This window comes from Mesocricetus auratus, unplaced genomic scaffold, assembly GCF_017639785.1.
Source record: "Mesocricetus auratus isolate SY011 unplaced genomic scaffold, BCM_Maur_2.0 Super-Scaffold_100013, whole genome shotgun sequence".
NCBI classification, from domain to species: domain Eukaryota; kingdom Metazoa; phylum Chordata; class Mammalia; order Rodentia; family Cricetidae; genus Mesocricetus; species Mesocricetus auratus.
In genome coordinates this window covers 23048281-23336638 of record NW_024429196.1, presented here as the reverse complement: position 1 = coordinate 23336638, position 288358 = coordinate 23048281, and the positions used below count along the sequence as shown (strand labels likewise).

At 42.9% G+C, this 288358-nt stretch overlaps 3 protein-coding genes and 1 non-coding gene across 7 annotated transcripts in view; 2 read left to right on the top strand and 2 right to left on the bottom strand.

Moving 5' to 3' along the window:
- Window positions 1-110184, top strand: part of Camk1d (calcium/calmodulin dependent protein kinase ID) — a 414097-nt gene extending 303913 nt beyond the window's left edge. The window contains exons 4-11 of one of the 3 annotated variants that reach the window (XM_040755520.1): window positions 43753-43891; window positions 50820-50946; window positions 73028-73103; window positions 91637-91749; window positions 93552-93630; window positions 99873-99960; window positions 101443-101517; window positions 104006-110184. In XM_040755520.1, the coding sequence (XP_040611454.1) occupies window positions 43753-43891; window positions 50820-50946; window positions 73028-73103; window positions 91637-91749; window positions 93552-93630; window positions 99873-99960; window positions 101443-101517; window positions 104006-104098 (790 nt within the window). In that variant the 3' untranslated portion in view covers window positions 104099-110184. Of the gene's footprint in view, window positions 1-43752; window positions 43892-50819; window positions 50947-73027; window positions 73104-91636; window positions 91750-93551; window positions 93631-99872; window positions 99961-101442; window positions 101565-104005 lie in introns of all 3 variants that reach the window. The other 2 variants (XM_040755519.1, XM_040755522.1) reach the window with 2 other exon arrangements.
- LOC106022038 (V-type proton ATPase subunit E 1-like) lies at window positions 68507-69426 on the bottom strand. The gene is given in 3 exon segments (XM_040756185.1): window positions 68507-68875; window positions 68877-69172; window positions 69327-69426. Coding segments are annotated over 3 exon segments (765 nt in total).
- Window positions 110185-142348: 32164 nt separating the features above from the next.
- Window positions 142349-142539, top strand: LOC121143819. Its single transcript, XR_005881137.1, has one exon. It is a non-coding gene; the product is annotated as a U2 spliceosomal RNA (small nuclear RNA).
- A 25212-nt stretch (window positions 142540-167751) lies between these two features.
- Window positions 167752-274506, bottom strand: Ccdc3 (coiled-coil domain containing 3). 2 transcript variants are annotated; one of them, XM_040755518.1, is made up of 4 exons: window positions 273936-274506; window positions 270946-271117; window positions 175321-175436; window positions 169690-169827 (listed from the first exon to the last, which is right to left on the bottom strand). In XM_040755518.1, the coding sequence occupies exons 1-4, from the start codon at window positions 274307-274309 to the stop codon at window positions 169713-169715; spliced, it is 777 nt and encodes a 258-aa protein (XP_040611452.1). In that variant the 5' UTR covers window positions 274310-274506; the 3' UTR covers window positions 169690-169712. The 2 variants fall into 2 exon arrangements, with proteins under 2 accessions (XP_005081297.1, XP_040611452.1); XM_005081240.4 differs by lacking the exon at window positions 175321-175436 and having other exon boundaries at window positions 167752-169827; window positions 273936-274499.
- Between the last annotated feature and the right edge of the window lie 13852 nt (window positions 274507-288358).

Genomic DNA, 288358 nt, shown 5'->3' with positions numbered 1-288358 from the left:
TGATTCTGCTCTGTCATTTGATTTGTTCAGTTCAAAAGGACTAGTCACCCATGATAATGACATTGTCCTCATCTCAGATTGCAAGTAGAGGTGGTGGCATCACTTACACTTTCTGCAGTGATTAAGGACAGTGGCATTAGGGTTGCATACAGTGGCTGATTCTAGGCTTTTCTGAGCCTGTGTCTGGCATTGCCTAGAAAGGGAATTTGCTGACAGGTGACATCATTTTTCACTGACCCAATATCCTTAGAAAAGGGACCCCTTTAGTGGCATGCAGTTGCTATTGTTGTTTTTGGGGGGGATCCATAGAGGTAATCATGGAAAATAGTCATCCACAGAGTAGCAGCAACAGTCATTCATCATTTTGTTCTGGTTTTGTTTATTTATTTATCTATGTATTTTGCTGCTGGGGATGGATATAGGATTTCATCCTGCTAAATTTACATCTATCATAAAACTGTTCCTTCAAACTCACCCCCTGCCCCCTTGCTATGTTCATGTATGTTGAGGAGCCGGGACTCTGAAATCGAGGGAGGAAGAAACCCAACTGGTTGGCTCCAGCCCTCCATCCCTCCTATAAGGACAGTTTTGTCTTTTTGTGTTTTCTGAAACCACCAGTAGCTTTAGCTCTGGGCTGTTTGTATCCCGTGGCTCTAGTCTCATCAGAAAATGGGGTGGAATGGTGATATTCACCTTGATGACAATTGAGGAGCAGAAGTTCCAGTTGCTGAACTGAGCATCCCATGCAAGTGCATCCATGGCAGATGAGCATGGAAAGAGACACTTATGGACTCCATGTTTGGAAGAAAACCTATCACAGATCTTTTATTTTGCATGAGCCACTACTGGGCTTATATGGATCCTGTCTGGAGAAGTTTCCTGAAAAATCAACATTAATCTCCCTGAAAGTCACAATCCCATAGTTCTATCTCTTAACAAGAGCAGAAATGAATACTTGTGTGCTAAATGAAGTAGGCATTGCTTTACTGACTTCATTTCTGGTAATTCTGAGGTTAGTGTATGGGGAAATGTTACAAGCGAATCCATTTTTTCCTTAACCTGAGCACGGAGCCCAGGTATGCTTCCTACTTAATTCTGCAGCTAGATTCTACCCTGTGGTGGGTTTGGGGCTGTGGCATGTGAATGGAAGTAATACATACCAGGCCTAGCTCATTCAAATCTCCTGTAAAAATATTCTGTGCCTTTTTCTAGATCACCCAGTATCTCCTTTCATTTTCATACTTATCACCCAGGGGTTATGAGTGGGGGGTAAGGTTTTTTTTAGATTTATTTATATATGTGAGGGTTTTGCTTATAGTATGTATGTGTACCATGTGCATACCCAGTACTCACTGAGGCCAGAAGGGGGTAAGGCTTTTATAGATGTATTTATATGTGTGAGGGTTTTGCCTGTATGTATGTATGTATGTATGTACGTATGTATGTATGTGTACCACGTGCATACGCAGTACTCACTGAGGTCAGAAGGTGACACTGGACCCCTAGAACTGGGGTTACAGATGGTTGTAAGCCACTGTGTGGGTGCTGGGGACTGAACTTAGGTCCCTCGTAGGAGAAACAAGTGCTCTTAACCACTGAGCAGTCTCTCTAGTCCCCTTCCAAGCTATATTTTTCAAAAGGGTATCATAGCTGGGTTGAGATAGAATAACAATGCTTTACACATATACACACACACACACACACACAGGTGCATCTTCTTGTTGGAGATGGTACATCCAGCCATGAGGTAGAACACTATGTGTCATTTCTGGGACTCATAACCTTCTGGGACTGTAAACTTATAGCTTTTTGTGCATGTAGAACATTTTTCTATTGATCCTTTATTTAGTATTTTAGAGTTCCCCCTCTTCCCAGAACTAGCATTATTTAGCTAAAGGAGGTTGTTATGATTAGAGAGCAGAAATTTGAAGAAGTGCCGGTGGCTGGTAAGCTGACTGTCAGTAAAGTGCTTGTTGTGGGGACCTGAGCACTGGGTTTGATTGCCAGGAAAACCAGGCGGGGTGCTGTTGCTTGTAACAGCCTGGGCAGGCAGAGAGAGGGGCTTAGATTCCTGGGCTCTCTGTCCAGTTACCCTAAATGAAGTAAATGTGAGAGGCTGCCTCAAAATGCAAGGTGGATGGTATCTTGAGGAAGGACGACAGAGGGTGAACACACACACACACACACACACACACACACACACACACACACACACACACACCAGTTTATCTCTCCTGTCCGTTCTCCCTTCCTTTCTCCCTTCCTTTCTCCCTCCTTCTGTCCCTCTTCTCTCTCTCTCTCTCTCTCTCTCTCTCTCTCTCTCTCTCTCTCTCTCTCTCTCTCTCTCTCTCACTCTCACACACACACACACACACACACACACACACACACCAAGAAGTGCTTAAGAATTCCAAGAGCAGTGGAACATGCCTTTAATTCCAGTACTTGGGAAGCAGGGCAGGTGGATCTCTGTGAGCTCCAGGCCAGTTTAATCTACATAGCTAGTTCCAGGTCAGCCAGGACTACACACAGTGAGACTCTGTTTAAAAAGAAACAGAAATTTTTAGCTTTAGCTCTCAAAACTTCCTTTTGTGATTGATGATGGATGGGCCAAACTTGTTTCTCACAGGATTGAGTAAAATTGGATTTACAGATAGTCCCACTCCCAGCTCCTACTAGAGTTCCTAATTTAAATGTTAATGTCGTTTAAAGCTTACTATTTAGAGAACCAGAGAGAGAGCCTTAAGTAACACTGCATGCCACCCAGAACAAAACTAACCTCACACTAATATCTCAGTATTCACACATAAACAAAACCCTACCAGAAACATGTACCACCACCCCCAAACGGATACTGGGATATCCATAAGGACACTTGTGCATCCTGTAGATTTCTGTTGTGTTTGACATTTGACCAGTCATAATGGAAGTTTCCGTCAGCCTTTCCTATTGTAAAATAATATTTTTGTGGATATTGCTTGTGTATTTCGTGATAAATCAAAATCAGTTTCCCACAAACCTTCAGATAAAGTTCCTATCATGAAAGATCCCTTAGCCCTGCATCTTCCTACAAATCCTGGACTAATAAAGTCCCTGGCCTTACGATTCCTCGAGCAGTTTCTGACTAGAAGCACACCAAAAGAAGCTTCCTCAAGAGAAGGCAATGTGGTGTCTAAGACCCAGCTATTTACAAAGTGAAGTCTTGGTGACTGGAATAGAGGCGCCACCTACAGGGAGGAGGTTGAAAAACACTGGGAGACACTGCTTTCCAATCAACTGTACAGGGGTTTAAAGTGAACAGAACCCAGGCCCAGTGTATAGAAAGAAAAGGGTGGGGCAGCTTCCCCTGCAGTCAACACAACAGAAAACAGCGCTGTTACAGGACCTCAGGCAGTTCCCTGCCTGCCTGCCTGCCTGCCTGCCTGGTGGAGTTTTCATAGTGATCTACATTGCAATTTCATTTACATTTTTTCCCCTGAGTGTGGAGACCCTTGTCTCCCAGTTACTGGCTGCTTTTTGCGGCTACCTAATGATGTTATCTCAGAAAGCAATGGCATTAGAAGTATTCTCTGCTGATGTAGGTCACAACATTGTTCACGTGAAGCAGGGGAAGAGGCTGTGTTGAGCTGTTGTCCCTGCGTGACTCAGGTCTGTGTTCTTTCTAGTAGATCTACTTCCCCACACTCACCTATTGCTGTTGTAATCAGTGCTAGCCCAGAATGAAGGGAACATTGGCAGTAAGGACTAGCAAAGAGCTGCTTGTTTGTTTTGATATTTGATGAAAAAATAACTTGGTCCAAAATAAAATTCTGTAGAAGTCTATTTGCATGCTTCCCATAACAGTACCTTGGTTTCCTTGGGAAGATCGAATTTCTTGTGTTTGTTTCCCTTGCCATTAAATCAAGTTCTATCCAAGAGTTTTGTTTAGAAAGAATGTTCCTCTTAGCTTGGTTTATTCCCCCGAGTCTGCTTGTTCATTTCTGCATGTCTTTGCACTGTGTGTTGACTGTTCATGACCCCATAGGTACAAGGAGGTGTAGTAATAACAGAAGATGCTTTGCTTTCCTTTGCTTTCCCGTTTTGTGATGAAGCCCAGAGCTGCCCCAAGGGTAACATCCAGATCTGCCTGAAGTTCCTAGAGCCAATAGTTTCTGAGGTTTTCTGGAAGCATTGCTTTGCAGGAGTCATTGTGAGAGGTTCACAGGGGTTGAGATGCAGAGTTGAAAGTCCCTGCAACCAAGGAGAGGGTAGGCATCAGGACAGATACACACAGCAAGATCATACAAAGCCAGCCTCTGGAAGCACCATGGTGAGACACACAGGGAAAAGGTAGGCATCTTAGCTTCACCAGCTATAGCAAAACATTTGAATATACCTGATGCCTGTAATAACAAGCATTTATTTTATACCATCCCAGAGACTAAAAGGTCAAGATCAGGATGCTTGCTGATCAATTCCCACTGAGGACTTTCTTTCTGGTTCTTCTGTGTTCTCCCATGCTGAACACAGGGAGAGCTCTGGTGTCTCTTCTTATGAAGTATGCTAATCCCATCATGCCCCTGGCTATCAAGAGATCATCTAAAAGGGTGCAGTTTCACAATAGGAATATTCAGTCTGTAAGAGGGGAAAGGCCTAAATTAGCATGTTAGAACGTCTACACACACACACACACACACACACACACACACACACATCCTTCCTTTACTGGTGAAAAATGGGAGAAGAAAGGGAAGGCCCTGTGCTTAGTGGTTGCAGGTTTCATGGTTAGGCTGATGCCTGAAGCCTTGTGGTCATTGGTGACCACACTGTTATTTCCATTCTGCACTGTCTCTTCCGTAAGCGTCTGTGTTAAGAAATCAAATGGTGCCAGGGTGTGGTAGTGCATGCCTGTAATCCCAGCCCTCAGAAGGCAGAGGCAGGTGGACCTCTGAATTCAAGGACAGCCTGGTCTATAGGGCAATTTTTAGGACAGCCAGGACTACATAGAAGTACCCTGTCTCAACTCCTGTGCCCAAAAAAGTAGTCAAATGGCAGAAGGCTCATGGAAGACACTTAAACTCAACTTAGGTCTTATTTGACATTGCGGTTTCCTTGAATTGCCTTGTGCCCAGAGGTCACTGGAAATTGTGATATTGGATTACCTTTATCCCCCCAAATTCTAAAGGTTCTGTCACTCACTGGCTTTCACAGCAGAAACAATCAGTGTAGTTCTAGGTGCTGTGTGCTGGTCACAGCAGATACCTGCTCAGCTGATGGTTGTGTTTACAATAGAAAGTCACAGAGTAAATGCAGACTCTCGCCAATGTTTGTTGGAATCTAAATAGTGAGAAAGGATGAAAGAAAGACTGGTCATACCACCCCTATGCTCGTCAAATCCTGGGCTGCAGATGTTCCTAAGGATTAATATGGGGGAAGTAGCACATGGTCACATACAAAGCCCTACCCCCACGGAGTGGCATTTGCCTGAATGGATTCCCCAACAGTCCAGCAGCTAAACCTATGCCAGTCTCCCAACATACCAAGACTGGATCTTTTTATAGTAAAAGGTCCCCATCAGCAGGCAGAATGCCAATTTTATTAATTTGTAACAAAATGCATCAGTGTCAAGTGGGTTCATGTTTGCTAAGTAGAATAGTGTTTCCCTTTAGGCAAAATCATTTGAAAAGGCAAACGATAATCCTAAGAGTGCTTGATGGATGGGTACAAAGCAAGAGCAGAAGTGAGGGGGTGTGGTGCCTGGTGTCATCATGCTCTGATAGGGTTGGAGATTCCCATCTGCACTACCTCATGACTCAACAGGGCTCTAGTTCATGGACAGAGGACAGGGACTCTTCCTTCCCTGATATTGGTGGGGGGCAGTGCTAACTTTCCAAGTGGTTGGCCCCACTTACTATGCTCCCCTTGCTGGCTGGCTCCCCTCTGTTCTCACCCCTCCCTGTTCCCATAGTCTCCCTTTAGTATATGAATCTGAGTGATTTCCTACTTTGATCCAAAGTGCAGCCACCAAGCAAGCACTGCTATTCCAAATTCAAACAGTGATCATAGGTACATATGCCTATCCCCGAAGGTTTCAAATCTATTTGTGTTTCCATTAACAGATATAAAAATAGACAAAATTTCTAATTATTCTTGGCCTTGAAGTTATGGTTTTTAATGATGCATTCCTCGTATTCCATATACTTCATTTATTTATTCATTCATTCACTCATCTATCATTTATTTATTTATTTATTTATTTATTTATTTATTTATTTATGAGGCATAGTCTCATGTAGTCTGGGCTGACTCCAAATTCCCTTGATCTCCTGCTCCACTGCCTCTGCCTCCCAATGATGCTGTGATTAAAATCTTGTACCAACATATCCTCCTTTTTATTCTTTAGCAGCTAAACCCAAACAATGGCCTAGAAAGACTCATTCTTAGCCACTGGCTTCAGGTAATGAGTTCCCTTCTTTGTCTCATCTCAGTTGCAATGTTAGTATTCTTTACAAAGGGTCACTTCTGTGCTGTTAATCACATCCCACCTAGTTTTATAAACAACAGTAGTGATATGTGTGCTGCCAAATTCCCAAATATTCAAATAATTAAACAATTGCCACTTTGCTGGCTTGATCTACTTGCCACAATACAAAACTCTTAATAGTTTTGTGACTTTTTCTTTTTTTTGCCTACAAAGAATTACCTAATCTACTGTAGGAGGCTACGTTTTAAGTCAAATGTACAAAAGTTACTAATGTCTTTTACTTCAGTTGGATTATTTTGCTTATAAAAGGCAGTAGTTATTGAATGTTGGTGAAATGTTAAGCACCGTGCCCAGTGTACATCTGTTATCTGTTTCCAAGCTCTAGCTTTCTTGTTCTTGGGCGCACAAATCATTCCTCTGCAGTCCTTGTCTCATCCCTCTAGATGAGGGACTCTTAACCTGGCTTGACTTTGCCTAGAATAAATCATCAGGGGCCTACCTACTGTTCTTCTGATATTTTACTTTGAGCCAGTTTGTTACCAAAGCCTTAGTACTATGGTATTGTGCATGGAGATACAGGTCTATGGGAGAGATTCCACAGTTCATTGTGACAGCAAGCATGTCACTTGTACAAGGGACAAAACAGGTAGAGGAAATACCTCCCTTTGAGTACAAGAACTCCAGATGTTCAGCTTAATTTCTGTGAAGCTTCCACAGTGGTTCCTGTGGAGTAATGTTTGCACAGGTCAGTCATCACTTGCTGTAACCCAGTGTTTTGCCTACCAGTACCCTACCTCCTTTGCCTGTGTATCCCCTCTCATTATAAAGGCTACACCTTAATGCTATTATATCAGTCACTATCCTCCTTGCTATGACAAAATTGCTGTAAGTAATGACTTAAGGAAGGAAGAATTTCTTTTCCTACACAGTTTGTGAGGTACATTCTAATATGATGGGGAAGATGAAGGGGAATTCAAGGCCACAGAGTATAAGGCTGGGCACTTCATATCACAGGAACCCTGAACCAGTTATAAAACCCTTACAGTCCTGTCTACCTGCTAGGTCCTATGTCCTAAAGGTTTCATAATCTCCCAAAGATGGGGGCCAAGTGTTCAAACACATGAATAGGAGAAGGATATTTTACATTCAAACCTCACAGTTGTCAACAGTTTAAAACTTACAGTGGGGGACAGGTAGACAATATTCCTGGAAATTGCCTGAATTGGAGTTGAATTGGTTATCTCTTAGGATAATGTGCACCATGTTTGAGACTGGGTTAGAGTCCAGGCCCCTGCCATCAACCACAGCCCTGCTCTTGGGACTGTCACCTGACAAAAAAGAAGATGGTGGATTGGTAAGATTCATTCCCACCTAGATGCATCGCCTGTGTATCTATCTGGTCATGTAAGTCGTTGTTCTAGTTTGCCTTCTGTTGCTGTAATAAAACACTCTGCCCAAAGGGAACTTAGGGGAGGAAAGGGTTTATTACAGTCCATCACCCAGGGAAGCCACAACAGGAACTCAGGACAAGAACTGAAGCAGGGACAATGGAGGAACTCTTCTTACTGGCTCACTTAACTGGCTTTTTTTTAAAGAAATATTATTTTTGTTTTCATTTTCCCCTTTTAAAAATAGATTCTTTTCTTGTACAGTATGACTTGATTACCTGATTCCCTCCCTCTGCTCCTCCCCATCCCTCCTCGTTTACCTTCTCATCAGGATCCACTCCCTTTCTGTCTCTCATTAGAAAAGAACAGGCTTCTAAGAGATAACAACAAAACATGGCAAAGTAAAATGAAATAATATAAACCAAAACCTATCAGATCATAGTTGGACAAGGCAAACCAACAGAAGGAAAAGATCCCCAAGAGGAGGCACGAGAATCAGAGACCCACTCATTCACACACCTAGGAGTCCCATAAAAATACTGAACTAAAAGCTACAATATATGCGAAGAGGACTTGGTACAACCCCTGTAGGCCCCATGCATGCTGTTTTAGTCTCACTGAGTTCACATGACCTTTGCTCAGTTGGTTTAGAGGTGCAGCGGCTTCGCCACAAGCAACTCCGAGGTATCAGGAAAAGAAAGACCAGATGTCCAGCTATTTGTACTAAGAAGTGTCTTTATTTTGCAAGTGCAATGAGGTCTCTCTATTTTGTAAGTGTTAAGAGGTCTCTCTCTTGTAGGAGGGGGCAGTCTTATATATAGTCTTACAACACAGTAGAAAAACCCCAGGTGGAAGAGAGCGTGTTTTCCTCGTGCTAGATGTTGATGTCAGTGGGGCAAGGTGGGGGCAGTAAGCCAGGACTAAAAAACAGGATGCACCTGTGACTATCAGCTGACAAACAACTCGGAGACCATGTGGGGGCTAGGCCCCAACATAGAGGGCCTTGTTCTCCAGGCGTCCTCCATCCCTCTGTTTCTTATGTTCTTCCTGCCTCCTATTCCACAGGGTGCCCTGAGCTCTGAGGGGAGGAATTTGATGGAAATCCCATTTAAAGCTGTGTGTTCTGAGGTCTGTATGTCTGTCTGTGGTCTGTCTGTCTCGCTGCATAATGTCTAGCTGTGGATCTCTGTATTTGTTCCTGTGTGCTGCAGGAGGAAGCTTCTCTGGTGATGGCTGAGTAAAACACTGATCTATGAGTATGTAGCTAGCATTTTTTATGTAGAGACCAGCTCCACATGCTTAAGGATGGCACTGCCCACAGGGCTGAGCTCTCCTGCATCAATTAGCAATTAAGATAACTTCTCATGGCTACAGCCAGTCTGATAGAGGCAAGTCTTCAGTTGCAATTCCGTGTTCCCAGATGACTCTTGGTTTGTGTCAAGTTGATAGCTGAAGCTAACTGTGGCAGTCACGGTATGTATTCACTGGAAACACAGTATTATGTTTCCTCGCTATAAACATGTTTATCAATATTAAAATCAGAATGCAGTCAGTTTAAGAACATTCTGGGGACCGTGTAAATTTCATCACCTTGTAATATTACTTATGATTTAAACCATAGGAGACAAAATTGTTCTTTTCCTAAGAGTAGTCTTTGTGTTGGGTTCCTGAGTAATTTGAAAAATTACAGTTTGATCTCTAACATTTATGCCAACTTTTCAGTGCATTCTTACAGCTGAGTTCCACTTTAACAGTTAACTACAAAGGAAATAATGGGGAGCCTTTAACTGCTTATTCTTTGCAGTTCCCAGTGAAATTGGTGTAATTAGGCTTTCATGAAGGAACTGGTTTTTCCTCATTAAAAAGGAAATTATGCTCAGTAGCACAGCTCTGGCTGAACAAGTCGGAGCAATGGAGACTTAGAAAAAGTTGACAAAGATTGTCAGCACAAGGAAGCACCTCAGACTCAAGGCGACTGTCTGCAAGGGTTTTGTTTTGTTTTGATTTGATTTGATTTTTTAGTTTTTGACACAGGGTCTCTCTATGTAGCCTTAGCTGCCCTAGAACTCACTATGTAGACCAGATTGTCCTCAAACTAACAGATAACCATCTGTCTCTGCCTCCCCAGTGGTAGGACTAAATGTGGGCCACCGTGCCTGGCTTTGTCTGCAGCTTTGAAGTGATCTCTCTATTCCTGGTGTTTGGAACACAAAAGATCTACCTCAGAGAAAGAAAAGTCAACGTTTGCAAAAGTAGACATTCTACTGCAATCAGTCACAATCCCCATGCTGTGTTGTAGAGCTGAATGGAAGGGGCATTAAACCAAATTGTTTTAATGGTTCTCAGTACCTGAATTTTCTGGAAAACTCTACTATCAAGATAGAAGCTTGACCATGATAGTGAAACCTGCATAACCTCTCAGGAAGACAGTTTCATATGATTTTAGTTTCTAGTTTTATATCTTATTTTTTTCCTACTGCATGTGAGTCTTGATCTAAAGATGAAGTTCAAACACAACTCATCATTTGGTTTCTTTATCAGAAGGAGAGAAAAAACTCTCCCAGTATTTCTCCTAAGGTACTCACTCTTAGTCTTGACTAGAATCAGTCTAAACATTGATTATATATATATATACATTCTTGTGTTGTATAAAAAATTCAAACACTATTTAGTGGAAATTTTAAAGAAGCTTTCCTATGACGTGTGTGTGTGTGTGTGTGTGTGTGTGTGTGCAGATATGTGATGTGTAGGATGTTCATCTATGCTAATACATGTGGTGGCCAGAGCCTGGCACTAGGATATCTTTTTCAACTTATTCTCCACCTCCCCCCATTTCTTTTTCTTTTTTTGAGATAAGGTATCTCACTGGACCTGGAGCTTACCATTTTGGCTAGACTGGCTGGCCAGCAACCCCTTGGGAATTCCCAGCACTAACTTGGGTTACAGTTATATATCACATGTCTGTTTATTTCTTTTGTATGGGTGCTGGGGACCAAACACAGGTCCTCTCACCATTGTTTTGTCTAGTGCCTTTTGCTGAAGCCACAGTGATCACAGGGTACAAATCTTATTCCTAAGAGAAGGATTTTAATTAGCAAGACACTCAAGCCACCAGATGGCTCTCTCCGGTTTTAAAATCAGCACTTAAGGGAGATAAATTGCCTTCCCTGACAAGCAGCTGGAGTGCATTTGGAGTGGCACGCTGAAGTCATCACATGAGTAGGTCTTCATGGGTCCAGTTTGAACTGAGAAGTGTAGTTATTGCTTGGGTATTGCTTCTTTCATTAATAACATAAGATCCCAAGGACACTTTCAACACTTGTGTCATGACTTTATTTCACTGACTTTCCTATTTGTTGCTTTAAAACTAGGACTTAGCTCTTGATTCTTGTCCCCTGTGCTTTTTTCTGAATACACAGTACTTTGGGATGTTCATTGTTGGATCTCACCCTCCCCAAGAACACTGAGAACAGAAGGAGGAAGTCCTGGCTGACTTCACATTGTCTCTTAGACCTGCCTCTTCCTTTCCCATGGTCCTCTTGGGCACATCCACGTTAGCAAAGTACGTCAGGTAGAGATCTTTGATTTCATCAAAACCAAAGAGAGGCAGGGTGAGATCACTGTGAAGTTTTGAGCTGAGATTCTCTGACCAGATTGTGTTAAGCTTTCTCTATTTCATGAATGTAGCCCACAAGGTCTCATAATGCCCCCATACTATTGAAAAATGGAGTCATTTACCTGATTTTGCTCTGACTAGTAATGAGCCACTAGGAAGGACATGGGTTGGAGTTGGCCTTCAATGGTAGTCCTCAATGACACTCATGCTGGCATTTCCCCACACCAAGCACTCGATAGTCTTCTCCCCCTCCAGGGCACAGGCTTTCTGTTTTTGCTGTTTGTTTAATTTTTGTCTTGCTTTCTGGCATTAGGGAACAAACGAGGACTGTTGAATTATATCCCCAACCCTTATTTTTTATTTTATTTTAGATGGTGTCTTGCTAAGTTGTACAAGCTAGACTTGAATTTGGGATTCTCTGTCTCAACTTCTTGAGTAATGGGGATTACTGACATACTAGTATACACCCAAATAAATGTTTTTTTTATTTAGCAAATCTCTTCTGCAGTTAATCTTGGGGAAAACAATGGAAACAATAATTGCTTGTTCCAACTCATGGGTTCCAGTACTCTAGGAAGCACATCTGAGAGGTTAGCATGGGATATGCTGTAAAGCAGAGCTTATCATCTACAGAGTCATCTTGATACTAGTTATCAATGTTTAGATATTCTGATCACTAAGTCTTATAGGGGAAGAGCCGTTAATTTGCAATCCTAACTAGCTCTCAGTTGATATACAGATGCAGCTGGTCCAAGGATCATCTCCTGAACAGTTGGAGAAAATATTTCTAATGTTCAGCTTTTGTCAGTTTTAAGAAGCTATGCTTTTGTAAATGACCATCAGAATGATGCTACATCAACCAGTTGCCCTCTAACCCAAATGCAAGGTTTTTTAGACATTCCCTTGTATCCCAGGCTGGGCTTGAATGCTCTATGAAGCTGAGTATAGTTTTGAACTTCTGATCCCCTGGGATTATGAATGCACTACCATACTTGACTTATGTAGTACTACTGGCATTCAAGCCAGAGGCTTTGTGAATGTTAGGCAAGGGTGCTACTGATTGAATGCCATCTCCAACCTTGAAAATGTTTTAAAGTGATTGGCCACATCCATTGAGGTGTAAAAGAACACAACTCAATGGTAGGAGCCTGTTACTGAGACACCATACACTTCTCATCCAGGACATAGAGAAATTGGGCTGTTTTCAAGCTAGAAGCTTCCTCCCTGTTAACTAATGTATTCATGGTGCCAGAAGGTGCTATGCAGGTTGCTAGGGAATCAAATTCATCAATAGTCCTGCCCAAGAGTAGTATGTTAACTGGCGGTGCAAGATGTGCCCTTTGATGCAGTAGTGGCATGCTTGTTTGTGGGGTAACCCAGTGCTTTCTGATTGAGGTCTACTCCACAGGAGGAATAGATACCTGCTTCTGTAAACTTGGTCAAAACTTATGACTGCACATGAAGACAGAGTGGAAAAGACCTGAAAACACACACGGGGTCAGGACTGAGGAAGACAGGGTTAGTATTAGAGAGATTTGGGGAAAAAAAGAGTTAGCAAATATAGAGTGTGATAGTCTAATGGGGGGATGAATGGTATCAAAATGAATTATTTATATGTATAAAACTGACAATTTTTAATTGTGAAAAGGAATGCAATCCGACCCATCTGGGGGAATTCTAGCTAGCATCAGTGAGAGAAGAGGCAAGGTGTTAGGAAATCGTGCAGAACATGCTCATCCAGGCTTTATTTCTCCATTTACATCTAGAGATAAATAACATATGTATCAAGACAAGGACCATTGACAGCCAGAACTGGAGCGTGATATTGAGTGAAGAGAGAGATGCTGAATGGTGAGGAAGCTGACACATCTGCTACTATTCTCCTCCAGCAAGTCCCTTTAAGGCATTTCTGTGTGTCTTTCAACCCAACCAATGCTCCAGGGTCAGGAGACCTGAGCTGACATCTCAGATAAGATGGCTGTTGACAACTTCTCTAATCTCAACTCCAGCAGCAGGGTTCTGTTGGCACAAGCCAGTGGCAGGAACAACGCCCTGTTTGTCTTCACAGAGATTTAAGGTGGAAAGGGGAGCCTTTCCAGTCATTTTGGTTTCTTTAGTTTAGTTTAGTTTTTGTTTTTGTTTATGAGAAGGAAACTGCTGCAATGAGGTGTGTGTGTGTGTGTGCGTGCGTGCGTGTGTGTGTTTAGTTTTTGTTTTTGTTTATGAGAAGGAAACTGCTGCAATGAGTGTGCGTGTGTGTGTGCGCGCGCGTGCGTGCACGCGCGCGGGTGTGTGCGTGTGCGTGCGTGTGTGTGCGTACGTGTGTGCGTGTGCGTGCGTGTGTGTGCGTAACGTGTGTGCGTGTGTGTGCGTGTGTTTGTGTGTGCGTGTGCATGCGTGTGTGTCCGTGTGCATGCGTGTGTGTGTGCGTGAGGGTGTGTGCGTGTGTGTGTGTGTGTGTGTGCATGCGTATTTGCATCCACAGCCTTTGAATTTTGGCAGGTCTGCTGAGACGTGCATTGTGCCCACTCTCATCACCCTTCAGGCTTTTCAGCCTGAGAATTAATTGTGAGTCAAAGATATGCAAGAACCAAGTGGGAGTTCTAAAAAGCAGATGGCAGAACACCTGGCTGCTGGTCCTGATTAATTCACTCTCTGGAGGCCATTGACCAGGCCGACGTGAGACGTGACACAGAGGACACAACTCTGTGGCCTTGCTGTCTCAGGCAAGAAGAAGATTTATTTGAAGGGCTAAGGGGACAGCTGAGTTGCTAGAGTGCTTGCCTAGGGTAAGAAGTCCTAGGTTTGGTGCCCAACACCACATAAACTGAGTGCTCCTAAGTCACTCAAATTCGAGGTCATTTTTTTAAAAAAAGCATGTCTTAGATACATTTTGTATCAGAAATGTACTCAGAGTAGTGTCTACTGTGCAGGACTTCCAGAGTCACTGGCCATGAGAAAATGAAATTTGGGGATCAGATGTTCATATATTTGAAATCAATGCTCTTCCATAACAAGTGCTTTTCATCTGTGTTTTCATTAAATCTCACTGTCTAATGGATACAGGAAGCGCTTGAAAAAATATCAAAGTAAAAATAAACACTAAGTTTTCTCCTCTGCCCACACATTGTAAACACATTGAAAAGTGATTCCTAGGACAGAGCTTTTCAATATTTCGTGTGTGGGCACACACCATATGCTTTTTTCTAGCTAATAAATGGTTCATGAAGATTTATAAATTAGCCAGTAAAATGGAATTGATGGCATTTTAATGATATGAAGGGAATAGTATAGTCAAATACAGAACTAACTGACACAATGTCAAGTTTTTTTAATGTTTTAAAAATTATTTTTATTTTATTTATGTTTATTGCTGTTTTGTCTGCATATATGTCTATGCACCATGAGCATGTCTGGTATCCTCAGAGGCCAGAAGAGGGCATCTGATCCCTTGGGACTAAAGTTACAGACAGTTGTGAGCCACCATCTGGCTGCTGGGAATGGAACTCTGAATCTCTGGAAGAACAGCCAATGTTCTTAACTGCTGAGCTATTTCTCCAACCACACAGTGTCAAGTTTAATTAAATCCAATTCAGCAACTAAATTAAGAGAGACATCTCCCTCCAAATAATCCTACAGAAGTCACAACCAGAACATGTTATTAGCATCATTTTTCATGATTTTTACACAGTTGCAAAAATGGAAATATAAAGACAAAAGCTAGTTTCCTAAGTGTCAGGGGGAGAATGCTTGGATTTTCACTCGTCTGTCCCAGATTCTCAGGTACCTGGCCTTAGCAACTATGACTGTATGGGGGAAGGGGGGGCACAGATGTGGTCATGTGGAGGTCAGAGGCCAGCTATGGTATCTTCCTCAATCCCTTTCCACCTTACTTTTTGATACAAAGTTCTATTGAGAAGATGATGGACCACTAGGTTGGGCCTAGTGGAAGGAAATTAGGCCACCAGAAGGATCCCCTTAACAGGCATACAGGGTCCCAACTTCTTAAGGGCTAGAAAAGAACACCTCAAGATGTCAATATATGTAAGGATATCCTAATAGACCTAAAGAGCAATAATGAGATATGCAAACTTAGAAATCTCCCCAAAGAGCAAACGCAGCCATGAGCAGACTAGATAGACAATCTGTGGAGTAAGAGGAAAGGTTTGGCAGCTGTGGTTAATATCTATGGTATGTAAAGAGCTGTAAAAGTCAAACATCACCTCCCCAAAGAAAACCTTCCAATAGTAAAGACCAATAAATATTTTATTTTAATTTTAAAAGGTTTATTGATTTTTCATTTATGTGTATGCTTGCCTGAACTTATGTTTGTACATGGGTATAGCACCCGCAGAGAATGGGGATGGCACCAGATAGGGAACTGCAGTTACAGCTGGTTGTGAGCCACCATGGAGGTGCTGGAAATCGAGCCTCTGCAAGAGCAGCACACGCTCTTAACCACCAAACCATCTTTCCAGCTTCCAATAAATATTCTGAAGAGTGTTCAATATCCTTAGCGATCAGGAAAACCCAAATTAGAACTGCTCTGTGGTTCTCAGCTCAGGCAGAATGGCCATCAAGAAATCAAATGCTGGCCAGACTGCGAGCATATTCTGGTACAGCCTGCCCCATTTCTTTTTGCCTCCTGTCCTTCATAAGATGAACAGATTTCCTCCACCATGGCTTCCTACCAGGAGTCACCACCATAGGCCCAAACAATGTGACCAAGTGACCATGGATTGAAACCTCCAAAACCGTGAGCCCAAACCCATCTTTACACCTTTACAATTGACTATCTCAGGCATTTTGTCACAGCAACCAAAGGTGATTTGACTGACACACAGCATTTGAACAAGTAAAGCAAAACTAAGGCTAGTTTTAATGTGGTTAGACTACAGCTTAAGACTCTGGGAAGATGTAAATAATTCCTTCAAATCTAGGAATGTCAGCAAGTTACTGTGATCTGGGAAGACAAAGCAGACACCCCCAATCTGGGTTTATATAGCAGTAGCTTTTAAAACTACACTTCAGTGTGTACATGTATAGGTGTGTACATACACACTGTGGCATGTATTTGGAAATCAGGGGACAACTTTGGGACAAAGTTGTCTGTCTTTGGGACTGGGAGGTTGAGGTTGCTAGACTCACACAGTAAGTGCTTTGACCTGTTCAGTCATCTTGTTGGTCCAATAATACCTTTTTTAATTTTAATTTTATTTTTTAGTTTTTTATGGGTATGAATATTTTGTCTGCATGTATGTATGTGTGCCACATATGTGCCTGGTGCTTGAGGAATTCAGAAGAGGGTATCAGATCCTCTGGTACTGAAGTTACTAATGGCTTTAAGCCAACATGTGAGTACTGGCGATTGAACTTGGATCCTCTTCCAAGTCAACAAGTGCTCACAACTGCCGAATTATCTCTCCAGTAGCCCCCTTCCCCAGCAATATCTCAATATCATGCTTCAGGTAACATTTTGCTGACAACACATGGGTGCCTAGGCGCTTTGTGCTGGAGTCACATCAGTGCTGGGGCAGGAACCCATAGCTTCATGCATGCCAAGCAAGCACTCTGTCAATGGAGCTACATGCCTAGCTGCTGGCCCATTGTGGTTTCTAGGGCATGTGCAATTGTTGAGACATAAGTGGCATACAACTTGGCGCAGTCTCCCGGGTCATGGCAGTTGGCTGAGATCTATCATGGATGTAAGCTTATCTTCCACACACAAGGTAGTGAAGCAAGCCTTACTTGTCTTTTGATCAGATTATGTTATGAGGTCAGACTGTGGGACGTCGGCGTAGGAGGCAGCTGTGGACCGGAGGCTTTTTCAGATGCTGAGAGTTTCAAGTGGATCACAGCCGCTTAACCTGGAAAGTGTGTCAAGTGGCTCCTTGTGAGTGAGACAGAGATGCTGTCTCCTTCCCACAGAGCTGGGACTCTGGACTTGCCCCTTGTATCAGTGTTGAGCAATCACGTACTGCTTTGCTTCCAAAATGCAGCTTTCGTTCCCTTTTGTATGGATTGCAGGAAATTCCCTCATGCTCTTCTAGCTACCATCTTGGTGTTAGCACCTTACAGAGAAAGCCCTGGCTGCTTTGGGAGGCTCAGCTGGGTACATGTGCGGAGATATCATAGCTAGAATGACTGGTGCATGTACAAGCATTTGGGTTGGCTATAGTTTCCATTAGCAGAACCCCTGTCTGAGGATAATTAGTCACTGTGAGACAGCAATTGAGAGTTGGCCTTAGAACAGTGGTTTTGTTTTTTTGTTTTTAATTGTTGTTTTGTTTTGTTTCAGCTTTTCGAGACAGGGTTTCTCGGTGTGTATTCCTGACTGTCTTGGAACTCACTCTGTAGGCTAGGCTAGCTTTAAACTCACAGAGATCCACCAGCCTCAGCCTCCTGTGTGCGACCACTGCCCAGCTTGGAGCAGTGTTTTAAGTGGCCTGGCATAATCCACGTTAGGAAGCACAGGTTGGAAACTGCAGGCTGTTAGAAGTGGTTCAAATTATCCATGTAATGAGGAGGAGTTGGATATCTCACTACTGAAGTCGTGATAAAGAGAGGATGCCCTCCTGCTGTGGGTAGCTGCATTGGACAAGGCCCTTTGCTTTCTCAGTCTGCCCTCTGCAATCATTCTCACTCTGCCCAGCCGTTTTCACAAAGCAAAAGCTGCATGCACCCTGAAAGTTGCTGCTTTTATTTGACTTGTGTTTGTGCATTTGAGGTGTGTGTGTGTGTGTGTGTGTGTGTGTGTGTGGAGGAGGGTATCAGGTCTCCTGTTCTACCACTTCCTACCTTATTGCCTTGAGACAAGGTGATCTCTCACTGAATTCAGAGCAAACCTTGGTAATCGTCCTGCCTCTGCCCCCACATTACTAGTATTACAGGCATGCATGCATCCACACTTGGCTTTTTGCACCGGCGCTGGGGACATCACCCAAGCTTCATGCTTATTTTGTGAGTCGTCTTGCCCACTAAGCCATCTCTCCACTCCATATTCAGCAAATCTTGATTGAATAGATGTCAAGTGCCAGGACTTGCTATAAAGTACAAATAACAAAATCTCTTCCTTTTTGAGATGCAAACAACATCAATAACTAAACATAATAAATAAACAAACACCACGGTATATTAACAGATGCTGCCTAGCATAGGAAAAAAATGAATTGGGATGGAAAGATGAATGGTTTCAGTGGGAGGGGTGGCCAGGCAAACCTCAATCAGTGAATGACAGACAAGCAAACTAAGGAGCAGAGCACTACGCAAGTGTTTGAAGCCGTGAGAGGAGCACGCTGTAGGCAATGACAACAGTAATGGAACTTAGAGGACACAAGATGGAGTGTAGCTGCTGTGGCCAAGGACCATCAAGGAAGCCAGTGTGGCTGGTGGAAAATGAAACTGTGTAGGTAGGGAAGGGAATGGATCTGGGAGGAACTGAGGGAGAGAGGTGAATAAAATCAAAATGAGTTACATGCAATTCTCAAAGAATTAATACAAATGTTACTACATTAAAAAAGAGAGGGAAGGGAACAGAGAAGTAGTGCCCAAGCCAGCAAGGGAAGTGAGGCCAAGACTGGCATGGTATGCCAGTGGGCGTGATCTCAGGGGAGCATGGTAAAGAGCACGAGAACACGTGTTTAGTAGTCTGAGTGTGGGGAGGGAAATAAGGTTCAGTGCACATGTCAGTCGTCTTCGGAAAGGTCAAGTGTCATTACGGACAGAAAGAGTGCTGGAGTACACGTGCTTCAGTTGATAGGAGTCAGGGGACGTTCTCCTTTGACGGTTTCACTTATTCCAGTGAAAGGGATTTCTGGTTTTCTGCTGAGAATCTTGGAAAATACCGACTGCAGAGGAGAAGTTGTGAAATGGTTGTCAGCAGGAGTTGGAAAGTAAATGGACTAACGAAATAGAATGTGGTAGCCAGGCAGCCTCGGGGGTCAGCATGCTCAGGAGTTTCAAGCCAGGCATGGTGGCCCACACCCAGCTATTAAAGAGGGTAAGGCAAGAGAATCACCAAAGCCCACAAAGACAAGATCAGTCTGAGTAACATAGTGAGACCTCACCTCAGATAAACAAACTGAAGCCAGTCAGCAAACATAGGTGTCTTTCTTTCTTGTTGTCAGAATTAACCAAGATCATAGTTTTTTCAAATCAGTAAGCAGGAAGGAGTTAGGGTAAACAGCAAGGACCAATGATAATGATTGGCTGGGGGATTTAAGCTAGGTCTGGGTGCAAGGGAGCATTATTATAAAGGGGAAGGTATAAGGTGAGCGCAAGGAAAGATAGATTGCAGATCTCAATGGGGTTGGAGGATTACTGGAGTCAAAGGATTAAAGGTGGCTGGAAATGTTAAATGAAGGGGTGACAGAAGGGTGTGTGGTGATTAGGATCGAGGATGGGTCACAGTTACCGGTGATGACGAGGTCTGGGGTATGATAAAGAACCATAATGATGTTGGGCGTTGGTGGCCCACGCCTTTAATCCCAGCACTCGGGAGGCATAGGCAGACGGATTTCTGTGAGTTTGAGGCCAGCCTGATCTACAGAGCGAGTTCCAGGACAGCCTCCAAAACAGTACAGAGAACCCTGTCTCAAAAAACAAAACAAAACAAAACAAAAAAGAACCATAATGGATGATGAGAAAGAGTGAGGCTCAAACCATTGAAGGACCTCTAGTCAAGGACATGGTGGGATGGTCACCAAGTATGTAGAATGTGCTGGAGTGAGTTTGGAATTTTAACTCTGAAACAGTAAACAGGGTGGGGTGAGGAGGGTGACAGCAACAACAGGTCCTCTTGATCTTATGATTGGCAGGTAATGGAGCCAAAGTGGACCTTATTTCAGACCTATCTGACAACTCGCTGCTGCCTGCAGGGTTTCCTCCACTGCTGGACAGTGGTGATATCAGGACAGACTCCAACACTGTGAGGGTAAAATGCCGAGCGTAGCTCCTGATACATGGTAATTACTTAAGTGCCTTTATGATGACACTCCCCTACACAGGACCCTGTGCCTCTCCAGTCTAGAGCCAAGTGGCAGCTTTTCTTTCTATTCTTGTGGTGTTTCCTCAGGAAGGTTCACCTGTGTCTTTGCTCTGTGGTGGTATGGAGGGTGGGTCTGAGGAAGCTGAGTTGAAAGGAGCACAATTTGAGAGCTATTCCAACAGCTGAGAGATTATGAAGCTATTTTTAGTAGCCATGAAGATGAAGGTGGAAAGAGAGGGAGGACGTATGTATGAACAAGAGTAGGCAGAATCTAAAATTCACATTAATGTTGGGTGGAGTCCAAGATGGTGCCTCAGTTTCACACTTAACTCGGCCAGGCGGGAGAGACAAGCAATGCAGCAGGAAGCTGCCGTGGCAAAGAGATGGTTCACTGGCTAGATTACTGCCAGACATGGCAATATTCAGATCACAGGCCTACATCATCAATCCTCCGTGGCTCCCAATTAACCACCATGTCTTCAGCTCAACAGGAATTATAAATACCAGGGAATGTTCTGGAAACGTCAGAATTCAAATTTTAACCCATAACTCTTCACTCTGAAAATTTTATTTGTCTAATGCTATTTACCCCCAGACAAATTGTTTGTCTCTAATGGCCATTCACACCAATATTTTTATGTCCCAGTTGGCTGGTTTGAAAGTTGAATCAAACTCATGTCTTTGGCTAAAGACTTGAAAAACAGATGTTCACTTTATTTTATTTTATTATTTAAGTGAGACACAAGCTTGTTTCACATGTTAATCCCAGGTCCTTCTCACTCACCTCCTCCCCTGCCCTCCCCACCAGGCCCCTCAGTCCCCCACCCAATCTCTATTCCGACCCCCAGGGAGTGTGAGGTCCTCCATGGTGGATCTTCAGTGACTGTCATTTCATCCAGGGCAGGGCCTAGACCCTTCCTAGAGTCCCAGCTGAGAGAGCATCCCGTATTGTGGCATGGGCACTCAAAGTCTATTTGTACACCAGGGATAAATACTACCCAAGGCCCCATAGATTACCTAGGCCTCCTCACTGACACCCACCTTCAGGGTGTCTGGGTCAGTCCCGTGCTTTCCACACAGCCATCAATCTGGGGTCCCCTTGTTCAGGTCAACTGTTTCTGTGGGTTAAACCAGCCCAGTCTTAACTCCTTTGCCCATCGGTTCTCTCTTTCTGTCACTGGATTCCAGGAGTTCAGGTCAGTGTTTGTGGGTATCTGCCTATGCTTTCATCAGTCGCTGAATGAAAGTTCTATTTCCCAGACTCTCTGGCAGTGGGATTGTAGGCTGGCACTCCCCTGATTCATGTCTAAAATCTATAAATGAGTGAGTACATACCACGTTTCTCTTTTTGTGACTGGGTTACCTCATTCAGTATGGTTTCTTCTAGTGCCATCCATTTGCCTGCAAATTTCAAGATTCCATTTTTTTCCCACTGAATAGTACTCCATTGTGTAAATGTACCATATTTTCTCTATCCACTCTTCAGTTGAGGGGCATCTAGGTTGCTTCCAAGTTCTGGATAATACAAATAATGCTGCTATGAACATAGTGGAACAGACATCCTTGTTGTATAAATGTGCATCTTTTATGTGTGTGCCTAAGAGTGGAATTGCTGGGTCTTGTGGTAGACTGATTCCCATTTTCCTGAGGAATCTCCATACTGATTTCCAAAGTGGCTGTACAAGTCCGCACTCCCACCAGCAGTGGAGAAGTGTTCCCCTTTCTCCATATCCTCTCCAGCATAAGCTGTCGTTGGAGTTTTTGATTTTAGCCATTCTGACAGGAGTGAGATGGTATCTCAGAGTTGTTTTGATTTGCATTTCTTGGATGGCTAAGGATGTTGAACCTTTTCACAAGTGTCTCTCAGCCATTTTAGACTCCTCTACTGAGAATTCTCTAGTTGTGTAGCCCAATTTTTGATTGGATTCTTTGGTGTTTTGGAGACTTGCTTCTTGAGTTCTTTGTAAATTTTGGCAATCAGCCCTCTGTCAAATGTGAGGTTAGTGAATATCTTTTCCCAATCTGTGGGTTGCCTTTTTGTCTTGCTGATTGTGTACTTTGCCTTACAGAAGCTTCTCAGTTTCAGGAGGTCCCATTTATTAATTGTTGATCTTAGTATCTGTGGACTGGAGTTATGTTCAGGAAACGGTCTCAAGGGTGCCTCCCACTTTCTCTTCTAACAGGTTAAGTGTGGCTGGATTTATGTTGAGGTCTTTGATCCATTTGGATTTAAGTTTTGTGTATGGATAGACATGGATCTATCTGAAATCTTCTACATGCCAATATCCAGTTACTCCAGCACCATTTGTTGAAGATGCTTTCTTTTTCCACTGTATAATTTTAGCTTCTTTGTCAAAGATCAGGTGTTCATATGTGTATGGGTTAATTTTGGGGTGTTCAGTTCTATTCCATTGGTCTATCTGTCTATTTTCGTGCCAATACCAAGCTGTTTTCAGGACTATAGCTCTGTAATAGAGCTTGAAGTCAACGATGGTGATGCCTCCAGATTGTACTTGAAGTTCTAGCTAGAGCAATATGACAACAAAGGGAGATCAAGGGGATACAAATTGGAAAGGATGAAGTCAAACTTTCACTATTTGCAGATGGTATGATACTTTACAAAGTGACCCAAAAAAACTCTACCAGGGAACTCTTGCAGCTGATAAATACTTTCAGCAAAGTGGCAGGATACAAGATAACTCAAGAAAATCAGTAGCCCTACTATATACAGATGATAAATGGACTGAGAAAGAAATCAGTGAAACATCGCCCTTTACAATAGCCACAAACAACATAGAATACCTTGGGGTAACGCTAACCAAACAAGTAAAAGACTTGTATTTCAAGAACTTTGAGTCTTTAAAGAAAGAAATTAAAGAAAACACCAGAAGATGGAAAGGTCTCCCATGCTCTTGGATAGGTAGGATCAACATAGTAAAGCAATATGCGGATTTAATGCAATCCCCATTAACCCAGTACAATTCTTCACAGACCTTGAAAGAACAATAAACAACTTTATATGGAAAAACAAAAGACATAGGATAGCCAAAACAACCCTGTTCAACAAGGCAACACCTGGAGATATTCACTTTATTATACTATCCATATTATTATGCATGCTGCTTTGCTAAATTATTTAAAGAGTTTTAAAAGACCAGGATCAAGGTGAAAAGATCTCATCTTAAGCAGTCATAAGTCTCTTGCAACTAGATAAAACTATGTCTGAGCTTCTTCTACCAGGAACGAAGAATTGCGTGGGCCTGGGTTTGGTAATTTGGTTTCCTCATTTACCATATTGACTTCTTCTCCTTTTTAAAACTATTTTTAATGAACATTAGATATACTTTGTCTTTTGGTGTCATCTGCCTCTTGGTATATACCGAGGTTAAAGAAGTAGTATAATTTTAGTGGCTCTGGGCCTTTAGATAAGGCTTTCCCCTACTTAGCAGAGCACTTACCACCAAACACACATTCAGTTAAGTGTTGAACTTAGTAAAGCTTAACTTGATTCTGTCTGTGAATAGAGATATGGTCTAAGCATTCGCCTGCCTTGTGGGGCCTCAGAATAATCTGATATTATTGGCTGTGAAGACACCTGTTATCCCAGCACTTGGGTTGCAGAGTAAGAGAACCTCAGGTTTGAGGCTAGCCTGAGCTAATATAGCGAAATCTTGTCTCAAAAAATACAGGTGTCTGGGAGGGGAACCTGGGAAGATGGCTCAATCTGTAAAGTGTTTGCCACTTAATTGTGAGGACCTGTGCTCTGATCCCTAGCAACCTATGTAAAAAGCGGGGTGTGGAGTTGTACCTCTGTAATCCTAGTACTGAAGAGATGGAGACAGGCAGATCCCTGGAACTTTCTGGTGAGGCACCCTACTTGGATCAATGATCTCCATATCCTGTGTCTCCAAAGTAAAGTGGAGAGTGATAGAGGATGCTATTGGATGTCAACATATGGCCTTCACAGGTACACATGCAACTAACCTTCATATACAAGTTCATGCAGCTACATGAACATGCATGCATACACATACCTGCAGCACCAAACATACTTGTACATAATAATAATACATTATATTAACAGTAATAAGTAATGACTAGTGCTTGCTCTGTGGTTATTTTTCATATCCTGCTATGGTCCCCTGAAGGTCCTGTGATGTACGTGTAGGTACTCACTTCTCACACCTAGGTCCTAACAGGAAAGCATTTTTCCTAGATTCATGGAACAAGAAGTCAAGGATCATATTTCCTCCTCCTGGCAGCCTACCATTTATTTCAATGGCAGTGCTGGTGGAGACCCATGTGCCTACCAGGGACTGGCCACTGTTAGCCATCTGGTGTCACCAACTTCTTCTGAACTATTTGGTCCTGGCCACTAAACTAATGCTTCTCTGTGGCCCCAGTAGGTAACAGACTAGGATGTGAGCTTGTTTGCCTGGCTAGCTTTAATCCCCACAATCACGTATCAGGACAATCGGCATCTTTTTCCTTTAAGAGATAAATGAAAAGGCTGCACCCTTCAATGTCTCTCCTCACTCTCAACCCCCCCCACTCCTGTTGCGAGATGACTGACAACATTCTCAGACTGCAATGGAAAAAGAAGGATAAGCCGATTTTGATTGAAATTCCACTGTGGGAACCTTGAGGAATTTCACAGCCCAGTAACTCTGTGTAGTCAGTGTAAGTCTCTCGTTGAAATGTGGTGCATTGGCTAGGATCCTATGTGGAAGCCAACCAGATGTGCAGCTGATTCTGAAACATGCCTATTTTACCTCTATCGATTCCATTACTGTGCCAAATGCAAGGGCTTAGAACCCTTGATGCAAGCACATGGACCCTCTGCTATGCCAAACATGTCCCCAATGAAGAGAACTATATGTCTTTCTCATCCCTGCTCCTCTCCCAACCCCTCTGTTATAGCCCAATCATGTTATTGTTAGGTCTGCTGCCATGTCCCCCCACTGTATCCCTGAGGAGGAAAACCAGAAGAACACATGCTACAAGAAGCCTTGACCCAGGAGACTCTGGGTTTCTAACCATTGAAGAAACAATGCCATAATTGCATTAAGCTAGATAATTTTATCTATTCATATAACTGCCAAGTTCTAGCAAAAGTGACTCTGACAGTTCGTTCATTTTTAAACAATGCACAATTGGAAGCATAAAGCCTCTTTTTGTCATTATCAGTTTTTCTGGTGCTTCCTAAGGAAGGATTTGAATTCTTAAAAATATTTGAGTATAAAACCTAGCAAACAACACATGCAACTTAATAAGAAAACTAACTTTATCTGCTTGTGTGTAACTGCCAATTGACTTGGCTATGTCCACATGATCAAATACTAGGTTTCCTCCCCAAATACCTTCTCATCCCCTGTATTATTTCTCTTGGGGAACAAAACCTTTATCCTTCTCTTTTCTGCCCCTGCCAGAACAGCCTGGTATTTGTGTTTAGTGCTTTGTCATGGAACTATAACCCTATCCCATCTCTCCTTTCTTCTGACTGTGCTCTTTGCTTTCTGCTTAGTGGTCTTTATATGCATAGGTTCATTTTCTGCTCCAGAGAAAAAGCCTCTTTGAAGTCTCAGGTTGCTCTTAATTCAGCTCATTTTACCTTATCACCGAAGAGAGCAACACCAACTCCAACAGGTGCAGCTACAGGCTTGTGTTTGCAGAGCCTGTGTTATAGGAGTGGGAGACTGGGCATGCTCACACATCCAGCTGTCAAATGTTCTTGCCATTCTCCTACCTGTCTTGCATTTCACCCACTATGGAATTCTAAGAGCTCCCCTTCCTCCAGCTCTCTTTCCCTCCCTGTTGTTCCTGCTTTCTGCTAGTCTTGACTCATCTTTCTGTTGATCTGGGGTAGCAAGTTCCTGATATTCTCCATGATTCTATTATCCCCCCTCTGATCTGGGCTGTGTGTGTGTGTGTGTGTGTGTGTGTGTGTGTGTGTGCGTGTTTTAAATTAGAATGCTCATCAAAAACAGAAGCAGAAACCACTGTGGTCAGTGACTTGGCACAGAGCCCTTCCTGACCACAAGGGCTGCACTCCTACTACCTCCAGACTTTTACCCTTCACCCCATTCATTTCCCCCTTGTTCTCCTGAACCTGGAACCTGCTAATCTCAGCTGCTAAGTCCTGGCTCCCGCTCCTGGAAACACTCTGACACCTTTCCTGGCCTTGCCTCTTCTGTCCTCAGAGTTGCTCCAACTCTTCATACTTAAGCTATAACATCTTATATTTTCAGTACTTATCTAGTAGGAGGTAATTATCAATGCTGGTAATGTGGTACCAGGTCCTAGACTCCTCAGCTTTTCTATGCAAAGGTGATGCAAACTACAATGTAAGCACAAATAAATAAAGAAGACTCTTGGAATAACTGTAATACATAAGATGGAAACATGAAGTATTATCACCTGAAGTATATTGAACCCCTGCTGTCAGCCTTTGGTGCACACAAATGAATGTGCATACATACCCCATATATGGATGCACTGGTTCATACATATGCACCTCACACATACACACAATCATACCACACACAAGATAGGTGCAATGAATAAATAAAAATGATTGAGAGGAAAAAGGCAAAGTGCTAATTGAAGGTCCCCTAGGGCAATGTTGGGGTCATATCTGAAAGTTGTTTTTGTGTTGATGTCTATGTTGTGTATGTCTAGCACTTGTTATTTGTGATCAGGAAATTGTAAAGGCCTCTAAAGAAACATCACTCACTATTCATTAACCACGTCTTCTTACTAGCCAATAATTCATCCTTCCTGGGACCTGGGTTACCTTATCCCTTCCACAAGACCAATAATAGTCACCCATAAAAACCAAGTGAAATCCATATTCCTATAAGTATTTTTGAAAAGTGTATTATTTGCAACAGTTTTCATTGAAAGGAGGGACTATTTATGACTAAAAAGTTTCCTAACTTATAAAAATATTATAACAACCAAGATGATAAGAACTAATTTACCCTGTCATTAGGGGTATAATTTCCCTACTTCCCTTCTTCCTGCCTAAAACCAGCATTGCTCAAGGCCTCTCCCCTCCACCCTCTGTTTGTGAAGCCTTTCCTGTAGCTCCTGGTTCAGAGTGGTGGGAGACATGCAAAGAAGCTTAGCCATGATGCAAAGTCATAGGGAGGATAGAACCCTGGGTTGAAAGGACAGTTGTCCCTGAGTATCATGGGAATTGGATTCCAGCACCCCCCACCCCCACTGATACCAAAATCTCTGGATTCTCCCCTCTTATCTACAGTGGTTATTGTGGGCTAAGGAGATAGCTTAGTTGACAAAGTTCTTGTCTTGAAAACACAAGGACTAGAGTTCATCCCCAGAACTCATGCTAAAACATGAAAGCATACATGGTGCCTCACACCAGTAACCCCAGCAATGGGAAGAGGGAGATAGGAGTATCCCTGGGATTTTCTGGCCAGCCAGCTCAGCCTAATTGATGCCGTCCAAACTAGTGAGAGATCCTGTCTCAAAAATAGAAGATGGATGGCACCTGAGGAATGATACCCAAGGTTGTCTCTTTGACCTCCTCACATATGCTCTGTCTTTCTGTCTGTCTGTCTGTCTGTCTGTCTGTCTGTCTGTCTGTCTCTCTCTCTCTCTCTCTCTCTCTCACACACACACACACACACATGCACGAATGCATGCACACATACAAAATAAAAATAAAAGTGGTTATTTGCATATTCCCCTGTGTACATCCCCTGTGTATTATAACTTCTGGATGAGTTATAATACTCAATATCATGAGTAGTAAGTAAACACTTGTGACACTGTATTCATTATTCCAAGAGTAACAAGGGAACAAGTCTGTGGCCCTCCAGTGTAGATGTGACCTGTGGTGTTCTCTGAATAGTTTTGATCCAAGTTTGGTTGAATCCAAGAATAGGAAACCCTTCATAGATGGCTGATGTCTTAGTTAGGGTTTCTATTGCTGTGAAGAGACACCTTGACATAGCAACTCTTATAAAAGAAAACATTTAATTGGAGTGGCAACTTACAGTTTCAGAGGTTCCGTCCATTATCATCATGATGGGGAGCATAATGGTGTGTGGGCACACATGATGCTGGAGCTGAGAGTGCTACACATCTTGTAGGTAACAGGAAGTTGACTGAGATACAGTGTGGTATCCTGAACATAGGAAACCTCAAAACTCACCCCCACACTGACATACTTCCTTCAACAAGGCCAAGCCCACTCCAACAAAGCCACACCTCCTATTAGTGCCACTCCCTATGAGCTTCTGTGGGATAATTGACTGCAAATATTTGCTTTGTGGAGGTCTTGTGTCACGGGTGGTAGACAAGATCAAACACTAGGAGATGGAGCCACAGGGCAGATTGGCAGGAATGCTGAAGCCAGGTCAGTTTGGAACCTGAGATGCTGGGAGACTCCACAAGGAGGCAAGCCATGGTTCCCTAACAAATGCTAGGAATGTAGAAGCTGGAAGGTAGAGCCTCTTCCAAGACACTGATTCTTTTTAATATAAGACTGTGTACTCCACAGTACTGGGCACTGACTTGTGTCTACTGTAATAAAATCAATAATTTATATCTCTCTAGTCAAGATACCAGCATTGATTTAATGGGTTTTTGGGAGTTAGTAATTGTGAGATACCAAGAATTTCTAACAACATTTGATTTTTTTAGAGCAAGGCAATTTCAGGCAATCAGTGGCTCCTGGACTTTTTAGAGGTAGCAGATCCTTCTGGATCCCCCTTTGGATGTGACAGAGTAGACAGGTAGCCTGTGTTTTCAAATGCTCTTGTATCAATGACTTTAAGTACTGGGCTCACTGAAATCTCATTATCCCCCAGCCTGCAGGCTGTCTGCTAGAGAGTGCAATTGTATTAAGTGTAGGAAATGAATGCACTCTAAATTCAAGTGTGGGTGCAGACTGCTGGCATCTCTTGGCCTTTTGGATTCTCAGAGCTCTCACATAGCCTTGTAGCCTTGTATTCCTTTCTTTGGCTTAGCAGAAAGCATGTGTTCCTAGAACTATGACAAACAGCAGGTTGAGTGTATATCTGAGTTCAAAAAAACCCATTTAAACATATGTAAGTGTGTGTGTGTGTGTGTGCGTGTGTGTGGTTGTATGCTCATATGTGTGCATGTGCCTGGGAAGCCAAGGGTAAGCTTGAGTTTTGTTCCTAGGAAGCTATCCATGTTATGTTTTGAGACAGTCTCTCCTGGGAACCCAGGGCTCACTGATTTGGTGGCAAAGTCAGCTGACCAGCAAGCCCCTGGGATTCTCCTCTCCACCTCTTCCAGTTCTGAAATTTCAAGTATACATGACCACACCTGGCTTTTTGCACGAGATTAAAGCCAGGTCCTTGTGCTTTGCCTCACCATAGGTAAATAATTCTTGCTGTTCTTATAATAGATCTTGGCAGTCACTTCAATGCTGAGATTAGAGTCTGACTTCTAGGCTCAGGAGTAGGGAAGGCCTTCCTCTTGGCCCCACATTATTTTATTCTCTTTCTACCTTTGAGCAACACATTTGGGCTTGGCTATAATCCACAAATACCAAATTCATTTTTTTTTCTCCAGAGTTTGTAGCGTTTCTACTCAGGGACCTTCCTGGCCTTCTTACTTCTTTCTTACAAGCTGAGGAAGAGTGTATAATGAGCTTCTCTCTGCCTTAGATCTGTTTCCACAGAAACAGCCTCTGAATCAGAGCATTAGGTCAGGTGAGTTTTCAGAACCTCCAGACTCAGCAAGCAGGGAAGGAATCATGGTGTGTGTGTGTGTGTGGGGTAAGGTATAAGCTATCCCAGCAGAGCCTCCACCTTCTACAGAATATCTAGAACTGAGGTGATCCTTGACAGGTTTCTCCTATATGGAGAAAGGAAGGAGGAGTAGTGTGCACATCCTCTCATTCTGTGGATGTGGGTTGTCTCAAGGAAGGAAAGTGTGGACTTGGTTAAAGGATCTTTCATGCTATAAGAAGTAAATTCAAAAGGACACAGCTAAGAGAGGTCATCCACCAACACTCTCATACTTTGGGATGAACCAGGTAACATGTACCAACATCCCTGCCCTGACCATCTTCCACCATCCTCAACTCACAGCTCAACTTGCTTCCACCACCCACTCCTCTCCTCTCCCAACCTCCTGCTTTATTTGCTTTTCTTTGCATGTGTGTGTATGTGTTCCTGTGTGCATATGTGTGTATGAATGTATGTGGTCCAGAAGACAACCTTGGGTAATCACATCCCTTCCTCCTTTTGTGTGAGACAGAGTTTCTCATTGGTCTAGAACCTTGTTGAGTAGGCTAGGATAGCTGGCTAGTAAGCCCCAGGGAGGAGGCTTCCTATCTGCACCCCCATTTCACCATGGCTACGAGGGAGCACAAACCATGCACCATGCCTGCCTTTTTATATGGGTCCTGGGATATGAACTCAGGTCCTTATACTTGTGAGGCAAGTGCTACACTGACTGAACCATCTCCCCAGCCCAACATGAACAAGGAATAAAATTTATACACCATAAAATTCATTCAATTTGAATGTGGCATTTGGTGGCCTTTAGTAAATTTACTGTTGCCCAACCATCACATCGATCCATTTTTAGAACATTTCCATCACATAAATAGCATACACTTTAAAAGAAATACAATTTGAAGCAAAACATTTTAATAAGATTTCAGTGCAGTTAAGTTCTTAACTGAAAGGATCTATTTATAGGCATAATAAGAGCGAGTGAGGTTCCCTTTGACAGTTATTTGAGGTCTCAGAAGACCCTGGGAGATGTCCTTAACTGAAAGCCCAAAGAAAAGTAGCTCTAACTACTCCCTTTGTTAGGTGGCCCATTACCAGAAGTCGTGCCTGACAAAGGGCTCTGAGCTATACAAATCTTTGGCTTTACTTCCCAATAAAAGAACCCCTGTTAGAGATATGGTGGCTGTGCTAAGTAAGTTTAAGTGGCAGGCAGCAAGAGAAAGGGTGACTACAGCAAGACACGACACACATACAAGAGAAAGGGTGACTACAGCAAGACAACACACACATACAAGAGAAAGGGTGACTACAGCAAGACACGACACACATACACGAGAAAGGGTGACTACAGCAAGACACGGCACACATTTGTGTGTTGACAGGCAGAAAGAGGAGATCTAGGGAAGATGGATTAAGAAGCAGACACAAGAAACTCTGTGCATTAAATACCAAGACATGAAACTAGATTCTTTCTAAGGTGTATATAGGAATATCCCTTGGCTGGCATACTTGTCATTCCATGAATGACAGAGTAGATCTGGAAAAGAAGAGGACACTTTTTCAGAAAGTTTTATGGTACATATCCACATACCATAAAGCTCATTCTTTCAAGATGTACAGTTTGATGGTTTGGGGATGTTCACAAAACTATTCAGCCATTAGCACTAATCCCAGACCATGTGTATCCCCCAGCTTAGGCTGTCTATCCACTTTCACTTACTCTTGGGTGCCTAGGTCACACACTAGCCTGCTTTCTCACCTGTCGCCTCACCTGCTTTGGCCATTCATATAAACAGAGTCCTACAGCATACGGGTATTTTGTGTCTAGTTTATTGTCTTAGTGTTACATTCTCAGTATGCTTGTGATTTAGCCACACATGTCAGTACTCTTATTTCTTTTTATGAGTGGATAGTCTATGTATCTACTGTGTGTATATGTCACATTTTGTTTATCCATTCATCTATTGATAGACCCTTGGGTTTATTTCCACATTTTTTTAGCTATGAAAAATAGTTTTGCTGTGAATGGGGATATAGGGGTTTTACATGAATACTTTTTCAGCTCTCCCAGGTATATTCTTAGGAATGAAGTTGCTGGGCCTTCTTCTGCAAGCTGCTTTGCAGAGTAGTTTCATATTCCAGTCAGAAGTTTGTCATGGTGATAAACTACCTGAGTGAATCAACTAAAAGGAGGGATGGTTTGTTTAGGGCCACAGCTTAGGAGACCGTTATTAGTAGATCTTGAGAACACTTAAGAAAATATTTGTTGGTTTTGATACAAACACTCTGTGCTCTCATTAGTAATTTAAAATGTTTGTGAGTGTGTAGGGCTCTCATTCAATGCCATGTGATGTCTTTTTCCTTCTGCAGTGAAGGTGACCGGTGAACACCTGGGTGATAGGAATGGAAGGATGGAAAATCCATCAGTAAGAATTACTCTTGTCCACAATGGGTTCTAGAATACATGGGCAGTGAGTTTTACCGCTGCCTACCCCACATCCACAAGCAGCACTTCTATTCTTTAAAATTGCAACTTTTTGAGCTAAGGGAGAAAGAGCCTGGTGCAGAAGCTGCTCACCTGCAACTGTTGCATTTCAATGTCTAATCCTAAATGAGCACATCCCCTTGCAAGAACACTCTGTGCACAATCCTAAAGGAGCACATCCCTTTGTAAGAACACTCTGTGCCAATCCTAAAGGAGCACATACCCTTGCAAAAACACTCTGTGAACAATGCATATCTGTACAGTTTCGAGGAAAAGATTTCAAGGAGTAAATCTGTCCAAACGTTCAACAGTAAACTGACATGCCATAACTACTTTCACTCCATGAGTTTGCCCCACCCTGTCTGGGTGGATGGATTGGATCATGGCATTGCCAGTCAGTCATTCACACCCTGGGTGGGGGTCACCATCTCCCCACACACTGCTCTGCATCACTAAGCTTCCCATTAGCACATCATCTAAACGTATTTTTCACATGGTCTTTTAAAGTAATGGCTGTGAATGTGTGCTAAAGGCTTCTGTCATTCGAATGCTTTTAACTGTGACCTCCTATTGTACAGTAAGATGCTAAGTTGTGTCCGGGCTCCCTTTACAAAGCCACATAGAACAGCCAGTTAGTGGAGGTAGACTCAGGCATCCTTTCAGAATGTGAACTACTTGTTCTAAACAAAAGAGGCAAAGTATAGAGAGGTATAATACTCAGACTAGCTCAAAATCAGGTGGCTGACAGGATCAAAAATTAATGAATGAGTGAATGAACAAATGAATGAGGTGGACATTTCAAGAGGAATGACACAACAATCTGTGTGCTAAAAGACATAGGTTATAGAGTATTTTTGTTATGAACTCCCTGGCACATGGGTTGAGGTTTACATGACTATGTAAGAATGTTGTGCTCAGCGAGACCCAGCTCATACTCAAGTATTGTACAATTTTGTATAACATAAGGTGTGTGTGTGTGTGTGTGTGTGTGTGTGTGAGAGAGAGAGAGAGAGAGAGAGAGAGAGAGACAGAGAGACAGAGAGATGTCAGATGTATGGTGTCAACATTAACGATCTTCCTTTATTGACCTCTACCTTATTTTTGAGACACAGATCTCACTGAACATAGAAATCACTAATTGATTTCCAGGGTACTGAATTTATTGGGCATTTGGGAGCAAATATTAGGGTGTGTGTGTGTGTGTGTGTGTGTGTGTGTGTGTGTGTGTGTGATTAAACCAAGCTGGGCACAGGGATAAAACAGTAACAAGTGAGACAAACATGGCCCCACCCTTGTGGACCTCCCTATATGGGATAGGGTGGGGCCAGGGCAGAAGGACAGATTTACACCCATGAACTTGCTGGTAATCGATTACAGCCAACAAGTGCTGTGCAAAAAATACTAAGAGCCAAGAAAGAATGAAGCAGAGGACCTAATGTTGTCTAGACACCAGGAGAGACTCAACTTCTCTGAAGCTGTGAATTCAAGCTGGAATCTTAAGTAGCAAATGAAGGCAGGATGCTAAAATTATGCAGAGGATTGGCCTTTGAGATACTTTCTGTCAGGAAAAGGACTTGCCGTCAAGCCTAAGTTCAGTCCCTGGAACTCACATGGTGGAAGGGGGGGATCAGCTCCCACAAATTGTCTTTTAACTCCCAAATATGTGTCATGATGTGGACATACATACACACACGCACACAATAAATAATTCTTTAAACATGCAGAGGTTCAACAAAGACAGAGAATCTCTACAGCAGCAGTTGGCTGAACAATAGACAGGCAACCCTTGGATTGTCTTTGCTCTTTTCAAAGGCATGTTGCCTCTTCCTTTGCTTCTGTAAATGCATGTCCTCCTTCATGTGCATCAGGAGATGTTCCATAGGGATCCACACTAGCTAAGAAACACCAGAATAGATATAGACACATATAGTCCAATTAAAACAAGGAATGGGATTGGAAGGCATCCTTTAGATTTAACCTAAAATTGGGGTTATCAGTTTTCTTCAGATTCTTTGTCCCTAAGCATATGTGAATTGCATAATTGTTCCCCATCAGTTTGGAACACACTTACCCAAGATAGGCCATGATGTGCTCCCAGCCAGCTGGCAGTACCCACATGGGAGCTGTCGCTTTCACAGACTGTAACCAGGTCCTGTCCCGAGACCTGTTCCAGAGTCTATTCTTATTCAGTTTTTAACTACTAAAAGCATGCAAATTTTCTATCATTCTACAGAAAGTATAATAAAAGAATAATTGTGATTCAGAGTCACCTAGGAGATGGTAAGGCATGCCTCTGGGTGTGTCTGTAAGGATGTTTCCAGGATTAACTTTGGGGAAAAGATTCTCTCTGAAAAGGTAGTAGACCCATTAGTTTGGGATGGGGTTATGTGAAATAAAAAAGAGAGTTTCTGAGATTCAACAGTCCCATTTCTGCTTCCTGGTCCACCAAGGTGTGAGCAAGCCACCACACACCCACACCTGTCACTGTGGAACCATCTGCTACCATATCATCCTCCCATGATGGACTCTATCCTCTCAAACTGAGAGCCACAGTAAATGCTTCCTCCCTTAAATAACTTTGTCCCAGGAATTTGGCCATGCTGATGAGGAAAGTAGTTAATACTTCTGCCAAAGAAAGATCTTCCTAATTGGAACTAATTTCAGAAAGGCCAATATGTAATTGTCAAAGAGCTAATTATGGTATTTTTCCAGTCTCATATTTAAGACATTCAAGACCATCTGTTGTCACTAGGCTCATGCTGAATGAGTTCATCTAGGTCACTTGTCATCTGGGCCTAATAAGGACTTCATTAACCTACAGCATCCCAGGAAACATGCCATACTGGGGTGATAGCCTTCTCAGCTTCACCTGCAAACTCTTATACATGTGGAAAGGGACCTGCCATCACAGAATCAAAGAATTCAATTGTGAGATCACATAGAAGGGCAGAAACATGCACAGATTTCCATCCTAATGCTTGGATATGTTTTAAACACCCAGCCTGTCTGTGGGATCAGGAAAAGAGGGGCCTTCCATGACATTAAAAATAGATAGATAGATAGATAGATAGATAGATAGATAGATAGATAGATGGGTGGATGGATGGATGGATGGATGGATGGATGGATGGATGGATGGATGGATGGATGGATGGGTGGGTGGGTGGGTGGGTGGGTGGGTGGATGGATAGATGGATAGATAGAAAGTTGCTCCTGTGTCCTGCCTGGGTAGCAGTTCTTTGTTCTTTTAAACTCTCTCCACACGAGTGTCTTGTCAGAAGTTTGCCAAGACATCTTTTCCCATTGTCTAACTTATTTTTAAAACATGAAGAATAATTCCTTTTATAGAAGAGAAAATGAGTCTCAGAAAATTCAGTCCTGTGTGCCCTTCTTTGCATACTCAGGACTCATTCAATGCCAAGGTGTGGAAAGCATTGTATACACCAGGGACTCTGGGGATGCTGCTCTGAGTCCTGCCTTTGTGTTGTTCTCTGCCCCGGCCCCTCCCCCATACTTGTCTTTCAGTAGCAATGGCGAGGGTTGGCCAGATACCCTTCTCAATTTCCATGAAGTCACTTTTCTCATGTTTCCTACCTTTCTGAGTAGTCCTTAGCTAGCTCTTCCTTGTCCAACCCAGAACTGGCATTTTATCCCCCTTTAGAAGATCACACCTGTCACTTGACTGTAAAGATCTTTGATACAGTGATGCTTCCCTAGCTGTCAACTATTCTATGCTTGACCTGCTGAAGTTTAGACCATAGCAAGACCAACACCCTTGATTTCTCTATCGAGAAGGCATTTTAGTTCTATATATCTGACCCAGGGCTCTAAATCTGTGCCATCCAACATGTGGTCTTAACACTAACTAAAGTTAAGTAAAATTAGAAAATCACTTCTTCAGTTAGCTAGACACATGTTGTTAGTGGCTACCATATTAGACAACAGTGAAAACAAGTATTTCCATAATTAGAGAATTCTGTTTTTCAGCACCCTAGGTAATTTTACTATTCCAAAACTATGGGTTTCTATAGAAAAAAATAGTCATTGATTATCATAGGTTCATCAGATTTAGGAAACTGTCCCACAACCTGCCATCTGCAAATTAGAGAGCTAGGGAAATCAGTGAATAATTCAGGCTACATGCAAAGGCTTGCAAGCCAGGGGAGCCAGTAATGCATAGATGCATGTCTAAAGATAAGGAAGGCTGCCTTTTCAGCTCTAACCATCAGGAAAAAGGCAAAAGGGGTAATTCTTCTTTCATCCATGTCTTGTTCTATCCAAACTCTCAGCAGATCATGTGATAACCACCTATGTTGGCGAGGGCTGCCTATTTCACCAAGTCCTCCAATTTCAACAGCAATCTCTTCCAGAATTTCCCCCACAAACATACTTAGAAATTATGCTCAACCAGAAACCCGAACACTCAGTCACTCAGTCAAGTTAACAAAGAAACTCAACCATTGTAACTCCCAGTTCAAAAAGAGGTGTCACCATTTACTCATTCCTCAAGTCAAAACTCAGAGAGGTTGTGGAGTCTTCTCCTCCCAGCATATTGACACTAACTTAATCTGTGGACCTCACTTTCTCCAAAACATGTCCCACTCCTTTCCAGTGATCTTGAACTCCTGTATCCCTCAGTCAGATGCCAGCCCCTCCACTTACTCCCTCCTGATCTGCCTGTTTCAACCCTAGCTGGTACAACCCATCTCCAGCAGTGAACAGAAGTAAATGGGGGCATCTGAGATAAAATACATTGTATGAAATTCTCAAAGAACTAATTAAAAAGTGTTTCCTCTTTTAAGAAGACTCTCTCTGTATATATATATATATATGTGTGTGTGTGTGTGTGTGTATACACATATATACATATATGTCACATTTTTAATTGGATTGTTTCTTGATGTCCAATTGTTTGAGTTCTTTATACATTTTAGATATTAAACCTCTATTGGATGTGTAGTTGTCAAAAATATTTTCCCATTCTGTACCCCACTGCTTTGTGTAAATGATGGTGTTCTATGACTTAAAGAAGCTTTTCGGTTTCATGAGGTCCCATTTATTATTCTTTCCTGTGTGCACTGTATCGTTGGTGCTCTTCTCTTGGGTACTGGAGATCAACTCTAAGGCCGTACATAGGCTAAGCACCCCTTCTACTGCTAATCCCCTTTGCTCTCTTTTTGTAAGGTTACTAGTAACTGGGATGAACTATTTGGCCTTAATTAACTTTTTCAAAGGCCCTGTGTCTAATTGTAGTTCCTGAGGTATACTGGAGAGTTAAGATTTGAACATATAGATTTTAGGGTAGGAAACACAGTTGACCCACTTTGTACCAGATGTAATGAAGATAAAATAGCCAGAATCAAAATGTAATGGTACACAGAGAGTTAAAAAATTCTGGTCTATTAGATGGAAAGGCATTTGTTTATGTTTTGGAAATCTTTGAACAGATTGAAGCCTGGCAGATACTGTGAAATGGAATTCTAAGAATAAATTGTTTTTGAAAATTATTGAAGTAGGATCTGATGACGGAGGAAAGTCCTGACAGCAGAGGTAGGATGAAGTAAAGCCTTGCTCTCACTGTAATGGTTAATGGTGTCCCCCAGGACCAAAGTGTGTGAGGACAAGAATTCAATGCAGAAATGGGAATGCTAGGCTCTAGACTAGGAGAGTGAGGAGGACTGCCTTGGCTGACAGAGGGAAATCCCAGGCACTGCCAAGTTGAGACTTGATTGATAAAAAGGTAAAGAAAGAAAATTTGCCCTCTAGCCAAAAAAAAATCCTTATTTGCCTTCTGGATCTCAGGGTTTCTGCCTTAAAAGAGTCTTCATTGGTAAAGTTTCTTAATCACCTGTATGGTCCAGGAAGACCACCCCCCCCAGGACTAAATATAAAGAGAGTACGTTTCATCAGCATGGCCAGATGAAAGGGGTACATGACGACCTCATTGCTCTTGTACTGTTCCAATATGTTTCCATTCTGTGCTGCCCCTGCCTCATTATAGGACAGCAACTTTATGCAACTTCCTACACCTGCATGGTAGCATGGCAGCACTCTTATTCTTCTCCCTGTTCATCCATCTCCTCTAAGTAGCATTCTGTGATAGGTTAGTGGACCACATCTCCCAGCCACGACTGTGAGCACTTCATTTGGTGACTGTGTGGGTGATGTTTTTAGGTCTATTATTTGCTTATTGATCTCGAAAGGCTGACAACAAACAACCTAAGTGAAGAGGTTACTTTGGCTTCTAGTTTAAGGGGATACAGCCCATCATAGGAGAGAGACATGGCAGCAGGAGCATGAAGTTGTTGTCCACATTGGACCCACAGTCAGGGAGGAAAACCTGTACAGGAAGTGGACTACCGAAGCCCTCATCCCTCACCCCCAGTGACTTGCTTCCTCCAATGAGGCTTCATAGCAGCACCATGAGCTAGGGACCAAGTGTTCAAATGTATTAGCCTGTGGCTAACATTTTACATTGACACTGTAACAGTTTTACATAGTAGTAAGCATCAACTTTTAATATAACAGAACTCTGTATTTTAAAATCAAGTGATGGGGGCTAAGGAGAGAGTTCAACAGGTAATGTACCTGTTATGCAAGCTTTAGGATCCATGCTAGACCTCCATCATCCAGAATTGGGTGAGTGAGATGGATGGATGCCAGGGTCCCACCTGCCAGCCATTTTAAGAAAATCAGTGAGCACCAGGTGGAGTGAGAGATCCTATCTCAAAAACTAAGGTGGAAAATGATTGAAGGAGATACTCAACATTGACCTCTGGCCTCCACACACATACACACATGGCCCTTCACATCCCCATACAAGTGCGCACACACACACTCACACACACACACACACACACACACACACACACACACACACACACACTGGGGGAATGTAGAAGAATCATGTAAATAATAGGGTTTTCACCATAACTCTTGGTGCCCCAAAGAAGTTACACTGTACAGTAGTCTACAACAGGGCAACCCAAGCTTAGTGTTTTCTCAGTACAGCAGCTTTGAAATGAATCATGTCTCTTGACAATTATTTTTCCACTCACAGGGATTTACACTGTTTAAAAGTTTTACAAATAAACTGAATTTTTACTAAGATTGTGACATCAAAGTATTTCACATTTGCATATTTAAAGTTGACACATGTTATGACGGCTGTGGACTGTAATAGGCAAGGAGGATAGACACTGAGCAAACACAGTGTAAACTCATGCTGCTCTAGAAGACATCAGAACTGGAGTCCAGGAGGATGAAGAAATATGGACCATCTCTTCTGTCTCGTTTCCTTGGCATTTGGTAGCCAGTTTCTCTTCCTATGTCTACATCCCCTGAAGCTGAACCTCTTCCTCCATGTTGGTCTTCTGAAGCTCATTGAAAATTAATACTCATTATGATATTAAGATTATGACCATGTGGGATCTTTAGGAAGTGAATAGTTGGAGGCTGGGGATAAAGTTTGGTAGGAAAGTGCTTGCTGTACAAACATGAAGGCCTGGGTTCGATCCCCAACATTCACATAGGAAAAGCTTACAGGTGAGACAGTGTGTGCCTGTAATGGTAGTGCTGGAAAGGTGACTACAAAAGGCTCCCTGGGGTTTTCTGGCCAGTCTAGACAATGGATACTGACATCTGGCCATGTGCACATATATACCAGCATGTACACACACATACCTACATATATACACACACAGAGGTGATCGAGGCTCTATCCTCATGCATGAATGAGTCTATTTAAATAATGAATGAGTTAATGGCTAGTGAATTGTTGCAAGTGGATTCAGCATAAAAGCTGTTTTGGCTTGGTCCGTTGTGTATTCTTTTTACTCTCCGTGCAACACTCTACATACCTTCAGACTCTGCCAGTAAGAAGCCCATCACCAGATGCAGCCTCTTGACCTTGGATCAGAACCAGAGCCAAGATATAGTCCATCTTCATAAGTCAGCTAATCTATATTATGTTGATAGCAATGGGAGAGAAAGACAACTTCCATTAATTTGTCGTATTGCATAATCCATTCTTACAGTTCCCCTCCCTTTCCCAAATCTCCTGATACCTTACCCCCATCATAATTTCATTATGCTACTCTGCCTTCTTTAATTGGAGAGTTCCATTTTTAACATGGAGCTTTAAACCTTTCACAGCAGAGGCTCCCCATAGATGACAGTTGTCAAGAAGGTGGTCTCTCCACACAGCCCACACAGGTCAGCCACACAGCCCACACAAGTCAGCCAGCCTAAGAATGTGGCCTGTGTCTCACCATGAGTAAGCTCTTCCCTCCGTCAATTCTGCAACAGTATAATGTCCTCATAACTGCTTCACGTGTACTTTCAAGAGTAAGCAGGTATCTTATTGGAGGGAAATGTATTTTCTCACAGCCCTGGGGGAGGAGGGTGGAAACACAGGCTAATTCTGGTGGGAGCTCTCTTCCTTGCTTGTGGTGTCTTCCTTGGCAGATGGTACAGAGATCTCCTTATAAGGATCTAATTCCATCATGGAGGCACCACCATGTAGGGCCTTACCTCAAGCTCAGGATGTCCCAAAGGTCTGCCCCAAACACTTTGAGACTGACTGCTTCAAAGCAGTAATTGGAAGGTTTGTTCTTTACTCAACAGTGGGCTTTGAAACTGTGTGACTCATGAGATTTTTTTTGAAAGTATAAAGTGATTTACAAATTTAAGATTTCTTTTAAAATTAATATTGTTGCTTTTTTCCATCAAGTTTCTAAACATTTTCCCCAGAGTCATGGTTTCTAAGGAAACCAAATTCTTCCTGAGCGGTATTCATAAGTCTGCAATGTGAGGTTTAAGAAGTAGAATCTTAAATGTGCAGATAGTGAGGCTAGTGACAGCACATACCATCTACCGATGCTAATGCTTCAGCTCTCACTGCTCTGATGCCCTTGGCCATGCACATATTCTCACTTTATAGACTCCATCAAGACCTTAAATATCCCACTGCAGAAAAAGCCCTTCCAAGAGTAGGAAGCTGGGCAGATGATGTCCACGAGGCAGGGGAATGGGCAAGGTTGGGTTGTGGGATGCTCACTCAGCAGGTGAGATGGTGGGAAGGGTAAGGATGGCTGCCTGTCCTCCAGCAGCTGCAGAAGAGACAAAGTGATGACAGGATGGCCAGCGACTGGAGGGTGTCATTGGAAAGCAGAGCAATATTAATGGATGAGGAATGTCTTTTACCCCTTTGTAGTTGATGCTGCTTAGCTATCACCAAGTGTGTAGACTCATGCTGTTGACTCATGGGCACCTGGGAAAAGCTGAGTGAGTGTTGACTAATTAATGAGGTGAATGCCTGCAGGGCATCCATGCTCACCTTGCCCCATTGCTGCTGTCTTCCTAGGGTAGTACATCCCCTGGTTCTGCAGAGGGTCAGATATTGAAATGCATTGCAGTTTGAGAACCCCTTTTATTTCTAGAAAAACAAAGAATGTAGAGAATTTAATATCACTTCCCAAGACAGGAATTTTTGGGAGCATGGCTCACTGAAGGATAGATTGTTTAGACAACATGGTTATCAGAAAATACTGTCATCTTTGTTGCTTCTTTTAACTCTTTAGGTTGTTTTTTATTTCTGCTGAGTGCCTCTCCCATCTAGACAGTCAGTTTGCTTTGCAAGGGAAGCATTCTCCAAGCACATTATTGCTTAGAAAAACTACAGGTAATGGAATAAAACTCGAAAGCATAGATCTTTTATAGCTACAGTTGTTTTATTTTCGTTATTAGCTTTTTACAGAGACAGTTTCAATGAATCCATTATTCTACATTAATTTCCATGACTTGCAGAAAGTTAATCATATCTTCATGTCTTTGTGTGTGCTGCTAACATCTATCTTTTATTATGTTAAAACTAAAATAACAGTTGTTTTAAAGCTGGTTTATGGTTTTAATATTTCTAATAAATATGTTTTTATATGGTTTTAAAAATTTGGAGTTTTTTTAATAGTATGTCCCTTGAGGTTCTTTCCACAGTGCCTTTATTATTTAGATAGAGCATTATTCTTTTAATGATACATACATTCTCAAACTTCGAAGGTAGTTGGTTGGTTCTGTTCTGACTGCTCTGTTTTGTTTCTTCATCAGGGTTTTAGCAGCATAGAGTGGTCTAGTAAAAGGTGTAAAATGGCAGGGTTGGAGCCAGCATATCACCAGTCCTTAACTATGGTCACCATAAGTTCATATTCTGAAGCCCATTAAAAACACCAAACCCATCAAATGAAACATAAAACTCAAAGTAAATTAGAGTGAAATGTTGTCACCAGCACACATGAGAGATGTTTGATACAGTGCCCTTCTTTCCATTATCTTATTTTGAGTCAGAGTCTCACAATGTAACCCAGGCTAGCCCCAAACTTGCCACCTTCCTGTCTCTGTGAGCTGTGTCTTGGGTTTGCAGCTACTCATCACCACACCTGGCATCATGCCTTTCCCTGCCCTCTCTCTTTTCTGTAAATCTCCAGTGTCTTTGAGAGTCTGATAACTTCATTGTTGAAAAGGGTTTACCAGACTCATCCACCCATTTAAATAGGTAGAAAGACCAAGGCCCAAAGATCTCCAAGGTAATCATATACTCATTGTCTTGGAATCTAACATTGATCAAGAACCCAGACCAATACTGCCTTGTAATGTAAGACACACCTACCCACCCATACACACAAAGACATCATCAGTCCACTATCATCTGCTTATAGTAGAAATTGCATAGCCAGGGAGGCCATTTCAACTTTATATCGTCACAGCAGAATAGAGAATAGAGGCCAGAGGCCAAGGTCAGGAAAGACTTCTTAGGAATGGATATGCCACAAGTCCTGGGGGTTTTGTTTTTCTTTTTTTTCTACTTTCCTTTTATCCTATACATTTTTTTTACTGCTGTGACATAGGGACCTTTTCTAGGGATTGCTCTTGAGAGAAACTCAGAACTGGGTTCATATTTTAAATTTGCTTTTAGAAATGAAGTTTTTTTGGTCTCCTACTGAGAACTCTTAGTGATGATTTTGACTGCATCTCCCAGCAGTCCTCTATGTTTCTAATGTCTCATTTATTTGTTCTACAGTGTGTCTGGTGGAGAACTCTTTGATCGGATAGTGGAGAAGGGATTTTACACAGAGAAAGATGCCAGCACTCTCATCCGCCAGGTCCTGGATGCTGTGTACTATCTCCACAGAATGGGCATTGTCCACAGGGACCTCAAGGTGAGGCATTGCTCAGCAATACCATCCAACTACTTCACAACCCACAATGCACCTGCATAGCCAGAGAGAACTGGCTATGGTGAAGGGATAAGGATGCTTTGGGAAGAGACAGGTGGAATGGGAGGCTGTGTACGTTTTGGGTGTCAGTGCATTGAGGCCCAGAAGTAGCTTAAAAGAGAATGAAAATCAATGCAGCTGGATGCTGTTTAAGACGTTCTGTAGCCATTAGGCAGCCCACAGGGCCTTAGAGAGGTGATTGTGTGTTAATTCAAGAATTTACAAAATAACTTTCTATACATGGCAGGAAAACCATGGAGACTCTCACCCACTGTGCTGGTTAGGTTTTGTGGAGGGGAGGGATGTGATTTTGTTTGCTTGTTTGTTTGGTCATCAGAGAAGAGAGAACCTCAATTGAGAAAATGCCTCCGTAAGATTGATAGAACATGGAGGCAGTTGTGATTAATGATTACTGTGTGAGGGCCCAATCTACTATGGACAGTGCCACCTCTGGGCAGGTGGTTCTGGACTGCATTAAAAAATTAAGCTGAGTGAGCCTTTGAGATCAAGCCAGTAAGCAGCACTTCTCTATGACTTCTGAACCAGTTCCTGCCTCCAGGTTCTTGCCTCCAGGAGTTCCTTCCCTGACTTCCCTCAATGATAGGTTGTGACTGGGGAGTTGTAAGATGAAATAAGCTCTTTCCTACTTAGGACACCCCCCAGTGAAGCACTTCAGAGTCATGTCCCTCATGCAGCCCTTTATAAACATGATAGCCATATAAGAAAGAAGGGAACAGTGCAGGGGACAGTGCAGAAAAAGGCTGGCACTACAATAGGTACTGTAAATGAGGTTACAGGTACAGCTGTCTTCTGGTGTCCTGAACGTTCCTTTGCTCCCCTTCCCTCCCCTCCCCTCCTGTCTTCCCCTTCACTCACTGTCTCTCCATCTCTTTCCCTTTGTTCCTGTTGGTTTTGTTCAGTTGTTTTTTTTTTTAGATAGAATTTCACTAGATAGCCTAAACTAGCGTCAGAATTCCTAATTCTCTGGCTTTAACTTCCTGGGTGATAAGACTGTAAGTCATTGTCTTTTCCTTATGAGGTGTGGGTATACTGATCTTTCACCTATTAGCACTGAAAAGTTTGGGGGCTTATAGTGGCCACCTTAGTATCTTTTCTCTTCCCAGATTTTAGTAGCTGTCACACACAAGGGCTGGAAAGTCAGTGAGAGCAGCGCTGTGTAAAGCCCAGGTTGTGGTGTGACTTCATGCTACAATGTTACAGGTCCAGCCTCCACACTCTACTGAGCGAGACCCGGCACATATGTGGGCCACTCAATATATAAATACAAGGACGGCCTTGCAAGCATGCTGCCCTTAGCAGGAAGCCAGCTAGAGTCAACTATAAACATTGGTTAAACAGAAGTTGAGCACCTATCCATCGTCTGCTCTTGGGCATCAAGGAGTAGAACATTGTAGCTTTCCTTTCATCAAGATCCCTCTTTGGGTTGGGGTGTGGCTTGGTGGCTGAACCTAACATGTGCAAACCCTAGGCTCCATGCCCAGCACCACAGCATTGTTTTATTAAATTTTTTCATTATTTTACATACCAACCACAGATTTTCCTCCCTCCTCTTCTCTCACCTCCACTTGCCTCCCATCTATCCCTTCCCCATTCACCCCTCCTCCCACCAGTACCAAAAAAGCACGGCCCATTCAGTTGAGGTAGGACCACCTTTTAAAAATTAATTTAAAAATGAAAAGATGTACTTTGGAGTTTTCTCTTTCTTGTTCCATGTATCATTTTCCCTCATAATTTTTTTTTGGTTCCATTTTTTTCCTCTTCCCATAGTCCATCTTAGGATCTTCTAGAGCTCTCCTTTCAGAGATGCAAAATTGTTAACCTAAATCCATGTTGGGGAGGTGCTGGAAGGTCAGTAAGATCTCTGTGTCCTGGCTCTGATCAAGCAGGTCTACAGAAGACCCATGAATTTGCCTTTCTAGTGAGTGATAATACCTGCCCGGTGACAGTGACGCCAGTCTGGGGACACCTCTTGAGGAACCACTAAAGAAAGAGACTTAGGAAGGTCAACAAGCTCTTCCAGCCTTTGCCATCTTCTTGCTGGCAAATGGGCTGTTAGTGTGATGAGCTCGTCTTTGGAGCCCTGAGGCTCTCAGAGTAAGAGAGAAGCTAGGTCAGCCATCCCAGTGTCTCCCTCCTTGCCAGGCAGCTCTTCTTCACGGCTCTTTGGTGTCCCCCCACATGCCACCTGGGCTTTGAACCCACAGCTGTTGCTATCTAGCTGTTGCTAAGCAACTTTGTGTTGCGACTTCAGAAATGTGGTGTGCAGGGCCATAGGCACTTTCTAAAAAATCAGTTATAAACAATTAAAATGTATTCAGGAAGAACAGTATTCATATCCTTCTTAAAACATGGGTCAATGGGGTTGGAGAGATGGTTCAGCTGTTAAGAGCAATAGCTGCTCTCCCAAAGGTCCTGAGTTCAATTCCCAGCAACCACATGGTGGCTCATAGCCAATTATAATGAGATCGGGTGCACTCTTCTGGAAGGCAGGCAGTACACTGTATGCATAATAAATAAAAAATCTTTATTAGGAAAAAAGTGGGTCAGCAAGACAGCAGACCATTTTCCACTTCTACCTAAAACTGGTGGCAAGTGCTTGTAGCCCTCAGCCTGGGGAACTTCAAGAACACCAGGCCTTCTGGAAGTACAGCCCATGACAATCAAAAAGAAGGGGAAAGAGAATTTTGACAATTGGGCTCCTTGTGGCAGAATACAGTGGCAGTGTTAGGATTGTAGTATGATCTCTTGTCAGAGGCTTCAAAGAGTTTCATCCATGTGATATTAAATTTTCATCAACTTCTAAGAACTTGAAAACCACCCACAATCTAAGCTACAGCAACAGACAGCCTGATGGTGCTAACAAAAGATATATGTAGGGTATGCAATGTTACCCTAACCCATGAGCACACATGCCCACTTCTCCTTCCAAACAGATGTTCTTATGTCTTGTGGGCCCTGGGAAACTATGAGAGACAACCTAGTGCTCTGTTTTGTTCAAGTACAGGGAGTGAGAAGGGAAGTGTCTGCCACTCCACCATTGAACTTGGATGGTTTCTTAGCTCTGCCCTATTGGTGTTTAGAGATGGAGGACTGTGTGTGGGCAAAAGCTCTGGACCCTGCAGGATGTTTAGCTGCTCCCTTGAATTCTAAATTTCCAGGACCCTTCCTGGAGTATTAGAAACCAAAAATGTCTCTAGGCTTTGCTAAATTTTGTCCACTGGGGGGCAAAACTGCCCCCTGTTGAGAAAACTAGATTCATTGTATTGTTATATGCAACAGTAACTTTCCCAGAAATGTGTTGAGTGAGATCTTTTTAAGGATTATTATATAAAGTATTACCAAGAAAGAAGCTTAATAATCCAATTTAAGTGTTTGCCCACAGTTGTCTTATAGAAATGTCATAATATGCAGCAAAATAATTTTCAGGTGAGATCAGGCCCTTCAAAGGGTCCCCTCCTGGCAGGAAGAACTGTGATATATTAGCCATCTCAGCTCTGCCTCTCTTCTCCCACAAGCCAGGAGAGCCTTACTGCCATTACCAAACCTTGAAACAACTCAAACTATTGATCAAAACAGTGAATATCTAATTGCTTTAACTTACTCTTCTGAGATAACAGTCAGAAAAGCATCTTACTCACTGGAAGGAACCACCTGTTGGAGGAGGTGTGTATGTTGGGTTGGGGTACTTGGCAACCTCTTGCCTGAGGTGAACTTCCTTTGGCAGCATGAGTCACATGCTTACTTCTCCAGCTGCAGAAATCCTGGGGCCAGGCTAGTGGTAGTGGAATAGAGCGCTCTCTTGGCCTCTGTGACTGAGTCTGTCTGTTCATCAATGGATAATCCCTAAACCCATGCATTTTATAAAAGAAACCCCTCCCTCATTTCCCAAGCATTTCAACTGTTTCAACTACAGACTGGCCATTTCATTTTCATTTCAAAGCACCCTTTAGCATTATTTGATTTCTTTCAACTCTCACTCTTCACAAAATTGTCTTGGTGACTTCAGACTCCAATTACTCTTTGTAGCACTACTGCAGGTGACAGAAAATAGTTAAAGAAAAAGATGTTTTGACATTTGTTACAGCAAGAAAGAAGCCTTTGCTGGAGTCTGCTGTGGTAAGGGAGAGAAACTGACCCCAGCTCTGACTCTGAACACAAGAGGAACAAGTGGCACTTGGAGTAGAACAGGGTAGGGTGGAGGACAGCACAGCACCTGATGACTTCTCAGAAGGACAGGTGGATGACTCACACCTCTAAGTGCTCACTGTACAAGCATGAGGACCTGAGATGGATTTGGTCACCAGAACCCTCATACAGAAGCCAGGGATAGCAATGCACACCTGTAATCCCAGCACTGGGAGGCAGAGACAAGAGGATCCCTGCTGGCAGTTGGCAGCCTCCAGACTCAGTGGAAAGACCCTATCTTAATAAATAAATAAATAAACAAATAAACAAAGAAAGAAAGGAAGGAAGAGATGAAAAGCATTTAAAGAAGATCTCCCAGTGTTAATCATAACAGTCATCCTGGATCCATTTAGCACAAAACATTCTTTGACTAAATCTTTTATCACTCACCCTCAATGTCATGTCACCCTGTCTTGTGCCGTAAGTCCTTTCAAATTGGCCTTGCCAATGTCCCCTTACTTACTCACAGTAATGTTCTATCTACTGTCGTGCAACCTGCCCGTGGCTAGAAATTGCCACTTAACCATTGTAGCACTGGAGCTGAATCAGATCCTGCTTCCTATAAAGTCCCATGGTGGTGGTGACAAAGACTACGCAGTGTCCTTCAAAATACGTGAACAATTGCTTCTTTAGCAGCGTCAAAAGCACCCGAGGAAGAATGTGGTCATATTTCAGGGGTAGTGATTCCCTCTAAAGTGAATTCGCTTGATTCAGGCTAGACTGTACTTGGCTGGCCTGGCTAGAGAGAAAGAGGGGCTTGAGAGGCTAAGGTCAAGGCTTTGCCCTGAAAAGGGCTCAGGGGAGCTTGGTCAAGGTTTAGTCAAGGTCAGAGTCTTGGACAGTTCTTACAGTTTCTTCATAGCAGAGACTGCATGCCAGAGTCACTGCTCTCGGGATCCCCTGCCACCCCATCTCAGATCTACCAAAGGATGTTTCTCATCTATTTAATACCCTCACAGATGAACAGTGAATGGTGGTGCACAAAAGACCTCAAAACACTTTCTACACAAGTTTTGTCACTCTACTTGTGATAATTCCTAAAATTCAAGGTGTAGCAACTAAGATTTGCCCCAGAAGCCTGATGAGAGAATATGGCTTTATCCTTGGGCTGGGAGAGTAGCCAGTCTGGAAATGGGGTGGGAAAATGAGCTTCCGTTCCAGGTCCTTCATTCTGCTCTCATTCCTTTATTGCAGACAAGAGCCACAAATACTTATTCACTCAACAAATTTTCAGAACTGTCCTGGTGGTTGGATGTTCCAAGACTGTCCTACTAGTATCCCCCTGAAGGATAGCATCAACTGAAGTCACACAAAACGTAAAAGATAAATAAAAATGCAGGTTCCTCTTCAGTATTGAGTTTCTCAGCCCTGTAGAGATGGTACTAGCCTGAAACAGGTGCATCATGGTACCCATAAACCCCACCCCAGTCCTTGCTAGCACCAATGACAATCCCCAGTTTTGCATAAAACTCTCTGCAAATAATGTTTCATCGTCTGTCCCAAGGAAATCGCTCCTATATGTCACTGATATTGAAAAACCGCAGTGAAGACCCACTGGGCACAGAGATATACTCCTGTAATCTCAGGAGGCTGAGTCAGGAGAATCATAAGTTTGAAGCCTATCTGGAACCCACAGCAAGTTCCAGGCCAGCTTAGACTACATAATAAGACCCTTTATCACAGCAAAATGACACAAACAACAAAGGACTGTAGGTCTGGAAAGTAGACTAAGACATCTGCTGTGTCAAACCACTGTCTGTGCTCTCCCTGTGCTGCGCACAGTGCTGACAAGTAGACACTGTGACCTGTGTGTGGCAGAAAGGCAGCCAGAAGAGGGGAGTCTAAGGACACATTACAAGGAAGTGCTGCTTTTGTTCCCAAGGTTCTCCCCCTTCCCTTGGCAGGGGCGTGAGCAGGTAGAGGATGATCTCAGCAAGGTGCAGTCCATCTGGCAGGACTGCAGCAGGACAGGAGGTTGCTAAGAGCCTTGCATCACAGCAGAGTAACCTGCAAGTGTCTCTAGTTTCTCTCTCTCTCTCTCTCTCTCTCTCTCTCTCTCTCTCTCTCTCTCTCTCTCTCTCTCTCTCTCTCTCTCTCTCTCTCTCTCTCTCTCCAAATCCTGAAAATGTGGTTTCATCTCCAGGGAATCCTGTTCTCCTATTGAATAACTGAAATGACAAAAGTCTGAGAGCCATCCGCTTTTTAGGTTCCCTCAAAATGTGGTTTTTCTTTTTAAGGAGACAAAAATACTGGTAAAAGAAAAGAATAACATTGAAGACTTGCTTGTGCCAAATGCTCTGCAGGGCCCTCTGTGGCCTGCTTTGGGAGCACTGCTGTTTTAATTGGCATCTATTGACTTAGGCGTTGTCTATGTCTAAAGGTCATGGTTGTGTTTCATTGTGAGAGTTGATGAGTCTCCGTAAGTAAGGCAGCTCAATAAATGTGCCTCCACTCTTCAGTTGTTCGCTTGCTTGCTTTCAGTTCTGGGGATTGAGTCCAGGGCCTCTTGCAGTGAAGCAAGCCCCCTATCACTGAGCTATACATCTCCAGTCCTCATTTTATTTCTTATTTAGAGAGACACACTCTCCTAAGTAGCGGGGGTGATAGGTATACACTCCAGGTTCGAATTACTATCTCTAAGTTGTTTTTGTTTTGTTTTCTCTAGCCTGAAAATCTCTTGTACTACAGTCAAGACGAGGAGTCCAAGATAATGATCAGTGACTTTGGCTTGTCAAAAATGGAGGGCAAAGGAGATGTGATGTCCACGGCCTGTGGGACCCCAGGCTATGTCGGTAAGGACAGTGTATGAATGTGTGCATGCATGTGTGTCCCCACGAAGTTGGGTTGTCTCCATGGCAATATCATCTTCCTCCTGAAGTCTTGGAGCCCAGCACATATCACAACTGCCTGCATTTCCCTTGAAGGAAAGATAAAAATACTGAGAGATAGCATAGCAAGTTAGCATCAAAGTGATTCCCTGAAACCTTTTAACAGTTGGGTGGAAATCCTGTTTGATTTGGTTATGGGCCCAACTAGAGTCTGAGAGCAAAATGGGATGGAATCCCAGGTTCTAATACCAGAATTATTGTACATGTCTATTTTTGGATGATTTACACTGAAGCATTGAACATGTAGTAAGGTGCGGGCAGACTCAATAAAACATGCAAATATTGACATAGATGCAGCCAGAGAGGACATATTTATATGAAAGAAGCCATAAGTAAGTCATTCTCTCAAGTCTACTCACCCTGATCGGTACAGGCAAAGCCAGGGGTTATGATAGTTTTTCCTAAAATAATAACTGCACCTTTTTTACCTGCTACTAATAAAAAATGCAGAGAAGGCTACCGACAGCTGTGAACAGTTGGTCACTGAGATTCAGCTTCTGTTTTGTGGAGAAAGCCCACGGGAACTTTGTTAGCTTGCTGTTACTATAAGAAACTCCTGACACAATCATCTTATAAACAGAAAGGTTAATTGTGCCCGGTGGCTTTGGAGGTTTCAGACTGTGAGTGATTGTTGGGCTTGCAGCAAAGCACACACCATGGCAACAGTATCTGGTAAAACCATTCACCATGTGGTTGGGACATGAAGGGGGAAAGGATGGGATATTAATAACCCCTTCAAAGGTGTAGCCCCAACGACTGGGAAACCTCAGAATAGGCCAACTTCAGTGTTCTGCCATCTCCCCAAAACATCACATGCTGGAGACCAAATCTCCACATATGAGCCATTAGGGAACGCTTATCCATAAAACTGTTCATATCAGTGTATTCGATCACTTATCAAATGTGTATTCAGAGCCTACTGTGTCCCCAGCACTGTTTTGATGGGACTCTTCTCTGCCTTCATGGAGATGGCTTGGTAGCTGAAACAAGAGACCACAAAAAAGAAACAAATGGGCAAGGGCATTTCTGATTGTTGTGCTGAGGGAAACAAAGCCAGGAGAATTCAATCGATACTGACGGGGCTTAAGGAGCATTTAGGGCTGTGTTGAGAGAACTGAGGTTTGGGCCTTCACCTGGATGATAGAAAACAATTGGCCACCTGGGAGTTAGAGAAGAGGGGTCATTCTACTAGGCAAAGAAGCTTGGTAAAAAGGCAAAAGCAGAGACAGGGCAAGAGGAGTATGTCTGTGGGGTGAGGTTGGAAAATGGAGAACAAGGCTGAAACCTCATATAAACTTTGAAGGTCTTTCTTTGTGAGAGCAACATGTGTACTAGGCATGATGGCACATTCTGGCATTCCCAGCACTGGGGACTGGGGAATAGGGAAGTAGGAAGAAATTGATTTTGAGACCAGTCTGGGATATATAGTAAGATCCTGTCAAAAACAGACAAACAAGAACAACAACAAAACAGAGGAAGAATTGGAAGAGGTGATAAAGGAAAAGGGAGAGACCAGGAGGGGAAGTAGAGAAGGAGAAAAGAAGGGAGGAGGGAGGGGAGGAAGGAGAAAAGAGTGAGAGGGAGGGCAGAAGAAACACTGTGAACCTCCCTAAAGAAGGGAGATTAGTATTACACAGCCTACACCATTCCCATGAATCTTCAGGTAACAACTCGGGAACCTTTCCAATAGGCTGAGGAGATTCATCCTAAAACCTATTGGTCTAGAGACAGCGAACACTGTGGGTCATTCCAATGATCTTGCTAGCACTCCATGGTGTTTCAAGTCCTTGCATAATTACATTCTCATATCAAAATTGATATGGCACTGCGGTTTCATTTTCCTAGTTGCATAGAGGAGTGAAGCAAAGAGCCAGCAGAGGGGAATGGTGCATAAGATGAGGGAAGGGAAAGGAGGAAGAGATTTAGGAGGATGGGCTCCTCACCAAAAGGATGTGGCACACAGAGGCTGTGGGAGATGACACCAGTGGGACTCATGTCCCCGATTGTGAATATGCACTGACTGATTTTAAGAGGTGTTAAGAGAAGCTTTTTCTTTGCTAGCCGCTTTGGTTTATCACCCGCCAGTCGCCTGGGCTCTGCCACATTGTAGTCCCCAAATAAACACACAAGACGCTGTATTAATTATGAAGCTGTTGGCCTTGCTTGTCTCTTACTGGCTAGCTCTGCCTTAAGTAATTACCCCATAATTGCTAATCTAAGTATGTCTCTTACCGGAGAGGTTTCCGGGCTTCCTACCCCAATGGCGTTACATCTCGACTCTTGTGTTTCTCCTTCCCAGAATCCTCCTGGACTCCTAGTCCCTCCTATCTAGATTCCCTATTGGCCAGACAGTGCTTTATTGGCATAAGACTTCCCCAACAAAGAGGCCATAGAGACTCAAGAGAGGGATGGATGGGCCAGCCAGCAGTCACTGGTCTTATGAAAGTGAGGACAGGAGGGACCTTGGAATGTGGGGACTGTGGAAAGCGAGTCATGTGAGATACGTACAAGCTCATTTGTAGCTGGAGAAAAATGCAAGGGTATGTGGCATGTGTATGCAGTTTCTCCTGTGTGTGGTCTACACTATCTGGCAAGCAGCAAGGAAATTAATGGAAGGCATATCCTTGGAAAGATGAGGGACTCTGACCAGGCTTTTGCCTTCTGGCTTTTGAGCGGCGACCTAACTGCTCTTACAGGGTATTCTCACACACATGTGCGCCTAGCTGTCCTCATATTAACCCACACACACTGGAGAGCTCTAATGCTTCCTAGATTGCTTCTTGGCCACTCTGTGTGGCTGGCGGTCTCCCTGTTTACGGTGGCCATGCCTGCATAGTTTGTTTCAATTTGTTGCTGTGGCTAGAGCTGATTTATTTAGGGACAGTGTATGAAGTGTACACTTGAAGGGTAGGTAAGCAAGCCCTTGTGCGATTTTGTTGTCAGCTACAGAGTGCTCTGAGAACAATAGTCATACAGCTACTGATTTTGGTCGTATTTACTGAGGACCCAGAGTGAAACAGGCTCAGGTCTCTATGGTCTTTGGACAGTCAGCTAAAGTGGATCTTCCCCTGCCCCAGTCTCCATGTCAATCTCCTATGCATCCATCAAAACCCAGCTGAAAGGCTACCCTCTTCTGGTTGCTGTCCTGCCTCATCCTCTCCTTCAGTATCCTAATTCCTTCCTTCCCCCTTCTCAAAACTCTGACTATGATCACATTGAATATGGGTCCCTGTCTGTTTGTCTCTTCACTGCACTATGGTTTTTCCTCCATCTTTGTACAGAGGCATGCCGAATTGCAGACACAGAGCAGAGGGCCCATGGATATTTTTCTCTTTTCATTAATTCATTTAATACACAGTTATTGAATTCTAAACTATGCACTGTGGACAGTATTTGGTGTTCACAAATGAATGTGAATAGGGTAGAGATTCTGACTCAAAACAGTGTTGTGAGAGACAGAAGCCAGCAGGTAAATTTAATAATAGTGATATACTTATGGTGGCACATGCCTGTCACCCCAACACTTGAGAAGTGGAGGCAGGAGAATTTCAAATTTGAGGCCAGAATTAATTATTTAATTTCTGCCTTCTGTTTGAGGTATTCTAGTAGAATGAAAAAAATTTAGGAGAAAGAAAAAACAAAGCAGGCAGAAATCCTCTCTCATGTCCTAACATTTAGACAGAAGGATTATAGGCAAATAACTAAGTAAATTCATTCCTCAGTTAGTTCAGTAACATGGATAAGGGGTGTGTGTGTAGAACTTGAGCATGCTGGTAGAAGCCAGAAGACAACCTCAGGTGTGACTCCTTAGGTCCATCCACCTTGTGTTTTGAGACAGTGTCTCTCATTGGAACCTGGGGGTGGGGGTGTCAGCTATGCTGGATTGAGTGACCAGCAAGCCCAGAGATCCTCCCACTGCCTCCCAAGTTGGGTTTACAAACTTTCACTGCCACACCTGGTTTCTTGTGAGTAAACTAGGGGTAGAGTTCTCATCCTCAGACTTGCACAGCACACATTTTATTGACTGCGCCATCTTCCCTGCCCCCTCCTTATCCTTTTATAAAAGGGAGATGTGGCCCATGGAGACAGTGTCACTAAGGGGTGATTGTCAACATCACTCCATCCCTGGCACAGAGGTCCTATTGCATGCAGCCTCCATGGTTTATTCCATCTAACCCCAGGACAGTGTGACAAGGTATATAGTACAAGATGCATGTATGATTATGTATTTCAAATGCAGCATAACTAGTGTATTTCAGGAGCAAACTGTAAAGTCCTGGCAAGAAAGAGGGGTCATCAGTAGCTAGCACAACCAAGAAGAAACTTCTGGAAGAACTGAAGGAAAGTGGAACTCAGGCAAAGACAAGGAGAGTTACAGTTGCCACAAAAGCCCTGAAATTCTCTCTGCTGCTCTCTGTTTGAGAAAGAACCACACTCCTTTAGTTTGGAGAACAGGCTGCTGCAAATGTCTTTATGATAATGATAATGAGGGGAAATTATTGGCCCACCTGGTGGCAATGAGCTGCTCAGAGGAGTGTGATATCTGTCAATGTGGCACAGACCTAGATGTGGAATCTGTTTAAGTCAAGTGTTCCATTCTCCTTGATACTACCAACAAGAGACAAAGTCAGAACTAAGAAATTTATCAGTTAGAATGCCTGATCTGTAGAATTAATTAAAATACCCCAATGGGTCCCCTGAGGTCACTGAGAATGTGATATAAGGCATCCATCTCAACCATGGAACTGATAAAGAGTGTGGTGGTGTGTGTTGAGTGTGTGTCTGTGTATATCTGTGTTTGCGTGTGTATTGCGGGGTATGTGAGGGGCATGAGTGTGGCATGGTGCATATATGTGTGTGTGCATATATGTGTGTCTGTGCATGCGTGGGCATGTGTGCTTGCTTGTTTAGCTTTGGTTTTTCATTTGTTTGCTTATCTCACTTTTTCTCCATACTAACATGATTGCTCAGACTCAAGGATCACAGTCAAGCCTCCTGGTTTCAGAAACAAAGATAAACTTTAAGAAAACTTCAAATATACAGAGCAAGTGGCTATATATGTCTTAAGAATGGGGTGCCATGTTGCTCTCTTCCCACCAGGGCTGCTGTGGAGAGAGGGAGGTGGCTGGTGGCAGGCACTCCACCTGAACTGCCATGGTTCTAAAGTGAGAAGTTCCATTATTGACTCTGGTTGAGCAATGATTTATCACTCTGTAGTATTTCATTCCCAGCACATCACTACTATTTCCTGATTGCTTTTGACTTGTAACTGGGAGAGGCCATTGACACCTGGGAACATCATTTTACTTATAATCAGAACTACATGAGCAAAATTTTAATTCATGTCTGATTGTTGAGTAGTTCCCACAAAAGTGATCATCCTTGTATCCTTCCAGAACTTAGCTTCAGCATAGCTAGCCCAGCCATGGTAGGCATCATTAGTCTATTTCTGCTTTAATCTCTCTAAAGCAGTTTAAACACATTTGGTCTTGCTCTTCCTTAAATGAAGCTGGAGAAAATTTGATCAGCATTCTTCTAATGTTTCTTTTTCCACCCATTTAGGGGAATGTCCTTATTTCAGGGATCACTGAATTTTTAGAACTTGAGTTGAGATGTAAGATTGTGGGAGAGCAGGGGTTTCTTGGGTCTGCTTGGCAAGTAGCAGACCCATCACAGAAGGCTGGACCTTCCAGAGTCTTCTTGTATCTCTCAGTCTTGGCCTGCCTACACCCACTGGAAAAAGTGAGTGTGGGCCCTGCTCAGGTCCATCTTCCCTGTCCCTTCCTTGGAGTTTTCTGTGTTTGCTCAGTATGTAGCAGACCCGCCCTGGCAGGCCGAACCATGCAGAGTCTGCTGACATCACAGTCTTAGCCCACCTACACCCACTGGGAGAGGAGGAGAGAGGAGAGGGAGAAACCCTACCTGCACCCACTGGAAGAAGGGATGGGAAAGATGACAGAATAAGAACATTCAACAACAGAAAGACCAATATGACTAAAGTCTAGGGACTCTACACCAGCAAGATCTGACTATCACAATGCAGATTAAGCAGAAGAGAATGACCTTAAAAACAACTTTATGAAGAAGATAGAGACCCTCAAAGAGGAAATGAAAAGAATCCCATAAAGAAATGGAAGGAAAAGCAAACAAAGGACACAAGAAATGGAAGAAAAGACAAACCAAAAAAAATTCAAGAAATAAACAATTCTCTTAAAGAAAGCAAGGAAAGCCAAGAAAAAATAGCCAAACAAATGAAGGAAACAATTCAAACAGTTCAAGACTTGAAAGCTGAAATAGAAACGATAAAGAAAACACAGAATAAAGAAATGCTGGAAGTAGAAAAGCTGGGTACAAAATCAGGAACTACAGATCAGATGTAAGCATAACCAATAGAATATAAGAGATGGAAGAGAGAATCTCAGGTATTGAAGATTCACTAGATTCATCGACCAAAGAAAATCTTAAGTCCAACAAATCCTTAATACAAAATATCCAGGAAATATGGGACACCTTGAAATGCCAACCATAAGAATAAAGGTATAGAAGAAGGTGAAGAAATCCAGCTCAAGGGTATAGAAAACATATTCAACAAAATCATAGAAGAAAACTTCCCAACCTAAAGAAGGACATGTCTATGAAACTACAAGAAGCTTACAGAACACCAAGTAGAGTGGACCACAAAAAGAAGTTCCCTCACCTCATAATAATCAAAACACCAAACATACAGAATAAAAAATATTAAGAGCAGCAAAGGGAAAAAGCCAAGTAATATAGAAAGGCAGACCTCTCAGACTTATACCTGACTTCTCAAAGGAAACTCTGAAAGCCAGAATGTCCTGGATAGATGTTCTACAAATGCTAAGGGACCATAGTTGCCAGCCCAGACTACTATACCCAGCAAAGCTTTCAATCACTATATGTCAAGAAAACAAGATATTCCACGACAAAGCCAGAATTAAACAATACATGTCCACAAATCCTATTGGAAGGACAACTCCAACCCAAGGAAGTTAGCTACACTCACAAAAACATAGGCAACAGATAATCCCACTTTATCAAAAACCAAAAGGAAAAAGGGGAGAAATCCACACACAATATCACCACCAACAAATCCAAAACAAACAAGAATTAACAACAAATGGTCACTAATATCCCTCAATATCAATGGTCTTAACTCACCTATAAAAAGACACAGGCTAACAGAATGGATACAAAGACAGAATCCATCCTTCTGCTGCATACAAGAAACACCTCAGCTTCAATGACAGATGTTACCTCAGAGTAAAGGCTTGGGAAAACATTTTCCAATCAAACGAACCTAAAAAAACTAGCTGGTATAGCTATACTAATAGCTAACAAATTGGACTTCAAACTAAAATTAATCAAAAGAGAAGAAGAAGGGTATTTCATATTCATTACAGAAAAAATTCATCAAGATGAAGTCTCAATTCTGAACATCTGTGAACAAAATACAAAGGCACACACATTCATAAAAGAAGCATTACTACAACTCAAATCATATATAAACCCCTACACACAGTGGGAGACTTCAACACCCCAGTATCACCACTGGATAGGACTACCAGACAGAAGTTAACAAAGAAACAAAGGAACTAACAGAAGTTATGACCCACTTAGGTTTAACAGACATCTATAGAACATTCCATCCAAACACAAAAGAATATACCTTCATCTAAGTGCCACATGAAACCTACTCTAAAATCAACCACATTCTCGGCAATAAAGCAAACCTCAACAGATAAAAAAATTGGAATAACCCCCTGTATATTTTCAGATCACCATGGATTAAAGGTAGAATTCAACAACACAAAGTGCAGAAAACCTACAAACTCATATAAATTGAGCAATGCTCAATTGCATCACTTCTGGGTCAAGCAAGAAATAGAAAGAAGTTAAAAACTTCCTATAATTCAATGAAATTGAAGACACAACATACTCAAACTTATGGAACACTTTGAAAGCATGCTAAGAGGAAAGTTCATAGCACTAAGTGCCCACATGAAGAAACTGGAGAATAGTCACACTAGATAATTAACAGCACACCTGAAAGCTCTAGAAAAAATGGAAACAAACTCAAGCAGGAGAAGTAGATGCCAGGAAATAATCAAATTGAGGATTGAAATCAGTAAAGTAGAAACAAAGAATCAATGAAACAAAGAGTAGGGTCTTCAAGAAAATCAACAAAATAGACAAACATTTATCCAAACTAACCAAAAGTCAGAGAGAGAACATGCCAGGCTACAATTACCTTGGTACCCAAACCACACAAATATACAACTAAGAAAGAGAACTATAAACCAATTTCCCTCATGAACATTGATGCAAAAATACTCAATAAAATACTGGCAAATAGAATCCAAGAACACAGCAGAAAAAAAAATCATCCACCATGATCAAAGTAGGCTTCATCCCAGGGATGCAGGAACGATTCAACATAAAAAAAGTCCATCTATGTAATCCATCATATAAACAAACTGAAAAAGAAAAACCACATGATCATCTCACTAGATGCTGAAAAAGCCTTTGACAAAATCCAATACCCCTTCATGATAAAGGTCTTAAATAGATCAGGGATAACAGGAACATACCTAAACATGATAAAGTCAATATACAGCAAACCAACAGCCAACATCAAACTAAATGGAGAGAAACTCAACACGATTACTCTAAAATCAGGAACAAGATAGGTTGTCTACTCTCTCCATATCTTTTCAATATTGTGCTTGAAGTTCTAGCTAGAACAATAAGACAACAAAAGGAGATAAAGGGGATACAAATTGGAAAGGAAAAAGTCAAACTTTCACTATTTGTAGATGATATGATAGTTTACATAAGTGACCTGAAAAATTCTACCAGGTAACTTCTACAGCTGATAAACACCTTTAGCAAAGTGGCAGGATACAAGACTAACTAAAAAAATTAGTAGTCCTACTACAAATATAGACAATAATGGGATGAGAAACAAATCAGAGAAACATCACACTTTACAATAGCCACAAGCAACATAAAATATCTTGGGGTAACTCTAACCAAACAAGTGAAAGACCTGTACGACAACAGCTTTGAGTCTTTAAAGAAAGAAATCAAAGAAGATACCAGAAAATGTAAAGATCTCCCATGTTCTTGGATTGGTAGGATCAACATAGTAAAAATGACAAATTTATCTAAAGCAATCTACAGATTCAAAGCAATCCCCATCTACAACCCAGCACAATTCTTCACAGACCTTGAAAGAACAATACTCAACTTCAAAAAGCAAAAACCCAGAATAGCCAAAACAACCTTGTACAATAAAGGAACTTCTGGAGGCATCACCATCCCTGACTTCAAACTCTACTATAGAGTAATAGTAATGAAAACAGCTTGGTTTTGGCACAAAAAAGACAGGTACACCAATGGAATAAAATTTATGACTCTGATACTAACCCACACACCTATGAATACCTGATTTTGACAAAGAAGCTAAAATTATACAATGGAAAAAAGAAAGCATCTTCAACAAATGGTGCTGGCATAACTGGATGCGGACATGTATAAGATTGCAGATAGATCCATATCTATCACTATGCATAAAACTTAAGTCCAAATGTATCAAAGACATCAACATGAATACAGCCACACTGGACCTCTTAGAAGAGAAAGTGGGAAGTACCCTTGAGTGAATTGGTACAGGAGACCACTTCCTGAACATAACACCTGTAACACACACACTGAGATCAACAATTAATAAATGGGACCTCCTGAAACCAGGAAGCTTCTGTAAGGCAAAGGACACAGTCAACAAGACAAAACAACAGCCCACAGAATGGGAAAAGATCTTAACCAGCCCCACATCTGACAGAGGGCTGATTTCCAAAATATACAAAGAATGCAAGAAGCTAGTCTCCCAAACACCAAAAAAAATCCAATTAAAAAGTAGCAAACAGAACTAAATAGAGAATTCTCTAAAATGGCTGAAAGACACTTAAGAAATTGCTCAACATCCTTAGTCATCAGGGAAATGCAAATCAAAACAACTCTGAGATACCATCTTACACCTATCAGAATGGCTAAGATCAAAAACACTGATGACAGTCTATGTTGAAGAGGATGTGGAGAAAGAGGAACATTCCTCCATTGCTGCTGGGAGTACAAATTTGTACGGCCACTTGGGAAATCAGTATGGTGGTTTAAAGGAAAATGGAAATCAATCTACCTCAAGATCAAAAAATTCCACTCATGGGCATATACCCAAAGGATGCACATTCATACAAGTAGGACATATGTTCCAGAAGCGTTGTTTGTAATAGCCAGAACTGGAAGCAACATAGATGGTCCTCAACTGAAGAATGGATGGAGAAAATGTGGTACATTTACACAATGGAGTACTACTCAGCAGGAAAAAAAACCAAGGAAATCTTGAAGTTCACAAGCAAATGGATGGAACTGGAAGAAATCATCCTGAGTAAGGTAACCCAGTCACAGAAAGTCCAGCATGGTATGTTCTCACTAGCAGATGCTAGGCCATCAATCTACTGCTAGGCTCCACGTCTGACCTAACTCACTTTTTCCTCTTACCATGATCTTCCCAGGAATCCACAGGGATGACCCCAACTAATAATCAAAACAATGGTGGAGAGGCTACCTTGAGTGCCCTTCCCCTGTAATGAGACTGATGACAACCTTAAATGCCATCCTAGAGCCTTCATTCAGTGGCTGATGGAAGCAGAAGCAGAGATTCACAGCTGAGCACTGAGCTGAAATCCAGGAATCCATTTGTAGAGAGGGAAGAGAGGTCAAGATCATGTTGGGGAAAACCATAGAAACAGCTGACCTGAGCAAATGGGAGCTCACAGGCTCCAGACCAACAGCTAGGGAACCTGCATACGACTGAACCAAGCCCCCTGAATGTGGGTGTCAGTTGGGGGTCTTGGGCAGATCTACGGGGCCCCTGGCAGTGGAACCAGTTTTTAATCCCTAGTGCATGAATGGGGTTTTAGAGCCCATTCCCTATGGAGAGATACTCTCTCAGCCTAGATAAGTGGGGGAGGGCCTAGGTTCTGCCCCAAATGATGTGATAGACTTTGATGATCCCCAATGGGAGGCCTCACACTCCCTGAGGAGTAGATGGAGGGTGGGACTGGGAGATGGTGGGAGAAATGGGAGGATGGGAGGGCGAGGGAGCTGGGATTGGTATGTAAAATAAGATTGTTTTTAATTTAAATAAAAATTAATTTTTAAAACTAAAAAAAAATCAACAATAAACATGAGGACCTCAGTTCAGTCCCCAGAGCCTACATGAAAACACCAAGGGTAGCTCTTGCCAGACTGCAGAAGAACAGATCATCTAGAGAATTAAGTACTTTGGTCAGTCATAAGCCAGACAGGATGGGACAATGTTTGGCCCAATCTATAATGGTCATATATCAGTTATCTGTTACTGAAATGCATTAATTCCTTAATCTGACACTCATCTCCTCCAGTCCACTGAATTCCAAGTTGCTCCCAAATTCAAAACCGCAGCTACTTCCCAATTTTCCACTCCCTTCCTATTCCTCAATTTCATTCCTTCATCCATCATCCACATATTGGCTTCAGTAGAGTTTGCATAGCAATCCCAGATAAGGTCCAAATGGTAATTATGAGCCAAAGTGATTCATTCATGGGGACTTTTGAGCCTGTAATCAAGTTCAAGGGCTACTGGAACATCAGAGTGGGCTGATGCTCTAGTGACAGACTTTTTGGCAAATTACAGCATTAAGTCATGGGTAAGAAACTGCAAAGGAATCAATACCAACAAAAGGAGTCCAGAGCAGTCCCATGAACTTTGCACTCTGAGATAGAAGATAATGGAAGACAAACCATGGCCAAGGATGGGCCCATGTTTCAGGTGTTTTTTTAAAATCTGGTTTGGCATCATTTGGATGGTGGTGTGTGTGTGTGTGTGTGTGTGTGTATGTGTGTGTGTGTGTGTATGTGTGTATGTTGAGACAACGTCTTGTTATAGAGACAAGATTGCCTTCAATTTCATCATCATCCCAGCTCAACTTCCCAAGTGCCAGCAATACATGGATGTCCCATGGCTCCAGGCTCAGATTCTAATACTCTAGTGAAAGCATACATGGTCAGGTCTTCACAGGACATTCCTTCATCGTGCATTGGGTTGTTCGTTTTTAAATATTGCTACAAAACTTCTTCTGAAACAGACCTAAGAACATTAGGCATCCCTTCCTGTTGTACTAAAATTCTCCTCCAAGGCCAATATGCTCTTAAAATGTATGGCTGAATTTCTAGAGACACAAAAGCTGGATTGCATTCCCCTTGATCTCTAGAACTTTTAGTTTTTCATCTCTGAACTTTCATCTTTCTACTGTGTAAAAGACCTCATCACTGGGGATGTAGCTCAGTTGGTAGAGTGCTTGGCCAGTATGGACAAAGACCCTGGTTTGATCCCAACATACAGCATATACTAGATGTGTGGTGGTGCATGTCAGTCATCCTAGCCCTTGGGAGGGAAAGGCAGGAAGATCTGAAGTTCGGGGCCATTCTTGGCTACATAATGAGTAGGAGACCAGCCTGGGATATACCAGACCCTATCTCAAACTAATTTAAATGATCAAAAACATCTTCTTGTAGTTGTTTTTTGTTTTTTACTCTTTTGGGGCCCTGTCACCCAGTTCCCAAATAAGTACACAGAGACTTATTCTTACTTATGAATGCCTGGCCTTAGTTTGGCTTGTTTCTTGCCAGGTTTTCTAACTTAAATTACCCCATTTCTCTATAACTGCATTTTGTCCCTGTGCTTTTTACTTTTCTTTATTCTATATATCTTTCTTCCCTCTTACTTTGTGGCAGGCTGGCTTGCTGGCTGGCTCCTCTCCTTCCCCTTTTCTTTTCTTTTTTTTCTTCTTTTTATTGTTTTTAACATGTCAATCCCAGGTCTCTCTCCCTCTCCCTCCCCTCCTCCCATGTCCTCCCATCAACCGCCATCCCTCCTCCCCCAACCCCCACTCCCTTCCCCAGGGAGGGCAAGGCCCTCCATGGTGGATCTCCAGAGTCTGTCATTTCATCCAGGGCAGGGCCTAGGCCCTCCTCCAAGAGTCTAGGCTGAGAGAGCATCTCTCATTGTGGGATGGGTACCCAAAGTCCATTTGTATGCCAGGGATAAATACCGATCTACTACCCAAGGCCCCATAGATTGCCTAGGCCTCCTCACTGACATGCACATTCAGGGGGTCTGGATCAATCCCATGCTGGATTCCCAGCCATCAGTCTGGGGTTCAGGCTAACAGAATGGTTTCAAAGACAAATTCCTTCCCTTTTTCTTGCTCCTCCCTCTTCTCTTAAGCCTAGATTTCTCCTATTTATTCTCCCTGCATGGCAGCCCTTTCTGTTTTACTCTCCTGACTAACTATTGACCACTCAGCTCTTTATTAGACCAATTGGGTGTTTTAGATAGGCAAAGTAACATAGCTTTACGTAGTTAAACAAATGCAGCATAAGAGAATGCAATACATCTTTGCATCATTAAACCAATATTCTGCAGCACCAATGAATATAACACATCTTTAATATTCCACAGTATCTTATTGCTACCCCTGTTACATGCAGTGTCACTCACCCACATACTTCCTGGCATTTCTTACCAAGAGAGGTCACATTCAGCTATTCCCCTGACCCATTCTTTTCACTAAAGAAAGGCCAAAGTGGCAGGCATCCTGAAAAACAGGACACCAAAGCGTGGACAGATAATATCCCCAAGACATAATGACAGAAGCCTGTCTATAAGGCTCCCCTTCACCGGGCAGTGGTGGCACATGCCTTTAATCCCAGCACTCGGGAGGCAGAGGCAGGCAGATCTCTGTGAGTTCGAGGCCTGGCTGGACCGACAGCCTCCAAAACAATACAGAGAAACCCTGTCTCATAAAACCAATATATATAAATATATATATATATATATATATATATATATATTGCTCCCCTTGGCTTTAGTGCCAGTACTGAAATTGTAGAGTTGCCTTTTGTTTGTTTGAGGCAGGGTTTCATGCAGTTCAGGTTAGTGTTGGACTTGTTATTTAGAGTTGAGGATGACCTTGAACTTCCCATCTTCCTGCCTCTACCTCCCAAATTCTGGGATTACAGGCATTCACACCGTGGGTTTTATTTCAAGTAAGTGCACTAATTTCAGGCTTTCAGTCAAATCACACTTGAGCTAAGCAAAGGCACTTCTTCCTCTGTGCATAGTGGTCACATCTGTTTTCTCCCACTGGTCCTTGAGAAGGCATCTCCATAGCTGATGTCCAGTTACTTCTGAGCCCAGTGCCCACAAGAAGAGGAACACTGTATTCCTATGGAGCAGTAGCCAGAGTCACTTCCTCACCCCCATAAAGCCAGGAGCCAGTAAATGCAGGCACTGTAGTCACCACTGATTAAATGATTGCCTAAAGTGGGTATCGTTACTCCAATCCCCTTGGTTCTAGACCATTGACTTTTATCCTGTCTGTGTCACTGTCCTTTACCCACTGAGGTGATCTTCTGTGACGTGCTGAGAGGATGGGTAGAACAGACATCTGAAAATGAGAACAAATCACCTCCAACATGAACTTGAACTTGGTGGCAGGGTGATGGCCTCTTGGTTCACCCTCCCACCAGGAACTGCTTTTGGGATGCCCTGGAGTGCTCAGGAAGTGGGAGATTCCTGTTCTTTATAAGATTGGTTCCCATGTCCCTACCTACACAAAACAGCTGATCTCTCAGTTTTCACTTAGACAAATCTATTTCCCGCCTCCCTTTAAGAAGAAAAAAATCAATAATTAAATTGTTTTTAAAATAACATGAAAGGCCCTGAAATTCTTTTTTTTTCTTCCCCACATCTTTTGGGCCCCACCCTTGCCAGGAACACTTATCCTAAATCAATATAAAATACCTTGGTTTAAAGACACCAGTGCCCACAGAGTGGAATTTTCCACATGTGGGTTGGTTGCGTCTTGCAGTAATAAATCACTTCATGTAAATTCTAGACCTACTGTTTTTTACAAAGCCTGAGGGAGACGGGGACATCCAGAGGACTCTGCCTGTGGAGAACTCTAGTAGCTTGTGGGATGCTATACCTGATGCTTTGCTGTGCCTATGTGCATAAAGATGAGCTTTGACTTACTGTTAGGAACTAGTAAGTTTTCGTGACGAAGTGTGACGAATGCTGTACTAACAGCACCCTAAGTCCCATGAGGGAGGAAGTTCTGAGCTGTTAGATGGCAAAAAAACATCTTTCTCCTTTATATGTAAACCTAGTAATTCTGAAATGTCTTTTAGAAGAAGAATGGCCTGAGTGACAGACATACCCCTATGTAGAGAAGTAGAACTAATTCTCTTTTATCCCACAAATTCCTGAGAAATCATTTGATTATGGAATGATTGATCTTGCTTTTATTCAATATATTAATTTCCTAGTGAACAGTTACTGGCATTCTAAAATTCATTAGTTTTTTTCCTTACTTTTCCTCCCTCCATTTCCTCCCTTTCTTTTCTCTCTCTCTTCCTCTTTCTCCTTCACCCTTATTCTCCTATTGTCTCCCTTTCCTATTCTATCCTTCCCCTCACCATTGTATGCACTCACTAAACATTCTTCTTTTTTAAACGAAGAGAGCTTTTTTAAAGATTTATTTATTTTATTAATTATGTATGCAAGGTTCTGCCTGCATGTAAGCCTGTGCCAGAAGAGGGCACCTGATCTCATTACAGATGGCTGTGAGCCACCATGTGGTTGCTGGGATTGAACTCAGAACCTCTGGAAGAACAGTCAGTGCTCTTAACTACTGACTCATCTCTCCAGTCCTTCACTAAGCATTCCTGAAGTGCTAGATATCTTTATAACCCACTTGTGTGGAATTTGAGAGTATCATCTTGTAAGAATGATGGCATGTGTGGTGACTAGGTTGGGTCTCAGTTGAACTAGACTGTGCTCGTCTGGGAACATACAAGGGCCCTTCTGTATCCTGTATCCAGCTGCATGAAGTCTGGATGTCAGTCACAGTGTGATTCTCAAAACAGTGAATGGTGGAGAGGGATAGTATAAGGCACAGTGAACTATGGAACTGGTTTGTTGGAGGATTTTGTGAGATGCTTGAAGGACCCAACTGCGTATTACCCAGATACAGCTCCCAGCTTGCTCTCTCTGTGTCTAAAAAGGTTGGCTTTGACCAAGTCTAATGGACAGTCAAAGGACTGGACCAAGTACAAGCTCTTCTCAATACCTTCAAGTGTATGAGTCTCTCTGCAGCCTTCTGCACTGGGCTCTCTCTCTAGTAAGGCTGGGCCAAGATAACAGGCCCTTTCCTGTTCTACCTAGTGCCACAAACCCTAGTCCCTTGTCACTAACACCAATTATATGAATTGGATTGTAAGACTTTCCCCTTTTAAAGGTGTTGGGATTATCAGGACATCATTGTCTGAATTTCCTACCACATGTAAATTCTGCTGCATGCTATTAGAAGAGAATATTTTATCTTGAGGAAAAAAATCCCCTAGTATCTCCAGACACATGGAACCCCAACAACCTGGTTCACCGGGTGTTGTTTCCTAAGTTCCCAGGCTCTGCTCTGCACCCCATTGGTTTAGAAACTCATTTGTCACCCCCAAAATTGTCAACTGGATGCTGTGAATTTATCTTATTTTTTAAAAGAATTATAACAGAGTTTTGCCAAGAGGTATGAGACTGATAGAGCAATAATAAGGCGTTTGGCTGGTTATCACCATGAAAACTGACCTCAAAAAAAGACCAGACTACACAGTCAACTCCGAAAGAAATGTAGAAAATGGAAAGAGGTGGTCCCAAACCAGCATGTGGATTCAGCAAAACAGAAGGGTAGAACTTGAGAAAATCTCTCCACTGGCTTTGGGAGATCCCAGGATTTGATCTCTATGTCAACCTACTTAAAGAGGGCTCATGCATGCATGTATGTATATTACTTACTGGGGATTAAACTGAGAGTCTCACACATTCCTTTGTTCCCCCATATACCTTTCGTTTTAATAAACAAAGAATATTTGTGTCTTAGATTTTAAATCACATTTGCATATAAGAAGAACCAGACCCAAATAGGAACAATGAAGCTAGTGTTGCTGGAGGAATGCAAGCCCCACATGCACCTTATACTCAAAGAGTAGGGGACAGACAGCATGCACATTCACTCTAGACCATAATAGGAACAGGAAAAAATAGGTCCTTAGTGAGGGCCATGCAGCACCATCTGACCCTTCACAGCCTGCTGCAGAACCAGTGCATAGATGTGGTGGCAAATGAGCTGGAGCTGGATTCCTGGCCACACCTTCTGTTGACACTGGGCCGAGGGCATTAGCTGCAGAGGGTATCCACTGATTATCAGTATTAGAACAGAAAGAGGAAGTCACACAGATATCTGCTGCCACAGGAGTACAGCCTCATATGAGCAGCACCTTCCCAGGCTCAGTCCAGGAACTTCCCATTGGCATTTGCACCAAACAAGGCTCCCCAGACTCCCGGCACCATCTGCTGGGTTATGAGATTCACCCGGCTTTCCAGAGTGTTGGAAACCTTTATCTTGTGATCCCCATTATAGATTTCAGCTCCACCAGCTATCTCCTCAGGCAGGTAAGCCTCCTGGTCAGTTTGGATGTCACCCTTTTTTGTGTGTGTGACAATTTTATACATAGGAATTGCTTTTTGTACTGTGACAGTCACCAAAAGGAAATCTTGTTTTCTGCAACATGCAATCATTTGAGGCTCCTGGTACAAGCCCTGGAGGACCAGGCCATCCAGCAGAACTTGGTACCTGGTTGTATCTTTTATCACCTACCTTGCTGAGTCTCTGTATTGCCTCATTGAGCAGATCGGCGATGAGATCGTCTCTTTCTCTGAGGACCTTGAGTTCAATCTGCTTTTCTTTCTTCTCACAATATTGCATACTCTTCAGTCTTTGGGTTTGCACAGGACAACCTTTCTCAATATTTAACTCTTCTTCTGCCTTTGCATCTATTTCTTCTGCTTTCTTGTTGGCTTCTTGTTCGATGAAAGCCATCTTGTTCTTAATTTGCTTCTGCACATCTGTATCGCGGAGCTCCGTGGTGAAGGCAAGTTTGGCCAGGGGACAACCTCAAGTCCAGACCACCTCAAGTTGCAGCCAAGCAAACTGGAGAGGAAAACCCAGTGCAGGACTCAGATTCCTTTACTTTATAACCTGCCTTCGGGTTCCTGCCTTGTCTCACACATTCTAAGCAAGTGTTCTACCTCCAAGCCGTGGCCTTGCCCCTGAGATTTTGTCCGCTGGGGTGAGCTTTTCGGAACAGTGGTTCCAGCAGTCTTGTTTCAGGTGAAATCAGGACTTGGGCTCTTGCTGTATCACCCATGATGTGGTATTTTCAAATATTCGGAATTACTGGGGCTGTTGTTTGCAAAGCACTTTGCGTCTTGTTTTTAAATTTTTTTGTTTATTTTAGGGTTTTGTGCTTTGAAAACAAAGTTTTACTCTGTAGCTCATGCTGGCCAGGAATCACTGTGGCTCAGGCTGGCCTCAGACTCACTGCAGTTCTCATCTTCCCCCAGTCATGAGTCACTTTGCCCGGCATTTTATGTCATGTTTTACCTCCTGTCTTTGCTTCCAAATGCAACTAAGAACTTCACCAGAGGCAAATGGTTTATCCCCTACAAGTTTATTAAAAATTACTTGTATCAGTAAGTAACAAAAAGAGCAACAGAAGTTTGGCATGAATGCATACATTGCCACCCACAATCTTGTTATCCTGACATTTGCTTTTTGATAATTTAGAACTTTCCCCTCACATTCATGCTCCAAATGCAAACCAGAAACATTTTCTAGCCATATGATTGATGTTACAAATTTTATTGTATAGTTAGAATCCCACAATATAAAAATGATTGTAGCAGGTGCATGACTACAAGAACCTGAGTCTCACAGGCCTGGAGAGATAGCTCAGGTGGTAAAGTACCTGCCTTGTGAGCATGAGGACCTGAGTTCAATCCCCAGAACCTATCATTTTTTGTTTAAAAAAATCTGAGTATGATAGAATTCTAATGCCAGCACTGGGGAAGTGGAGATCCCTGCTGGATCCCAGGGGCTCGCTGACCAGCTAGCCTAGCCTACTTGCTAAGTTCCAGGCCATGGGAAGCCTTGTCTAAAAAAAAATGTATGGTGCTTAAGGAAGGAGAGCCAAGGCTGTCCTCTGGCTTCTAAATGTGTGTCATGCACACACTCGAATCTCGACATTTCAAGAAATGTGAGTCAGCTGCTTGTTCTGCATTCTCTGCAGTGCCTTGGCCAGCTGCCCAGAATGTTAGTGGCTTTCCTACTCAAGGTGAAACATGTGGCTAGTACCAGCACATTCTTGCTTTTAAGAGTCGAAGACTTAGAAATGGGTTTTATTCTTTTAGCGATCCCTCCCACAGTCAATGGGGGAGGGACACAGAGACGAACTGAGTCCATCCTTGGAGAGATACGGCTTTGCAGGGCAGTGGTCTCTGTTTCTGCCTTGTACATCTTAGCCCAGGGCATGGAGCCAGCCTATGTTAGCAGCTGTCATACATTCTGACAGCTTCCTTCTCTGTGACTCCTCCATCTGTGTCTGTCACCACTGGGCACCTACTGCAATGACAGTGAGTTTGTGCTGTCAGTGTGGTGCTAATTCCCTGTGCCTCTGTGCCATTTGACACCTGGGTTGGCAGGTTGGTAGGACCAGGCTGGGTGGCTGACCACCTTGATAATGAGTCCTGGGATCCTTGAAGTGGTCCAGGGCTTCTACCCAGCAGCTTGTCTCTGCTCCTAACATCCGGGTCAGACTGTGTGTAGTGAAAATGGCTGTCAGGTGTTCTGAGTGCATCCTGTGCCCATGACAAACTTTTTTTCATCAGGCCCTACAGAACCCCTGCCGATGCAGCCACTGAGCCACATCTGTGCCAGGGTATCCACTCCTAAACCAAAAGGACATTTACCGTGGTTAAGTGGCTCCCTTTGTCACTTCCCATAACAGAGGACTCTTAGAATCATGCTCTTAGCAGTGAGTCAGGACGAACCCTTTATGCACCTGGCTTCTCCAAGGGCTATTTCTCAAGGTGGTGACCACCCTGCTTCACCAATCTGTGAAGTTTTTTACTGCCGCATTGGTGGCAAACATAGCAAAGACAAGGCCGATTCATAGGCTGTATTTCTTTCTCATGAACAGATACTCAATAGTAATTTGTACAGCTTCCTATTCTTTTTAACATACCAGTATATATTTGTATGTATGTGCACTTTTGTGTATGTGTAGATGCATGTATGTGGGTGAGTGCATGTGCACATGTGCGTGCCTTTGTGTGGAGGCCAGAAAACAACTTTGTTGTTATGCAACCACTGTCCACCCTGAGTTATTTGAGGCAGTGTCTCTCTCTGGCCTAGGACTCACCAAGTAGGCTAGGCTGGCCAGCCAGCACATCCCAAATATTCTTCCTCTCCCTCCCCAGCTCTGTAATCACAGTGTGCCTCCATACTTTTTGTGGGGTCCTAAGAGTGATACTCTGGCCCTCCTGTTTGCAAGACAACTGAGCTATCTTTCCAACCTACACCTTCCTATTCTTTCTCGGGGAGGTATTTATCTTCAAGAGAACGGAAGGACAGATTTCCATGGTGGACTTTCTGGACTTTTCTTACAGACTGAAGAAGTTCTCACTTTAGTGAAATAGCCTGCTTTTCTGTGTCTGACTGTGACCTGGGAAAAACCACTTCTCTGAAGCTCAGTTTCCTGCCCTTGTGCTCCAAGCTCAGGTGCAGCTTTCACTCAGTGTCGGCTGAAAAGATGAGAGCGGTGGACACTTAGTAACTGCTGGCACTTAGTGAGATTAGGTCCCTTCAGAGCAGAAGTGGGTGAGGAGGCCACTTTCTGGATGGATTGCTTTAACCAGTCGGCTCAACCTCTCAGTGCCCCAGTGTCTTCCCCTACAATTTGGGGATAATGAATGTTATGATAATGGAATTTTCCCAAAGGTGTTGGGGTAAGTAAGCCATATAGAACACACAATTCTAGGCCCAGCAAAGATTTTATCAGTGATTCTATTTTCACTTTTTCTACATTTGCAATTGTTCTGTGTACTAAAGTTGCCTCAAGCATGAGATCTTTAAATTGAAAAGCAGACTTCACTTGTCAGTGAGATGGATCATCTCGTATGTATTTACCCACAGTTGAGTGCCAACTGCACCAGATGCTGTGGGTCACAGACACCAGGTGAATACCTGACCCTAAGCTGCAACACCAAGGCCAGGAACATGGGTGTCAGGGCTCATACAAAATGATCCCCAACCCCTGGAAGCAATGACTCTTGATGACCTAGTGGTTCAGTGATGAAGTGGGATTAAGTAGCAGCCCCTGCCCCACACTCTGTAGAAGATCAGGTGAGAGTGCAATAGGAAAATCACCCCAACTCAGAGAAAACGAGCAGCTCCAAGTGATCCCTGCTCTCTGGGCTGTACCGTATGCTCTATAAAGGCATAGGAAGGGCTACTCATCCTTGTCCCCACGGGAGCCAGAGATGCTGTCCTTAGTCAGTTTGGGGATACAGCTCATACTTCATACACAAATTAAGTATTAACATCTCACAGCAGTGTTGACAAAGCTATGGTACTTAGAACATTTATTAATCAGTTGATGGGTGATTATTTCTACATACACCTCCTTGTATTTCTTTAGTTAGAAAAGATAACAAATGAGTCATTTGTCATTTTCTATTTAAATGTCTTTGAAACTTGGAGTTGAATTTGAACTTAGGACTTTCTGCAGGCTGAGCATGTGTTCTGCCACTGATAGTTCAGGATCCTTAGCCCCATATTCAGTTTTAGATTCACAGGTAGCTCAAATTTTGAATAACCAACAAGGATAAACAAAAGTCAGAAAATGAGAAGTCCAAGTAAATGTATTTGGTCTCAGGCGTTTGAATCATCAGGATTTTATCTGTCCACAGCTCCTGAAGTTCTCGCCCAGAAACCATACAGCAAAGCCGTTGACTGCTGGTCCATCGGGGTGATTGCCTATATCTTGTAAGTATTGTTTGTCAGCATGGCTCCCCTCTACTCTTATTTGACTGTGGCAAAATATGCATAACCCAGATTTTATCACTCTCAAGTCCTCAGCAGTACCACCGCTGTCCGTTTCCAGAATGTTTTTACTGCCCCACCCTGAGACTCTGGTCTAACAAACCGCTGCTCCCTGTGCCTCTCCTCAACCCTGGTAACCTCCATTCTACTCTCTGTCTTTGTGAACCTGACTGCTCGTGGGGCCTCGTAGGAATGGAAGAGCTTCTTTTTGATCAGTTTATTTCATTTATGATGTTCTCAGAGTTTATCCATGTTGAAGCAGGTGTCAGAATTTTCTTCCTTTCAGGGCTGATACCCACCTGTCTGTACTACCCTGAGTTCATCTTCTCACCCCTCTGTGAACCACTGAGAGTTTCTGCCTCCCTTAGGCTTTTGTGCATAATGCTGCTATGGCCATGAATGTACAACTATGTAGATTGTTCAAATCCTCACTTTCAATTCTGGGGAATGTAGGAGTCTAAAAATGGAATTGATATCTATCTCAAATGGTAATTCTTTGTCTAGCTTTGAAGAAACCACTAGCAGTGTATGTAGCCACAGACCACCTTAGGGATACATTCCCAGAAGTCATGTTCAACAGTCACACCAATGTTTACCCCTTTTAAAAAAGCGAAAGAGTGTATTCAGGCATGGAGGTGCCCACCCTGAATCCCAGCACTTGGAAGGCTGAGGCAGGTGGACCTCTGTGTGTCTGAAGCCAGTGTAATCTACATGGTGAGTTTCAAGATAGCCACAGCTATGAAGAGAGACACTGTCTCGAATACAACAACAACAAATTAATTAATTAATTAATTAACTAACTAAAAAAATCTCATCCTAATAGGTGGGATCTATTTTGATTTTCATTTCCCTATAAACTAATCGTGGCTTCGGAGGAGTTGGGTTAAAAAACACCGTGAAAATACCAACACAACTCCAAAAGAAATCACAATTAGGAAAAAAATGAATGGAAATGAAAACACATGGTTTGAATTCCTCATTTCCTGTTGCAGGTTTTATCTCCTTGATCCAGAAAATGTCTTCTAGCGGATGCCCTCCTTGAAGCCATTTCTGGATCGTCCTTCTGGTTCCTTATCATTAGGTTTTGTTTTGCTTAAATCTACTCTAAAGCCATTTTTAATTGCAGTTGTATTTGCAAATATTTATTAAGTGATAGGCTTTTATAGCAGGTTTAGCCTGGCTAGTTTCTGCAATTACTCGGAAATGAAGTTTCTCCCCTGATCATCCCCCAAAGAAGGGGGTGTTCTCTGCTAAACAGACCTCCCCTGCCAACGAGTAGAAGACCCTGCGATGGGAGAAGCTTCCTGCCATATATGGCATCCTCTTTCCTAGAATCTGCAAACACCCCTGCCCTGGTGTTTGCTTTGTCTTGCTACCTAGGAAGCAAATGATCTTTCTACAGCAACATTAACTGGGCAGCTTGTGCAATCCGATGTGGATTTGGGTGGCAGCCTATGTTTTTTAACCATTGCAACAGGGGAGGTTGACTCACTGTAGTACACCCCCATGGAGTTCTCATTTATGGAAACGCCACCAGAGTGCTAAGACTAAGATATTGCATTTATATATGTCTTCATGTTCTAAGCATGTTGAACCTTTTCTTGCTTTGACTGGAAAATGGTCCCTAAAGACTCCTAGGTTCCTGATTGGTGGTGCTATTTAAGGAATCCTGGAGGCTCTAAGAGGTGGGACTTAGCTGGGGGAATTAGTTCACTGGGGGCATGTCCTTGATAACTCTATCTCTCCTTTGCCCTGTTCTGTCTCCCTCTCTCTCTCTATCCAACTGTGATGAACTATGGGTAAAATTATCCATCCCTCCCTTTAAGTTGTGTCTGTCAGGTATATTGTCACAGATATACAAAGGTAACTAATACTGCATCTTCTGCAGTAGTTTCTTGCTTTAGGGGAGGAATGGGGAGTAGACCTTTTTGAGAATCTAATAACAGTTGTGAAACCAGTCACCTAATAAAGTCATACACATGCAATTAATTATGGTCCTGGGTAAACAAAGTTAGTTACAAGGACCCTGCCTTGTTCAATCTAGCTCCATAAATCCCCAGCTGCAATCCTCCTTAGAGGCCCTGACTCTCCCAGCGTGGCTGGAAAGCTTAAAAAAGTAAATGAAAGACTAGACATTTCCTGCTAACAGTTGAAGCTGATCTTGATGGTCTGGAAGGGTCTTCCCTGGGACTGTGCTCACCTTGGGTTTGTGGGTATCATTTTTTTCCTTGACATCTTGACATAAAGAAGCATATCAGCAGTTGCTGAGGATGAATATTGATTAGTGTTTCTTAGAATTATCAGGTAAGGAGCTAGAGATGGCTCAGCAGACAAGATCACTTTCTGCTTTTGCAGAGGACTGGAATTGGATTTTCAGCACACATGATGTAGCTCACAACAGCTTTTGACTCCAGATCCAGGAGATCTGATGCCCTTTTGGCCTCTGTGGCACCCCTGGCACACACACACACACACACACACACACACACACACACACACAGTACAATAAATCTTTAGAGTTACTAAGCAACTATAACTAAGTAAGAATGCTTGGTGCTCCAGCAGAGTAAACGATGACCAATGGCAATGCATGTAATTCTGTAGACTGAAAACATCAGGAAAATTCCTGGTGAGCCTCTGCTTCTTGATTGTAGATGGGTTCCTTTCTTGCTGTGTCTTCCCATAGCAATGAGACCACATAGAAGCAAGCTCTCTCATATACCTTCTAAACCAGCTATTGACAAAGAAGATAGATCATCTTGCTTGACAAGTTAAGCAAGTGGCATTGTAGAAGAGGGAAGATCCCAAAGTAAGATCACAGAGCTGCTAGAGAAGGCTAGGAGAAGTAGACTGGCCAAAGATACTTAGCTGCATCTTCTCTGAGCCACATTAAGGAACATATGGGAATATATTAACAGGGTTAGCAATGCTATGTGGAGCTTCAAAGAGTTCCAAGGTGCAGATATGGCATTTATATTTTGGTATGTCTGAACAGTATTATCTAGGCACTTATAGTTATGGTACAGAATGCAGTATTTCAATTTGGTCTTAAAGAAGGATTTACAATATTTCTTTAATTATACTTTAATAACGACTTGATATGCTCATGCTTGGTGGTTTTCCCATGGTACCACTAGCTCTCCCTAAAAAATATGCTCAGATTGACTTCATGACTATGTCAGCTTCCAAGATGGTAAGCAAGGATTCCCTTTTCCTTGGTGATGGCCAGAGCTCTACCAAGCCTGAGCAGAGAATGAATGAACTTTGGGCACTTTAGTTATATCCTATAAGGTGTTCAGATTCCAGCTGGATGTTGATAGCATATGCCTGTAATTTCTGAGTTTTGGGGGCAGGGGTGGAAAAATTGCCTATACTACTTAGAAAGTTCCAAGACAGTCTCTACTACATGAAAAAACACTCTCTTAAAAACTATCTTGGTATAATTTTATATGTAACACAGCTATGTATAGAAAAACACTACCTTTGAATTTAGCATTATAAATATTTTAACCCACTTATGAGTCCAACACATCTGGCTTTGTATATCACTAGCACTCTGGTAGAGTCACCTTGCCTTTGTCATACTTTTATCTCTAGTACCCAAGTCAGTTCCTAGGTAGAGAAAGAACTAAAGAAATGCTGGCCATTGGTGCTGGTAATAACAGGTCTCATATGCTCAGTCAGCTGTTGAAGTCCATGAAATGAAGCAATCATTGAGGACAGGTATATTTGGGAATGGGAAGAGATATATCATTCAAGTTCTATGTAGAAGACTGGAGGTTAACATACAGAAGGAGAGACAGAACATCTGAAGAAAAGAGGGAATCAGACCAAGGCTAATTGTGTCTTGGATGACTGATGAAGTCTCCCTGTAAAGGTCCTATGGCCTTAGTTGGTAGGGATGGCACAAAATTGGCATGAGATTGAACCAGCATTAAAAGCAGAACTCAAGACTTTGAATATGGCTCAGTCAGTAAAAGGTCTTGCTACCCAAGCTAAGGGCCTGAACTTGGGTCCCCAGCACCCATATAAAAGCTGAGCATGGTGGGGCATGTCCATAATTCCAGTCCTGGGGAAATAGAGACATGTAGATTTCTAGCCACATTGATTAACTGGTGAGCTCTGGGTTCAGTGACAAACCCTGTCTCAAAAAGGAAGGTAGAAAGCAATTGAGGATGATAACTGAGGTTCTCCCCTGGCCGTCATATGGATGAACACATACCAACATCAACATCTACACATGTATACAACACAGAAAAAAATTGTGGCTTTCAATCTCAGACTTTTGCAACTTCAACTGTGTTGATCTGCCATGTACATCCTTCCATTCATCCATTGTCTGTAGAGAGTATACAGCTATGGAGCAGGCTAAGCCCAACAAACAGCACCACAGAGAAACCAGCTTTCCCAAGGAGATCACACCAAGACCCTTATTGCTCTTCTTCATTAGAGTGGAAAAGAAGCTAGCCTCTTCCAGTGTTTGGAACTCTGCCCTATTATTTTCAATTGATCGGCCTGTCACCCTGAGATATTAGACTACAGCAAAAATGGCTAAGACAGACCACATCACCATGTTGCCTTCTCTCTGCACACCACGTAAACATCACTCATTTTGCCAGTGCAGGTGCTTGTTAAATTGCCTCTCTCTATGTCTCCTTGCTCACTTCTCTGCTATCCATCATGTGGAAGGAGAAATCGTTTTTCTGTCAAGGCTATTCATGGCTTCTAAGCACACTTGAGAGGTCCCGATCCTGCCAGGAACCTTGCTCTAGTGCTGAGAATTTACAAGAAGTGCCTTTGCCTGCAGAGCTTAAACTGATGAGAAAGACAAGATAGTGTCTGCTGGCATCCAGTGTGGTGGGCTTCACCTGGCCAAGATCTTACAAATGCCAAGGAAGTAATTTTCCCGTCTCAAGACATGAGTAAACATTTCATGGACCAATCTCTCACTTCAAGAAGATGAATGATTGTTTCTCTAAATGATGCTTAGAGATGCATCGTGCTGCAGAGAACACTCAGGCTTCCTGCTGAGATGAAAGTAGATGTCCTAGGGACAGTCATACTTCCAAACTGCAGAAATCAGGTTAGATCAGAAGCAATGAGAGCAAGCTAGATAGGCTTGCTTGGCCATGAACTCTGACCTGTCTGCTTAGAAGAAACCATAAACAACAATATAGAAATCCCCTTTCTTTTTCTCTGGCCTCCCATACTTTTCACTCATTAGAACTAGGTCACATAAATATTGATGTTCCTATGGGTGTGTAGAACTTAATTATCTCTTAAGAAAGGAGTGAAGAATGCTTCATCTACATACGGGTAGGTTCATTTCCTGTCACAAAGACTGATTCTCGTCAAGGTGGTCCCAACGGTTGACAACTGCCTCTTTATGGAATGCATATATTTCAGGGAAGCAACAAGAGACCAAGTGTCCAAGGAAGAGACTACAATGTAATCACTGGGCCCCAGCCTAGGCTGCAGGATTGCAATGGTAATTCCCACTCTTGGTACCAGGCAGATTAATAAACAAGAATAATTGCTGTTGTGGCCAGCCGACAGTGACCATCTTGTAATAGCCTGAAATTTGCATGGCAGGGTCCGTCACATTTTTCAGGTCATCCTCAACGCCCCATCTGGATGGTGCCTCTAGAAATGTATAAAGTCAATTAGGCTGTAAATGAATGCACAGGCCTGTAATACCAACTACAGAGACTGGGGAAAATGGCGAATTCAAGGCCTGCTGGAACTGCAAAGTACATTCAAGGTCAGGCTGAGTAACTTAACCTGTGTGAAAAGTAAAGTAAAAAGGGCCAAGACTCACTCACTGTTAGAGCACTTGTCTAGTTTATGTGAGGACTCCAGTTTGGTCCCCAGTGCAAAAGGAAGGAAGGTAACCAGAGACGGGGCTGGGGGAAGAGAGAAGGAAAAGGAAGAAGGAAAATTACATCTCCAAGGAAGAGCACCAGAGACTCACAATCCATGTGCATGCAATCACAGTTGACAGGCTCAGAATGGACTCTTAAAAATCACAATGAGACCCCACCTCCCTTGGTCATAGGATGTGTGTGGCAAGAAACAGGTATGTTCCCTCCCCCGGGAAATGGTACACAAGAAACAGGAGTTTTCTGTTCAGCCTTGAGTTCAGGACAGTGGAGATGGGTAGCCTCCACTGTGTTTACAAAACCCGTGAGTCTCCAGGTCCCCCTTCTCAGTCTAGAGAAACTTGTCTCTTGTTCTTACCAGGTCAGAGTGTCCTGAGCTGACCAGTTCTTTCCTGCTCTTGCTCTAAAGGCCAAACTGTACTCCCCTTCTGTCATTTTGGCATTAGCCCTTTTGGTTAATCAGCCAACACTTGTTTATGATAATTCCTGAGTTTACTTTGGCTTGGTTTGTTGGTAGCGTCTTGGTGTGCCTGCTTTCCAAGGATTTGCAGAAAGCCTACCGGGCTCCTCTCTGTCCTTTGTATGGAGTGGATCCTACAGATGCTAAATATTATTTGTGACCTGAGAGTCCCAGTAGCCTTAGTCTCTCCTGAAAATCCTGCTTGGTCAGATTAGAACTTTGTGAGCATCTGAAACCTTCTTCTCTGCTCAAGGCAGGGATCAAATTAGTCTCCTGTACCAGTTGCTTTAGCCCTATCACCTCAAAATATTCTGACTTCAATCATGGGGTGCAGGGTATGCAAAGCAGTAGGGAGAGCATGCCATAGCCACGCATTTGAGGTTCTGAAGCTGTATATTTTAGATGGCAATGGATGCAACTCTCTGTCACTGATTTCAGGCAGAGTAAGTCTCCCGTTACTGTAGCCTTTCTCTAGAGAGCATACCATGGGCACAAAAAGCGGAGGAGAGTAGCTGGCACCTGTCATTTCTGAACCTAAATACACAGCTTTGGGCCAGATGGAAGAACATTTTACTTCCTCTACTCTCTGATTATCATCTAGAAACTGTCATATATGCAGCAGCTAAATGCTTTGGTATATTTAGCCCGGAGAACGGAGGGCAAAGGATTGACGGGCATTCACTTTACTAACATTTATTGAGCCTAAAACACGTCAGGCAATATGATGGGATGCAGAGATGGCTCCGTTCCTGCCCTGGCCTAGGATTCACTTGCTGCCTGCTGGAAGCATCACACAGCAAACACAGAAATTTCTGTCTAGTCTTGCTGGCTGTCATGAGGTGGGAGGCCAGTGCTGCAATGGATCCCGGGACTAAGCCACGAAAGGCCTGAGGCTGTTTCTCAGAATAGTCGACAGCCACCTGGCATTGGAAACAAGGTAGAAACCTGCCAGGAAAGAGCCATTCTAGGCTCCGTTTTTAAGTATGACCTCCAACACCACCACATAGATTGACAGTTTATCCCTCAAGGTTCAGCTTCCTAAGGATCTGACAGAGTAGCATAGTGGCCTGTGCCAGTTATTCCAGTGCTTGGGAGGCTAAGGTAGGAGGAATGCAAGCTTGAAGCCAGCCTCAGCTACATCCTGAGGTCCTTTCTCAACTTCACCCCACTCTATCCCATCCTAAACGGGAGGGGGCTTTCTGTGTCTGAAAAACCATGCATCATTCAATTAGGAACATAATTTTAGAAACAGTTTTAAAGAGTTGAGCTAGCTTCCAACTATACAGATTCAAAACCTGAAGATGGTAGGAAGAATATACTCTGTGGGCTGGGGGAGATATAGGCCTGAGTTAGGTCCCCTGAAAGCACACACACACATGCACTCACTCACACATGCACATACATGCACACACACCTTCCCTCACATATGAGCCCACATAAAATTGTACCATACATGCACACATATACAAAACAAAGTGAAATCTGACCTCTGAATTACCAGAATTTTTAACTCCTTTAGCATAATACTAAACTCTCAGAAGACCCAAAAGAGGCCTTTGTTGAATTTTGAAACAGTTTTACTGGGGATGTACAGAAGCAGGAAAGAGGTGGTGCGTTTAGGGAGAAATGAATAAAGCAAAGCACCCAGAGAAGACAAGGTCATTCTCCTGTAGTGACACGATGGAAAGTGCTAAGCAGTGTTTGTGACTTGGAGTAGTATGGTAGAGATGGGACATCGGCTCACGCTGCCACATCAGCATAACCCTGGTGGAGGTAGTTGGGAGTATGTGATGCAACTCCAAATAACACAGTGCTCATGAGGCTTTTCCAGATTCTTGTCCCTCAGCCATGTGGTAGAAAACTAGAACTGTGCTCTAGTCAGCCACAAAGTGTATTTTGAGAGCTTGTATTCTGAGGACATAGTGGGGTGTACACCAAGAGCCCATGGAATAGGATGCAGAACCCCACACATCTTCCAGATGATTACAGATCTGCGTAGATGACTATCTGCCTGTCATGGGAACTAAAAGGAAGGGAGAGTGGGGGCAGGGGGAGACTAGGAGACAAACGGGAATGAAAGGAGAGGGAGAGGGAGAGGGAGAAAGAGAGAGGGGGGAGGGAGGGGATGAGAGGGGAGGAGAAGGAAGGAGAAGGGGAGGAGGGAATGAAGGGAGGAAGGAAGCCAGAATCACGAGAAGAATGGTGCCCACCTAGATGAACAAATCTATTTTTGAATTTCTCCCAGGCTGGTTGGCACTGGAAGTTAATCACATCCATACTGGATGTCTGTACCCCTCGGTGCTTGGATAGGAAAAATATTTCTTGTGAGAACTAATTTTCATTGTCAGAAGTTGCACCACATTTCCTAACCCAGTGTTCCTGGTCATGGGGAGCTCTCCTCACTCCTCTTTGTCTTTGTTATGCCTGTTCACAGATAGCATGAGTTATGTTTGGCCAGTCTAAGCGGTTTCCAGGCCATTTTGCTAACTCTCCCAACTCCCTCAAGATGGTTTCCATGTGACTAATGTAAGATTCAAAAAGTTGATCCCAGATGGATTAAGATTGCTCACAGTTTTTGTTCTTCCTCTCTCTTCCTCTTCCTCTTCCTCCTTCCTCTCTTGTGCAAGCCCTGACCTTCAGGTCTAACTGTGCAAAGCCTGAGGAATATACTTCCCTTCCCCTTTTCCTTTCTGCCCCAAATCTTCCCCTGATCTGCTAACCCATCCTCAACTTTCAAATATTTAGTCAAATCCCAGGGAATGACAAGAACACTTGTACCAATGTTTCTCATCAGGAACACATTGCCAGTCTCTGCACGTGACTTTCTTATGTGAGCCTTCCCCACTTGCTCCCCCCTGCTCTTTTCTCAGTATATAAGGAGGAAGATATGAGGAATGCACATGTTCAAACAAATGCTCATGGAATAGGGTTCCATATGCTAAAAGGTTTTGTTTTATTTAATTATTTTGGAAGTCAATCATATCCAGACTAAGACAAATAAAACTCATATTCCTTAAGACATGCCACCACATCCATTCAATAAAGCTCATTGAGTTTCTGCCAAGGGTCAGTCAAGACAGGAAGACAAGCAGTGGTCCCTGTGTACCAACAGAACTCAGAGTCCAAAGGATGCCCAGACATGGTTGATGCTGCCATGGCTTTTTAGAGGCATACTGAGCCTGTGTTGCCCTTACATGGCTTATGTAGTTTGCAGATACATGGTGGGTTGTGGTTTCAGTAGTTTTTTAGTTATATTTTTAATTCTTCCTTTGAGATCTGCATGCATATATACAATATATTCTGATTATATCCATAGATGGATGACCCCTCAGGCCGTCCGCCTACTCACTCACTCTTCTGTTCTCTTCTGTTTCTAAAAGAAAACAAACCAATTAGTGCTGCCCATATGTGTATCGCCAGTGGCCACACTGCTAAATAAAGATGACTCCTCCTCTCCTAACTGTCATGAACTGCTGACAGCTCTTCAACTAGCAGTGGGGCCTTGGCAGCCCCTCCCACTTCCATGCTAGAATTTTGACTTGGTCTTGTACAGGTAACCACAGATACTATGAGTTTAAAAGTGTAGCGGCATACAATGTCCAAAGACAGCATTTTACGATGCTCTTCCTGTCCTCTAGCTCTTAGGTTCTTTCTGCATTCTCTTGCATGATGTTCCCTGTTGACACAGATTCCGAGGCTCCCAGTATCAAACGGATCCACTGCTTTAGATCTTTGGTCACCTGGTGAGATAAACCACTCATCTCATGGTCAGAGAGCAAAGGGAAGAAGAGAAAACTGGGTTCCCATACACCAATCTCAAGGGCAGGATTTAGAGACCTCCCACTAGGTTCTACCACTGAAAGGCCCCACCCCTTCCCAGAAACCCCTCCCTGGAACCAAGCAGTAAGCCGGTGTACCTAAGCTATCGCATTATACCATACAATCAATCCAAAGGCAAAGTTGAACTCTGCCCTCACAGAAAAACAGGAACCTTTCCTTTCCTTCTCCTCAGAGCCTTTCCACTCTCGTTACAACTAAGCAGGAAGGTCTGAGCTGTCATTCAGTTGTTGGTGTGTATTTTATGTAAAATATTCTAAATAAGTTTCAACCCTCTAAGAAACACATTCACACTCACTTAGAAAGTTCACTGTATATATCACACTTCTCCCCAACACACTGTCCAAAAGGCGTTCCAGAACTGCTGCCTCCTCCAGTCAGAGCTCATGAGGTCTTGTCAGAGGTGACGTTTTCTTCTTTGTGTTGTTACAGCTCTTCATAAGAGCATCATACTGAACCCGGATGATCCAACATAATTATATTAGAATTTGGATTAATATAGACAGACATTCAGTTTTCTTTTTTTTTCTAATAGTTTGAGCTATTTATTTTCTTTTTTTAATTTTTTAAATCATTTTTTAATTTAGGTTAGAAACAATCTTGTTTCACATGTCAATCCCAGCTCCCTTGCCCTCCCATCCTTCCCCCGTCCACCCCACCAGGTCCCCCAGTCCCCCACCCAATCACTACTCTGATCCCCAAGGAGGGTGAGGCACTCCATGGTGGATCTCCAGTAACTGCCATTTCATCCAGGGCAGGGCTGAGAAAGCCTCCCATATTGTGGCATGGGCACTCAAAGTCTATTTGTATGCCAGGGATAAATACTACCCAAGGCCCCATAGATTACCTAGGCCTCTTCACTGACACCCACATTCAGGGGGTTTGGGTCAGTCCCATGCTTTCCACACAGCCATCTATCTGGGGTCCAAGAGCTCCCCCCTTGTTCAGGTCAACTGTTTCTGTGGGTTAAGCCAGCCCAGTCTTAACTCCTTTGCCCATCAGTTCTCTCTTTCTGAAACTGGATTCCAGGAGTTCAGTTCAGTGTTTGTCTATGGGTATCTGCCTCTGCTTTCATCAGTCGCTGGATGAAGGTTCTGTTTCCTAGACTCTCTGGCAGTGGGATTGTATGCTGGTATTCCCCTGATTTATGTCTAAAATCCATATATGAGTGAGTACATACCATGTTTCTCTTTTTGTGACTGGGTTACCTCATTCAGTATGGTTTCTTCTAGTGCCATCCATTTGCCTGCAAATTTCAAGACTCCATTGTTTTTCTCTGCTGAGCAGTACTCCATTGTGTAAATATACCACATTTTTTCTCTATCCACTCTTCAGTTGAGGGGCATCTAGGTTGCTTCCAGGTTCTGGCTATTACAAATAATGCTGCTATGACATAGTGGAACAGACATCCTTGTTGTATGAATGTGCATCTTTTGGATACAATCTTGCTCACCCACAGATAGGCTGATAATGTCCCTAGCCATCTCCCTCATTCTGCCTTGAAGAAAGGCAGATGAAGACCATGAATCATTGACTTTATAACTACAAACATTTAAGAATTCTCTATTTCTTTGCCCAGTCACATGACCTCATCTCTAGCTCTGTTTCCAAATTTATCACATGCCAAAAGCATGACACTCTGACTTCAGGGGCAGATTAAGAAAGAGATTATGTTGGTGTGCCCCCAATTTACAGTGTCATTTAGCAGGCACCTAAAGGTTAATATGATTTGACTCAGAAGAACTTACAAAAAGAGTTAAATAAAATTCCCTTTCTGCCCTTTAAGCTTTTGACTCAAGGCCTCAAGCTAGGAGTAGTACCTGCCACCCATGAGTTCTGTAATCAGTGGGATAATTTCTGATAGGACTATAGAGAGGGAAATTGATGCAAGGAGGATTCTGTCAGACAGACAAATAGGAGCTCAGGTGATATTTGTTGAAAGTTCCCCATGATCATTCCAGTTGCCTTGGAGAATGTCATTTATAGCAGATGCTATTGGCCATTAGGATTTTTTACTGCAAAAAAATAAGATCAAACCCAAGGATTCACTCATGCTATCTGCAAGTATTCTATCATTGGCCTATATCATCATGCAACTGAATTCTTTTGTCTACTGAAGTGTCTGCTGTTACAGTATGCATATGTACCTATAAACACAAGTGTTTCAAATAAAGCATTTCCTGTTTATCAGAGAACAATCAAGAAATGCACATTAAGTCATGTTGAGTATTAACAAAGGACACCAAAGAGCCAGTCACAATGGCACACAACTATAATCACATCACTGAGTAGAATGAGGCAAGAGGATCAAGAATTCAAGGCCACAGTGGGACCCTTTCTCCAAATCCTATCATTTAGGAGATAGAATCCATCCTCCAGGAACTTATCAGCAAAGTGAAGATTTAAACATTATAACCACAATCATAAAGCATAATCTTTTCATATTTATTGAGAAGACCCAAACAACAGATGAGATTGGAGGTAGCTGTTAATAGAGAACGTGTAGAAAGGACTGAGCAGGAGAAAGTTGAAGGCATCTAGGGACCCATTCATCCAACAAGTTTTTACTGAGCTTTGTACCAGGCTATACAGGGTTGCAAAAATGAATGTAATATGGTTGCTACCTTTGGGGAGCACAGAGTCTAACCAGAGATGATGAATCATAGACACAAACCAACACAGGAGCTGTAACAGAGAAGCCTGGGAAGCTGGAAGAGCACAAAAGAGAGATGAGATGCAGCACCTTGCATAGTATAGGGACAGGAAAGACATCACCAACAGTAGTCACACACTTTGTAACCTAGCAAGTCATTCCCAGCACAAAGAATGGGGTAGGGAAAAGAATGTTCTAGATTAAGGTTAAAATGTAGCTTCCCTAGACCAGCTCTAAATTAACCTTTCCTGTTTAGCTTTTATGCTTCCTCTTTATGATGAGTTTAATTTTGACCATCTGTTCCCCTGTCCCCAACTATAGTGTAATACCATAATGGTAGGCGCTCTGGCCACCTTGTTCTATGCCTGAGAATATTTGATACTCAGTGAGCGTTTGGTGATGGCCAGAGGACTGCCTGAACAATAGCCCTGTGTCTTCTAACCCCAAAGGAGCCTGTCTTGAGAAAAGGAATAAGTGGTACAGGAGAGGGATACTGGGGACAGCAGTGGCCACAGACTGTGTTCACTGTGGGACAGAAGGCAAGAAAAGGAGGTCAGGTAATGCTCACAGCAAATGCATACTGTTTCGATGAAGAGGGATCACTTTTTCTCATGTTGAGGACTTATTGGCTCACTAACTATTCTTGTCCAGGCCTCAGCCTCTCTGCTCATTGTTCAGATACCCTACTGAATTCTAGTGCCTGATCCACACATACATATGCATGCTGTGGAGGCCACTCAACCTTCTGGAAACATTCACAGGAAGTGGGGATCAGAACTGGAAATAAGGACAAGGCTGGGGACAGGATGTACCTAGAAGGTTGCCCATAGTGACCTGATTCCTATAACCACCTCCTAGTTGCCCATTCAGCTAGGGACTCCTCAATTGACAAGCCAGATGATGAAGTTAACATCCTAATGATTCACCCACCTGTCAATTGAGCCACCATCTTAGGGGCAAGCCTTCAACATATGGGTCTTTGGGGAAATATATTAATCACTGTCCTTGTTGCTATGGCCAAATAGCTGACAAGAAGCAATTAAAAGGAAAAATGGTTCATTTGGGCTTACAATTTGGAGATGGTATTAGTGGCATGGGAGTGAGTAGTCATATCATATTGCAGTCAGGAAGCAGAAAACAGAGGAAACGGGCCTACACTATAAAACATGAAGGCAAACCCCAGTGGACCACTCCCTCAGTGAAGCTCTACCCCTTAAAGGTACCAAACTTTCTAGAATGATACCACCAGCTGGGAACCAACTGTTCAAACACGTGAGACTCTGGGGCATATTTCAAATTCAAATCACAACAGGGAGACACTGTTATACCCAAAAGCAACAGTCAAAAGAAAAACTGTATTATTCCCTTAAATATTCAGAGAGATGCTTCCATATAAAGTATTCTTACCATAAGAGTGTAAAGTACATTAAAAATTTTAAGTCACTCCCTGCTGTCCGGCATATTGGTACTTGTCCCTCCACTGCTTCTGATCCCCACGTCTTCTGTACTCTTAGTAGCCATCTTTGGTATCAAAAGAGACCCTAATGTACATAATTTAATGGGTATGAAAAGTAGGCCAAAACACGGGGGGATTGTGGAAACCAAAGGACAAAGGATTAGCTAACGGTTATGACTTGGGCATCCCTGCAGCAAACATCATCTTTTCCAGGTATGTAGATCCATGACCAAGGGTAAACAGTCCAAACAACATAACTTAATGTAGGGTAAAGACCCTGCTGAACTCACGGGCATCTTGACGGGAGCTTTTACGCTATTACAGTATTCCAGGTCCCAAGAAAAACTTCACCCTGCCAGATCACCCACAGCTGGCCATTCGTTGCTGGGTTTCATATCCATTTATATTAACATCCTTCTCCATGGAAAACGAACTTAGCAATATGGATCTGTGGCCATGAGTACCATTGGGAAAACCCAAACCATACTTTATTCTCCTCGTAAAGACTGACCATTTACCCTGGTGGGGGGAGGGCCTTATGCACTAGGTTCTTCTATAATGTCTGAATCGCTTGGAGTTTTGCTGTAGTGTATACAGGAAGTGTCAGGTTGGTTGGTATTTTGAGATCTCCCTGGTTCTTCTGGGAGAGGACACTGGTGAGAGCTCCTGTATCCTGAGCCTTTGTCTCTGCTTCTGAGCTCAACAAGGGGAGTCAGCAGTCAACCAGGAAGCCCCTTTTTCCATGCATGTGTGTGTGCCCGGACATCTATCTACAATACCCTCCAGGTAGGTCCTGGCCCAGACCCTGACAATCTGGAAGCAAAGATGAGGTCCTGTCCTAGGTGCATGTGAGCAGGTCAGAGCTGTGCTCAGGGAGGATGTGCCATGGTGGAGCCATGTCTGCTACTGCATATTTCAAGGGTGTGGAAGAAACAAGCAAGGGGGAGCCAGAAAAGTACACAAGCTTATATTGGCCCAGATACAATAAGTGTTCCCTATGCAGGAAACTAGCCTGATGCATGTTGGCAAACACACTCCCAGAATGAATGAGATAGATTGAAAAGGCAGAGTCACATTCTGGGGTTCTCCTTCCACGTGAAGGCATTGGGTGGGTACAGGCTAACTGACCTACACAGTGGTCAAAGGCTGAAGTGAGAGATTTGGATCTCAAGTCTTCTCCTGATTGTGTCCAAGAGTACAGAATACAGACCTGGAGTCAGGGGGGTTAGGCTTGAGTCTTGACTTTCTGTACTGTTAATCGGTTTGCTTTAAAATGGAGACAGTATAAAGGGGTGTATTCAGGGGTGGTGTGGTAAGACCACACAAATCCTGTGATCCTTGTGACCCTGGACTTGGTTGCTACTGGGCTATAAACACCCCTAGGCATAGCCAGGAAAAAGAGGAAAGCACGGATTGCCAGGATTGGGGCAAGAACCTAATAGAATCTGTCCCCAGGAAAAGAGACATAGCCTTAGCCCAAGAGCCAAACTAGAGAGGTCCAGGGCAATACACCCCCTATCTTTGATTACACGCACACACACACACACACACACACACACACACACACACGCACGCACGTGCGCTTCAACAGCCCTACTGTGGTCCTCATCCACTGGCATCCCACTGAGGTCGACAGTGTTGTCCGTCTTCATTCACATGTCTACACACGGCAGTGTCCAGGGACAGGCAGAGCATCTCTGAAAGGGCTGATGGGGAAACATTGGGAAAGAGTGACCACAACACAACCATGCTGGGATTCAGGCAAGCAGGCAGGCAGGCAAGCTCCTCACCCTGCTTTTATAGGGGCTCTGTGAATTCAGACTCAGGCCACCACACTTTCATAGCAAGCACTACACTCACTGATCTGTGTCCTCAACCATCTCTTTCTTAATTTTAACTCAGGCCCCAAGATAGATTCATCTCCTGCTCTCTGGTCCTCAGAACACCTGCACGAACAGTCCTATGTGTAAAAAGAGGGGTGGGGGAACTAAGATGAAAAGAAATTGGAATATACATTAAGAAAATTGGCACAAGAAGAAATCCTTCTTGAAAATTTTTAACATTTTTTCCTTGAGAAGAAAGCCAAGCCATAAAGCAAAACACACTGAGCTGTTAACAAACAAAAAGCTCACATATCTAGCATGTAGGGTTTTTTCCAAGACAAGCTAACATTTTGCTCTGTCGGCTTTTCCTAATGCGCACATTTTATTTTGCCCAAATCCTCATTATGGAAAAAATTTACATGTCCCTCTCTCAGAGGCCCCAGGGTTTCCTTGGGCTGTGAAGTATGCACTTGGTGGTTTCCGAAGCACTGGCTCTTTCATTTTCCCTACCGCAGCAGATCTTTACAGATGAAATTTTCCAGGCATTCATCCTCTAAAACATGCTTGTGAGTTAAATGATGTAGAATCTTCTCAGCCCACAGAATGTCTCCAGGCCTTGACAACTGTCATCACCCATTCCTTTCTGCAGCCAGCCACAGCTGTGCCCCTGGTGGCAAGACAAATGAAAAATGGCTGAACCTTTATTGTGTTTGTTAGGAACCAACAGCAAATCCCTTCAGACCTACAGTCTGTGGATGCCTGTCCATTTGTTCTCATTGAATTGCTCTCTAGGCTGTTGCTATGTTTGGAACAATATTGAGCTGTGTGGGAAGAATGGGGCTTGACTTGGGGTCAGGCCTCAGCTTGGGGTCAGGCCTCCCACAGTGGCTGCCACCTTCTGGCCCCAGGAACCATATCAGCAACATAGAATTTGACTCTTAGGCTTCTAGAGTGGAGCACTGATGACTTCTGCTCTGGGATCACTTACTACCTTGGCCCCACCCTTTCTGGTTGCGTGGTCCCTCCAACCCAGCCTTATATGGGCCCCAGGAATGTTCTGGTCTTTTCCTAAGTATTTTAGCTAATGAAAAATACAACAAGAGAAGTGTCACAGAGCTATGTAGCTTTAAACCGTTATATACATGGAATATTCTACTCTGGTTACCTATGTATTTGGATGGAATTTTGATCCCTGAAATACTTTAGTTGGCCTACTAACACCACATTGGAACCAAGGACAGAACTGAAAAGAGAAATAAAGATTTTTTTCATTTTAATTTATGGTTATTTTATTTATTACTTTCTCAGTTGCCAACTATGTGCTCAACCTCTGAACTCCATGACCAGCCCCAGAAGCCACAGTGTCATTGACTGACTAGTGGTAGTTGAATTTAATTGACGTGTTGCTTTTGCCATGGTTTCCAGATGACCCTTGGTCTCTCCATAGCTCTAACCTGTTTCTAGCAACATCCTAGTTGGACCATTGAGAAGCTGTCTTTGAAATGGCCCAGTGGTATCTTGGCTGGGGTACTGTGATTCTACAGTATGGTGACTTGAGCTGCCTCCTATGGATATTTGCTGCTTGTAATGGAGAGAAATGGTAGCATTTCTACTTCCTATTCTGAATCCTACTTGATGGACTGATAACACACAGGTCAGGGTGAATCCTAGCAACTTGATCCCCCTTCTTCCTTAGCAAGTTCCTAGACAGAATGAACCCAAAGGCTCTGGAAATTCCATCAAGGACTCATTTTTTTTTTGCTCTTCCCACTAGTCTGTCAGTCAGGAACAGTATTATGGACATGATTAACAATAGCTGTACATGGAAGATTGCCTGGAGACTTTCTAGGGTTCATGGGATTCTAGTTAATGCCATGTAAAATGTTATGGGGGGTGACAAGGTAGTTCAGCAGATAAAAGTGTTTGCTGTCTAAGCCTGGTGACCTTACTTCAATCCCCAGAAACCAGAGAAATCTGGAGGGCAAGAAGTGACTCTAAAGTGTCCTCTAACTACTACACTCACTCACTGTGGCACATCTGTGCCCTTACAAGCACATCATACACATCATACGCACACATTAATAAATGCAAACATAGAAGAAAGACTTTGGGTAAAATCTTGAATATGTGTGTTTGCCTCTGACCATGATGGAGTCATCCTTTTTGCTGCTTAGGAGGTCATATTTTCACTTCTGTGGCATGTTCATGTGTAGAGGGCATGGTTCCTTCACTGAGGTTTAACTTTAGCACACTCAGTGTGGGGTTTCTTAATTTGATTGATGGATCATGTGTCTTCTTTCCAGGCAAAGTATAAATCCAGCACAGTGGCTGTGCATACACTCAAATCTTATTCCCTCTTGTCTTGCAGGCTCTGTGGCTACCCTCCTTTTTATGATGAAAATGACTCCAAGCTGTTTGAACAGATCCTCAAGGCAGAATATGAGTTTGATTCCCCCTACTGGGATGACATCTCTGACTCTGGTGGGTCTCTCATGGCATTTACATTTACATCCAGATGACCTAATGTAGAAGCCCAAGGACCCTTGGGCTCAGAATGGCCCCAAGGCTTCTGTCTTCTTCTACTGGGGTTACTATAACAAAATACCACAATCTGTGTATCTTAAATACCAAATATTTATTCTGCATAATTCTAAAGGGGAAAGTACACTGGGCATCTGCTGAGACAGCTGTCCTTTTGGTGTGTTTGTACATAAAGTAGCAGGGGCCAGGGCTTTCTGGGTCTCTGTCATAAGAACACTGATGTTTCTCAGCCTTCGTTTCCCGGTCACCACCTCCTAAAGGGCCACTTCAGATGCCCTCATCATAGGAATTAGGATCTAAACAAAGGAATTGTGGTGTCCACCAGCATTCAATCTATGGTGGCTCCTGAGAAAGCTCTATGAACTCTGTCTTTGGACTTGACTTGGAGAACAGGCTTGAGATATATTACCCTGTCCAAGGGATGTAGACTTGCTCATCTGATATGGGTGCTCTAGGGATTAAATACTATTATCTGGCATTTGATGAACACCAATTAGGTGCTGAGTGCTAGAAGTCCTGGACATGCACTAACTTGCCCAGTCCTCTGGATGACCCACTGGATGGGTATTTATATTACCCATATGTGACTGATAATGAAACTAAAGCCCCCAGAGGTAAAATAACCTGTCCTAGTTTATGGAGTCAGTAATAGCAGAACTGGGATTTTAAACCCCAATGTTCCTGAAGTCCAATTTTTATGACAAGTTAGTATTTGTGAAGTCATGTATCCTCAGCAAAATATTCTTGCATTGAGTAGTCATGATTTGCATGAAGGAGGTGCCTCGTCTGAGGTCATGGTTTCATTGTCTAGAGCCACAGTATGCCACACTGAAATCTCCCAGAGATTTCCAGGGCATGAGGAGCAAAACCAGGCCCAGGAGAAGGAAAGAGAACTGTAGAAGGGAGAAGTGCGGTGAATGACACCCTCTGTTGAGCTGTTTGCACAGACCATTTTTATTATTATGGTATATACTCCTAATTGGGACTCCCTTGCCTGTTTCCTCAACCAACTTTAACGACCTCAACCTTCAGCAACCTGCAGGCTGCTGAAACAGACCTCACAGGGAATACTGGACTTCAGAGCTTAGAAGCCAGAGGCTTCCTCCTAGAACCTCAGATCTATGGGTAATGGGTTCCAAGCTGGCATATAGTATCAGCTTTGGGTTCTGTGGCCCTGTCCCTCCAATTCTCAGCATCCTTCTCTGAGCTTCGCCCTACCCATGGTGACCAAAACCTCTCTGTCACAGCAGGGTATATCTTATCGCTTCTTTGTAACATCTCACACACTGGGTATTAACAGCTCAAGTATGATGCAGACACTCCTCTTGGTTGTCCCTCACACCTGGCCCTGTGACCTGGTGACTTTGCAGCTCCGCAGTGGGTGTAGTAGAACCAGTGATGTCTGTAACACATTCAGGGGATGTCCCCAGAGCATCTCTCTAAGGCAATAGGGAACTGAAGAGCATGTGATTTTGAAGATTCCTCCCTTTATTATCTAGACTGAAGGCATCATTAGCAGTTGGCAAAAAACAACTTAGTGCCAGAAGTCAGAGTCACAGCCTGGCTCTGCCACCTTTTCACTCCCTGGGTCTCTCTTTTATCAAGACACTGGTGTCTTTTGTGTTCAGGTACAACAGGGAAGGTGAAAGGCGGTCTCCCATTTTTAATGGTACACGTATTTAAAACACAAGGGTATCCTGTCATCACATTTTAACATGTTCCCATGATTTCTTTTTGAACAGCGAAAGACTTCATTCGGAATCTGATGGAGAAAGACCCAAATAAACGGTACACTTGTGAGCAGGCAGCTCGGCACCCATGGTAAGAAAGATCACCCCTGTGAGGGCCATGCCATCCCCACCCTCCCAGAGTAGACTTTTCATTGACATCTCTTAGTCATGAAAACACGTGGGTGTTCGCTCCACCTCGTCCTGACAGGGGATTCCCTCATCTCCTGAGCCAGTGTTTGTACCTTTTGGTGCCCTCAGGATACAGTTTTCGGGATGCACTCAGATGTTAAGTGCATATAAGGTAGCAGGTAGCTTTTAGTCTTATAGATGGTTATGAGGATGACTTTTGTCAAGGGAAAACACCCAATAGGCATTAAGATTGAAGTGTACACCTTAGCAGTGGATATGTGTGTGTGTGTGTGTGTGTTCTTTTGTTCTTTTTCAGGTGATTTTTTCCAATTAGTGTTTCTTTAACTCTCAAGGGACTCACTGGTGCTTTATGGCATTCCACACACTGTCAGAGTTGTGTTTATGTCATGAGCTTGGAGCCCAAATTAGCTGACAGCTAAGTGTGACTTTGGGTTTACACATGGCTTGCTAAGTCTCAGCTTTCTCACTTTTAATTGGGAGTGACAGTCCTAATTTACTAAGTTAACATAAGAAATAGTGGAGCTAGTTCATGTAAAGAGATTCACACCAGGTCTAGACAGAGCAACTGTCTGGTTTGTTACAGACCCAGGAGCATCTACTTTGAAACAAGTACCCAAGAGTAGAAAAAGATATTCAATGGGTTACTCAGATTTCTGTTACTGTAACAAAATAGCTGAGATGATAAACTTAAAAAGACAACAGTTTTCTTTTAGGCTCACACTGTCAGAGGTTTCAGCTGGTGCTGTTGTGGCAGAGCCTTTGGCAAGCAGTGGGAAGCCATGGTGGAACAAGAAGCCCAGCTCATGGTAGCCAGGAAACAAGAGAAAGAGATCAGTAGGCCATAGTTCTACTCAGGGGCTCCCCTACAACCTAAAGATCTCTTATGAGGCCACACCTCATAAAGGTTTTCACCACCTCCCAATAATGCCAAGCTAAGGACTAAGCCTTAAACAGCTACCCTTGATCATATTTAACATGTAAAGTAGAGCACACAGTATAATGAATGTAGAGGCAATGGGGTGTAACCCAGTGGTAGATCCCTTGCCTACTATGTACAAGGCTGTGGGTATACTCTCCAAGCATACATGTGAACACACACACACACACACACACACACACACACACACACACAGAACCTTGAATTGTTCAGGAGAAAATTCCCCTAAGGAGCACCACAGAAAACTGTTCTGTGTTTGGCTGGTCATCTTCTAAAGCATCCCCTCCAAGCTGTTAACCCTCTTCAGGGAACACGCTTAGAAGCAGTGTCATAACCTAGTTTCACAGTATTCTAATTCATCACTCCTGCCCTGCCATTTGTTGAGTCTCTTTTGTGTTCCAGGAACTCTGCTGATTGTTTTAAAGTGTTCACTCCTTTTTTTCTCTCCAGTAACCCTGGGAGGTAGGTTTTTTTGTTCACTTCAGAGATAAGGAAATAGTAACCCAGTAAAGATACTACAGCCACCTAATGGCAAAGCCAGGGCTCTAGCCAGAAATGTCTGGCTCTACAGTGAATGCTTTCATTGTATAAAGAAGAAGGGCAAGAGCAGAGGGTGTCAAACTGGTGGCAAAGATTTAAAGGCATTCTTGGAAGCCTGTGAGCTGTGTCACCCAGGGTTTCCTAGTCAGAAGGCTCATGACAAGTTCTTCCATTTCTACTGTATTTCCAAGTGCTCAGGAAGCCAGGCACCAGGAGTAATAACACACACATTTGATGCAAGCATCACTCGAGCCCCCACACTTCCCTGCATTGTGGTGTGCTTGTCTCCACAGGGAGAAGTGCCCAGGCAGGCAAAGGAAAATGTGGGTCCAGCTGGGAGCCAGCAGGAGCTAGAGGAATGCCTGCAGTGGAGCCTTACCAACTTTGCTGTTCTCAGAGTTGTGCTCCTGACACACTCAAACCCCCTTCATGTTCGTCCATGCCTGTTCATACACACTCAACCCCCTTCGTGTTCATCCATGCTCATTCATACACACTCAACCCCCTTCATGTTCATCCATGCCTATTCATACACACTCAAACCCCCTTCATGTTCATCCATGCTCATTCATACACACTCAACCCCCTTCATGTTCGTCCATGCCTGTTCATACACACTCAAACCCCCTTCATGTTCATCCATGCCTATTCATACACACTCAAACCCCCTTCATGTTCGTCCATGCCTGTTCATACACACTCAACCCCCTTCATGTTCATCCATGCCTATCCATATACACTCAACCCCCTTCATGTTTATCCATGCTCATTCATACACACTCAACCCCCTTCATGTTCATTCATGCTCATTCATACACACTCAAACCCCCTTCATGTTCATCCATGCTCATTCATACACACTCAAATCCACTTCATGTTCGTCCATGCCTGTTCATACACACTCAAACCCCCTTCATGTTCATCCATGCCTATTCATATACACTCAAACCCCCTTCATGTTCATCCATGCTCATTCATACACACTCAAACCCCCTTCATGTTTGTCCATGCCTGTTCATACACACTCAAACACCCGGAGCTTCATGTTAACCCATGCTCGTTTGTCCCTCTTTACTCAAGCCACTCAGGGTTAGGAGAACCTCAGAACAGACCACTCTAGACAGAATAGGGCTCTTTCTTGTGGAAACTAATCAGTACCGTTCAGCAGCTATTTTTAGGTCCACACTCATTTGGGGTTTTGCTTTTCTCCTGCTGAGACCTTATAAGGAACCTGCACGCTGTTCACTGGTGGCCAAAGTGCAGGAATTGGCAAACAGTGGGACAGGAGCCCATCCCTATTTCACAGCAGCACTTGTGGGCCTCATCTCCAGGTCAGACTGCCCTGAATATTTATCTCTGGCTTAACTGACAAGCAAATTAAGTCAATCAGCATGAGAGTAAATTATTTTAAAGAATCAAGACAATTGCTTGTATAATTGTGGGACCTAGGAGATTGAAAATGTGCCAAGAGACCCAGGGAACAGTGAAGGTAGCAGCTAGAATCCTAAGATAGAGTCTCTTCTGATGGATAAGGCTTACCCGTGTGATGTGATTAACTCAAAATCTACTAACATTTTCTAAGAAATACTTTCACCGGCACATAGAAATTAGCATGTATTCAAATTAGCATGTACCATGCCCTAGTCAAGTTGGCATATGCAATTAACCATCATACCCCTGAATGTTGACTGAGACTCCATCTCTCTGTAAGATTCCAGACACATTGATTCTGCTTGACCATGGGAATTGGGAAATAGTCAATAGACTATGGTTAAGAGGTATACCAGATATCACAAAACCCATTTGGACCAACTGGAAGAACATGTCTGAAACACAAGCACATGCATGAATGCACATACACACACACACACACACACACACACACACACACACCAGCATGAGGACCTGAGTTCTATCCCCTAGTACTACAAAACCCTGACTTATAATCCCGGTGCTGGGGAGGTAGAGACAGGAGTATCCCAGAGCTTATAGACCAGCCAATCTAGTTGAACTGGAAAGATCCAGGTCCAATGAGAGACTTTGTCTCAAAAAATAAGGTGGAAAGTGAGTAAGGAAGACACCCTCATTGACTTCTGGCCTCCATGCATACATGCACATGGGAACACACAAAATGATTATTCTATCCAGGCAGTTAGTTTGTCTAACAGTGATGAGAGTTATGAATAAACAGGGCTTAACTACTTATAAACATTAGGCCCTGATTTGAAGCCAGATTTACCAAATGCTGACCTTGAAAGATTATAAAAGTAAAAATGATCTTGGAAAAGCACTAGATTCCAAAATAGAGGAGAGTAAAAGTTGAAATATCAGCAACAGATAGGAAATGAAGGAGCGTTCCAATATAAACCGAGAAATACAGTAACATGCAGTAAATCATACATGTTCTACATTAGGACCCACTGTTACAAAGAGGCACCTCTCTCTTGTCCAATAGAAAAGAAAAGCTCCAATAAACACCTAATGGCTGACCTGAAGAATCATGCAACGCTGAGAGAACTTTCTCCTTGTGTATTCATAGCTGTCCAGATAGTCTGTTGAATAGCACACTTGGACTTCAGCCACTTCCAAGACTGCCTAACAGCACCGTTGAGCCACAAGCTGCCAGTTAGACTCTGACCCATATGCAGCACAGCTGAAGACTGTGGGAAGTGGGCAGAAAACATTCCTAAAATAACTCAGACAGCATTTTCCTTAGATCTTGGCCTGTGATAACCCACCAGGAGGTGTGGGGAGCCGTGCTCAGGCAGCAGGCTCCGGCTCGGGGTAGGGAGATCAGGCTCCTGACCAGCATGTGGGAGTGAAGTCCCCTGGTTCCCACCTCCCCATGCTGTTCAGTTTGGACCAGTTCTGGCCTGCAGCAGTAGTCAGCACACTTCCTATCTTTTTGGCCCAGTTATTTCCAAGAAAGAGCTGACCACAGACTTGTTAGAATTAACATCATTTTCTGAGGACAGAACTGTTATAGATGATACAGAAAGATCATAAAGTGCTTGTTTCCCAAGCAGGAGGACCTGCCAGACATACCACTGCTGGGGCAACAAAAACAGGAAGGAAGATTTCTGGGACTTGGTGGACAGCTAGCATAGCCTAATTGATGAGCCCCAGATCCCAGGAAGAGACCTGTCTTTAAAAAAATGGCTCCTAAGGAATAACACTTAAGGTTAACCTCTGGCCTCCAAGTGCATACACACACACACACACACACACACACACATACACACACACACACACACACACACACACACACATGTGCCCACACATACATCCTATGTGGCACAGAAGGAAACATTCCTATGAGCTCCGAAAGAGTGACAGCTTCACTAAGTTGTCTCCAGTTCCCAGAATGTGCTCACTCCTGTTTCCGTTTGCTCATTCACATATGCTGTTTCTGTTTCGCTGACTGTGCCTGGGGAAGGGGGGGCAATTGGGAGCCGCTCAAAGTGGAAACTTGGTTCACTTCAGTTCATCTCTAAGCATCCTTTGAGCCCTTCTGGGAAGAGAGGGAGATGCACTGGGGGATACAGAAGGAGGCTGCTGTGAGCTGAGTTACCAGTGGGCACAGATTCAGTCTAGTTCCTGGACCACCTGCAGTTCTGCAGGGAAAGAAAGGCTGGGTAGGACGAGCCTTGGTCTCAGCAAGCCCAGAGCTTGTTGCTTTCATGTCTGATAACCATGAAGATGGCATTCTGCAATGTGGGCCTGTTTTACGTCCATGGCAGTCCAGGTCCAGGTGGTGAAAGGTTTTCTCTTACAGCAGGTACCTTCTAGCCAGAAAGGTAGTTCAGGACTCTGAAGCCTTCTTGCAGCTTTCTCAAGATCAATAACTTCTTTCATAGACACCAAAGACCAATGTAGAACTGAATAGTTTAGGAAGAAAAATGGAAAGGTCAAATTTCAGGAAATGCTTACAGCAGAAGGAAGGTCCCCCTGACCTAGAGGAAAAATCAGTTATATATAGAAGACAGCATTGGTGTGAGACAAGGATGTGTACAGAGAAGGATGATCCATGTTATGTGTGACCTTAGGGGATTCCTGGCCACTCTGAAGGAAGTCGTGAGCAGAGTGAGATGCAAGATGAGAAAGGGTGAGGGAGTGGGGGAGAGGGCTTAGAAACAAGCAAGAGCGCCAATAAAACCACCTGTGACCATGAATATAGAGTGGGCATGGTCCTGGGAGCCAGAGGAACTTTCTAGAACATGAGCCAAGCTGATCTAAAGTTACTGGAGGTGCCAGTGTGTAGGGGCCTTGGCTTCAAGCAAACAAGAAACCAGGACTAGCTAAGGAGCGAAAGTGAGAGATTAGAGAAGCTCTGAAGGACTAACGTCAGTGAGGAGAGAGGACTTGCACTCCGGTTGCCAAGCTGTCATGGATTCTAATGTTGCTGGGACTGGGTTCAAAAGAGGAAAAGCATGAGAGACAGGTAGAGAGTGGACCAATAGGGCACGGGTAGACCCTGGGAAGGGAGTAGAATGTGGAAGGTACTTTGGGACGTGGGGCTTTTGGCATGTGTGAGCTTAAGGACAATTCATCTAGAGAACCTACCAGCCTAGAAGGACAGCAGCCAGCCACCCTCCATCAGCTTCAGCTTCCCTGGTGTGGGGTGAAGCTCCCAGGAAAAGCAGCACAGGACTCAGTGGCCAAGCAATAGAAGACTTTTTGAGGAAGTCTCTTTGCCTGTATTTCAGGATTGCTGGTGACACCGCCCTCAACAAAAACATTCATGAATCCGTCAGTGCCCAGATCCGGAAGAATTTTGCAAAGAGCAAATGGAGAGTAAGTCCTAATTGTGTCTGTTTCATGCCTGCCAAATTCCCAGGGAATTTAAACCATTCTGGAGAAAGTGGTATTGAGCATGTGATATTTCTAAGTGACCCATGAGGGCTTGGAAATCCCCCAGAGCCTTACTCAATAAATTTTGCTAGTTTAATTTATTCTTCTGAAAAGTGTATTATTTTATTTTATGTGTGTGGGTGTTTTGTCTGCATGTGTGCCTGTGCACACACAGTTGTGAGCCTCCATGTGGGTGCTGGGATTGGAAACAGGGTCCTCGGACAAGGCAGCCAGTGCTCCTAAACACTGAGCCAGCTCTCCAGCACCATAAATTTAAGTCATTATTGATTATGGAATATCCAAGTGTAGGAAGGACTAAGTGTTTCCCATCTGTGTCTTAAAGAGAGCAACCATGCCCCCAATCTCACTCCTTATTATTCCTTAAGTAGCACAACCCTCCCTATCTCCCTTTACTTTGCTAGACTTTGAATAGCTACCTTTTATTAAAGTGATAGAAAGGAGAAAGGGGAACATAAAAACCTAGTTGAGTTCATCAATGTTTCCTGGTTTAAAAAAAAACTGATGAATTCAAACCATCGCAACTTCATGACCATTTATTGATTGCCTAAATTCTGTATTCCAATAGGCATCAGTAATTAAAAGATGACTGTCTTGCTGTGAAAGCCAACAGAAACAAAATTAGTTCTATTGATCCAGGCACAGGAGTGCATGCCATTAAACCCAGTACTCAGGAGGGGAGGGAAGGCCAGTAATGATTATTTTATCCTGGCCTACAAAGTAAGTTCCAGGCTAGCCAGAACTGAACAGTAAGGCACTGGTTCAAAAAGAAAAAAAAATTAAAGACTCCATTAACCTACTGTATTATTGGAGATAGTGCCATTACTCAGAACAACAGCATTAATTATAGAGCCAGCCCTGGTGATACAGGCCTGCAATTCTGGGTACTCAGGAGGCTGAGGCAGGAGGATTACAAAGTCAAGGCCAGCTTGGACAGCTTAATAAAAGCCTCACAAACTTAAACAATAAAAAAAGAGTTGGTAGAATATTTGCTTAGCTTATGGTTCAGTCTTACTGCTGTCAAAAAAGAAAAAAAGTACCAATTATAGAAAAATAAATACTACTTTAAAATATTACATATTAAGATATATCATTATACATGCTTTCTATTCTAAAAGTTACTTTTTGCAATTACATAGAGTATTGTTTGGAAATTATTCATGCCCGAAGCAAGTGAATTTTTAACTTCCAAAATGTATTTTGATGAGGAAGAGAGTTAAATAAATTTGTGTACTCTTAAAAAGAAGAATAGAAATTTCCTTTCTAAAGTGTCCTGAGAGTATCTGAGAAAACAGCACTTGAGGTTTCTGGATAAGTGAAAGGTAGATATTTCAGAGTGTTTTCCAGCCACCTGAAATAATGCCTTCTCTTCCTCTCCACCTTTTTGTCCTTTCCCCTACATTTCAGCAAGCCTTTAATGCCACAGCCGTCGTGAGACATATGCGAAGGCTACAGCTGGGCAGCAGCCTGGACAGCTCAAATGCAAGTGTCTCAAGCAACCTCAGTTTGGCCAGCCAAAAAGATTGTGCGTATGTAGCAAAACCAGAATTCTTCAGCGGGCATTTGAGATGAGTCCGGGTTGGGCAAGAGAGCTGAGCACAGACGGTTTGCCATGCAATGCTCTGACCCATTTAATGTTCATGACTACCTTAGAACATTACTCATTTAATACCCATTCTATGTGATAATCATTTCCATTTGTAGATAAGAAACCCATGGCGCAAGTACCACACAACCAAGATAAGGCCTGGGCACTGCTTGGTTTCTATGCTTCCTCTGATTTGCCTCTTATTGTACAGACACCCTCTGGGATGATGAGGGGATGGTGGAGCCCTCATGGTCTGGTTGCACTGGTTTCTAGAGTCTGGGTTTTCCTGGGTTTTTGTTGTTGTTTTTACAAGGATGATGAGTATTTGAATTTTTTTATATGTACCAAACTGTCTTTTAGATTAAAAAAAACAGTAATGGTATTATATTAGCTTTCATCTTTGTAAAGAATGTGACGTCCTTGAAAGCACACTTACTCTTTTAATTCTCTCCCACTCCCCATCTTTATATGTATATTAATCTCCTGCTAGAGCACACTGATGGTTCTCTACTTCAAAACCATTGCCTTGAAAGTTCCCATTAGCCCTCTCCCATCAGCCCTTGTTGCCTTAACCATTGGGTACCATGCTCCTTCCTATTTGGCTTTGTAAAAGGTGTTCCCTTTTTTGGTTAAGAGCCATCCCATGACTGAGTATAGTATCATACACCTATAATGCCAGCACACTGAAAGTGAAGGATTCCAAGTTCAAGGCCATCCCAAGCTGCACAGTAAAACCATCTCAAAAAATCAAAGCTTAGGATGTAGCTCAGTGGTAGAGCATTTGCCTAGGCAGAAATAAAGTTAAGAGGACCCTGGGTTTGACACTCCCTGTTCTCCCCCTTCCCAAAGGAGTCACCCTAATCCTGTTATTCATTCTTAACTCATATATAGCTCTTAAATGTTCTTATGACATCTCCATGAGCTTCTCTGACACAGCTGCACACCTCTGGATCCCTTACACTCGCCAGCGAAGACCCTTCTTACCACTCTTAACCAAAAGAAATATCACAGCTGGCCACTTGTTTCTTTAAAGATTCATACACAGGCATCAACAGCAGTGCTTCTTTTAGTACTTTAGTTTATGGCTCCCCTATATCCAAGTGTACAAAGTGGCTCGGGGTGTACATGCCATAGCTGTACATCAGCTGCTGCATACTACAGTGCCAGCCAGTCTCTGTTACTGGGAGAACACATCGGAGAGAAGCATGTACAGGAGGAAAGTGCTATTTTGGCTCACAATTTCAGTCCTTTCTGTCCATGGTTCCTTGAGGCAGCCAGGAAAGAGGGAGACAGAGACGAAAGAGGACAGAGGGCTTGCAGAATGGTATTTCCCTCAAGGACCTGCTTCCCTTGGGTAGGTCCTACACCCCAATAGTTGATTCAACCTCAAATTCACCAATGAATTAATCCTCTGATGGATGCAGGGTGATCATGATCTATACTCACCATACAACACTACTACAAGACCAAACTATCCAACATAAGCCTTTGGGGAGATTTTGTGGGAGTCGAGCACCCTCATTTCAGAGGCCTGTGATACAATATGCCTCCTGGATTATAAATTTGGACCTGAACCAGGGTACAGCTCCCCTCCTTTTTTTTCATTCTAAAAATGCCTACTTCATGGATCTATTGTAGAAGTGATCTGTTCTTCTCAGCCTGTAAAGTGCTTTGTCATGCAGCTCAGAACCTGTAAAGCAGTCAGGTGTGGTGGCATGTGCTCCTGATCCCAGCACAGGGAGGTGGAAACAGGCAGATCTAGGGTTTGCTGGCCAGCCTGCCTAACCAACTTAGCAAACTGTCTCAAAAACAAACAAAACAGACAGAAAAACAAGATGTAGAGTGGCTAAACATAAAGATCTGAGGTTGACTCTGGCCTCCACACACATGTACATGTGTTATCTGTGCATGCACAAACATAACACACACATATATATACACACATATATATGCACACACACACACAAATTAAAGAAATTAACATTCTAGTAATGATGGGTATATAATTCAGTGCCCTGTATAAAGTAGCATACTATCCTAGTGTGTAACATACAGCATATAGATAGAGCACAATAAATGGGGCCTCGGGTATCATGTGTCATGATGGACATGCCACATCATTTTCAAATACAAAGCAGTTATAAAGAAAAAGGAACCTAAAAGTTGGACTGGAGAATAAAGCAATTTGAACACCAGGCAGAGATTTCCCTATAGGGTGATGAAAGGGCAGGATTTGACAGTATAGCCCAGGGGTAGAGGGTAGATGATGTGCCCAGCAGTTACAAACAACTTTCGTCCATCTAGCCCAGCACATTTGACCCTCTTTCTGGGAAGGGGACTGTGAATTTAATTCTTAACACCCATGTCTGTTGTCCCTGGCAGGTCTGGCACCTTCCACGCTCTGTAGTTTCCTTTCTTCTTCGTCGGGGGTCACAGGAGTCGGAGCTGAGAGGAGACCCAGGCCCACCACTGTGACAACAGGGCACACTGGAAGCAAGTGACCGGCTCTGGAGGTGGAACCCAGGGGGCGGAGCCGGGGAAAGGGAAGCCCCAGACCGGAGCAGCTCCAGCATCGGAGACCCCACCCACCCTGCATGGTGCGCCTGCATAGGACTGGAAGACAGAAGTTTTTTATGGCCATATTTTATACTGCAATTCTGATGTGTTCATTTCTCACAAACTGTACTGACTCAAGGGGAGCTGACTTCACAGGATCTGGTGCTGTACATACGAATCTTGCAAAGCTCTAACTGAATGGACCTTCTTGCTCCCCTCCCCCAACTCCACCACTTCCACTCTCTCAGCGTAGGCAGCCATCTAGGATGTATTTTTTCATGAAAAAAAATGGTTTCAACTGGATTATTTAAATATTGGTAAATGTTGTGCATTAGGGTTTGTTTTTTTCTTTTTGAGACGTGTCTTTTTGATCTCTTGTCAGTTACATGACCTCTCTCATACACTCTTTAATGGTGGTTTTGCGTTACCTTTAAGAGATTTTTTTCCCTCCAAGAGGAGTTAGAAGGTGTTTTTTAAAATTCTAGGAGGATCAAGAATCTGTCTCCAAGGCTGAGTACACTTTACTTGTGTTTCTTTGCCCTCTGTCCCTTCCTGGTGAAGTCGCCCCAGTCCCTGGGCTGGGTTGGCCTCTCTCCAGGTGACTTTTGGCAGGGAACCTGTAGAACACCTTACCAGCAGCTTCTCCCCAGAACCCCTCACCAAACACGGAAGAGATAAGCTTGTTTCCTTCACCCTAAACAACAGGCTCCATATTACAGGTGAATTGCTCTTTGGGGGTTAGGATCCCCACAGGGCTAAGGTTTAGGAGCCTCCCTTGCAGGCCGGACTAGCCGCCATCTTGTTTTTAAAATGAACCATGCACAGTCTTCATTTCTCGTGGGGGATGATGGATGAAACTCTGTTCTCAGCTATGCACTTTTAAAACAAATATATATTTGCTTTAGTTTTTTAAAAATTTATTTCTAATCCTACCCTTAAAATGGCCTCTAGCACACACTATCCCCCACACACACACATACTTTTACCCTGTTCTCTCATGAACATCATCCAAGAGAGGGGACAGAAAAGGTCTAAAAGAATAAAACTTTTGTTAGGTGGGAAGGAAAGACACCAAGTGAGCAGTCTGCCTACCTCAGAGATGGCTGACTCAACAAGGTCCAGCTAATGTACCTCCCTTTACATCAGAGGAATCTAAAATACAAAGTATCTGGGGTAGTCAGGCCATTGTGTGTCATGGTTTGCCGGGGACTGAATAATTTCCTAGGATATGGAACTTGAAGGATAAAATCCAGAATGTCCTGTGAAAACCAGTCCATGTCATTGACCTGTACAGTGGCTAGATATACAAGAAGAGCAGGCACAGAGTGTAGTCCAGGGCAAGCATTCTCTAAGGAGGTTCTCAGAGACCCGAGCAGGTAGCTCAAATGACAGTTCTGCCAATGTTCCCCTTCAGCTCTCATGTCTATCTAAAGCCTGAGCCTCATCTACAGTCAGCTGTAGCCTACCAAGTTGGGCTGTGATAGATCTATCTCCCTGACGATTCAGGGACAGTCCTGAGGCTGTTGTCCTCATGCCCCTCTCATGTACTTACCAGCTATAGAAAGTCCTGATGGACAAGTAAGTCATCCTTGTCACTACTACACTTTTGCCCCCAGCCCTCCCCCAGTGTTCATCACACACACACACACACACACACACACACACACACACACACACTCACTCACTCACTCACTAGGGAGGCAGCTCCAGTCTCCTGAAGAGTACAGTACAAGATATATAAAAGCAATTTCAAAGTCAGACATCTGGTCTACCTGTCCTACTTGTATCATAAGCTCCCAAAATGCTTAGTGAGAATCCTGCCACAGGAGCCCAAAGAGCAGCATTTGAAGCTGTCATTTCGAAATCTATAAACTTCCTGGGAAGAGTTTCTAAAGTGACAACAGACCCAGTTAGAAAGCAAATGCCTCTGATTATGGAGACTTACCCATCTACTCCACCTTTAAGAAAGGCAATGATATGAATATTACAAAAAGTATTTAAGAAAATCCAAAAGAGTGTCTCAAGAAGTTTACAGGATGTTTCCTACCAACAAGTATCATGAAAATATTTAATTTCATGTAATGTAAGAAGAAATACAGGTGTGTGGTGGGCTGTAATTATAACACTTGGGAGGCTGCTTCAGAAGGATCTCAATTACTATGCATCCTGAAATAATTAGTAAATCCTTGTCTTAAAAGCGAAGAAGGGAGGAAGGGATGAAGGAAGGAAGGAGGTGGGTTGGTTGGTTGTTGCAGTAGGTGACCTGAGTTTGACACCTTTCGTATGTTAGTCCTTTATGCTGTATGGTACACATAATTATTTGCATCTGCAAAGTAACGTTATTATTATTAGTGATGAAAGTATTTCATAAAGCTGATTATATGGGTACACAGATTACATAAAAATATATATGAACTACAAATAAATACAGAAAAGTTGAAGAATGAGCCCTGGTACAGGTGTCTACCTTGGAATCAACTATGCTTCATTCAGCCTTGACACATCAGGTCTCCGTAAACCAGTGTAAGAAGATGATTGCTAGTGCCAGCCCAGTAGTAGATAAGGTTGAACATGTCTTCAGGAAGCACATACATGATTTCACTAACTTGGGTTATTTCCTACTGTTTTGAGAAAGGTGAAAATAAGTGCCACCTGAGTCTTCCACTCTGAGAAAGTTAGCATGGTAGAAAGATGAAGTTTCTTTTCCAGTTGGTATTGTTATATAATAATGTATGAGACCATAGAGTAGAATTAGCCTTAACACCTGAAAAATGGGGTGGCAAAGTCTTGGCTCCCTCACTCTTGTTAGATTCCACTGTCATAGGCTGAGAATTTCATGCATGTACCAGTATGCTTGGCAGCATCCTGTGGACACACAGGACCTTTTCAGACTGCTTTCCTAATATCAAGCTCTTACCATCACCCCCACTATAGCCTCTTTGCATTTTCTGAGCAAGTGGTTATTTATTTCTTCACTTGGTTATAAAATTTGGAAATATTTCCAGAATAGTCTTTCCTTCTGCTTCCTGCCTGACCCCTCCCTCTTTCCCTGGCCTTCACCCATAGTTGAGGCAGAAAGGGCAGGTAACATTCATCTAAAACCATCAGTGAAAAGGAATGCAGCCATCTTTAGCTCCAACAAGGCCAATAGCTTGTCATTCCTAACCAAGGGATCTTTGGAGTTGGTGTTTTGTATGGGACTTAGGGATGGACAGAGGCAGTGGGAGGCTGGAGGACAGGGTCTACCACAAAACCCTTGAGGAACTGAGGGCTGCTTAGTGTCTGAGGCAGCAACCCCAGTATCACAAGCCTTTGTAACAAGCCCTGGCTGTTTTTTACTCCTTCCTACTGCCTCCAACCCCAAAGGGACTCTGACTCTAAAAGAGCAGCTGCCGTTCACTGGACTCTGGAGAAGGCACTGAAACAACCCAAAAGATATGGATTCCTACCTGACCTTGATTCTGGATCACTTCAAAAATGCCACCGTGAGTGGCATACCACTTCAACTGTGCCCGATGTCATCTAAGATGCCTCCTTAAGAAGACAGCCACCTCCATTTGCACACGAAGTTGTGTTTATGAGAGACTTCGAATCTTCAGAAATCTCTGAATGTGGTGTCTGGGGAACACAACAGTTGGCTCAGTGAATCCCAGACTCTGTTTACCTACTTATACTTTTTGTTTCTACACCTCAATGCGCAGCATGGGCTGGATAGCTTATAGATGGCAGAGGGAACTGGCCTTTATACCACAGGCCAAGAATGTTATGGACACTGGAGAAGGAACCATCTGGTCCCCTCTTGAGAGGGTTGACCTCCCATGGGATGCAAGACTTGGTATGATCAGCACTTGGCTTTGATGCTTTATGAGCATGTTTAAGTAGTAGGGGATGCTCACCAACTGGAAATGACTGGGATTTTAGAGCTCTGGGAATCATGACCATTTGACCTACTAAGAATTACAGCCAGAACTGACTTTTCACACTGGGGAAGCCATACTGGTGCCATTATTCCAAGCTACAGGCAGGAGACCTGGGGTCAGAGCCTCTGCCTTGCAAGATTTGTGCAAGTGTGGTGCTGGGTTTTCCTAGGCCACAAAGAAGGAAGGTGAGGGCTGGTGAAGGACAGCTCCTTCCATTTTTCATAACCAGAAATAACAGGTTTTCCAGGTTTGCAAATCACTCCCAGCAAGTGAGATATGAGCCCTGCTTGCATGTCCTACAGAACCAGTGCTAGGTCCCCATCCCTTCTCCTCACATTCCGAAAATTTGCCTTTTCCTTAAACACATTCCAGACCAAACACTGTTCAGTTTGTTTCCAAAATTAAAAACACTGTATATATCTGTGTGTAGTCCCGCTGCTCTTTAGGGGGTTACCTGGTTCTAGGTTGGGACTGCAAGAAGCAAAGGTGTTCTAATCTTTCGGTTTTCAGAATTGAAAGTTTTGAGGTGTTTCTTTCTTTCTTTGTTTGTTTTCTAAGCCAAGCTGGGGAAGCAGATTTCTGAAAGGCAAACTTACTTCCTGCTACCTCTACAAAAATTTGTGTGCAGGTGAGTTAGCTTGAAAACCTCAACCCTGGGTAACAGGCATGTCTAAGGAAGAGAGGAAGAGGAAAGGCCACACACTATCCATCAGGTCCCTTCCTGGTGGTCTCAGTGCATCAAGGTCTTCCTGCTGCTCTGGTGTGTGCACAGGAACCCAGCCCCGCTGTGAAGTTGGCCCTGCATGCTGGCCACAGCCTGGCCTGCCTTCTGCCAGCAGCCAAAGTCTTCAAAATCCGCAGGGATGACTCAGCCCTGTGTAGACTTCCCTGTAAACTCCAGTGGGAGCAACCCAGCTTGCGGCTTTAGGGTTTCCTTTTTTACATACCTAAAGGCTGAGCATTTGGAAGCCAAGTGTTCAGTTCAGCATGTGGCTGCCGAGTCTGATTTTGTGGACAAAGCAAACTGTGGAATGGCTTCTCTATGTCTGTATTTTTCTAAGCCAAAGGGACAAAACTGCATTGACCCCTTGTACTAAAGCTGCTTTTGCATTCTCTATACCAGTTTTTAACCTTCTTTGACTCTGGGAAATTTGTTATATGGTTGTTGTGTCCTCTGATGATTTACCAAACTATGTTACTCACAGGTGATTTTATTTTCCTTATGGATTGGAAAAATAGAAAATGAGAGACGTGTTTGAGGCTTTTGTCAAAGACATCACTCATAAGTCCCAAACACTAGTTAACTTGCTTCTCAATGGAAAAAAATCTTAGTGTAAAAAGATAAGGATTCTGAGGCTCTCCTGGATATCCCTGCACTTTGGTGGACAAAGTCCTGGGGACAGAGCTGGTATTCAGGCTACAAAAGAGATGATGAAGGGAGTAGCATCAGCTCAGATGTTTGGCCCACACTGTGGAAGCTGTGGTTCTTCTTGCAAGGCACTTGGCCATTTCCAGGCAACATAAGATGCTGCCCAATATCACAGCAGCATCCTCAGATGCTGCTCAGTATCACAGCAGCATCTTCAGTTTGAAAGACTGCATGTTACAGAGAACATTTGTCTTAGTCCCACATTCAAATGAGGAGAAACCAAACGTACATTCTTTCCAGAACATCTATTGGACCAATGTCTAAATTGGCTTCTATGGCTATATATGATGTAATTGGCCTTCATCCAGCTCTCTCCCAACAGTGGGCATGTTTTCCCAGCAGCTTCCACCATCAAACCCAGGATCGGCCCCACTCACTATTACCAGGCTTGCAATTGGTTTGATTTTTTTCATTCATGCTTGTCCAAAAATTTTTTTAAAAAGTAAAAGAAGAGAAACTGTGCATTTATCCCATGCATGTAATAAACTCTGCAAGAAGTTTAACCCCCATAGGTTTGCGGCACTGCAAAAATGTTCATGGGTCTATGTAGCAAATGATTCTCTGCCTTGACAATCATGTATACATATCGATTTCTATCATAATGATAATGAGATTGATGACTTCTTGTTTTCCTCCAATAAAGAGAATTAATCACCTTTGGATGTAGGTTGTCTCCTATATCATAAATAGGGTATTGCATTTCTCTGATTTTTTCTCTGATTTGGGGTTTAGCTATTTACTTGTCAGTTGATTGATTGGCAGTGGTGTTGATGGAACTGAGGGCCTTGTAAACATTAAGCAAACCCTCTGAACCGCTGAGCTATACTTCTAGTCCTTTAAGTTTAGATTTATGGGAAAGAGGCTGGGTTGAGAGCCTGAAAGCTCATGAACTCACAGAGATATTTGCCATCATTTAACCAACAAGCAATTGGAAAGTAGTCATGAGGAAGAAGGGTGGGTTGCCAGGTTCAATGCTATCTAGACAAGAAGGCCCCCCTTTTGCTGCTGCTGTAGGAGCTAGCTGGAGGGGTGCCCAGGAAGTCAGGTCATATCAATTAGGTATTCATAAAATGTGTGGCAGAAAAGTTAACGTTGATTTCCAGGACATCCTTCTGAACAGAGGTGGCTTGACAGTGCCAGTCTTGAGCAATCTGTGCACATCCTTCTACATCCTCATCCTGACTTGGCATTATCAGTACCCAAAGGAATATTCTTGTCCCAGCAGAAGGCTGTTTTGTTGGGATGGGAGTATGTTTTGTTTGTTTGTTTGATTGGTTTTTGTTTTGTTTAAAAGGAGTTTGGATAGAAAGAATATTTTGTAGTCCATTGCATATATTTTGGCAATCAGATCTGACATCGGACAAGTCTTCTAATCCAGTGGTTTTCAACCTGTAGGTCCCAACTCTTTGGGTAGAATGACCCTTTCACAGGAATTGCATATCAAATATCCTGTATATCAGTTATTTACAGTATGATTTATGACAGTAGCAAAATTGCAGTTATGAATTAGCAACTGTAGGCTTCAAAGGACGCTGTAATGATAAGCGACACTTACTGGAAGTAAGACTAAGTATTTATTGTAGAAATTACTCACAAGATACCAAACAAGTAACCCAGACGAGACAAGCAGTTTTCCGCTGCCGAACCGGAAGCTGAACTCCGGGAAAAAGAGACCGAGACTTCCTGTGTGCTGTCTTTTATACCTTCCCCCGTAACGCCCCCTAGCCATGCCCAAAAGTGGGCCTGGCTAGTGACGTAGTTCCGCCTACGTATGTATACGTCTTTACGTCCAGCCGTATACGTCTTTAGTCCTGCCTAAAGTGGGTGTGGTTAGCGGTGTGGTAAACCGCCCTTTTATTACCTCATCTGTATGCACCTCTAATAAGTCACATGTTTAATGGCGGCATACAAACTTCCTCCTACAATTCCCCTTTTAGTCTAAAAAGGACAACTAACTTGTGTCCATGAACAAAATGTATCAAACATCTATTCTATCTAAACCTAAACTTATCTGAAAGAAACACCCAAATATGAACACCTCCTTCCAATCCCAACTCTAAAATAATTGAAAACTAACACTAACAGGTGTAAACTATCTTATAATATCAATAGTAGGGAGACGGGGCGTGGAATTCTCAAAACTACTTCCTGCTGAGATGGGACGATGATAATCTCATGGGGACCTGTGAAAAGAAAAATGTTGGTATAACAAAATCTCAGTAGATCAGACAGTCTCTGTATGGCAGGAGATGCTTGATTGAAGTTCCTGACTGGAGTTCTAGTGTTGATCGAAGCTCTCATCGGAAGCTCTGGCCAGATTGTAGAAGATGTGCTATTTCAGTTTCTTGGTCCGGAGTTGTGTAGAGTGATGTAGTTTCAAGCCAGTTTCAGGATGGTGCTTGTCAGGTGGAGTCAATGATGTGGGGCAGTTCAGATGCCTCCAGTCGAATCAGGTGAAGTCAAGGAAGTGGATCCTCATTCTCTTTCTGAAGCAGTTGAAGATTGCTTTCAGGAAATCCCTTGTTCTCTGGAAAACTCAAACATTAATGTTAACAAAGAAATATTTTAACTTTCATATGTATGCATACCGGAAGAGGTGACAATAGGGAAGATGGTAAACCTGAAGGAAATTAGACTTTACAGAAAAAGAAATCCACAGATAATAGTCCCTCATTTTATTTCTTCTGTCTTATATCAATGGCTCTTTGATATAATACAGAAATTCTGAATCGTATTTAAATAATATGCTTGAGTTTAGAGTAGGAGAGCCAATCCAACTCCAAAGCCAGCTTCAGTTAAATGAATGGGGACTGAGGTATGTGAAGAAATAAAGATAAAAGGGTACTATGAAAAAACAATATAGAGAGATTTAGTCTTTGATACCACACAGTGAGTTACTGTTTGTTTGATGGTCCTCAGGGTAGCTATTCATTCTTCTACAGGAATCCATGTGTCCAGTATTCTTTGCTGAGTTTACCTGTGAATACAAAAAAACAAAACACTTCTCTTTCCTTTTAGGAGGTCACTTTACCCATGGTGGAATGTGAATTTGTAGATGGGCTGTTATCTTCCTCCTCCTGAGATGTTTTCTGTTCTGATCAAATTTTAATTAATTTTGATGGAACCCAAACCTTTTCTTCTCCTGTGGAAACAAAAGCATAACCCCTTCCCCAACGTAACACATATCCTGGTTTCCAGACTGAGGTCATAACATCCTTAAAATATACCGGTTGGTTCAGTTCAGAAGTCTTCTCTGTAGTCCAGTGTCTTTCTGCTGCAGTTTGTCCTTTTTCATCAGCATTAAGAAAATTCAACGTTAGTAAAGCATTGTGTAACCTGTGTTTCGGTGTCTTTGTTTTCCCTGGCTGTTTATGAAGCATCTCTTTTAAGGTTCAGTTAGATCTTTCAATTATTGCTTGTCCTGTGGGATTGTAAGGTATACCAGTTACATGTTTTATATTATAATATTTGAAGAATTGTTCCAATTTACTGGAGACATATGCTGGAGCATTGTCAGTTTTTATTGTTTTAGGTATACCCATAACAGCCATCACCTCTAAGAGGTGTGTAATAACAGAGTCAGCTTTTTCAGAGCTGAGGGCAGTAGCCCATTGGAAGCCTGAGAATGTGTCTATAGTATGGTGTACATATTTCAAACTGCCAAATTCTGGGAAGTGAAATACATCCATTTGCAAAAGTTCATTTCTGTGAATACCTTTAGGATTACAACCTGCTGGTAATGGAGTTTGATTGTACAATGAGCAACTGGGACAATTTCTTACTATTTCTTTGGTTTGTTGCCAGGTGATAGAAAAATCCTTCTTTAAACCTTTGCTGTTAACATGGTGTTTCTTATGAAATTCTGAAGTTTCCAACACATTACCTACTAATAAACGATCAATTTCATCATTGCCTTGTGCCAGAGGACCTGGCAGACCTGTATGGGATCTGATGTGTGTTATATATATAGGATGAGTCCTGTTTCTGATGATTTCCTGCAATTGTAAAAACAATGAGGTTAATTCTGTATTATCAGGAACAAATTCTGCAGTCTCAATGTGCAAGACAACTCTTTCTGCATACTGAGAATCCGTGACTATATTGAAAGGCTCTGTAAAGTCTTTAAGTACCATGAGAATGGCATATAACTCTGCCTTTTGTACGGAGTTGTAAGGGCTTTGAACTACTTTACTTATATTTCCTGATCTATACCCTGCCTTACCTGATTTGTTTGCATCCGTGTAGAAGGTAAGAACTCCAGAAATAGGTGTTTGCCTCACGATATGTGGAAGAATCCAAATTGTTTTCTTTATGAATTTGATTCTCTCTGTTTTGGGATAGTTATTACTAATACTTCCCAAAAAGTCACTGCAAGCTATTTGCCAATACTCATTATCCTTCCATAAGGAGGAAATTTCCTCATTCGTTAAAGGCACAATAATTTCAGCTGGGTCTTTCCCAGTCAGTTGACAAAGCCTTAATTTACCTTTTAATATCAAATCGGAGATCTTTTCTATATATGTTTTCAATTTTTTATTCTGTTTATGTGGCAGAAATACCCATTCTAGAATGATGTCTTCCCTCTGCATTAACATTCCTGAGGGGTATTCTCTAGATGGTAAAATAACCAGAATACAGTCCAGATTTGGATCCACATGATCCACATGTGCTTCTAATATTCTCTTTTCTACCCATTCTAATTCTTTTTCAGCCTCAGCTGATAGTACTCGTGGGCTGTTTAGGTCTTTATCTCCTTTTAAAGCCATTTTCAGGTGTTTTAAATCATGCCCTTCTACACCAATAATTGTCTGTAATTGAGAGATTTCTCCTAATAGTTTTTGAAGATCATTAAGAGTCCGGTAATGATCTCTTCTGATCTGTACTTTCTGTGGTCTAATTTTCTGAGCATCTATTTTATAACCTAAATAGTTAATAGAATCTCCTCTTTGTATTTTTTCTGGGGCAATTTGTAATCCCCAGCGAGGCAAAATTTCCTTTACTGCTTCAAACATCTTTTCCAAAGTATCCTTATTTGAATCAGATAGTAATATGTCATCCATATAATGATATATTAACAAATGTGGAAATTTTTTACGAATTATTTCTAGAGGTTTATTCACAAAATATTGACACAAAGTTGGACTGTTTAACATACCTTGAGGTAGTACCTTCCACTGGAATCTCTGTACCGGACGGTAATTATTATAGGTAGGTACCGTGAAGGCGAACTTTTCTCTGTCGTTTTCTTGTAATGGTATGGTGAAGAAACAATCTTTTAAGTCTATAACTATAATTGGCCAATCCTTAGGAATTAGAGAAGGTAACGGCATCCCAGGTTGTAGAGACCCCATAGGCTGAATTACCTTGTTGATGGCTCTAAGATCAGTAACCATTCTCCACTTACCAGACTTCTTCTTGACAACAAAAACAGGCGAATTCCATGCACTAGTTGATTCCTCAATATGTCCAGCATCTAGCTGTTCCTGAACTAACTTCTCCAAAGCCTCTAACTTCTCAGATGTCATAGGCCATTGACCCACCCAGACGGGTTCATCTGTCAGCCATTTTAATGGTAGAGCTTTTGGTTGCTCTGTAGGTTTGGCACTAGCATCTTGCTTCTGTACAGCCTGTACATTTGGCATCTGTTTTCTGTACTGTCTTACTATATTCTTTCTACCACTAAGAGCTTGTCTATAATTCCTAGCTGATACAGGAGGAATGTTAATCTGCGTATTCCATTGCTGGAGTAGATCACGACCCCAGAGGTTTATAGCAATATCTGCAACATATGGCTTTAACCTTCCTCTCTGTCCTTCTGGCCCAATAAAGTCAATCCATCTAATGCTCTGTTTAACTTCAGATAGGGTTCCAATCCCTAAGAATTGAACATTAACCTCTTTTAAAGCCCAGTTGGGGGGGCCAGGACTGCTGATTAATGATAGTGACGTCACTTCCGGTGTCCAATAATCCGTAAATCACCCTATTATTTACCTTAACTGGTACCTTGGGTCTATGATATTGTATAGAAGTTTGCCAAAATATATGTTTTGTATCTCCTCCTGATGTAATTGATTCATCCTCTGGAGCTAATGTATTATCCAGTGCCGTATTATTTACAATGGGCAGTGGATCTTCTAATTGTCCTGGGAGAGGCTGTCCTCCACTGTCACTGGGAATGACCGGATAATCTTCCTTTTTTGGGCTCCATTGAGCCCCTGAACCCCGTTTCCCGGCTTTAAAGATCTACCTTGTCTGTCTATTGTGGAAAAGCATTCATCAGTCCAATGGCGCCCCTTCCCACACCTCCTGCATAGACCAGGAGGCTTAGGCCTTCTGTTTGATGCATTCCTGGTAAAAGCATTATTTCTAGGAATGTGTTGTCTACAGTTCCTACTAAGATGTCCTATTCTACCACAGTTAAAGCATGTTGCATCTTTATGCCTATTAAAATTCTTGGAGATTGCCTTCCCTACCCAGGCCTCTATATCATCACAGGTAGGGTATTTGGCATCCTGGTGTCTCCTCAAGCCTGTAGAAATAGCTTCACCTACCCAAGCTCCTCTATCCTGACTTTTACATTCCAGGTTCGCTGTATGTAGGACCCATTCCTCCAATGGCGCTGATCTTATTTTTAATGGCCAAATTACCTGCCTGCATTGAGGATTCGAGTTCTCATACGCCAAAGATTCTATAAGGAGACGCCTGGATTCTGGATTTGCTACCTGTACTTCTACTGCTCTGGATAATCTCTCTAAAAATTCAGTGAACCTTTCCCTTGGGCCCTGTAATACCTTGGTGTAGGGTTGCATTATCTCTCCTGTTTCACAAACCTTATCCAAGGCATTTAAAGCAGCTGTACGGCACAAAGACAACATGTGCTTGTCATATGCAGATTGAACCTGCGTGTCAGCGTAAGGACCCTCCCCAAGAATCTTGTCTCGGGGTACTTCATGACCGTTCTGTAATTCCTGAATTAGCTTTTGCTTCTTGCCTCCAAAAAGCTCTCCATTGAATTTGACAAGAATTTTCGAGCACTGCAGAGGCTAATTGGGCCCAGTCTTTTGGGGTTACTTTATGTACAGTAGCCCATGAGGTTAGGAGCTCTCTGACAAAAGGAGAATGAAGACCATACAAGACAATGGCCTCCTTAATATTCTTTAGAGCCTTCATCTGTATAGGTTCCCAGTGATAAGCAATGGGACCATTTGATTGTTTTTTCGTTGCTGGTTTTTCTGTTACAGATACTGGAAAAAAACCATAGGGGAACGCATAGCAACCTTAGGGAGATCATTCCGGCATTTGAGAAGCTTTGGGAAACTCCTGTCCTGACCTGTTGCCTGTATGTCTGATTCTGAAGTATCAGATTGAGCATCTTCTAAATCCTGCAGTCTATTCATCATTGTTTCTCTGAGCTCTTGAAGTTCTTGGGACAAATAATTTTCTAAGGACGTCATGGAATCTTTCATTTTTTTACATTCATCATTTACATGTGATTCCAAATTTCTAATATTCTCATCCTTAGAAAGTACCTCAATAGCGTGTAAACTGCCTTCCACAAATGATATTCTATCAGTTAGTTTATCATTGCTCTCAGACATGGAACAATTCTTTTCTGTTAGCATTTCAATTTTATGTTCCAGTCTTTGTAATTTGCTAGTGAAATCATCAAACATGGAACCGTGTTTTTCGTTAAATGTTTCAACATTATGTTCCAATTTTTCAATTCTATCTGTGGAACACATTTTTCCTGAAAGTAATTCAATTTTGTGTTCCATCTCTTTAAACCTGTTCGTCAGACCTACATTATCATTTTTAATATCCTGAATATTTTCTACCAACCCTTTCTTACTCTCCTGCAATGAATTTTGCATTTCCTGAATCCTTTGTATTAAGATTTCAAAACTATCCTGAGATGACTGTATGACCTGTATAAGTTTAGTCCTATTTTTGAGCCATTTCATTAACAAAATTATATTGATTATGAAGCTAATAATCACCATCGTGGGTAGGAAGTACCTTTCAGGTAGGTCCTCAACCCTTTCTAAAATCCCATCCATACAAAAAACAAGAAAATTCTTAACATCCTGCATCATAATGTTAGCTGTTGACATTGTATAAAGCAGTTACGTTTGTTACCAGTGGAGTAATTCAGGCCAAAATCAACAGGCTGCCAGCGAAAGAGCACGTGGCCGGAGTCAGCAGGCCGCCAGTAAAACAGCACATGGCCGCGAGAGAAATCTTGGAATACCGCCTAACCTTACCGGCAGGTAGAAGGTGCTGGTTCCTGGCGGCAGGAATTGTGCCTTGCCGAGCGAAGTGGTGAGGAACTTAGTGAAAGGAGAGTCCACGTGTGCCTGGTGGGGCCGAGAGAAGCCGCTTTTCTGGGCGCCTGGATCCGGATTCCAATCCCGCTTCCGACACCAAACTGTATGCTTCAAAGGATGCTGTAATGATAAGCGACACTTACTGGAAGTAAGACTAAGTATTTATTGTAGAAATTACTCACAAGATACCAAACAAGTAACCCAGACGAGACAAGCAGTTTTCCGCTGCCGAACTGGAAGCTGAACTCCGGGAAAAAGAGACCGAGACTTCCTGTGTGCTGTCTTTTATACCTTCCCCCGTAACGCCCCCTAGCCATGCCCAAAAGTGGGCCTGGCTAGTGACGTAGTTCCGCCTACGTATGTATACGTCTTTACATCCAGCCGTATACGTCTTTAGTCCTGCCTAAAGTGGGTGTGGTTAGCGGTGTGGTAAACCGCCCTTTTATTACCTCATCTGTATGCGCCTCTAATAAGTCACATGTTTAATGGTGGCATACAAACTTCCTCCTACAAGCAACAAAATTATTTTGTGGTTTGGGTCACCACAACATGAGGAACTATATTCAAGTATACAGCATTAGGAAGATTAAGAACCACTGCTTTCCAGGTAATCTATTGAGCCTTGGGGAGCAGATCACTACCCATCCCAAGTATACACATGGACTTTGGACTCCCATAGAACAATGTGAGGTGCACTCTCACCCTGAACTCTTGGGGAAGGGTCTAGGCCCTGCCCTATATGAAATGACAGACTATGGACACCCCCATGGAGGGCCTCACCCTCCCTGGGGGAATGAGGGGATAACGGGGGAGGGGGGTTGTGGGGGGAGGGCATGGGAGGAGGGGAGGGAAAGGGAGAGGGACCTGGAAATGACTTGTGAAGCAACCTTGTTTCTTATCTAAATTTAAACTGCAAAATAAAATAAAAAAAGATTGTAATAAAAAAAGAAAACTGTAAATAAATACATGTATGTGTGGAATAAAAAAAAAAAGAACCACTGCTTTAATCCAAATAGTAAGTGGTTTGGTTTTGTAGAGCTGGAGAAAATGAATTGAGCATGTGTTATAAAAACATACAATTGAGGGACTGGAGAGATGGCTCAGAGGTTAAGGGCACTTGCTACTCTTACAGAGGACACTGTTTGGTTCTCAGCACCCACACAGCAGTTCAAGGTCTCCATTACTCTAATTACAGGGTAGCTGGAACCCTTGTCTGACGACTGCAAGCACCAGACATATGCACAGTGTAAGGACATACATGTAGGCAAAACACCACACACATAAAATAAATATTTACCAAAAAGAAATGCAGAATTAAAATTGTCCTTCACAACTAGGACCACATGAAGATACCATGGACGTTAGTGAGAATAAAACTCTGAGACAAAAAGACAGAGAGTGCACTACTGTGTGACTCTTTAAGTTTGTTCACTCTGCCTTTAGCACCAATGAAAAGATATATAAATGCAAAGGAACCTTTGTGAGTGAATAGTTGGTGATACAGTTAAAAAAAAGTGGGCTGCGGAACTAAATAGAAAATTCTCAATAGAGGAGACTAAAATGGCTGAGGCACACTTAAGAAAGTGCTCAACATCCCTAGCAATCAGGGAAGTGCAAATCAAAACAACTCAGAGATGCCATCTTATTCCTGTCAGTATGGCTAAAATCAAAAATACCAATGACTGCTGGTGGGAGTGCCAACTCGTACAGCCACTATGGAAATCAGTATGGAGATTCCTCAATAAAATGGAAATCAGTCTACCACAAGACCAAGAAATTCCACTCTTAGGCATATACCCAAAAGATGCACATCATACCACAAGGATGTCTGTTCCACTATGTTTATAGCAGCACTATTTGTAATAGCTAGAACCTGGAAGCAACCTAGATGTCCCTCAACTAAAGAGTGGATAGAGAAAATGTGGTACATTTATACAATGGAGTACTACTCAGCGGAAAAAGCAATGGAATCTTGAAATTTGCAGACAAATGGATGGCACTAGAAGAAACCATCATGAGTGAGGTAACCCAGTCACAAAAAGAGAAACATGGTATGTACTCACTCATATATGGATTTTAGACATGAATCAGGGGAGTGCCAACCTACATTCCCAATGCCAGAAAGTCTGGGAAACAGGAAGGACCCTAAGAGAGATATGCATGGTACCCCAAAGAAGGTTGAATGAGGCAAGATCTCCTGAGCAGATTGGGAGCATAGCGGGGAGGAGAGAGGGAGTCAGGAACAAGAGAGGGGGAGGAGGGGAGAGGAGGACATGGGGGAGCAGGAAGATTGAGTTGGGGGAAGAATAGAGAGCAGGATGAGAGATACTATAATAGAGGGAGTCATTCTAGGTTTGAGGGGAGATCTGGCACTAGTGAGATTTCCAGAGATCTACCAGGGTGACACCAACTGGCAAACTAAGCAATAGCAAGAGACTACCTTAAATGCCCCTCCCTGATAATGATTTTGATGGCTATCTTATATACCATCCTAGGACCTCCAACCAGTGACAGATGGAAGCAGAGGCAGACACTGAGCTGAACTCCTGGAACCCAGTGACAGACAAGGAGGAGTGATGAGAAGGGGTCAAGCCTGGGCTAGTGAAACCCAGAGAAACAGCTGACTTTAACAAGGGGGAGATCTTGGACCCCAGACTGATGACTGAGAGGCCAACATGGGACTGATCCAGATCCCCTGAATGTGGGCATCAGTGAGGAGATCTAGGCAATCTATGGGGCTTTGGGTAGTAGATCAGTATTTAACTCTGGCACACAAATGGACTTTGGTGCCCTTCCCACAATGAGGGATGCTCTCTCAATCTGGACACTTGGGGGAGGGCCTGAGCCCTCCCTGGAATGAAATGACAGACCCTAGAGATTCCCCCATGGGGGGCCTTACCCTCCCTGGGGAATGGGGTGGGGATGGGTAGGGGACTGGGAGGGGCTGATGGGGGGTAGTGAGCATGGAGGGGAGGGAGAGGGAGCTGGGACTGACATAGGAAGCAAGCTTGTTTCTAATTTAAATATATAATAAAAATTTTTTAAAGAAAACTTTTTGGGACAAAAGAAATTTGGCGTACTAGGGTTTGTTTGTGCATTCCCATAGACATAATGAAAGATGTCATGTCAAAATTAAAAGTGGGTAGTAATGTCTATTAAATATCTATTAAAAGGGTTAAAGGCTACCCACGATAATTTGGTGATGGAACTGCAACATTCCAACCCTGCACAATCACAGAATATCAGTCAATGAGACTTTAGAATTTCTAACACAGACTCATGTTTTTTGCTGGGAACCTCAGTTCACACATACTTAAAAAATTTGTAGGAACGAGTCTTCAGTGCCTTCAGGTCCTTGCCCCGAGCTTAAGGTGAGTGGGGGCTCTGCTCTGAGCCCCAACTCCCTCTATCCCCCAGCTACGTCTCCCTGGGTGTTTTCTGTGCCTAGAGAGGACCTGCCCATCCCGGAAGGATCACCTTGAGTCTGCCCACACTCAGTCTTCAGTGTCTTCCGGTCCTAGCCCTGTGCTTAAGGTGAGTGGAGGTCCTGCTCTGAGCCCGTGAAAAGACCAAATCTAAGAATAATAGGTATAGAAGAAGGTGAAGAAGCCCAGCTCAATGGTGCAGAAAACGTAATCAACAAAATCATAGAAGAAAACTTTCCCAACCTGAAGAAGGAGATGCCCATGAAACCATTAGAAGCTTACCAAACACCAAACAGAATGAGCAAAAAAAAAAAAGTTCCCTCGCCACATAATAATCATAACACCAAACATACAGAATAAAGAACGAATATTAAAAGCAGCAAAGGAAAAAGGCCAAGTAACATATAAAGGCAAACCTATCAGAATTCCATTCTCCATGGAAACTATGAAAGCCAGAAGGTCCTGGATAGATGTTATACAAACACTAAGAGACCACAGATTCCAGCCCATATTACTATTCCCAGCAAAACTCTCAATCACTGTAAATGGAGAAAACAAGATATTCCATGACAAAACCAGATTTATGCAATATATATCCACAATTCCAGCCCTACAGAAAGTTCTAGAAGGAAAACTCTGACCAAGGAAAGTTAATTACACTCAAAATAACATGGGCAATAGATAATCTAACTTTACAAGAAATCAGAAATAGGAGAAAAACTCACACATAAAGCCACCACCAAAAATGGATCGAAGGCAAACAAGAATCAACAATCAATGGTCATTAATATCCCTGAATATCAATGGTCTTAACTCGCCTATAAAAAGACACAGGGTAACAGAATGGATACAAAGACAGAATCCATCCTTCTGCTGCATATAAGAAACATACCTCAATTTCAAAGACAGATGCTACCTCAAGGTTAAGGGTTGGGAAAAGACTTTCCAATCAAATGGACATAAGAAGCAAGCAGGTGTAGCTATCCTAATATCTAACAAAATAGACTTCAAACTAAAATTAATCAAAAGAGATGAAGAAGGTCACTTCATATTCATCATAGGAAAAATCCATCAGGAAGAAGTCTCAATTCTGAACATATGTGCCCCAAATATAAAGGCACCCATGTTCATAAAAGAAACATTACTACAACTCAAATCACACAGTAAACCCCACACACTTATAGTGGGAGACTTCAACACCCCACTCTCATCACTGCACAGGTCCACCAGACAGAAACTTAACAAAGAAACAATCACCCAATTAGGTTTAACAGACAACTATAGAACATTGCACCCAAACAAAAAAAGAATATATCTTCTTCTCAGCACCACACGGAACCGTCTCTAAAATTGACCACATACTTGGCAGTAAAGCAAATCTCAACAGATATGAAAAAATTGGAATAACCCTCTGTATCCTTTCAGACCACCACGGCTTAAACTTAGAATTCAACATCAACACAAATTGCAGAAACCTCACAAACACATGGAAATTGAACAATGCTCAATTGCATTACCCCTGGGTAAAGGAAGAAATAAAGAAAGAAATAAAAAGAATTCCTAGAATTCAATGAAAATGAAGGCACAATATACCCAAACCTTTGGGATACTTTGAAAGCAGTTCTAAGGGGAAAATTCATAGCACTAAGTGCCCACATGAAGGAACTGGAGAATTGCCACACTAGAGAATTAACAGACCACCTAAAAGCTCTATAGCAAAAAAGCAAACTCACCCAGGAGGAGTAGATGCCAGGAAATAATAAAATTGAGAGCTGAAATCAATAAAGTAGAAACAATATAAAGAATCAATGAAACAAAGTGTTGGTTCTCTGAGAAAATTAAATAGACTTGAGAAAGTGGTCAACATCCTTAGCCATTAGGGAAATGCAAATCAAAACAACTCTGAGATACCATCTCACTCCCGTCAGAATGGCTAAAATAAAAAACACTAATAACAGTTTATGCTGGAGAGGATGTGGAAAAAGGGGTACACTCCTCCACTGCTGGTGGGAATGCCAACTTGTGCAGCCACTTTGGAGATTAGTATGGAGATTCCTCGGGAAAATGGAAATCAGTCTACCACAAGACCCAGCAATTCCACTGTTAGGCATATACCCAAAAGATGTACACTCATACAATAAGGACATCTGCTCAACTATGCTCATAGCAGCAATATTTGTAATAGCCAGAATCTGGAAAGAACCTAGATGCCCCTAACCTGAAGAGTGGATAGAGAAAATGTGATACATTTACACCATGGAATACTACTCAAAAGAAAAAAATGGAATTTTGAAATTTGCTGGCAAATGGATGGGCACTAGAAGAAACCATCCTGAGTGGGGTAACCCAATCACAAAAAGACAATCATGATATATACTTACTCATATATGGATTTTAGACATAGAGCAGGGCATTGCCAGCCTGCAATCCCACCGCCAGAAAGTCTGGGGTGCAGGGAGGACCCTAAAAGAGAAATGCATGGTAACCCGGAGAAGGGTCATGGGATGAGATCTCCTAATTGGATTTGGGGGGGGAGAAGGGGATGGCAGAAGGAGATAGAAGAAAGAGAAGGAGAAAAGAGGAGGGGAGAGGAGGACATGGGAGAGCAGGAAAGTTGAGCCAGGTTAAGAATAGAGGAGAAAAGGATAGGAAATACCATAAAAAATACCATTATAAGTTGAAGGAGAGATCTGGCACTAATGAGATCTTCACAGATCTACAAGAATGACACCAACTGTCATTAAGGCTATCTTAAATGTCCTCCCATGATGATGAGTATGATGACTACCTTAAATCCCCTCCCATGATAATGAGGATGATGACTACCTTTTATGCCATCCTAGAACTCTCATCCAGTGGCTGATGGAAGCAGAGGCAGACACTCACAGCTGTGAACCGAATCGAACTCCTGGAACACAGTTGCAAAGAGTAGTGATGACGAAAGGAATCAAGATCAGGCTGGCAAAACCCACAGAGGCAGCTGACCTAAACAAGGGGGAGCACATGGACCCCAGACTGATGACTGAGGGGCCAGCATGGAACTGATCCAGACATCCCTCCCACCCAACCTGGGTGACTGAGAGGAGGCCTTGGCAATCTGTGGGACCTTGGGGAGTAGATCAGTATTTATTCCTGGCATACAGAGGGACTCTGGGAACCTATACCACGTAGAGGGATGCTCTCTCAGCCTGGACACATAGGAAAGAACCTAGGCCCTTCCTGGGATGATGTGACAGACTCTGAAAGACCCTCATAGAAGCCCTTGCCCTCCCTGGGGAGTGGAGTGGGGATGGAGTGGGTGAGGGGTTGGGAGGATTGTGGGGTGGGTGGAGGAGGGGAGGGAGAGGGAACTGAGAGTGACATGTGTAAAAAGTTAAATAAAGAAATGAAGAAAAAAATTTGTAGGAGCACCGAGAATGTGCATCGCCTAGCATTAGAGAGAGAGACACACACACACACACACACACACACACACACACACACACACACGCACGCACGCACGCACGCACGCAAATAAAGAGATAGGGAGAAAGGAGTAAATATTAACAAATCAAGTAATAGCTTCCAACCAAAGGAAGTAATTAAGACTGGTTTCCAGTCTCTACAGTGCATGCATCTGGACTCCAGACAAGGTATTGGCTCGAGTGAACCCATCAGACCTTGATCCATTTGGCCATAGGTGAGTTGTGGACCAAGATTTGCAAGACTGGAGAAAGCTCAGAGTCTGTCCCAGATCCAGGGAGGGGTTAGGGTTGGAGTCACCTAGCCTCTTTTGTTCAAGATATGAGTTGAAGAGGGTATTGGCCTTCACAAGGCTATCGCCGAGGAGTTGGTATACAGAAAAACACTTTACAGCTCTCATTTGACATTGCACTGTTCAAAAATAGCTAGGTCTCCTTCTCTCACTTTACCCACACAAAATCCAAGGAAACTAGCCTTTCACTCGGGTCTCTTGGCACCGGGGAAAATGGATGTAGGAGCACTTGGAACCCTCAATCCTCCATAACCTACTTCCTCTCTAGGACCCCTCAGTGCTTTGTGGAGGAGTCCTGTCCCAAGCTTTCACTCATCTGCACATGTATGCATCCAATATTTTTGAGCACCTACTGTATTCAAAGGACTCCTTCTGTTGTCAGCGTGCTCTTCCAAGCAGAACAACCCAATATTTAAATCAGCAGTGTGCGCTTACAGAAGGTCATCACAGCTGGGCTTGTTGACTATTAGCATCCCTAATATAAAGAGGGCATAGAGATAGTCATTTGACCCTCACCTGACTATCCAGCTACTCCTGTAGCCAGCTGTTTGCACTTTTGTCCTAATTGAGTGTGACTTTGCAGTCTTGGGAAGGGATTAGCCTCTCCCGAGAGGAACTACACAGATTATGAGCTCAACCTAATGTGATTGCATGGGCAACTGGATCTCCTTCCAGGGAAACTCTATGGCCCAGAAAAGAAAGGCATCCTTAATTCACAGGTTAGTGCCTATTTGCCTCCCACCTCTTTGTTTCTTTCTCCTGCCCAATAGCCTGCTTCCTTCCTTCCTGCCTTCCTTCCTTCCTTCCTGCCTGCCTGCCTTCCTTTCTTCCTTCCTTCCTTCCTTCTTTCTTTCCTCTTTTGGTTTTTCAAGACAGGGATTTTCTGTTGCCCTGGCTGCCCTGGAACTGACTCTATAGGCTAGGCTGGCCTCTAACTCAGATATCCTCCTGCCTCTGCCTCCCAGTGCTGGGATTAAAGGTGAGTGCCCACTCCACCTGGCTTCTTTCTGGTTTTATGTTTATTTTTTAAATGATTTACTTATTACACACACACACACACACACACACACACACACACACACACACACAGTGTTCTGCCTGCATGTATGCCTGTGTGCCAGAAGAGGGCACCAGATCTCATTACAGGTGGTTGTCAGCCGTCATGTGGTTGCTGCGAATTGAACTCAGAACCTCTGGAAGAATAACCAATGCTCTTAACCTTTGAGCCTTCTCTCTAGCCCTTCCCTTCCCTTTCCTTCCCTTCCTCCTTCCCTTCCTCCCTAAGATTCATTTATTTGTATTTTGTATGTTCATAGGAGATGCAGTACCCATGGAGACCAGATGGTGGTATCAGACCCCCAAGAAGTGGAACTATAGGTGTTGGGAGCTGCCATGAGGGTGTTGAACACTAATTTGAACCCTCTGTAGGAGTGTGCTTAACCATTGAGCCATCCCTCCAGCCCCTCTTTCTTCTTTTAAGAAGTTGTGTGGGTAGGAGGATATCCTTTGAGCTGGGGTTACTGGCAGATGTGGAAAGAGGGTGTCTGATCCCTTGAGCTGGAGTTACTGGCAGATGTGGGTACTGAGAACCAAACTCCATCCCTCTACAAGAACAGTACCTGCTCTTAACCTCTGAGCCATCTTCCTCTCTTCCCCCATAATAATGCTTCAGCATTATTCACTACTTTTCTTTTTCCTGTTTTTTTCTCCTCTTTGAAATACTGGGAGTTGACTCTAGAGCCTCACATAACACACATGCTAAGCAAGTACTCTACACACAGCTATATCCCTGCACACGCACTAAGCAAGTACACAGTTATATTCCAGGTCTCTGGTTTAAGTTATCCAAACTGTCCATGAAGTCACTCTGTAGCTCTGGCTGAACTTGAACTTGCCATCCTCCTGCCTTAGCTTCCCAAGTAGCTGGGGATAACAACCATCCACCACCAAGTCCAGCACTGTATTTGTTCTCTTGCACATGGAGAATCTAACCCTCTGTCCCTTGCTGGGCAGGCTCTTTGTATCAGCACACAGAGGACCGAGTCAAGCACACTTAAGATTCTCAGCTGCTGGCCCAATCTGGCTCTAATCATGCTGAAGAGCCCAGCAGTTACCCCTCTAATGAGGACCAGCTGTTCTCCTTCATGGCCACTAAAGACAGCTGACATTTGCAGTTACCTGGCTCAAGGAGTTTATCACTTGTCACTCTAGGCAGAACAAACACATGCAAGAGCTAGCTAGACCTTGCTAAGGACTTCCCAGAAGAAAGCCTGCTGCCCCCTTGGCTATGCTTCTAAGAGCAGCTATGATCTTCTCACTCTCTGTCGTCTGGGATCCAGCTAAAAAGATTGTGGGCTGGCAGCTGGAGTGAGGCTAGAAGACTGTGTATCTAACATGCTCTCAGATAGTGATGTTGCTGCTGCCCCCTGGACCAGACTGCGTAGCAGCAGATTCCAGGGAGCTTCTTCTGAGGGTTCTCATGCCTGCCCATGGAACTAAGTCACCTAGGGAGCTGCTGGAAAAGTCTAAGGCCCAAGCCATGGAAATCTGGGTCTCTGGTGATTTTCGAATGCAGCCAGGGTGGGCCTATGGTTAACTAGACATCACACCACCTTAAGCTGCAAGACATCATGTAGACAGATTTTTATTTAGGGCCACTGGCTCCACAATAATGACACAGAGACTTATTATTATGAAAGCTCAGCTTAGACTTGTTTCTAACTAGCTCTTACAACTTAAATTAACCCATTTCCATTTTTTTATTTTTTACATTTTAAATTAGAAACAAGCCTCTTTTACATGTGAATCTCAGTTCCCTGTCCCTCCCCTCCTCCCCTGTCCCCACCAACTCCCTATCCCATTGCCTTTCTGCTCCCCAGGGAGAATGAGACCTTCCATGGGGGATCTTCAAAGTCTGTTGCATCATTTGGAGCAAGGCCTAGACCCTCCCCCGTGGGTCTAGACTGAGAGAGTATCCCAAAGTCCATTCATGTACGAGGGGTAAATACTGATCCACTACCAAAGTCCCCATTTCCGTTTCTATTTTCCTGCTGCCACGTGGCTCATGGCTTGTCACCTCATCTCCTACATGCCATGCCTCCTCTCTATCTCACTACTGACTCCTGGTGTCTCCACACTTCTTCCCAGCATCCTCTAAGCCTTGAAATCCTGCCTAGCTGTTGGTTGTTCTGCTTTTTATTAAACCAATAACAATGAGACGTATCTTTACAATGCACAAAAAGATTATTCCACGACAAAAGGGCAGCTGCCTGGAAATGTCACAGACACCAACTATGCAAATCTAGACTATCAGTGTAAATGATAACCAGTCTTCCTCTAAGAGAGTCAGGATGCATCCTAGCCAGGTAGTGCTTCAGCCAGTACAGAGTGGTGTGTGTGTACAACCCTTATGCAGAGGCTGCCTGCGGAGTAGATCCTGGCCTGATGAAGAGTAGGCTATTGCTCAAGGTTGAAATGTTAGGCAAGTCTGAGTAGAGGGAGCCTGCCCTCTAAAATGCACAGGCAGGGGGTTTACAGCATCCGAAGTACTTGACCATGAATATCATTCTGTCCTTGCCCCAGCCTTATACGGTAAGTGGGAAAGGTACAAACAGCTATTTCTGCCTCAGGCATGAGGAAGTGACATATAAGGACCAGAATTAGGCCGATCAGGTCATTCTCCAGAGAGGCCAGTGCAGTATCCCCAACTCTACCCAACAGATTTGAAGATGACAGTAGAAACCCTGGAAGCCTAAAAGGAAAACTTAGAGAAAAGCAAGTTTTCCCCCAAGACCTCCTGGGAAGATGCAATGCATCCCATGAGCAGCTTAAAGTACCAAGAAAGGCAGCTGACTGAGATGTTTATCCAATATTCCTCACCTCCTCTCTTGGCTGAGTTTCTAGATCAACTCCCTGGCTGCCCACAAGCTCAGCATGAGCAGGTTAGAAGCTTGGTGTTCTTTGTGCGGCCCTCCACTTTTCCAAGAGAGGCTGTTCTCATTCACAAATGTTTTCTGAGCATTTTCTATATACATGTGCTGCTCCAAGTACTGAATATATAGCAAAGAGCAACATGCATGTGCGCGCGCACACACACACACACACACACTGACATAGGCACCTACACACATGGAAACACACACATATACACACAGACACAGACATAATATGCACAAAGAAAGATATATCTGTGCATGCATGCACAAAGACACACATTCATTCTGTCACACATGAGTGCACACACCTGTAACACAGGAGTGCACACATACACATATGGGCACAGGCACCGATACACATGGACACACACACATGCACATATGCACACACAGGCACAGATACTCACAGACAAATATATATACAGCCACAGATACACACATACATATACATATGGGCACAGACAGCGATACATATGGACACACACAGACACACAAAGAAAGACACATGTTCCTGCTCATGCTTATATGTGCACATAGACACACTTGTGCATGCTCACATAGTGATACACACTCATGCTGTCACACTAGTACACACACCTGTCACACAGGAGTACACACACACACACACACACACACACACACACACCTTTTCCCTTGAGGTTTCAGTATGCCCTACCTACTTCAGTCCTTCAGTATTTGTCAGAATGTTTGGCACCATTAGAAAAGCTAGATTTTCAGGACCTCCATTCATTACTAAGATTTCAGATTGGGGAAGCATCAAGTAACCTCCCTGGTCTCCAGAGACAAGGCTGTATGAAGCAACTTTTCCAGCATTGGTGATTCCATAAATCTTTCACATTGCATCCCACACAGAAGCCTGAATCAGTGTACACTGGAGATTTCTGTTTAAATGCTGTCTGGGATCTCTGAGTGACCAGACATTATCTAGTCCTGTCTCATCAGTAGCCAAGAGCTCCATTTTTCTCATGGTGCCTTCCTCCACCTCAGCCACTGAGAGAGGGTCTTGGAGCCCATGGGTTTCCATAGTCCTGGTCCCTGGTGTGCCACTAGCAAGCCGCATGATCTTGGATGACTCATTCCAATTTTCATATTTTTGTTTCCCATTTATACAATGATGCATTTGACAAAGAAACCCCAGGGGCATCTTTCAGTTCTTTAAAACTCTTCATCTATCACACATAGCTCAAGTGCTCCAGTAAAATGCCATGTGGGTCCAGTACCCCTTATGGATGTTGCCCTTGCCTAGAAGGAAAAAAAGTGGGGAGGGGTGTTACCAAGTCGGGTGTAAATTGTTCAAATCCTAAACAATATGGAAAATTTTCACAGTTGAACCTGGAGATTTCAGGGTGGTTCCCACCCCCTCCAAACTTGGATCCCAGCCCAGAGCAGGGAAGCACGGGAGGCAAGATTTCTTAGGTTGTTGTGAAGTGCACATTTCCTGCTGTCTCTTTCCAAGTCTGTGTTAAATTAACTAGCTCGAATGTGAACATTATCGAAGATGACTCAGGCTCATAGAATGTTGGTAGCATGACACTGGCTTTAAATAACAGCAGAAACGGGACTTTTCTTGTCTGTTTGTTGATAAAAGACAGCAAGTGATCATTAATCTAGTTCACTGGTCTCTAAACTGTGTAATTTTTTTTAGTGTGTATGAGTGTTTTGCTCATATGTATGTATGGGCACCATATGTGTGCCTGGTACCCACAAAGGTCAAAAGACCTCACTGGAAACCCCTAGAACTGGAGTTACTGAAGGCTGTAAGTCACCATGTGGATGCTGGGAACCAAACCTGGGTCCTCAAGTGTCTAAATAGTTTTGATCATGTATCTTGATGACAAAAATATTTTGAGCATGCTCCAAATATATGGATATTCATTTATTTGAATGTTATAGATGTGTACTACTATACTGGTTAGCATATAAAACATATGCAAAGAGAATTAGAATGACAAGCTCAAGAAAAAATTAAATTTCCCAGACATAAAGCTTATAACATTTTTATCTTTGTGCAAACTGGAAGGTTCTATTTTTGTTCTTTTAATCTGTTTTAAAAGTTTGTTATAAAGCAACTTGAAATTATGATTCCATGTCTAATTTATCTAAATTATTTGTTTTAACTGAAGTGGCTATGGTGTAAAAATATAGAGCCCGAAATTATTGGGAGTGCTTATAATTAGGAATGTAACCCAATGTAATATGAACATTTAAAAGACTGAAAGTAGAAAATGCTTCCTTCACTTCTGTGGTGGTTTGAACGAGAATGGCCCACATAGGCTCAGATGTTTGAATAGTTGGTCCCCAGTCGGTAGAACTGCTTGGGAAGAATTAGATGTGTCTTTGTGTGTATGAGGGTAGGCTTGAGATTTTAAAAGATTTGTGCCATTCCCATTGTGCTCTCTGCCCCCTGCTTATGGTGTGAGGTGAGATCTCTCAGCTATTTCTGCTGCCATGCCTTCACTCCTCCATCCTGGACTCTTAATCCTCAGGAACTGTAAACCCAACTGAACACTATCTTTTATAAGTTGCCTTGGTCATGGGGTTTTATCATAGCAACAGAAAAGTAACCAGGAGAATTACATAAGCCTTTTCTGTCCTTCCTTCCAAGAGTGTCTCTAAGTTATGCTATACAAACATATTTAATATAATCAACATACAACAGTTCCCCCTAAAGATGCTATTCTCCAACTAGATGAGTGTTAAGCCTAATGTTTCTATTTTAAAGTCTAAGTAGAGACAAAACAGTTTAAATTTTAAATAAAATAGAAACCATTGCATAAATAGTAAGGGCTTTCTCTTGGTTATATCACTCCAGAGATCTTGGAATTTCTTTCTGCTGGAGAAATGGTCTGGATCTCTTGGAGATCCCTTTCATAGAAACCAGCCAGCCTTTTAATGAAGAGTTGACCAAGAAAACACAGTGCAAAATCTTCTCAGATAATTTTGCATTTTATTAATCAAAGTGGAATCTATAGAGCGTGGTGGTATGAATGGTGGCAAATGCTATGTTAACCAAATGACTTTGTGGTGACGCAGGCATTATAAAATTGTAAGTTGTGGTAGTTTGAATAAGAATGGCCCCCATAGGATTGTCTATTTGAGAGCTTAGTCACCAGGGAGTAACACTGGTTGGAAGGATTCTAAGGATTAGGAGGTGTAGCCTTGGTTAAAAAAAAGTCTCTCTCCCTCTCTCTCTCTCTCTTCATCTGTCCCTCTCTCCCTCTCTCCCTGTCCCAAAGTCAACAAGTTCAATGATACCTGAGCCTTTTTTCTAACGTCGATTGCGACCTGTCTAGGGTGCAACCTAATATTCTGCCTTTCCAGAAAGCCCCCGGAAGTCATAGATACTGCTATTCTAAGACCATAGACCCAGGGTAGCAAGTTCCAGTATGTATGCATCTCCCACAGGTGCTGGAGTCTTCTTGATTCTATGGCAGTTTGATGACATAGCCAACAGGTATAGAATCTGGCAACAGCAAGCTATAAAGCAAGCACAGGAACTACGAATTGTAAGTAATTATCACGAGCTCACCTGTCCAACTAGCAACAGTATTAGTTCCAATCAATCAGAGCATGTCAATTGCTCCTCTAAGAGGCAGTTAGAGCCCCAGTAGTCATGGGCACCACAACGCCCCCTGCAGGCAGGAAGGAACTCCAGCAGCGACCTGGCGCTTTACACAAAATCCACCTGACAATATGGCTCAAGTGAGGTATAAATGCAGGAGTTGTGGGGTGAAGTGTCCCCTCTTCTGTGGACTATTGGCACACACCATAACCCTGTAGCTCTTCCTGGAAGGGAAGTTCCCTTTGTGGCCTGGCTATTTGCAGCTAACAAACAGATCACGGTGCTCAAAAGGATTCGTTCAATCTTCATCCTGCTCAGAGAACTTAAGACCCAAAAACCACAGGGGACAGCCATGACTTTCTCTCTAGTTGATTGGGAAGAGCCCCTTCTGTGATTCCATGGTGATCTTTGGTCCCGACTACAATTATAAAGAAACTGGAAGAAGCTCACATTATGTTGTTTCAAACGTGTATGTGTGTGTGTGTGTGTGTGTGTGAGAGAGAGAGAGAGAGAGAGAGAGAGAGAGAGAGAGAGAGAGATAAGATCACCCTGTACTCTGCAGGGGTCTGTCTTTCCAGAAATCTTCTACATCAGTGGTTCTCAACCTTCCTAATGCTACGTACTTTAATATAGTTCCTCATGTTGTGGTGACCCTAACCATAAAATGCTCTTTTGTTGCTACTTTGTAACTATAATTTTGCTACTGTCATGAATCATAATGTAAATGTCTGAAATTTCCAATGGTTTTAGGTGAATCCTATGAAAAGGTCATTCAACCTCAAAGAGTTGAGAACCACTGTCCTACTTAGAAACACAGAAAAAGCTCTGGGTCAGAGGAGCTGCAGAAGTCTGGTTAAACTGAGGGGGGCGCAGTCCCAACACTTGCCATACAAATGGGTACAACCCTTTTTATTCCCAGGAGGAATGAGATGGTTTTGAAACCATTCCTAAGGTGGCTGTGGATTATCTCCTGGTATCCTTAAGAACATCCTCCCAAGATTGCCCGATGGGCCCTGGCTTACGAGGGGGTTGGTTGTTTTAGGAAGTGACTAGGGAATGGCTCCATTTAGGATAAGCAGCAACTTCCCCTTGCTTCCCAGTTACTTTGACCCTGGAGAGTAGCTCAGAAGGACATGGAAACTAGGTCAGACAGTGACTTCTTGGCACACCAGTGCTGCACCCTTGGTGTGTGTGGTTGAGAGTTAGACAACTCCTAGAAGAAATGATGAGTCATGAATTAATGAGTTAGTGAGAGGAAGGACAATAGTGAAGGCCAGCTGGTCAGCCTCCCTGCCCATCACAGACCCAGGTGAACTCATGTGATTCCCACTGGATGCTTTCATTTATGACCACTTTCCCCCAAAGCCTAAGCACCAGGGCACTGTTTGTCTCAGCTCAGGGTCATGCCCGGCTTGTTCAAATTCCGCTCTTTCTCTGCTGTCATTTCAAGCTTTAAAAACAGTTGTTTTTAAGATTACATTTAATTTATTTGTTGAGGGCAGCACATGTCAGGGCACAAGTGTGAACGGCAGATGACGACCTCTACTCTTTTCCCTGCTCCATCTGGATTCTGAGGATCAAACTCAGGTCAGCAAGCTTCCAGTGAGCGCCTTTACCTGCTGACTCTCTGGCCCTCATTCAAGGCTTTTACACTTAGAAGTATCTTCTTTCAGAGCAGAATATCCCAGTCTAACATTTAAGAGCTTCTAGGAAGTGACTGGCAGCCATTTAGGACCCCTGGAAAGGAAATGCTACCAATTTGCCTGTGCATCGGTAAGTCCCACCCACCCCCAGAACAGACACACATGTCCTCAGTCTGCAGTGTCGCACATGCCTGCCCCCCTAGCAGCCTCAGGTTAACTTCAAAAGGCACAGAGCCAGTTTTAATCAGGGATAGTTCCAGGTGTTTCCTCCCAGCCAGCCAGTTGTTTGCAATTGCTACATCTTGGGCTCCTAGGGGAAGGATAGAAATGTTATAGAAGTAATCACAAGAAGCAGGTTCCCCTCAAGGTGGAGGATAAACTACAGCAGAGGCTGTGGGGGTAGGAAGACTCAGTAAGGCTACCTTGGGTGGGGAGAAACCACTACCTTCCCAAGGCCCTGGAACCTTGGTGGGGATTTTGAAGTTCTGGGGAGAGTCTACTCTAAGAGGACCGAAGTTCAGAGTGGAATCTCAGAATTAGGACTTGGAGCCAACAGGGTTGCGTTCTAGTAGGATCCACAGAGGTGGGGAATTGGCTAACTGTGTAGGGTGAGAGCAAGAAAGACTGCTTGCAGTTATCCTGGAAATCCATCTAATGAGCACACATTCCCTACCTTCTGCTAAGTTTCTTCATGGGGATTCGTTTGTGCTCTGGGAGCATGGGCTGAGCTCAGCTGCAGGAGACTCAGTCTATGCTAGTTGATGTGTTTATTCTGGCCCCTATCACTAAGATTCTGAGTAGCCTCTGTGTCTGCTTCCCTATGACCAAGATACCTACTCATCACATGACCATGTGGAAGCGTGCCTGAAATAGAAGTCTTTAGGGAACCAGCAAGGTGGCCCAATCATCATTCTTTTTCTTGGTTAATTCCCCTTTGGGGTGATTTACTTGCTCTTGGTAGTTGAAGTCTTTGTTTTTTCTAATCTTAACTCCTTTAGCTTGACTGAAGTATCTTAAGGGACTAGCTGAACATTGAAATCTCCTGATTGAGTCTTCTATTTTCATTGGTCTTGAATGTTAATGTGTGTAAGGGAGAGGATTGTGAGCAAACATATGCCTACTATATCTTACAGAGGGGAGATATGCTTCCTACCCATCTCAAATACAGGCCCATATATCATCTAAGCAAGGAAAATCTAAGTTGAACATTGTCCCCCCATTTACTGTGTCTCTGTGTGTGTGTGAAATCAGAAGCATCTCAAGGATCTTTCAGAAGACCTGCATAATCACTCAGTAGATCTAGTGGAAGACCATGGGCTCCTTGCCTAGGCTCTGCCTTCCTGCATGTAAAGAGATGAAGATCTTTTACTGTGCGATATGGACATGTCCTTTAAGAAGACATCCTTCTTCCATCCCTGTACATCTGTCTGTGAAGGTGAGAAAACTCTGTAAACTATAGGATGGGTGTATCCATTTCTGATAATAGAGTCACTGACCTACAATACTCTTGATCCAGCCATGCCCTGGTCACTTCAACTCTGCCCTGTGAATGAGTGGCCAATTCTGTTCCCAAGGACCACATAAATCTATAGAACATGCCCCATGCACTAAAAACTTTCTGTCCCAATGTTTCTCCATTGACTTCTAGATTATTTGACTGGGACATAAATTTCTACAAAGGAGGGTGGGTCCATCTTCTACTCCACAGAGTTCAGCATAGGACTTTATTGGATAGTGTGTTACTGGAAGGATGACAAAGGAGTCTGTATTGCCCCCAGTTACTGTTTATCAACATTCTGCTCAATATAGTTCTCAAATGGGGACTGTATGTCAGACTCAAACTTTGTCTGTTTTACACTTCAAGAAATCCTGACTTGAGAGAGTTGAAGTGAAAGCCTGGGCTAGGATGTGTATTTGGGGTTTATGGAGCTTTAAAATTCTGGTAAATTGTTTTCTACTTCTCGCTGACCTCACTCCGTGGCTTTGAAATGACCCCCTGTTGTTTGGAATGTCAAATCTAGGTCTGTACAACAATACCTGTGGTTTGGTTTCAGCACATCCTTACACCAGGGTGCACCACATTTGTGTTAGAAATAACATAATAAAAATGTCAACCAGCCACAAGTTGCAACATTTAGAGGTACTCTTAGGCAAGAACAAAAAAGGAGACTTCCAGAAAGGGAGATTCTAAGTGTAAAGGATGTGGTTCCCACTCTTAAGATGGCTTAGATTTGGTCCCAGCATCTGGGGATGAAACTGAGGTAAACTTTACAGCTTTTTATCTCCTGGGATCTGGGAGCTTGGTGATGTTCATTTCCATGATGTCCTGGTTGGAGCTGTCTCTGGAAGCATAGACATAGTATCTCATGAAGGTTGTTTATCTCATAATAACCAACGTGAGTCAAATTGTACCCAACAGAATAAAAAAGAATTGGGAGCTGGAAGTATAATACCAAGAAAAATCAGTAAGGTTAACTGAAATGTGCCTTAACTCATGAAACAGGGTGAGCATGAGAACTTAGATCGTACAGGTGTCCACAATGTAAGGCTCTCAGCCCACCCCCACCCCCAAATGTGGATTTTCACTCATTGACTCTGACTCTGTTTCAGTTTTCTTATAATCATCTACCATAAAGCAACCTTCCCATACTTGAGTTTGTTTTCCACCATTTCTGTTTCACCAGCAACTCAAAATGAGCTACAACTCAAAGGGATAAGTGGGCAAAGAACAGAGCTCTTTATTTGCCTTGTTTAGACTCTCAGATGTCTCAATTCTCAGTTCTTGAAACAAGTGCGTCAAATCATTCAAGAAGAGACCTCCTCTGCGTTCATCTTGCCCACTCCCATGTGAAATCAATACTTTCCTGTCAAGTTTCCATGTAGTTGCTTTATGTGATGATTGTGATGATATCAACCTCTTATTAAACCCAGCTTTTTCAGATTTACACCTTAAATAATACTAATTCACAGTTAAACTTGCTTTAACAATCAAATTCCTTTTCTATGGAAAGCAACCCTGAAGACGGAAGAAAGCATGTCTGTCTCATGGGCTTAAGAGCACTGATACCAGATTTCTAAAGGTTAGAGGTCAGACTCGAGAGGTTTCAACATACCAGGTCTAGTCACCCTGCCCAAAGAAAGCAAACAAAACCAATGATGAAAATACAGGAAGGGCTTTAGCTTGGTCACTGTTCTATTGCTATGAAGAGACAGCATGACTATGGAAATTTTATAAGAGAAAGTATTTAATTTAGGGCTGGTTTACAGTTTCAGGGGCTTAGTACATTATCATCACCGTATACTGTATGCAGTAAGGTGGAAGGCATGGTGCTGGAGACATAGTTGAGAGCTACATCCTGATGCACAGGCAGAGAGAGAGAGAGAGAGAGAGAGAGAGAGAGAGAGAGAGAGAGAGAGAGAGAGAGAGAGAGAGAGAGAGAGATGGTATTGGCTTTTGAAACATTGAAATCCATCCCCAGTGACACACTTCGTCTAACAAGGTCTAACAAGGCCACACCTCCTAATCCTTCTAATCCTATCAAACTGTTCCAATCTCTGGTGACTAAGCATTCAAATATATGAGTCTACAGGGGTCATTCTTATTAAAACTACCACAGCTTTTAATCAAAATGGCCATTTGGAGAGGATGGAAACTAGGCATTTTAGTCCATCTTCAGGGTACTGAAGCTACCATAGAGGGTACTATAGAGGAAAGTTGGGGTGCAGGATGAGAAACATTCGCATTTAAGTAATCTTCAAAATGTGATGTGGTTGATCATTAACTCAATTCTGTTCATGCAAAATGGCCCTGAAGAGGGCCTTATCGTTTTCTTTGTGGGAGAAAGTTCCCATGAGATAATTTCCCCTAGCTGAAGGGAATCACAACCATGTGATGGCCTGTCTGTGAGTGTCTACTGTTCCTGAGACCCAAGGGGGTTTAGGACAATGACTGGAGACTCTCAGAAAGCATTCTTGTAGTCTGTTAAAATTGGCATAAAATGTCTCAGCTATTTTTATCTTCAACCATGAAAGGGAATGAGTGAAACTAGGTTATCACTAATTTCTATATTACTATTTCTATATCAACATGGGGGTTGGCATACCCACGAGCACTTAATCTAGAGTCTAAGTTATGGCAAGGAGACATGTTGCATGGAGGCATAGATGCCAGGCTTCAGTCCTACTGTTAGTCACCTTGTGTGCCTATGGGGGAAGTGAACATTTCTTTAGCAATATAACTTCTGTATACTTGTTCAGAGTTATCTGAAGAAGCCAAACCCAAGTCCAAAATTTCCCCATGGAAACTGAAATTTGTTAAATTTTATTATGGGGCCATGATTATTTTAATATAGTGTGATATTTAAAATTGCTTACAAACCATGTGGTGGTAGTAGTGGTGCACACCTTTAATTCCAGCACTTGGGAGGCAGAGGCAGGCAGATCTCTGTGAACTTGAGGCCAGTCTGGTCTACAGAGTGAGTTCCCGCACAACCAAGGCTACACAGGGAAACCCTGTCTTGAAAAGAATAAAAACAAAATTGCTTATCACCAGGAAAGCAGAAATGAACAAAGGTGACACCATATCTTACAGTCACACATTTTGAGAACATAAATCCATGTAAATATGCAGATTTAAAGTCAGTGTTCTTTTCACAGGGAACCTATGTTGTGCCAGATAATTACTATAGGTTAGTTGCTCGCCTACTGCCAAGAAGTACCATGTGGGTAGAAGGTGATGAGACAGTCAAGTTGAATGGCCAATGGCATCCTCTCCACCTTTGCCTCCTACAAAGTGTTCAGCAATGAATGACGAGATAGACTCCTTAATCTTAGCATCAGTTCGATGGTTTTCATTATATGTCAATGGAGACTATCAAGCACTTCACATTCCTCACAACCAGTTATCTTTCACATCTTATATTCCATTTTCCTTTATTATTAAAAGCATCTTTTTATGTTTAGTTGTTGGCATTTTGCTTTGTTTTATTTGGTTTTGATTTGAGACTTTTGAGGGCATTAACCTTCTTCAATATGCCAATGCTGTGAATCATATGGTTACTTCAAATGTGTTGTTAGTGGTGGGTTAATAAACACATTCTTCAGGGGAAAAAATCCTCTGCCGTGTGTGCGTGCGTGCGTGTGTGTGTGTGTGTGTGTGTGTGTGTGTGTGTGTGTGTGTGTGTGTTTGTCAATTTCTCGATGTACATGTTCCACATCCGGTTGGTGTCAAGCATTCAACAGAACATCACTGAGGCAGAACAGGGAATAGTTGAGCTTAGGGGCTTCTTATGATTGGGTACAAGTCGATTTTGACAGACTGCAGTACACCACTGATTTAATACATGCAAAACAGAATGCATACAAGAATACATTTTTAAAACACCAATTTTTTAAATTTTATTTTTAAATTTAAATTAAAAACAAGGTTGCTTCACATGTCAATCCCAGGTCCCTTTCCCTCCTCTCCTCCCATGACCTCCCACCAACCCCCCCCGTACTCCCTCATTTCCCCAAGGAGGGTGAGGCCCTCCATGGGGGTGTCCATAATCTGTCATTTCATCCAGGGCAGGGCCTAGACCCTCCCCCAAGAGTCCAGGCTGAGAGTGCATCCCTCATTGTTAAATGGGCACCCAAAGTCCATTTGTATGCCAGGGATAAATACTGATCTACTACCCAAGGCCCAAAAGATTATCTAGGCCTCCTCATTGACGCCCACATTCAAGGGGTCTTGATCAGTCCCATGCTGGATTCCCAGGCATCAGTCTTGGATTCAAGAGCTAACCCTTGTCAGGTCAGCTGTTTCTGGGGGTTAAACCAGCCCAGTCTTAGCCCCTTTGCACATCAGTCCTCCCTCTCTGTCACTGGGTTCCTTGAGTTCAGCTCAATGTTTAGATGTGGGAGTCTGCCTCTGCTTCCTTCTGTCACTGGATGGAAGTCTGTTTCCCAGACTCTCTGACCATGGGATTGTGGGCTGGCATTCTGCAGATCTATGTCTAAAATCCATATATCCAGGATGGTTTCTTCTAGTGCCATCCATTTGCCTGCAAATTTCAGTATTCCATTGTTTTTTTTTCTGCTGAATAGTGCTCTATTGTGTAAATGTACCACATTTTCTCTATCCACTCTTCAGTTGAGGGGCATCTAGGTTGCTTCCAGGTTCTGGTTATTACAAATAATGCTGCTATGAACATAGCGGAACAGATGTCTTTGTTGTATGAATGGTCATCTTTTGGGTATATGCCTAAGAGTAGAATTTCTGGTTCTTGTGGTAGGCTTAGTCCCATTTTTCTGAGGAATCTCCATACTGATTTCCAAAGTGGCTGCACAAGTTGGCACTCCCACCAGCAGTGGACAAGTGGTCCCCTTTCTCCACATCCTCTCCAGCATAAACTATCATTGATAAAAACACCAATTTTTTTTAAATATCACCCAGGTCAAGAAATAGAACATTACCTGGGGTGAAGCCTACCACACACCCTTTACCATTTTGAATCCCTCTCTTTCACATTAGATTTAGCCAGCGTCCTCATATTTAGGACACACTCACCCTTTCTACTACTTACCTTTGTACCACACAAGTATGCAAATTCTTGTTTAAATTGATCCATATTGAACTCTGTACCAGTGAAATCGTGCTCTGTGACTTCTTTTGCTATTTGAGTTTTTGTGTAAAACACAGCATTGATGAGATTTATCCATGCTTTTGCCTGTAGCTATTATTAATTCACTCTTATTACTGAATAGTATTACAACCTAGGAATATTCCCAGGAATGTAATGAAGCCAGCTTCCCCAATTGAGAACTGATGGTTAAATGTTCATGGACTCTATAAGCTAACTGATTCAATATTGAGAGCTTGAAATTGGCCCTGGAGGGAGTATTTACACCATGGAAATTGGCAGATGCTATGAATTAGAGCTTTTCTCTCTGGTATTAACATCTTGACAGTTTACAAATATGATAACATATTTGTCTATTCTATAGTACATAGGAATTTGGTTTAGTTCCAGTTTGTATCTATGAACATTCTCTTGCATGTGTGCTGGTAGAATGGGCTCCAATTTCTAAGGAATGCATATATATACATATGCATATATATATATATAAAATTTTTGCTAGACCACTGGTTGTATACTTATACATCACTATGCATCAAATATCAAAGTTTTATTTTCCCAATTCCTAAAATATTTTTACTTGGGTGGTTTGGTTCATTCAGTTTTTTTCTTATGTAAAACTATTTGTTCAAGTCTTTTTCTAATATTTTGCTTTCTTTTTCCTGATGATTTTAAAAGTCCATTATATATTCTGGATATTCTAACGCAAGCATCTAATACTCCACACTTCCCTCTTTTGTTTTTTATCTCTTCCTTGAGAAATGGTTTTTGGTGCTGTGGTGTTTTGTGTGAGAATGCCCGTCCCTATAGGCTTATGTATTTGAACACAACACCATTCTCCAGCTTGTAGCATTGTATGGGAAAGTGGTGTAATCTTGTTGGAAGAAGTTCATCATGTAACTAGGGTGGGCTTTGAAGTTCAAACCCATGCCCTCCACCCCAGCTTATTCTTTCTGTTGCCTGCTGCTTGTGGGTGAAGATGTGATCTCAGGACTTGCTGCTTCTGCTGCCATGCCTGCCACTTGGTGCCATGGTTCCCCACCATAGGTTCTAAAACCCCGAGTACCACAACCCAAATGAACTTTCTCCCATGTTCTGTTCTCAGTTACAGTGATTTATCATTGCAACAGACACTATGCTAACAACAGCAAAAATTTGTTTATATTAAATATGAATGCATTAGGACAAACTAGATTTAGTTTTAATTTGTGTGTATGAAATTTGATGCCTTTTAACTTTTAACTGTCTATAGAATTGCTTCCTTTCTCTTAGACTGAGGTCTTAGCCTAAGTAGGGCACAGTCTACCAGAAATTATAGTGTATATGACTATCAATCCTTTCTCTTTGTAGTAAAAAAATGTGAATTAATAATACACTGAAGGAAGCAGGTGACAAACACCTACAAGCCCAGCACTCAGGAGCTAGAGGTAAGAAGACACTGAGTTGAAAGTCAGCTGGGGCTGTGCAGTGAGACCTTGTTTTAAGATAATAGCAATAGTGTAATTAATACTACTAATACTAATAATAAACACACACTGAATTGGTTATCTGCCTTCCGGCTAAGAGCAAGTGTAGTATCTGTGTGTATCACTTTGATAGCTCATATTCCTCTATCTGAAAACAGTGTATTAGATGGGTTTTTCCAGCTGGGAAATAGTAAGATCTTGATCCACTCACTCCATTTATTGTTCTGTTATTTCTGGAAATGTGCAGCCCTCAGAGTACATGCAAAATAAAAAAGTACATGCAAATACCTTTTCTCACATACTACTTTGCCTACACACACAGTTTAATTAATTATTAATTAAATAAAATCCACCTTTGGCTCCACACTCTCTTGACAAGGCTGTGAGGAAAAAGACACCACCTTTATTACCAGTAGGAATGCAAAGTGACATAGCTGCAGTGGAGGAGGACGGAGAGAAATCTGACAGGATTGCAGGTATGTTAACCCTTGACCTCACCAGGCTCTGTACTAGAGCCAAAGACTGGAGACAACCCAATGCCCACCCACAGGGGATTTGCTACATGCATTGGGGTGCACCTGCAGAGTATTGCTGCTTTAAAAAGCAAAAGGGGTTATCCCCGGTATGTATGAAGTGAAAAAATTAAGCTATACAAAAATATAAACATTATGTTACCATTTTTATAGTAGGGGGAAGAAATACAAATAATTACAGACATGGGGCACCATACTTAGCCACATATTAAGTTGTAGAAAAGAAATAAACCAGAACACACACACACACACACACACACACACACACACACAATTAATAGGTACCACATTGTTCCATGTGTATGTAGAAATCAAAGATGGTAACTCTGAATTTTATAATCTTAATATTTAATATCTAAAAATTACCTTTGTAGGAAATAGTAAGAATAAGGAGGAAGTCAGTAACAAAAGCTTATTCTGTGAGTTCATCTTATTTTATAGATTTGATATCTTTATAAAATAAGATTAAGATGCCCCGTGGTTGTGGTGGCGTTGATGGCACACACCTTTAATCCCAGCACTCAGGAGGCAGAGGCAAGAGGATCTCTGTAAATTCCAGGACAGGTTCCAAAGCTACACAGAGAAACACTATCTCAGGAAAAAAAAGATTAAGACTGCTGGGCATAGTGCATGCCTATAACCTCTGCACTCAGGACAAACTGAAAGCCCAAGGCTGGGCTGAGCTACAAAGTGAAACCCTGACTCAATAAAAATGGCTTTTAAAAAATTCTAATTACAAAAAGAAAGTGTGAAGGCTGGAGAGATGGTTCTGTCATGTCTTAGTTACTTTTCTATTGCTGTAAAAAGACACCATGATCAAGGAAACATAAAATAAAACAAAGCACTTAATTGGGGACTTGTTTACAGGTTCAGAGGGTGAATCCATGACCATCGTGGAGGAGAACATGGCTGCTGGCAGGCAGACAGGCAGCAGGCAGGCAGGCAGGCATGGTGCTGGAGCAGTAGCTGAGAACTCATGTCTGATCGATAAGCAGAAGATGGTTGGGAGGTAAGGTCTGGCATGGGGTTTTGTAACCTCCAAGCCCGCCCCCCCAGTGACACACCTCCTAAATAGTCCTAAGAGCTACCGGGAACCAAACATTCAAATAAGTCTATGGAGAGCCATTCTCTTTCAAACCACCATAGTAAGTCATGCTGCTGTCTATAAATCTCTTAGTTAAGCCCTAAGAATTTTCATTTTCTTTCAGAAAGAAATGAAGACAAGATATCCTTCCCAGTGGTGAGATTCTGTCTTAATACTTCGCAGCATCATTTCCTTTAGGCAGCTATTTTTTTCTGATCTCACGTTTGCTAACTTCTTCCAGATGTGGAAAAAACCTATCCCAGAGGCTGAGGCTTCTGATCCCAGCTAAATATGAGGTAGAAGCAAGAGGCTATTTCCAAGTTCAAGGCCTACCTGGGATACAAGGTGAGTTTAGGGGCAGCTTCAGCAGTAAGGCCCTATCTCAATTGTCTCAAAATGAAATGTAAAGAGAGGACTGGGGACATAGTACAGTTTTGTAACACATGCCTAGCCTGTGATAAAGTCCTAGGTTCAATTCCCAGTGACAATAGTTAAGTGCCATAAATAAGACAGTAATTTACTCCTCTTTCCTGCCATGTGAGCATCCAGGCTTCTAAGGAGAGCAGAGGGATGAGGCATCTCCATCCATGAACACCCCTGTGGACCTAGATCTGTTCACAATCCTGCTTTACCATCCCATTACTGATGTTCTCCACCTGATGGCCAGATGTTCTCAATACCATCACCACCAGCCAGTGAGAAGGGAAAAGCAGCAGTGGGCAAGCCTCCCATTGACGTGTTTACCCAAAAACGCCTGCAGCTACTGCACCACCCACTGTACTGCAGTTAGAAGCACAGCTGCACCTAGTTTCAAGGAAGACTGGGGACAGTCACCTTAACATAAGGATCTGAAACTTGAAGGACTTTAGCAACAATTGGAAAGGGGATGATCTTTAGGTATCTCCAAGTGAGCTGAGCCATGAGGTGACAGAATTCAGAAATCTCCATGAAAGGGGACAGCAGCTTCCTCTTGCCTGTTTCTGGTCTCACTCTCTCCTCTAAGTCTCCTTGTCTCCTTATTGAATCTTCTCTTTTAAAGACATTCTACTTTATATTTACTTATTTTTGCATATGAGTGTATGGTGAGAGAGAGAGATTGTGTGCACGCCCATGCACACATGCGTGCACTATGTCGGTGTTAGAGAACAGCTTGCAGAAGCTGACTCTTTCCACCATGCGGGACCTCGAAGCATTGAATTCAAGTTTTCAGGTTCAGTGGGAAGTACCTTGACCCACTAAGCCATCGTATTAGCCCCCTGAATCTCCCCTTTTCTCGTTTTGGACTAGGTCTTCAAAGGTAGCCATAGTCTCTGTAAGCATACAGTTTTTATTTCTGCCCTCCATCTTAGATTGAAAAAGAAAGGGAGAGGAAGGGCAAATGAAGAACAACAAACAGGGTCATGGTGTCTCTTTACAGCAATAGGAAAGGAACTAAGAGAGCACACTGAACCATCTCTCCATCCTTCACACTTTCTTTTTCAATAATTAGAATTAAAAAAACATTTTTATTGAGACAGAGTCTCACTTTGTAGCTCAACTTGGCCTTGAACTTCCAGTCCTCCAGATTTGTCCAGAGAATAGGAGTTATAGGCATGCACCATGCCCATCAGTCTTATGTTTTCTAATCTTATTTTGTTTTTTAAGATTTATTTATTTATTATATATGTAGTATTCTGCCTGCATGTATGTCTACAGGCCAGAAGAGGGTACCAAATCTCATTAGGAATGATTGTGAGCTGCATAAGGAGTTTGAGGCCAGCCTAGGTTACCTGAGACCCTATATCCAAATAGAAAAAGCCAATGTAACAAAAATAAAATAGAAAGCATAACAAATCTAAAGGTTTTTGACACAGATTTTTACTCATTGTGTTTTGTGTCATCAGTCTTTGGTTTCATGGGATTAATTAGGATGCTAGTTTTTATTTTCCTGATATTTGGACTACGGAGTAAGAAAATGAAGCAGGTTGGAAGGAGACAGACGGGTCCACCTGCTAGAGAAGGTGCAGTGTGGTTCTCCACATGAGAATCAGCAGGGAGCTTCCCTTTACCACCCAGCCTGATAGTCATCATCAGAACCTCAAGAGGAAGCATACCTCACACTTGAAAACCCACCTACAAACAGATAGGATGTATAAGGGCCTATCAGTGAATATAACCTATCAGTGACTGTGCCCTACCCTGGCAGCTCAGACCTAGAACTCCAAGCGGGCAGAAGAGCCTTACATAAATGGTTACTCAAAAATTAAAGAGCATTCAGGATATGAGATTGGGAGCCAGAATTCTGTGAAATCATTCAGTCACCCAGGAATAAAATGCACCCCAACAAACAGACCTCCCCTCTACATGATTGAATCCTTTCTGTAGACTGATGGCTGTTCTAGAAGACAACAGCACATATACTACAGAAGGAGAGGCTAAGGAAGAGGAGGATGAGAACGAGAGAGTAAAAGAGACACTGAACAGCATCCTTTACCTCTGACCTTGTGTGACACAGGAGAGGATCCCAGGGTGATGGGGTGGGGATGTAGAACAGAGCTGCAGCCATCTTTGAGGAAGTCACTGAGCTGACCCAACACATCCACAGTGGAGCAGAAGGTGGGGGCCAGCAACAGAACATAGCCTTCCAGGAGTTCTTAGGGACATGGGTGTCAATTCACGTGTTTTCATAGCTTTATTCTGGAAGTTCCCTGAAAGGAAAGGACCTGCCATTTCATTTCTATGAATGAGCAGCTCTGGGAGACTTAGAAGTATCCAGATCATAGATATCTTCCTCAGACTAAGGCTGCAGCTCTATTGTGTATATATCAGGTGGCACAAATCTCTGGGGAATTTTTTTCCTCTGCTGAGAACTGAGTCCAAGGCCTCATGCAGACTAGTCAACACCCTACCACTAAGATGTATCCTCATCTCTTCTGCCACTTGGTTATAGACAGGGTCTCACTAAGTTGCCCAGGCTGGCCTTGAGCTTGCTCTGTAATCCGAACAGAACTTGAACTTGTGATACTCTTGCTTCAGCCTCCTGAGTAGCTGATATTGCAGGTCTGTGCCAACAGGTCCAATGAAGAGAATGATTTTATACCCTGAGACATCACAGGTGAGGGTGGTCAGCTTCTGGATAGTAAAGGGCATGTTGAGAAAAGGAAACCTCTGCAGACCCCATCCACTGCAAACTTCTGTCCACAGCAGATGTCTGTCCACAGCAACCCCTGTCCACTGCAGATCCCTGTCCACTGCAGATCCCTGTCCACTGCACACCCCTGTCCACTGCAGACACCTGTCCACAGCACACCCCTGTCCACTGCACACCCCTGTCCACTGCAGATCCCTGTCTACTGCACACCCCTGTCCACTGCACACCCCTGTCCACTGCACACCCCTGTCCACTGCAGATCCCTGTCCACTTCAGACACCTGTCCACTTCAGACACCTGTCCACTTCAGACGCCTGTCCACTGCAGATGCCTGTCCACTGCACACCCCTGTCCACTGCAGATCCCTGTCCACTTCAGACACCTGTCCACTGCAGACACCTGTCCACTGCAGACACCTGTCCACTGCAGATCCCTGTCCACTGCAGACACCTGTCCACTTCAGACACCTGTCCACTGCAGATGCCTGTCCACTGCACACCCCTGTCCACTGCAGATCCCTGTCCACTGCAGATCCCTGTCCACTGCACACCCCTGTCCACTGCAGATCCCTGTCCACTACAGATACCTGTCCACTGCAGTCCCATGTCCACTGCAGACCCCTATCTATGAATGGAGGTTTCTGTTCAGTCCCACCACCCTTCCATTCCAAATAAACACACAGAGGCTAATGTTAATTATAAACTATTTGACCAATGGCTCAGGTTTCTTATTGGCTAGCTCTCTCAATTATTAACCCATTCCTATTAATCTATGTATCTCTACTTGGTCTTGGCTTATCCACGATGCCCAAGCTTCTTGCTTGTTTAGCAGTTACTTGGTGTCCTGCTGCCAACTAACTCTCCCAGTTCCTCTTCCAGAATTCTCCTAGTCTGGTAGCCCTGCCTTAGCTTACCACCTGGCTACATCCTGCCTGTCCATTGGCTGAAACAGCTTTATTCATCAACTAATAATAGAAACATATATTCACAGCATACAGAAGAATATCTCCCATTCCCTGTCCACTGTAGGTCCCTGTCACTGAAGATCCCTGTCCACCAGACACTGTGCTCCCAACATATAACTTTCCTTTCCTTGACTTTGAATGCCACCATTGACTACTTTCAAGCCATCAATCTATCTAATTTCATTGATGTGACTGAAAATGAAAATTGGCTTAGTCTTTGGTGTCTTCCTTTTCTTTGTATCAGCCTGAAAGTGTCCTCTCTACAGTCACCTCAAAGTTATTGGCTTTTCCCCTGTGGCTCTTTTCCCACTTGTATTCTCTCCTAAGGACAGAGCTTGACTCTTCACACAGCAAGAGCTGTCAAGTAGACACTCTAGGGAGTTCCTGCCACAATTGAAATACAGAACTTGAATGTGAGCATCAAGGAAGAAGAGAGCAGCTGGACTTAGTAAGGGCAAGGCTATCAGACCACTGAGGGAGAAAGGAAAGAGTTGCCATCTCTGCCCCAAGGTCATGGTATAAAATATAATGCCAGGCAGGGTGTTTCTACTTTTCAGTTAAGCTCCAGAGTTAAAAGATTCAAGATGTCTGTCGCATTTTTGCTGGACCATTACCAAGGAAAGGCCTTGCCATAGTTTGTGTGTGAAATGTCCTCCATGGCTCATGTGTTGAAAGACTAGCATTTACAAACCAGGAGACTAGTTAAGAAACTTCTGAAAACTTTGAAATGCGGGGACTTCGTTGGTGGAAGTTGAAGGTTGGCTTGAAGGTTACAGTCCTTCATTTCATACAGTCCTTACAGTTCTTCATTCTCTGCTTGCTATCTAGCATGAGATGAGCAGGAGCCTCCAAAGCATTCCACCACCATTATACTCTGCTTTCCCATGGACCCAGAGCCAACAGACAAACACTTGGGGGTGACATCTCTTTAAAACCCTGAGTTAAAATGAATCTTTACTCTTTTAACTCATTCTTTCAGGTGGTTTGGTCACACCAGATTGCTGAGAGCTGTATCACTCAAGTTCACTCAAAGACTGAGGCTTGTATACAAAAACACAGTCCCCTCCCTTCACCTCAGATTTTATCCCAATTAAAGAAACATAGCTTGGGGAGGAATGATGACTGTGGTCAGTCTTGTGGAGAAAACAGTGTTTGTGGTGACAGACTGACTGTTGCATTAAGAGAGGGGGTATGCCTCCCCTTTGTGGGAGTCAAGAGATAAAGATCAGGAAACAATGGGAAGAGGAGACTCACCTTTGCCATTGGGCTGCATCAGGACCATCACTGGTCAGCTAATGGGACCAGTGGGAAGCATGAGACTGAATAGAGAAGATGCTGTTTGCCAAAAGTATCTGAGAGTGTGGTGGGCCGTGGGGAGTAGAGCTAGTTCACAGCCAGCATGGAGCTGAGAACAGACAGAAGAACCTCAAAGCTTAGCATCTGCCAAGCTTGGCAGGTTCTCAGTGCTGCTGGCAGCCCTCACTGGAAATCTGTTTACCCCGAGAATGAAGCATTCGACAAGCTTTGCTGTGGAAGACAGCCATGAGTCTCAGTTTAAACGCTGCAATTAGAGGGAGACACGAAGCTGATCCAGCGGAAATTGAGGCTGGTGGAACACTGGGGAATCCGAGGCAGACATTTGGGTCTGGGGTAAAACCTGTTCAGTGTACTCAGAAATTATTCCATGGAGAGCCATCTGCAGTTAGTTTTAGAGAGATGGTTACTGGCTTAAAATTAGGCTCTGAAACTAGATATTTGATCTTTCTTTGCTTTTTTCCCCCTAGTTTTCCCTTTATTTGAGCAACATATACTCTATGTAGAAAAACTTCTGGAGAGACCAGTTCTTTTCGATGGTTGTTTTCTCTTCTGGTAATTTAACCTAGGGCCTTGTGCGTACTGTGTAAGTACTCTACTGCTGACATTCTGGGCCAGGGTATTGTATGCGCTGGCTTTGAGCTTGTTTGAGCTTATATTCCTCCTGCCTCAGCCTCCCAAGCAGCTGAGATTACAGACGTGTGCCACAAGGTCCAGTCAAATGCATGCAATTTGTCATTGTTTTTCTTAGAAATGTCTGTTTCCATTATATGAGGGGAGAGAGTAGATATGTGCTATAGATTTTATAAGGTTTTTGGAAACAAAGTCAACAGAACACACATGGCATGTATGTGATATATATATATGTATGTATATAGTATATGCATATAGAATATGTGTTATGCATTTTATATATAGCATCTGTATTAGTTACATTTATCATCTCTGTGACCAAATGTTTGACGAGAAGTAGCCTAAAGAAGGAAGGATTTATGCTATGCATGGACTAGAGAATGCAATGTGTCACTGTGGAGATGCTGTCATGGCTGGGATGAGCTTCGTCCAAGGTGGTATTAGCTGGAATCCTGTGGTGTGCTTTCTTCAGATCTCTTGGCATCAGGAAGCAGAATTCCAAACCAGAGCCAGGGCTCAACAGTAACTCCCAGACCAGCTTCTGCACTTTCTGACAGAGAGGCCTCATCTCCCAAAAGTTCACAACCTTCCAAAACACACCACCAGTTACTCAAACACATGAGCCTATGAGGGACATTTAGCACTCAAAACCTAAGATAGTGAATCATGTAGTTATAAAGGGCCCAGCTGTAGCCTACAAGTCTAGGACAATCTGTGATATGGCTTAAAATCCCGAGCACTGACGGTGAGCATTCCAGATCTAAAAGTCAAAGAACGGGAAGCCTGGATGTCAGAAAACTGACATCCCAGCTAAAGGCAGACAGGCTTGGAACAAAGATTCCTTCTTTTTGTTCTAGTCAAGCCCTGGTGAACTTAATGACTCCTGTTCACATTGTGAAAACCATCTGTTTCAGTCTCACCAAGTCAAATGCTTCCTTCTACAAACACCCTCACAGACACCCCCAGAAACAACATCATGGGTACCCTATACCTATGGTGCAGTCAGTTGGCACATAAGATTTATAATCACAATAAATAATGGATTGCAACCACAGTGTGCTGGTAAACTAACAATCCATGGGGTTTGTGGGGGATAAGCCATGGTTTGAAGCGTTTGCTGACTTCTGTGGTGTAAATGTTCTCACCATGGCGGCTTTCAAGCTTGAAGTTCCCACAGGAAGTCACCAGATGCAATGTTAAGTGTAAACCATGATTATAGCTCACAAAGCAATACAATCACCTCCAAGGGCTTCACTTTATGTTGGTGAGACCATGTGCTGGGAAGTCTGGAGGCCACTATAAGCTACGTAGGTTGTGCTGATGTGCTGACTTCTTTTTAGAAAAAGCCCACGTTTAATGGAGACCAGAAAGCCACATGTCTATCAAACATTCACAGAAAGTATTTTCAAAAGAAAAGAGTTACATTCTCTTGTTAAAAATCATATGGTTACTTCACACAATCCCTGTGAACTTCATATCATACTCACTAGGTTGCCTATCATTAGAAAACAAAGACCATGAAATCACACGAGTGTTAGCGAGATTGTGGTACAATTGAAACCTTGGGCATTACTATCAGAATATAGCATGGTACAAAAGCTGTAGAAACAGTATGGTGGTTCCTTAGAAAATTAAGCAGAGTTACCATGTGTTCCAGTGAATGTTCTATTGCTGTGAAGAGATACAATGACCATGGCAACTCTTATAAAGGAAAGTATTTAACTGGGCTTGTCTACAGTTTGAAGATTCAGTCCATTATCATCATGGCAGGGAGCATAGCGACACACATACAAAGTGCTGGAAAAGTAGCTGAGAGTTCTAATTCTGGATACCCAGGCAGCAGGAAGAGAGAAACTCTGGGTCTGGCTTAGGCTTTTGAAACCTCAAAGCATATCCCCAATAACACACTTCTTCCAACAAGGCCATACCTCATTATAGTCCTACTCCTTGGTGACCAAGCATGGGAACATGTGAGCCTGTGAGGACCATTCTTACTCAAACCACCGTATTTTACTCCCTGACTCCCATAAGCTTGCAGACATATCATAATATAAAAATATGTACTGACTTCTTTAGCAACTGTGAAGGGAGCACCTTGGTTTCTGGAGGCCACCATAGGCGAGGTTGTGCTGGTGTGCTGACTTCTACAGCAACTGTGAAGGAGCACCCTGGTTTGCTTCCTTAGGAAGCACTTCCATTTTAGATACTCAAGCCAAGGACAGAGTGTCAGTAAAACTAAGCTCTCGTTTAATGTCAGGACAAAGTTGTAGTCTCATTTTCTAAGACATAATTTGATTGGTGGTTGTGCCACTTGAAAGAAAGAAATCATGATTGAGTTAGTTTCATACATATGCATGTGTGTACATATATACATATGTATGTATATACACATATACATTCTATCCCTACTAACATGGCAGATGTCTATCACATAGAAAATGTTTAGCATTCTTTCTTTCTGTTCAGGTTTCAGCATTGTTCCCATGTGCTGTCAGTAGCTCACTGGTGTTCTTTATGAAAGGGTTTGAGTAACTGAATGAAGTGTTTGTGTTGAGCAGGAAACACTTCAGAGCTGTATGCTAAGTATGACTGTCCTCAGAATCCAAGAAACAAGCATGCTAAGGACATGCTAGGACATGACTGTCCTCAGAGTCAAAGGAAAAAGCATGGGAGTGCTGTATCTCCACCTTGTGACTCAAGGAGACCTTTACCTACCTTACCCATGTGTTGCAGTTGCTGGGCACCTAGTGAGGGCTCCCCAAACAGTCACTGCCTTTAGTATGCTAATAAACTTGATGGCTGAGACAATCCTTCAGAATCAGATCATTAGCTCAGTTATTTACTAGCTATGTGATTGGGGTCAAGTAAGTCTTCCTGACCTTTATTTTTCTCTTCTGTGAAATGGGATTCTGTTTTGTTTTTGTACGACATGTGCTCCAGGCAAGTTGAAAAGGTTAAATGATAACACAGGAATAGTTAGCCAGAACCCATTACACATATACAATTGCCCAGGGCCTCATCCTGGTGAGACCTCCTCCAAATGGTCCCTGGTGCATCAGAGCCTTTGGGAGCAATTTTATATTCATATGATAAGTAACTTTTGACCAGAACAGTTCCCTTCTTTAACGGTCCTTGAACATCTTTTAAACAACATGGGAATTATAGCCATAATTATTCTACTTTATTCTTTTACCACCCACAGTTCCCTTTTAAGGAAAGATCTCCTTAGGGATATCAACAAGGCCAGCTGCCCCAGATCCAGATTGTTAAACTCTTAATTTAATTCTACTGCGAGAAGGACCAAGCGTCTCCCAGAAGCTCTCTGATGTCTGAGCAAGTGTTTATCTTTGGAGAAGCATTTTTTCTCTAGATGCCTTGATATTTGCTATTCATGAAATATTGCACTTTTGAATTAAGTCTACTTCTAGTCCTGTAACCAGAAGGGGCCTCCTAGGAAAGGGGTATCTTATGCTGTCCCTTTACTATTGGATTTCTCTGTGTAATGTAAAGTCTAGGTCTGCTTAGGGTATCATGTCTTCTTCGAGAAAAACTTGAACTTTAGGAGTGCTCTCTTTCTTCTCTACTGTGTTGTTTTTCCTTTCAAGGATAGTTAAACAAATGGGAGATAAAGTTTCCTGGTTCTTAGGCAGGTTTCCCAATGTAGGTTCATTGAAACTGTCTTACAGAAATGGTGGAGATCAGTAAAGAGGGGTATTCAGATGACTTGTGTCTAATGTGCTGACTTCAGTTCCATCAAGAATCATGCTTAGTCTTAGCCTCTTTTTACCCCTCTTTCCTTAAATGCATAAATATCTTTCAAATAGGAGCCTTTCCTAAATCTTACACTGTTATTTTCATGCTGCATTTAAAGGTGTTTTCCTTTGTACTTTTCATTTTGCCTTGGATTCCCCAAGGCAGTTTCTTTAGTTGGAGTTAATAACTCAGAGCCCATTGTTTAGTTTGGAAGAGGTAAGCTGTTTCAGATCTCTGGGTTGACCAGCCCAAGGCCACGGGGAAAGCTTTTATAGGCATCATTTGGAGGAAGGCACAAGTCTGGTTCTTCCACAGTTCCCATTCAGGTAACTCAGTGTCCCAGAGGCATAAATCTTTCAGATTCCTCCCATATGCCTGCTTGCCAAGAGCACCACAGGGGACTTCAGAGAGGAACACAACATGTCACTTTTCTTTTAAAACTTCTTTCCATGTTTTTTCTTGTTTTGCTCTAGAGCATTAGTAATTGAATAGAACATTCATCCTGCTATCATTATAGAATTTTCTCTCCTGTGTAGGGTTACACACATGTGTACAGACGCATGTGCACATGAATAACCATTGTGTGGAGGTCAGAGGACAACCTCTGGTGTCATCTATCAGGTAACATTCACCCCTCCTTCCCTCCCTCCCTGGACAGAGTCTCTGGATGGCAATGAACTTGGCAAGTAAGCTAAGTTGTATAGTTAGTGAGCCCCAGGGATCTGCCTGTCTCTGCTGCCCCTTCACCTGAATTACCAGTGTGTACCACTATGCCTGGGTATTTCCCACATCAGTTCTAGGAATAAACTCAGGTTCTCAGGCTTCCAAGGCAAGCACTTTGCCAACAGCCATCTCCCAAGCCCATTACAGAATGTTCTTGTCATCCATCCTTCATTGCAATCACTAATAGGAGACAGAGAACCCAGAAGTCCCCTCTCCTCTTCACATCTTGACTGAAAAACATGACTAATGGCCTACTTGTGGCATGTAGCATATGGTAATTGAGAAGCCAGGACTCGATTTCAACTCAGTAAGAGTACATAACATGGGGAGATTCTATCACTACCACAACTCCTGTTACACACAACCTACTTCTCTTTGAAAGTCTTCTATTGACTACAGTTGTACATTTTCCAACCACACATGCCACTGATCACTTTCCCTCTCTCCTCATGGACCTTTCAGGAGCTGGATCGCCTGCCCTTTGTGTGGTGGTAAATGTCAGAGCACACAAGGTACATTTCACAAAGAACCATTCTAGACCTCTGAGGAGAATTCTCTGAGTTCAACTAACTGAAATCGTTTTGGTGTCAGACACGAAGTGCCAGTGAGTTGGACATTCATTTTGTGACTCTAATAATCAAGTACTGATAAGGCTTTGGGCTGGGGGGAGACACCAACTCCATTTTCCTTAATCCTCAAGATGGAATTGTCTAACCCGCCTTCTGTCAGCTTTTCCTTCTGAAACGTGATGAATGCATCCAGATGTTTCCAGCACTTTATCATACTGTTTAGGTCAGAGAAGATGGGGTTTCATCTTCCCAGAGTCATAAACATTTAACTGAACAGTTTGCATCTCTCTGAATACATCATTTCTCTCAACCCACAGACTGATCTGTCATACCAAGATGAACACCATGCTAGGGTCTCCCACTCAGGATCCCCCACCCCACCCCCACCATCGGTTAAGTCTCAAACATAAATCAGTTCTCTTCAGAATAGACAGAGGCTCTTAATGTCAAAAGAACAAAAGTCTTTACTGTCTCAACGTCCCCCTAGAGTTCTTCTTTCATTCCCCTCTCTTCCTCCTCAGCAGGATCCAGGCTGTCTGCTCCATTTTCAGTAGAACTGGAGATTAAACCTCACTGAGAAACGGAGACTTAAAGGGTACTGTGGGCTTCCTCATTAGGAGGCAAGCTATTGCCTCCTCCTCACTTTAGTCCCTGGCATAGAGTGTGGACCCAGGCTGGGTTCCCAGAATCCTCCAGGGTATTGTATTTGGGACGTAAAAATAGACTTCAGCCTGCAGGGGACAAATTCCAATTAGAATCCTGAAATTTATTCTCAATTTCATTTTTTCCACCAAAAGGAATAGATTTAAAACCAGGCAGCTGGCAAATTGCCACAGAGTTTTTCGGCTTGCTAGCTATGACATCTCATGAGAACACCTCACAAGGTGTACAGAAGTCTTCCGTTTCAGGAGCTCAGTGGGAAGCTGGAGTGACTCCAGAGCTGTTAACTGTTAACTCTGGCTCATGAGCCTGTCAACAACGTTACATAGGCCACTGCACTCAGTGGCTAAGGCAAGCAGCACCCAGGGTCCTTGCCTCAACACCACCTGAGGGTTTTGCCCTGTGCTTTGCTCACCTCAATATTAACATCATCTGTGAGGGGTGGCACAGGGAGTAGACCCCAGGCTCTCACACATACCAGGCAAACACTCTACCCAGACTTGTTGCTGTCCCAAGACCTTTGCACACAGCATTCCTTTTGCTCGGAGCCCTTCTCTTTCTAATCTTCACACCGTTTCCTTTCCTCCTACTTTGAAACGTGGGAGTTTTCCTGAGAGTCTCTAGTTTATCACCCAGGGGACTACATTACTCTCACTTTGCTCAGAGCATCTTCCTCCTCCCTCCCCAGGCAATCAGCTCAATCACCACAGGGGCCCTGGTGGGTTTGGTTTTGACTATATTTTCCAGATGGTAGTTCCCTGCTGTCTACCCGATCAAACCATGACATGTAGCAGGTGCTCATTACATACTCATTGCATGAATGCATAAATGAATGAATGACTTTTATAATACTCTTAAATATATGTTAAGAAAATAGCAGCCTATTTTTCCAGCACTTGGGAGTTAAAGATAGGAGGATCAGGAGTTCAAGGTTGTCCTCAGCTAACTACATAGTAAGTTTGAGGCTAGCCTGAGCTACATGAATCTTGGCTTAGAAACTCAAAAGAGAAAAAAACCATGATATCCATTTTACAGATAAAACAGACCCAAAGACATGAAGTCACAGGCTGTGTGACTTAAACACTACCACACAGTTAATATGTGGTGGGAATGGGAGTCAGAACCAAGTGTTCTGGCTCAACTTCATATCTTCTTATTAATTTAAAGAAGTACTTAAAGTTTGTAATCATGTTGAGTTATAAATTATTTAACATCCATTTTAGTGCATAGTTGAAGTTTTGACAAATATGTATAGCCATAGAGATACCACCAAGATGTAAAACTAGATACAAATATTTCTTTCACCCCAGGAAGCATCCTTTTGCTTTTTCATATTCCAAAACCCTAATCTCTAGTGCCAGGACAATCTTTCCATTGGTGCTTCACTGTGTGTGTGTGTGTGTGTGTGTGTGTGTGTGTGTAACTTTTCACTATTAAAGTATATGGCTTCTCCAAGCTTGAGACCTATTATTTGTAATGCACATATGACTGTAATAAACTGTTTTCCCATGGACTTATATAGAATAGTTAATGCATGTGAAGTATTGAGAATGACATTCATTGTTACATTGGTTTACTTGAGCTGCTACAACAAAAGATCACAGGCTGTGTAACTTGAACAATAGAAACTGATTTCTCCATAGTTTGGGATGCTGGGAACCCTAGATCAAGGCACTGAAAGCTTGCTTTCTGGGAAGGCATTCTTTCTGGCTTACAGAGAGCCAGCTTCCCACGGACTCTTGGCATGGCTTTTCATAAGGGCATGTTCAGACACTGGAAGATGCCTGCTGCTTCCTCTTTCTTTAATAAAGTCATTCACAGCTCATCCATTTAACACTAATTACCTGCCAAAGTCCCTTCCTCATAGCACCACTGTATTAGGAGCAGAGCTTCAATCTGATGCAGATCTTAAAGGAGGGGCACAATTCAGTAAGGCAGTTATTACTATCATCTTAAGATCATATACCAGGACATGTCAGGGCTGAGATTTTCCTCCCAGAGATTTGCTTATTCCATGACCCTCCCTTGGCTCTACCAAAGCCATCAAGTGATAAAAATAGTAAAAAGAGAAGATGTGTGACTTTCATTTGCAGAAATTATAGTTTTCTGAGCAGCCCTGTCTTCACGGTATCATGTCAGTGCTAGAGGAGAGGTCAACAGGGACAATATAGAAAGGCAAGATTTGGGGGTTAGCAGCCTTTGTGTTTTCAATTTTCCATCACTATGATAGAATCTTGAGATAATTACTTTATAAAGAAAAAAAGACTTAGTGTCTTAGTCACAGTTCTATGACTGTGAAGAGACACCATGACCAAAGCAAGTCTTGGAAAGCATTTAATTGGGGGCTTGCTTAAAGTTTCAAAGGCTTAGTCCATTATCATCATGGTGGGATCAGGGCAGCATTCATGGCATTGGAGCAGTAACAGAGAGCTACACCCTGATCTGCAGGCATTTGGTGGGAGAGAGAGAAGGAGCCTAGAGTGGCCTTCTGAAACACTAAAGCTCACCCTCAGTGACAGGTTTTCTCCAACAAGGCCATGTCTTTTAATCCTTCTAATCCATTCTAAAACTTTACTCGCTGGTGACAAAGCACTCAAATATATGGCCTGTGGGGCTGTATTTATTCAAACTTTATTGTTTTGGAGTTTCTAGTCCAAGATCCTGTGACCCTAATAGCATTGGGATCCAATGAGGCGGCCCATCACAGAAGCATGTGGCAAAGTTTGAAAATCATCCATTTCATAAGTCAGGAAGCAGAGTGAAGAAGAAGGTAGTAGTAGCTTGAATGAGAATGGCCCCCTTTGAAAGCTTGGTTCTCAGTTAGTGGAACTGTTTGGGAAGGGTTAGGAAGTGTAGCCTTGTTGTACAGGAGGAGTGTCACTGGGGTGGGTTTTGAGGTTTCAGTTGCCTACACCATTCCCAATTAGTTCTCTTTACCTTGTGTTTATGGATCAAATGTAAGCTCCAGGGCCATGCCTGCCTGCCTGTTGCCACTGTGATGGCCATAGATTCACCCTCTGAAACTGTAGTTCCAATAAACTCTTTTATAAGGTGCCTTGGTCATGGTGCTTTAGCACAGCACTAGCAAAGTAGTTAAGACAAATGGGCTAGGATCTCCCACTGCAATTCAAATATACACCTTTGCTAACCAAAGACCTCCCTCTAGATCCCATATCACAATGGTTCTACCACCTCCAAATCATGCCATTCTGGAAACAAAGCCTTGAACATGTGGACTTTTGGGGGACATTTATCCAAGTCATACCTAGTCCTAGAATGGAATCTGTGAGATGGAAATAGCTACTCTTAGCATTTGTATCAGGGACTGTGAGACCACATATATAAAGAGTCTCTCATATACATGGTTATTTGTAGGCTCTTGGCTACAGGATCTCAGATTGCTCATACATGGGGTCTATCCAAGGGTGAGTTTTCAGATGACTTTTGTCCAATGTGCTGACTTCAGTTCTATCAAGAATCATACTTAGCCTTGGCCTCTTGATTTATAAAATCAATAATCTTGATATGTTTTAAGATGCCATGTTGAAAGTAATATAAATATGAAAATGGGTGGTTTATTGATTGATTGATTGAGTTTACTCATGGAAAGACAAGTACAGTGACGTTAAATCATCTCCATGGCTTCACAGAGAAAACAAAGGTGATGGGATATCTGGTGTCTCTGCTTCACATTGCTAACTGATATGGAGGATAGATGACAAGAAAATAAATTTCAAATTGTGTTGTGATGTGTCACAAGGATAGCCCATTGCCCATAAAGCATCCTTTCTACCACTGGAAATTTCTTCACAAAACTTGGCAAGCTATCATATAGAAGTGTCATGGACCACATGTTTGTGTTCCTTGAGATATAGATTGACACCCTCATCCATTCTGTGGAGATCCAATGAAAAGATAGGTATAGGGCTGCAGAATTGGTTCAGCCATTAAGAACACTGTTACTCGTGTAGGTGACCTGTGTTTGATTCCTGTATTGCAGCTCATAACCATTTGTAACTCCTCTTCTGGCTGACATGGGTACCTTGCATGCACATAATGCACATACACACACACACATACATACACACATACAAAACACACACATAAAAATGAATTTAAAAAAGGAAAGTGTGAGGAAGGAAGAAAAAAGAAATGGGGAATAGGAATAGGTGTCAACAAACAGGGAGTAGCTTCCAAACCAATAATGTGTTAATTTGATATTAGCTTCCAAATCAACCACTGCTCTGATCTGAGACATCTGTTTTCCAAAGTGTGAGAGATAAATGCTGTTCATGGAATCCTACTAGGGCTTTGTGTAATAGTTATCCAAGATGTCTAAGACAGAAGTATTTAAAGAAGGGATGTGAGTACGGATTGAATTTCCTCAATAGGACCCAGAGAGTTATTAATAATTCTGAATTTCTCTGTGCTTTCAATTGAGTCTTGTAAACTCTACACTGAATGTTAGACTTCATTTAGGAGACACTGGGTGACTTAAGGTCCCCATACTTTTGAACATCTCTAAGGGGTGGCAATTGTCTATCATAAAATGATGAAACCAGTCATGGTGGTGGTACAGACATTGTAGAGATGGGGTACACACGTGTCTGGGGAAGTTCTGTCCTTCCTGTAGGACTTGCTTTTGCACTACTGAGTTTTTAGAGCACAGTTGGAACAGACTAAGTCTAAGATGGTACCCATGCGTCCCCAACTCCTGGCATATATGTCCTTGTGTGTTGTCTTCCCTTTGTATGTGTGCTGAAAGAAGAACTATGACTTGTTTCTAATCTGGAGTGTATTGCAAAGATGATGGGAGTTCACTTCCTTTCAAGACGTAAATTGTGTCTTGTGTGTACACATTCTCTATTGCCCTCTAAACTTGTATATTTGATGTTTGCAAGGCCCATCCGGCAAGAGCATGAGAGCATCTATTTGGCCAGTGAGGCTTTAGTTCAACACACTTCAAAAACTAAGTCATGTGCATCTGTTACTTTTATGTTGCTGTGACCAAGTTCTCCAACATAAACAACATAAAGAAGGAAAGTTTATTCTGGCTCACACTCCCTAGGAGTTCAGGCTACCATGGGGGCTTGGTACAGCATCTCAGTTCACATCATGGCTGATGAGGAAGCAGAGACAGTGATAGGCAGCACACAGGGGTAATATTTCTCCAAGGATCTGCCTTCAGTGACCAACTTATTCTAAGAAGAATCTACCTCCCAAAGATACCAGAACCTTTTACCAGCTGGAGGCCAACTGTTGAAAATATGAGCCTATAGGAAGTGGGGGCATTTCAGATTTGAAGGATAAGATCTGTCAACAGTCACATGACCTTTGACATGGAACCTTCCCCATGAAGCCTTCAGACAATACCTTGACTTTAACTCAGCCAACGGCTGACCTTAGCAGAGAAAACCACTAAGCTACCTCTAGACACTGAACTGTAGTCAAAAAAACATTTCTTTACACTACTAAGTTTCTGGTAATTTATTACACAACCATGAGTAGCTAATATGTCAGTCTACAGTACTTACATTTAGATCATTTTAGAAATACTCAGAGCTTTTCCAAATACCTAGATAGTTTCTTACCAAGAGCACCTCTATTATCTTCCAGAATGAAGCATTTGTTCTAAAAACAAAAAAACCTCATTTATCCTCAGCACAGTGATTTCTCAGCCCTGGATGCTTATGGCCCCCACGTAGAAGGCATTGTGTTCTTCTAGGTGTGGAAGCCAGGCCCCTAAGTTGGTTAGGAAGGCTCTTCCATTTGTAGCGCCTAGGTGTCCCCAGTGGGCAGTCAGGGTGGAGATGCTCTCACACAGGGTCATATTACATCATTGTCTGGCACTTTGCTGGTGGCAGTTTTGTCCTCTTTTCCTGTGCTCAAAGGTCTGGAAATGCTGACTTCCACTCCCAGCCTCACAATTAAGACATGATTTTAATAAAAGCTCTTTTCTATGTCTGGTTTAAATTTTCCATTTTATTGGAAAACACAAAATGCCAGGCCATGTGGCTCATGCCCAGCCATCTGGCAACTAGAGATTCTTCTCACAAGGACAGAGGATAGAGCCAACTCATGAACCCTTAATGGGGAGCAGAAGTCATTGAATAATTTAGATAATGGAAGTTTCATCTCACTTCCTCTTAAGGCCTCTTCCTGGATCCCTTAGTAAAAGCCAAAGAATCCCCCAGATAAACCAACTAGGCTTTTACCCCTTTGCCTTGTGAAGTCTCTGGTGGCAAAGCCAACCAGCTTTAGAGATGTCAAGGGAACAGCAGCAAAAGGGGGGTGTGAGAAGGAAAACTAGAGCTTTTGAAGCCCATCCCTACCCCAAGAAAAATAGTCAAGGCAACCAAGAGGTGACTTTTGTATCTCATCTATAGTTAGTTATACAAGATGGGAGCTTATGGTGCTTATTTACAGATGTTTGTATGATCATTGCCTTTGGGAAAGCTGGGAGCTTGAAGGATGCTGAATGGTTATGGACAGAACAAGTAGCTTCAGATGGTGACATCTCAGTTGCTGTATGTAGGATTCTAAGGTTTTAAATTTTAAAAGTTCCCCCTCCCATGAATGTGTTGACTGATATGTTCCAGGTGATGACACTATTTTAGGAAGTAGTGGACTCTTCTGGATGTGAGGATGGACTGGAGGAAGTAGTTCCCACAGGGCATATCTTTGAAGATTCTACCTGTCTCCCAGTCCCTTCTCTTTCTCTGTGGCCTGTCTGGCATGTGATGAGAACCTTATCCACCATCTACTGCTGCCAACATGGTGTTCTGCCCAAGGACATGGGGCCAAGCACCCGTGGACTTAACCCTTTGAAACCATAAGCCAAATGAAATCTTTCTCCTCTGAGTTGCTGCAGTTGGGTTATACACATTCTAAAGCGGGAATTTTCCTTAATGTCAGAACCAAAGGGACCCAGATTCCATGCAATGACTTCTGTGGCCCTTGCATCTGGTCAAGAATAAGAGAGATTGGAGGAAGAGAAGGCAACCTGAGTTCCGCTTGCATTGTTAGAGTGGACAAAGAGTGGGGGCAGGATGAAAAAATCAAATCATCCCTAAGACAAGAGATTTATTAATGCCAGCAGTGGACAGGCAGCAGGGCTTGGTGGGTAGGGGATCAGCTGAAGGAGTGTTTTAGTTCTTTGGGACAAATCAAGGTGTCTGCTTCTGTGAGAAGAGTCTTCCACGCAAAGAAGCAGGTTTAGTTCATGTGTGACCTATACTACATGGCTGAGGAGGAAAGTAGGGCATATGTGACTCTAGCTGTATAACATTGTCATCTTTCCCTGAGAGAGTGGAACCTGCTTAATGTATAAGCCATGTGATTTAACAATGGTTAGGCGACTCTGACTCCCACGTAGAAAGAGGTGGGCTGAGTGTGTTCTTGCCCTGCTTGTAGATCTCTGTGCCTAGGACCTGGTTACTCAAGGGTCTGGCTTCTCAAGAAACAAAGGAAGTCATTAGGGTCTCCTTCCCTGACTCTCTCTATTGTTCTAAGGAACAGAAGCTCAGCACAGAATGCTGCCTCCATTGCTTGGTTCTTTTCTCCCCAGGCATTAATAATGTTGTGTTGTGTTGTGTTGTGTTGTGTTGTGTTATGTTAACCAGTGAGGATTCAATGGTGAATTTGCCAGGTGCTCAATTCTAGACAATAGGAGTGTCCCTCAAATATCATAGGGCTATAGAGTAAGCAGGAACAGATTCCACCAGCAGACGATGGGTGAAGAAAGGCTTCTCCCATCAAGGTTTCTGTGATGTTTACTTCTTGCACAATGGTGCAAATATGTTTACTTCTACTGTATTGGGAACTCACAAAACTTGCCATCTTAACCATTTATATTGTACCCTTTACTACATTTCAAAAATTATATTTAGTAAAACCTTCCAAATGGCTTAGCTAGACTATCCCAAGACTTCTCAATAACTACTTATCTCAAAACTGTAAAAATGGAAGGAACTATAACTGTTGCTATGGAGATTAAGAATCATGTACTTGAGACAGTTTTAAACATAAATGGGATTTTTCTCAGTGATGGACAAAGAGAGGCCAAAGGAAAGAAAATATATGATATAGTCAAAGACATTGGGTTCTGGGAGAATTGCATGGGATATGGCTTAGGGTGAGGAAGAATATTGAGGGTGAAATGGCTAGTCTTGATTGTCAGCTTATTTAGATTTAGAAGCTAGGTAGCAACACACCTCTGGTTGTGTCTGTAAGGGAGTTTTTACATTAGGTTAGTTGGTGTGGAAAGAGAGCCCCCACCTGTGGGTGGTAGCATTCTGTGGGCTAGGGGTCTGAGATAAATAAAAAGGAGAAAGTGTGTGGTGCACAACAGTCATCACTCTGCCTCCCAACTGTGGATGCAGTGTGACCAGTGCCTCAGGTTCCTGATGCCATGCCCTCCCTGGCATGGTGGGGCTGTACCCCAAACTTGAGCCACAATAAGTCTGTACTCCTTTCAACTGCTTTTGTCAAGTATTTTAGGACAGCAATAAGGAAAATGACAAATACAGAGGGAGAGATGGCAGGAGGAATGAGGGGGTTACTTTCTTTTTGTTGAGTATATAATTAAGTGAGTCTTGGTTCATTTTCACAATGTTGCACAAACATCATTATTGATTCTAAAACCTTCTTTTGTGGCATTGAGGATGATCCTGGAACTCCATGCATATTAACTACCGCAGGACCACACCTAGATTAATTGATGTTAGTTATAGGGATCAGTTCAATGTTTACTAGTTGGAGCATCTTTTTGTCTGTGCAACCCCACAACTGACCACACATTTGGATAACTTATTTGGCTCTGATTCCCTTTACAGCTAATATGTTCACTTTGTCTCTTGAAGTTCAATACACTATGTGTTTTCTGTGCCATAAGGAGGATTTCCCACAGGTATCTCTGAGTGAAAGATCAGAGGATGCCTACTTCTCAGCTTCCCAGGGGTGCCAGTACTCAAGACTTTCAAAAGGAAATGTGCTCCAGATCTTATATAAAAATAAGAGAAAACAAAATTTTAGTTAATGAGTCTTAAGTAAAACTTAGCTATTCAGTAACACTAATAACTTTTTGAAGATTTATTGATTTTTTTATCTGTATGGGAGTTTTTCTTGCATGTATGTCTATGCACTATATGTATGTAGTGCCCATGAAAGCCAAAAGAGAGTCCCATATCCCACAGAACTGGAGCTACAGATGATTGTGAACTGCTGTGGGGTGTTGGGAACTGAACTCAGATCCTCTGAAAGATCAACCAGTGCTTATAACTGCTGAGCCACCCCTCCAACCCCTGATATTAACTGCATTCTAAGAGCTAACAGCTTCCACTATTTCCAGTACCGAAGAAGGTTCTAATAGAAACCACTTGCATAACTACATATATATTTATTAATGGCAGTTTTGTTGTCATTAGAATTTGTAAGTTTAAGTATTGGTTGGAGAAAGCTAGTATAGTCATTTCACAGTGGTCAGGAAGTTAGGAAGACAGTGTGAAAAAGGAAGAAGAAAGTCTTGGTGGTGATAAGTTTTTAATCAAGTCAAGTGTTTTTTGTTTTGTTTTGTTTTGGTTGGTTCATAAATGTGGGAGATAAATGTGGGGGCATGCAGTTTTGGCCATCTGCTGCCTGAGAACAGTAGCCTGGACTAAAACCCAGTCCTCACAGGCTGAGGAGGTCCTGAGAAGTAGAAGGTAGAAGTCATCGCTTATATAGATATTCAGAGTTTCCACTAGGGATTAAAGGCCAGAACCAGGATACCAGTTTCAAGGAGTATCAGGGCCATCATGGACCACTGATGTGCTTGGGGCTGCCATGTTTCTTTCTGGCTTTTGTCATGGTGTGAATAGGTCTGGGAATGCTTGGAAGGTAAGGACAAGAGTCCCCAATGACAAAGACCTATGTTTAAAGAAGAGCATATTGGAATCAGATGTTTTAGTCTGTTTTCTGTTGCTATAACAAAATAACTGAGGTGGTGATTCATTATTAGGGGACTATTTGTCACATGATCTAGAGACTAGAAAGCCTAAGGGCATGGTGCTTTTTATCTAGTGGCCATCATAACATGATAGACTGAGTGATCAATAGTACCTGTTCAGGCGCCTCTCTTCCTGTATAGCTGCTAATAACATCATAGGAGGGCACTCTCATCTCTTTAACTCCTAATTAACTCCCAAAAGTCCTGCCTTGAACACGTGAATCTGAGAGTGTTTCCAGCACATATGATGTCATTACAGGGAAAGGAAATCTTACAAATCCTGCATGGAGCAGTAGAAGCAGGTCTCCCCTTGGTGGTGGGAGAAGAGGAGGCCAGCAAACCCACATAGTGTGAGTGGAGGTGAGAGAATTGAGGGAACACACTGGTAACGGGTTGCATTTTCTTTATAATTCGGAGGAACAGCCAACTACTGTGTGTGGAAAAAAGGGAGGTGCTTAGAAAGTTTTGAAAAAGCAAAAGATTTATGGTAGATAGAAAAAGGTCCAAAGATTCATATGGGGGTCAATAAGAAAATTATAAGCAATCCTACCAAATAGTCTGTTTCCAACAGAGTTGATTATGTCATGTTCATCTACAAAATTACTGACTTGTGGCTTTCATATGCATGTGCAGCACATATGTACATGTGCAGCACATATGTACATGTGCATCATATACTATGATTGGCTTCAGTCACCTCTCCCTCACTTTTCCTCTTGTCTGATAGACTTCCTTATTGTGACACACACTGAAACTTTCTGGTAAATGTTGATAATAGAAAGAAGGAGGAATAGGAAGGGATTCAACAAGTGTCAGAGCTGTGTTGCACATCTGATGTCAGTCCCAGTCCTCCTGCTAATCTTGGGGCAGGAGACATGGTTGTCCCATTTACAGATGAGCAGGTACAGAGTGAATCGAAGGTAGAATTGTGTGTTTGTTTGATCGCCCGCACAGTTGTGCTCCTTGGGCCGTTTATTTATTGAAGCCTTGGATTCCTGATGGAGACTAGGAATTGAGCTTTCTCCTTTAAAAATTATTAAGAACATTAAATGAGATAATCTGTGAGAAAGAGCCTAGTACTGGGGTGCTTTGGTGTTTTTAAGTGGGTCAGGGTCTTGCTACACAGCCCAGGCTGTCCTCAAACCTATGAGTCTCCTGCTTCTGCCTCCCAAGTGTTGGATTACAGGTGTGTGCCACCATAGCAGTTAGGGAACTTGATTTTGGTAAAAAAAAAAAAAACTAAAAAAAGACAACAAAAAAATCCTCATAGACTATGAGTTGTTGTTGATTCTGCCATTTGATTGAATGTTATTGTGATTTGAGGTTGTGATCTGTCTCTTCAAAGCTAAATAAGTATGGTGTTCCAGATGCAAGAATTCCAGTAACTTCTACCAGATGAGGGTCATAATGTGTAATATAGCTGATATTTAAAACAGGTGTTTTAAAGGGGAGTAAACGGTCCAGCAGAGGCAGTGTCCTAAAATATAAAAGCCACCAAAGACGCTGTCCCTCAACATACTTTAGAGCTAACAAAGCCTCGTTCCCACGCTCACTGCTGTCCACACGTGGCCAGTGGGACTGTCATTTGAAGATTTGAAAGTTTATCTGCTTCTTGCTTACTGTGTGATTTTGGAAGTCACTTGGTCTTCTGGTACCTTGAAGGGAAATGAGACAGTAGCCTGCATTTCACAGAAGGTACCACAACAGACTGGAGAAAGTGTGGCATGTTCTGAGTGATGCTTGGAGTCATCTTTTTATGGAATATTAAACATTTCACTCAGATGCATAACAGGTGGCAAGGGCTGTGGAAAGACGACAAGGCAGAAGATTATGGGACCTGGGGAAGTCTCCTTTAGCAAGACATCGGTGCACATCTGAAGATACTGATTAATAATACCTCCTGTCCCCTGTGACCAGCAGAGCAGGAGCACAGGTGTGCTGAGTGATGGGAACCCAGAGGGAGGGAGACTCAGGTCACATCCATCAGGGAATGACAGGAGACCAGGCTTGAACAGTCCCAGGGTCACTCCCAGATGTCTCCCCAAAGGCTTGAAATCACTTTTCCAGGCTGAAGCTGGAAATCATGAAACCTCCTGGATCCAAAGACATGCTCATTGTTTCACTGCTGTTGGAATCACTGCTCGTGTTTATTGGAAAAACAGAACACAGTACATCTTGGCTTCCACAGTTCTCTGAGTCCTGGCTCTGTCACCTCTAAGCTTGTTATTCTCTTGGGAGGTAACAAAACTGCTTTAATTAAATGTTCCCCCAGGAGAGTTAACGAGAAGGCACTCCTATGTAGCAAATTATGAATAGCACTGCTCAAGGGGCTAAGGGGTGAGGGTGGAGGAATATTGGTCCCAGAACAGAAGTTCCCATCATGCCCAGTCCAGCCAAAGGCACAATACTCATATGATACAAGATACTTCTCATAGAGTTGCCCGGACTTCCTAAAAGCAGAAAGGTAGCAGTGTGACAGTAATGGCCATTTTATCAGCCTCATGTGAACGGAGTAGACTTTGCATGATTGACATTGTACAGCCAAAGCATTCTTTCTGTTGGTGGGACAACATGGAAGGGCATTTGGTCCGGAGGTCCATCAGCAGGAGAGATGAAGCAGCAGCCACTCTGCTGACTTCCGAATAACACAGCTGAGTCATGGTCAGTCTTGGCTGTGGTAAGGACAGTCAGAGCGCTCTTATGGAACTTCCTTGAAGTTGTCTTTGCAAAGAAAACTTTTTGTTAAAGAACTGTTTAAAGGAAAGTGCACTATTGTGCAAGTATTTCTACCAGGGGATCTACAGACCTTTTGTGGTGAACCTGGGCAGAGAGCATGTATGTGTTTCCAGATAGGGCTTGGGGCTTATGTAGAAGCTTGGGTTGGAGTACCTGGACAACACCCTTTAGGAGCCTGTATGGGAACATGGCCCTTACTAAGTTCCACCAGGCAGGGAGATGCATTTGCAGAGTAAACAGTCTCAGTGTTTTGGGGTCACTGACCTTAAACTCAAAGGCTTAGCAGCCAGAGCAAACCAAGTTAAGACTCCACAGTGATGTCAGGGCTAAATTCCAATTTGGAAACAAGGGTTGAAAACATCCTTAAATGTCCATCAAAGGAAATCTGGTTAAAAGCATAGTAGGGCTGAAGGTAGAGCTCAATGGTAGAGACTTGCCTGGCAAGCACTAGACACTAGTTTGAGTCCCGACATCATGAAACATGGTGTGTCCACAAAAGTAACTGCTCTTTAGAGTAAAACAACCTGTAGGTATCACGTCAGCCCTGGGGATCTGGGGCTGGAAAACTGGTGTGATTTATCTTTACCAATTACCAGCTGCCTCAGCTCCCTGCTCAGTTATCCTGTGATGAACTCCTTAAGTCTTAATGAACTTCGGCTGTGAGGGAAATGCTACCTGGAGTACGGGTACCTACACATTTGCATGTAGGCACCCTGCGTCTAAAACCATGAGCAAAAGCAGCAGAACATTCCAGAATGTTCTCTACAACTGTAGCTCATCAGAATACATGCTTGTGCCAGCTCTGGTTTCTGGGATTCACAGACTGTCTTCTGAAATAAAAGCGGAGTCCCGTGTTATCTTCTAGAATGTTCTCTCTACAATGAAGAGACTCTCTAGAAGCTGAGGGTCAGACCCAAGATGGCCCAGAACTCGGGGATTCTACTGCCTCCGGGCTCTAAGCTATTTGTGTGGCACCAGAACAGAAAAAGAGCATGCCACACATAGGGTCTGAAGCCGAGTAAGGCCAGCACCCAATGGAAAAGAAAGTAAGACTTGCCATTTTACCCAGTTAGACTCTACCAAATGCCCAACGGGTGTCTCCTACAATGTTTGAAATAAGTGCGTGTACAGAACCCACGTTTATTCTCTCAGTCTGCGGGGACAGGCAAGTCAGGCCTGCATCCACGTGCACCTGCTACCCGTGCAGGTAGGGGGCGCGCGCGGACTCCCGGCTCAGGGCGTTAATGTACTGCTGAGCACCTCCGCCCACCAGCTTCTCGTTGAGTTTTTGGTTAACCAGCTCCAGGTGGCGGCTGTTCTTCCGCGCCTGCCTCAGAGACCTCTTGACCTTCTTCACCCGCTCACGGAGCTGCCTGTTGCGCTTCTCCAGGGTGGCCACCTTCTGCTGCAGCTTCTTGACGTGGTCCTCTTCCTCAAACAGGGCCTTCTGCACCGAGGAGCACATGAGCTGGAGGCAGAAACAGCGCAGAGGGAGAGGCAGGTGAGTCTCTGCATTTAAATAGTTCTAAGTAGTTGTCACTGGCGGCAGGAAGGAACTTCCTATCATTCCGGTTGGCGTATACACAAGGATATGGGAGTAGTGCACTGGGGAGGAGCCGTGATTGTCTCTTGAATACACAAGCAAGCGTTTAACCTTGCTGGTGAAGATAAGGGCAGTATAAAGTCATGGCAGGTTAATGTTTTCTACAGATTGACAGATGGTAAGGACTAGACTGAGGGCCTCGGGCATATCGGCCAGTGTTCTGGCGTCAAGCTGCAGAACACCCATCCTTTCACATATTAACTGAGTCAGGACTAGGGGCAACCGGACTACTCTACTGGACAATGTGTAGACACCCATGAAGAGCAGTTGGACTCTGTCAAAATAAAAACTGTGTTTCCTTTGGTCTAGTAATTCTGAGACTTCATCTCACTGAAATGCAGTCTCATGTGCAAACTGCCAAGTATACAAACACATTCCAGCATTGTTTGTTATTTGCTTCATTTGAGGGGTGTTGAGGATCAAAACCAATGATAGGAGAACATGCTAAACATGTGCTTGGCCACTGAGCCATATCCCATCATTTGTTATTTAAAAAGAGCTGGGCAGAGTAATGCAAGACTGTGTCCCCAGCATTTGGGAGGCTGAAACAGAGGGTTGCCATCAGTTTGAGGCAAAACTAGGCTGCACAAGAGACTTTTTCTCAAACACATTTTTAAAAAATGCAGAACAAAATAAAAGTTTTTAAGGGTTAAAACATCTTTGAATGTCCATCAAAGGAGATCTGGTTCAAAAGTATAGTAGTGAGTGCAGCTTAGTGGTAGAGACTTGTCTACAAGCACAAGATAGATACTCAGTTTGACTCCCAGTGTCATAAAAATAACAGGAAAGCACATCATTTTGTGATGGAAAAGCTTTATATCTTGTCTCTAAGGGGATAATGTAGCTCCATAGGAACATCACTGAAGCACGTCTAAGCCATGGTGTTAACATAGAAAGAACAGTGCGGAATGACGTGGAGATGTGATATAAAGGCCGTGGGATGTGATGTCCACGTGTACCTGTGCTGACACATGTGTATGCTCTCTCTGGGGGAATACACAAGAAACTGGTGAAATTGGTTGCATCCTGGGAGCAGAGGGGACCAGAGTGTGTGGAGGTTGACATTTTTCTTTCTGTGTACTTCTTGAGTCTTGTGCTGTAACCTAAATTTCACTCTTACAAGGAGGTAAGATGTCTTTTCACCACTATGAGCTATCTGCCTCTACCTGTTCTCCATTACCAAGAGCTGTGCTATTCCCCAAAGTTTGTACATTGCTGTCCTCTGCTTAGAAATAGTCCTCATCAGATTCAACCAGCCACGTATCAAAGTAGAAAAAAACAAAAACAAAAGTTCCCCAAATCAAAATTTCATTTGCCATATACTAAGCACTACCCTGAATTCACATGAATGGGGTATAGTCTTCCACAGCTGTAGCCTGATACCATCTCTCAGAGCCTGAGTCTGCCTCTAACACCTGTCATTTAAGGTATGCTACCCTAGCTTCATTTGTGACCTTTGTAAGGAGGCCTTTGTATGTGCATCTGCACTGGGGCATGTAAAGATTGTTTACCTGCTGTCACTCAGAAACCAATGCAGTATAGCAACTGTTCATGCCCATTGTGTTAGGTATTCTACACAATCCAGAGGTGGTCATATGCAAATAACTACAGTGCCACTGTACATTATACATAAGGGACTTGAGCATCTGCAGATTTTGGAATCTGAGGAAGGGCCTAGGACCAATGTCCTTTACATGCTGAGAGGGGAGGGACTGTGTTCATCCGGCCCCAGCCACCTGCACTGCAGTACAAGTAAATGCAGTCTTAAGGCCGGATGCCCTAGTTTCTCACCTTGCCTTTTCTGCTTCTAAATGCTCCCACATTGGGCAAGCTTCTTGAACTCAGTGTGGTGGACTGAGCTGCACCAGCCATGCTAGCTTTGGGACTGGCAGTCAGTTCCCAGCTTCTTGGGAGTATCACAAGTAGACACTCCTCTGTTGATTTTTCTGGAACCTGCCCTGGTTTGCCTCCCCTTTGCTGGATGTTTTGTTAGTGACTAGGCATGACACAGGATCAGGAAATGCAGGGGCCCTCATCCTGTCTTGAATCATCTCTAAAGGGACATCTCAGCTTCACAGTGCCCCTTGAGCTAGATTAGAGTCCCAGGGAAGTTGGAATTACAATCAGTTTCACCTTTTGCCTGGTCCTCCATTTTCTCCTGCCTGTCTGTCCCCAGGTATACCTCTAAAGCCAGGAGCAGTCTCTGAAAATTCTCTGGAATGCTCCTCTCTGCTCAAGTCCCCCTTTCAGAAAGCCTGACTGGCCACATACAGTTTCCTCGTGTGTAACATAAGATTAACCACAGGGTGGGGAGATTTAATGAGTTTTAGCCAGACAGTTCTCAGACTCGTGCCTAGTGCATAGTAATAGTTCATTGGCAGCCAGTAGCCATGGTCAGACCCACAGACACATCTCCAATTTGTGCATCACAAACATGTTGACTCCTGGCTCTTCCTCCAGCACATTTTTCTCATCTCAAAGTCTGTGCTGTGGTCTCTCTTCTACTAGAGTGCCATTCTCCCACAGCTCTCTCAGACTTTTTTAAAGATGTCTCATGTAATGCAAGCTGGCTTCAAACTTACAGTGTAGCCCAGGCTAGCCTTGAATTCTTGATCTCCTGCCTTGGTGCTTGAGTGCTGGGAGTCTAAGCATGTGACACCAGATCATAAGCCTTATGTGGACTCACTTTTATGTTGCTACCTAGACAATACTCTCCTATAGTTAGTTATTCATACATGGGATAATGAACTTGAGTGCCCTCGGCATATCACAAATTCTTCAAGACCTAACTCAACATTGGCCTTTGGGATTCTTGTTACCTGACAATTTGGAACGTGTGAACAAAAGGAATTGAGCCAGTGTTCCAAAATTACTTGTCATTTAATAGTTTTGGGCTTCTGGAATGTCATGGCTGCAGGGAGACCCACATATGCAGTACTGCCCTCTTCTGGCCAAAATGAGTAACACCCTCTCCCCCTGACACACACACACACACACACACACACACACACACACACACACACACACACACACACAGATGAGAAAATGAGTAGAGGAAACCTCCTCCAGGAACTCATTATTTCTATCATATATGTATGAGTAAGTAAGAACTATGTATTTTAGAATTCCGTATGTTCAGTAGCTAGAATAAGCACTTTCTACTCACTCTCCTTATATCATGGTCTATGTATGAGTTATGGTAGATTCGTTGAGAACAGAATGAAAGAATAATAAGTAATAAACTAAAGCAAGCAGCCCAAGCCTTTCCATTTAAATGAAATCCATTAGTGTGTGCTTGACTACCACATCATAAAGGAGTTGAAAGGATAGGGGCATGAACAATCACCATGACTTTTCCTAGACCACCAACATTCCTAGTAGGCATTCCTGAATGAACTCCATATTCTGGAGAATCCAGGGCAAGAAGAGCTACAACTCTAGCAAAAATTAACACAGCCAGCCACAGATGCCTTAATAATGACCTAAAGAAACCAAGATGAGACCAAGAGACCCCAAGATGTGTCTGGGGAAGTGGTATATCATGAAGATAGAAATGATAAACTGCAAAGCAAGATGCATCACTGTGGTCCTCACAGCTTCTCCTTCCCCTGATAGGAGCTAAGAAAGACATCAAGGAACTCACAGAACTTGTCCAGTGTTGCCAGTAGCAAAATCATAACTCAAGACTAGTATCACACAGGTCTCTTCTCTTCAGCAAAGATGCCATGGGCATCAAGACAATACTATGAGATAATGAAGCTGTTGCCCATAAAAACCAAAAGAGGGTATTCTATATCCTGGCCACCATCCTCCTCTTACACACACAACACACACACACACACACACACACACACACACACACATTCAATTAAAAAGTGAGAACTCCTAGAGGAGAGCTATGCTTTTCAAATGCATGTTTCTTTTTAAAAAAAACTCCTCTTTGATAAAAGCTTTCCAAATGAAATCAAACTCTTAAAATTTACTGGAAAAAAAGCCAAGACATGGCATTTATTCATTTAGCTTTGAGGTATTTTTCTGTAATCTGAGCTGCAGAGAGGAAAGGCTGGCCGGGCTGCAGCAGGTACTGCACATTCTCTTTGAAGAACTGAAAAGAAGGATCTCAGGGAGGAGCCCTGGAGCCACAGATTCCCCAGCTCATCCTTGCAGAACCCTTGCACTTCCCCCAAACCACCTGGGGAAATGATACTCTGGATGCCTAAGCACCTCCATCATTCCTGCAGCAAAATATTATCTGGAAGTTTCCATATGGCTGAGATGATGCCTAATTCTGGGCAAATGGGCAAGCTTCCATGAGATAGAGACTGCTTTCTTATGCTTATCAAGTTAGGCTGAGGTACCCAGGATTCCTTATCTTTTAAGATGTCACATTCTAAAGCTAAAAGAAGCAATGAGCTGATTGTAGATCATCTTTTAAAAAGATAAATAGCAAATGGTTTAGTTGGCACCACTCAAACATGAGGGCTGGACTTTGGCTTCCCAGACACCAAGTAAAAACCTAGGGGTAGAGGTGCCAACTTATAAGTTTGTCACTGAAGAAATAGAGGTAGGGTCATCTCTGAGTCTTGCTAGCCAGCTAGCCTAGTCTAATTGGCAAGGCCCAGGTCTCACCAAGAGATCCTGTCTCAAAAAATGTGTGGGGCCAGCCAGATGGCTCTGAAGGTAAAGGCACCACCACCAAAAATCAGACAACCTGAGTTTAATCTCCAGGACCTGCCTGGTAGAAGCAGAGAAATGACTTCTGCAAGTTATCCTCTGACCTCTACATGTGCACTATGGTGTGTACACTGCACATGAACACATTACACAAATGTAAGAAATACATAAAATATAGTAAGATGGAGAATAACTGAGAAAGGCATCGAATGTTGACCTCTGACCACACATATGTACACACATGTGCACATGCCTCCCTCACACGAACATGTATACATATATATTCACACACAAAGGATCAAAAAGATAGAAATTTTAAACTATGTGTGATTGCATATAGAGAAAGTCACTGTTGACATTTTACTGAATGTATTTATAGGGTTGGGTTTATGGGTCTAGGTAAGTACAGGAAGATTTTAAACAAAATTGGAACCATGCTGTCATTAAACTGGCTATTCTAATTTTTCCACTAGAATTTTATCATGAGTATTTTGCAGATATTGATCTGGATAAGCTTTTCATTGAGCACGCCAATGGAAACCAATGTAGGGAGTATTACACGGCCCCCACTAACTAGGCAGGGACCCCTTCTCCTTATAACCACAGACTGAGGAGCAGATGATAGGATTGCTGCTGATACATCCTTGACCACGTGATCCTATCATGGCCATTCAGGTCACCCACCTCAACTGGCAGGACAAGCACAGGCGTGTCCCTTGTCTGGCCTTGGCTGGGTGTCTTCCTGATTGGTTGCCTCTCCCCCAGGAAGCTCCGGTTCTATGAGGTTTCACAGTCAAGATCTTGAGAGGTTAAGAAAATGTATTCATATTACAGTCTAGAATCACCCACCTTTTCCATAATTGTTCAGCTTTCTTTCATTTTTTTCTTCTTCCCTCTCCTTCCCTCTCTTCCCCATTTCCACCCTCCTTTCTTCTCTCTTTCCCTCCCCAAGTCACCTCTTTCTTTTTTTCTCTCCAGAAAAAAAAAAAAACAAAACACTTGCCATTCTGTGCCTGGGCAGTGTGAGGGGTAAAAAGTTTTCCTGAGTTACTTGGCAGCATACTGGTAAGCTTTGTATCTAGCTAAACAAAAATAGTGACTATTTCATGCTAGTGGGCATTTTAAAAAATGTACCCTGAGAGTTCTTTTCTTCACAGCTGCTTTCAATTTAAATAACCACCTACAAGGACAAGACAACATGTACTTTCTGAAGTATAAAAAAACAAAAGGACTATCCAAAAGTAACAAGACAAATAGCTTGCCTTTTTAACACCTCATCCATGATCTTAGGGGAGGATTCTTTTAAAATGGAGGTAGAAAACCTCTACTGGCCCTGTCTCCCGTCTTTGTACGATTGAAAAAAGTCTTTGACAGTCTTTGAATTCCCCAAGTCATCTTTCAGAGTCCCCACCTCCATGAAGCCTTGTTGATTCCTCCAGGCAGAGCTCAGAAATCCCTCTTTGTTTCCCTAAGTGCACTGCACCATTCTCTTCTAGTTCATCTGACTCTGTTCTAGGCCTTGAACTCCTTGAGGATAAGATCTTTGTATTCGGTGCCTAGCACATAGTAAGTACTTAATGAATAATGGAAGGAAAAGTTGCAAGTAGAAACAGAAATAAGTTCAATGTTTGAACATGAGCAACCAAGAAAATGATCTTTTGAATGTCAAAAGGGGTCCACTAGCATTCCTGTGAGTCCTTGATTCTCAAGAATAAGTTTAATTTTGACCATTTATTCTGATTATATCTGGAGTTGGCTTTTAGAATTACTCATATTAGTGAATTCTTTTTCTGATCCCTCCCTGTCTTACTTGGCTGGATTATTTTGTATATTCTCATGTCAAACCCTATAGAAGCAGAGCATGTTGAAAATAAGAAAAGAGTGTTTTAGGTAGAAGATGCTAGATTGCATAAGACTCAGTATTCTATTCAGCTTCAGCAGCAACTTGACATAATACAAGTCTTCTGAAGGAGCCTTCCATTGAGGAACTGGCCAGATCATATTGGCTTCTGGCCATGTCTGTGAAGGATTATTTTGATATAGGAGGGTCTAGCCCACCATGGGAGGCACCATCCCCAGGCCTCCCTAAGGGGCTTGGTCTGCATAAGAACGCTAGTTGAGCATGAGTGAACAAGTAAGCAGCATCCCTCCATGGTTCCTGCATTGACTTCTGCCCTGATTTCCCTCAACGGTGAACTATAATCTGGAAGTATGAGCTGAAATAAACCCTTTCCTCCATTAAGTTACTTTGGGGCATAGTGTTTATCCCAGCAACAGAGATCAAACCATTCAGGATCATGCTGAGGAAGATAGGACCTATGGCCAGCCCTACCATGAGCTAGGCAGCAGAAGTGGCTGGGAATAAAGAAGGGGACAAACCCTCAAATGGCCAGGACTTGAATGCTGAATTGCTAAGAACGAGAGTCTGGGCTTCCGTGGGTGAATTCTCTGTCAGAAGAGGCACAGGCCTACTAGCTATGGAAGTTACAGTGACATTAGAACAATGTTTTTTGTTCATATAAATACATTGTGAAGTGTTTACCACAAGGAGGCCCCAGAATTCTTATCTCATGGGGTGGCTGCATGGTCAAACACAGTTCAGACATGCTGTATCCCATGACTTCCTCCTTGATAAAGTAATTATCTGCTATCTGCAGCTTTGTTTTATGAAAAGAGTAAGAAACTTTCTACATGCTCCCCAGGTGGATGCACATATTTTCTCTTGGCTGTGATGCAAAGAGGATTGAGAATTCCTGGGTCCTGGAATGCTGCTTCTGACCCCAGACTCAGCAGCGGAAGGAAGTGCTGAAATCCCAGGTTCTAGGGAAAGAAGACCACCCAGCTCTTGGTGCTGACCCCTTTCCGCTGTGAGCAGAGAGAAGACTCCCACCTGAACTGAGAACAGGAGTGTTTTACATTTTTTGTAGCTTTCCAGGAACTCACCCCAAAAACTCAGCATCACAGTAGATGGGACATGACTCTAGTTACAGGAAGTCATCTAGATGATGACATTGGGCATTTGTAGTCTTCTCAGGGACAGTTTCAGAAAGACATCCTCCAACTCTTGTTGCCTCCTGAAGTATCATAATCCTCCCTTAGCCAGACGGTGTTCCACGTTACAGACTGGCTGTTGGGGTGCACCCTTGGGAGGGATAGTATCATCCATGGTCTAGGAATCTCAGGTTTATAAAGACCTCATGGTTGATCTGGGGTGTGTATGAGAGAGAGGGGGGCGGGAGAGAGAGGTGGAGAGGGAGGGAGGGAGGGCATAAGGCCTCTGTGATACCTCACATTGCATGGATGGAATGGCCTTCTTGTAGCTTCTTTAAAACCACGAGATGACCTTGCTGCTATTGGGGTAAGCGGGTATTTGTTGATTCCTGCCCTGGTCCTGGATGTACTGACCCTGGATGGATAGGCTCCACTGAGCCACCTGTGAACTCTTTAAGCTCCATATCTTGAACCACTGCTGATGCCCAAAATGATGCTCATGCTCTGATCTCAATGCGGGAAACACTCATGGCAGATCCTCCTGACGCCAGAGTGTAGCAAGAAGGCTACGGAGGGAGTCAGGCAGGACTGCAGACCAAGTGTCTGTGGCACCAGCTCCACTAAGGAGGTCCCCAGGGCAGAGCCACTGCTCCTGTTCTGTCCCACTGCTGCTATTCACCCCACCTATCATCTGATGCTGGCAGCTAGCATTCAGTCTCCAGCTCCTCCACTGAGAGGGACAGCCGACTCTGCTTTTCCTCCTGTGGCTCCCATATTTGACTGGCATCCTCGTGGTTGGCTGGAAGCCCCAGGAGCTCCTGCCACCCACCCCACTATTGAATGTGATAGGAATGTATGAGCTGAGAGCCTGCTTGTGTTTACTTCTCAGAGAACGGTGACTTTGTCCACATGGCTGCTTCCACAGGCAGACTCAGCCGAGACTGTTTATCTGGGAGAATTTATCAAACTTAGACACAAGTTTTTATGCTCCTGAATTAAGACAGGTGGCCCTGGAGCTGAAAGGGGCAAAGAACTATGTCTCCTTAGGTTATAAAGAGCGTTGGAGAGAGGGGAGGTTGTAAGACTTTGCTTCAAATGTGGCTGGATGCTTGCTGACTTCCTGAGTGTTCTTCCTTTCCTCTTTCCTCTCCTGCCTGCCCCTTCTGTCTTCCCTTCTCCTTCCTTCCCCTCCCCTCCCCTCCCCTCCCCTGCCCTCTCCCCTCCCCTCATTCCTCCTTCCCTCTCCATTCCTCCTTTCCCTCCCTTCCCTACTCCCTCTCCTCCTACCTCTCTCCATCATATGCATGCATTTTGGGGAGGTGGGTATTTCCCATGTGTGAACATAAAGTCATCCAAAGTCAGCATTGCTATCCACCTTACATTGACACAGGCTCTCAAGGTGATTCAGCTAGTCTGGCTGCCAGAGAGTCTCAGAGATCCTCCTGTTCAGCCCCCCAGTGCTAAGACCAGCCTGTACACCAATACACTCTAAGCTTTTAGAGTGCTAGGGTTCAAACTTGGGTCCTTGTGCCTGCATGACAATCAATTTACTAATGGAGTTATCACCCAGCCATCCCCTGCCTTTCTCAAATATGAGACTGTCCAGGGGAAGCAAAGCTGCCTGGGGAAGCCTTGAGGTCACCACATGTTGATGTGGCTATTGGAACACACTGCCAGGGTCAGTCAACAGTTCTGTGTCCCAGAATGAAATCTCAGTTGCTAATTTATGTGGTAAAAATGTGATTGGAAAAGTTACAACTAACAGATGACTGAGGGACAGTGATAAATACTGCTGCCAACTCAAGGGTTGTCTTTCCTGGAATGTGCTGGATTCAGTCTTTGCAAATTGGAAAGCTTTAGGCACAGGGCAAAATTTCCATGTGGAACGCATTAGATTAAAAGGACTTTACCCAGGGCACAGCTTTGACCAGCTCCCATGATGTCTGAAAAGTGGATATTGTCTGTCAGGGAGAAGCTGGAGTGTAAATAAGTTTTAAAACGCCTTAGTTAACCTTCCTGGCATAAAAATTCCAAGTCATTCCCATGTACATCCTTAACAGGTGCTATTGTATCTTCCCTACTGAATAAAATGGTCAATTTTCAAACAGGAAATAACTAATCTCACCATTCAAAAACGACTCTCATTTCTCTTTCAGTGTGATTTTTTTAACCTGGTTATAAATCAATTGGTGTTTATTTTTTATTTTTTTAAATGGTGCAGGGGTATAGCTCAGTCATAAATGACTTGCCCAGCATACGCAAGGCCCTAGGTTTGGTCCCCAGAACTGCCAAAAGATATGAATTTTTATTACCAATACTTATAAATCTTTAAAAATGTGTATATTGTAGAATGGCTAAATTGAGTTAATTAGCATGCATTATTTCACATACTTAATGTTAGGAATAACAACATAAAACTTTGCAGCAATTTTTTCTTTAAAGATTTCTTCTGGTTGCTTTTGACTATGTGTCCATGTGCAGGTGTGTGGCCATGAGTGCAGGTATCCATGAAGACTGACCTGGAGCTAGAGTTACGAGTGGCTGTGAGCCACCCAGTGTAGGCGCTGGGAACCAAACTCGGGTCCTACAGAAAAGCAGTCGCAGCTCTTATTCTTCTGATTCCAGTCCCACTTGCAGGAATTTTCAAATGTACATTTAATATATTTATAACTTACATAATATATGGTATATCGTGATTAGGTATATCATATAATGTTCAATAAAATCATATAACTTATTCTTCCTATGTAGCTGAAATTTTGTATCCTCTGAGCCAAGATCCCACCTTCCTCACCCTCAGCCTCTGGCATGCACCAACCTAGCTTCTGCTTCCATGAGATCACCTTTTTTGTTTTATTCTGTTTGGTACAGGATCACTCCACATAGCTCTGGCTATCCTGGGACTTAACATGTAGACTAGGTTGACCTTGAACTCACAGAGATTCACCCACCTCCTATGTGCTGCAATTAAACGAATGTGCCACCATGTCCAGTGAGATCATTCTTTTTACATTTTGCATATATGGTCACATGCCTGTAATAGCATTCCCAGTTCTCTGATTCCTGATCCAGAGTAAGCAAGTAAGTAGGCTTTCACTCCTGCTATCCCTAAACACCATGACTCTGTACCCCCAAACTGTGAGCCAACATAAACTCTTCCTTCCTTAACTTGCTTCCTGTTGAGTATTTGGTCATAATAATGACACAGAAACTAATAAACTTACCTTTCACCTTTTTAAAAATTATAGCCATTCTTAGAGGTACAAGGTAATATAATCATGGCGGCTTTAGTTAGGATTTCTCTGACTAGTGATGAAGAGAATTTTTTTGAGAATGAGAGAGGTACCTCAGCTCTTACCAATCTCTCCCTCACTCCCTTGGAATGAAATCTTGTTTCTGTAGAAAAACTGCTGGAATTTTTTGCTAAGGATTGCCTTGAATCTGCTGGTCATCTCAGGTAGTGGGAACATTTTAACAGTGTTTTCTTCTACTACAAAAACCTGGGTTATCTTTGGTGCTGCAAACAGTGTTCACAGTAGAGATCTTTTACCTCTTTGGCTAAATTTATTCCTCACATTTTATTATTTCTTGTAGCTTTTGTAAATGGGATTAATTTTCCAGTTTATTTTCAGGTAAGCTGTCCATGTATGGAGATACTACTGATTTATATATAGTTACTTTTATTATGAAAAGATACTAGATCTTGTCAACTTCTTTTCTGTGTCTACTGAGATGACCACATGCCCTTTATAAATGTGCTACATCCTGTTTATGGGTTTGTATATGCTAAACCATGCTTGCATCCCTGTGATAAATCATACTTGACCATGATCAGTTTCTTCCTGTACATTTACATATTCAAAAGCATTCAAGCTTGATTCTACATACTTACAACTGGCTAGAAATTATTCCTGGCACATACCATTGTGGCCAGAAAAAAATACTTGATATTATTTCAGTCTTCCAGAATAGTTAAACATTTTGCCTAGCTTATCAGTCCTGCAGAATGTGCCATGGGTACTTGAGAAAAGGGTGTGTGTATTTAGCTCTTCTTAGATATAATGTTCTATGTATTTCTGTTTGGTCCCTTTGGTCTCAGATGGAGTTTAAGTTTGTTTCCTTATTGACATTGAATAGTGGTAGTGGTAGTGGGGAGGTTGCTAATTTACAGAATAGTTTGCTCAGTTTCTTTTTTGTATTTTCATGTTTCCTGATCTTTCTTGATTCTTATACTCATGTGATATATATACAACTGTGGAAGTAGGAGCATATTCCAGTCTTTGAAGACGATTTGTATTTGGCAAAGCCCTTCATCAGCAGCCAGTCCAGAGATTCTGGGAAAGCTGGTCATGTCTGGATCTACTAGGGTGAATCAGTTACTTAGGTCCTTTGGAGGCAATCTGAAGCCTAAGTCCATATGAGCTAAACTGCCCCTGTGGTAGCAGTAAGCCTAGGTCAGCAGAGGCCAGTGTGTTGCTGAGATAGAGGCCTGGTGTGCTGGACATAAACAGAACCCAAGTCCACAGAGGAGGATCTGTATCTTCTAACTACGTAAGCTTCCACAGAGCCTGAGTCTTCAGGGATAGACTTGAAGCTTACATCCATGGGAATCAACCAGTGGGGCCTGAGGGAGTGTCTGGTACTTGAATTTATGAAGTGGATTGTGGGTATACTGAATCCATATCCATAAGGGTTGGTTTGGCACCTAGAGCCTAAGTGCTTAAGGGGTGGTCTAGCAATGGGACATTCTAGTGTGTTAGTTATTACTCATTGCTGTGGTAGAACATCTGAGAGAAGTACCTCAAGGGAGGAAGGATTTATTTTGGCTCACAGTTTAGAGAACACAGTAGTTCCTCATGGCAGGACTATCTTCTGACTGGCGTAACAGGAGTTTGGCTGATTGCTATGGATTATTCCTTCTATACACTGGGGAAATGTGTTGCTCTCATCATTAATAAAGAGCTGATTGGCTGAAAGCTAGGCAGGATTTTCAGGGGATGAGAGATTACTGGGAAGGAGAAGGGCAGAGTCTGAGGAGTTCCGAGTCAGTGGTGGAAGCAGCAATATAGGAAGTTCATAGATGAGGTAAACGAGCCTCGGGGCAGCACATAGATTAATAGAAATGGGTTAATTTAGGTTGTAAGAGCTGGCTGGAGACAAGCCTAAACTATCAGCAGAGCATCTATAATTAATAATAAGTCTCTGAATAGTTATTTCAGAGCAGCTGCTGAGACACAGAGGAACTCTGCCTACAGCTGGTATAGCACAACTCCAGACAGGAGACAAGTCTAGCCTATAACTATTGAGATATGGTTCTGAGACCACCAGTGATATCCCAGATTCAAAATGCTGCGCAGCCTCCTAAAACAATGCCACCAGCTGGGGACCAAGTATTCACACATGTACCTGCGGGAGACATTTCACATTCAAATCAGAACATGGATGAACCTGAGTATGAGGGATGTGCGGTAAGCACCCCTTCCCAGTGTTTCTAACAGTCAGACTACACTGGGGCAGGCCCGAAACCTGGAGTTGTGTGGGCTGAACTTCAGGTGTGATGTGAAAACCAAGGCAGGGTCACAAGGACTAACCTGGTGGACAGTGGGCAAATGTGGGGGGTTGAATTTACAGGTGATATTGAGTCTGGTGACAAGACCAGCCAAGAGTCTGGGGCTACAGGGCTTTTGGTGGCACTGACTTTGTTGGGGAAGGCCTAGTGTCAGGGTCTGAGGCAAAGTGGGCACTCATTTCACACATCTTCCCCCAAGTAGAAAGATGTCCCTCTGTGTATGACTCAGGCTGGGGAAGTAGTGTTGTGAAGAATCTAAAAACATACTTTCTGGCCTATTTGGAATGCCTCTTCTTATCTCTTTACAAAACCCAAGTAGTCTTTGTTTTGTCTGCTTTTTGTTTTGTTTTTTTGAGATAGTGGCTCAAATAATAGACCATGCTGGGCTCATATTCATGACAATCATCATGCTTCATCTTCCCAAATATTATAGAGATATGAGCCACCATATCTGATTCCATTTAGGTACTGTTATCTCTCATTAAGTTTCCTTAGCTCTTGTGAAATTATATATTTTTGCTTATCTTTTTGGGGGGAGTTAGTGGTTCTCTACATAAGCCAGTGTGACTCTGGTTGCCCTGGCACTCACTTCGTAGACCAGCCTGGCTTTGAACTCAGAGATTCACCTGGGGTTAAAGGCATGCACTACTGGCCGGGCGGTGGTGGCACATGCCTTTAATCCCAGCACTCGGGAGGCAGAGGCAGGCGGATCTCTGTGAGTTCGAGGCCGGGCTGGACCGACAGCCTCCAAAACAATATAGAGAAACCCTGTCTCGTTAAAAAAAAAAGGCATGCACTACCACCTTGGTGTGAAATTACATTTTATACATGAAGAGTTGTTCAGATTGATAATTCTATGAGAGAGACAAATGTTAGAAAGTCATATTGCTCTGTCTTATTTTTAAATTATTCACCTCTGTTTCTCTCTCTCTTTCTGTGTGTGTGTGTGTGTGTGTGAGAGAGAGAGAGAGAGAGAGAGAGAGAGAGAGAGAGAGAGGGAGGGAGGGAGGGAGGGAGGGAGGGAGGGAGGGAGGGGTTACCTACCATGCGTCTAGGTATTGGTCCTTGTCTCACACTTTGAGGCAGAGTCTCTCCTATTTCCAAGCTATCTGACCCATGAGCTTTTATATGGGTTCTAAGAATCCAAACTCAGGTCATCAAGCTTGGGTGGAAAGCACTTTTTACAAATCTACCCATCTCCCTAGCCCCTAATACATATTCCTAAAAAGACAGTAGTGTCTTATTTTGGGAGTGGTAATTTTGCTTTCTGAAGCTTTTGTGTGGAAACATTATGACCCAATAGTTTGGATAGCCAAATGGCTACAATTATTTAAGATTAAGATTCCTTAAGTTGCTTAACCATATTATCTATATTAAATTCTCAAGTTGTTTCTGAACTCTTTATTGCTTTAAGTGGTGGTAAGAAACTTAAGCTACTGTTTCCTTATGAGAGTTATTTCTTTAAAATTGGTATTTGAAGTTAGACATTGTGGTGTACACCTTTAATTCCAGCACTTGGAAGGCAGAGACAAGTGGATCTCTGTGAGTTTGAGGCAAGTCTGGACTGCGTAATGAGACCTTGTCTCCAAAATTCCAAAAGTTGGTGAGCCAATTAAAAAATAAAGTTAGTATTTAAAGTGATATTATTAAAAATAAAGGGCATTTCTTCAAGTTTTGCTTTATGTTACCAAAGTGTTTCCAGAAAAGGCATTCTCATAAAAGGTTTAATTTGTGAGTGTTTATTTTTTTTAAGTTGTGTGTTTGCCAGGGTACAGGGCATGAAGTGAAGATATAAGTAAATAGCAAACCAGTTGCTTACTTTTATTTTCTTCAACCCCCATCCTTCCCCTGCCCTCTTGCATTGCCTCCTCCGTTAGGATTTCCACTTTAGTGTTCCTACTAAGGCCTGATTGGACCTACTTTGTCCTATGTAGCTATGGGGTCATCTGCCAACACCATGTGGCTTTTATTAGTTATATAACATGTGATAGGAGTTTCCAAAAGTTTTTTGGCCAAAAAAATCTTTAAATACAGAAGGATTCTATAAAGATCTTAAAATATAATATGAAACTTATATGGTTCCTCACATACTTTGAATGACATGGTTCCACACATATTTTGAATGTATGGAAAACCACAGACTAATATTTGACTAGTACAAAGTTCTTCTTGAAAATTTAATTCAAAGTGTATGCATACTCCACTCAGTCCCCAAATCATAATGTTTGCCTAAATATAATGTTGATTCCGTCTTCCTCTTATCACCAGTCAGGGGCTAAAGGCATGATATTGTATGTTCCATTGTGGATTTAATCTATTATCTACACAGAAAATATGCACAGATGTTTATAAGAGCAATAATCAAGGATGAGCCCTGCAAATTGGGAAAGGGAGAATGTTAATGTAAAACTTTAATTCTCATCAATATGGGGACAGATAAATCATATGCACCAGTCTGCATAATACCTTGTGAAGTTTAAAAGATGTGGCTCCAATATGTCTGACCAAATGAAAAAAGCCCTTGCCAACCCCCAAAATCATTCATGTGATATGCCATTCATAAAAACACACACATAATTATATTAGGGTGGGTACGGTGGGTGTCCATAGAGGTATAGTAAGTTCTTTCCTTTTCACACGGCTCTCTCAGTGGAGGGGAGCAGAACCTCACAGGGATCTATGAGAAGGGTCTTATGACTTAGTCTCGGAGCTAACAACATTGTGAATTTACCTGTAAAGCTTACGTCTTAATATACATGGTATGTTCATACCAGCTTCCCCCATGTACATAGAAATGAGTGTACTTTCAGAGCTGTTGTCTTGGGAGGAGTACTGTCCCTTGGGCTACACTTTTGTCCTTAGCGCCTCTTGGTTCCTTAACCATGTGCACAGGGCAGACTTGCCCCTCTTGCCTTGTGGCAGTGCACTAGCATGAGATAGCTTTCAGCACAGAGGGACAAGTGTGCGACTGAGTCCTCACCCAGCGGCGACAACAAACTTTGCAGTTGTTACTTTTGTTAGAAAAGCTATGCTCAAGTAAGAAAGGAGGTTTGACCAGGAATAGAAGGTGACTGGGTGCCTGGGCGCGAATGAGGTCTAGCCTTCCTAACCACAAGTCGCACATTCTATACAGCAGGTTAGGAAGGGTCCAGAACAATTTGTCTTATCAAGCGATAAAGGAGCATTTGCTAAGCAAACTGAGGCTTCAGAACACCAAATGCACACAATTTAAAGCCAGCTGGAGAAGCAGGAGGATGTGTTAATAGTCACTGAACCACTAGACCCAGCAATTCCACTCTTAGGCATTTATCCAAATGAGGCAGGTTCATACAACAAGGGCATCTGCTCCACTATGTTCATAGCAGCATTGTTTGTAATAGCCAGAACCTGGAAGCAACCTAGATGCCCCTCAACTGAAGAGTGGATAGAGAAAATGTGGTACATTTACACAATGGAGTATTACTCAGCAGAAAAAAACAATGGAATCTTGAAATTCGCAGGGAAATGGATAGCACTGGAAGAAACCATCCTGAGTGAGGTAACCCAGTCGCAAAAAGACAAACATGGTATGTACTCACTCATATATGGATTTTAGACATGGATCAGGATAGTGCCAGTCTGCACTTCCACTGACAGAGAGTCTGGGAAACAGGAAAGAACCTAAAAGATATGCATATATGCATAGTACCCAAGAGAAGAGGATGGAGACAAGATCCTCTGAATGGATGGGGAACAGGGCGAGGGGGGTAGTGGGACCTGGGAAGAATAGAGGGGGTAAAGAGGAAGGGAGTTGGTCATGGGGGAACAGGAAGTTGAGGGGGTGGGGGTAGAATAGGGGGAAGAGGGAATCATAGGATCGAAGACAGATCAGGCACCAGAGTGACCTCGAGTGATCTAAAGGTATAACATCAATTGGCAAGCTAAGCAATAGTGGAAGGACCACCTCGAATGCCCATTCCTGATAATGAACTTGATGTCTATAACTATCCGGGAGCCTTCATCCTGGGACTGATGGAAGCAGAGGCAAACACACATCTAAGCACTGAACTGAACCCAAGGAACCCAGTGACAGAGAGAGAGGAATGATGAGCAAATTGGCAAAGAATGGGCTGGCAAAACCAGCAGAGACAGCTGATCTGAACAGGGGAGTGCTCTTAGACCCCAGACCGACAGTGGGGAGGCCAGAATGGGACTGATCTGGACCCCCAAATGTGAGTGTCAGTGAGAAGGCCTGGACAACCTATGGGGCTCTGAGCTGTGGATCAGTGTCTATTCCTGGTATACAATCTGTCTTCATGTGCCTATAGCACAAAGAGAGATGCTCTCTCAGCCTGGACTCTTAGGGGAGTGCCTTGACCCTACCAAGAGTAAAATGATAGACTCTAGACATCCCCTATGTGGAAGTATGTGGCAATAGGGTGGGAGGGAGGGTGGAAGGGGAGTGCGGGAGGAGGGGAGGGAGAGGGAACTGGGATTGACATGTAAAACAAGCTATTTAAAATTAAAAAAAAACTAACGGAAAAAAAAAGAAAAAAATAGTCACTGAAAACTGGTGAGATGAATCGGCGCTTAAGAGTGTGTACTGCTCTTGCGAAGGATCCAGGTTCAAATCCTACCACCACATGGGACAGCTCACAACTACCTGTAACTCCAGTGCCAGGGTTTCTGGTTACCTCCTCTGGACTCCTTAGACACTGTGCACACACACACACACACACACACACACACACACACACACACACACAAATCTTTAAAAACCAACAAACAAAGAGTTATTGGCCCAGGGCAAGAAGCTCCTCAGACTTGGGGCTTTCTCTTCACAGCCTTCTGCTGCCAGAGATGTAATTTAATGAACATAAACTATGCCCCAGGCACTGTGCAAGGAGTTTGGGTAATTTTTTTATTAAATTTGACAACCACCCATAACATAGTTCGGGCCATGTTCCCTTATTTTATAGGTTAGACAGATACAGCTCTGAGAGCTTCTAGAATATACACAGTAGGGTCCTGTGATGGGAAATGGAGCTCAAACTTGAAGTCAGACCACCTGCCACAAAAGGTTGTGTCCTCATGCATGTACACTCCACAGTAGGCTGACTATCTGAGAATGGATAATAAAATAAGGAGATTTCATTTATAGACCAGAGACTGGGAGGAGGGGACAGTTGTAGTGACCTCAGCACTCCCTGGCTCTCAGCAGTGCAGACAAACATTCTCCTTGGGAACCAACTCCCCTTCCAACCAGTCTCAAGAAAAACACTTGCAAACTACACATTGTGATCTTGGCCGGGGACATGGTGGTTTCACTCTCCCAACATAAAACTGAAAACCACAATTCCAGATGACTGGCTTCTCATCTATTTGTATAATCCCACTTGCAAGCAGTCTGGGAGTTCAATCTAAAATGAGTTAAGGAGGCAACTTAAGTGTGGAAGGATGTCAGTCAGGGCTTTTAAAAACTCAGAGTTAATGAACGTCAAATTCCACTGTGGTCTGACTGAGGGTGACCTTTTGACTCGAAAAATGTGTGTGTCCTCTGGGCTAGGGTTGCCCTGTGTTGTGTTTCTGTCCCCAAGGTTGCCTGAGCATGACTGTGGGAAGGGCCGGCTCCAGCCCCAGATTCCTCTGAACTTGAACCAGGAAGCCCTGCCCACAGCCAGGCTCCACCGATTAATGGAAAAGCCCGAGTTAATCTTCTTGTTATTGTTGTTGATTTTTTACCATGAGAAAGCATCCATAACAGAAAGTTTATTTTCTTAAGTATATATATTGTTAAATACACCCACCCTGTTTGTCCAACCGACCTCTGGCACTCTCTCCATCTTGCAAACCTTCACTGACTTTGTGTGGTAAACAAGCAGGCCATTAACCATGCTTAAGTCTACAACTGAATAGCATTCAAGACACTTCTGCTGTCACACAGCCATAGCTGCCACCCACCTCCCAGGCCTTAGCTTTTACGTTCCGGGTATTCTCACACTGCACTGATGACTCCTGGCACCTGCTAGGCTTCTCCTTCCTTACAAACTGACTTTTTCTTCCAGACTTGCTTTCTTATAAAACTGTTGGGCTGTCTAACGGAGTTCAGTTTGGCCTCTGCCTATGGGGTAAGCATAGGCTCCCAGGCTGCCACAGTTCTCCCAGGCTTCCGGCCTCCTTTGAGACTTGGGTGAGCTCTTCCTCCCCAGCAGGAGGATGAGCTACTCACCCATCCTGGCCAGCAAGCCCCCTCCTACTTTTGAATTTTTAGTGTCAGGACCCCATGCCAGGGCTAGAACTCACTTCGTACCCTGTGTGTCTTTGGGCAGCTGACTTCCTAAAGCCTATTCTGTTTGCTGCAGAACAGAGTCACCAAAAATCATTAGTGTGACTGTGAGACCCAAACAAGTTGTGGGCTGCAGAGATGGCTCGGTCAGGAAAGCATCTGGCTCCCAAGCAGGAGTTCAGAAACTCAGAACCCATGGAAAAAGCCAGGCAAGTTAGGGGGCAAGATAGAGGGATCTCTAGAGTCCATAGGGCAGTTAGCAAGGTTCAGGACCGATGAGAGACCCTGTCATAAACAAAAGAGAGAAGGCACCTGACAACCCATATTGGACATTGCTCTGTGACCTCCACATTTACCCTCACCCACATGCATATAGAAAGTGAACATACACACACATATGCATATACACAGAGGCACATAATGGTTTGCAAAAACCATTGCTCTGCATTCTGGAAGCTGTCCTGACCTGAGGGCCTCCCTTCCAGGTCCTATCTTTCTCAGTTCCTTTTCTCTCCAATGCCCTTTTCCACCCTTCCCCAGCCCTTGTAAGCATCGGTGGGAAACTGGAATGTTTAAGTTATCCCAGGATGTGGTACAAAGTCAGAGCCAGGCTCACTGCCGTCTGCATCCTAATGAGTTTCGGTGTCTCCCCTCTTCTCTGTGGCCGAATCTGGCAGAAAGTGCTGACTTTGCTGTCATGTCTCGTAGTTTGGAATGTGCAGAAGATGCTTCCCCAAATACCAATTTACAGGATGGGAAGGCAGCCTGAGGCCTACAGGACTTGGGAAAACAGTCCCTTGTTCCAAGATTTGCTAAGTAATTCAGTTTACAAACGTACAACAACATCCTTTCCGTTCCCTCTCCACTTGTGTGAGATTTAAAGAAGGCAATCCCTTGATGGACTTTAAGAACAAACCCCGTATTTTTAAAAGCTGGTCAGGGGGAAGCAGGCCATTCCCATGCTCTGAAAACCTCACAACACAGGAAAGCAATTGGGTAGACAAAACCAAACTGGGAATAAGCTTCCCTAGACTCCCCGCAGGCTTGCCATCTGTAAGTTTAATTTTCTGGAAGGGAAAAGTGTCTCCATGATGTTCCCTGCTTGGGGAACACAGGCTAGGAACTGAGGAGGCTCTGTCACCCTTGTGTCCTCACCTTGTTCCAAGGACCTACACTTTTGTCACAGTCAAACACGTGTCTACATCTTTATTTGGATGCTTCTTCCCTCAGCCAAATGTCCCCTCTTTAAGGCCAGGGTGATGCCACCATCACATAGCCACTCCTAAATCCCTTGTGACATGTAGCACACTACCTCTAGCGTCCTACACCCCAACCCCACTCCATGGTTCAGAGACCCTCCTCTCTTGAATCTATGGAGGAGAAAAATGAAGATCAACTGTGTCGAATTTTACTTTAGGCAACATATGGGGCCCCCTTTGGGATATGCACTGTGGTCATTGACATCTTGTTTTCACCTCCATGCACCATGAATAGTTCTGAGAAGGTAGCAACTGTGTGTGATAGCCATCATTAGCACCTCACCGCTATGTCTGAAACTTTCCCGTATCGTGAACTTAGTTTGTGCTTTACAAGCCAACTGTGCTATTTCAAGCATGCAGTCTTTAGATGACCATCACCAACCCCCGCTCTATCTCCACAAAAGTTGACAAAGCTACTTCAGCAATCCCCCAGCCCCTGCTCTGTGCAGTGGATGCACTCAGCAGAAACACCAGGAGGAAAGAACTAATGAACCACCAGGGTTGAACATTTATACACTCAGTTTTATACATCGAAAGACAGTTTTGATTAGAATCACCATTGCCTCCATTACTGCGTTGAGAACTAGTATCATTAGCATAAGCTATATTTACAACCTTCTAGGGCCCTGAGATTTTTAAGTTTTTAATTTCCTAGAGAGTTGTAAAGAAGATAAAGAATGGGGCATTTTGTGTTCCCAAGTCTGTCTTTACCCTGCCATATGGCATGGTTTAAGACCCACAGTGCATGGTGCTAGTGTGTATGCCATTTACCACTTCTGAGCAACAATGAGGTTGCTACATTCCTCTGTGATGTTTGGGGAATGCTATGCCCATGGTTTGAAGGAAAAATCCTAGAAAGCTCTGACATGAAAATTCATTGCCAAAACAGAATCTATAACTGTGTTGCCATAGCAGCCAATCTGTCACATTTCACTTAGCCTAAGAATATCAAAACCCTGGTGATTCTGAAAATAGTCAAAGTGGAGCGACCAGGTGCAGACTCCACAAGGGGCCCAGGTTCACACCCCTTTGTCAGCTCCTGATCCACTACTTGTCTGTGGATCTCTCCAAATCCACAAATCCTTCTGAACATCGTTCTAGGAGCATGGGCTTTCATACTATAGCAACCATGCCACAGCTCTTCCTGGGCAAGAATATGTATACAGTGCTCCAGAATATGTGGTCCTTCCAAGTCTAAGAGCTACAGGGATGGAGAAGACTTTGAGAGACTAACATAAGAGTAGCTGGAAATTTTCAGTGATAACTTGCAATGCTTCAGTGGTGAGCAGCCTTTGGGTCATAATGGTGAAACTAGTGTAAAGTTCCAGAAATATCTTTGTGCTGAGGAGAGGGACCATAATTGCTATTCATGAGTAAACACAGCTTTGTAAGGCAGAGAGATTCTAAGTGAAGCACAAGGTACCAGGAGGATCCAGGTGGAGACAGGAAACCTGGATATTTTAGAGAGGAATGTGAAACAAAGAATCATAAAAAAAATATCTAGCCGGTAACTCTGATTTGCTTGTGTCTACCAATGCTAGTCAAAACACATAATGAAGGGCTGGGGAGGTAGCTCGACTGGTAAAGTGCATGTCGTGCAAGCATGTAGGCCTGAGTTTGGATCCCAAACACTCCTATAGAAAGCTGGGCATGGCAGCACAATTGCTTGTAATCCCAGTACTGGGGAGACGAGAGGAACTCTGGGGCTCACTAACCAGCCAGAGTAGCAGCAATGGGGGAGCCTCAGGCCCCAGTGAAAGACCATGACTCAAAAAGTAAGATTAATCACTTGCTTCCACATACATGTAAACCCACATGCTTGCACATGAAAAGGAAGCATAATGATCTCCTTAAGAACAATTTCAAATTCAGGACCCATGAACTTCATTCAACACTGTGGGAATTAGCATCATGAACAAAACAGTCACCACACCTTAACAATACCTATCTTGTGAAAAGCATATTTTAAAATTTTTAGAAGCAAAGAAATCAAAAGATTCTATTGTTCATATCAATGATACGAGATTTTTCTCAGTCCTGTTTTCTACTTTGACCGAGACAATTATTCTCTTGTTTGTTTGTTTGGTGTGTGTGCATGCGCCCATGTAGGGATCAGAAGACAACTTTCAGAATTGGTTCTATCTTTCCACCACATAGGCTCCAGATCGATGCAAGTGCCCTTACCCATCGAGTCTTCTTACTGGCCCAAGCAGCTTTAAAAAAATCTTACAAGTTAATAAAAATGAACTTCTTATAGCCACTACTATGCATCTTCATGAACCCTCAGCAGTTTGCCTTTCTTGCTTTGTCTAACAATTGGCTTATTTTTGCTATGGTATTGCCAAGGAAATCCCAGCTATAATCTGTAAATACTTTACTACACATCTCTAGGTAATACATTTTTAAGGCATAACCACCATAATGCTATCACACTCAAATTAATAATCACTTAATGCTAGCTAATACCCAAACAGTTGTTCCACAGATGTTTTAATGCAGTTACCCTTTAGTATTCCTTGGTTCTGAGCCAATCCCCTATTGATGCCCAAGTCTGCAGATGTTCAAATCCCTTATGTAAAATGTTGGAGTATTTGCATATAACCTGTGTACATCCTCATGTGTCCAGTCAATTGTCTCTACATTACTTAACAATACAATGATACAATGTAGGTGCTATGTAAATAGTGGTGGTGTTTAGGGAATCATAAACATAATCAAAAGAGCCTGCCCATGTCAGTCCAAACTTGGTATTGTATTTCTGACCTGTGAGGGATGAGTCCACAGATCTGTAGCCCTGTCATCATGGCATGGGTCCTACATATGTTATTGAAATCATCTGATGCCAGGCCATGGCTTGCATTCATACCTCAGCACCCAAGTCGTTTTTCCTTTTTTAAAAATGAGACTAACTGCTTAAGAGAAACTGGGTCTTTCCTGCTGCAAGATGGCAAAAAGGCCTATTTTGACTCAGAAAGGATCTCTCCACAAATGATTATAACATGTACACGAATAAAGAACAATAACTTGGGAGCTTAGAAGTAAATTCTCTAATACACACTCTTTGTTTCAAAAAACACTCCAGGGAGACTCAAAATCACTTGGAAAGGATTGCATTTCATTTTCTAATGGACACGTGGAACCTGTTGTGGCCAACTTGAATCATGCAGAACCCATGGGCCTGCTAAAATCATCTGGAGCAGAATTTTTTTTTCAATCTCAAGTGAAATTTGATCTACATTTCAAAAGCACTAACAAGATATGTAGGTTTTATCCATCTCAAACTTCAGGGTCCAATTCATAAAAGTAACTACAATGGAGAAGGGACTTCAGAGCCCCTCCCTAGGTCTCCAAGAGATGAACATTGCCAAGTCATAAGCAACTCATCTTTCTTCTAACCTGGAGGCATGTTAGGGCCTGTGGGAGATGTCAAGGAATTCAGGTGTGCACTCGGGGCTGCAGTGTGTAAATACTCAGCCAAGCAGATGGCATAGTCCAAACGAAACTGAATGTAGACATGCTGCAGGTTTTGAGAAGGCACGGGTGACAGTTGTGGCTGGGGACATGGAAGGCTAGTCAGATGGCAGCACATGGAACTCTTGATAACAAACATAAGCTCTGATCTCTCAGAGCTCAGAAAACCAAAGCCGTGGAAAGAAAAGTCCACAAGGACCCAGTTACAGAAGAGGTCACCATAAAGAATATGAGACAGGAAGAAGCAAGCATGAATTGCTCATTCTTAGTAGTTTTCTGTTAAGTCCTTCCCAGCCCCTTTTCTGAATTGTAGTTCTTGATACCTTAATGTATACATCATGTCATCCGAGTGTGGTTCTAGTATTTCTGTTGCTGTGATAAACACCACAACTGAAGGAAGTTTGGGGTAGCAAGATCCATTTGGCTCACAGGTTACAGTCCAACATTGAGGGGTCAGGGCAGGAAGCTGGAGATAGGAATTGAAGCCAAGACTGGGAAGGGGTGCTGCTTACTGGCTTGTTACCTTTCTCAAAGAGCCCAGGCTCACCTTCCTAGGGCTGGTACCATGAAAAGTAGGTTTGGCATCAATCAACTGTGAAGAAAATGCCCTACAGACATTCCCCCAGGCCAGTCTGGTGTCCCTCTTCCCAGGTGTTCAAGTCAACAACCAAGATTAGACATCACATGAAATACCAAAATGAGAGCCGGGCGTTGGAGGCACACGCCTTTAATCCCAGCACTCGGGAGGCAGAGGCAGGCGGATCTCTGTGAGTTCGAGGCCAGCCTGGTCTACAAAGTAAGTTCCAGGACAGCCTCCAAAGCCACAGAGAAACCCTGTCTCGAAAAACCAAAAAAAAAATACCAAAATGAACACAAACCAATTCATCACTAGTGAGCCATCTTGTCCCTTGACAGGGCTGAACTCGGCTATTAAAGCCATGACCTCAGTGGCTTCCTTTCTACCACTTTGTATAGAGATGACCATTTAATACCAGTATCTATGTTGTCACCTTCACCCAGGTGACTAATGCATCAGCTTGACTATGAGACCCTGTATGATAGGGTTTGGCAGAGGCCTCTGTTGAAGCAAGCTGTGAAGTGCCAGGTCTTCTGTTCTCCTTGCATCATCCCACAGCAATTGTTACGTGGAGTGAGTCATTCTGAGGTGACAAGAGGATCTTGTTCCATGGAAGACACAGATAGGCTTGTACACAGTGATAGTCCAAGCGGATTTCCATCGTATGGCCAGCACTGTGAAAGGGTACTTGTGACCCCAGGGGAGCAGAACTCTGCCAGTGCCTGGAGGTGAAGATCAAATCCCATTGGGACCATCTGGCAGAAAGATGATCCTCAAGGACAATGGCAGATTTGGCTTTCTGCTGAATTTAACTTTTGTCCCTGATGTGTTAGCACCTGTGTTCTGACAACCTGACTCTGACTTTTCCTTAAGGTCAAAATGACCTTAAAAAGTCAAGGGCTGCTGTCTCCGAGGGGCTATGGTGATCCTGTAACACTCCCAGTGAAGCCCAAGTCCTGGTATTGATGGGTGACAACATTCCCACAGAGACACCAGCTAAGGCCCCTGAGGACAGAGATCATTCTGCCCCTCTCTACCACATATTTTTTGTTACTCTCAGATACATGTTATTGATCCCCGAGTGACTGCTTTCACCCCGAGTGACTCTCTAGAATCAGTTTTTATGCCTTCTCAGTGGTCCATTGGGATCCAAGTTGACTTAAGGTTAAGTCCATATAAAATAACCCAACACTATTGGATCCTGAGGGATCCTTAACTTCTTGGTCATGCTTCTTTTATTTAAATGAATGCAGTAATGCCAGTATAATAGAATGAGGAGAATACTATATGTGGAAATGTAAAGGACAGGCCTTTGAAAATTGTAAAATTCCATGAAAGCAAACTAGGGCTAGTGCTATGACTCTGTTGTTAAGAACACTTGCTGCTCTTATGAAGGACCAAGATGCAGTTCCCAGTACCCTCACGGCAGCACACAACCACCAGCAACTAAATCTTCAGGAGATCTGACACCCTCTTCTGCCTTCCTTGGGCACCCATACACACGGCATATATTCACAGACACTTATACATACACATAAATTAAAAACTAAATTAGTAATGAGGAAATTGAAGTGGCTTTGGGGAGAAGTAGTATTCTTGGAGTACAATGAGAAAGAGGTTTCTATTTTGAAGTGGAGGGTGGAAAAAAATGGAATCAGGGTCTCAGATTCCATTCCAGGTAGCCCAGACCAAGTCTCAAGCTCTCTATGTAGCTGACTTCTGATCTTCCTGCCTATACCTCTCCACTTCTTACATATTTTGAACACATGTCACAATGCTCAGGGCTAGGAATGGAAGCCTGGGCTTCAACATGCTACAAAAAGCATTCTACCAACTGAGCTACACTCCCAACTCTGAAATTCCTGTAGCCAGATGAATGAGCAAGCAGAATGTGGGAAATGACATTATTAATAGTAACCTTGCAGAGTGAAGTGACAGCTCTTGAACAAATAATAGATAATTTCAGATTCTCCCAGTTCCCCACTGTAGCAGAAGCAGAATGTCAGCCAGTACTTGCACTACAATCAGTTTCAGTCGATCCACTTTTACCACATAGGTCTCTAATTGTTCTGGAAAGCAGCTCAGGAAAGGAAATTAGAAGGCTTCTCTGTAGAATGGTGTAACACTTTTCAGTTTCTCTTCTATTTGGTGATAAGAGGTCATCGACTTTCAATGGATCAGAAATCAGTCAGGAATCTTACATGTCTCTCAGATGTTTAACAAATGTAGGCATTTAACAGAGTAATGAGTCCAATCACAGAGTGTTTTTAGGGAAAGTGTTAATTTCTGTTGAGGAACATTGTGAACGCTGAGAAACGTTCTCCTCTGATGACTGGCATGTGAGTTCTCTGTTAATGGGTCTCTGCATTAGCAGCAGGAGGTTAATATGGTATTTGGGGATGGGATGATATTTTCAGGTGTGCAGGAGAAACCTTTATTGTGTATTTGACAACGGCCATGGCCGAGGATGGTTGCTCTTGGTCAACTTATCCTATGTGCTACAGCGATGGGTCTCAGTTTGGTGGATTCTGTTCCCCAGGGGATATTTGGCAGTGCCCAGAGATTGCTTGTCATGTCTTGGAGACGATGTTCCTGGCATCAGAAAGTAGAAAGCTGGGGTGCTGTTTACCTTCTGAAGTACATGGCAGTCTCCCACAACAAAGGATCCTCTGTCCTGAGATTTTACTAGTTCTGCTTTTTTGAGCCAGTGTCTCATGTAAACCAGGCTAATCTGTACTGCAGTACTGGAACTACAACATCCACTAAGTGGGCTCGTCTTTCTTGAGATATCAATAGTTCTGAGGGAGGGAAACTCATTCTGAAACCATATCTGGAGAACAAAGCAAGGCAGAGAGAGGTCTTGAAGATGATGCATGGCTCAGTAATAGGATTTGTGGAAGATGTGTCTGGCTTAGGTTACTCATGGAAACAAGCACAGACTGATTCAAAGCTCTGCTAAGTATACAGCCTGTAGGGAAGGCTGTCTGCCCATCAATGCAGAAATAAAGAATCGTAGTGACTTCCAGCTGTGAGCAATGTATGCCTGCCATTGTGAAATGTGACTCAATCTCTGCACAGGTTCATTGCCTCCTTAACAGGCAATGAGTCTTTTCCAGATTTCCTTGCAGTAGTTAAGTTTAAAAGGTTAGGTTTAAAAGGCAACCAGGATGGTACAAATAAGTCAGCTGTTGCTCCTTCATGCAGCAGTGTTTGGTCTCCTGGCAGCTATTTTGGCAAAGGCAATAGCTCCCTTAGTAGAATGTGTCAGTAGCATTCAGAGAGTAATTTCCCCTTCTGTCCCTCTAAGTTTTGTAAAACTGAACTTTTCTATGTTCAACTATTTTTTGCTTAAAATTCCTAGGATAACCTACCATTTCTTGTAACAGAACCATGATGGACTCAACCAAAAAAGGCATAAATCCACACTCTAAGAGTTAAGTCCTATAATTGTTTTCTCTACACTAAATCCTTACTGCCCAAGAGATTTGTAGACAGTTTTCAGGGGCTATGTTATTGAGCTACTATATTTTTAAAAATATCAGTAAACTTTATTTTCTAACATAACAAAACTGAACAGAAAAAGTAGAGACAATTCTAATATATGCCCTGTCTGCATGGATGCACACAGTCCCCCACAGACACAACATCACCCAACATCCATAGTTTGCGTTCAGGTTCACTCTTGGTTTTGTATGTTTTGTGAGTTTTGGCAGATGTCTAGGGATGGCTGCCTACCATTGAGGATCATGCTGCATATGTTTACTGACCTGAAAAATTCTCCACACTCTACCTGTTCATTCCCCCTGCCCACTAATTATCCTGGAAACTTAACCTTTAGTCTTTTCTAGAATGTCAAATAGAATGGGTCAGGTTATAACAGTTATGGATTCACTATATGTACACAAATGCATGTTTTGTGTGTGCATAAGTTCTCAAACTATTAGATATCAAGGAGCATGTTGCCAGGTCACCTGGCAAGAGTGTGTTTATTGTTATAGTTAAACAGCTATAAGGCAGTTGTACCATTTTGCATTTCCACCAACAATGATTTAGAGTTTGTGTTGCTCAGTCCCTTCACCAGCTGTCTATGATATAAACCATCTTTATACAGGCTTATTTGTCTCTGGTGTGTGTTCTTGATAAGTTGTATTTTCAGATCTTCTGTTGATTTTTAAATGAGTTCATTTTCTTAATGTTTCAAGGGTTGTGTCTTCTAGATAATTCTTTTTCAGAAATGTGGGCCACAAGTATTTCCTCCCAGTTTGTGGCGCATCTTGTTTTCTTGACATCTTTTGCAAAGAACTTATTTTAATTTTAAAGAAGCCCAGCTTATCAACTATTTCTTTCATGAATCACATATCTGTATATCTTTTATTTCCCTTTCTTATTGCAGTAGCTAGCCCTTTATTATTTTAGGGTATATTGTGGTGCAAAATAATGGGTTTCATTTTAACCTAATACTGTGTCTTTTTATCCTGTCACATTGGTCCTATTCTTCCTCCCTTGAATTTTTAGGTCTTATCTTTTTAAAGGATAGATTCTATGTATGAGATTAAACACATTGTTTGTGGTTATGAGCCTGTCTTAATTCACTTAATGTGATGATCATGTTCCTGAAAATGATGCAATGACTGAGTAATACCTTGGAGTGTATACATACACACACACACACACACACACTATATATATATATATATATGTATAATATTTTCTTTATTCATCTTTTGATGGTATCTATCATATAATTCCACAACTTGCCTGCTGTGGGAAACTGCTACAATTAATATGGGTATGCATCTGTATGCTTGAGTTCCTTCAGATATAAACTGGTGTAGCCATGAAATTCATATCTATTTTTACTAGCAGTGTGTAAAGGTTCTTCCCTGTCACACAGTACTCCCACATCCTTGTGAACATTTGTTGTTGATTTCTTGATTTCTTGGTGTCATCATTCATTCTGACTGGGATATGATATAATTTTGATTTACAATAGTTTTTTGATGGCTAAGGACAATGAACATTTTCATACATTGATCGGCCATGAGTATTTTAATAACTTCCTAATCCATTTATCTATATATTGGATTATTTGGGGGCTGCTCTCATAGGCTTATATATTTGAACGTTTGGTCATTAGGGAGTGGTGCTGCTTGGCAGGTATTCAGAGGCATGTGTTGGAGAAAGTGTGTCACTGGGAGTGGGTTTTGAGGTTTCAGAAGCCCAAGTAGGCCCAGTGGCTCTCCCTCTGCCTACAGATTCCAATTTGGAACTCTCAGCTACCTCTCTAGCACCATGTCTGCCTGCATGTCACCATGCTTCCTCCCATGATAGCAATGAACTACACTGTAAGCCAGCCCCAACTAAATGCTTTCCTTTGTAAGAGCCGTGGTCATGGTGTCCCTTCACAGCAATAGAATCCGTAAGACACAAGGACTGGGATTAAAGACATCTACCATCAGGTTAGGTCCTCTATGTGTTCCTTCCATTCTTTGTCCTATTTTGTCCTTTATTTCATACTTTTTGTGAGCTTAATCTGAGCAGACCATATGATTTCATTGCCTTTCTTGACATGTCAATTTTAAGTTAACAGATAGGAGAACATCAGAACAAAAATCCCCAGGCCCACCTCTTGTATAACTGTCATTATTTCACTGTACATACCATACATGTGTGTGTGTGTGTGTGTGTGTGTGTGTGCATGCACACATAACTGAATATTTAAGAATAGGACCAAAGCTTTTATTTTACCTCGGCATACTCCTTCTCTGACATGTGTCCTTTCTTCATCAAGATACAAGTTTCTTCCCCACATATTCTGAGGAATCCCATTTCTCCTTCATTTTTGAAGACTAATTCCACAAGGTAGAGAATTCTTACTTGTTTCTTTCATCTCTTAAGCATTTCACCCTACCCTCTTCTTCCTTGTTCCTGTATTGATGAGGTGATATTCCTTTGTGGGCAGAGAGTCTGGCTAGCTTTAAGATATTTAATTTTCTACAACTTGAATATAATATGCCCAGGCATGGTGTTTGAGCATTCATCCGATCTGATGCTGCTCACACTTCCTGTGTCTGTGGCTTGGTGCTTAACTTGGGAATTCTCTGTGGCAATTGCTTCTAATACTCTGTATTCCTCCTGGTGTCCCCTCGCTTACATTGCACATCCTGTAGTAGGTCATGGGCAGTGTGCTTCTTCTACCACCTCCAGCCTCTTTTCTCTTTGTTTTCAGTTTTGGAAGCATCCATTGTCTGCTTTCCTTACTTATGCCCAGTCTACCAGTGAATCCATAAAAGGCATCCTTTCTTTCCATTAGTGGTCACCATCGCTTTCTTTAGAGACAGGTTTAATTCTATGCCTCTAGCTGGCCTGGAGCTTGCAGCACTCCTAACCTCATCCTGGGAATACACTTACCCACCCGCCTTTGTCTCTACAATTTATTTCAGATTCTTTAATGTTTCTACCCCTCTGTCTACATCATTCATCTATACTTACATAACATCTGATTTTCCACTAAAGCATATTAATTGTGGTTATTAAAAATTCCCGTTCTAAAGCCAACAGTCCTGCCATATCACATTCCCAGTTTTTGAAAGGCTGGCATAAGTAAAAGAAAGTATGGGGACTACATAGACCTTAGTAATGACTTCAGTGTGTCAGATGACACTTTATGAGAAGCAATATTGGGCCTCAGTCTTTTGGAGAGCTTGTGACCTTCACACATACTTCTTAGTGTCTCCTTCCCCTAGGATGGACCAGGATGGCTTGAATTAAGATAGAATTAGGTATTTTATGTGGAACATATGAAATATTAATAACCCAGTGGACTTTTCCTTTCTACTAGGTTGGCAAGGCTCTGGTTACATAGTTTCTCCTGATTAAGACATTCTGGTCTCTTTCAAAGTGTTGCCTTTGGGGCTCAAGAAATGGCTGAGTGGTTAAGAGTTCTTGATTCTCTGCTAGAGGACCCAGGTTTGGTTCGGAGCAGCTCATAACTGCCTGTAGCAACAAGTCCAGGAGACCAGACACTCTCTGCTGGCCTACACACACACACACACTTTCCAGAAAAACAAGAGGGGACATGTTCAGTATACAGTGTATACCTGTAAGAACATAAAATGATAACCTTGTATTTTTTTTAATTTCCTGTATCAGAAACATAGGGATCTTTATTTCAGTATTCACTATGCGGACCTAAAGGCAAAATCACTAGTGGGAAAGTGCCCTATACTGGCCCCTGGAATTTTTGTCTCTTACACTTGTGTGTTCTGAATCCATGGCATTTTGCCAACCAGAGTGCTGTTATTCTGACCCTAGTGCTGGCTTCTGTGGACATCTGTGCTCTAGTGAGTTATGAATCTTGCATCCAGCTCATCTCTTTCTCTAACTGGGGATACGATAGTTTGGCCTGTGGCCTTCTCTGGCAAACTTAGAAGAGTTCTTGAATTTAAAGCTTTTTTCCCCAGTCTTTTATTTGTTGTTTGAATAGAATTGTGACCTCTATGTAAAGATGCATGGTAGCTAAGTGTGGATTACATCCAAATTAAACTCTTAAATTAAAGATGCATTTAGTAGTTAGTCGGGTGGTGGTGGTGGTACATGACTTTAATCCCAGCACTAAAGAGGCAGAAGCAGGCAGATATCAGTGAGTTTGAGGCCAAACTGGTCTACAAAGTATGTTCCAGGACAGCTAGAGCTGTTAAACAGAGAACCCCTATCTCAAGAAAAAGATGCATTTAATGTATTTTACAGACACACTAGAATGCTCACAAAGTCTTAGGAGGCATTTTCTCATTTTAGATTCCCTCTTCTCAGGTGACTTTATATTGTGTCAAGTTAACATAAAACTAGCCAGCAAATCTATAATTATCCTGGAAAAGGATCCATAGTTTCATCAGACCCTGGAAGAGCTCCACTGTAGAAAAAAAAATGTGATGGGTACAGAGCATGGTACCCACTTGATAGGTAGCTGCCATGCTAAGGGAGAACATCAGTCAAATGGAAGAGTATTTTTGTACCCTTGGATTGCTTGCTGTTCTGATATCCTTGCAACTTTGCCTCCAGGGTTCTAGGTAAGCTTTAGCATCAACAGTTCATCATCCTTGGTCACTATTCACCTGTTGACTCCTTCTGCTGCCCTCCCATTCAAATGTTCTCTTGTGCCTTTTTTTAAAGATTTACTTTCATTATGTATACAGTGTCCTTCCTGCAGGCAGGTAGATCTCATTATAGATGGTTGTGAGCCACCATATGGTGGCTGGGAATTGAACTCAGGAACTCTGGAAGAACAGACAGTACTCTTCACCTCTGAGCCATCTCTCCAGCCCCTTCTTTTATGTCTCTCCAAAGCCCTGAAACTCTGCAGTATACAAAGTGAGTCTCCAAGCATCTTCAACTTTGTGTGGAGCCTGCTCCTTCCACCTACCTCCTTGAGATATAACTGGCTCTTTCCTAAGAATAAAGCTTTTAAACCCATCAGGATTCAGGGCTGGGAAGAAGAATTAACAGTTTCCTTCTCCAACAACAGAATTTTAACTTAATTCCTTCTCCACCCACTTAAGCTTGAGCTTTCAGACCTAGTGCAACTGCTTGCATGACAAGCTACACCTCTTCATTTTGTCATATACTGGCCTTCTGATTAGCAGCCCACACTTACGAATGTTCTTATCATCCAGGCCCCACGTTTTCTTCCAAGCCTTTTCATCCTGCTGACCCTGACACAGCAACCGTATGGATGGTATACCCAGAAATCTTACCTCCAGTGACCTTCATCCACATCTTGCTTTAGGTCCTTTCTTCAGACAATACAAGTACTGTGTAAGATGTAGCAGCTGTAGACAATTAAACATTTCATCCATTCTGCCCATGGCTTCCTGGAGGCAGTATGGTGTAGAATGTAGAGTTGGGGTTTTGATGCCAGAACACTTAGGTATAAAAAAAAATCCCAGCTCTATCATGGACTAGCTGGAAAACCATGGACAGGTTTCCTTGGTTGTTCTATGCCCCTAAATTTTGAGTCTCAACATATCGTAAGAGTTAGCTGAGGGGATATGTGCAAAGCATCCAGCATAGCATTTGAACATAAAACCCTTCAGTATTTCAATACCATCTTTCCAGATCACTTACCCATCACTTTCATTGCTACATTAACCTTCTGATTATTCCAGTTTCCTGATAGGTTTTCTCTAGAAGTCTCCATGTATTCGTGTCTTCGCCTCCTTCTGTATTCAGCGAACATGTCTTTTATTTTGTTTACTCTAAGAATTAATCAATGATGTGTTTTCAACTATTTTATCTTCTTGCCTTCTTGTCCTGCCAAAATCCCAGACCAGATCTAACTTGAGATCTATCTTCTACCCCACCACTCGGGTGTTCATTGCTGCCACTCTACACTGTTTCTGATGTTAGCTCTGCCAAGCATCCCTTTGCTTATCTCAAGTCAATTCTTTGTCCCATTCCTTACAACAGTGGCATCTTGTCCTTTACCACATTCCCCTCCTACTGCCATCTTTCTTCAGTCTTGCAAGATGACTTGATTCTTATAGTAAACAAAAATACAAAGGCTCCCAAGCAGAAACTTCCATGTTTCCTCCACTGTATGATCTTGGACATATCTACAACCTGCAGTCTGGTAGAAAAGAAATTCCTTTTTTGAGTTAGATAAATCCTTGCTCCTTAAATCCAACTTGAAACTGCATGAAAAGGAAGCCCTGTTTCACAACAGGTATGAAACAGTTGGTAGGGGTAGGTTGAGTTTGCCTGGATGTCAACTGGCCTGTATGAATGAGGTAGATACTCCGAGAAGGTCAGCCTCATTCCAATGAGGACCAAGTAGAAAATGGCACCATGATTCTGATAAAGTCCTCATAGTATCTTAAATGGTGATGAAATCATATCCTACTCAATCCTCTCAACGAAAACCAAACCACCCAAGCCTGCTGATGCACACCTTAATCCCAGTTCTAGAATGGCTGAAGTACTGTGAGTTCAAAGCCAGCCTCAACTATACAGCAAGATCCACATTTTTTAAAATCCTTTTTATAGCCAAGTATTCACCAGAAATGATAATTTCTTGACTAGTTCTACAATTTTCCTAGGCCTAAAATTGTTGAGTATGTATTCATCAGGAGGGGTCAGAGGACTTTAGAGGAAGCACATCTGGACAGATAGGTGGACGGAATGCTCACTACAGGGTCTTTCCCATTTCTAACTTGACTCCTGTGTTAATAGCTGATCTGAATGTCTTGAGACAGGCTGATTTTTCCCAACAAATCACATAAAGTTGACAGTGGATAGTTTAGAAAATAGCTCTAAATATATCAGACTATTTCAACTATAGAGTAAAATCTGCCTCCCCACACACATACAACAGCAATCCCTAAAAAGAAAAGGTAACTAGGAAAAGTATAGTTGAAATGGGTCTTTTCCCTCTATGCCAAATTTATCTTTTCTCCTGGGAATGTGACTTTATCATTGGGAGATGCAATGTGGGGATGGATGCTGCAGGAGACTGATGGGAGATATCATTCTATAAATCTGTCTCTTATTGGTTGTTGAATAAAGCACTGTTGGCCAATAGGGAAGCAAGATAAGTGGAACTAGGAGTCAAGGAGGATTCTGGGAAAGAGAGGCAAAGTTAGATACAATGTAGGCCTCCAGAGTAAGAGGTCCGGACCCTTTTCTCTGGTATGAGAAATACTTAGATTAACAATTATGGTTTTAATACTTAAGTCAGAGCTAGCCAGTAAGAAACAAGCCAACAGCTTGTCTTGTGTGTTATTTGGGGACTGCAACTGTGGCAGGGCCCCGGCAGATTGCGGGAAAGGCAACACGTTACAGGAGACTATGATGGAAGGATCTGGAAGGATGTCAGTTTCATGACCCTGTGAGAGTTACTCTTTAAGATCTTACAGTGGAAGAGCTTACATGTTGCACCAGTGAAATCCAGGTGAAGAAGGAATTGTCCACAGAAGCTGTCTTGTGAGGTACGATGCCCCCCCCTAGTCAAAGGGAAATGAGGGTGGATTTTGTTAAAAAAGGAAAGTTAGATGCAACATCTGATATATCTGAACCCAAGACCTCAGCTGTGAACTAGTTGCATGACTGCCAACCTCAGAGACTCTTAACCTCATAAAGCCTTGCCTTTGAGTGCCCCAAGATTCATTTTCTATATTTGTTGTAAGGAATATGCTAAACAATGAATGAAATGAAAGGGGAGCTGCTTTCTCCTCTCCCTTGCCTTCTGTCCATAAGACTTTCAATGACATTAACAGGTTCTCTCATTGAAGTAATTAGCCATAGTAATAACTTTTATTTCTTAAAGAAACTGAGCCCTCTCTATTAAAGATCTAAGTTTTTCTACAACTAAATAGCTGAGTATATTTGCCTATGAACTTTATCACTCAGATTATTTTCTCACAGTGACCTGTGATCCTATTTTAATCCAATGTCTAAAAGCATTCAGCACTTTGACAATTTCCCCTAATCAAACTCTAAATTAATGTTTACCTCATTGTTATCTTCGAGAATTTCCCAGTGGTCTCTATAATAGTTAAATGATTATGTTCTGTCTTTATCCAATGGTCCCTATAATAGTTAAATGATTATGATCTGCCTTTATAAATAGCACATGCCTATATGCGACCCCGGAGGGGACCCCCGACCCGAGAGGATGAGGTGATGAGGGTCGCTACTAATTTGGTGGGTTTTCACGAAGAGATCCGATCTTAAAAAGCAAACTTCAAGAGGTTAAGGGAAACAGGCTCAAGACAACTTTTGCTGACCAAGAGCGTTTAATCTTAGCACTTTGGTAGAAGGAGAATCAGGAGTTCAAGTTTATTCTTTGCTAAACAAAGTTTAGAAGCTAGGCTGGGGTATATCAAACTTTGTCTCAAAAAATAAAACAAGGATATTAAATTAATTAAGCTTATCAAACATTAATAGTAAGTTTAGTGAACCTTAAGTCATTATATGAGCATGTTATTGATGTCTTCTGTAAACTGCATAGAATTCCAGAAATAATGCTAACACTCATTATTTAGTTTTTGCCTTATTAGGTTTAAATTGCTTTGATAAAACACCAGGACCAAAAGTAGTTAGGGAAGGAAAGGGTTTGCCTCAACTTATGGCTTATAGTCTATTATCTAGGGCAGTCCAGGAAGGAACTGATGCAGAGCAGAGGAACATTGCTTGCTAGTTGCTCATCCTGCTTTTTTCTAATACCCAGGACAACCAGCCCAGGGGAAGCACTGCCAGTGGCAAATTGGGCCCTCATATATCCATCAAGAAAATGTACCACAGGTTTGCCCACAAGCTAATATGATGGAGACATTTTCTCAGTTGATGTTCCCTCTTTCCACATGGCTCTAGCTTGTATCAAGTTGACATAAAACTAGGCAGTAAACATTTTTAAGATGCAAATAATGAAATTTCCATTTCATTTACATTACAATGGTTTTTCTAACCAACACAATTTTAAGTGCTCTTTGTTACTCCTATATGTAGTATCTGCTTTTCTGACAGATACTACATTTGACCATACAGCACATGTGTGATGTTCACAGGAGGGTGTGATGTTCACAGGAGGGTTATTAAAAATACAACCCACTGCGAACCTGGAGATCAGACCACTGGGTTGTTTCCAGAACTCCAGTGAAGAATACCAGTACAATAAATGACTCAGAGGTTGCTATCCTAAGCCAGCTGATGATAAACACATGTTATAATCAACCCTGTGCACCTGATTTAAAGCAGCAAATTGACACTTGGCGAGGCATAAGTGCAATGTTAAGCACATACCAAGCATGGAGGGCCACCAACTGATGACAACCAGCCTTTTCATGACATTGAACCTGGAAGTTGGGTCTATTAGAAACCAGAGAAACATGGCCCTTCCAGCAGGGTTCAAAGGGTCCATACCGATTTCTTCTCACCACCTACACTGATGCAAAGCCTCAGAAAGGGTTCAAGTCATGGGTGGGCTGCATCTCTCAAGAAAGGCCTATCCAGACTCTCAGGAGTATGCTTCTATTGCAGGCCTCAAGGTAAAGGTTAACAGGAGAGAGATTCCCCAGGAGAAAAAATAACAAACAAACAAAAAACCCATCTCATGTCACCAAGACCTTGACTTCTCTCACCTGAAACACTTGGTCTGGTTCTTTCCCTCTGTGCTGCATTTTTGCTTACAATGGTTTTTCTAACCAACACAATCTTGTGTGGCAAGATAATAGCATGGTTAGAATTCATATTTAGCATTCAGTTGGGTTTCCTTAGGAGTTATGTTAAACTTAAATCTTACCTATGGGTCATGAACATATATGTTGCCATATAACCGAATGAGGGAAAAGTGAAAACTTTGGCAAGAGGCTTCTGAAAATGCAGTAACTCCAAGGGAGTTCTCAACATACTGGCCCATGTTGCACTGTTTGACTTTGCTGTGACACTGTGCATGCTGTCACAATAGGAATGAACACTGCTAAAGCACCTTGACTCAGCTCTGAGGCTACTGTACAGTAGGCATAATTTAACTTAGTATTTTTCATGTATAAATTTTTCTATTCTTATACAAGCATAATGGTTTGATTCTGGGAAATAAAGACTAATGCTTTCCTGTAGTTATTCCTTAGTATGTAAAGATCAAAGTAGTTTATCTGTAGTTTATATTACTTTAGGATGTTTAAGTTTGAAAACTGCAACTTGAGTTTCACAAACAGTTAACTGAATTTTGGCTCGGGATTAGGAAAAAATTCCCAGTGGTTTCTGAAATGACCCCCAAACATACTTCTGCTATTTTGTACAACACATTTTATATAAAGTGCCATTCTCAGCATTTATGGTTATAAAATTAAAATATTGATCAACCCTGAAAATTATTGAAGATTCTGTACATCCAGCAAGTACAGCCATCTTATTGGTATAAAAGGGGGTTTCACCTTTAACAAATGATAAAATCTACATGTATGGCAAAGAACTAGGGGTTGGTGGGTTGCTTGTTTTGAGACAGGGTCTCACTATATAATTCCGGCTTGCCTGGAACTCATGGAGATCTGCCTGCCTCCATCTCTTGAGTGCTAGGATTAAATAATTTTTTAAAAGAAATTTTTCTGAGTTTGGGACATTTGATTTGTGCCCTTCTCAGTATATCTATATATCTAGGGTCATAATAAGAAAAATGCAAGAAGGCCTGCCATTTATTTCACTTATAGGCCAAATGTGATTCAAATTCCTCATCGGGATCTCCTTACAAAGTTAGTCTTCTGGATTCCTTGTTTAAATTTAACAGTAGAAAAATCTATACTGAAGACTTTACAGTATAGATTTTTAAAATTGTGATCCAAAAGGATGAAGAAAGCAATAGAAAGAGTAATTCAGCAGTCTGTAGACAAATTATCTTCAGTCTCTGCTGTCAGTAGCCTCCAGCCATGCAATAACTTGATAGTGAACATTTGGTAGGTTTTAGTTGGGCTGCCTTACTGGTGACTATTAACATAGAAAGCATCCCAAGGAGTCTGTTTGTAGTGCCCATCTAGAATATACTTTCATCTATGCAAGATTTATTAACCAACCTTATGTGCTCGAAGCTCTTTCTCAGTGAATAAGGGAGAAAAAAAGGTCAACATGGATGAAGGATTTTAATGGCATTAGCCCTCCTAATAACCCTTGAAGTAATCTCCCAGCTGCATCATCTCTTCTCGAGTGTCTCCAGTGCTTGTACACAGATATTCAGTGTGCACCAAATGTTGTTAGAAAATACAAGAGAAGACTATCAGGTCATTCAGCTGACTTTGTATCATGACTTGTAGAATCTGTACTCAAATCAAACAAGTCCATTAGGATGGGGATGGAGAAGCCCTAAAAACCAAGACCTCAGTCAATCTCTCAATATGGAGAGACATACCAGAAGATTTCACCAGTCACTGCATTTTAAGTTCTTAAAGAAACAAACTATAGACCTTGGAATTGTAAAAACGTAGTGACAAATAGATTAGTGCCAGCCAGTTACAGCCAGTCAACCAATCCCATGATGACTACCAGCAGCGAATCAGATGACTTCTCTACTTTGCATCCTTCTCTGTTAAAGTTCACTGTCAGCATTGCTGGGTAGAGGACCGTCCACCTCCTCTTGTCCTGAGCTCTGTCCTAATCATGAATCATTCCTTGCTCAAATCAACTTGCTCAATTTGTGTACAATTTTTCTTTTAAGTATTGCACATCACCTCAAGACTCAAGCTCCCTCTGTTATGGTAGGAGGGTAAGATTTTCCTCTTCCATTCTCTCATCCTCTTTTTCCCTCAGCATACACACTTCCTGGGCTGGATCAACTTACTTCATCTTACATTACCACAAAGCTCCATGACATTCACCTACCCCCTCCCTCCTAACCCACTAGAAAAGGAAGTACAAAAGTCACACAAAGAAAGCTGATAACATAGAAAGCTCAACAGAAACCTAAAGATAGAGACAACATCTCTTGCATTGATCCCCCTCTAATGTCTCCTTCCAACACTTGTTTTTTGTCAACCAGAAATTCTGATGACTCTAACTTGTGTCAAGCTGACACACGAAACCAACCAGTACAACAGTAAATGCTGGACAGATCTAGGGCATCTTTCCCTATTCAAGTTCCCTCATTCCCTTCTATCAATACTCTCTGCTTCATTCTCACATTTCCAGTTTGTTTGTTTGCTCATTTGAGACAGTGTCATACATAGCCCAGGCTGGTCTCAGACTCACTATATAGCTGAGATTGGCCCTGAACTCCTGATCCTTTTGTCTCTACCTGCCAAATACTGGGATTCTAATGAAATACAACTTAGATTCCTATCTGTTTTAATATAAAATGTCCTGCTTGAACTCTCCATCTGATAGCAATGAAGCTCTGGAAACTTCAGTATGTGGGACCAATTGAAGGAAAAAGGCCCATGAAGATATCTTTGACCCTGGATTCTTCCTATTATGACCTCTGCTTCCTGTCCTCCATGAAGTTAAGAGTTATTCTTGGCCATATGTTCCCTTTAAGGTATGTCAGGTATTTTGTCCCAGAAACAGGAAAAGTGACTAACACACTCTCAAAAAAAAATGTACCTGAGCAAGGCAAAGATAAGCTACTGCCTAGCTTCTCACCATTATAATAGGACAGACTGTAGGATATAAGGAGTTGGCAAGGTCAAAGTGAGCTCTCCTATTTGTGTGTTTGCAACCATATCCCAGATGCATTCGTTTCAATTCATGCTTCAGGGACTTGAGACCAACTGCCTTACATGTTTGCCGAATCAACAACCCCATAGTTAAAAACACCACACACACACACACACACACACACACACACACACACACACACACACACACACACAAACACCTTTCATAGCACATCACTGATGCCTTTCAAAATATACTAAATGGTTGCTAAGGCAGGTAACACAAATTCTTTCCACCATGTCTACCTACAGATCAAGAATATGGTTCCGATGAAAGTTAAAGATCCTTCCAATCCCACATGGGAAGGTGGTACACAGAGCTCAGTTGTTTGTTAGCCCCATTGGCCACTCCATGCCATAGATGTTTGATTTTGTTTTCTTAGATGATGGGAATGGGGTGAGGTTAGACTAGAGAGAGAGAGAGAGTTCTCATGCTCATGACTCATGAGAGGCCCTTTACCACCACCAAGATAAGAATGTGGTTCATCTAAGGTTATGCTGTATGCTAAAATAGATTTGCTATTTCTTTTGCCTAGAGCAACCCCCATGGGGCCAGAGTTCCTCTTTGCCTCAGTTACAGCAAAGACTCAATGGCCTGAGTCAGGTCTCTTTACAACCCTACTCACCATGGCCAGGGAGTATGAGAAGTTCTAACTGGCCAGGTCTGGATTCCAGGGTACAATTAACCCAATGAGAAAGAATGATCTAAAAAAAGAGTCAGAGTGCCAATGAGAAAGGGTAATCTAAGAAAGGTCAGGGTCCCATGGCCAAAAACACAAGGTGAACAAAAATCAGTCAATGTTCCTAAGTGAGGGAAGGAATTAAATCGTAGAGCATAATCACTGGATAACAGCAGATGTCTTCATCAGTGGGTTAGAGAAAGCCATTCCTCCTGTCGTAAGGAATGTTTCTACATTATTTCACAAAACATTAGAGTAGGAATATCAGCTGGCAAAATAACTAGGCTGGTAAAAGTGCTTGCTGCTCAAGCCTGGGAATCTGAGTTCAATCCCAAGAAGCCACAGTAGAAGGAAAGAATCAACTAGTGAAACTAAGTTGCCTTCTGACCTTCACACAGGCACCATTTGGTACATGCAAAAACACAAAGTAAAATCTTTAAATGGTAGGAATACACCTTATTCCTCAGTACAGTGCCTGACTTAGATTTGACCTGATACTAATTACCAAATGTTTTGCTGTTCTTGTAGACAGGGTCATGGCCAGCCAAACGAGAAAATAGATGGGACAGAGTCCAGAAATCATAAAGAGCTCTGTAAACACAAGGGCATCATAGTAACCTTGGACTTTTCTTCCCTTGCAGCCTGGGCTGGGATTCTTAATGTACAATATATTTTACAGTGGGTGAGAAAGGACACAAGGGGCAGAACAGATGTGCCTAGCAATGGGCAAGATGCCTGGAAAGATTCTCTTAGCATCCTTGGAGATGCTTGCTGAGCACCTACATCCAGAAATAGCTGTCTATACACAACTGCTTCAAGCATCAACTCACAGACACCAATCCAAATTCAGCCTGATCTTAGGGGTGTAAACAAGTTGTTCAACCCATGCCAAGCCTCGGTTTCCTTATTTTTGAGGTGATGATGTTAATAGCATGCATGCCATAGGGGTTCTGAGATCTCACATCTCAAGGCTCCATTCCTGCTACCAGATGGGTTCTTTCCAAGTCTGTGTAAGGGAAGGAGAAAGCAGGTGGGCCCGCTGATTGCCCAAGACCGGTTAGTTATTTTCTCTAAAACCAAATAAAAACGGGTCCAAATAGCCATAAAGTGATCAAGAAAACAACTCCATTAGTCTTACTGTATTCCAGCCACAGTGTAATGTTGCCCAAGTATTTATAGAAATGGTCATCATGCATCTTAAGAAGATTTTGCATAAACACATTTGAGTGCATTTTTTTCTGTGCCTTATTCCCTGGGGTTATTGACCACTGTACAAATGGATCCTATCTCTATGTGTCTTCAGCCTGGATAAGTGGGGACAGTGAGATTTGTTTCAAAAGGAAGGCTTTGCAAGGAAGAGAAAGTCAACAGAGCTCAGTCAGGCCTGCCTGGGGGGATCAGAAAGGACATCCATGCTTAAGTAATAAAGATGAAATAGGCAATTTCCACCTACCACAATCCTCCCTTGCTGAATCAGGTTTGTAATAATCAACTGCTGCAATCTGAACTTCAAATAAAACTCTGGAAATGTCAGGAAATCCCCTTTGAACCTTTCCCCATAGGGTAGGAGTGGGAGGAAATCTAGACCTCAGATAAAGAGAACGGCATTTAGATGTGTGTATGCCAAGTGCCAAACAGAGAGATTGGTGCACATTGAGTTTTTATGAGGATGGTTATAAATAACAGAACATCACTCTGAGAACATGCAAAGTCAGAGTTGAGTGACAACAACCACACACACACACACACACACACACACACACACACACACACACCAAAAGGCCTAAGAGCTGGCTCAGAGGTTAAGAGCACTTGTCCTCTTGTAAAGGACCTAAATTTAGTTCCCAGCACCCACATCAGGTGGTGGGTGGCTTCCGACTTCTTAGAACTCCCAATTTCAGGGGATCTGATACCCTCTTCTGGCCTCCATGGCCTCCTGCAGGCCCACAGACATCCACACAGACAATAGATCTTTTAAAAGAAAGAGAAAGCCAAGAAGAATGGAAACAGAAGGTGCTCTTTTTGCTGCCAGGGTGAGAGCATCACTGTTTCTCCCTTCCTGCTTTGGTTTCTCCCAGCTGGAAGGATTTGATATAACAAATTCTACCCTCAAATGTGCAGCCTCCTGTTAGAGCAAATTAAAAAAACACATAGAAATCAGGAATCTTTGGCTGATACATTCCTACAAAATGGCTTTATGCTTAGAACTGCATTTCCCTCTTTTCTTTCAAGGACCCAAATGCTACTCCAAATGCTACTGTTAGATTTTAAGATGGAACATGAAGTGACTGGAATAAAAAAAAATCTAAGTCCAAATTTATGTAAGAAAAAAACCATCAGCTACAACAGGGACTCACTTCAGGAGTCAGACAGTGAGGGAAAAACTCAAAATTCATTCAGGATTTACAGTGCACAGTTTTTCTGAGTATCAGACACAGACTGGGAAGGTTATTTTTAGTTGAAGCCAAAAGCTTTTAAAGCCAACCTTCATCTTTTCCTTTTATGGCTGGGACTGCTGCTGCCCTTGTGTGGTTTCTGACAAGTGTTACGCGAGTACTTTGCATGAAGACATACGGAAGCGAGTGTACCTGTCTACAGCATGCTATCCACCCCCTCTTTTTCCCTGGCCCAAACTCATCGACTCTAAACTTGGCATTTGATATAAAGACTTTGGCTGCTTTAGAAATGACCCCTGCAACCAGTCACTGATTTTAGCTAGTGGGAGGAAATAGCGGAGAGAGAGCAGAGGCCACTGGGTGGTCATCCCTTCCTCTCTTCCTGTGGATGCAGGTATATATGCATACACACCGGTTATGGAAGCCAAAGGACAACTTCAGATGTCACTCCTCAAGCATCACTGCACCCTCCTCCCTTGGGATGGGATTTTGTGAGACTGGGTCTTTATTTAATAAGCCTGACACTTGCCATGTAGGCTAGGCTGGCCAGTCAGGCAGCCGCTTGTCTCCACGTCTTCCAGGGCTGGGATTACAAGCGCATGCAACCTTGCTCAGATTTTTCCCATGGGTTCTGGGGATCCAGTTCCAGTCCTTACGCTTTCAAGGCAAGCACTTTACCAACTGAGACACGTCACAGCCTTTCTTTTAACATACCTAGGAACTTGAGCATGCTCGGCAAGAGCCATTCCCTTGGATTTCACTAGGCAGTCCCATCTCCTGTCTGTTTGGGAGGCTGATCTGAGTACCACTCATGGAAGTAGGATGCCAAAACACAGGCCAGTGTTTACTCCATCCTCCCTCTCTGATTACCAAGTACCAGCTGGATTTTCTCCTTTGTTTGCCCTTAACATCTGTCTTTCTTGCTCTTGTGTCCAATAAGGTAGCCGTAGCTGTAATAACTCCTTAGTATTGGCTACTGAGACTCACCACACCCATCCTTTACTCATAATAATAAACAATAGTTATTACACCAAACACACTTGTGCAGCACCTACCAAGTTTTCAGTACTGTTGAAGGGTTATGTAAGCTAATTCGTTAACTTATGCTTTATGTCATCCACCCATCAAATAGTCCCATGGGGCTTAATATGTTGGTGACTATTCCCAAGTTCAGTTCCACCCTCTTAAGACTGTTATTTGCAAATGGGCTGTCTTTGCAGATGGGTCTTTATTGGTTTAAGAAAACCAAGAAGGTTCTTTAGGGTGAAAGAGGTGACATTTCTGACCAATAACAGATTTTTAGAAAGGCCACAGTTGATGAAAAGACAGTTTGTTCATGGGGCATTTTCACTTGCTGTTCTTCATAAAGCCACAAAGAAGAGAGAATGTCTTTCTTGTTCGGGTCTTGCTGAGTGTGGAGTCGATGCCTGGAACTGCTACAGCCCTTTTGTAACCTTGAGGAAAGCTAGCTTGAAGATAAAATGCCACAGGGAACACCAAGCCAAGTAGGATAGCAGTCAATTGTCTCTCAAGGCCTGGTTCTCCTAGACCTGGAACAGCCGGGACGGTTGTTTTCTTTTCTCCTGTGATGGTTCACTCCCCAGTTCTAAATTAGCTGATCCCAGATCTCACTTCTTGCCAGCAAGAACATCTTCAAAAATACAATTAGACCATCGTTAAAGAAGAAGAAACGGACTTTTCATCCCAGTCTCTCCAGATCCCATTCTTAGTCCTGCTGCAGCCTGCCTGCAGATGCCCCTCCTCCCACCCGGTTTCCATCCCTGGAGACTTGCCTCTTGGTGCCGACCCAGGGTCTCCCTAAGCTCTTTCCCCTCTCATCCTTCCCATCTCCATTCCTCTGTGTCATCTGCTGGTCCTGTGGAAACATTTTCTACCAGGGATGTCCAGTGGCCACACTGGGCTGAGACATGGATCTGTGCCTCACTCAGCTCTTGTCAGGGAAGCTTCTTCTTGCAGTAGATGGTAGACTTTGGAGACTCCGCACTAAATGGGATGTCTCTATAAAACACCTCCCCTTAAGTATCTAGGCAGAAGAGGAGCTGATAGATGACTCCAAAGAAATAGTGACTTCCGGACTCAATAGGACTGATGCACATATGAACTCACTGGGTCTGGGGCAGGATGCACAAGGCCTACCGGGTCCTAGTACTGAGAGGAGGAAATAGTCCTACCCCTAACCGAGAAACTATTGCAATTGATAGCTGCTGGCAAAAGGAAAATCAATTTTCTTTAATAGAGAATCAGCCACATTCCAGGGCAGGCTCCATAATCAGGAAGAGCTGGCCAACAGAAAACAAACAGTGGTATTATTGTAGACTTTTTGTTTTGGAATATTTTTGTCTCACTGTTCTTTTGCTTGCTTGTTTTGATTTTCATTTTGTGGGGATTGTTTTTTAGTTCTGCTTGTTTTGAAAGATAAAGAACAAAGTTACATGGGTAGGAAAGTGGAAGTGATTTGGGAGGTTCTAGGGAAAGGAATAACATGACCAAAATATATTGTATGAAAAAAATTAATTACAAAATATTCTCTAAAAAAAAAAGCCAGGTGGTGGCGGTGGTGCACACCTTTAGTCGCAGCCCTTGGGAGGCAGAGGCAAGTAGATCTCTGTGAGTTTGAAGCCAGCCTGATCTACAGAGTGACTTCTAGGACAGCCAAGGCTACACTAAGAAATGCTGTCTCAAAAAAAATCAATCAAATAAAGACATAAGTGATTTTTGATAACCAAAAAGAAAAAGAGGAAGAGGACAAGTAGCTTTTTAAAATCATACCAGTATGCCAGTAAGCATACAGAGATCATGTAGATATTAAGCACTAGTGTTTGTACATAAAATTATAAAGACAAGTAAAGAGGGACAGGATAACCCGCCAAACCCACAAATAACCTAGTTTGGCATGCTGGCCTCTCCAGGCTAATAGAATTTGAAAAGCAGCCATGAGCATTCTCTAGCTTCATTTTATGTGTATAAAGACCCAGCCTCCAGAAGACACGCTATGATAAGTTTTCCCAAACGGGAAATTAAGGCAGTCAGCTCTTAACCATAAGAGATGAGACTAGAAGATGAACTCCAGGGGTAATTTGTTTGCTCCTCCTGTGATGCCCCATGCATGTAACACATCTGTAAAGTTTTTCTCCTGTGAATTTGCATTGTGTGGCTTTATTTAATAGACCCAATTACTGAAACTCAAAGGAGAAAATAAAAATCTCCCCCTTGCCCAACCAACAAGTTCTAAGACAAACACACACACACACACACACACATATATATATATATATATATATACATATATATATATATATATACATACACACCCCACATGCACACATACTCTCTCTCACACACACAAACACATCCCATACATACACACATATACTCTTAGATGTGATGGGTTTTGTTTTATCTTATATTTTATTTTGTTATGTCTTGTTATAATCCCTTTTCTAGTGAGAGAAAGAGAATGGATTTGGATGGGGGAGGCTGGATAGGGAGGAAAGGGTAGGGGTAGAAAAACTGTAATGAGGCTATATTGTATGAGAAAATAATACATTTTTATAAAAGGGGGATAGACAAAGACTTGTGTCCAACATCTTAACCCCTGAATACATAAAGCAGCTGTGTTTAGAGATCTGAAGGAAGGAGACTACAACACAGTCATTGTCCTCTGTCAACCATGGGACAACCAGGCACAGCCAAAAGGGACTGGAACCATGGTTCAGACCAAATGCATCTGACAGACACATGCAGAACATACCTTCCAACAGTATCATTAAAGAATGGTTTAATCAAGTTAGGAAGGTGGATTGATGGCAAATCATTTGCCACAGAAGCATGAGGACCTAGACCCCACATCAAGTCGGTCGTTGCATCCATAATCCAAGTTCTCCTCTGGACAAGATGGAAGGAGAGAGAGAATCCTCAAAGTGACAGGCCACCTAACCTGGCTGCACAACAGTGAGTACCAAGAGATCCTACATAAAGGTAGAAGGCAAGGACCAACACCTGAGCTTGCCCTCTGACCTTCACACACACTGCCACACCTACGCTCACATACATGCACACAAATAAGAATGAAGAAAAGTAAAATTAGACCTTCACACCATTTTTAAATTAAAATCAACTCAAAATTTGTTACAACCTTAAACATAAGACCTGAAATTGTGGACTTCAATGTAGCTCAGTAGTAGAGTGCCCATCTAGCATGCGCAAGATCTAGCACCACAAAAACAAAAGATATAAAAGCCTACTAGCAGAACACATAACCGGAATTTTAAACCCTGGACCAGGCAATAATTGGTTTGGTATATCTCTTAACAGCACAGACAACAGAAGAAGGACAAATGGGATTTCATCAAATGAAACAGCTTCCACAGAACAAAGGGAGACAATCAACAGCATGAAGAGGTAACTCACAGGAGGGGGGAGTCTGCAAACCATGCACCTGAAGCAAGGGTAATATTCAAGTTAGGAAATGAAAAAGTAAGCAGGACCTGAACAGTCATCTCTCAGTGAAGAACACAGACATGGGCAATGTATAAGAGAAAATGCTCACTGTCACTACTCATGAAGGGAATGGCATTAAACTAATATGAATGCTCTCCTCACACTTGGTTGTTACCAAGAAGACAAGAGGCTCATGTGCCATTGAGGAAAAGGGAGCCTGTGTCACTGTTAGGGTAGTAACCCTAACTACATGAGTCACTTGTGGCAACATGAGGCACTTAGAGGACGATATGTTAAGTAAAAAGTCAGTCAGAAAGAGACAAATGCCACATGATCATAGTCACACAGGAAATATAAAAAAGCAGAATTCACTCAGACTAGAATGGCAGCTATCAAATATTGAGGCTGAGGGTACACTGTTCAGCAGACATAAAATTCAGTTAGGAAAGAATGATTTAAAGAGTCTATCCTATACCATAGTGGCTGCAGTTTATCACAATATACTATACACTTGAGAATTTCAGAAAGAAGCCAGGCATAGTGGTACCGTTAACCCCAGCACTCGGGAGGCAGAGGCAGACAGATCTCTGAGTCTGGGGCCAGCCTGGTCTACAGAGTGAGTTCCAGGACAGCCAGGGTTACACAGAGAAATCCTGTCTTGAAAAATATCAAAACAAATTGCAGAGAATAGGTTTTAAATATTCTTACCACAAAAAAAATGTGAGGCAATATATGTTAATTACTGATTTAGATATTATACAATGTATACAGGTAGATGAAGATCAGTTATAAACAATAAATATAAATTTTAGTAGTCACCAGTTACAAGGCCATCTATTAACAGACTACTAACCCAAACAATTCTATAGCGTATGGCAAAGTCATGGCTATCATTAAAACCATTGTACATCTAAGGATCTATCGTTTACCTTGGGTTTCTGTCTGCTTACAGGAAAAATGTCAAGGCTAACTACTATATAAGCTAAAAAAAGATTACAGAATTTTGAAGGGCAGAATAGTAGTTTTCCACACACTGCCTGGTGTGATGTTTCATGCCTGTAATTGCAGTGCTCAGGAGGCTGAGGCAAGAACATCATGTATATGAGGTCAGCCTGGGCTTCATAGCAGGATGCTGTCCTTCCCCCCCCCCCAAAAAAAACAAAGGCAGGAGGGGTGGTGGAAGGGAGAAGTAAAGGCAGGAAATAGAAATGAGAGAAGAGAGTCAAGTAGAACGAACTAGACAAAATTGCTATCCTAACAGAGTACTGCCCCAGTCATTGTTTCACAAGGGTAAATGGAGAAGGCAGCAGCTATACAGAAAAGTACGCCCAAATGGGAGAAGGTCTAGATGATGAAAACAGACCCTGGACCAGGCAACATCCTGACCTCAGCCCTGAACACTACTTTAGGAATACCACTAATACAGGTCCTGAGTGTTCAGAGATACATGTGAGAGTCAACTATACTCTTCCAATATGGAGGCCTCCAATATGACTAGGGCAGGGAGAGTTCCCGGAAACACACAAGGGGGTGTTATAGTCTCCATATTAATGACAAGGAGTAAGTTCCCCTTTGTTCACTATACATGTTTCCCAGTTTCTAGTTGGCTTGGGCTTCCAGGGGACCCTAACCAAGGTTTCATATCCCCGAGGCCTATTGTCCTCTAGCTCCAGCCCCACAAGTTGTGAGACGGGGAACAAAAGACAGGAGTACAGAATCTGTGGCCATGCATGGGTAAATGAGGGTTATGGCCTCTGTGGCAGGAGAGGCTGAGAAAAAAGCATCAAAGTAACCTAGAAACTAGGCAGCGCTCCAGAAAGATGACCAAGTGTGATTAATGGCCCCTTTAGTGGTAGTAGATAAGGGGTGATGGTCAGAGCAGCACCCAAAATAGCCACCACAATGAAGAGCTCACCCCAGGCCAACAAAAAAGCTCAGAAAAAGGTACCAAGCTGATGAACTGAGTTCAACCCCCAGGATTTACTTGGTAGAAGGGTCTCCACATGTGCATCATGGCATGTGACACCACACCCACTCCCACCCCACTAAACCAAAAAGTAAATGTGAAAAACTGTATCTTCTTTCAACATCATCCCATTAAGAACACAGGACCAAAATCACAAGCTTCCTGTCTGGAGTTTTCATTTATAAGACAGGCTCTTTCTGAACCCGGTCCAGCTGGTTGGCGTGTCCAGAGTGAGGCATAACTCACAGAACAGGACACAGGTCAGAGGTTTCCACTGCCCTGCTGGCAGGGGCTACCCACATTCCCTCCCTCCTGTTTTTCCTCTTAAAATGTTTTTTCACTGTTGTTATCTCCAGGAGCAGAGGGGATGGAATCAACTTGAAGGTAGGCTGACCTAGTGGAATGTGGAAATCATACATGTGACTGTTTTCTCCACCTAAACTCAACCTCACACCACCATGGAAAGGCAGGGGCTGGGTGGGGTGGCATGGAAAGAGAATTACTCCCCAGGGGGAACATGAGGTACTGGGAGGCTGAGGGTGTGGAGCAGAGGACTGGTGAAGTTCAGGGTCTGAGTCACAGTGGAGAGAAGAGCTGAGCCCCCATCCAGGAAGAGCCAAATGAGCTGTACCGCCAGGCCAACACAGCACTCCATCCTTCTACAGAGAAAGAAGGGATGGGAGAATCAAGTTCGTCCCAGGACAGAGGCTATCCTCTCTGGACCTAGAAAAGGAAGTAAAGTGATTTGCAACTGTTCTCCATGGCAACCCAGCAAAGCCCACACATGTCAGATATGATGCTCTGATTCCATCACTTACGGTCCCATGACAATACTCCCTTGCCTGATGCTGAAACGGTAGGGCTATCCTTAGGGAGTGAGATATGATTTCTGCCCAGCATGTGCACCCTCGATACATTGGTATCAGAGTGTATGAGCAAGGGTTAGGTGACTACAGCTCCATCGTGTCCCCTCCTCCTCTTGTGGATAAGGAAGCCTCTTGGAGGCTGACACGAGGTAAGGGATGGGAAAAGAGGATGGCATGGTAGAGTGGAAGGCAGAATAGCAACAAATGTCCACAATGGGTAAAGAAAGAAAATGTGGTCTGTATACACCGTGATTAGTCAGCCTTTACCAAAGGAAATCTTGTCACCTGTTATACACGGATGGCTCTTCAGACATTATGCTAAGTGACATAAGTCTATCACAAAAGACAAAGACTGGGCTGGTGAGCTGGCTCATCAGAAAAAGGCACTTGCTGATAAGATTAAGGACCCCTAGTTTGGTCCCCGAGATTCACATACCATCTCATGAAGTCACAACCTCTTGGAAACAGTGTTACCTCCCTGCATCTCACGAAACAAATGAGCCTGAGATGGAGAGATTTCCAGAAGTCAAAATCTGGCAAGGCCAGGTACAACGCTCAGAGGAGGGGACCAAAAAGTGTCACTGCCACCTTAAGCAATGATAATAAAGTAACCTCCTCTTGGACTAGTTTGACCAAAAGCAATCACATATTTAAGTTCTCCATTCCTCTCCCTGTCCCTCTGCCTACCTGTAGGTTATGGTTACTGGTCTGTCTATATCCGTTGTTTCTAAGCTGTCTGTTCCTGGGGTGTTCACGTGTGTGTATGTATGTATGTCATTACTGTACCTAACAAAGATCTTTGCTCTGTATTTTTTGAACAACACAGAAAACACAGGGTGGAAAAGAAATAAGAATTCTTATAAATCCTTCACAGAGTTTTATGAGGAAAGAAGTTACTTGCTGACCTGGAACAGCAAACAAAACCATAATCAGATGCTATCATCCTATATTCCCATGTTGTGTCCACCACATACAGGATCATTGCTGTATATGGTGTCTGTTAACCTGTTCACTGTTTCAGCAAATGCCACAACCCACACACACACTGTTAAGGGCATGGAAGAGTCTATAATTTAAGATGAAAGCTATGCATTTAGCTTAGGTTGTACAAGCAGACCACATGGGAAAGCTACAGTATAGTAAGGTTTATTACATTGTTCTCTGAAAGGCAGGCTGAACTTAAACATAAGAAAGAAGTTCACAGTCTTAAGTGACCTCCGGCATGTTATGAACTTAGTTGCAAAGTTCAGTCTGTTTAGAGTCAAGAGATATTTTCAGGAAACTATGACCACAGCCAAAACCTCCCTGGGGACTTTTCTTTCATTCCTGTGTGTGTGTTTGGAGCGGGGGGGGGGGGGGGCAGAGTGTCCTCTGGACAGTCCCTTTCCTAAGTTTATATTAGGGTTGTGAGTTTAGATCAAAACACTCACCCTTTCTTCCCAAGGTCCCTGATCCAAAAGCAAGCAGGGACCACTCCCTTTAATAAACATTCTCCCAAAAGGGTCTTCTCAACTCTTTCCATCTCAGAGGACATAAGAAAGGTGCCCTTACCACACACTACACCCAACCCCCCCACCCCGCCCCAAAGCACACCTCACATGAAAACTAGCCCAAGGTTCACCTCCAGGCTTGCCCCAAGCCCAAGCTCTGTGTGGGCAGAACATTCTAGCTGTCAGACATTAATTTAGTCTCATGAGTTTCAGAAATCCTCAAGGAAATTCAAAAGCAGAAACCACCCCTGCTGATTTTCCAACTAGATGAGGGGCAGACAAATCAACATGGAACCAACCTTCCTATCATCTGAAAACTAGTAAGCTCCCCTTCCCACAGATGGGCAAGCTTTTAGAAGTGGCTCTCATTAGTCTAGTGTCCAGCAGCCAGGAATCAAGTGGATGAGTCCCACTAACCATTTTTCTAATCACACATTAGCATGGAAGTTTGCCCCAGAAGCGTATACAGTATGCAATTAACTAATAATTTTACAGAAAGGGCTAGATGCATATAATGTTTACCATCCTTCAGTCATGTTAACAAGAGGAAGCTAATCCACTCCCATCTGTAGGTATTAAGATCTAGTCTCCCCTGGTTTCAGTGAGTTGGAACTAGCCAGGCTAGGAATCAGGTCATAGCTTAGGCTCCCAAGGTCTCCGGTCCCTAGGTCCATTACACTGTCTTCAGGACAGGAGTGGACAATCCCAGCAGTTACATTTTTGTATTTTGTCTCTAACTTCTGTGACTCCCGGATCAGAATCCAGATACTTGGACAATGTCAGTTTGTCCTGTTCACAGCTGGAGCTGAGCACAGCAGCCCAGATCTGTCAGGAAGCAACCTATGTATCTCTGGACATCTGCCTCCTGCAGTATTTGCCCTGGCCTAGGCAGATGAGTGGGAGCAGCAGCAGACACAGGGAAGGTCAACCTGTGGACAGAGAAGCATAAGAACAGCAAGAATGAACCGCAACAGATTTTCAGGAGTTGGGCGGGGATAGAGTGTTCACTCACTCATTCACAGAGCACTTACTGTACACAAGTCTCATGGGAAACAACTATGAGGAAGAAATGTTCTTTCAAAGGGCACAGTGGTGGGACTGGCACGATGGCTCTGCAGTTAAAGGAGCTTGGCACCAAGCCCAATGACCTGAGTTTGATCCAGAACCCACACAGTGGAAGGATCCCACAAGTTGCCCTAGCGAGTGCACACACACACAAATTAAATGTAATGAAGTCTCTTACAAGGAGCACTGGAGTCATGAAAGAGTGTGGGCTGGTATGGGGAATGGGATGGTCCAGAATTCTAAGACACAGAAGTTAGTCACAGGAGACTTATCAAAACTCCACAGTTACCAAGGACAGCATCTTGTAGCATGTCTTTTCTACATCTGGTCCCTGGGCTTGCTTTCATTCATTCATTACAACACAAATAGATGAAATCAGACACATGGGCCTGTACAGAGTCCTCTCTCATTGCAAAATAATCCAATCCTTGGCTGAAAGCAAGATAGAGAGGAGGTGGAATGAATCAGTGGGACACACAGGATGCTTACGGCAGAGGGACTGTTCTGAAAGACACAGTAAGTGCAGATACATGCCATTCTGTAACTGCCCTGCACCAAACATGGACCCTAATGTAAGGGACTGAACCTGAGTGATAATGGTATATGTGAGTGTAGGTTAACAGATCCTTAAACCAATGTCTCACCCTGGTGGGGATGCTGAAGTCAGTGAGGCTGGGCATATGTAAAGACCGGAGGTACATAGGAGTTGCCTGTAACTCTATTCCATTTCACCATGCTTTAACCAACAAAAAATTTTAGTATAGTTGGTGTGTGCGTGCAGATGTGCAGATGCTTGTGGAAGGTAGAAGTCAAATGTCTGATGTTTTCCCTAATTGCTCTTCAGTTTTTCTTAGAGGAAAACTATCTTCCCCCATGCCCTGCAATCCCCAAACCTGAAACTCATTGGTCTGGCTAAATTGGTGAGCTTCAGGGATCCTCTTGTCTCTACCTCCTAAGCAGCGGATTACAAGAGAACAGCACCACATCCGGCTTTGTCTGTGAGCCATAGAATCCTTGTCAGGTTCTGAATGGAGCAGACAGATGCACCTTGGCCTAAGTACTGCCATTTTGACTTCAGACTCCATTTTACCTGTATGAAATAAAGTTCAGGCTCCCAAGCCCTAGGGGAGTGTAGAGTTTTCCAGTAACTGACCCACCTCCTCCCTAAACCATAGAGATAGTCCTTATGCATCTTTGGTTCTCTAGAGATACTGTGGCTGTCCCTACCAACAGAAAGAACAAATGAATCTGATTGGCTGGACTGAAAGGCTTGCATTGAATGTCAGTTGACAATGACGGAACACACAAGAAAAGTCCCTAATCTTTGATTCCTAGTTGGTGAAAGTGTAATTTAGCAACAAATATTGTGATTTTCATGCTTATAAACACCACTTCTGCCCCCTTCTTGGGGATGTCAGAAGCAAGAGTCCCTGTCCTGCATCCCTAATCAAGCAGTGACCACTTACAGTTAATTATTAAATCTGTGGAACCTTCCCTGTGGTTCATCAACAGGCTAGTTGTAAAAGCTCCACGGTCAGAACATCACTAAGCCCTTGACTGAACCATCTCTCCAGCCCCAAATCTACCCCCTCCCCTTTTTGAAATAAGGTCTTATGTAGCCCAGGCTAGCTTCAAATTGTTACATGGCCAAGGATGACCTTGAACTTGTGGACCTCTCAAGTGCTAGTCGTGTAGCACCATCATCAGTTTATGCAGCTCTGGGGATCAAACCCAAGGGCTTCAGTCATGCTAGCAAATACTCTGCTAACCAAGATACAGCCTCAGCCCCCAATCAATTGTTTACAAAACCATCTATCCCACTCACCCATACTCACCCTACACCAAAGCATCCCTATAGCAGCCGTCACCCCCGTGCTCTGACCTGGACAAAGAATCTCTCACACCAGCACAGGCCAATGAACATGGGACAGGCTTTCGAGTTCCCATGCTTGCTACCAACTGGGCCCATGCTTTGAAGAGCACCCACTTAGAAGTTCAAATTCTGCCATCAGCAAGCTCTGTCTCATTCTGCAGTGGTAGATAAATGGTCCATAAGGCCACAAGGCAGGCCATTTGGTACTCACCCAAGAGCCCTCTTCCTCCCATGGGTCACTTCCTCTGCTGTTCATCAGGGTCTGTGTGAAGCTCTGTATGGAAATTTCACTTATGTCTCAAAACTCAGGCAAAGGCTCATTCTTGTAGCCCATGTCTAAAGCTAAGGCTCAATGAAGCTTAAGGACTTGAGCACATTTGCAGAATTCATAAAGAACGCAGGTAAGATGCCACCCCAGGTCTGTCCCAGTCTAAAAACTCTAGATGTCATCCACCTTGAGAGAATAAGGAACTGTCACTTCTGAATATTTCCTTGGTGTCCCTGATGCTCATTGATACTAGTATACATAAAGGTTTCTTTATAATTTCTATTGTATGTGTACTTGCACATGTGTGTGCTTGTGTGGGGGTGCATACATGCCACAGCATGCATGTGAAGGTCAGATGACAAGTTGTCAGAATCTGTTCTCTCATTCCACCATGGGAATCCAACTCAGATTGTCAGGCCATCTTTCCAGCCAGCCATACATCTTAAAAGAAGAGTGCAAACGTCCACTGCTAGACCTAGGCACTGACTGTAATACTGGCAACCAGAGCATCTAAAACCACTTCCGTCAGCAAGTCCCTGCAGAAGGTGCTACACCCCAGGCAATAGAGAAACCTGTTTGCAACATAGATTGTCTAGAGGCTAAAGAAGTGACCTCCACAGAGAGCTTCAATTAATTAGTGTTTCTTATAACATAAATGCTAGGCTCCCCTGGGGCCTCTCCAGTAAGACTTCACGAGCAGTTTTTAAACACTGGACAATGTACTGCTGCCTCCATCAGCAGTGTTAATATTTCATCTTAAACAGATACACATTAAGTGCTCATTGTCCATCAACAGAATTGGATGTATAAAGATAAAAGTCTTGTTCATTAGTCACTCCAGATAAATACTCACTGGGGCCATGCCTGGAATAAATACGGGTTTAATCTTTTGGAGTCACAGTGCAGATGAACTAGTTAGGACCTGGTCTTCTACATAGTGGGGTCTGGATGGTATCAACCATGTGGTGTAAGGAACCCAATACATCATCTACACAAAAGCCACTCCCCAGCTCTTGCCTAAAATGTACAACCCACTCATTTCAAGATGAAAGGTTCGAGGTTTTAAAATTATGTTCAGGGAAGTAATGATTTTTTACTACTGCTCTTAAACATTCTTTGGATTATTCTGTACAACTATCTGTGTGGCAGAGACTTGCATAACTTAACAATGAGAATGAGGTAGTGAAAGAATAGGAAGAAACTATAGGGCCTGGCCGGATGGGCGTGGGAGGTAGGGTGTCTCATCGTTCTACTGCTGTGAAGAGATGCCATGACCATGACAACTCTTATAAAGGGAAGCATTTAACTGGGGCTGACTTACAGTCTCAGAGGTTTAGTCCATTATCATCATTGTGGAAGTATGGCAGCACTCGGGCAAACAGTGCTAGAGAAGTATCTTGAGAGTCCTACATCCAGATCCCCAGGCAGCAGGCAGAGAGAGACACTGGGCCCAGCTTGAGAGTCCTACATCCAGATCCCCAGGCAGCAGGCAGAGAGAGACACTGGGCCCAGCTTGAGCATTTGAAGACCCCAAAGCCTGCCCCCCAGTGACACACTTCCTCCAAGTCCACACACCTAATCCCTGTCAAGAAGCACACTCCCCAATGACCAAGCCTCCAAATATATGAGCCTATGTGGCCATTCCTAGTCAAATCACCACAGGGGATATGTGGGGAGCAGAAGATACTAGTGAGGAAAAATAGAAAGCAGTGGGCAGAAGGAAGGAAGCTGAGATCTGGGGCAAGCAACCCAGGGTCTGTAGAGAGGGAAAGAATGAATGGAAGGATGGAGAAAATTGAGAAGTCACATGGTACTTGATCTCTGGGCCCACCACAGCCATTTTCCTGAAAGCTAGGAACCCACCCTTCTTTTCCACTCTCTCTAGCCACAGGGCAGGGCAGGGCAGGGCAGGGATGGGAGGCCTTTTTCCTGGAGCAGACAGAGACAACTTACCACATCTACAGGCCCCATCGCATCTTGCACCATTTCAGGTGTACTTTGGTTCACTGTAATTTCAGTTTCATTTCTTTGTTATCTGAATATAGACATGTACATATATGTGCTTATTCATGTGTGTAGGTGGAGAGGGGGACAGGGGCAATGCAGGTTGTCTTCAGGTGCCATACACCTTGGTTTTTGTTTGTTTTGAGAGACGGTCCCTCACTGAGCTGGAGCTCACAAAGTAGGCTGGGCTAGCTGGCCATTGGGCCCCAGGGAGTCGCCTGTCTCTGCCTCCCCAGCACTCGGCCTACAACTATATCACCACAACTGGCCTTCTGGAGTTCAAACTCTGGTTGTCCAGGTTGTGATGTAAGTGCTTTGTGCAGTGACTTTCAACATGACTTTTGCTTGATTACAAACCTAAGGCAAAAACAAGCAAACAGCAAGAACCCCTTATACTTTTAAAACACCATGTCAGTCTCTGTGGGTCCTGCTCAAAATCAACACCGTTGGGCCACATGCTAACAGTGTAGCTATGGAGTGGTTCATTATCCTGCCTTCTACCTGTCTGCCTTCTCTGGCCTTCTTTCTCATTGTCTCTCTCCTCAGGAGATCCTTTTCTGATATTTTTTTACCGAGTTGGGACAGACAGCCTTCTGTCCCTGGCAGTCTTCGTCCCGCATCTGTGCAAAATTAGCAGACTGACCTCAAGAGTTCCAGGTCATCGCTGGGGCCCAGAGTCCCTGGAACATGCCTGCCAACAGCATCTAGGCTTTGTTTACTCCCCCGATGCATGTTTCTGCTGGGTGTCACAGCTGATTTAACTAAAAGCAAGATGAGACACAGCCAGGGGATCTGAAGCCTGGCAGCATCCCAGAGAGTCTGGCCAGTCAGAGCCAAGACTGCCTGGGGGGACAGAAGGCAATCTCCCTGAGCACCAGGTTCACAGACAGCATTTGTAACCACTGTCATCCAGCTTCCTCAGAAATGTCCCTGCAGGCCTATGATACAAACAGTGCATGCTGGGAAAACAGAATGGTGAAGTTAACCCCTGGGAAAGATGGTGTCAGCTCAAAAAGCCTCCAAGGAGGCAGAAGACCTGGAAGAAAGCTAAAACTAGGACTTTGATCCAGAGAGGTGGCTCAGTGGGTTACACATACTCACCACCAGCAATGGAAGCCTAGAAACACTAACTTGATGCCTGAAACCCATAAGGTAGCAGGAGACAAGTGACACCACAGAGTTGTCCTCTGACCTCCACTTACACAATAGTAATAATTTTTTTAACTTAAAGAAGGCCCTTGGTGCTGGAGAGATGACTCAGTTTATGGTTGAGAGTATGGCTTACTCTTCCAGAGGACCAGAGTTGGGTTCCCAGCATCCACCGAATAACCTTGACTTGTGCTAGAGCCTGGAACTCCAGCTCCAAGCCATGTGACACCTTCTTCTGGCTGCATTGGACACCTGCACTCATGTACACAGAGAGAGAGAGAGAGAGAGAGAGAGAGAGAGAGAGAGAGAGAGAATCGTGTGGGAAGGGTGTTGTCAACTTGACACAAACCTAGACATATCTTGGAAGAGGGAATCTTAATTAAGGAATTGCCTCCATCAGACTGGCCTGTAGGCAAGTCGATGGGACATTTTGCTGAGTGATGATCGATGAGGGCCCTTGTCTCTGTAGATGATGCCTCTCTTGGGCAGGTACTGAAGAAGAAAACAGGCTGAACAAGTCATCAAGAGCAATCTCCAATTCCTGCCTCCAAGTTTCTGCCTTGACGACAAACCCTTTCCTCCCCATGTTGCTTCTGGCCATGATGTTTTATCATAGCAATAGAAAGCAAACAAAGACAGCATATTAAAAATAAAGTAAAATAAATAAATGTAGAATCCTTGTCCCTATCTCCAGAGAAACTATCTAAGTCAAGACATCCCCCCAAGAGGGCTCAGATTTTGACCTATTTTCTGCTCCCCAAACAGAGCAACGATCAAGGATCATTTCTTATTTAAAAACATATGGAGTTGCCTTCTGAGCCTTACATTCTCCCTGTACAGCCCCAGAGAAGACAATGGGCACATCCATGGCCTGTGCTGTGCAGGGAGAACTGAAGGAAGTCAGATGCTGATGACTTTTGGAAGAGAGGCAGAACTTCTATTCTAAGCCTGCAAGAATCTGAGACTGTTCCTTTCAACCCCCTTCTCCCTTTGCTTCTACTGCTCTAGCACATTTCCACTGGAGTGATTTCAGAGTTTGGTGCTTAGGGCAGGAGTACATGGGACTCTGGGTACCTGTCTGAGGGAAGTGCTCCATGGAGGACTATACTCCCCTCTGATTCCCTCCCCTTTCATCCAAGTATGTCATGCACAGAGATACTTAAAGAGCCTTGGAGTACTGCATCATTCAACAATAGGAAAAAACAAAGAAATGGGGGTCACTTAAGGTGTCATTTAAGCCACCCAGGACAGGAGCATCTCCTTAGGGTGCATATAAGTGTCATAACTGAGGGTACCTCTAGGCAGAGCTAGGGCTATAAGACCCTTCTAACATCTCATTCTCCCCTATTTATGACATAGTTTTGTCTATTTTGCTGATGGAGAAACTGAGCCAACAGGAATGACAAATGACAAATAAAAATTTAAATAAATCTTGCTAGGTGGGGTGGCATGTGCCTTGAATCCCAACAATCAAGAGGCTAAGATAGGCAGATCTCTACAAGTTTGAGACCAGCCTAGTCTACATAGTGAGCTTCAGACCAGCCAAAGCTACATAGTGAAGTTAATAATAATTAATAATAAGTAATCCTTTTAAAAACTATTTGGACCAGGAAAGGAGAGGAGGCTGGGAGTCCATGGAAGTGGCGGTTCTTCCAGCAGCATCAGGTAAACAGGCCAGCTTCCCGGCCTGTGCTCCAGTGCCTGCAGATCGCCTGGGACCTGCACAGAGCTCCCAATCCCGGCGGGAGCCAAGCACCCCAGACTCCGGATCTTTGCTCACACCAACGAGACCAGGAAAGGAGAGGAGGCTGGGAGTCCAGGGAAGCGGCAGTTCTTCCAGCAGCATCAGGTAAACAGGCCGGCTTCCCGGCCTGTGCTCCAGTGCCTGCAGATCGCCTGGGACCTGCACAGAGCTCCCAATCCCGGCGGGAGCCAAGCACCCAGACCCCAGGTCTTCTCTCCCACCAACGAGACCAGGAAACCAGAGGACCAAGGGAGACCAGGGGAGTAGCTGTTCTGGATCAAGTACAACAGGACCCAGCATAGGGTCCAGGGGACCAGGTAAGAGGATAAGCGCCCCAGATTCCTGTTCTTCTTCTCCACCCACGGGACCAGCATTCGGACAAGGAATAGAAGAACCACCAGATTATTGGACTTGCTAGCACCCACCAAAAGGGAACTCTGGTCCCCAGACCAGTAAGGGGCTCTTTCTGCACCCACTAGAAGAAGAGATGGGAAAGAGACAATACAAAAACACAGTCAGCAACAGAAAAACAAATATGACACCGCCAGATTCTAGAGACTCCACACCAGCAAGACCCCAACATTCCAATGCGGACGAAGCAGAAGAGAATGACCTTAAAAGCACTTTCATGAAAATGATAGAGGCCCTAAAAGAGGATATTGGAAAATCCCTCAAAGAAATGGAAGAAAAAACAAACCAAAAAATGCAAGAATTGGAAGAAAAAACAAACCAAAAAAGGCAGAAAATGGAAGAAGAAATGAAGCAAAAAATGCAAGAAATGGAAGAAAAAACAAAGCAAAAAATGCAAGAATTGGAAGAAGAATCATACCAAAAAAGGCAGGAAATGGAAGAAGAAACAAAGCACAAAATGCGAGAAATGGAACAAAAAACAAACCAAAAAATGCAAGAAATGGAAGAAAGAACAAACCAAAAAATTCATAAAAGGCAACAAACGGACGAACAGATAAACAGAAAATTGCAAGAAGCAATGCAAACACTGCAAGGGTTGAAAACTGAAATAGAGTCATTAAAAAAACACAATCTGAAGAAAGGCAGAAAATAGAAAAGCTGGACAAACAGACAGGCACTACCAATACAAGCATTACCAACAGAATAGAAGAGATGGAAGAGAGAATCTCAAGTGTTGAAGATACGCTAGGAGAAATGGATTTATCAACCAAAGAAAACCTTAAATCCAACAAATCCTTAACACAAAACATCCAGGAAATATGGGACACCATGAAAAGACCAAACCTAAGAATAATAGGTATAGAAGAAGGAGAAGAAATCCAGTTCAAAGGGGCAGAAGGCATATTCAACAAAATCATAGAAGAAAACTTTCCCAACCTTAAGAAAGACATGCCAAGGAAGGTACAAGAAGCCTACAGAACACCAAATAGAGTGGACCACAAAAAAAATCCCCTCACCACATAATAATCAAGACCCCAAACATACAGAATAAAGAAAGAATATTAAGAGCAGCTAAGGAAAAAGGTCAAGTAACATATAAAGGCAGACCTATCAGAATTATACCTGATTTCTCCATGGAAACGCTGAAAGCCAGAAGGTCCTGGATAGATATTCTACCTACACTAAGAGACCACGGATGCCAGCCCAGACTACTATACCCGGCAAAGCTCTCAATCATTATAGACGGAGAAAACAAGATATTCCATGACAAAACTAGATTCAAGCAATATGTGTCCACTAACCCAGCCCTACAGAAAATTTTGGAAGGAAAACTCCAACCCAAGGAAGCTAACTACAACCAGAAAAACATAAGCATTAGAGAATCTCTCTACCAACAGCCAAAAGAACAAAGGGGTGAAATTCCACACATAATTCCACCAACAACAACCATCGCAAATCGAAGAAGGATGAGCAATCATTGGTCATTAATATCCCTCAATATTAATGGCCTTAACTCACCCATAAAAAGACACAGACTAGCAGATTGGATTCGAAGGCAGAACCCTTCCTTCTGCTGCATACAAGAAACACACCTCACCCTTAAAGACAGACATTACCTGAGAATTAAAGGTTGGGAAAAAATTTTTCAATCGAATGGACCCAAGAAACAAGCCGGGGTAGCAATCCTAATATCTAACAAACTAGACTTTAAAATAAAATCAATCAAAAGAGATGAAGGAGGTCATTACATACTCATCACAGGTGAAACCCACCAAGAGGAAGTGTCTATTCTGAACATCTATGCCCCAAATACAAAGGCATCCACATTCGTTAAAAAACATTATTAGAACTTAAATCTCATCTAAAGCCCCACACAGTTATAGTGGGAGATTTCAACACACCACTCTCACCACTAGACAGGAATACCAAACAGAAACTCAACAAAGAAGCAAAAGGGCTAATAGAAGTAATGACCCAACTGGGATTAACAGATATCTATAGAACATTTCATCCACATAAAAAAGAATATACCTTCTTCTCACCACCACATGGAACCTTCTCAAAAATCGACCACATACTTGGCAACATATCAAACCTCAGCAGCTACAAAAAAATTGGAATAACTCCATGCATCTTATCAGACCACCATGCCTTAAAATTAGAATTCAACAACAACACAAATTGCAGAAAACCTACAAACTCATGGAAATTGAATAATGCTCAACTGCACCATCCCTGGGTCAAAGAGGAAATAAAAAAAGAAATTAAAGACTTCCTCGAATTCAATGAGAATGAAGACACAACATACCCAAACCTATGGGACACGTTGAAAGCAGTGCTACGGGGGAAGTTCATAGCGCTAAATGCTCACATGAAGAAACAGGAGAACAGTTATACCAGAGAATTAACATCACAGCTGAAAGCCCGAGAACACAAAGAAGCACACTCCCCCAGGAGGAGTAGACGCCAGGAAATAATCAAATTGAGGGCTGAAATCAATAAAGTAGAAACCAGGAAAACAATACAAAGAATCAACGCAACGAAGAGTTGGTTCTTTGAGAAAATCAACAAGATAGACAAACCTTTGTCCAAACTTACCAAACAGCAGAGAGTGAACACGCAAATTAACAAAATTAGAAATGAAAAGGGGGACATAACAACAGACTCTGAGGAAATCCAGAGAATCATTAGGTCATACTTTGAAACCCTGTACTCCACAAAATTCGAAAATTTAAAGGAAATGGATGACTTCCTGGACAGCTATCAATTGCCAAAACTAAATCAAGAACAGATAAGCAATTTAAATAGACCTATAACCCCTATGGAAATAGAAGCTGTCATCAAAAGTCTCCCAACCAAAAAAGCCCAGGTCCAGATGGCCTCAGTGCAGAATTCTACCAGAAATTCAAAGAACAGCTTATACCAATTCTTCTCAAAGTGTTCCACACAACAGAAGCAGAAGGGTCTTTGCCAAACTCTTTCTATGAGGCTTCAATAACCTTGATCCCCAAGCCACACAAAGATACAACTAAGAAAGAGAACTTCAGACCAATATCCCTCATGAACATTGATGCAAAAATACTCAATAAAATACTGGCAAATCGGATCCAAGAACACATCAAAACAATCATTCACCACGATCAAGTAGGTTTCATCCCAGGAATGCAGGGATGGTTCAACATACGAAAATCCATCAACGTAATCCACCATATAAACAAGCTGAAAAACAAAAATCACATGATCATCTCACTAGATGCTGAAAAAGCCTTTGACAAAATCCAACACCCCTTCATGATAAAGGTCTTGGAGAGATCTGGGATAACAGGGACATACTTAAACATAATAAAAGCTATATACAGTAAACCAACAGCCAACATCAAACTAAATGGACAGAAACTCAACGCAATTCCTCTAAAATCAGGAACAAAACAAGGCTGTCCACTCTCTCCATACCTTTTCAACATGGTACTTGAAGTTCTAGCTATTGCCATACGACAACAAAGGGGGATCAAGGGGATACAAATTGGGAAGGAAGAGGTCAAACTTTCACTGTTTGCAGACGATATGATAGTTTACATCAATGACCCAAAGAACTCTACCAGGGAACTCTTACAGCTGATTAACACCTTCAGCAAAGTGGCAGGCTACAAGATCAACTCAAGAAAATCAGTATTCCTACTATATACAGATGATAAAAGGGCTGAAAGAGAAATCAGAGAAACATCACCCTTTACAATTGCCACAAACAACATAAAATACCTTGGGGTAACGCTAACCAAACAAGTGAAAGACCTGTATCGTAAGAACTTTGAATCTTTAAAGAAAGAAATTAAAGAAGCCCTCAGAAAATGGAAAGATCTCCCATGCTCTTGGATAGGTAGGATCAATGTAGTAAAAATGGCAATCCTGCCAAAAGCAATCTACAGATTCAATGCAATCCCCATTAAAATCCCAGCACAGTTCTTCACAGACCTTGAAAGAACAATAATCAATTTTGTATGGAAAAACAAAAGACCCAGGATAGCCAAAACAACCCTGTTCAACAAGGCAACGTCGGGAGGCATCACCATCCCTGACCTCAAGCTCTATTATAGAGCTATAGTCATGAAAACAGCTTGGTATTGGCACAAAAATAGACAGGTAGACCAATGGAATCGAATTGAAAACCCGGGTAGTAACCCACACACGTACAAACATCTGATCTTTGACAAAGAAGCTAAAAATATACAATGGAATAAAGAAAGCATCTTCAACAAATGGTGCTGGCATAATTGGAGACTGGCATGTAGAAGAATGCAGATCGATCCATGTCTATCGCCATGCACAAAACTTAAGTCCAAATGGATCAAAGACCTCAACATAAATCCAGCCACACTGAACCTCTTAGAAGAGAAAGTGGGTGGTACCCTTGAACGAATTGGTACAGGAGACAGCTTCCTGAACATAACACCAGTAGCACAGGCAGTAAGATCAACAATTAATAAATGGGACCTACTGAAACTGAGAAGCTTCTGTAAGGCAAAGGACACAGTCAGCAAGACAAAAAGGCAGCCCACAGAATGGGAAAAAATATTCACTAATCCCACATCTGACAGAGGGTTGATCTCCAAAATTTACAAAGAACTCAAGAAGCAAGTCTCCAAAACATCAAAGAACCCAATTAAAAAGTGGGCTGCAGAACTAAATAGAGAGTTTTCAATAGAGGAGTCTAAAATGGCTGAGAGGCACTTGAGAAAGTGCTCAACATCCTTAGCCATCCGGGAAATGCAAATCAAAACAACTCTCAGATACCATCTCACCCCTGTCAGAATGGCTAAAATCAAAAACACCAATGACAATTTATGCTGGAGAGGATGTGGTGAAAGGGGGACACTCCTCCATTGCTGGTGGGAGTGCCAACTGGTTCAGCCACTTTGGAAATCAGTGTGGAGATTCCTCAGAAAAATGGGAATAAACCTACCACAAGACCCAGCAACTCCACTCTTAGGCATATATCCAAAAGATGCCCATTCATACAACAAAGATGTCTGTTCCACTATGTTCATAGCAGCTTTATTTGTAATTGCCAGAACGTGGAAGCAACCTAGATGTCCCTCACCTGAAGAGTGGATAGAGAAAATGGAGTACTATTCAGCAGAAAAAAATAATGGAATCATGAGATTCGCAGGCAAATGGATGACACTAGAAGAAACCATCCTGAGTGAGGTAACCCAGTCACAAAAAGAGAAACATGGCATGTACTCTCTCATATATGGATTTTAGACATAGATCTGGGGAGTGCCAGCCTACAATCCTATGGCCAGAGAGTCTGGGAAACAGAAACTTTATTTAGTGGCTGATCGAAGAAGAGGCAGTCTCCCTTGGTTAAGTACTGAGCTGAACTCAAGAAAGCCAGTAACAGAGAGGGAGGACTGATGATCAAAGGGATTAAGACTGGGCTGGTTTAACCCCCAGAAACAGCTGACCAGACAAAGGTTAACTCTTGAATCCCAGGCATTAGCCTGGGAATCCAGCATGGGACTGATCAAGACCCCCTGAATCTGGGTGTCAGTGAGGAGGCCTAGGTAATCTATTGAGCCTTGGGCAGCAGATCAGTACCCATCCCAAGTATACACATGGACTTTGGACTCCCATAGAACAATGTGAGGTGCACTCTCACCCTGAACTCTTGGGGAAGGGTCTAGGCCCTGCCCTATATGAAATGACAGACTATGGACACCCCCATGGAGGGCCTCACCCTCCCTGGAGAAATGAGGGGATAACGGGGGGGGGGGGAGGGCACGGGAGGAAGGGAGGGAATGGGAGAGGGACCTGGAACTGACTTGTGAAGCAACCTTGATTCTTATCTAAATTTAAACTGGAAAATAAAATTAAAAAAATAATTAAAAAATGTGTAAAACAGTGAAAAAAACTATTTGACTGTTCATAGCAGGTATAATCACAATAGCTGAAACTGACAATTGCACAATTGTCTTTTAGTGTCATAGGTCAAACAAAAGTGGCACATCCATACCATGGGAATCTACTTAGCAATGAGAAGAAACCTAACAATTTGGATAAGTCTCTAGGTTAGTGAAAAGCTGAGTGAACAAATATGCCTCAAAGTGTGTACTGCTTGATAATAGTTATGCACCACTTGAAATAAATCTGCAGGCATGAGGGTTAGGGAGGTGGCTCAGTAGGTCAGAATGCTTGCTCTGCTTGTGTGAGGACCTGAGTTCAAATCCTCAGAACCCATGTCAAAATCCAGGTATGGTTCTTGGTGAAGGAGGAGGTGTGGGTACTGTGAAGAACTCTATAGAAATAGATATTTCCACATTTTTATAGTGATGGTGGTGCAGTGGGAGCTACATGTATGACAAAATTACATGCACATACCTACATGACTAGGAACATCTAGATAAGCTCCATGGATGTGACCAATGTCATTACTAGGTTTGATATGTATTAGCATGACACACAACACCAACAGCAATGAAATATGTATAAGAAGTACCTAGAACATATCTTTGCTACTGCCTCTCAATCTACACTTACTTTTAAAATATTATTTGAAGTAACTAGTGATAGCATTAGTCAGTACTTAGAAGTCATAGCTGTATTTCAATAAAACACTAAAGACAAGAAAAAAGGGAGGATGGAGGTGGGGGTACAAGTGAGCTATGGATGAGGCTCAGTAGTAGAGCACTTCCCTAATATATGTGAGGCCCTAGCTCCATCACCAGCACCACAGGGAAAAAAGAGGAAAATGGGAATAAGGAGGAGAACCTACTCAATGCAGTGAGCTACCCTCGCTTTAGTGTAAACTAGGTCTTCTCCCATGCAGGCCCACTCACCTGGATTACACTTTCTAGCCAGCATGCAGCTCTCCCATCCTCCCATGAGCACTCGGGGCTCTCTGCCTATATCCATGTTCCTGTCTATCCTAATTCATCTTCCCTTCACCAAAGCCTTCCCATTTCACAAGGTTCTGCAAGACTCACCTTCTGCCCATGTGGAATGCTTGCACCTGCTAGAATTGTACCTGCTCGAATTTCAGAGGTGAGGCTCTAACTCCTCTACTGTATTTCCTACATACATGACAGTGTGGGTAACACTATAGGGAAGTACTCAAAATTCCTTGTGGGTAGACTAAAGACCTGGATGCTTATTAATATACATACGCAATTCTTTCCGAACCATGACCTACTGTTTCACCCATAACCAGTACAGATAATCCTAGATGACAGCTCAGTTTATGACTTTTGACTTTATGATGGCACATAGGTGATAGGAATTTAGTAGAAACCATACTTTGAATTTTGATCAATTCCCAGCCTAGTGTCACACTATCTAATCATCTCTTCTTGCAATATTGGCCACAACTGGCAGCCAGCTGCAGCTTCCAGTCAACCACATGACCACAAGGGAAATAGCCTGTAGTCCACAGCATACTACCACTAAGCTATGATGTTGGGCTGGTGTGCTGGCTAGGGTCTTCATGAAAAAAGAATCTTGAGAAAATGCCTCCACAGGACTAGCCTATAGACAAGTCTGTGGGCATTTTCTCAATTGTTGATTGATGTGGGAGGGCATAGCTCAATATGGATGGTACCATCCCTGGTCTGGTGGTCCTAGATGAAATAAGAAAGCAGGCTGAGTAAGCCATGAGGAGACAGTTAGTAAGCAGCATTCATCCATGGCTTCTGCTTCAGTTCCTGCTTCTAGGGTCCTGCCGTGACTTCCTTCAATGACAGACTGTCATATGAAACTGTAAGCATGAAACACATTCTAACACAAGTGTAGTATTTTATCACAATAGAAACCCTAACTTAGACAGCTGGGTAGATGTTTTTAAAGATTTATTGGAATTCTGGCACCCACGGAACTCAGGGATATCCAATTCCCTGATATCTAGAGGTACAAACTGTTGTAAACCCCCAGTGCAGGTGGCCAGGAACCAAACCCAGTCCTCCGCAAGGGCAGCACAAATGCTTAACTACTGAGCCATCTTTCCAGCCCCTGAATGCATGGGCAGCATGCATACATAACTACTGAGCCATCCTTCCAGCCCGTAAATGCATTGTGATTTAAGATATTTTCAACTTGATGGACTAATTGTAATGTAACCACATCATAAACTGAGAAGCATTCTATCTCAAACGGTTTATCCTGTTATCTTATATTAGACCCATTTCACAGCCTAAAAACTGCATCCAGGGTGGCAGGGATCAAGTAATATCTCAAATACAAAGTTAGTGACAGGTCAAAATTAGAACCCATGAATTGTTTTGCAAAGCCTAATCTAGACACAAATTTCTTTCCCTAAAGCTTTATTGTCAACAAAGCAAATTATTAGGATCATAACCCCCAAAAGTGCAACATTTTATAGCACAAATTGTGGCATTGGCCAGTACCCTAGACCCTATCTGTGGCCCTACAGTAATGTTTGAATATCTTATAAGGTAGGAGCAAAGACTGGACTAGGACAAAAGACAAATCAGGAAAACAATGGAAAGGCTGGAGACATGGCTTGGTGGTCAAGTCTACTTGATGCCATAGATGAAGGAAGATCACTGGAGGCATGTCCTTAGGGACTGGCTGTGTCTTGTCCCAAGCTGATGTCTCTCTACTTCCTGCCCTCCATGAAGTGAGCTGCTTGTTCTACCATGTGCCCCTGCCATGATGATTCTGCATCACAGAGCCAAGTGATCACTGAATGACACCTCTGAAACCAGGGGCCCCAAGAAACCATCCCTCCTTCAAATTCTTCCCCTCTGCTATTTGTCATGGTGATGGAAAAACTAACAGTGCCAAGATGTTTTTATCCTGACAACAATTACCATGATACTGTCTTCTATCTGGGCTTCTTTCCTGCCTAATTTTTGTATGACTGACCATGGATCATTCAGGTTTCAGTTTTATATATTTAAAAAAACATATTTGTGTGGGGGTGGATGAGCACAACCCACAGCCTGTATGGGGGTCAGAAGATGACTTGTGGGAGTGGTTCTCATCTACTATGTGGGTTCCAGGATCAAGGCTTGACAGCACCTTTGCTTGCTGTCAGCAGTCTGGAGGCTGAAGCTAGAGGACATCTACAAGTGTGTGGCCACCGTGGGCTACACAGTGAACTCCAAACCAGTCCGAGTTACAGGGTTAGACTCTGACTCAATGAGACAAAAAACATGTGTTGGGTTAAAAACAAAAATAAAGAAAATGAAAACATCCTAAGCACAAGAAAAGCAGATGGATTTCCACAAAGAACTAGTAAGAGTTTGTTGAAAGGACCTCAGTTTTACACTGAAATGGCTTTGCATTTTAGAAAGAAAAATATATTTTCTAAATAATACCAACATATTTGCCCATTTCACTGTGTTGGCTTTTTAGGATTTATTTTTATTGTCAGTGAGAAAGAGAAAGAATGTGTGTGTGTGTGTGTGTGTGTGTGTGTGTGTGTAGCATAAGTGTGTATGAATATGTGTCAGTGTATATGTGCCTGTGTGCCACATATACAAGTAGGGTACCCAAGGACCCCAGAAGAGGGCATCAGGTCCCCTGCAGCTGGAGCTACAAATGACTGTGAGCTCAACATGGGTGCTGAGAACCAAACTTTGGTTCTCAAGAACCATAGCATTCTTAACCACTGAGCCACCTCTCCAGCCCCTGAACAATGGCTTCTGAACACTGGTGCAAAACACAGGAGGATCAGACTATTCCCCACTTAGTCCAAATCAAGGAAGTCACACTAAATTCTACTAATGCTCTTTCGATTCTTCACCACACTGTGATAGTAGGAAAGTGAGCCAGTTTTACTTCAAGTCCTTGATGAAAGAGTAAAAGTTGTTACTTTTTCTACAGACCTGAATAAACACTTTTACTATTCTGTGTGAAGAAGCAGGATTTACACACGGCCCTATGCTGCTTCTCAATCCATGTTGTCTCAAGATCGAGTGTTCATGTGACAAAGCTTTGAGCCAAGAAAGAGGATTTTTTTTCATGAAACACTATTTTCACCTGAAAGAATGAGTAACAAACTATATTTTCTCCATTGGAAGACATTTTGTTAAAGAATGAATAAAGTAAGTCTGCCACTTAAAAAAAAAACAATGACTGTATTTGTTGCTGTCAGTAATAACATTTGAGCTGTCTACCAGAACTCATAATTTAAAGAATACTGCCACTGTAAGCTTGAGGGCTTCCCAATACTTAGAACTTGCCAGATGAAATTGGCAATTATAATTAACAAATGGTTTCTTAAATAATGTGATCAAGTATCTATGGATCTATAATAAATCTGGTCTAATACTTTTTGCAAGTCATGTTACAAATTCATATATAGTTTGTTTAAAAAAATTCTAAGGCTGGGGAGAAGGTTCAGTGAGACAGAGTGTTTGCTATACAAAGCATGAGGATCTGAGTTTGAATCCATATCACTCATATAAAAATCTGGGTGTGGCCACACATGCATCTGGGGCTTGTAGGATGCCAACTTGGCTCCAGATTCAGTGGGAGACTTTGTCACAAGGAAATAAGGTGCTGAGTGATAGAACAAGACCCTTTGTAGCCTCCTCCAACCTCCAGCTCCAGGTACTCTAAAGGACACACCCAAACACACACACACACACACACACACACACACACACACACGAAACAAGAGAAAGAGAGTGAGGAGGGGGTAGAGACAAAGAAAGAAGAAAAATATCCCTAACATGGGATAAACTAATGGATTTTTGTACAAAAGAAGTAAAAGTTCATTAAAAAGACCTCAGGTTTCTTAGGGAGTTTGCTGTGTCCTAGGAATGCTAGAAGCTAACAAAGTTCCACCAACCTGACTGCCCAAACATGAGCTGAACAAGGATAACAACAGACACCCAAAGTGGATGGGGAAAGCCCAGGAGGTCTCAACCCTACACAAAGAACTACAGGCAACTTAGGGATGCTGAGAATGGGATAAATAGACTGCCCTAGGGAAAAGTACACCAATTGGTTATCCAATATCAAATGGTCAGCCCTGAAAACATACATACAAGTAACTTTATGTGGAATCAACAAGTCTTATTTAGGAATATATATGCATATACATATATGCATGCAATAACAATCAATGAACAAAGAGGTCATGAATTTGAAAGACAGCAAGGAGGGAAGATTTATAGAAAAGAAAAGGGAGGGAGTTATTACATATTATTGTATTATAATCTCAATTTTTCTTAAATATAAATATATGTTATTTGTATATATTAAATATATAAATTTAAAATATGTTAGATATGTTTATATTTAAGAAAATATGATATTATAATAGAAAACATCACAAGAAAGAAAACGAAAACATCTCAGATTTCACATTGAAAAATAAATTTTAGGTAGGCCAGCTGCCAGCAAACTTTCCCCATTCTTTTGGAACATCAGGCAGAAACCTCCTACCCAGGCACAGGCCACACTGGCCATAAGATCAGGTAGGAGGTAGACTGTCCACCTGGAGACCTCCTCTACTCTCTCAGTGCTCCCACCCCCCTCACACTATCCCCAATCCCCACCCTCCACCCCCATTTTCTGCCAAACCCCAGCCCTGCTGGAGTAGAAGCCATACTGGCCAGCAGAACTGCCCATAGGCTATCTCTGCCCATAGACCTCCTCCACTCTCTCAGTGTTCCTATACCCCCTCCCATCCTCATTGCTGTGTACCAACCTCAATCTCCAGCAGAGATTCCCTGCTGGATCAGAGGTCCAGCAGGCCTCCAGAACTCCAGGTAGGCTGCCCCCACATACACTCTCAGTGCCCCACACCCATTATCCCAAATATTCCCTCCCCCTCCTCATCACAGTTTCCTAGCCCCCTACTCAGGCAGAAGACCCCTCCAGTCTATAAGAGACCACACTGGCTACCAAATGTCTGGCCCCCAACTCAGATAGAGACCCCTGCTCAATTACAGGTCACACAAGCCAGAAGACCAGAGATGAAATAAGCTAAGGAACAAAACATTCAAACAACAAAAACAAGCCTAGAAGTTGGCACCTAGGCCTATGATTACCCCAAACCCAGATGCCTAGATGCCAATATAAGAACACAATTGACAACAGACAGGGCAATATGGCAACACCAGAGCCCAGCTATCCTACTACAGCAAGCCCTGAGTATTCCAACACAACTGAAGCATGAGAAAAAGACCTTAAAACCAACTTTAAGGAGAAGCAGTAAATAAACCCCTTAAAGAAATCAAGGAAAAGACAAAAAAATGAAGGGAGTTAATAAATCCCTTCAAGAAAGTCAGAGAAAAAAACAGGCAGTTGAAGAAAACCAATAGAATTCTTTCCAACCAGAAAATGTAAATAGAAGCAATAAAAAAACACAAAGTTGGGGAGTTCTGGCAATGGAAAGTCTAGGTAGGTGAACAAACACCAAATATATTAGACTAGAAGAGAAAGTCCCCTCGCCACATAATAATCAAAACACTAAACATACAGAACAAAGAAAGAATATTAAAAACTGCAGGGGGTAAAAAGTAAACAACATAGAAAGGTAAACATATTAAAATAACCCCCAACTTCTCTGAAGAGACTCTAAAAGTCAGAAGGGCCTGGACAGATGTCCTGCAGACTCTAAGAGACCACAGATGCCAGCTTGGACTTCTATAGCCAGCAAAACTTTCAATAGCCATAGAAGGATAAGACAAAATATTCCACGATAGAGTCAAATTCAAACGAATTCAAAGAGTATCTGTCTACAAATCCAACCCGACAGAACATTCTAGAAAGAAAACTCCAAACCAAGAAGGTTAACAATGCTTGTGAAAACACAGAAAATAGATAACTTCACACCAGAAAAACCAAAAGAACTGAAACACACACACGCACACACACACACACACACACCATCAACAACAACAACAAAAATAACAGGAAGTAACAAACACTAGTCATTGATATCTCTCAATATTAATGAAATCAATTCCCCAATAAAAAGACACAGACTAACAGAATGAATCCAAAAACAAAATACCTCCTTCTGCTGCATACAAGAAACATCAAAGATAAATTACCTCAGAGTAAATGGTAAGAAGCAAGCTGGTATAGCCATTCCAATATCTAACAAAATAGACTTCAAAAGAAATAGGGAACGACACTCCATACTCAAAGGAAAAACCTACCAAGCTGATGTTCAAATTCTTAATATCTATGCCCTGAACATAAGGGCACCCACATTTGTAAAAGAAACATTTCAAAAGCTTAAATCACACATCAACCCTCATGCATTGATAATAGGAGACTTCAATATCCAACTCTTACCAATGGACAGGTCACCCAGACAAAAACTAAACAGAGAAATACTGGAGCTAACAGTTGTTATAAACCAAACAGACCTAACAGATATTTGACAGAACATTCACATAAACACAAAAGAATGCCTTCTTAGAGCTTCATGGAACTCTTTCCAAAATTGATGGCACACTTGGTCACAAAGAAAATCCCGAGTGCTTCCAGGCCCCGAACTCGGGCAAGCCCAGCTTCAGGTGAGCTTGGGTCTCTGGGAGGGACACTCCCCATCCTCCACCCAACACCCATCCCCTCGATCTTCCAGGGCTGCTCCTGGCATCCAGAAGACCTGCCCACACAGGAAAGACATCAGCCCTTCCAGGCCCCAAACTCCAGCCATCCCAGCTTCAGGCCCCAACCTCCAGTGACCCCAGCTTCAGCTTAAGCTTCAGTGTCAGCATTCCCAGCTTCAGTTTCAGGAAGGAAGGAGACCAGTGGAGACGTAAAGACCCCAACAGCACCCACTGGAAGAAAAGATGGGAAGAAGACAGAAAAAGAGTTCACTCAGCAATAGAAAAACTAACATGACTCCACCAGAATCTAGGGAACCAACACCAGCAAGACCTGAAAAGCACTACATAGACGAAGCAGAGGAGACAGACCTTAAAAATTATTTTATGAAGATGATAGAAACACTCAAAGAAGAAACGAGGAAATCCCTTAAAGAAATAGAAGAAAAAACAAACAAAAAAATCCATGAAATGGGGGAAAATTTCAAGAAATAAACAAATCTCTCAAAGAATCTAAAGAGCACCAAGAAAAAACAACCAAAAAAATTAAGGAAACAACTCAAACAGTTGAAGGATTGAAAGCTGAAATAGAAACGATAAAGAAAACACAGAATGAAGGGATGCTGGAAATAGAAAAGCTGGGTACACGATCAGGAACTACAGATGCAAGTATCACCAATAGAATACAATAGAAGAGAGAATCTCAGGTGTTGAAGACTCATTAGAGGATATATAGTCATCAACCAAAGAAAATCTCAAAACCAACAAATCCCTAACACAAAATATCCAGGAAATATGGGACACCGTGAAGAAGCCAAACCTGAGAATAATAGGTATAGAAGAAGGCAAAGAAATACAGCTCAAAGGTACAGAAAACATATTCAACAAAATCATATAAGAAAACTTGCCTAACCTAAAGAAGGATATGCCTATGAAAAGAATCTTACAGAACACCAAATAGGCTGGACCAGAAAAAGAAGTCACCTCACCATATAATAGTCAAAACATCAAACCTACAGAGTAAAGAGAAAATATTAAGAGCAGCTAAAGAAAAAGGCCAAGTAACATATAAAGGCAGAACTATCCGAATTACACCTGACTTCTCAATGGAAACAATGAAAGCCAGAAGAACCTGGATAGATGTCATACAAATGCTAAGGCAACAAGGATGCCAGCCCAGACTACTATATCCAGCAAAGCTTTCAATTACCATAGATGGAGAAAACAAAATATTCCATGACAAAGCCAGATTTAAACAACATGTACCCATGAATCCAGCTCTACAGAAAGTGCTAGAAGGAAAACCTAGACCCAAGGAAGATAACTACACTCACAAAGACACAGGCAATATATAATCCCACTTTACAAAACACCAAAAGAAAAAGGGAGGAGAAACTACACAAAATAACTTCACTACCAATAAATCAAGCACAAACAGGAATCATCAATCAATGGTCATTAATATCCCTCAATGTCAACGGCCTCAACTTGCCTATAAAAAGACACAGACTAGCAGAATGGATACAAAGACAGAACCCATCCTTCTGCTGCATACAAGAAACACATCTTAACATCAAAGACAGACGTTATCTCAGAGTAAAGGGTTGGGAAAAGATTTTCCAATCAAACGGACCCAAGAAACAAGCAGGTGTAGCAATCCTAATATCTAACAAACTAGACTTCAAATTAAAATAAATCAAAAGAGATGAAGAAGGACACTACATATTCATCAAAGGAAAAGTCCATCAAGATGAAGTCTCAATTTTAAACATCTACACCCCAAATACAAAGGCACCTACATTCATGAAAGAAATATTACTAAAGCTCAAATTGCACATAAAATCTCACAATAATGGTAGGAGACATCAACACTCCGCTCTCACCTCTAGACAGGACCTCCAGACAGAAATTTAGCAAAGAAACAAAAGAACTAATAGAAGTTATGACCCAACTGGGTTTAACAGACATCTATAGAACATTCCACCCAAACACAAAAGGATATACCTTCTTCTCAGTGCCACATGGAACCTTCTCTAAAATTGACCACATAATAGGAAACATAGCAAATCTCCACAGATACAAAAAAATTGGAATAACCCCCTGTATCTTATCAGACCACCATGCATTAAAATTGGAATTCAACAATGACACAAATCGCAGAAACCCTACAAACTCATGGAAATTGAACAATGCACAATTGCACCATCCCTGGGTAAAGGAAGAAATAAAAAAAGAAATTAAAAACTTCCTGGAATTCAATGAGAATGAAGACACAACATACGCAAACTTATGGGACACTTTGAAAGCAGTGCTGAGAGGAAAGTTCATAGCACTAAGTGCCCACATGAAGAAACTGAAGAACAGTCATACTAGAGAATTAATAGCACAGCTGAATGTTCTAGAACAAAAAGAAGCAAACTCACGCAAGAGGAGCAGATGCCAGGAAATAATCAAATTGAGGGTGGAAATGAATCAAGTATAAACCAGGAAAACATTGAGAAGAATCAATGAAACAAAGAGTTGGTTCTTTGAGAGAATCAACAAAATAGACAAACCTCTGTCCAAACTAACCAAAAGACAGAGAGAGAGCATGCTAATTAACAAAATCAGAAATGAAACAGGGGACATAACAACAGACTCTGAGGAAATCCAGAGAATCATCAGGTCATACTTTGAAAACCTGTACTCCACAAAATTCAAAAATTAAAAGGAAATGGACAACTTTCTGGATAGATATCATTTGCCAAAATTAAATCAAGAACAGATAAGCAATTTAAATAGACCTATAGCCCCTATGGAAATAGAAACAGTCATGAAAAGTATCCCAACCGCAAAAAGCCCAGGTCCAGATGGCCTCAGTGCAGAATTCCACCAGAAATTCAAAGATCAGCTTATACCAATTCTCCTCAAAGTATTCCATGCAATGAAAGCAGAAGGGTCATTGCCAAACTCTTTCTACTAGGTTTCAATAACCTTGATACCCAAGCCACACAAAGACACAACTAAGAAAGAGAACTTCAGACCAATATCCCTCATGAACATTGATGCAAAAATACTGGCAAATCGGATCCAAGAACACATCAAAACAATCATTCACCACAATCAAGTAGGTTTCATCCCAGGGATGCAGGGATGGTTCAACATATGAAAATCCATCAATGTAATCCACCATATAAACAAGCTGAAAAACAAAAATCACATGATCATCTCACTAGATGCTGAAAAAGGCATTTGAAAAAATCCAGCATCCCTTCATGATAAAGGTCCTAGAGAGATGAGGGATAACTGGAACATACCTGAATATAATAAAAGCAATGTACAGTAAACCAACAGCTAACATCAAACTAAATGGAGAGAAACTCAACACAATTTCTCTAAAATCAGGAACAAGACAAGGCTGTCCACTCTCTCCATATCTCTTCAATATTGTACTTGAAGTACTAGCTACAGCAATAAGACAACAAAAGAAGATCAAGGGATACAAATAGGAAAAGAAGAAGTCAAACTTTCACTATTTGCCGATGATATGATAGTTTACATAAGTGACCCGAAAAACTCCGCAAGGGAACTTCTAGAGCTGATAAAAACCTTCATCAAAGTGTCAGGATACAAGGTAAACTCAAAAAAATCAGTGGCCCTATTATATACAGATGATGAAGTGACTGAGAAAGAAATCAGAGAAACATCACCCTTTACAATAGCCATAAACAGCATCAAATATATGGGGATAATGTTAACCAAGGAAGTGAAAGATCGGTATATCAAGAACTTTGAGTCCTTAAAGAAAGAAATCAAAGAGGATACCAGAAAATGGAAAGATCTCCCATGCTCTTGGATTGGTAGGATCAACATAATAAATGGCAATCTTGCCAAAAGCAGTCTACAGATTCAATGCAATCCCTATCAAAATTCCAGCACAATTCTTCAAGGACCTGGAAAGAACAATAATCAACTTTATATGGAAAAACAAAAGGCCCAGGATAGCCAAAACAGCCCTATACGATAAAGGAACTTCAGGAGGCATCACCATACCTGACTTCAAGCTCTATTATAGAGCTATAGTCCTGAAAAAAGCTTGGTATTGGCACAAAAATAGGCAGGTAGACCAATGGAACTGAATTGAAAACCCTGACTTTAACCCACACACCTATGAACACTTGATTTTTGACAAAGAAGCTAAAACTATACAATGGAAAAAAGAAAGCATCTTCAACAAATGGTGCTGGCATAACTGGGTACTGGTATGCAGAAGACTGCAGATAGATCCATGTTTATCACCTGGTACAAAACAAGTCCAAATGGATCAAATATCTCAACATAAATCCAGCCACACTGAAACTTTTAGAAGAGAAAGTGGGAGATACTCTTCAACGAGTTGGTACAGGAGACCACTTCCTAAACATAACACCAGTGGCACAGACGCTGAGATCGACAATTAACAAATGGGACCTCCTGAAACTTAAAAGCTTCTGTAAGGCAAAGGACACAGTCAACAAGACAAAAAGGCAGTCCACAGAATGGGAAAAGATATTCACTAACCCCACATCTGGCAGAGGGCTAATCTCCAAATTTTACAAAGAACTCAAGAAGCAAGTCTCCAAAACACCAAAGGATCCAATTAAAAGGTGGGGTACAGAACTAAATAGAGAATTCTCAATAGAGGAGGCTAAAATGGCCAAGAGACACTTAAGAAAGTGCTCAACATCCTTAGCCATCAGGGAAATGCAAATCAAAACAACTTTGAGATACCATCTTACTCCTGTCAGAATGGCTAAAATCAAAAACACCAAAGACAATTTACGCTGGAGAGGATGTAGAGAGAGGGGAACACTCCTCCACTGCTGGTGGGAATGCCAACTCGTACAGCCACTTTGGAAATCAGTATGGAGATTCCTCAGGAAAATGGGAATCAATCTACTACAAGACCCAGCAATTCCACCCTTAGGTATCTATCCAAAAGAGGCAAATTCATACAAGAGCATCTGCATTATTTGTAATAGCCAGAATCTGGAAGCAACCTAGATGCCCCTCAACTGAAGAGTAGATAGAGAAAATGTGATACATTTACACAATGGAGTATTACTCAGCAGAAAAAAACAATGGAATCTTGAAATTCACAGGTAAATGGATAGCACTGGAAGAAACCATCCTGAGTGAGGTAACCCAGTCACAAAAAGACAAACATGGTATGTACCCACTCATATATGGATTTTAGACATGGATCAGGATAGTGCCAGTCTGCACTTCCACTGACAGAGAGTCTGGGAAACAGGAAAGAATCTAAAAGATATGTATGGTACCCAAGAGAAGAGGAATGAGGCAAGATCCTCTGAACAGATGGGGAACATGGCGAGGGGTGGGGGGAGTGGCAGCTGGGAAGAAGAGAGGGGGAGAAGAGGAAGAGAGAGTAGGTCATGGGGGAACAGGAAGGTGGGTAGAATAGGGGGAAGAGGTAATCATAGGTTAGAAGACAGATCAGGCACCAGTGTGACCTCTAGTGATCTAAAGGGATGACACCAATTAGCAAGCTAAGCAGTAGTGGAGAGACCACCTCGAATGCCCATTCCTGATAATGAACTTGATGTCTATAACCATCCGGGAGCCCTCATCCAATGACTGATGGAAGCAGAGGCAAACACACAATTAATCACTGAACTGAACCCAAGAAACCCAGTGACAGAGAGAGAGGAGTGATGAGCAAATTGGCAAAGAATGGGCTGGCAAAACCAGCAGAGACAGCTGATCTGAACAGGGGAGAGCTCTTGGACCCCAGACCGACAGCTGGGAGGCCAGCATGGGACTGATCCAGATCCCCTGAATGTGAGTGTCAGTGAGGAGGTCTGGGCAACCTATGGGGCCCTGAGCAGTGGATCAGTGTTTATCCCTGGAATACAAACAGACATCGTGTGTACATAACACAAAGAGGGATGCTCTCTCAGTCTGGATTCTTAGGGGAGTGCCTGGACCCTACCCTGAGTGAAATGACAGACTCTAGATATCCCCTATGTGGAAGGAATTGGCAATAGGGTGGGAGGCTGGGGGGGGAAGGGGAGTGCGGGAGGAGGGGAGGGAGAGGGAACTGGGATTGACATGTAAAACAAGCTATTTAAAATTAAAATAATAAAAAAAGAAAATCTCAACAGTTACAAGAAAATTGAAATAACCCCCCTGAATCCTATCAGACCACCATGGATTGAAGCTGGATATCAACAACAACAGAAACACCAGAAAGCCTACAAACTCGTGGAATCTGAACAACTCTACTGAACAACTGCTGGATCAAGACAAAAATAAAGAAGTTAAAGACTTCCTGGGGTTCAATGAAAATGAATGTACAATATTCATATTTATGGGACACAATGAAAGTGGTCCCAAGAGAAAAATTCACCAAATGCCTAAAGAAACTGGAGAGCTGTCATGCTAGCAATTTAAAAGCACACCTGAAGGCTCTAGAACAAAAAGAGGCAAGCACAAGAGGAGTATATGGCAGGAAATAGCCAAATGGAGGGCTGAAATCAATAAAATAGAAACAAAGAACAATATGAAGAACCAATGAAACAAAGAGTTGATTCTTTGAGAAAAACCAACAATAACTTTAAGTATTCAAAGAAAGAAATTGAAAAGGTATCAGAAGATGAAAAGATGTCCCATGCTCATGAATCGGTAAAATTAAGGTAGTGAAAATGGCCATCCTAGCAAAAGCAAGCTGCAGATTCAACACAATCTCATCAAAATTCCAACATAATTCTTTACAGATTTTAAAAGGACAATATTCAGCTTCATATGTAAATGGGACATGTGGTCACAGATCAAATACTTAGAATCTGAGTCATCCTCCAAAGGAAGAAATATTTCATAAAAGGCACATTGCAAATGCCCACAATCAGTCATGGAGCCCTGTCAGGACAGAGTGAGAATTTACAGTCACTCTTCTGAGACAGAGATAAAGACTAGCTTTTTTAAATAATTTATTTATATTTTATTTTATATGCATTGATATTTTTGCCTGCATGTATGTTTGTGTGAGGGTGTCAGATCCTGGAGTTACAGACAGTTGTGAGCTGCTGTGTGGATGCTGGGAATTGAATCCGGGTCTTTTGGAAGAGCAGTTGGTGCTCTTAACTGCTGAGCCATCTCTCCAGCTCCAAAGACTAACTTTTTAATTCCAAGTATCTCTCAAATTTGACTATCTCTCTCTACTGCCGTTGTTTCCAGCCCAGCCCAACACTGATCCGGAACCTCTACATCAAGCCTCATTGTCTCACTGAATCACAGGAATCCCCCTAACCCCTCCAACTCATTCTTGTTTCCATTCTTATCTGTTTAGCTCCCATTGCCATTTCCTCCAAAGGGTCAAAGATTTCCCACTGCTACTGGACAAAGTCTGGATCCTCCTTGGGTCTATCAAGCCTGGCACGGCCCAGCTCCTGCCAGAACTCAGGCTTCATCCTTCTCACCTGCATCCTTCACTGTGTCACAAGGCTCTTCTTCACCTGTAAGCCCTGCTACCACAGGTCTGTTGCACAGAGTCTTCTATCTGAACTGCTGGCACCCACTTTAACGTGAATGTCTCTTTACACACTAGAACTTATCTCAGTATCAGTTCATCTGAGAAGGGCTTCTTCCCTTTCAAGTCCAGGTAAGTAAGAACTGTTAACTGCTTAATTTCTCACGTTGGAACTATTATTTCCATTTAAAACTGTGCAATGATGTTTTGATTGTGACATTTTGATCAATGTGGTCTTTTGACTGTGTCCCTTGCAAATTAAGAATTTATGACATCAGGGTCTTTGGATTTTCCTAAATGTAGCTGCCTTGTGAGAGGTACCCAAATATTTGCTAAAGACACAGGAGCCAGGCAGTGGTGGCGCACGACTTTAATCCCAGTACTAGAAACTAAAGGCAGGCAGATCTCTGTGAGTTTGAGGCCAGCCTGTTCTACAGAATAAGTTCCAGGACAGCCAGGACTGTTTCACAAAGAAACCCTGTCTCAAAAAAGAAATTACAGGACAGTAATTAGTCCTGTAAATAGTTATATATAATGATGCCACCACCATTTGTAATGATGTTGTATTAGAAACGACACAACAACCTAACAGCAGGAGACTTCATTAAATATGGCATATCATGATACACCCATACAATGGAATAGTGTGCAGCTGTTTAAGGCATCTTCTGAGTCACTGTTATGGAATGATCCTCAAAGTCCATATGTAAATAAAACACAGCACAGCTGAGTGTACACAGTACTCCACCACTTCATCAAAGACAACAGTAAATAACACGGTTGCAGCATCAAAACACTCCTATGTTGGCACAAGAAACTACTAACTGTGACTGTTCTTCTGGGGTAAATGGGAACTGGGGAATGAATTTCAAAGAGGAAGATTTTCTGCTGGTGCCACTCCCTACTTTCAGAGTTGGACCTACAAGAACATGTTATCTGCTTACAGTTCAATTAACAAATGTTTTCAAAGTGATCCTGCCCAGAAGTTAATGAATGCTGCTGAATGGAAGAAAACCAGCACAGTCACTTCCCCTTTATCCATTCCCATCACCAATATGTATCCCCTTTACTGTTCTCACCAACCAAGGGAATTGGGCAGGGATTAGCAGTCACCAGTCCCAGAAGGCCTTAAGAGGTACAGTTCCCTGATGAGGAACAGAAAGCCTTTTTTAATTTATATGTATGTGTGGGTTGGGAAGGAGGGTGTGAACATGAACACAGATGCCCATGAAGGCTAGAAGGCAGCACTGAATCCCCTGGAGCTGGGGTTACAGGTGGTTGCAGCCACCTGACATGGATGCTGGGAACTGAGCTCTGTTTCTCTGAAAGAGAAGTGTGTGTTCATAACCACTGGGTCATCTCTCCATCCCCAGAAAGTCTAATTTTAAATTTGTAAAAAAAAAAAAAGTGCCATGTTTGAAGATTTTGAAATGACTACAGCCATGATGAACCCCTGAACCATCATAGTTTACAAAGTCCATCAGATGCACACTCTAATGTGGCAGCTTTAGTTAGTTTCTGTGGGCCTCGTTTTCTACATGAGCACACTTCAGCCATGAGAAATGAAAGGACCAGTCCAGGGTCGTTCCTTCTGACACAGTAGAGAGCCATCCAGATCTGATGGGGAGTTTACATTCCTTCTGAAGCAGCTGAGTGAGACAGCTCCTTCTCAACTCCAAACAAGGAAAAGAGACCATGGAGGCAGCCTGACCTTCACAGGTTTTATTTTAATCCCATGACATTTTATGACAGACTGATGTAAGTGGGGTCAGGCTAGGTCTTGGTCCTAGGGAATGGTACTGGCAGAAAAGGAAAAAAATATCCAACTCCTGTTTTGACTGTTAACACTTGCCCAAGCAAGAGAAAAAGGGAGAAAGGAAAAATGTTCTTGGCTGGAGTGCAGAGAATCCTGCCAGTAAAGACTCTGATTGCCAAAGATATCCCCTCAAGCCCCATTAACACCATGACACCAATGGAGAGACACTGAACACTTGGTGACACTACTGACGTCTTGGCAACTTTTGAAAGCAAAATTGTGTTTCTATGAAATAAGGGTGGGTGGGATATTAAAAGTGAAGTACTGGGAAGGAACCAGAGTGTGGGAGGGTTGAATGGCACCCGGAGTGTGCTGCATGAAATATTCTCATGTAAGACTTTCCTACTGTCCCAGCCCTTAACCTCCAGATCACCTCCCCAAGTCAAACCATGCTCCAAGAAAAAGACATATTCGTGAAGGGGCTGAAGGGCATTCTTCATGACTAGAGTCTAGGTCACCTGTCCAGGCTGCAAGGAAATGTGGAGAGCAACAGCATCAACAACAAAACAATAAGAGCTTGCTATACACCTACAAGATTCGTTCCCTGAGACACCGTGAGAAAAGTCCAGGGCCAGGCACAACTTCTCTGGGAACACAGAAGGGAGTATTAGTGAGTTCTCATTAACAAAAGCCTCCCCTCCCCCTCCCAGCACTTATTCCTACTTGGGGGAAAGGTGACAGCAATTTTGAACTTTCATTAGGGTAAAGGGAAACAGGTAACATTTCTGAGATTATAGGCATGCTTATCCCAGGAAGATATAGCTGGAAGTATGCCTGCCCATAGAAAAAGGCTCGTGCTATAGCTTGTTTTTTTTTTTTGCTTGCTTTGGTTTGTTCTTGAAGAAGGAAGGAGTGGTCATTAGGTCTTCCTGGAACCATTTCTCCACATGCAACCATTTGAATCACTCCATATTACAAACAAAGACTGCAAAGTTTACCGCAGAATTTTTAAAAGTAAACATAGCTTTAAGTTAAATTTTATATGTGTGTATGCATCTCTGTGTGTGTGTGTGTGTGTTTGTATATGTACACTTGTGGATGTCTGAAGATGACTGTGTGGGATGTTTGTACACTGTGTGAAGATGTGTCACTGTGATTGGTTTAATAAAGAGATGAATGGCCAATAGCTAGGCAGGAAGAGGTTAGGAGGGACTTCCCAGGGACAGAGAAGACTCTGGGTAAAAGAAAGGCAGAGTCGCCAGCCCTACCTTACATAGAGGTGAAGTAGGATGTGCAAGATGGAAGAGAAGTAATGCCACGTGGCAGAACATAGAAAATTAATATAAATGGGTTTACTTAAGTCCTAAGAGCTAGTTAGGAGCAAGCTTAAGCTATAAGTCAAGCTTTCATATTAATAAGAAATGACCATGTCATTATTTGTGAGCTGGCTAATGAGACAGAAAAAGACCCATTGACCATGACAGTCAATGTGGAGACTTGAGTATCCACATAGAGCCTGAGAAAGCAATGCTCGGGTAGGCTCAGCACACAGAGGTGCAGCTCTTTCAAGAGGCCCTGTTGTATATCTGAGCACTTGAGTAGCCAGCACTGGATACAAACTCCTGCATCAGGCAGACACAACAAATTCCCAGATCTGGGGTGGGTAAATGTAGCTCTGGGTCAGTGCCCACTAATTTGAGACTAGGCTCTCATAGAACCAAAGGGGGGCAGAGCCAGCCACCAGTGCACATATGCTAAGCAGAGCCAAGTAGCAGTAGTCTAGCAGTTAAATATTTGGCTCACATGGTCAGAGGAGGCTGTAGATGGGTGGAAAAGAAAAAAGCCAGGTCCAGGTAAACAAAATCTCTGAACAGTTACAGTGTATTTTAAAATGTACTTAGATGCTAAATAAAGAAAAAGAACATGTGTACACAAGTCATAGAGAAAATAAATAATTTAAAAATAAAATCTTTAAAGAAAAAGTAATATGAAAATGGCCCACATAAAGATGGGAAATACACAGGACATCTGGGAACTGTATGGTGTTCTGTTGATTTGAAGTTTTTGAATGCTGATGAGAGAATGGGAACTGCTGAGAAACATTGGATTAGGAAAGGGACTGATGAGCTGAACCAGCCTATATACTTTAGAGATGTCTTGCCTTCAAAATGGAAGTTGGGAAATATGTTGCACTAGGGGAGAGGTTATGCCTTTGTTTTCAAAGGGAACAAAAAACTACAGATTCCATCAAAGTTAATAGATTTGACCTGGGGAGACCTCCTGAGTATCTTGGTTACAGATATTAGGGAGGAAACCCAAAAAGGCTACAGGACAGGTGACATGTATGTATGCTGATTCCTAGACATGGGAACATCTCTGAGACTGAATGAGACATGATAAATCTTGTTGACTACAGAGTCCTCATGACTTATTATTACATGCATCCTTTCATATAGCATGGACAGAGTTTGGTTATACAGTCTAAGTGGATTTATAAAGTTGACAGATGCCTTTTATCTGATCAAATATAAAACAGAAAATCATCTTTAGCTGACTTGTACATACCACACATTCCATAATTGTGTTAATGCAGATATAGATATATAGATTGATTGATATATAGATAGATACATAGATGTTACTTTTAAAAGTTTTGTGTGTTTTCAGAACAAAAGAACCAGACACCAATAAAGACAAGAAATCCAGGTGATCCAGCCTCTCAAAATACCTTTGCTGCAGTTTCCCCAAAATTCTGCATCCAGAACAATTTAAAAGCTGCTAGTTAAGATGGTTCAGCCTCATAGATTACTCCAGCCAATACTTCAGAAAAGCCTTGTACTTTCCCATTACACAGAGACTAAATGAAAAATAATACAGCTAGCTCCCAGGACTTGATAATTATTCCAATTTTCTCAGGGTCCCCTTAAGATGCCATCACCCACAAACAACAAGAAGTGATTTAAAAAACATGACACTCATAATCCCAAGAGGTGGAGTGGGTGGTTTTTATCACTCTATGGGTTACAGATGTTAATCATCATTTAGGGGGGTTGGTTGCAAGTTGTTATTAGTCATAGTCAGAGAAAACTAAACAAAGGAAATTAGACTCAGGGATCTCACTGCAAAAAGAAAAAGGAGGGATATATAATTAAGGGATAAAAGGGTGGACTGTTGAGTCTACCTTTAACTTTTAAACAACCACTAGTCTAAAATATTTTACATTGCTCTGGATTTTTATATATTGACACAAGTTTAAGGTTATTTTGATAGGACATACTGTACATATGTCTACTCTTCTTTAAGGTACTGTACGTATGCAGCTCGCTTAAAAGCTATTATTATAAACCAGTTAGGCTAGTTAAGGAATGAAGGTTAGTAGTTGTTCATCTATAACAATCAAATTGTAGTCATGTTAGGCATGTTTTCAAGGTCATATGAAAATACATTTTAGATAAATGCATGGTCTTCAAACACCTCAAAGACTTACAGAATATAGCATTTTAAAGGTTTTAATAGCATAAGGCTTTCCATGACAATGAGACACATCTGCTCCTGGCAGCACCAATCTACTTCATAAAAGGATTATAGGCATCAAAGAACCTCCATATGAAGTTTGCATTCATTGTAGCAAAGCTAGCCATTTGGGCAAGAAATCATCCTTGCCTTGACTGACAGTATGCTGTCCAAATTGGACAAGCAGGACACCAAAGAAGGAAATTGCTGAACTTTGCCAAAACAAGGTAGGACAGTCCTTCAAAATTCCTGCTTCACAGAAAAGTCTGTCAGATATTCTAGGCTTGCAGACTGAAGACAGATGTCCCAATGTTGCAGAGGAACCTTGGGTGATTGTCCGCTGCCTTTATAGCTTCAATAGTTGGGGAACTTGTTTGCTCTGCACTTTGTGTTTACTCAGATAACACTATATCCTTCTAGGGTGTCTGATGGGGTTGAAGACAAGATAGTTATAGTTAGTTCCCCTTGTTACCAAATCAGAAAAGAAACTCACAAAAAGAGTTATAAGGTATATAAGGTTGGGAGACTTAAAAGCTTAAATTGTGTATGTAAGAAAATGTTTTGAAGTCTAAAAAGGTAGTTTTGGGATGGTAATACAAGTTAGGATAAAAAGTGAATTATGTATAAAACTTTGAACTCATTGAGATAAGATAGTCAATAGAGTAATTTCTCCAAATTTGCCAAATACAAATGAACTGAACATGTAATTCTTACCTGATAATTGTTCTTATTGCATATAATTTTATTTTATTAGAGTTAAAACCTTTCCTTTTTATTTAAACAAAAATGGGGGAATATTGTGGGACATTTATGCACTGTGGGAAAATGTGTCACTGTGATTGGTTTAATAAAGAGTTGAATGGCCAATAGCTAGGCAGAAAGAGGTTAGACAGGACTTCCAGTGGAGTTGTCAGCCAAACATAGAGAGAAAACAGGCACAAGAAAAGAAAGACAATGCCACAAGGCAGAACATAGGTTAAGATTTATATAAATGGGCTAATTTAAAGTATAAGAACTAGCTGGGCATTGGTGGTGCATGCCTTTAATCCCAGCACTCAGGAGTCAGAGGCAGGCATATCTCTGTAAGTTTGAAGCCAGCCTGGTCTACATAGCAAGCTCCAGGACAGGCTCCAAAGCAATACAGAGAAACCCTGTCTCAAAAAAACCTATATATGAGAACTAGTTAGGAACAAGCCTAAGGTATAGGCCAAGCTGTGTCATTACAGAAAAAGAACTCCCTGTGTCATTACAGAAAAAGACTCGCGCCAGCGGGTCTAGGAAACAAGAGGAGTCAGGGAGACCAGGGGACCAGCTGTTCTGGCGGATCCAGGTAAAACAGACCCTGCATCTGGGCCTGTGTTCCAGTGCATGGGGATCACCTGGGAACTGCACAGAGCTTCCAATCCCAGTGGGAGCCAAACACCCCAGACTCCAGGTTTCCTCTCCCACCAACAAGACCAGGAAACCAAAGGAACCAGGGAGACCAGGGGAGCAGCTGTTCTGGCGGGTCCAGGTAAAATAGACCCTGCATCTGGGCCTGTGTTCCAGTGCCTGGGGATTGCCTGGGAACTGCACAGAGCTTCCAATCCCGGTGGGAGCCAAACACCCCAGACGCCAGGTCTTCTCTCCCACCAACGAGACCAGGAAACCAGCGGATACAGCAAAGGGTCCAGGGGACCAGGTGAGAGGCTAAGCACCCCAGATTCCTGGTTTTCTCCTCCACCCAAGGGACCAGAACGAGGACAAGGAATAGAAGAACTACCAGATTATTGGACTTGCTAGCATCCACCAAAAGCAACTCTGGTCCTGTAACAACCAGACCAGTAAGGGGCTCTTTCTGCACCCACTAGAAGAAGAGATGGGAAAGAGACATTACAAAAACACACTCAGCAACAGAAAACAAATATGACACCACCAGATTCTAGAGACTCCACACCAACAAGACTCCAACATTCCAATGCAAACGAAGCAGAAAAGAATGACCTTAAACCACTTTAATGAAAATGATAGAGGCCGTAAAAGAGGATATAGGAAAATCCCTCAAAGAAATGGATGAAAAAAAACAAAACAAAAAAGGCAGGAAATGGAAGAAAAAACAAACCAAAAAATACAAGAAATGGAAGAAAAAGCAAACCAAAAAATGCAAGAAATGGAAGAAAGAACAAACCAAAAAATTCATAAAATGAAACAAATGGATGAAAAGATGAGCCAAAAATTGCAAGAAACAATGCAAACAGTGCAAGGGTTGAAAACTGAAATAGAGTCATTAAAAAAAACACAATCTGAAGAAATACTGGAAATAGAAAAGCTGGGCAAATGGTCAGGTACTACCGATACAAGCATTACCAACAGAATACAAGAGATAGAAAAAAGAATCTCAGGGGTTGAAGATACACTAGGATAAATGGATTCATCAACCAAAGAAAATCTTAAGTCCAACAAACCCCTAACACAAACCATCCAGGAAATATGGGACACCATGAAAAGACCAAAGCTAAGAATAATAGGTATAGAAGAAAGAGAAGAAAACCACCTCAAAGGGGCAGAAAACATATTCAACAAAATCATAGGAGAAAACTTTCCCAACCTTAAGAAAGACATGCCAAGGAAGGTACAAGAAGCTTACAGAACACCAAATAGAGTGGATCACAAAAAAATCCCCTCACCACATAATAATCAAGACCCCAAATATACAGAATAAAGAAAGAATATTAAGAGCAGCTAAGGAAAAAGGCCAAGTAACATATAAAGGCAGACCTATCAGAATTACACCTGACTTCTCCATGGAAACTCTGAAAGCCAGAAGGTCCTGGATAGATATTCTACCAACACTAAGAGACCATGGAGCCCAGCCCAGACTACTATAACCGGCAAAGCTCTCAATCACTATAGATGGAGAAAATAAGATATTCCAAGACAAAACTAGATTCAAGCAATACGTATCCACTAACCCAGCCCCACAGAAAGTTTTAGAAGGAAAACTACAACTGAAGGAAGTTAACTACAACCAGAAAAACATAGGCATTAGAGAATCCCTCTCTACCAACAGCCAAAAGACCAAAGGGGTGAAATTCCACACATAATTTCACCAACAACAACCATTGCAAATTGAAGAAGAATGAGCAATCAATGGTCATTAAATATCCCTCAACATTAATGGCCTTAACTCTCCCATAAAAATACACAGGCTAGCAGAATGGATTCGAAGACAGAACCCTTCCTTCTGCTGCATACAAGAAACACACCTCACCCTCAAAGACAGACATTACCTGAGAGTTAAAGGTTGAAAAATTTTTTCCAATCAAATGGACCCAAGAAACAATCAGGGCGAGCAATCCTAATATCTAACAAAATAGACTTTAAAATAAAATCAATCAAAAGAGATGAAGGAGGTCATTACATACTCATCACAGGCGAAATCCACCAAGATGAAGTGTCTATCCTGAACATCTATGCCCCAAATTCCAAGGAATCCACATTCGTAAAAGAAACATTACTAAAACTTAAATCACATATAAAGCCCCACACACTTATAGTGGGAGATTTCAACACACCACTCTCACCACTAGGCAGGAATACCAGACAGAAACTCAACAAAGAAGCAAAGGGTCTAATAGAAGTAATAACCCAACTGGGATTAACAGACATCTATAGAACATTTCATCCACATAAAAAAATATACCTTCTTCTCACCACCACATGGAACCTTCTCAAAAATCGACCACATACTTGGCAACATATCCAACCTCAGCAGCATCAAAAAAATTGGAATAACTCCATGTATCTTATCAGACCACCATGCTTTAAAATTAGAATTCAACAACAACACAAATTGCAGAAAACCTGCAAACTCGGGAAATTGAATAATGTGCAACTGCACCATTCCTGGGTCAAAGAAGAAATAAAAAAAGAAAGTAAAGACTTCCTAGAATTCAATGAGAATGAAGACACAACATACCCAAACCTATGGGACACTTTGAAAGCAGTGCTACAGGGGAAGTTCATAGCACTAAGTGCCCACATGAAGAAACTGGAGAATAGTTATACTAGAGAATTAAAACCACAGCTGAAAGCACTAGAACACGAAGAAGCAAACTCCCCCAGGAGGAGTAGACACCAGGAAATAATCAAATTGAGGGCTGAAATCAATGAAGTGGAAACTAGGAAAACAATACAAAGAATCAATGCAAGGAAGAGTTGGTTCTTTGAGAAAATCAACAAGATAGACAAACCTTTGTCCAAACTTACCAAACAGCAGAGAGTGAACATGCAAATTAACAAAATCAGAAATGAAAAGGGGGACATAACAACAGACTCTGAGGAAATTCAGAGAATCATCAGGTCATACTTTAAAAACCTGTACTCCACAAAATTTAAAAATTTAAAGGAAATGGACGACTTCCTGGATAGCTATCACTTGCCAAAATTAAATCAAGAACAGATAAGCAATTTAAATAGACCTATAACCTCTATGGAAATAGAAGCAGTCATCAAAAGTCTCCCAACCAAAAAAAGTCCAGGTCCAGATGGCCTCAGTGCAGAATTCCACCAGAAATTCAAAGATCAGCTTATACCAATTCTTCTCAAAGTATTCCATGCAATAGAAGCAAAAGGGTCTTTGCCAAACTCTTTCTATGAGGCTTCAATAACCTTGATCCCCAAGCCACACAAAGACACAACTAAGAAAGAGAACTTCAGACCAATATCCCTCATGAACATTGATGCAAAAATACTCAATAAAATACTGGCAAATCGGATCCAATAACACATCAAAACAATCATTCACCACGATCAAGTACGTTTCATCCCAGGGATGCAGGGATGGTTCAACATATGAAAATCCATCAATGTAATCCACCATATAAATAAGCTGAAAAACAAAAATCACATGATCATCTCACTAGATGCTGAAAAAGCCTTTGACAAAATTCAACAGCCCTTCATGATAAAGGTCTTGGAGATCTGGGGTAACAGGAACATACTTAAAAATAATAAAAGCTATATACAGTAAACCAACAGCTAACATCAAACTAAATGGACAGAAACTCAACGCAATTCCTCTAAAACCAGGAACAAAACAAGGCTGTCCACTCTCTCCATACCTTTTCAACATTGTACTTGAAGTTCTAGCCATTGCCATATGACAACAAAAGGGGATCAAGGGGATACAAATTGGGAAGGACGAGGTCAAACTTTCACTGTTTGCAGATGATATGATAGTTTACATAAATGACCCAAAGAACTCTACCAGGGAACTCTTACAGCTGATTAACACCTTCAGCAAAGTGGCAGGCTACAAGGTCAACTCAAGAAAATCAGTAGCCCTACTATATACAGATGATAAAAGTGCTGAGAAAGAAATCAGAGAAACATCACCCTTTACAATTGCCACAAACAACATTAAATACCTTGGGGTAACACTAACCAAACAAGTGAAAGACCTGTATCGCAAGAACTTTGAATCTTTAAAGAAAGAAATTAAAGAAGCCCTCAGAAAATGGAAAGATCTCCCATGCTCTTGGATAGGTAGGATCAATGTAGTAAAAATGGCAATCTTGCCAAAAGCAATCTACAGATTCAATGCAATCCCCATTAAAATCCCAGCACAATTCTTCACAGACCTTGAAAGAACAATAATCAATTTTGTATGGAAAAACAAAAGACCCAGGATAGCCAAAACAACCCTGTTCAACAAGGCAACGTCTGGAGGCATCACCATCCCTGACTTCAAGCTCTATTATAGAGCTATAGTCATGAAAACAGCTTGGTATTGGCACAAAAATAGACAGGTAGACCAATGGAATCGAACTGAAAACCCTGATATTAACCCACACACGTATGAACATCTGATCTTTGACAAAGAAGCTAAAAATATACAATGGAATAAAGAAAGCATCTTCAACAAATGGTGCTGGCATAACTGGAGGCTGGCATGTAGAAGACTGCAGATCGATCCATGTTTATCGCCATGCACAAAACTTAAATCCAAATGGATCAAAGACCTCAACATAAATCCAGCCACACTGAACCTCTTAGAAGAGAAAGTGGGTGGTACCCTTGAACGAATTGGTACAGGAGACAGCTTCCTGAACATAACACTAGTAGCACAGACAGTGAGATCAACAATCAATAAATGAGACCTCCTGAAACTGAGAAGCTTCTGCAAGGCAAAGGACACAGTCAACAAGACAAAAAGGCAGCCCACAAAATGGGAAAAATATTCACTAACCCCACATCTGACAGAGGGTTGATCTCCAAAATTTACAAAGAACTCAAGAAGCAAGTCTCCAAAACACCAAAGAATCCAATTAAAAAGTGGGCTGCAGAACTAAATAGAGAATTTTCAATAGAGGAGTCTAAAATGGATGAGAGGCCCTTGAGAAAGTGCTCAACATCCCTAGCAATCAGAGAAATGCAAATCAAAACAACTCTGAGATACCATCTCACTCCTGTCAGAATGGCTAAAATCAAAAACACCAACCCAACGACAATTTATGCTGGAGAGGATGTGGTGAAAGGGGAACACTCCTTCATTGCTGGTGGGAGTGCCAACTGGTTCAGCCACTTTGGAAATCAATATGGAGATTCCTCAGAAAAATGGGAATAAACCTACCACAAGACCCAGCAACTCTACTCTTAGGCATATATCCAAAAGATGCCCATTCATACAACAAGGATGTCTGTTCCACTATGTTCATAGCAGCATTATTTGTAATAGCCAGATCTTGGAAGCAACCTAGATGCCCCTCAACCGAAGAGTGGATAGAGAAAATGTGGTACATTTACACAATGGAGTACTATTCAGCAGAAAAAAAAACAATGGAATCCTGAGATTTGCAGGCAAATGGATGACACTAGAAGAAACCATCCTGAGTGAGGTAACGCAGTCACAAAAAGAGAAATATGGCATGTACTCTCTCATATATGGGTTTTAGACATAGATCTGGGGAGTGCCAGCCTACAATCCCATGGCCAGATTGTCTGTGAAACAGAAACTTCATTCAGTGGCTGATGGAAGAAGAGGCAGACTCCCACGGCTAAGTACTGTGCTGAACTCAAGAAAGCCAGGAACAGAGAGGGAGAACTGATGACCAAAAGGAGTTAAGACTGGGCTGGTTTAACCCCAGAAACAGCTGACCTAACAAGGATTAACTCTTGAATCCCAGGCTGATGCCTGGGAATCCAACATGGCACTGATCAAGACCCCCTGAATGGGGGTGTCAGTGAGGAGGCCTAGGTAATCTATTGAGCCTTGGGCTGTAGATCAGTATACATCCCGAGTATACACATGGACTTTGGACTCCCATCCAACAATGTGAGATGAACTCTCACCCTGAACTCTTGTGGGGAGGGTCTAGGCCCTGCCCTGGATGAAATGACAGACTATAGACACCCCATGGAGGGCCTCACCCTCCCTGCGGAAGTGAGGGGATAATGGGGGAGTTGGGGGAGGGCACGGGAGGAGGGGAAGGGAAGGGAGAGGGACCTGGAACTGACTTGTGAACCAACCATGTTTCTAATCTAAATTTAAACATAAAAATAAAAAAATTAATAAAAAAAAAGAAAAAGACTCGCTACAAACGACCTTCAGGGTCAGTTTTCCCCTTCCACCTTACTTGAGACAGCGCCTATCTGCCCTGAGTACACCCCGCAAGCCGACTGAAGAGATGTAAAGACTCTCCTGTCTCTGCCTCCCACCCGGTAGGAGTGCCCTGCATGCAGGTTCTGGGGGTAACAACTCAGTTCACCAGGCTTGTTTAATATTGAGATGAGGCTACGGCCTACTCTAAGTTACTCCATGTGGTATAAAACAGTGGTTTATCAATCTGTGTGCTGTCCCAAGAGACCCCATTTCCAAACAGATTCCCACTCTTTTGAGAAGGTATGACGTCAAACCCTGTTAGACCCACAAACCGTACATCTGCCAGGTACTCCCATCCAACACTGACTGATAGATGACTGGAAGTAAAGGGGAAAACATCCTATACATTTACTGGAGTGAACTGAGAGTGTGGAAACCAGACCTAAGAACCTATTAGACACACCAGAGCAAAAATAAAAGTTATACCAGAGTCTAACTCCCTCAAATGGATACCTAACATTTTGATTGTATGTTGTCACACCAACCTATCACCTGATGACTACTATGTACATGGAGGATCAACAAGCAGAGAACTCCCCATCTGTCCCTGGAGCTTCAGTTCCACTAGGGTCCCCTCTGTTGACTCAGCCTGTTGGGGGAAGTCCTGTGCATTTGTCAATAAAGTACTGTTGAGCCTATAGGGAACCAAGATAGGAGGGACTAGGAGTCCAGGAGAACTCTGGGAAGGAGAAACAGGGATTCAAGATGTAACGCCATGGGGGTAGGAAGCCCGGAACTATTCTCCAGTAAGAGAAATACTTAGATTAATAATTATGGGGTAATTACTTAAGTCAGAGCTAGCCAGTAAGAGACAAGCAAGGCCAACAGCTTCATAATTAATATAGCCTCCTGTGTTATTATTTGGGACTGATGCGGATCTGGAACCAGGCGGGCGGGAAGGCTCCTCTCAAGGAAAGCTTCTCTTAACACAGCCTACTCAACTGACTGCCCATCCAGTCATGTGAGCCTGGACCTGAAACAGCCCATGCTGGTTTTTGTCAACTTGCCACAAATTAGAGTCGCTTAGGTAGAAGGAACCTTCACTGAGAATATGACGCAACCAACAGGTTTCCTGTAGGCAGGTCTTGAGGTATTCTCTTGATTAGTGATTGATGAAGGGGGTGGAGGCCACCCTGGAGCAGGTGGTCTTAAGGGGTAGAAGAAACCAGGCTGAGTAAGCCGTGGGGAGCACGGCAGGGTGCACTGTTCCTCCTCTGTGACCTCTGCTGCAGTTCCTGCCACCAGGTTCCTGCTCCGACGTCTGTAAGACGAAATAAACACTTTCCTCTCCAACTTGCTTTTGGTCGTGGTCTTTAACACAGCAATAGAAACCAAAGTACAAACTAGGATACTGCAGTTTCCTGCTCGGGCTTCTACCACAGCTGAACTCTGTAGCCTTGTTCTCAAACCCTGACTTCAGCCACCTCCCAGCACCGATCTGGCTTGCATGTTGTCAACAGATTCCCCCAGCCTACTTCTGAAAGCTTTCGTACTCTCCCGCAGCCTCGTTAACTTGTATTCGTTCTGTAAACTACATATAAATATATATATATGCATATATACTAACCAGTGTGATGTGTGGCATGAGAGTTAATTAAGGTTAGAATAAAAGAACCTACATTTACCTCAGCCAGATTACTAGGATAATCTTTCAAGCTGATTTCATTGGAACCTCTGGATCTTGAGAATGCATTGCTCTTCAATAAACTGTGACATGGTAGAAAGACACATACATGTTCCTCTGTGTCTCTGACTAGCATGCTCACAACATGCAGCAAGTGTTTTTACCTAAGCAGCCATCTTCCAAGCCCTTGGGTTAAATGTTAAAAAGAATTAGTTTCTAGGGATGGTGGCACATGCTTTCAAATCCGGCACTTAGTGGGGCTGACCTGGAACCATTGAGAATTTGAGACCTACCTAGACTATACAGCAAGTTCAAGACCAGCCATGGGACCCACATTATAAGACCCTGGTGCTCACACACACACGCTTGTGCACAAACATGCACAATGGGAGAGAGAGAGAGAGAGAGAGAGAGAGAGAGAGAGAGAGAGAGAGAGAGAGAGGAGGAGGAGAGAGAGAGTTCTTTCATTGAGTTCTGATGTGGTCCTCTTCAAAGAGGGCAGGGAGTAAAAATGGAATGAAGGAAAGGGTCTGGAAAGTTGAGAGTGCCCCAAATCGAACCTTTAAATTTACTGCCCATCAGAACAGCATTCTGGAATGGTTATCACCCCGACTTCAGATTTTGACACTTCATCCATGTGTCCAGTAATCCCACACTCCATTATACAAGAGGCCAGAGTGACTAAAGGTGAAAATCAGTCTTCCCAAGATCAGCATCTGATGCACAGAAATAGGCCTGCCTCCACGCTGAAACTATTCCCCAGAGTCCTATTGTTCTAGTCTCTCCCTTTTTAATGTTGGAAAATATAATTCCAAACAAATGTGAACAAAGTCTAATAAGTTATGCAGCTGAAGATGTTTAGGGCTAAGCCCCTTAAGCTTTCTTGGAGTAATATTTGATCTCTTGACATAGATCTATTGCTATTGTGGATTAGATACATATGCAAATCTCCCACAAAATAAGCCAAAACTAAACAATTATTTCCTTATAGACTCGGTGTGACTCGTTTGGAATTCTGAGGCTTTGATGTAGAGTCCAGTGCAGTGTAGAGCAGTGAACAGCAAAGAAGGGAGAAATGGGGCCTGGGGGATGGCCCCATGAGTAAAAGAGCTTGTTGCATAAGCATGAGGACCTGAGTTCTAATCTCCTATACCGGTATAAGAAGCTAAGCAGGGTCCTGCAAACCCATAATTCCCAGTGCCGTCAGGGACAGATAGAGGAAGGTCAATCGGGCTTGCTGGCTGCCAGTCTAGTCCCAGGTTCATTGAGAGATGCTGTTGCAAGCAAATAATGCAGAGGACAAAGTAAGACATTCGAGCATATATACACACATACACACATACAGACACACGCATGCTCACACAGGAAAACAGGACCAAAGAGGGTTCAGTTGGTCAAGTGTTTATGAACTCAGGAAGACATGAATGTGATCCTCCACAACCCATATAAAAAGGCTAGGCTTGGTGGCACACCCCTCTAATCCAAGCACAGCAGAGAGAGAGATGGCAGGGACCCCTGGGACTGGAGAGCCAGCCAGTCGGGCCTTCTGGGTGAGTTCCAGATCAATAAAAGACCCTTGTCTGAAAATAAAAAGAATGGAGCAGATGGTACCCTGCAGTGGCTTAAATGAGAATGATTCCCCACAGGCTCATGTGTTTGAATGCTTGATTCCCAGGTGGTGGAAACATTTAAAAATGATAAAGAGGTGTGGCTTTGTTGGAGGTAGTGGATCACTAGGGGCAGGCTCTGTTGCAGGAAGTGGATCACTAAGGGTAGGCTTTGAGGTTTCAAAAGACTGGCACCATTTCCGGTTCTCTCAGTCCCTGCTTTTGGATCAAGATAACTATCAGCTGTTCTTTCCACCATGCCTTTCCATCAACATCAAGGACTCAAACCCTCGGGAACCAAAAGCTTGATTAAATGCTTTATTTTATAAGTTGCCTCAGTTATGGTGTTTTGTCAAAGCAATAGAAAACTCTAACTAATACTGGGTCTGAGGAACAAAATCAGAAGTCTTCTGGCCTCCTCATATCTGCACCAGCACACATATATCTGCATACACAAACAGGGAGGAGGGGAAGTACAGTGCTGTAGCAAAACACAGGACAGTCTCAGAAAGTAGAGAACACAGACAAGGAGATCCTAGACTACAGGGAACTTGTGACAATGAAAAAACAGATGAATAGCTTCTTTTGTCTGCCTTGTCCATCATAGAAGTAGCTTCTCTGAAAGAATAAGAGCAAGGTTCTGGAGCCAGGGGTCCTGGGGCTGAAGATGATGACGTTTATAGGAACAAGGCAGTTACCCTAGACTAAGCCACCAGAAAAGATGAGTCATGCCTCTCAAACCTTCCACACATGGATAGAAAGACTGAAGCCACCAGATACAACTGGGTGATTCTTTAAACCATAAAATAGGGTCACTGCTTGATTTGAGATCCACATCAGACCTGTCTCTGGAAATTGGTCACTTAACTTCAAATCTGTTTTGGAAGTGAGTGATAGGCCAGCAGCCCACAGGTCTGACTTACTCTCATCTCGTCAGTGTTATCGTGGCACTGTCATTGTTAGAGAGAGTGACAACCCCTAGAATTTCCCCCTGATGGGGGAAGTCCTTCTGTGTATATGTTTGTCTTATTGGTTGATAAATAAAGCACTGTTGGCCAATAGGGAAGCAAGATGGGTGGGACTAGGAGTTGAGGAGGATTCTGGGAAATGTAGTCAAGATTGGAGGTTGCCATGTGATCCCCGGAAGAGAGGATGCATGAGGGTGGCGTCCTTGGTAAGACAAGACCTTATAGAAATATGTATACACATACATATATATAGTACATACTATATATATATATATATATATATATATATAGTAATTACAGAAAATACTTAAAACAGAACTAGCCAATGAGAAGCCCTGGACATTGGCAGACAGCATTGTAGCTAATAGAGTCTCTGTGTGTTATTTGGGGTTGATGCAGCTCTGGGATGAGGCTGGCCGGAAGAATGCTCATTACATCCCCCTAACTGGCATTTGACTCAGATTGGAAGATTTCTTTACATTTCCACACTCAAAGTAATCTCAACCTTTACTACAGCCACTTGCTCTACCTTGTAAGCTTTAAAGGGTGTATCACTTCAAAAATCATGGAATGGGGGCTGGAGAGTAGACTCAGCAAGTAAAAGCCCTTCTTGCTCTTCCAGAGGACCTGGGTCTGATTCCCAGGACCCACATGGAAGCTCACAGCCATCCTTAACTCCAGTTCCTAGGGATCAACATTCTCTTCTAACTTCCCCAGGCCCCAGGCATGCACATGGTGTACATACATTCAGGAGAAAAGATCCACATAAAATAAATCTAAAAGAAAATTTTAAGCATGGAATGCTAGCTCTGAGAAGTCTCTTATGTAATTTCCTTTTTTTCCAAGACAATTCCTTATAGTGGTTCTCAACTTTCCTAATGCTGTGACCCTTTAATACAGTTCCACATGATGTGGTTACCCCCAACCATAAAATATTTCATTGCTCCTCCATAACTGTAATTTTGCTATCATTATGAATCGTAATGTAAATATCTAATATACAGGATATCTGATATGCAACTCCCAAAGGAGTCATGACCCACAAGTTGACAACCACTGCCTTATAACAGTGGTTGTATCAGTCACAACAACTGTCAATCACAAGAATACCCATAATGGCTTACAGGCATTGAACACTTACTCTTGAGCACTATGCCAAGAGATTTACATATTTAAATCAAATGAGTGAGATGTGGGTATGACTTTTTTCTCTCTTTTGCAGAAGGGGAACATGACATAGACATGTGTACCTTCCTCCCGTCTTGTTCCTTCTTTGTGAAGAACTCCTTATCAAATACTAAACCTCAGGTATCCAAAGCCTATGGGCATCATTTTCTCTCAGCTACAAGAAACATGGGAGGATACATAATTTGGAAGAGGATTCTGGATGCCTTTGATTATGACGTTCCTAGAAGGTATGGTTACACTCTTGTTTTCCCTAGGCACAGGGTCTAGCCGCTCTTACCCTGTTGTCTTCCTGGATCTCCCAGTCACTCGAGGTCATCAGCTGCTGCCCTTGTGAACAGTTAGCAAACTGGAAGAGGCTGGAAAACATCCTTCTGTTTTCTTGTGTGTCCGGAAAAATGGCATCTTGGAAATTGACTCCATGGGGCAAGAGATTGTAATTTTCATCCATCCTGAGGGAGAGGGGTCAAAGCAGAGATGTGGGTGAGGTTATTGGAGGTGGGCCAGCTTCAGTTCAGTTTACAAAGGCCAGAGATGATCTTGCTAATTTCATCATGAAGTCTGCAATGGTTCCCAGAAAGAGACCCCTACAGTTAGCATGTCTAATTGTTTTCCACTGTACACTACTTGAGTCTAACCTTAAGGTTTTCTTAAGAATGGAATCTAGACAAGGAGGAAGGAAGATGTGTGCACAAATGCCTGTCTGTCTATTTCCAAAGTCCTCCAGGACCTTCAGTCTCACAGTGTTCCTTACTTCTTGGTGAGAAGGCAGACAGTTGTAATGTGACCTAGATTCAAGTCTCACTGCTACATTCAAGTCTCAAAGTTTCTTCCTTTAAAGCAGTCTTCCAGTCTTCTACAAGGAAGATTTTAGTAGAACCTACTTTCTTGGTATTATCATAGGGACTGCACTGGGAAAAATGTAAGCAGGACTGGAGATGTGGTTCAGTGGTAAGTGAACTTCGTGGTCAAGTGTGAGGACCTGAATTTGAATTCCTAGCACCCACATTAAAAAACAGTCATGGTTGTACATGCTGGTAATACCAGCACTGGAAGGCAGAGACAGGCAGATCCTGAGAGACTGCTAGCCCAGGCTAGCCCAAACAGTGAGCGTCCAGGTCAATGAGAGACCCTGTATCGAGGCAATAGAGTGGAGGATGATAGAGGAAGACACCAGCATCTTCCTCTGCGTGTGCACACACTCCTGAGCACACACCACATACACATACATGCACTCATCCAACACAACAAATGTAATGAAGTACTTGGCACAGAGTGAATGCAAGTATATAAATATTAGTCAACATTTTTACATGCTCTGGTGTAAAGTGCTTATTAGAAATAGAAGTCAGAACAGAAGAGGTAAGCATTTTAATCCAAGTGTTCCAGCTTGAATTTGGAATGCTCCCCCTCCTCTCAGTTTCATGGACTCAACCTTGGTACCCAGCTAGGGTGGGAGGCTGTCAAAGCTTCAGAAAGAAATAAGTCACCAGGAGTATGCCATTGTGTCTATATCCTGCCATGGCCCCTTCCTGTATTCCTTCTCTGCTTCCTGTTTGCCATGAGGTGAACAGACTCTGTTCCTCCAGGGCCACATGGCAATGGAATGGACCCTCTGAAATGAACCAAAATAAACCCTCCCCAGTTTCCATTTATCAGTCACAGCAAGTGAGCAAGAGACTGGGAAGAGGCCAGAACATCAGAGGAGAACACTTTGTGTGCCGTTATTAGCCTACTCCAAGGCAAGACAGCCCCATGAAGACAGCCTGTCACAGTATCGTGTGACTGTTGGTCTGTCTTAACTTTCTTTAATTATGTCATCACAAAAGATGAAAACATTGGCTGACCACTGAACAGTCACTGGACCATTTTGTGATTAAGAAAGAAAAAAGCAAACGTCCAACACTGTCTGCTCAAGTCTTGGGCTTTCATCCAGTGGGAAATAAAGCACTGTCAAGTTGTTTCCTAGCTGGGCTCTTAGTGTTTTCCCTAAATAAAAACATGAAAAGGCTGAGTTAGATTCTCTGGATCAAGAAAGACACTGGCACAGTCCTGGCTGACTTTATTTAGACACTATACTTTCCAGACAATTTAAAAAATCAACCTAATCTGGCTAAGCCACTCAAGCCAACACAAAGCAGAACATGCGTTCTAAACTTAGCCTGTCTTCAATATGGGAAGCACATGTGGCGGCGAGCTGCAGGATGCCCCTCTGCGGAACATAGCTGTTTTCTTTCTCAGAGATTCTGAAACCAGTCTGCAGCCCCTGCTCAGTGTGGTCCCCAAGAGCCTTGGTGCTGTTTTACAGCTGGTAAGACAGGGACTATCACTGATCATAAAGCTTTGGATTGAATCACGGATCGTTTTAAAATCTGGCTAAGCTCCTACATCCATGTCTCTCCCAGTTGTTCTACATCCGTCTTATTTGAATCGGAAGCAACCCACAAACTTGGGGAGCCACCTGCTGTTTTCTACCCATGCTTTGGATAGAACTTCGTAGTCAAATAAGCATGAACTGAATTTAGGGACAGATACATTTCCTGCTGATCATAGGTCAACCTCCCTGGAACTTCACAGGGTTGATAGCGTCTGCAAGGGACCGCCTGCCTGATGCCCCTCTGACCTCTTCAAAGCAGTGACCTGGAGTTTTTGCCTTTCCCCCAATCTCTGCTCATTTGAATTACCTGGCAGCAGGTATGAAGAGTGGGCTGCTGTCTGGCATTGAAGTGGTAGGAGAAGAGAGAGAATGCACGTTAAACAACGGGACTTTCCCGGGAGATTCAGGTGCTTCTATTGCTTCTCACTTTCAGCCAGATGGGAACTGGTGGAGAGGTGAAATGTGAGTGGGACTCTGAGAGAAGTATTTGACCCAAAACTCACACCTGAGAAGTTCAATGCCAGAATCCAGACAACTGATTCCAAAGGTCATCTCTCTCAATACACCAAATGGTTGGTTGGAAAGCACATGCTCATGCATGTCGTAGCATGAGCCTGTAATTCCAGCACTGAGGGCTGAGGCAGGAGGATCGCCCGGGGAAAACAATAAAACCTGGTCTCATAAACAAAAGTACTTTAACTTTTTTGCCTTTGACACCCTTCTGGTTGTGCACATAACTCCAAAATCATGACTCCTCAACCAAGGGTGGTCAGGATCTTCACAGAGGATAGAACAAGAGAGAATGCAAAAGAGCCTGAGGCATGTTCTACTTGGGCAACGGCCCCTGGCGCTCCTGACCTGCTGCAGATAGCCCGCAGAGGGGCCAGGCTCACCTGACAAAGAAGAAATAGGAGTAGTCCTGGACCACCGTGTGGGAGTGACAGGAGAAGTAGCCCAGACCTGTAAGATTGAGCCGGGAGCCAGCGGGCACCTCCAGCATACTGCCCCACGCCTGGTCACACAGCATCTCCACCTCGGCGGAATAGAAGAGCCCTCCCTCTCCAGCTTGGTACTGCCAGGGCAGGTAGTTGTAGAGGCCAGGCACCTCAGGGTGCAGCGCCAGCACCTTGGCATACACGATGGTCTCGGCCAGCTCTGCACGGCAGCCCTCGCTCAGGGGTCGCCACTCCGAGGGCAGCTGACAGGCGCGCGCGGGCGCTGGGCAGGCGGCGAGGCAGAGAGCGGCGAGCACCACCGGGAGCAGCATGCCGGCGGCTACGCTCTAGCCCGGGCGCATGGCCCGCCCGGGTGTCGGGGAAGGCGGAGAGCTGGGGAGCCCGCAGTGCCGGCCCGCTCGCCGGGGAACCACGACCTGGGCTCTCGACTGCGCGAGCTCCAGGGAGCTGGGCTGCGTGGCTAGCTCTGTGGCCAGAATCACCATGCCCCGGCCTTCGCCCCTCCACGCTTAAGAAGGGTTGCGAGGACGGGACGGGCGGGGACTGGGGCGTGGACGGCGGCGGGGGCGGGGAGTTCGCTCCGCAACCAGAGGTGGGGACCGGCCCGGGCGCTCCGGGACTCCTGGGTGGCGGCTGGACTTGTGAATTGAGTCTTGACCTTCCAACCTAGTCGCTTTTTAAAGCGCCGTTTGCCCGGTGTAAAGAGTTGTTCCCTACGCAGGTGTCCCACAACTACTGCTCTCAATTTGCACGATGAAGTATTCTGCGTTAAGACTTTACGTTTTTCCTGCAAGTGATTTAGAATCAAAGTGCATAGCAATCAATTCTGATTTTGTCTTCCCCGAACTTCGTATGAAATAATATCTCCACCTCTCTCCTCTTTCTTTCTCTGTCTCCCACCTCTCTTCCTCTCCTCCCTTCTCCCCCTCGTCTCCCCCTGCCCCTCCTCCTCTCCATCCTCTTCTCCCCTGAATGGCTTCGTCCCTGATCCCATTTCCCTCTCATCCTTCTCTGTCATGCACACACACACACACACACACACACACACACACACACACACACACACACACTGATTTTTCTGTAATAATGGTGTTCAAAGAATCCCCATAAAGTTTTAAAAAGCCATTGTTTCAGGATTTTTTTTAGGTTGCTAATTTATACAGCCCTTGATTCTGAAAGTCCTACACCTGGAACTTTCAGTAAATTCAAAACAACCTTTCTCTAGTTAGTGGGTGAAATGGAAGAGACAAAATCCCTCAAAAGTTCTCCCTCTCAGTCGTCATTACCATTCTTAGTGTAAAAAGAATAAATGACAGCAGGACTGAGGCCCAGCTCAGTTAGAAGAGTATTTGCTGGGCATGCCTCATTCCTGGCTTTGACTCAGCACCTCATCAGCTGGACACAGGGATACACATCCAGTAGTCGGGAGGTGGGGAGGCAGGAGGATCAAGAATTCAAGGCTGTTCAGAAGGCTTCAGAGGGAATCTGAGTCCAGCATGGGCTACAGGAACCATCTCAAAATAAAAGAATACCTATTTGTAAATACATTGATCATAATCATTTTATGGATGTTACCCACACATCAGAATAAAGTACACATTGTATCTAATGCATTTTAAGAACAGATTTATAAGCAAAATTGCCCTTAAAATGGAGGGCATCTCATTTGGGGGGGGGTGTTGCAGGTTTGGAAGCAGGAACCTAGCTGAATTGTTCAAGGACCTAGAGAAAAGAGAGTACCTAAGAAAATCTAGAAGAGAATGTACAGAGTGGGAATGAAAAATCAAAGGCTGGGCCTCACCTCTGCAGGCCCCCGGATCTTCCAGAGAGTCCTGAAACTTTGGTTGGATGGTTCCTTTTGTGAATGCTTCAGATGGATCAGGTGTTGGCAGGCAGTTCTTACAAACAAACCCAACCCATGCAGAAGGGACACAAAAGGAGGAAACCTGGGGAGGGGTTTGGGCATTTTCAGAAAATAAAAGGAACTCCGGGCAGCATTATCCAGTTGATGGATTTGGAGGGCTTTAGATGGCATGAGGGGCACATTAGCTCAGACTCTTGTCAGTGAGCCTATCAGGCTTGCATTTCACAAACCCGGAGGAAGCCCCAGAGTAGAAGGAAGTGTAAGAAAGAGGCCCGTCGCAGGCTGTGGAGTACGAGAGAGAGACAGAGACAGAGACAGAGACAGAGACAGAGACAGAGACAGAGACAGAGAGACAGACAGAGAGAGACAGACAGAGAGAGACAGAGAGAGAGAGAGAGAGAGAGAGAGAGAGAGAGAGAGAGAGAGAGAGAGAGAGAGAGAGAGAGAATCTTGCTATGTAACTCTCAAATGCCTTCAGGCAAGAATTTCAAGTGTGTGCCACTATGTTAGGTGAGGCCTCAACAAATTTTGCAGGAAAATCTTAGTTATGGTCTAAGTAAATCCAGAGGACAGCAGTGCCAAGTATATAGATGACAAATGACTGTCTGCAATTACCTGCTATGGGAAATACCAGACTTCCACACAATGAGTGGGGAAGTGATGTCATGCCTAGCATCAGAGGCTGCTTATCAGCGCAGACCCATTGTCTCTCGTTGAACATTTAAACTTCCACGGGTTTACTACATGAACCTGCTCCAACTGTCATAATGAAATACCACGGGCTGGAGGCTTACCCAGCAGAGATTTATTTCTCCTAGTTCCGGAGACTTAAAGTTCAGTATCCAGACGCCAAGGCTGGTGTCTGGTAAGACCTTTGTCCCTGAGGTGTGTGTAAATGGCCACCTTGTATTCTTACAGCAAGAGGTGGCCTTTACTTTATGTTCTTCTGTCCTCCCTTTACTAGTCCAGTGGTGTAGGACCCCGCCTTTATCAACTCATCCTGCTTTAGTTAACCCCCATAAAGGCCTCATTTCCAAATCTAATCCCACAGAGGGGCAGGATAGAGCTTTGCTATGTGAGTGGGGAGTGGGGAGGGAAAACATAATGTAGACACAACAGTCGCTCAGCAGGTGTTCTGCAGGCCAGCTGACTCACGAACTCCCAAGGATTCTCCTGTCTCCACATTCCACCTCACCACAGGAGCACCGGGATTACAGGGCTTACATGGGTTCTGGGGACCCAAACTGAAGCTCACACATCTGCACAGCAAGTGCTTCACTCGCTGAGCCAGCTCCTGACCTGATGTCTTTCTTCTTATAAACACACTTGGGCACAGGGAGGTTAACTGACTTACCAAATACACAAGGGCTAGAAACTGACTGAGCCAGGAGTCAAACCCTGCCAATCAGTTTCCCCAAGTCTACTCATTCAAAGTCAATGCTGGCAAAAAATAGAAGGTGACTTCAAGGACAGGGTGGCCCTTCCCTTAGCGTCTCTGTCCAGCATATGGTCATTGCTATGGTCTGTACATGGAATGTCACCCACAAGCCCACCTGTTGGCTGCGTTGTCCCCATCTGGCCGTGCCATTTGGGGAGGTTATAGAAACTTTAGTAGGTAGGACCCCACTGGAGGAGGCGGGATCCTGGAGCACATCCCTTGGGAATGTATTTCATGCTAGGCCCACTCCGGCACCCCTCTCTCTGTTTCCTGTCCACCGTGAGGTAAACCGCCCTTCTACCATATCCTCTACCACGATGGTGTTCTGCCTCACCACGAACTGTAGGCCGCAATCTCTAAAACTGTGAACCCAAACAGTTCTTCCTTCAAGTCTTTTTTCTCGGGGTTTGGACACAGCTACTCAGAAGCACTAGTAGAGTTAGTAAGAACTCAACGTCACTCCCAGGAAGGATTTGGTGCATGTGATATTGGTCTGGCATTCACGTTGTTCAGTCCTGAAGCCCCCATTCCATTTTAATCCTGTTTTATAACTTATGCAGACAGGATAAATTAAAGGTTTTCATTTAAATTTCATCTTCCACTGCCTCCGGGGCCTGGCTGGAAAAGATTGGTCTGCTTCTACTAACCTTAAAGCCTCGACTTCTCTTTCCATTTAGTCAGTAAATAAACAGCTGAAGGCCTGGTTATTTCATCTCTTCTCATAGAAACACATTTCCATTATTACCCAACCGTATTTTCCTGAAGCCTCTTCCAGAAGCTGTCCTTCTCATGGATTGTCCAGGCAGGTCAGTTACATTTTTTTCTTCTCCATAGGGTATGGCAGAGAGCCTCACTCATTTGGTTTCTCTTCCTAGTTGGGCTGCTGGTATGTTCCCTGGTGGTCTGCTGATCTTCAGAGAACAAGACCCTTTGAATAAGCAGAGCTCAGGGTAGTTAGAAAGAAACAAACATTCCATGAGTTGCTGGGTTTCAGAGTGAGGAAAACTGCTTCTTCCTGTTGGTTCCAAAGCCCATCAATTGTGGCTGTGAGACAAAGATGACATGCCACCATTTCAGGGCCTTGACTGCTAACTGACCCTAGAGCTGAGGCTTTTTTAGCCCATCACAACTTTCAGACTTTGCCTGGGTGCTTCCCGGAAATGGCAAGACCTGTTGATTTTGTGGCCATGGGCCCATTACTGTGATGGGAGCTATAGGATTCACTGATCAAAATTGATGTTCTGGGAAATGCCATGCTAACAGGCAGGGTGTTCTGGGATGCCATTGCTGCTGCTGCTGCTGCTGGCAGAAACAGGGACAGGGAAAGCAAATTCATACCCAGAAAGTACCTAATCTACTGAGAACCAATCTCTGTCCCTTCTAAGATGGGAAAAGTTCAGTATAGTTAACCAGATAGCTGACTGGTTCCCCGAGTGAACAATTCGTTATCATGGGGTCAGTGTTAGTTTCTTTGTGATGCATTAAGCTCTCAACAATAGCTCACCAGGGCAGCCTGGATGAGGGGAGTGCTGAACCAATACATAGCCTACCTCCTTTCCACATGGCCACTCTGTTCATGGGCTCATGAGCAAGCACTAGGTAAAGAAACTAACATCTATAGAGGACAGGTTTGCCCATATAATTAAGACTCTCTTCTTGATCATCATCACTTACATGAGAAATAGAAACTCTCACAATCCTTGACCATTCTGAGACATCCATTCATCCCTCTTCCCCAGATGTCCTTCTTACCTGTTTTCTGATGCTAGTCTTTCAAGTCCCCACCCATTCAATCAAACAAGCAGTCATTGCTCACAGAGCTGTGTCATTTGAACTAATGGTCATCTCTGGGTTCATTTCAGCCTACATCTCTTAAGTCACACTCCATCCCTGAGGGACATCAAAACAGGAATTCAAAGCAGGAAGCTGGAGGGAGGAAGTGAAGCAGAGGTCACGGAGGAACACTCTTACTGGCTTGCTCAGCCTGCTTTTTTATATCATCCAGGACCGTGTGTCCAGGGATGGCACCATCCCCAATGAAGTGGATCAACCCACATCAATAATTCATCAAGAAAAGGTACTACAGTCTGGCCTACAGGCAAATCTTATGGTAACCTTTTCTCAATTGCAAGTGGCTCTTTACAAATGACTCTGGCTTGTGTCAACTTGTTATAAAACTAGCCAACACATTGCCCTTTCATATTTAAAAAATTATATTGTGTAGATACAACACATGAAACAGTGGCGATTATAAAAACTTGACAAAATAATTGGAAATGAAACAGACATTTAGTCAAAAGTTTAACATATAGTACGAAAGAACTCAAATTGGCATCATTCTGTGAGTGGTATATAAATTGATATATACTTGTGTGTTTGAATAGCATGCCACATTTTCAAACATTCTAAATGGCACAGACAGGACAGTGTATCTGTGAAAGAAGAATTTGGATAATCTGGGGGCTCATAAAAGACTAAAATGTTCCATGCCATGATCTTGGTGGTAGTTACATGGTTACTAATTTGTTTCATAAATATATTTTAATATATTTTCCTCATATTGTTACAACAAAAGCTCTTTAAAGGACATAGGCTCTTTGTCATACTGGATTATAGTCAACAGACTAATCTGGTGAGTAGATTCAGGTCTGTCACCATCTCAGACAGATGAGGGACCAAGTGAAGAAGGGTTATATCATTACTCTCCAGAAGTTCACACACAACAAAGCTCAGTGCTCTGGTGTCAGCACTGCCCTGGGTCCCTCCAATTAGGGATAAGGGAACTAAGGCCATTCCAATAGTCACTGAGATTGGCATGCCCCATGAGCAAAACAATATATGTGTATCACTTCTGGAACAAACACAATAGCCCTGCAACTGGACTCCTGCCCCCAGGTTCAGTAAAGGAAAGAAACCCACAGCTGGCAAAGATCAGTTAAAGTTTGTTTTGTTCTGTGTTTGTGTATGTTTAATTGTATGTGTGTGTGGTTACACATGCATGTGTGCTTGTGTGCATGCATGTGGAAGCCAGAAGACAGACAATCTCAGATATCACTCACCGTGTGTGTGTGTGTGTGTGTGTGTGTGTGTGTGTGTGTGTGTGTGTGTGTGTGTGTGTGTGTGTGTTAGGGTTTCTCACTGGCCTGGAACTCACCTCATAGCCTAGGCTTGCAGGCTAGCCAGCTCCAAGGATCTGCTTGTCTCTGCTTCCTCCCCAGCACAGGAATTCCAAGTGTGCACTTCCACATCCAGCTTTTTAAATTTTGACAGGGGAACTCAAGTCCTCATGCTTGGGAGGCAATCACTTTACTGACTGAGCTGTAATTGTGATTTTACTCCATCCATTCATAGACCAAACTCAGTAGTCCCATGTCAGTCCTTAGAAAGACACTGATGATGTAATGACCTATCCAGCACCATCCTTGCCCTACCTTTCCATCCTGATGACAAACTCCAACTTCAGACTACCCCAACTCTGCCTCCTGCTGTTTTCAACAGAGGTCTAGCTGCTACTATCTAAATACAGAACAGAGTCATACACTTATCTTGATAGCAACCAAGCTGTTTACTTTCAAATCCCCTCCCCTCAGAGTGAACAAGAGAACACATAAATAAAACCCAGCAGTTATGTGTGAGAATTATCCCACTTGATCTGAGTTCAGAATTTTCTTTTCTGTTTTTCTGCTATCTTAATCTGTGTGCAGACTGGAGGCTCACAGAGCCTACACTGAGATAAACAACCAAAAATGAGGGGCATTCTGCCTATTTCGTTTTATCGTATTTCCTAGCCTTGCAGGGTCTTTCTGGAAGGCTCCCTGAACAAAATGTGAACCTCAACTCATTCTTCCTTCTGGTATCCTTGGGAGGCAGGAAGCCAGAGTTATTTCACAGATAAAGAAGCAAGAATCCCCAGAGGTCCAGTGCCTGCCTGGGTCACATAGCTATAAGCAGTGGGGATGCTGGGAACAGGACTTGAGGTTAGGACTCCCTGCCTGAGGTCTCCTAGCTCCCAAATGGGGCCTCCTTCCTGAGAGGTAACTTCATATGTGAAGCTGCCAATAGAGTCTTATTCTCCAGAAGGAAATGTTATGGGAACGCAAAGCAACCCATGCATATTTCTTCCCTGCATATTAATACATTTTCAGGAGGCACATAAGGTGGCCTCAAAGAGGAAAGAGAGAAAGTAGGAAAGGCAGCATATTAGCAAAAAGGAGAAAGCTTGTATAAAATGCTCCTTCCACCAATAACCAGGTGGTAAAATGTTGGCCTGCATCAGACCTCAGTGACCCATTGACTGAGTGGTACTAAGTCTACCTTAACCAAACTTCAGGGTGGAGGAGGGGAGGGGTAATGGTTAAGGGACCATCCACTGCTATCCACAAGTAGATACTTTCAAGAGAGGATAACAACAACTACAGCAAAAATATCTTAGATAACATCATAATATTTTACTTTCTTTTTTCTGGGACTGGGGATTCAGCCTGTAATCTTATGCATGGCAGGCAAACACTATACCACTGAACTATATAGCTCCAGCCACCAACACCAAAAATCTATGCCATTTGAGCATCTGCATTTGGGACAAACAATGACCAAGGTTTGGGCTTGACAAGCACCTGGTAACTGTTCTGTTAGCAACTGTCAGAACTTTGGAGTTTGCACTCACCAGTCAGGATAGCAATATTGTCAGCCTTTTCACATTGGCAAGTGGAAACAAGAATGGCTGATTTTTCCAGGAGGAAAGATGAAGTTCCAAGAATGCCTGCTATCACTTTAAGCCCATCAAAGCAAATTCCTAACATCTTCTTGTTCAAATTTTTAAATACCAAATAGAAATAGTTGGCACAGGCTGAACATCTTGACTGCCCCCCCATTCATCATTCAACATTTCTATTTCAAACAAATAACTTTTAGCTTTTATCTCTCAACCTGTAGATTTAGGGCTTGGTTCCAGGCCCTGGAGATACAATTAAGAATAATATAGAGATGCTGTTCTCACTAGTCAAACTGGTATGACTAAAATGAGGCTATGAAGCCATAACCTTTACTTGGTAATGAATGTCTTGAAAAACTGATCAACAGCCTCTGATAATGCAAGTCATTGAAGTACTGGACAACTGGACAAAAGGAACCCTTGGACACTGCTAATGGGAAGGTAACCTAGTCAAGTCACTATGGAAGCCAATACAGTTTCCTCAGGGAAAAAAAACTAAAATAAATCTACCATATGACCCAGCTTACTACTCTTAGGTACTTACATGAGGGACTCCAAATCAATATATCACAGAGACACGTGCATCTCAGTGCTTATTACAGTACAGTTCAAAGTATCTAAACTATGGAACCAGCCTAGATAACAATCAGCAGAGGTCTAGATAACAAAAATGTGAGATAGATAGATAGATAGATAGATAGATAGATAGATAGATAGATAAGACATTTTTCAACCTCAAATGATGGGGGAAGTCCTGTATATTTGTTAATAAAGTACTGTTGAGCCAATAGAAATCTAGATAGGAGGGACTAGGAGTCCAGGAGGACTCTGGGAAGGAGAAACACAAGAGAGTTCGAGATGTAACGCCATGGGGTAGGAGGCCTGGAAATTTCTCCGGTAAGAGACATACTTAGATTAACAATTATGGGGTAATTACTTAAGTCAGAGCTAGCCAGTAAGAAACAAGCAAGGCCAACAGCTTCATAATGAATATAGCCTCCTGTGTGTTTATTTGGGACTGATGTGGCTCTGGAACCAGGCTGGCGGGAAGGCTTCTCTCAAAGAAAAAGCCTCCTTTTACACTCAAATAATAAAGTTATATCGTTTTCAGGAAAATGGTTAAACTGGAGATCTTCATGTTAAGTAAATTAAGTCATTATCAAAAAGACAAATAACACGTGTTTTCTTCCATTTGTAGTTCCTAGATTTTGTACGGACACATTCAATTATATGTATCTATGACATGAAAGTAGGAGCAAAACATTCTAGGACTAACAAGGGGAATATGGAAAAGGCTTGAAGTAAATCATATACTTGTATTAAAATGTCCTTATATAACACAATATCATGTACAATGAGTATATGTCAATAAAAAGAATTTCAGAGTGTGTCTTCAACACCTGAGATTCTCTCTTCCATCTCTTGTATTCTGTTGGTTATGCTTTCCCCAGTTTTTCTATTTCCAGCATTCCTTCAGACTGTGGTTTGTTTTATTGTCTCCATGTCAGCTTTCAACCCCTGCACTGTCTGAATTGTTTCTTGTAATTTTTGCTTCATGTTTTCTTCCTTTCTTGCACTTACTGGATTGTTTGGTTTGTTTTTTTTTTATTATTCCATTTCTTTAAGGGATTTTCTCATATCCTCTATAAGGGCCTCTATCATTTTCATGAAGGTGTTTTTAAGGTCATTCCCTTCTGCTTCATCTCTACTGGGGTGTTCAGGTCTTGCTAGTGTAGAATCTCTAGACGCCAGTGATGTCATATTTGTTTTTCTGTTGCTGAGTGTGTTCTTATATTGCATCTTTCCCATCACTTCTTCCAATGAGTCTAGAAAGAGCAGATTGGGAACATCAGGGGAGGGGAGAGGGAACCAGGAAAAAGAGAGGGGAATAAGAGGAGGGGAGAAGAAGGGCATGGGGGAGCAGGAAAGTTGAGTCGGGGTAAGAATAGAGGAGAGCACTATGAGAGATACCATAATAGATAGAGTCATTATAGGTTTGAGGAGAGAGCTGACACTAGTGAGATTTCCAGAGATCTACAAGGATAACACCAACTGGCAAACTAAGCAACAGTGGAGAGACTACATTAATAGCCCCAATCTGATGATAAGGTTGATGACTACCTTATATGCCATCCTAGAACCTTCATCCAGTGACTGATGGAAGCAGAGACAGATACTCACAGCTAAACACTGAACTGAACCCCTGGAACCCAGTGACAGAAATGGAGGAGTGATGAGCAAAGGGGTCAAGACCGTGCTGGTGAACCCCACAAAGACAGCTGACTGGACAAGGGGGAGCTCTTGAACCCCAAACTGATGACTAAGAGACCAACAGGGGACTGATCCAGACTCCATGAATGTAGGTAGTGTCAGTGAGAAGGCCACAGAAATCACCTAGTAGATCAGTGTTTTACCATGGCATACAAATGAACTTTGGGAGCCCATTCCACATGGAGGGATGCTCTCTCAGCCTGGACACATGGGGAAGGGCCTAGGTCCTGGATGAAATGACAGACTCTGGAGATCCCCACATGGAGGGCCTCACCCTCCCTGGGGAATGATATGGGGATTGGGCCGGGGGCTGGGGGGGCTAGTGGAGGGAGGAGGGGTGGGAGAGGGAGCTGGAATTGACATTTGAAGCAAGCATGTTTCTAATTTAAATAAAAACATATATTGAGAAAAAAAGAATTTCAGAGAAAATAATTGTTTTTAAAAAAAGATAATTGATTAGTTCTACTCTCAGTCTTACCAGAAAAGCTTCTCTCTGAAGTGGGCAATGATTAATGCAGAGTCATAGTGGTCAAATGCTGAGACTATGTGACTTTGGGGTACTCAGCCCTAAATGAGACATTCATATCAGCCCCCTCCCCAGACTTAGGGACTATTATAAAAAAGGAGACAGAAAAAAATGTCAGAAGATGGAAAGGGTTGCTATGAAATGCTGTCTTCTGCACATGGTGGAACCAGCACACTCACAGGCTTTCTGCAGTTATAGTTACCTGCGCAGGATAAAGTCAGCCAGACTAGGCAGGGTTCCAGCAGGCAGCAGGAACAGGAGAGAGAGAGAGAGAGAGAGAGAGAGAGAGAGAGAGAGAGAGAGAGAGAGAGAGGGAGGGAGGGAGGGAGGGGAGGGAAGGAGAGGAGAGGAGAGGAGGGAAGGGGAGGGGAGGGGGAGGAGGGGGAGGGGAGGGAAGGAGAGGAGAGGAGAGGAGGGAGGGGAGGGGAGGGGAGGGGAGGGGGAGGAGGGGGAGGGAGGGGAGGGAGGAGGAGGGGGAGGGGAGGGAAGGAGAGGAGAGGAGAGGAGGGGAGGGGAGGGAGGGGAGGGGAGGGAGGGGAGAGGAGAGGAGAGGAGAGGAGGAGGAGCCAGATGTAGAGGCGCAAGCCTTTAACCAGCACTCGGGAAGCAGAAGCAAGTAGCTCTCTTGAGTTTGAGGCCAGCATTGTCTGAATAGTGAATTCTAGGACAGCCAGGACTACGTGAGATCCTGCCTTTTATAAACAAGGCCCACATAGCTGACTACGTGAGATCCTGCCTTTTAAAAACAAGACTCACATAACTGACAAAGCAAAAGGCAAGCAGGCAAGGGTTGCAACTGGGTCTCTGGGAAGGGGACTTCCCTAGTAAGTGCAGAGCATAAACAAACCCACAAGCCTAGAGGAAGGCAGGTCTCATGAACCTGCTCACATCTTGGTCCTTGCCATGGAATGAGAAAGGAAGTTAAGTTCAAGAGGGCTGGGTAGAGGAGCACATGGTTATCACAGAGCTGCTCTGCCTTGCCCAGACGGGTTGTCAACAAAGGTCTCTTTCCCATAGGAAGTCGAGTCTCCTGGGGATCTGACAGAGGCCAAGGCCAGTGGAAGAGAGAAGTGAACTTCTCAAAGGGGTACAGTCTTCCTACTTGAGGGAAGATTACATGCACACACAAACTGCATGGGAGACAGTGTACACCCCTGACAGCTGCCGGACATCTCGGTATCAGTGTCTGTCTGCTGGGGTTGGGGGTAGGTGGGGTGTAACTCCAGCAGCATGCGTAGCACACAGGATGTTTCCAAAGGCTGAAAAAAAGTCGCAAAGCCTCCAGCAACTACCTCCCTGCTTTTCTTGAAGCTGCACAGAGGACTGTGGGAAGGCTTAATGGAGGGAGTTGCTCATGCTGTAGGAAGGATCACCCGGGATTATCAGCTTAGTAGGATGTAAGAAATTCATAGAAACCAATAGGAGATATATTGATTAACTAATTAGTTAATTCAAAGGGCTGCTGAGAAAGGTTCAGCTGGTAAAGGTGTTTGCCACTAAGCCTGATTACCTGAGTTCAGTCCCTGGAACCCACTTGGTAGAAGGAGAGAAATGACTCTGAAAGTTGTCCCCTGACTTCCACACATATGCTGTGGCACAAGCATACCACCAATACCCCCACACACACACACACCACACTCACTCACTCACTCACACACACACACATACACACTCACACACACACACCATACACACTCACACACACACCATACACACTCACACACACACCATACACACTCACACACACACCATACACACTCACACACATACACACCATACACACTCACACACATACACACCATACACACTCACACACATACACATACACACACACACCACACTCACTCACTCACTCACACACACACACATACACACTCACACACACACACCGTACACACTCACACACATACACATACACACACACGTTAAATGTAAAAAGTAAATTAAAGAAGTAAATGAATAGGAAATGTGTAAGAAGTTTGGATGTTTAATGCATGTTTAATGCATTAAAAGGGTTAATAGAGATTTCACTGGAACAGAAATAAAGCTAAACAATGTTTTTTTCCTTTTTTTTAACAGAAAAAAAGTCCAACTAGTTCATTCATCACAAAGCCCCAGAAGAGTCATAATTCTAAGTGACTTTTCTGTTTCAATCTGCATTTACTGGCCTCTCAATCTGTACTCAAATTGCAACGATATCACGTGATAAGAATTTCTGCAATTTCTACACTTACAGGAAATTAATTTGTAGAAGAATATCTATTTCTTGCAAAAAGTTTATTACTTAGATTTGATTGTTTACAAATAAAGCTGGTCATAGTGGCACATGCCTTTAATCCCAACACTCAAGACACAGAGACAAGCAGATCTCTGTAAATTCAAGGTTAGCCTGCTCTACATAGTGAGTTCCAGGTGAACCAAGGCTACATTGTAAGAGCAAGTAAAATACCCATACACATAAAATAAAAATAAATTATTTTTTAAAGTAGACTTGCTTTTTTGTTCCCTTAAAACTAACCAATTCCAAAGACCATCTTTTTACACTCCTTGGTGCCCACCCAAGGCATTCACTAGGTCACATCACTAATGGAAAGGCTCACTGTTCCAGGAAAATGTAGGTGGGCCGTTCTCCCTCCAGCCTGCTCCTATAGATTGTGCAGTAGCTGTCACCTAAGAGCTATTTCTCTCTTTTTCAACCTTGACACACCTATAGTGGCATGCCAAAACAGGCCGGGACCAGATCTAAGAATTCAGACTTCTCTCACACTCCCTTCTTCAAATTTATAGCTGAAGGGGTTGGTACCAAGATTTAGATTCAGGATGAAAAACAGGAAGTCTGTCTCTCTTAGACTAAGACCCTAAGTCATTTGCTACAAGCCAGCTCTTGCTGGAAAGTCGGGTACCAGCCAGTGTTGAGCCTGCTCAGCAGAAAGTGCAACTCAGGACTGTCCGTTCAGAAACAGACCACTTCTAAATTAATCAACTACTCTCCCTCCCAGAACCATCTCAACAATGGTGCAGCAGACAATAAAGTTACCCACAGAGAAGAAGCCCGATGCTGCAAGAGACTTCAGGTACTGGGAAAGATGCAAGGGTTTATGACATTGACACAAGCGATACAGTAGAAGTATGTGGAATATACACCAGAACATTAAGAAGTAAGGACACACTTGACTAGTTAATTGACAAGGAGAGCAACAAGAATACAGCATTAAGTGTACTTAAACAGAACAAGTTCCAGTACCTAAGGATTCTCAAAGCACAGAGGAAAATTCAATAAAATCCTTAAATACTTTTTGTTTGTTTTTAAAAAATAGCCTTATTAGAGCTGGAGAGATGGCCTGGCAATTTGAGCACTTGCTGCATTTTCAGAGGACCCAGGTTCAATTCTCAGTACTCACGTAACGGTTCATAAACATACGTAACTCCAGTTTGGGATATTTGATGCCCTCTTCTAGCCTCTGATCCCTGCATACTCACAATGTACATGCATGCATACATGCAGGCAAACACACATACGCATAAAATAAATTGTTAAGAAGAACTA

Excerpts from the sequence above, each read along its gene's own strand:
- Ccdc3 (XM_005081240.4), bottom strand. The coding sequence starts at position 274,309 with ATGCTGCTCCCGGTGGTGCTCGCCGCTCTCTGCCTCGCCGCCTGCCCA. Across the intron at positions 271,118-273,935 it reads TCCTATTTCTTCTTTGTCAG|GATGGATGAAAATTACAATC; the intron begins GTGAGCCTGGCC and ends CCTCTCCCTCAG. Across the intron at positions 169,828-270,945 it reads AGATCCAGGAAGACAACAGG|CTCATGTGCTCCTCGGTGCA; the intron begins GTAAGAGCGGCT and ends TTCTGCCTCCAG.